This window comes from Amphiprion ocellaris, chromosome 2 (genome assembly GCF_022539595.1).
Source record: "Amphiprion ocellaris isolate individual 3 ecotype Okinawa chromosome 2, ASM2253959v1, whole genome shotgun sequence".
In the NCBI taxonomy this organism is placed as follows: domain Eukaryota; kingdom Metazoa; phylum Chordata; class Actinopteri; family Pomacentridae; genus Amphiprion; species Amphiprion ocellaris.
Genome location: NC_072767.1, coordinates 23,656,362 through 23,944,719, shown reverse-complemented (window position 1 = coordinate 23,944,719; position 288,358 = coordinate 23,656,362). Strand labels below are relative to the sequence as shown.

The 288,358-nt window shown below is 39.1% G+C and overlaps 14 protein-coding genes across 23 annotated transcripts in view; 3 read left to right on the top strand and 11 right to left on the bottom strand.

Moving 5' to 3' along the window:
* The window catches only part of kdm4b (lysine (K)-specific demethylase 4B), a 52,231-nt gene extending 2,486 nt beyond the window's left edge, over nucleotides 1-49,745 (bottom strand). Inside the window, exons 1-21 of the mRNA XM_023282285.3 lie at nucleotides 49,596-49,745; nucleotides 41,782-42,195; nucleotides 40,620-40,795; nucleotides 39,767-39,881; nucleotides 39,081-39,274; nucleotides 29,495-29,544; nucleotides 24,284-24,387; nucleotides 22,684-22,821; nucleotides 16,196-16,392; nucleotides 15,713-15,960; nucleotides 15,269-15,504; nucleotides 14,748-14,868; nucleotides 13,510-13,670; nucleotides 13,138-13,342; nucleotides 10,935-11,011; nucleotides 10,545-10,600; nucleotides 10,245-10,353; nucleotides 6,994-7,182; nucleotides 6,191-6,367; nucleotides 5,773-5,892; nucleotides 2,461-2,553 (exon numbers count right to left, since the gene is read on the bottom strand). Coding sequence (XP_023138053.2) covers nucleotides 2,461-2,553; nucleotides 5,773-5,892; nucleotides 6,191-6,367; nucleotides 6,994-7,182; nucleotides 10,245-10,353; nucleotides 10,545-10,600; nucleotides 10,935-11,011; nucleotides 13,138-13,342; nucleotides 13,510-13,670; nucleotides 14,748-14,868; nucleotides 15,269-15,504; nucleotides 15,713-15,960; nucleotides 16,196-16,392; nucleotides 22,684-22,821; nucleotides 24,284-24,387; nucleotides 29,495-29,544; nucleotides 39,081-39,274; nucleotides 39,767-39,881; nucleotides 40,620-40,795; nucleotides 41,782-42,168 — 3,153 coding nt within the window. The 5' untranslated portion in view covers nucleotides 42,169-42,195; nucleotides 49,596-49,745. The remainder of the gene's footprint in view (nucleotides 1-2,460; nucleotides 2,554-5,772; nucleotides 5,893-6,190; nucleotides 6,368-6,993; nucleotides 7,183-10,244; nucleotides 10,354-10,544; nucleotides 10,601-10,934; nucleotides 11,012-13,137; nucleotides 13,343-13,509; nucleotides 13,671-14,747; nucleotides 14,869-15,268; nucleotides 15,505-15,712; nucleotides 15,961-16,195; nucleotides 16,393-22,683; nucleotides 22,822-24,283; nucleotides 24,388-29,494; nucleotides 29,545-39,080; nucleotides 39,275-39,766; nucleotides 39,882-40,619; nucleotides 40,796-41,781; nucleotides 42,196-49,595) is intronic.
* Nucleotides 49,746-50,284: 539 nt separating this feature from the next.
* Nucleotides 50,285-62,992, bottom strand: uhrf1 (ubiquitin-like with PHD and ring finger domains 1). Its single transcript, XM_023282287.3, has 17 exons — nucleotides 62,836-62,992; nucleotides 60,979-61,141; nucleotides 60,417-60,683; nucleotides 58,708-58,853; nucleotides 57,351-57,566; nucleotides 56,517-56,632; nucleotides 56,136-56,322; nucleotides 55,773-55,896; nucleotides 55,440-55,547; nucleotides 55,078-55,182; nucleotides 54,703-54,809; nucleotides 54,434-54,596; nucleotides 53,991-54,128; nucleotides 53,558-53,657; nucleotides 52,985-53,133; nucleotides 52,139-52,237; nucleotides 50,285-51,883 (listed from the first exon to the last, which is right to left on the bottom strand). Exons 2-17 carry the CDS (start codon nucleotides 61,129-61,131, stop codon nucleotides 51,737-51,739), a joined length of 2,325 nt encoding a protein of 774 aa, XP_023138055.1. The 5' UTR covers nucleotides 61,132-61,141; nucleotides 62,836-62,992; the 3' UTR covers nucleotides 50,285-51,736.
* A 2,872-nt stretch (nucleotides 62,993-65,864) lies between these two features.
* On the bottom strand, nucleotides 65,865-78,248 carry kcnn1b (potassium intermediate/small conductance calcium-activated channel, subfamily N, member 1b). Its single transcript, XM_035953744.2, has 10 exons — nucleotides 75,829-78,248; nucleotides 72,664-73,779; nucleotides 70,905-71,336; nucleotides 70,395-70,490; nucleotides 68,940-69,358; nucleotides 68,673-68,814; nucleotides 68,156-68,266; nucleotides 67,665-67,792; nucleotides 67,390-67,459; nucleotides 65,865-66,516 (listed from the first exon to the last, which is right to left on the bottom strand). Exons 2-10 carry the CDS (start codon nucleotides 73,762-73,764, stop codon nucleotides 66,232-66,234), a joined length of 2,784 nt encoding a protein of 927 aa, XP_035809637.2. The 5' UTR covers nucleotides 73,765-73,779; nucleotides 75,829-78,248; the 3' UTR covers nucleotides 65,865-66,231.
* A 149-nt stretch (nucleotides 78,249-78,397) lies between these two features.
* ccdc124 (coiled-coil domain containing 124) lies at nucleotides 78,398-81,664 on the bottom strand. The gene is made up of 5 exons (XM_023282296.3): nucleotides 81,551-81,664; nucleotides 80,856-81,033; nucleotides 79,242-79,440; nucleotides 79,039-79,144; nucleotides 78,398-78,956 (listed from the first exon to the last, which is right to left on the bottom strand). The coding sequence occupies exons 2-5, from the start codon at nucleotides 81,012-81,014 to the stop codon at nucleotides 78,752-78,754; spliced, it is 669 nt and encodes a 222-aa protein (XP_023138064.1). The 5' UTR covers nucleotides 81,015-81,033; nucleotides 81,551-81,664; the 3' UTR covers nucleotides 78,398-78,751.
* Nucleotides 81,665-82,249: 585 nt separating this feature from the next.
* Nucleotides 82,250-88,712, bottom strand: cluap1 (clusterin associated protein 1). Of its 2 annotated transcripts, XM_035953747.2 has the most exons (14): nucleotides 88,284-88,712; nucleotides 87,682-87,749; nucleotides 87,480-87,591; nucleotides 87,199-87,283; nucleotides 86,914-87,093; nucleotides 85,605-85,700; nucleotides 85,383-85,466; nucleotides 85,132-85,265; nucleotides 84,707-84,848; nucleotides 84,140-84,212; nucleotides 83,930-84,040; nucleotides 83,627-83,676; nucleotides 83,360-83,419; nucleotides 82,250-82,618 (listed from the first exon to the last, which is right to left on the bottom strand). In XM_035953747.2, exons 2-14 carry the CDS (start codon nucleotides 87,701-87,703, stop codon nucleotides 82,430-82,432), a joined length of 1,338 nt encoding a protein of 445 aa, XP_035809640.2. In that variant the 5' UTR covers nucleotides 87,704-87,749; nucleotides 88,284-88,712; the 3' UTR covers nucleotides 82,250-82,429. The 2 variants fall into 2 exon arrangements, with proteins under 2 accessions (XP_035809640.2, XP_035809641.2); XM_035953748.2 differs by lacking the exon at nucleotides 83,360-83,419 and having other exon boundaries at nucleotides 88,284-88,703.
* Nucleotides 88,713-90,628: 1,916 nt separating this feature from the next.
* On the bottom strand, nucleotides 90,629-106,536 carry slc5a5 (solute carrier family 5 member 5). Its single transcript, XM_023282295.3, has 17 exons — nucleotides 106,317-106,536; nucleotides 104,054-104,454; nucleotides 102,888-102,953; nucleotides 102,049-102,100; nucleotides 101,664-101,731; nucleotides 99,188-99,342; nucleotides 98,790-98,930; nucleotides 97,449-97,578; nucleotides 96,923-97,011; nucleotides 96,049-96,161; nucleotides 95,788-95,858; nucleotides 95,249-95,335; nucleotides 93,680-93,873; nucleotides 93,283-93,380; nucleotides 92,916-92,998; nucleotides 92,305-92,394; nucleotides 90,629-92,051 (listed from the first exon to the last, which is right to left on the bottom strand). The coding sequence occupies exons 1-17, from the start codon at nucleotides 106,324-106,326 to the stop codon at nucleotides 91,935-91,937; spliced, it is 1,965 nt and encodes a 654-aa protein (XP_023138063.2). The 5' UTR covers nucleotides 106,327-106,536; the 3' UTR covers nucleotides 90,629-91,934.
* Nucleotides 106,537-118,984: 12,448 nt separating this feature from the next.
* On the top strand, nucleotides 118,985-135,355 carry jak3 (Janus kinase 3 (a protein tyrosine kinase, leukocyte)). Of its 4 annotated transcripts, none has more exons than XM_023282277.3 (25): nucleotides 119,048-119,112; nucleotides 119,220-119,291; nucleotides 121,001-121,207; nucleotides 121,437-121,554; nucleotides 122,398-122,515; nucleotides 123,001-123,146; nucleotides 123,414-123,717; nucleotides 123,901-124,023; nucleotides 124,147-124,304; nucleotides 124,912-125,023; nucleotides 125,704-125,884; nucleotides 128,593-128,717; nucleotides 128,999-129,130; nucleotides 129,244-129,331; nucleotides 129,725-129,849; nucleotides 130,143-130,281; nucleotides 130,513-130,664; nucleotides 131,109-131,259; nucleotides 131,775-131,902; nucleotides 132,184-132,373; nucleotides 132,753-132,877; nucleotides 133,407-133,579; nucleotides 133,947-134,064; nucleotides 134,151-134,264; nucleotides 134,425-135,355. In XM_023282277.3, exons 3-25 carry the CDS (start codon nucleotides 121,003-121,005, stop codon nucleotides 134,542-134,544), a joined length of 3,345 nt encoding a protein of 1,114 aa, XP_023138045.2. In that variant the 5' UTR covers nucleotides 119,048-119,112; nucleotides 119,220-119,291; nucleotides 121,001-121,002; the 3' UTR covers nucleotides 134,545-135,355. The 4 variants fall into 4 exon arrangements, with proteins under 4 accessions (XP_023138046.2, XP_023138047.2, XP_023138045.2 ...); XM_055018405.1 differs by having other exon boundaries at nucleotides 119,081-119,112; nucleotides 119,220-119,295; XM_023282278.3 differs by lacking the exon at nucleotides 119,220-119,291 and having other exon boundaries at nucleotides 118,985-119,054.
* LOC111576549 (N-acetyllactosaminide beta-1,3-N-acetylglucosaminyltransferase 3) lies at nucleotides 129,903-148,833 on the bottom strand. Its single transcript, XM_023282281.3, has 7 exons — nucleotides 148,802-148,833; nucleotides 148,289-148,438; nucleotides 134,403-142,535; nucleotides 133,864-134,048; nucleotides 133,419-133,601; nucleotides 132,785-132,870; nucleotides 129,903-130,655 (listed from the first exon to the last, which is right to left on the bottom strand). The coding sequence occupies exon 3, from the start codon at nucleotides 142,511-142,513 to the stop codon at nucleotides 141,374-141,376; it is 1,140 nt and encodes a 379-aa protein (XP_023138049.1). The 5' UTR covers nucleotides 142,514-142,535; nucleotides 148,289-148,438; nucleotides 148,802-148,833; the 3' UTR covers nucleotides 129,903-130,655; nucleotides 132,785-132,870; nucleotides 133,419-133,601; nucleotides 133,864-134,048; nucleotides 134,403-141,373.
* A 6,064-nt stretch (nucleotides 148,834-154,897) lies between these two features.
* LOC111576545 (potassium voltage-gated channel subfamily V member 2-like) lies at nucleotides 154,898-159,158 on the bottom strand. Its single transcript, XM_023282275.3, has 2 exons — nucleotides 157,555-159,158; nucleotides 154,898-156,022 (listed from the first exon to the last, which is right to left on the bottom strand). Exons 1-2 carry the CDS (start codon nucleotides 158,818-158,820, stop codon nucleotides 155,732-155,734), a joined length of 1,557 nt encoding a protein of 518 aa, XP_023138043.1. The 5' UTR covers nucleotides 158,821-159,158; the 3' UTR covers nucleotides 154,898-155,731.
* A 2,237-nt stretch (nucleotides 159,159-161,395) lies between these two features.
* On the bottom strand, nucleotides 161,396-185,700 carry LOC111576563 (low-density lipoprotein receptor-related protein 8-like). 2 transcript variants are annotated; one of them, XM_055004964.1, is made up of 14 exons: nucleotides 185,608-185,700; nucleotides 184,383-184,567; nucleotides 181,794-181,928; nucleotides 179,306-179,569; nucleotides 175,833-175,952; nucleotides 175,498-175,623; nucleotides 173,283-173,454; nucleotides 168,626-168,841; nucleotides 167,930-168,048; nucleotides 166,273-166,412; nucleotides 165,842-165,983; nucleotides 165,488-165,685; nucleotides 164,574-164,734; nucleotides 161,396-163,475 (listed from the first exon to the last, which is right to left on the bottom strand). In XM_055004964.1, exons 2-14 carry the CDS (start codon nucleotides 184,441-184,443, stop codon nucleotides 163,473-163,475), a joined length of 1,857 nt encoding a protein of 618 aa, XP_054860939.1. In that variant the 5' UTR covers nucleotides 184,444-184,567; nucleotides 185,608-185,700; the 3' UTR covers nucleotides 161,396-163,472. The 2 variants fall into 2 exon arrangements, with proteins under 2 accessions (XP_054860939.1, XP_023138068.2); XM_023282300.3 differs by having other exon boundaries at nucleotides 161,396-163,570; nucleotides 185,608-185,697.
* A 602-nt stretch (nucleotides 185,701-186,302) lies between these two features.
* Nucleotides 186,303-188,676, bottom strand: ndufa7 (NADH:ubiquinone oxidoreductase subunit A7). Its single transcript, XM_023282299.3, has 4 exons — nucleotides 188,568-188,676; nucleotides 188,261-188,310; nucleotides 186,759-186,896; nucleotides 186,303-186,505 (listed from the first exon to the last, which is right to left on the bottom strand). Exons 1-4 carry the CDS (start codon nucleotides 188,616-188,618, stop codon nucleotides 186,418-186,420), a joined length of 327 nt encoding a protein of 108 aa, XP_023138067.1. The 5' UTR covers nucleotides 188,619-188,676; the 3' UTR covers nucleotides 186,303-186,417.
* A 752-nt stretch (nucleotides 188,677-189,428) lies between these two features.
* Nucleotides 189,429-229,298, bottom strand: mast3b (microtubule associated serine/threonine kinase 3b). Of its 5 annotated transcripts, none has more exons than XM_023282284.3 (28): nucleotides 228,937-229,298; nucleotides 226,331-226,420; nucleotides 216,517-216,605; nucleotides 213,452-213,524; nucleotides 211,237-211,257; nucleotides 210,825-210,903; nucleotides 208,609-208,766; nucleotides 206,366-206,441; nucleotides 205,791-206,000; nucleotides 202,226-202,327; nucleotides 201,544-201,676; nucleotides 200,638-200,705; nucleotides 199,914-200,005; nucleotides 199,208-199,416; nucleotides 198,787-198,925; nucleotides 198,350-198,482; nucleotides 198,044-198,209; nucleotides 197,100-197,201; nucleotides 196,821-196,943; nucleotides 196,367-196,479; nucleotides 195,777-195,943; nucleotides 195,445-195,566; nucleotides 195,133-195,333; nucleotides 194,705-194,931; nucleotides 194,396-194,518; nucleotides 194,170-194,306; nucleotides 193,405-193,589; nucleotides 189,429-193,277 (listed from the first exon to the last, which is right to left on the bottom strand). In XM_023282284.3, exons 1-28 carry the CDS (start codon nucleotides 228,981-228,983, stop codon nucleotides 192,184-192,186), a joined length of 4,479 nt encoding a protein of 1,492 aa, XP_023138052.1. In that variant the 5' UTR covers nucleotides 228,984-229,298; the 3' UTR covers nucleotides 189,429-192,183. The 5 variants fall into 5 exon arrangements, with proteins under 5 accessions (XP_023138052.1, XP_035809644.1, XP_035809643.1 ...); XM_035953751.2 differs by having other exon boundaries at nucleotides 195,445-195,542; XM_035953750.2 differs by lacking the exon at nucleotides 211,237-211,257.
* An 11,741-nt stretch (nucleotides 229,299-241,039) lies between these two features.
* On the top strand, nucleotides 241,040-250,688 carry LOC118471144 (uncharacterized). Its single transcript, XM_035953745.2, has 5 exons — nucleotides 241,040-241,283; nucleotides 243,284-243,592; nucleotides 247,263-247,415; nucleotides 248,817-248,863; nucleotides 248,947-250,688. Exons 1-5 carry the CDS (start codon nucleotides 241,214-241,216, stop codon nucleotides 249,097-249,099), a joined length of 732 nt encoding a protein of 243 aa, XP_035809638.2. The 5' UTR covers nucleotides 241,040-241,213; the 3' UTR covers nucleotides 249,100-250,688.
* A 13,246-nt stretch (nucleotides 250,689-263,934) lies between these two features.
* il12rb1 (interleukin 12 receptor subunit beta 1) lies at nucleotides 263,935-276,391 on the top strand. Its single transcript, XM_023282276.3, has 15 exons — nucleotides 263,935-264,080; nucleotides 264,734-264,857; nucleotides 266,133-266,284; nucleotides 266,380-266,522; nucleotides 266,613-266,652; nucleotides 268,791-268,913; nucleotides 269,376-269,452; nucleotides 270,408-270,642; nucleotides 270,726-270,881; nucleotides 271,084-271,182; nucleotides 273,019-273,174; nucleotides 273,303-273,458; nucleotides 273,617-273,686; nucleotides 273,869-273,941; nucleotides 275,834-276,391. Exons 1-15 carry the CDS (start codon nucleotides 264,008-264,010, stop codon nucleotides 276,128-276,130), a joined length of 1,974 nt encoding a protein of 657 aa, XP_023138044.2. The 5' UTR covers nucleotides 263,935-264,007; the 3' UTR covers nucleotides 276,131-276,391.
* Nucleotides 276,392-288,358: the final 11,967 nt, after the last annotated feature.

Genomic DNA, 288,358 nt, shown 5'->3' with positions numbered 1-288,358 from the left:
AGTTCAACAAACCAAATGAGGCTAATTTGCGGCTCAGAGAATATTCTAAATAACTGGTAATTGACTGTTTGGCTAACTATTGTGTTACTCTTTTTAGCCAGCTGAGCCCCTGAACTCACCAATTGGTTAGAAAATATTAAAAAATATAACAAAAAATATTTAAAAAGGGCCAATTTACACCATTTATCGTAACAAAATAGGAGGAAGAATCAACAGATTTCCAATTTCCCAACAGATTTCCAATTTCCCAGCAGTCCTTGAATTAACTGCAAGTGACTTTTGGTATTGTTGAGAAAAAACAACAAGAATCTAAGCTTAAATTTGAGATATATAATCAAAATCACTTTATTCTACATGTCTCATTTTAAAAATTAAAAATTCTGTGCACCTCAGTGCAACCTAACATCCATTTGTGATCGAGTTGCAACCAATAGTCATGTGCAAGAATTCAGCGACATTTTGGTTTCATTTATTTATATTTATTATGTTTATTCAGAGCCCAAAAGAGACAAATACTGTCAATAATTTAAAATATAATTTAGGGCTGGGACTTTAACGCGTTAATTTCGATCAATTAATTACCGCGAAAATATAGCGTTAAAATTATTAACGCAATTAATTGCACCCTCCTCAGTTCCCTCATTTGTGGCACACCGGTAACGCTGATGAACACTCCAGCCCAGTAGGTGGCAATAATGAACCTAAAGTCTGTTGGTAGCCATGAAGAAGAAGCACAGGAAGCACTGAGTGAAGTCAGGCACTGGTGAACAGTGAAGGAAGACGAGATTGAGCTTGTTGGGCAGAAATTTTCCTTTTAAATATCTTCCCGATGGCAGCTTGGATAAAAGCCTGGTTGTGTGCAAATTGTACAACAAAGAGTTTTCTGATCATTGCGTCACTTCAAGCCGACGGTATCACCTCAATGTAAAACATGTTGCTGTTAGCACCAGAGCTAACGTTAGCTACGAGTCATGCTAACGGCTAACGGTGTAGCCATCCCATAATAGACCACTTTTCTAGACAGTGCTTGAGTTTACAGAAAGTCTTAAAATGTTGAATAAAATCGCTATAATTGCACTTAGATTTGCAGTAATCTGTGAATGTAGCACACAGATGAAAAATGCAGATAAATAGAAATGAAACATTTTTGTGGTTTAAGTTTTTACTCTGTCGAGGCTCTGCCTCCTTGGAGGAGGAATAACCTAAACAAAAATATCTCTTTTAAGTGGAAAAAAACAACTAAATTCAGGCTTTAAGTCACCAAAATCACTTTTTTCTATATGTCCCATTTTCCTTTTTTTAAATAAATTTTAAATTATAAACACGTATATGTCTATTCATTCATTCAACTGCCAACCACAATTTTATTTGAATTGAAAAACTTCACTTATTGTGTCAAATATTGCTATTTCACAAAACTGCAATTAATTGCCATTAATTAATTACAAAGCCTGTAATTAATTAGATTACCTTTTTTATCGCGTCAAGCCACTAATATAATTATATAAAGCCCCCATTCATTCCAGTAATGGTAACACCCATTCATTATAATTTTGTCATACTGCAAAAACAGACATTTTTGAGTTGTCATTACTTCTTGAAATGGCTGTGCTGTTTCCATAGAGATGCATGATTTTATATTGCAGTGACAAATGAACCCACAGTGACAAAAAAAGTGACAAGAGCAAAAAATAAATAAAAAATTGTCCAGAAACTGCTTGGAGTTTAAAAAGGTTCATTTCAACTCTTGTGGATTCTTTGTGTGTGCTAGAGAATGTATTTCCACCAAATGTAACAATGAAATTAGGCAGGTTTTAGCTTTCGAATGAGCCTTCTTACCACTGTAGCAATCAATTTATACATTAATTGATTTTAAGGAGCTTAAATTGATGTTAATCAGAACCTACCAATGCTTTATTAATGCATATCCTAACACACATTCAGAGATTGTTCTGGCAGGATTAGAGTGTGTTATATGTCTTGTTTTAAATGTTGTCAAGTTTTCCTCTAAGCTATATTGTGTGAATTCTGTCGAATATCCTTAAACTGAATCTGAATGTTAAAAGTCCGCCTGGTTTACTTCTGACACAAATGCTCATAGAAATATTCTGTGGCATGGCCCTTATTGCTCTTTGTTGGTATCCTTCTGAAATTTTAATTCAGCTATGACATTTGTACTTTTTTCACCGTATAAAACAATATTTATTCAAACTAACAGCCTACACATTTTTGCCCACTCACAGACCTTCATCCTCTGTGGACTGCAGAGTGTTGGTAGTTTGAATTAATAGCTGTTTTAGCTGCAGCTACTTCTAGTCTTCTATTTAATAATACAATCTACTGTTGGGTTGTCTTTTCTTATTATTTGCTTCTGCAACCAAATATCTTCCAAACAATAGTGTGTTGTCTGGTGTGTGAGGGAAGCTGCAGGAAGCAGAGTTTCAGTGTTAAAATACTCACAAGTCGGGCTCTGACCCTCTTGGGTAGTTCCTGGTCCAGCTGAAAGATCTCTGAGTGCTTGAGCATCAGCTGACTCTGGTCCTGAAACTCAACCTGGACAGAGGAAATGAAAAAAACACATCAATCCACCCACATTTCCAAGAGTGTCTTTCTTCAAGGCACACTTTAGCACACATGGGAAGACAAGCACAAATATCCAAATATACCCAACTGTTAGACGCTATACCTGCAAGAAACAACATCATTCACATAACAGACGAGGACAAATGTGTATATAGTTGAAAAAAAGAGTGTTGGGATGGTTCAGTGAGTATATTTTTCACATTTGCACCCAGACAGTCACAGGTTGGATCTCAGGCATAACAAACGGTTCCATCAACAACCATGTGCTCCTGTCAGGATGTCCTTGACCATGACACTGAACCCCAAAGCTGCTCACTGACTGGATAAGAGCCTCAGTTAAGCACTTTAAATGTAAATGTAGACTTTAAAAAATACTGAACAAAAAAAGGGACAAGGTCACAGTTGTGGCCGTGACTCTGTGACCAGCTGGAGGCTTGTTTTTAGCTCATTACAACAGAACTCTCGTCTGTAAGAGGCCTCTCAGTACTGTAGCCGGTGGGCTACAAGGAGACATGAAGGGAGTACACAAAGATACAGAGCTGATTTACTTTCTGAAGAGGAAATCATTGGAAAAACTGACAAAAATTCAGTTTGTGGTGCATTATTAGATACGCCATCTGAGGAAACAAGACTGAAGCACTAAACAAAAATGGCTGGAGTGACTGCAAGCAGCAACCTGGAAGACTAGCTCAATATCTTTTTTTATATTTCAGCCATTAAACTGTGTTTTTTTTAATACAAAGATGCAATGAAGCAGACAGAGATCAATGTCAAGTTCAATAAGTGATCTCTGGGCTAAGATGCAGTCTCTATAATCCGTTTTTTTTTCTTCTTTTTTTTGGTCGATGTGTGTATATTTGTAAAACCAGCATCATGGCAAAATTTAACAACCTCACTTAACCTTGTCTGCTAACACATTGCTGTGTGTCTGTGTAAGTGAATTTCAGGATGCCTCCTCTCTCTCAAAAGTCCCACAACCATCATCCTCAATTCTGCATTTTCCACTTTGTAAGCGCTCTACGGATTTGCCCCATAAATTCCCCAGAATGCACCAGTGATGCTAAATCTCTCCACTTTACGATTTAATGCCACACTGTATCAAAATGCTCTTCCGTAATCGACAGGGGCAGCCGAGCTTCTCGCATGTTGATAAGTACCAAACTGGGGAGCCAAATCAGAGGGTGGCAAAACCACTACACAGAGCAGCCTGTAACCAAAAGTTCAGCGGTTCACTCGCCTCAACTCATTTGCCAGAGAGCATCAGATGAAAAATGCAAATGATGCCGTTGCTCCCAAAGTGGTCGTCCAACAGTCTTCTCTGTCCCACAACTATGTAAAGCTGTATTAAGAAATTATTTTTACAGTTCGATTTGAATTGGAAAGGTTTATACATTTGTAGCGTATCTGTCTGTGTATGAAGCAGGACAGGACTTAGATTCAAGATTAATTTTAAAGGCAGCTCACCAAATGTAAAAACCTGAATGTTGTGTGATTTCTTTGAAAGATGTTAACTTGTTACATTGAATGAAGGTTTACTAGCATTATCAGCAGCATTGGAATGAAATTAACAATTAATTAGTCAAATAAGCACTGATTACAAAATGTTAACTACTGACAGATGATGTGAATAACATTGATGACCTCTGTACAATGCACTGTTATGCTTAGAAACTTTCCAATTATGTGGATGTTACTTTTCTCGTCGTTGAAAAGTTTATATTATGCACTCTTCTGATGATGATGTGTTGTCAGAATCCATGTTTATCTTCTGCTTTTACCATCCCAGTTTATATCGAGGTAGAATTCAAGTTATGTTCAGTTTCATCTATTTGTTTTTTTTGCTGTTTATGGGTCACGGTGGTAGATGGTAAAACAGAATAAAACTTTAATTAATTCTCCAGAATAAAATGATTTTTCCCCTTTGTCTTTCCTGAGCTCAGGGAAGAGAAGTCTCTGCTAACTAAAGGTGATGGAAGATTGCTCTCTACCTTTCTCTACTCCCCCAAGGGTGTATGAAAAGGGGACCACGCTCTTTGTCAGTGGAATCCTGTCATTTTTGCTTATTCTTCTTCCCACTGTTCTCCAGTCTAACTTTTCTACAATATGGTATAACTGTTTTTCTTTTTATTCCTTTATATGACAGACTGAGATATAAATGGCATTAAGTGAGTGAACAATCTCCTGATATTTTTGCTCCTCAGTAGGCCTTGCATGATAATATTTGTGGAAATTGTAGTCTGGCCAACAAATTTACTTTCAGATAAATATTTTGTGAGTCTAGTTTAGAACAGTGACCAAAAACCAAAGCAAGTTGGACCTTTTCCTACTACCAGAAAGCACACCAACCACTGTATTAACTGAAGAAGTCTGTGGAAACCCTTCAGAACAGCTAAGAGAATTCTTGTTGGAGTCAGTTGTCTAAAAACAAACAATCTCTCCTGGAGAAGCCACCAGGAGATGTTGAGGAGCACCAGCCTGCAAAATTACAGCTTAACTTGCGCTTCATAGGGGTTGATGTAAAAAAAAAAAAAAAAACCCTTCATTCTTGACATTTTATTTCATAGTTTCTAGACTTAGTTCATTAGTGTCCGTTGTCCTAAAGTAACTGAACACATTCTCTCGTCCTACTCACTACACAGTTTTTTTTTTATCTCCAAAGATAAGTTTTTCATTTGCTTTACTGTGACTGGTAATGATTTGGTTATTGTTCAGGTATCACTCATCATGTCTTGGCAGTTGTGTGGTGAACCAACTTTTCTCCTGTTTGTTTCTTTAGAATAAGGACGAGAGTCAATGAAATTCAGAACATACTGTTTTTGAGTATAAGATAGGTAAAGCTGATTCGCTATTATTTTCTAAACAGCTTGGGATGATGGTTCCCCAAATAATCCAAAATAAGGGTATTTAATAATTTAATTTTTAAATAGTTTTAATTGCTACATATTTACACACTCCAGCTGGGAATTAAAAACAGTCTTTTGAAGGCTTTTAAACAGCAGCTGTTCCTTTTTCTCACCCATCATTCTATAGCTCTTCCCCACACAGATTTATCCAGTCTGTTCAGAGGCTCAGATTGTAACTTTCACCTTTACGCCACAAACGTGATTGCCAAATCTCTAGCCAACTGATGAGGTCTGATCCCAGGTCTGTCTGTAAATGAATTAAGGCTAATAGTTGTGTTTTCCTTACCTGGTAGAACTTGTGGGTGTGCTGTTTGACAAAGGAGGCGTTCAGGACCTGACCCTCTGGTGTGCTGACCACAATCAGCTCACCGATGTCAGGAGGGCCGCTCCGCAGACAGTCATGGCTCTGAAGGAGGAGGGAGAAGGAAGAGATAGAGGATGTGGGCAAAGAGGAAGAAAATGGAGATGAATGAAAAATGAGTAAGAAAGTGACGACAAGAAGGAAAATTGCATTTAAAACATATGCATGTGTTATTTGCTCCTGTTATTCAATGCAGTCAGACTGGAGAGTTTTCACTTCTCTCTGATTTGAAGTGATTGTTCTGGTAAGTAGAAGAGAATAGTTTTGAAGATATATAGATATAGTTCTTGCAAAGTACTTAAGCACAATCTCTTTGTCATACATAGACTGTTAGAGTACTCACTAATATGTTCTCTGGGTGCAAGTTGTCACAGTATGAGCCATCATCAAAGTTGACCTCGTAGTACGTCTGTGTTGCCATGCCGATGATGGTGCAGTGGTAGTACCAGGAGTCACTGTTGCGACCAATCACTCGTTGGCCCAGGCTCGGACCCTGTGGGGTTTTGGGTGCTGCTCGAGGCTTAAGAGAAAAAAAAAAAACGAGAAAGGTCAAGACTGACATGTAATTGGAAGTGTGTGTTCATGAAGCAATAACAGTCATGTTTGCTCATGGTCCTTGCAAAAACTGAAATGTACGGGTGAAAATCCAACGCCTATTTCAGAGGCACCGGTCACAAGATACTGTCGTCTATGGAATGCCATTGTCTCGCTGTTTATTCACACAATTAAGTAAAATTTTGTTAGAATAAAGTCTCAGGTATTAGTGTCTTCTTTAAGGGCAACTTTATTCATTTTTCCTGATCGTGTGTAAACTTAGATCAGTGTCTCTTCGCCTCATTAATTTCTTTCACTAATTCTTTTACTTGCTGCTTCCACAACAATCAAACAAAAAAGTGTTCAGACGAGTCACTGCATGACAAAACTAAAAAGGTGTGAATCGCTCCAGTGAAACCAGTCATTTTTCTTACACTTAAAAATTGCATCCACTTCAACAGCTTCTCCAAAAGTAAAATATTTAATCTAAGTTGGACTTTTGACGGCAATTTTAACTAAAAAGTTACAATTTTACAGAACCTTTTAACTGTTGCAGGTTTCATTTTACAAAAAGACCCACTTTACTGACCCATCTTGCTGATGTGCACTTACCTTGGGGGTGGCCCTTTTATGCCTGTGGCAGGTGACAGACACCACGTAGGGCCAGTCGGCAGGCGTCATAATCACTCCGGCAATTTGGGCACAAGTGACGTGGAAGGAGGTGGCACAGTTCTCGTACGAGCACTGGATGCAGGCGCCGCGGTTCTGATTAGCAGTCTTTCCATGGCAGAACACACATTTCTGCAAAGAAAACATGAAGATTTTGGTTGGTCTCTAATGTTAGAGGCTAAATCACCTCCACTTTGCCAGCTTATTTTTTTCACATATTGCATTGATGTTGACAATTTATTCATGAGAAACATAAGAAGTTCAGAAAACAGGAGTCCTAAAGTCTGAACTGAATACATTTAAATCACAACTGCAGAAAACTATTTGTAAAGAGCTTTAGTACCTGACCTCCTTAAACCTTCACCCCTAAAACTCCAAGAAGGTTGAAATGATTAAAATTGCATTTTATCCACAAAAACTATTTCCTTGTGTGAGTCTGGTACACCATAAAATTGTAGTAATTGTAGGGCACCACATGAAATAGAGATGGTGGAGGAATCAGCAGCGTAACCGTTCTCTCTTCTCTCTGATCTTTGATACTGCTGGGCGCTCTAACAGGTTTCTACTCATTAAAAATAGAAGGGGTGTTTTCAGCTTTGCTCATAACATGCTTGTACAATCAACAGCGTCACTAGTGGGGTGACATTTTCATTTTCTTGAACAACTTAACATTTGTTATTAGCAGCAGGTTGACCTGTCACTTTGACATTAAAAAATGATTTTTCTATTTTTTTTCTGCATCCTTTTTGGCATCTTGTATTTGTCTTCTGCTGTTACACAACCATCCAAGAGCTTTGCAATTCTCTGTTGGACCATTTTACTTTTCAAATCTCATAATTCCAGTGTGAAATTACCATCAGCCAACCAAATCTTTGCCTTTGGCAGGCAACATACTCCACTCTCTGTTGCACCACTTTGCTAGGCCCCCAAAAACCATCACCGTCCATTTTAATTCACATCCTTCCATGTCTACAGTAGACATGTAGTATTGTTCTTTGTCTTTACATCTTCCTTCCCCCAGCCCTCATTTGTCCTTTGATTCAGTTAAAATTGAAAGAACACGGGAGACAGAGACGAAAAGCCTAACTGGAAAAAAGTGGAATCATACCCATTCAACTCACGACAACACACTCTGATCTAACAGACTCGACCCATTATCCCCACAGCTTTGACAGCTATTAACTGGAATCACTAACTACTGGGCTTATGGTGATTATCTACCATCTCGAACCCTCCATCTCTTTCCAATCCCTCACTCTTTCTGACATACATCTCTCCTCCGCCATCCTTCTTCTGTGTGTCATCATGCTGAAAAATCACACTGTGAGCAGCTGTAATGCACCGCATGTACAATCGATAAAAAATAAAAATTCTTTATTAAAGTGTCAATACTTCATTTTTGTACTGGTTCAGGGCAGACATCTCTTCATAGTTTCCAGCAGCTGGTATAGTTTTTGCACCGCTGACATGACACCAGAGCAACATGGAGGGAAAACAACAGCACCAACAAACACTGGCTGTCTTTTTATTTCTACAGAGTATTTCATCCAGCTGTTTGCTAGACTTCCCATTTAATGTTAATTTCAAAAACAGTTCACATGACATCAACCTTCTAAAGCACACTGCACACAAAGGCTGAATAGATTATTCAACTGAAAAACACCCTCTTAATAGCATTGAATAAATGAACTTAATTTTTACTTTATTTTATCGCCTTATTTATTTTTGACACGTCCTCTTGACTTTATGGGTTTGTTTAAGTTTCTCTCCACTCAAGTGTGTTTTTCTTTGTACTTCTATTCAGTGTCGTTCACTTCACTGTGCAGAAGGATGTATGTGCACAATATCTGTCTTTTAAAGTAAATCCAGACTGGTATATTCCTCACAGCCATCCACACCATCTAACTACAAATCACTCTTTCCCAGTTTTCCGGTACCCACATCAAAAAAGACTGAAAACCCCTGAACTGAAAAATTAATCAACACAGAAGATAACTGGCCAGCCAATAAGTAACGAAAACAATAAAGTCACTGTTTTGTGCGTGTAGCAGGAGAATGCACCTGGAACGGTAGGTGGAAAAACTGTTTTAAAGATTGTGTGATGATTTATTTAAGCAGCTTGCATTTCCAGGCTCGAGGCTGTTTTTTCACAAGAACTGAAATCGCAGTGCCTCTTGGTGCAAGATGCAACACTACCTTTGGGAAAGGTACAACTTTTGAGGATTTGAGCAGCGTTACTGTGCCCGAGAAATTCTGAAATAACTAACACAAAAGCAACTTGTGTGAAATCTCTCCATCCCTGAAACCGAATGCTCAAAGATGGGAGGGGGGGAAGAAAAAACGCTGATTGCTGAACACGGTGCAATATAAACTGGTTCCAAGGGTGCGTGCTCACATTTGATCAGCCCAGCCATCCGAATCATTAGACCGCAGAGCTTCTTCTCACAGCCTTTTAAGACGAGATGGAAGAAACCTGCTTTGACAGCACTCGGATGCAAATGTCACCCAGCTTGTCTTTGACAGATTATTCAAAGACAAGGGGAGGGAGAGAGGTGAAATTATTTGTAGATTTGTTATAATGCACCAGCAAGCATTGCTATTGCCTGTGAAGTGGGATCGGGTGATTGGGGCAGGGGAGCGGAGACTGAGGAGGAGGGACGCCAAGAGGAAAGGGAAGGCAGGGGACAAGTTGTGTTCAAAGACACAGCAGCAATGGGAAAATTGCCTCCTGCCCACGGGATCGATGCAGTTCATTTGGCGCAGTGAGAAATGACAGCTGATTATTCAGCCATTCCCCTCAGCACATCTGTTTTACCCCATGTCCTCTTCTACTTGCAGAAAAAAGAAAAAAAAAACGAGCTATCCATCCACCAGAAAAGGAGGAAGGGTAACAGAAAGAGTGACAGATATGGAGGCAGTGAACAGGAAATTCGCCTAAATGTAGGAAAAGATTGTAGGACCAAGAAAACGAGATCAGGGATGAAGAAAAAAATATATAATGGTGAAGGAAGACAAAAAAAATTTAACAGCTGCAGTGGGCAGCGAGTACAGAGAAGCTACACTTTCTCCAAACAAGGAGGATAAAGATAGTGACGGCAAAGATGGTCTTGGCTGGATTTAAATGTTGCCTGTTTCACACTGAACTACAGCGTAACAATGATGTGTAAATCTTTTCTTTGTCTGCTTGAACTTACCAGATTCTTGCGGGTTTCTGGGACAGCGCTGACATCCACTGGATGCCTTTCAATAGCGTTGACGAAGCGAGCTTCAGCCACAGCAATGGCACAAATGACATGGACCCATCTGGTGACACAGAGACAGAAAACTTCACTCGTATGAGGAAAATCTTCTGACGTGGAAAGTGAATACATTATAAATACAATTTTCAGCATGATGTCTTTTATCTTCAATTGTTTCCGGTTTACTAAGCTCCTTGGAGTTTTTTACATTATTGAATTTGCAACTAACATCCAAACCAAGCATGTCACACTAACCGGTTGTCTGTGGTAGTCTTCAAAGCTCCTCCTCTCAGGTTACAGAGGCAACACTCCTGTAAAACAGACAGAAAATTAAGACTAAGTTAAGGCACAGAGAACAGAGTGATGCGGCTTATCTGTCGCTATAGCAAGCCAGTCTTTTTCTAAGTATTAATATAGTTTTAAGCTGTGATATCTGTTTGGCAACATGATATAAGAATCTTTATAACAACAGATATGACAAAATGTAGGTATGTCTACAAAGGCTCCAAGTCCAGTCTACAGTACTGTAAGAAAATTGTACACTTAATTGTTTCCACTAAACCGTATTAATCCTGAAGAACTGTTTTTCTACACTTGTGTGTGAGCCAAAAGATTTTTTTGGCATCAGGTACAGCTACTACTCACCACTGTCCAGGCTCCTGCTGCACACCTGGAGCACATCCAGGAATTACTGACAGAGTCTGGCTTCACACCGTAACAGCCTGTAAGGAGGACACATTAATGACCTCATGTATCTCTGCAATAACATTTAGCATTTACACCCCATCTTTCTTGTCTTTCTAAAAATTGTTATGCATTTTATTCCCTTTTCTGTAAACTACAAATCTATTGTTAACCTTTTTGTTCACACTTTCTTTATAACCTGCTCGATCTTCCCATCTCTGACTCCAGTTCAAGCTTCTGAACAAAAATACCTGCAGGTTTATGTAACACCTGGACAGGTTTGAATGATTTTTAGTGGGGTGTCCACTCCCAAACAATGAAGAGCAAAGGGATAGAGCCCAGAGCTGGCGATTTTGACAGCAGATCTTTCTGCTTCATGTCCTCTTATCAATAGCAGCGCTGTTTCCCCAGCTGACTCCAGCTCATCCCTGGATGACTAATGAACTGGCCTTGAAGGTGCTCCAGCTTTAGGGATAATAAGAACCCAGGAGGGTTGATGTGTGTGTTTTTCACTACACGTGCGTGTGCAAGTCCATGTTGTGATTTATATGTGTGTTTAGCTGGACACAAAACATCATTTTGTGTGGTTAGTTGGAAACGTTGATATGCCTTTTTTTTTTTTTTTTAAACCATACATGATGAACGTACTACATACAAGTGTAATATTAACTAATTTAAAAATGTTACAGTTCATCTCTACAATTGGCAATAGAAACTAGAGCCGAGCACAGAGAGAATCCTGGAATAACTCACTCAAAGATAATGCTAACAAGCTGCCTATCCTTTGAACTCTCCTGTCCTTTAGTTCTACAAAAGCAAGATGCCCTTAAAAGTCAGCTTTCTTGTGAAAAATGATGAAGTGAGGAAAGCAGTGTACATAAGAGCCAGGAAAGTTTATGGTGTGCTGCTTTCAGAAAGACCTTTGCGTTGCTTCAACAGCCTCTTAGCTGGTTTAACCCGAGTCAAGGAGAGTTAAACTAGAAAGCCTCACTGAGCATGGCAACAGGGGAATTGAGCAGACAGTTTGTTGCTCTGCTGTACTGGAGTCTCGTCTTCTGTGCTTCCTATTTTTCCAACACTATTCTCGGGGGTCCAGGGGGGAAAAAATGTGAACAGAGAAACACAGTGAAATGTCCAGTGGAGTCTGTAAAGCTTGCCAGTCCGTGTATGGGCTTGTGTTATCAATGAAATGCTGTAGAACCGAATCAAATACAAGGTTTCTACAAAAATACAGACAAAAGACAGTTTTACACAGGCCTCTTTCACAACTGATAACATGCCTGTTTGTCATGTTAACTGCACTGTAATGTCTTAAACTTGGGTTTTTGAAATGTATGTGTGCAGTTACATCCATCACCTTGTACAGCATATATGGAATATATAATTTATTATGTGTATGCAGAATTAATGTGTATAAATGACAAATTAAAAGAAAAAACAATATAAAGTCTCTTAATAAGGTGTTGTATTACGATCTGCCACCAGAACAGCTTCAGTGATCCTTGGCATTGCATATGATTCATCCCTTTTCTTAATCAAACTATTCAGTGATCGTTTGTGCCCTATGGATGGTTGTTGTTAGATGGAGAAGGGGAAGGAAAGGAGAAAAAAAAAAGCGTCTTGCAAGAATGTATAATATATTTTTTTGAATGCACAAAATGAAGTTTTTGTACTATAATCTTGTAACCGAAATAAAACCATTCATTCATTCATTCATTCATTCATTCATTGTCATCCTGAAAAAGACCACTCCCATCGGGATAGGAATGTTTCATCATAGGATAAAGACTCAGAAGATCATTGTACTCTTCCCTCTAAATGTACTCAAACCCAAGAGTTCTTGCATACTTTAACACCTATGTACTCTGGCTCTCTGTAGCTATACACACACAAAAACAGAAGCTGCTTCAGTAAAAGCTGTAATCAAATTCTCTTTGTGAAAATTCTTTCTGCAGCTGCAACAGCTTTAACTTTTCATTATCAACAAGCAAACATTGCTGTGCTCAAATGTATTTTTTAAGCTTGTCTAAAAAGAATTCACAAAAACTAGCATATCTGAAGTTATGAATCTATAGCAAGGAAGGCTTAGCAAACCAGGTTGTGCCCTGATGTTTTACCAACACAGGGACTGCATTCTCTTGCGTATTGATCGTTTAATACTCACTGGCATGAGCCTGCATGTGGCAAGATGAACAGCGGATCAGAAGACTGGTTCCATCCTCTCCAATGTGACAGTTGGTGGGCGGTGGCTCTGTGTTTCCTGCTCCAACACTGAAACACATCTCTGGGACAAGTGGACGAGTCAAGCTGCCAGGGCGGGGAGGGGTGGCACGCTGCGTATCACTTGCAACTGAGCCGTCTTTCTGTGGCTAAAGAGGTCGCAGAGAAATAAGAATCCTTTAAAATGAAACTCTTAAAAAGCAGTCATCAATTTGTCAGTTAGCAGTTTCAATGGTCAACTTGTTATTATCCAACATCACCGGTGCTAATCTCCTGAATTGCTACAATGTACCTCTGCAGCAGTGTGTGGGTTTACCTTCGTATAGGGACAGAAGAGTGAGCAGACAGCACAGTATGGCTGGAGGGCAGCCACTGCAGCATTAAAAGCCTTCTCTGCCAGGAAGTTGGGTGAGTGATTCTGCCACAGGTGCTCCTGTTTCTTCATATCACTATCCAGCGGCATGGGTGAGGACAGCTCTGTGTGTAAGAAAAAAAAGAATTATAGTGTTGCTGCTGCTGCACAACAAAATATCCACAGTTAGAAGTAGATGACACACCAAAAAGACATGTGGGAAGGTTTGTCACTGGTAATGATTTGTATTTTTCTCTGAAAACCATATAAAGTGTTTTTAGAGAATCTTTTTCATAAGCGAGTCCCTGCCAAGAGACAAGAAAAGTACATTCTGTACACGGGCAATAACAACGCCACACCTGATATACCTGGCTGATGAACACAAACATGACAGGCTTTAATAATTTGCTACTCAAGGCTGGGAATCAATTTTACAGTAAAGCTCTGAAGCGATTGATCCAGACCGTTTGTTAGACCTGGACAGAAGGCAGGAAGATCTTTTCACAAGCTTCCCATTTAACCGTCTATTTTCACATCACCTGCTTTCTCTCTCTCTCCCCTTGTCCCCCATCCACCCTTCTGAAGGACAGGCCCCGAGTCGGGTCCCCTGCTGCCAACTTAAAGTGACTTTGAAAGCAGGTAATTGGAAGTCATGATCCCTAGATCAATAAGTGTCAGTCAGAAAATGAAAAGAAAAACATGGAAGGGAGAGCAGGGAAAATAAGCCTTGCCGTCTTGATTTCATTATCCCCACAGGGAGCTTTAGTCCTGCTTGTTTTTCTTTCCCCAGATCAATAATCAAAACAGAAATGGTGTCTTCTTCATTTTAAGCACCATGACGGAGAGAGCAAAGGGTGGGTGGGATAAATAATGAGGGAAAAAATAGAGTTGGTTTCTTGAAAACCGTGTTTTTGGTAAATATGTGTTAATATTTTCTGCAGTTAAATTTAACGGTTTCCAAGGCAGTTAAATTTCACTTTTCTCCCTTCTCTTCAACAAGAAAATGAACACCACATGACAGTATATTTCTCAGCTTACATCCGGATTTTTGGAAAATTCTTGTACAGCTCAAAAAAGTAGGGTGACTATTCTTCAACAGTTGGAATCTTTCTGTACAAGCATCACTGAGCTAAAAATAAGTAATACATATTACAGCAAATACATTTAAGTATTTGTCTAGTGTCAAATACAAAACCACACACCTTTGTCACTTGCAGGGTCTTGCTTGACGATGGACAGAGGGGAGCGCATGGGTGGCTTGCTGAGGGGGTGGCGGCGACTCTTTTTTACCTCTGTTGGCATTTTCATCTTGGAGTAGCATGCCTGATAAAACAAGGTTGTTTCGAATGATCTTTTGTTTATTTTAGTTCTATGTGTTGTAACCTCACAACACAAATGTCCAAATCTTCTTAGTATGTTAAAACATTCACATTCATTTTGTAAACTGTTGCCTTTGCTGTACTTTAAAACTTACAAAATTTGCAAGAAGAAAGTTTTAGGTTTTCATACATTTATACTACATGTAAGCCAATTTCTTGTGCAATATTTCATTAATCACCACTGAGAAACACCGACATTCTGATTTGTTTTGTGTATTTAACTGATAACAGCACGTGTGTGAATTATTGTAAGGTTGAATTACTTTGCTCTTCATGAGCCAATTCAGAGGGTTAATTGTGTCACAAATCAAAGGAGAAATATATTGACTTTCAGTCAGTCTCACCTGGGTGGCGCTCATATCCATCTTGTTGTCTGCTGGGATGTCATTGTGTCTTGGGGATAGAGTGTCGACATGACTGGCCATGGCCTTCTTAGAATTATTGATGCCAGATGTAGCAAACTGCTGAAATGCTTCCTCAAATCCAGTCATGGCACTTTGGATATTGGAGATCTTCTTCGGCTTTTTTGGCTTCTTTTTCTCAACGTCATCTGTCAAGTTCTGTGGTTTGGCTTCTGGCTCTGGAAGACAACAGGAGGGGAAAAAAAGGTCAGAGGAGTATCAAAAAAAGGTGACAAACTAGATGAGGTACTGTGACTAAAACAGAAACATGGATTCTATTTCTAATCGAGTTAAATTAGTTAAATTTACACTCTGGAATAATACCCCTGACTTGTTAGATTTGTTTCCACACAAACAAATTACACTAACAGTTCAGGTCTTCCTCACCTTCCACAGATGGAGTCTCTGCTGCTTTAGCGGCAGCCTCAGCAGCCTCCTGCTCCTCACGCTCCATGGCCTCCAGGGTCATCATGGCCTCTCTAGCTAGACGCTCCTCCCTCTCCTGCCTCCGCTGGGCCTCGCGCTCCTCTACCTGACGCTGGTACTCGGTAGCATTCAGCTCAATGCCCTCCTCCGCCAGCACCTTGACCTCCTCCAGCTTTAGACGACGAACTTGCTTCATCTTCTGCATGGCCCTGGGGTTGCGCAGAAAGACAGCTTAACCTTAGTACAATATACTTTTCAGAACACAAACAGTCATTTCTTGCTTATCCCTTAGTTTGTCACAGACAATTTTGGAACTAGCACATTATACATAAAATTTGGAACTGATATAGATATTAGTAGATAATAATAATAATAGATAACTGATGTGCATGTTTTGAGATATTCTTTACTGCCTGACAACATCTTGTGTATGAAACCTCTCACCTTCGCAGGAGGTTAGCCCGGTAGGTGACACGATGCTGCCTCCAGCTCTCCAGTTCGGGGCTGCTAAGCTCAGTGGCCTTAAGGTGGTCTAACATTGTGGTGTCTTTTCCCTGCTTCCACAGCTCATAGCGATCAGGCTGTAGGCAGCGCACAAACACATCCATGGAGATCTTCACCATATCCTTTCGACAGGTACACTGACAAAAAAAAAAGCAAAGTAGAAGCACATTGCACTGAGTTAGAGAATGGCATAGCTGCAGGTAAACAAGAAAAACAAACTCTATGTAACACACAAATAAAAAGTGAATTCATTTCGAGTTAATTCAGCCTGGGAACTAATGTCACATCCCACTGCTTTCAGGTTTTTCTGAGCCTAATCCCCTACAGTTGTAGAGTGAAGGAGATTGTCTACATATGGAGTCACAGCTACAGATGAAGCTTTTCAGCTACACTTCACAGATTTTGGACTGAAAACTCAGTGCAGTGAGGGATCAAAAGCAGAAGTAACCTTCTGCGGCAAACTGATGAAGAATCCAAAAATCAACATGGAAGAGGACAGAGAAAAACAGCAACAGAACAGCAGAAATCCCACTTATAAATAGATGTTTCTTGAACTTAAATGTTACATACTTATACAAAGCATCTGTAATGTTTTAGAATAAATAAACCATTGCAGTTGAGTGTATATAAAGTTTGCTAAATAGAAGGAAAGCAACTCTCCTCGTCCTTCTGAGTAGGTTATAGTCTATATTATAATAATTACTCTTAACACTTTGCTCTATAGTCTACATGGAGGCAGTGACATTATCTAGGCTATAATCATGTAAGATTAACAACAGCATTTACTAATAAGAGTTATTTTAAAATGACATTATAAAAATGACTGCAGAGTGAGGTGAAAAAAGCACTGTGCATATGAACAAGGGCAACTAGGACATAAAAAGCGTAACTGAGTTTCCATTGTCTGGATACTAAAAGACTCTCACCTCTATCTCTCTAAGTTCCCAAAACCCAGTTGAAAAAAATCACAACACACAATCAAGCCTTAATTATACAGAGTAAAATTAGTTGTCCCAAGAAATGGTTGTATTTACAGCACTGATCAAAGTTACTCTAAAACATGGTAGTTGGTAAACCGCGGCACAAAATACGACCTGGCGAATGAGCCTCAGATGTAAGCAAGAGTAACGGCTGCATCTGGTAACCGCTCACATTTCAAAATGTCCCCAAAAACCTTCAGAACGACATCACAGGTCAATGAATCATTCTGCTGACTAGAGAAAGGAGCAGCTGTAGCAGCAGAGTTGTTAGAGGAAACCACAGTGCTGTATGTAATAGAGTGAAAAATGGCAGTTACAAAAAGAGAAGTCTGGAAATGAAGGAAACAAAAAAGGGAGATGCAACAAACAAAAATGGAGGAGGAGAGAGAGAGAGAGAGAGAGCGGGATGAAAATATTTTCTTTTGCGCCTTGCTTGCTGTATTACATTTTTGGCCTATTATTTTCTGAGCAGTACTGAGAGTCTTATGTTCAATTACTGGAAACACAACAGCTCACACCTCCACAGCAAAACAATATCCAGGCTACATCTCATCTAGACACCATTTGACAGACGGAAACATTAAAATATGGTGTCGGGTGGAGGGTGGCAGATGGGGAAAGTGGGAGGGCAGAGGGGGGTGAGTGAGTGTGGGTACATCTGACTGTTACTATTAGGAAACCTTTAGAAGAAAACTGCATCATGCCAGAAAACCAGAAACACAAAAGAAACCAGATAAGCGTTGCTTTTACACCGATTGCATCTGGCGAAAAAGTGCTATATCCATTTGTAAAAGGATATAAATTCTTTTATTCTAATGAAACTATAAAGAGGTTATGGATATCGTTGCCATCCTCAAGGGTTGGGACGAGTAACACTTTATTATCATATAAAAACTTAATTAGAGGAAACACATTTGGAGATGCACAAGATTTGAGAAAATAAAAACTTGCCCTGAGGCAGGCAGTCAATGAGCCCTGAAGTATACTTGGGCTCATAATGAAGCTAAATTGTTGAAGCCACAGAAAACCTAGAGCCTGGGGACTCTCGATGGATCCGTGGACTCAGAGTATTAATAACAAAACAAGGCTTGAGTCTGACCCGTCTGACCTCCCTCACAGTAGCTGGGAAACTTTGATTATCCAAAATTTGTTATGCATGCTTTGATCACACTACTGATGGGGACAAAAATAACCACAAAGACGATCCGAAGAATGAAGAATGATTTGAGATGTAATTAAAAATTTTGAAAGTGCAAAATGCTGAATATTTCGCACAGCAGGGCTGTATTTCATCAAGCTGTTCATGCTGCAAAAAACTACTATAAAAGAGACAAAAACTTACTGAAAGTATTTGCTTGTTTGTTCCACAACTTTTTCCAGTGAGAGTTTTTCCAGTGGAGAAATAATGCTGACCAAGTTTACATAATGACTACATTGCTCTCATTATTCTCAGCCTCCCACTTATTTCTTTTCCTTCTTTATATCTTCATATTCGCCCATATTTGACCACAGCTGTTTAACATGCTGAAAAGAAAGGGTGACTGAAAAGAAAACAATGAGCAATGCAGAAATGTTCATTAGTAAGTGTTGTAAGGCGTTCACAACCATAAAGCTGACTGTGTTAATAACAAACAGTGTACACAGCCATGGATTGCTGCATCTGTCAGGTTTATGTTGCACCAAGTTTTCTGTTGTAAATGTCAGCGATACTTCAACTGATTAAAAAGTACCAACTAATCCCAAAGTGTGGCCGTAAATCTGTGGCTCACTCTTCTCCCGACTTAAAATTGTCCTTACAATAGAGCCACACTTTAATAGCAGTGAATAGTGGTAGGGTGGATTGACTATTAGAGAGCCTGCCAGGAAACTAAAAGGATTTGATGCAAGTTTCAAACTAAAACTTGTAATCCTGGATTAGTCATTTCACTGATTTTTCCTTAAGTAAATTTACAAAAATTAGAGGCAAATGTCATGTTTTTTTTGCATGAATGGACATGTAAATATGCTGAAGATAACTAAATCATAATTTTCCTAACCTTTAACCATCATGAAGACATAGAGAAATCTATGATTGAATTTTGCTGTACTGTTTTAATAAAAGCAGGAAGATTCATTAGAGGTTTTTCCCAGTGGAAAATTTCATTTCAAAACAGTAATTTTAAATTACTTAAAATCTGAGATGTACAGCTGTGAAATGTGGCAAAGACTGCCCTTGAGCTGCTTCACATTTCATAAGCACCTAGAGTGTAACTGTGATGATCACCTCTCAGTTAACCTTTATCACACTGTATAATCATGGATAAAATCACAGGCTTCTAATGTGATCATAAAATTCTCTGTAAACTGTCTGTGTTTAATGTGTGCACCATATTCACTGAGAAAGTTTAGGATGGTGACACGTGTCTAGTAAATCAATTGGACAAATGTTAGGAATTATTTCCCACTGTCATGTTTGTGAGATACCTAGTCATCTTTTACAGTGTTGTTTACTTATAAAGGAGTTTTTTGTTAATGAATACAATCTTTTTCTATCCTGTAAAGTTTGTAAAGTATGCATCACAGACATAGGTTGCACATAAACAGTCTAATAAAAATTTATGATGTCCAACCACAGTATATCTGGTCTCGCCAACACAAGACAAGTCTGCAAACAAATATAAAAAGACGAAGTGAGTCATCTGCAATTCACTCTCAAGATGAAAAAGTGATGTGATTTAGTCTGGCAACTGGGAGGATGATTTCTGCTCCTCTCCCAGACAGAAGAAATCACCCCGGAAGCCTAAGGGAACAGTAGCAAACTGTGACTGAGCACCAAATGAACAGAAAGAGGCTTTCTTTGAGATTACAATAGACCCAGAGGACATCAACTGTTAACATTCAGCAACATAATGGTGTGGCAGACATAACCATAATAACCTTAAGAACCACTTTTTTTTTTAACCAACTTTTTTTTTTTTTTAGTTCTTGAATGGGTTCAGTGCTCTGACGATTTCTTCCAAACTTGCCAAAGAAGCTGCAAGTACAGTTAATATGCCATGATGGCTAATCATGCAATGCCTTGCTTGCCGATTCCGAAATAGTCTGACCACTTATAGAAGAGTTTTGTAGGAAATGGATGACACTTAGGGATTACATCCAAAACTGCTGGAGTTTAAGTTGTTTGCTTAAATTGAAGTAAACATGTCTGTCTGAAGTACTATGAATGAAATGCTCACCCCATGAATGACTAATAAGAAAATTAAATGCCTAATACCTAGCACATAGCCAAGAAAAGGTTGAGAGTAAGGTTAATTAAGACTGCAACGTCTTAAACAATGGACGTTTAAGTACTTGCACACACACAGCATACAGGGAGTGCTGACAATAGGTCTGCTTTGACTGCAGGTGTGTGTTCGCTTAGGAAGTCAGACAGATGGGTCAGCAATTGAGGAGCACGTATTTAAGACTGAGACATGAAGCACACCTAAGCTCACTCGCTTTCCTTCTCTCTGTCATGTACTGGCAGCCCCCAAAACGGTGACAAATTCGATACTGAGCCCCATCGTTCACTGTCCTGTTTGGTGCTGACAGAATACGCCTCGGTGAGGGGGAGGGCGGGCGAGGGAGTGGAGGCAGCCAAACGAGTTAACGGATGACTGCTTGAGCCCAAGACAGAGAAAGAAAGATAGGGGAGTTAAGAGAAAGATAGAGAGAAAATGAGAGACTTCATTATTGCCAAGCAAGTGGCTGGCGTAGGCAAGCTACATAAAACTACTGTGTATATATAACACAGCTAACTGAAACTGAAGTGGAAACAAATTCACTTACAAATTTGCCACTGAAATAAAGCACAATTAGACTCTATTTATATGTTCAGTACTTGAGGGTGGGAATATGTAGTAAAATGAGAGCAAGTTTGAATATTTAACACCTGATTTTCAAAGCACTGAGATCTGGTGATTCAATTTAGGGTTTTAGGACATTTGGAGGAAAAAAACAAAAAACAAATAATCAATTCCAGTGAATATAATGACAATGAGATTACTTTTTAGGTTGTACTAATGACGATGAGCAAAAGTAAGAACTATTCAGGAAGAAATAAAATGAATTTCAACAGGTTCTATGTCATTTTTACCAACTTCTACATCAGAATGACCCACAATTAAGGATGACTGCTATCAGATGTAAAATTAAGCGGCACTGGTTATGAGACCATCCCTGGAACTGCTGGGCAACCACACACCACCCAAAGAGAGTGGAAACGCCTGTGTGAAAGAGGAAGAAAGAGAAAAATGGACTGACAGAGAGAACCGTGCTCATTGGCAGAGCTGCTGCATTTCACATTCCTCTGACTGTGTGCTGTGCTGTCGATTTGTCGACTCGGATTAGTAGTGCAGAATGGACCACTCTTCTTTATCAAACTGAGACAAGTGCTGTGGAGATGCTCCCTTGGGCAACGGTGGAGGGAAGACTGCTGGAGCCAGGACTACTGGTTCTTAAATTACAAGTGGCCACATGGGTAAAGTAGGAAGGCCGAAAATGAGAAAGAGTGAGAAGGGAGGGAGATGTACTTCTGCAAACTGGCACCTCATAAATCTGACATGCAGCCAAGTGGAGAGAAAGCAGGAAAAAAAGAGACGCACACACACACGAGCAGAAAGAGAGGGATGAGGACTGGATGGGAAAATCACGCTGAATGTATAGAAGAGACAAGGGAGGAGTTTCTTCCAGAGGACGTTGTCGTTGGGCTCCCCTGCACAACCCATCCATGCCCTGTCAATTTCATGCTCAACAGCCCACAGGCAAAGAGGCAGTTTGCGTCAGTGCACGGATGCGAGGGTACAGTTAGTGTCGGTAACAGATGGTGTGTAGCAGAGAACCAGACGCTGCTTTTATATTTCGATAAGATCTATTACTACATCCCTTCAGAGAAGCAAACAGCCAGAGCAGGAAGGCTGCAGAGCGGCTTCTGAATAACACTTCAGATCAAATGTCTTTAAGTGAAGCGTCTACATTTGCCTGCAGAGCGTTTGCATGATGACAGTGATATTAAGAGCTGCAGGTGTTTACTTTCACTTCAAATATTCATGCCTTGTCTCATATGGTTGCCGGCTGGTAATGCCACTAGCTTATTGATGGCTGCCATCGAAAATCTGACAAAATATAGATTTAGGTTTTTGCCTCGATTACCTGCCAAAACACGTCCAACTGATATTTAGCAGCTCTGTGCCCACATTGCCTCAAGTAGGCACAAATTCAAATTATTGACATTATTTAGACATATGCAGTCTGGGATGGTTTTGCTACTGACGTCAGGCAGATTTGCCTCGATATTTCTGGAGTTAATTTTAGCAGAATTCAAGAAAAAATTTTGAGTTTGACCACTCTAGTCAGACATTTATATCTTACATGACTTCATGACACTGCAACAGCACTGAATATATATCCTGCTAGGTCATCTTATCTTACCTGGGTAGCCATCTTGCCGTAGTCCACCCAGCGCAGAGTGGCAAAGTTTGTGGACTCTGCACAGTTGAAGCCATGGTTGAAGCCAGCATGGTAGCCATAAGGAAATGTGATCATAAACTCCCCTTCATTCTGAGTTATCTGTTCACATAGGGAGAAAAAAAAACAGAAAAAGGTTTACAAATTTAGGATAACATTCTTGACATGTGACACTCCTATTTTATGTCAGTCACTGCATACACAGAAGGCTGCAATCAAGTATTTATTTTCTGATTCAAGCCAATTTGTCTTCTTTTATTACCCATGAGCATCACTTACATAACACTTGCCATTAATGTTTCAGGGATAAACAGAGAGTTCAACTCCTCAGAAAGAACTTTTCTGTAAACTTTCCTGACTTGCGAGCAAATTTAATTCCACCGAACATGACTGCTGCTCCAAGTGTTGAGAGTCTTCCCATGAGCTCAGTGTTATTCAGAGAATCTTTAGAACGGGAGGACAAGTTAAGCATATTCTTTTTTTTATGTGTTGCCCCAAAACTTAAGCCCTATATGTCTGAACTGTGGATCTCAACTTCTTTGTGAAGCCTGGATCCCGGCAATCAAGAGACACATCAAGCCAGACAAGGTGACAGGCATTAGGGAAGGAACAGGGGTAGAGGCTGAAAGCGGGAAATAAACTTCTTCAACTAAAAGGCAGTGGTTCAGATATCAAACGTCCCTTTTTTGCTCTCGCAAGAACACAAGAAGGTTTTATTTTTACACATGAATCGGGAAAGATACTGTAGGTGTGTAACAAGTAACATGTTCGCTGTGATAATGACGTCCTCAGGGGGGAGTGACGAGATAAGTGGGGTAGGGGGGAAACCTTCTGCTGACTGTGGAGAACTTTTGATGCCTGTTCTGTGCCAGTTTTTTTTTTCATTCAATCGCCCATAAATGTTTGTACTGTGAGAACTTGTATTGCACGCTGAACCAGAGAGGTGAAAAGATGGCAATTAATTTCCAATGACAGAGGTGAGAAGCTCTTTACTCATAATTTGTCATAACTACTGTCAGCATCAGTTGTGATGTTTGTGTCAAAACTGCGTCACCCAAAACTAGCCCACCTTTTCTGCAATTTACGCAGGAATCACTGAGAGAATAATTTCACCTCTTCTTTTAAATGTCATATACTTCAAGCATTCTTATTGTTTTATGTCATGATCATTACTGTGGCCACTATGAGACTGAGGATATATATTTATTTAAATTTGTTGAGGAACTTGATTACTGAAAAATACCAGATTTTTTAAAGTTTACATTGAAATACAGTTAAAGTTTGAAACAATATACAGTGGTAACTTGCAATCAGTTTGGACTCGTGTGACCAGGGGACAATGGAAAAACTAGCTTTTGTCTGTGGAGTGTTAACAAACGATGCTGTGTGATAGCATTCTAATGTAGGCAAGTGAATCCACCTTTATGCCAATTTAAAAATATAGAGGCTTCTAATTATAACACAGAGACTATTCCACATACAAATTAAAAAAATATTATTTTCTTGCTGATCACAAAAAAAGAGTCTTCCTTCGTCATAAATGCGCAGACCAGTTGCCACTAACCCTGTCAAAGGGAATGCCGTATTTCTTCAGAATGGATGGAGATATCAGCGTCATCTTGTGGCGAAGGAAGGCGTCACAGCCTTGGGAGCTGCCGGGGAAGAAGCCTGCAGAGGGTGACAGTATATTTCACTGATAGCCAGAACAAGGAGGGAATGAAAGAAACATAACTTATATGATAACAACATGAAAAATTAAACCAACATTAAGGGCATTATTAGGTCAATAGACTTGCAGTTCGCCTAAGAAAAAACTTTTCATAAAAACTCGCAAGCCATGAGATACATGTTGAATGCATGCTTTGATTACCGGCCAATTTTGTTTTCCAAGAATTAGGCTTGCTTCAGATTTGGAGATCGAGGATCATGCTTTACAAATGTTCGGGAAACAACCATAGTGTGTGTGTGTGTGTGTGTGTGTGTGTGTGTAACAGTGTCTCGCATCGAACTGTAGGTGTTGCAGCGTTCAGCAGAAAATCGAGGATGTACAGTACTTTCAAGGTTATCCACTGAGAGCTGACACCAATGAAGCACTTGTTCCTGAAAGCCACTAATTATCACAATCATTTCCTGGTCCCACAATTCCCTGACATCATACTGCCCCTGTGGTCCCTGTCTGGCAGCTGGCACAAGTAAACCTCTGTGTTCTGTTGAATGGACACTTAATACAGCATGACGTATGTTCGATGCATTTGCAGATATGCAGCTATTATATATTGCAAGCATTATTAATTATAATTTGCTCAAACTGATTGTTCCAAATAAAGGATCATTCCACTAATTCTGCTGTCAATTGTTACAAAGCACTAACTGCATGTTTAAAACTAGGTTATGGTCAAATTTGCTGCCATTATTAAATGCATGAATCAGGGTACAATCCCCATTGGCATCATACTCTCACACTACCTAAATCACAGACACTGCAGTACAGTATTATGATCATCATAATCCAGCTAAACCACTACTGAGAATACTGTAGGCCTCTATGTCACAATTTACATTAAATATATTTGTTTGCATCCCAACTGAAATTCACTGAAAAATAATGTGTTCCATGTGAGATACAAACCAAATTAACGAGTAATCACGTCAAAGCAGAAAATCGTGTAACATGTTTACATGTGCTACAATAGTCTGATTGCTCTACAATGTAAATTCACATGCTGCATGATCAGTATATAGATTTCTATGCTCTCTTTGTGTATGTAATGGAAAATCTTAACTGCATTTTGACAGTAACAACTGAACTGCTTTCTCCAGGTAAAATGGAACTATAAATGTTTGTGACACCACAACCTGGAAAAGGAAATTTCCCCTTGACATAGACATTATTTTTTTACTGCCTACAGTGCGGAATAATCACATTACCACAGTGTATGTTAATGTACTGACTGCGTGCCTCCAGGTTCAGGGTAAATCTGATGGACCCAACTATGGCTTGAAGGAATACAACAACACAAAAGTGGATGTTGTCACCTCTGAAAAGTGTGATCGCCTTCAGTGCAGCACAAAAAGCAAATCTTTGCCTGGAGATCTGCTTTGGTTATTAAAGAATGTTATTACATTTAAGAATCAGCAGCACTAACAACATTGAAAGACAGAAGGTACCGCTTTAGTCACGGTATCATTTATTTGCTGTGATACAGTCCAAAACAATGAAATTAAGTCTAAAACAGTTAATTACTGGTGTCTCCGTCCCCAAGGTCACTACTAAAAAATTCTGCAGTCACAGTACTTTGTAAGACCACTCAAAATATGTACAGACCAAATGAGAGCGCAACTGCCACTATTTTCCTGAGCAAAAGCGCATTTGTGTAGCTGCAGTAACTTACTAATGTTACCTTTTATGTTACAAAGCATAACCACTTCCTTAAAAATAGCCTCTGCTTTGAGATCATAATAAAGGTCTGACATTTTGGGCTTTCAAAGCCCCAACTTGCTCTGTAAAACAAAGGCTCACTTCTGCTCTCTGAGACAGAGACACAGAGACGCCCTGTGCATAATCAAAAGAAAGAATTTCTCCTCCATCACTCACTCTTCCGCTCTTTACCGTCTGTAACCGCCAGGGCCTCAAAGGGGGGTCCATCCAAGCCTCCACCCAGTTAAACTTTAATGTGGCTGACAGTATAATCGGCACCCATTTCATCCTTCATTTTCTCTGCATTGTTTCAGCCTCTGTTCCACCCTACAAAGCAAAAGAGGGAGAGAGGGACTCTGCTCTCTCATTGCGTGTCTGCTTATTGGAGCTGATAAAGGTGAATAATGTGCCGACAGAGCCTGGGTATTAATCCCCATTAAAATGCAGCTGGCTCTCTGAGCTCTCCACGGGGTAATATTAACTTAAAGGCTTCATTCTGTCCTTTTGAGTTTGAAAATTAAGTTCCTGCCTCCAACAGAGCACCTTCCCCTCCCAACCTGCCCACCCTCCCCCCAAAAAAGTCTGAAGCCATGGCTGAAATAATGCAGAGATGAGGAGTGATAAGACAAATAGCTGTCGCTGTGTTAAATGTTTGGAGAGACGTTTTCAAGCAACAGGACCACCGTCCCAGCCCCATTTGGCATTCCTGCTACACTCATAACTGTCTTTTTAGGACCTCATAAACAGTTGGCTGCCTGTGCTGACGACGGCTTTGATAGGTCAGCGGGTGCCTGTTAAATAACGTTGGCAATGCTTCCCTCCTACTGCCAGCTGCTTAGATAAGAAGAAGAGGAATCTGACTAACTGAAAGATGAATGCTGACAAGAAGAGTGATAAGACTGTTGGCACAGTATAGATTTTAAGCTTGAAGCATTTGATCAAATGTATGAATCCAGATAAATTCACACACCAAATTTCAACTCGTTTGATTGAGCCATTCCTTATGTTATGATTTTCCTGAAGTTAAATGTTTATTAGGACAAAAATCATGCTAAAAATATTTGTTGATTACCTTTTTTTTAGCACAAGATTGTAACTAAAATGATAAAAAAGTGATATTGCAAAATATAAATAACAAATCACTGTTTTAATGCAAAGTCTTATTTAGTGAATTGCAACATCTGTAGATTTGTGGCCAATATTAAGAAGCACTGTACATTCAGTAACTTTATGTTTCAGCCAGTAATTCTATCTTACTTAGCTCCTGGAAAAAATAAGGGGAAGTTATGGACCAAACTCATCTGAAATTTTCAATAAGAATTAGGCAAGAAGTAACAAAAAAAGAGACGACAAAAACTACAAACATTCAGGCAGCACCTGAAATGTATAAAAACGTGCTGTAAGCTAATGTAATGTTCAAGTTACTTTCAGTAGGATTTCTTTTGTGTTGCTGACAGAAGGACTAAGTTACAGAATTAATGCCAGCATGTAAATCATTCTCGATCTGTTCACTGAAAAAATATCACTGTATTAACATTCTCCAATGCTTTTGCTTCTCTTTCCAAGCCTAAATCAAACAGTGTACAGTATTACAATTATAATAAGTGTGTGAATCATCTGAATGAGCTCCTGCTCTTCAGTGTAGACTACAGGTAGCTGTGCTAATGCTAATGCTAGGTGAGCAAGACCAAGACAGACAGAGCAGTTCTGTTCAAACAGATTGGAAATGATAACATTAATTGGATTTGCTGAGGAGAGTCTGTCTGATGTGTCACTGTAGAGCAGAGGGAGCATTTTCCATTAATCCTGCAATATATAAGAATAACACCTGTAACAATTAGTGTACACACAGATGAAAAATAGAAAAAATAAGACCAAAGTGTCACTAATGACAAGTAGCCTGAATTGCCTGTATTTTGGTTTACTAAAACAAGCAATAATCATAGGACTAAAATTTGACTACAATAAATGTAATGCAGTTACATATGCAAGTAACTAAATCTTTCAAAATAACAGAAAGTTTTAGAATAAATTGCACTGTAAACCATGAGTGGTTTATTCCTTTGAAGAGACTGCTTCCCTGTCACACTCCATATAGTGTGCGTTACATATTCGAGCCACTCCAGCACAAGAGGAGGATAGCAAGAGACAGAAGCTATGCACTACTGATCACTGATTTGTTCTGAGCTCTTCACAACAAGGACAGTGTGTCTGTTTAATGTAGTTTGGATTAGGCAACTTTCCCTCATAATCTTCTACCTCACTGTGAGCAATAGGCTACACTCAAGTTAATCCTCACTGATCAAAACAGGGAACAGGAGGAGAAGAAGAGCATGGATGCCGGAAAAGAAGGAGGGAGATGAAAGTAGACATCTTGTGTCACAGAAAGAAAGCAGAACGGCTTCACTTTAGTGCCTCTCCTTTATCTGACTCAGATAAGATTCGTAGATTGTAGACAAAAATCCCATGTCAGAAACAATTCTGGGTATCGAAGTCAGTGAGGAATGTAATGTTCTAGTATATCAGAGATGCTGTCTGATGTTCTCATTAGCGCTGGTTCAACTGTGTTTGATTCGGTCAAAATGTGGAAAGCTCTCAGAGTGTGACATGTAGAAACAGCATCGACAGCCAACACTTGTTCCTCAGCACCACAAACTTTCATCAATGCACAGTCCAGTTTGATAAGACTTCAGTGTATGGGCTTTCGAAGTTTTCTCCAGTCCTTCTAGGGAACAGAGAGCTGATGCTGCTGGCTTCACTTCAAACGGCTTCTCCTTCAAATTCAGCGTCTACAACCCTCCTGATCTTTTTAGCTCAAGCGACTGCACACATCAAGTGCTTCAAGCTGCTCTTCCTTCTCCAACTCCGTTTTAGCACAGCCAGGTGACATAGAAAGCTCTGTTTCTATATGTGGTGAGAAAGTGGGATATCAACCTTTCTGTCAAAGATTTTTTCCAGTGTATGGTCCACAGTGTGAGCACAGTGTTTACTGTGAAGACCATTGTGTTTGACAAAGAAATTCAAGAAAGGTTCCTTATTGTGAGTAGTAGTTTTAAACGGTGTTGTCCATGCTGTGCTTCAAAAGAACGAGGCAGGGTGTAGTTGAGAGCTGCATTGCTTTCTATTCTCCCACACAAGAGAACCAGTAAGTGTGCGTTGGATGTGTGCTATTGTGTATTGTGTGCAGATGTTAAGTGTCCAGCATGGGAATGATTTTACAGTTTGTGTGCTCAACAGTCTACAGCACTTGCTCTTTGAGGTATTACACATTATAAAGAAAAAGAAAGCCAAGGAAAGGTGCGTTCAAATGTTGAATAAATAAAAAGAAATTGATTTTAATTTAAAGCATGGTCTCACCTTGTGCCAGTCTCTCCAGCCTCTTGCCATGCTCAGGTGGGACAGCATACCTGTCAGAGAAGAAAAAAACATCTTTAGTTTGAACAAATACTACAAAATTTGGAAGGACATACGTTTGGCGCTGCAACATAAAAAACTATTTGAACCGTGCTTCAACGTAATTGTAGTTCAAGTTTCTATATTTTCCTCTTTCTCCAAAATATCTTGTGGCATAAAATCAAAATTCCTCTCACATGAATACGATCTTTACAGAATGAGCAGATGTTAACATCCCTCAAATGTGAACAAATCCGTTTCTTTAAATGTGCATCACCTACAAGGTATCTGCAAGTTTCACTCAGGTGATCCTTCAGCTTCAAGAGTGCGTGTCCACAGAATCAGTCATTTCAACACTTCCCATTCACTGTTTATGTCAGCAGCCGTGCAATGTATTCTGGTGACGTCATTAAATGTTTCATGAGACAGACTGTCTCGTTGCCTACTCCAAATTTGCATGAGGTTGAGATCTAGGCTACTTTATACCAATCAAGGGCATCATAATGCCACTTGTTGCTTCAGGAAACTCCCAAAAAACTTTTAAAATATGTGTTGTTGATGTAAAACAAAGACTGATTGAGCAGTTGTATATTTATTTATTTATTACCCCAACCGTTTTTGTAATATAAGCTCAAGTTTATGCAAACTGCTGTGTTAGTCTGGTTTGCAATCAGGGAGTTTACAGTCTAGCAGTGAAGTGTTCGTTTAATCAGGTGCAGCCAATGTTTACGCTGTTTGTAGGAGGGAAAAGCCTGTATAGGTTTCCTGGAAAGCATCTGTCAATAGTTCACCGTGACACTGCCTAGCCACACATCCATCAAGCCTCTGATGCTGGGAAGTGGTGCAACTCCTAGTGTCCAAAAAAAACCCTGTGCACAGGTTTCAAAAGGATCTTTTTGGTCATGTATTTTTTTATGAAAATAGATGTGGAAAAAGAAACTGCGGGAGTATACGACTGCAGGCCATCACGACTGAGTGCTCTTGTATTGGATATATAATGAAACAACTTTTGTTCTCATGATCTCTAATAGTACTGAATCAAATTAAATCCAGGTTTGTTCAAACTGAATGCAAAGCCAATTTGTAGGATAACAGAATAGTTTAAAAAGATGGTGCAAACCTGATTGGACACAACTGCAAAATGTGGTGAATACAGCACAATAGGAGAATGTACCCTATAAAATAAAATAAACAAAATAAACTGGAGAGAAGAAACAAAAGACATACAAGTTCCTGTGATGTCTTGATATCAGTCTAAGTCTAAACACAAACATAGCACAGCCAAACTTGTTACCTCCACCAAATGCCTAAACAGCTGGTACAATGGCTGTTTGGGGTGAAAAAAAACATGACTGCAAAATCATTAAAGTAATAGGGATGTACCCGAATATCCGAATATTTGGTTGTGACGGTGGTATCCAAATATTTATTTTGAGATTCGAATATTCGGATTCCACCCACCACCCCCCCACCCCCCGTTTGACGATGTCGCGCGATTGGTATTCCTCTCGTCAATTCGCCCGACGTGTCCCCCCGTCGGACGTTACGAACCTAGCCGAATATTCGGCTCCTTCCGAAATAAATCCATTCTCAAAACAAGTTCTAATCTGAATGGGAAAAGAATGGGAACAAAGGAGGGTGGTGAAAAAGATAAAATAGCCGGTGAAGGGCAGGACTGAGAGAAATTACTGTTTTGGGAGTGCTGGGTTATTTCTCAGCCCTCAGCATTTACCGGTTTAAGAAATGAAATTGCCCATGACGTATTCTTCACCATCTCTCCCTACAACTTCTCTCTCACACATGTACACACCATCCAAACAAACATTTTTCTTTATCAGTATGCCAGGGGCAGTGGCTTTAGGGTTGCTACCATGTTGCTTTGAGCTGTTCTTCTATTACTGCTTTGCTTTTGTTTTGTTCCTTTACTGACATTCCAGAGCTAATTAGCCAACTCCCTGCTGTGTATATGTTTTATTTCTTTCCTATACTTCTGGCTTATTACTGTAGAAATACTGTAACTCTGTGGCCTCAGTTCTATGTCGCGGTGGAACAAAGTATTACAATTACCAAACTATTTGCACTGGTAATACATTAAATAGGCACTGGAGAGTATGAAGCATTACATCAAATGTCAGATGCTACATTTAGAAGCTGCTTTATTTGTTAAAAAGAATAGGAGGGAGTCAGCAGACCTCTAATCTGAGGTCTGCTGAATTTGTGAAGTTATTACATACTCTTTATTACAGCAATTATTTCCTCTTGGTTGTTTAACCCTCCAGAGACCTCCGGCATTGAACTAGGGGGTGGAAAAAAGAAGCCTGCATCTCTCCTTTCTTACCAAAGCCTCAGCAACCAGATGGATGTTTGAAACAAACTAAGAAAGAGAGGAAGAAAATGAGAGAGAAAGAACAAAGCCAGAGATGTGAGAGGCAACAGCACTTAACAAGAGAGAAGAATGAGCAAGAGCGGAAGACAGACAGACAGGAGGAGAGTGGAAAAAAAATAATAAAGAAACAAAGAAAGTAAAAGACAAAGTCCATTTCAGTCAGAGGTGCCAGATACATGGTACCACACTGCCACCTGTAGACAAAAGCTTAGACCTTCCTCCACTGTCTTATTATTACAGATTTACACAAGTATCCAACTAAATCTTGTCATCAAAATTCTTCCTGCTGCTAGGAAACAAGGAAGTGACATCTGACTAGAATTACATATAGTGAAATTCAAGTAGTTATCTCACAGGTGTCGCTGATCTTTGTGTACAAAGTAGTATCTATCTCTTTAACATTTTACAGACTGAAATAACTGCCCGTGTGTGACGATACATTTTATACATATATTCTACATATAAACATATTGGATGATGTGTATGACAAAAAAGGAATCACGCTATACAGGGTTAGCTATAATTTATGCTATGATCGAAAAAAGACAATAAAAAGTAATAACTTCTAACTATTGCTGGTTCCCATTATCCTTTGGAAATAATTGAAATTGCAAATATTTCAACAAGTTTTTCACTTTGAATCTCATATTGTAATACTTCTACTTTGTGTCTACATATTCATCACTCTGCCTCGCTGTACTTTAACCTATCAGTGGCCACCAATTTCACCATACAAACTGTTCTGCATGATTTTCTATTACTAGGTAATATTTACAACCCTTCAGCAGCAACATTTTGCAGTTTTATGACTACGCAGCTCAAAATACTATTTATAATTTCTGGAAAAGAAATCCTGCTGCACTCATTATTGTGACATTACGTCTGAGGCTATGTCAGGACTTAGCAACACCAGGCAGACAAAATTAAGCAGGTCTTCAGTAAACTGTGCTACGGTGTGTGTGTTTAGCTAAGAATGTCAAGGTTATGTCTCTGAAGTGACGGTGAAACTGATATTGATCTTCCCATCTAACGCAAAAAACAAACCATATTTCCTAAAAATGTTTGAGTTTTCCTTCAAAGCTGTATTCGTCCTTGGGAAGCATCGCATTGCAGCTTTCTGAGTAAACGTACACAAATTACAGAGCACCCCACATAAGAGAACACCTCTCAGATGATCCCTTCCATCTCAGCAACAAGCTAAACAAATCAGCCGACCAGCGTGTGTTCTCCCGTTCCCTCCCTCCTAAGGCCTCGGTTACTGTGGCAACAACACGTATGTCACGACGGCAACAGAAAGAGGAAAAACGCACAAATAAAACAACACACAGCAAAGGGAGTCTTGAACTTTTACATCTTTCTTCAGAAGAGCATGATTTATCAGTGGTGGGACAGTATCCCTGCAGGTGGGATTAAGGAGCCACGACATGAGAAGCAGCACAACATGTGTTAGTGAGTTTTACATTACAGATATGTGCATTCTTCTAATACAGGGATTTCTACTTCATAGGCCTATGATTTACTGGGATGATCATATGCAAACATAGGTATTCACAATTTCCTTATCAATACCTCAAGTGCAATTTAATTACTGAGTGTGCATGTCTGCCAGTTGATGTACGATATTTTGTTTTTAATATGTGAGATGCAAGCTATTAGAACATTTAGTCTAATAATGTGATTTATTCATTTAATCTTGCAGTGACCAAATTGACCAGTATTATGGGTGGTAATGACCATAAATAACTTCAAGAGTTCACGTTTCTTTTGAGATCACCATTTCTTCTATTTTTGTGCAAACATTTTCAATATATTTTGAGTGTAAATACACACACATACGCAGTGAAGGGTTAGATTTTGGCCAGAGGAAAGTTCCCAGCAGCAGACCTTGTTGTGGAAAACCTGCTGTGACTGTTGTCAGGACTTTTGGAATACTCTTAAAACATGAAAACACCAGCTATGCGACCTATAAATGCACTTCCAATTAATACAAACACAAAGTCAAAGTGCGGAATACCCCGCCTGGCACCCAAACTGCAGTTACAATCCAACTAATACGCAGATCTTCAGCCCTCCGTTTCCCTCCTTTGGGAACTGTCAAACGTGAATGGTTCAAAACCATTGGACTACAGAGGAGGTTGAGCACTGATGGATTCATAATAAACTCCTCCCTTCTGGGGAAGTGGCAGCTGGGCTACACTTCAAAATATCCCTTTCAATTCTCTTTCGTCAGCCTTCCCCTACCTTCCCATCACAAGCTCGGAGGCTAATCTTTTATCTGACAGCACATCTACTGTTGTGCGCTGGAGTAGAGGGGTGACTGAGAGGGTTTCAACACTGAAAAGAAAAAGAAAGAGAATGATGGAGGGACACAGACAGGGAGAAAGTGACTGGCAGCTAAGGCTGAGATCTTTTTACACTCTCCTGTGTGTGTGTGTGTGTGTGTGTGTGTGTGTGTGTGTGTGTGTGTGTGTGTGTGTGTGTGTGTGTGTGTGTGTGTGTGTGTGTGTGTGTGTGTGTGTGTGTGTGTGTGTGTGTGTGTGTGTGTGTGTGTGTGTGTAGCAGAAGTTATGGGGGGGCAGACTTTGATGGGAGCAGAGTTGCAGGGGGAATGGAGTTAATTTCACAAACGGCTGCACTATGAGAGGAGAGGAAGAGAAAGACAAAGAGAGTGTGTGTGTGTTTTAAGGGAGCATGCTCTGTTTAACAGCCTGTAATTACCCCACCACACACAAGTACAAAAGTGAAAATGATTCAATTTTAGAAAAAAGTCAAGGTGGAAGGGCTCGGTGAGAACTCGGAGTGAAAGGCAGGGAGTGACAAGGGGAGCACAAAACCATGCAAGAGAATTAGACAAAGGCAAGTAAAGAGAGGGGAAAAAAGAAAAGCACACTTTTAAAAAGGGAGTGAATGATGTACATACATCTGTCTAGGAGGTAATTAGTCTTCACAAAGGACAGGATGAGTATAAAGGGAAAGAGGGGAAGCTAAGAAGAAAGAAAGTTGGAAGGTATTATTGCGAAGGCATACTGCAGACTATATAGTCAGATATCATCTTGAAAAGTCATATTGGCAGCGTGACTTTTTTTTGGATTATTCGTATTGTTTCAAACCAAGTCCAGACAAAATTTCTTAATTTGAAAATGTGCAATTTGGACATGAATGCAACCTCTTTGAGCAAGGTCCCGCCCACAGCACTATCTGATTGGTTGGGCATCACGAGTAATAGCGTATCAACACTGAAGGATAAATAGTAAAAAATTCTCCTTCATATTAAAAATATGGCAAAAACGTGAAGACACAAAGGAATCAAAATTATCAATCAAACTTTATATCTGAGTTTGTGTTTGCTAAATTTTGACACAAGGTTTTTTATTTTTTTACTGCAAATGCATGTTGGTTCCAATTTCCACTTTTACTAATGATTGGTATCAGCATTGGCCTTTTAAAACTGAATGAGATTGTACTTGTGGCAGTGGGGGTTTCTGCATATGTGGGAAGAGGTTTATGCTTTCCTAACTTTCTAATTTAAATTCAATTAATTATGAAGCAATACAGCACAGAAGACCCTCTATTGCACATATTTTAACTGCTTTATGTACTTTTTGACTACTAAGTAAGTAAAAATTCAGAAGGTGCCCTTGTGGGTAGTCTTGGAGCGGTGTAGGTCTAGTAGGAAATGACCAAGGTGATGAAGTTACTGTAATCAAACATAAAGAGTCTAAACAGACCCAAACTTCAGATAATCTTGATTTCTAAATTATAGTTCAATTATAGGACTGTGGCAGGGTACATTCCAACACTGTTTAGGTCAATATTGGAAATTCAATATAGAGTCAAACAATTTGTCAAATTAATAGATAAACTAATATGCACATTTGTATCAATAGGAATTACCTACTGTACGTTTTGACAGTGACATTTGAAAAGCTGAATGTGTTTTCTTTTTTCCACTACAACGGCAAAAACATTCTTACAATAAAAGCGTACTTTAAGAGCAACACACACACACACACGCACACACGCACACACACACACACACACACACACACACACACACACACACACACACACAAGGGGCCTATGTTGCATACCAAAACATTAGACACTCACAGTATTTTATCTCAGTTAATGCTACACAAGATGTTACCATCCTCCCACTCACCACAACAGACAATCACAAAAAACAGCAATTGTATGACGTACAGGCTATAAAACTACCCAGCATAAGTAATTTCTTTAAATTGAAGGCACAAAATCCCTCTCAAACTATTTTAAAAAGTAATCTTATGAAAGAAAAACATGAAATCTGCAACAGAAAAGGCCTTCAGAAGCCTTGATTTTTCTGACAATAGTGCTCTATCAGTTTAGCAGTGCAGCACTATAACACTGATGGACATTAACACAATCTAACTGCAGGTGTGTTATGATGTTAGCAGCCGATGGAGGTAAGTAAATGACTCAGTGCCAAGATTTACAGCATTTTTTTTCTACTTAATGCAGTAGTATTCTCCGAGACTTGGTGGAATTTCCATGTAAATATACACTTGTCCACTGCTTTCATGTGTTCACTGATTTGACAAAAGACAGTCACACTACACCTGCTCAGCAATTTAACACAGCATCAGCTAAACACTGGAGGGGAACAGAGCACAGTGCCTTTTACTCGCTGCTCTCAAGTAACACCAGACTGTACATCGCAGCTTTATATTTATCTACGCACAAACACAGACACACACAGGCTTTGGCACGGAGCTGTAATAAAATATACCCACTCTCAGTGAGAGGTGTGAAAACGAGATAAATGATTTTAATGAGATCACATTACAGGGAGGGGGAGTTCTAACGTCGCACATGACTCCAGGAGGTGGATGGTGAGAGGGGAAAGGTAGAAGGGAAGCATGCTGTGAAGAAAAAGAAGACAGGTGGGAGAGCAAACAGAGATGAAACACACAAACACACATAGAAATAATGCTGTATTTCTGAATGCTGGATTGGCTTGTCTCCCCTCCTGCAGTGCCAGGGATGGAAAGCAATATGGAGGGGAAGATGGGGAAAAAAACACAAACAAAAGAAATTCAAGGTGGAGAAAAAGTAAGAAAAATCCTTAGAAACCTGGTACCACCAGGTGTGTGACAGAAAACAGAAGGAAATAAAAATGACGCACCAACTAGAAAGCAAGTAAGCAAAATATAAGCTCACAATAACTACCTCCACTGTACAAGAGGTGCTGAAGATGGTTTGAGAAGCTCCTATGTGTCAAGGTATGATTAAACTAACCATTCTTCACAGAAGTACTTAACATAACACACTATAACTTCCATTCAACTGCAACTGTCACCTGTATCATTTCTGATTTAGCAACAACTAGCGTGTATACCATTTGTTGCGTCTGCTCCATTTGTTGCTGATATACACAGTAATGATCAACATTTTTACCACAAGACATAATGAAGGGTCCAACACAGTGCAAAAAGGTTTGAGAAATAAGCCATCTGTCCATATACACTACCAGTCAAAAGTTTGCACACGCCTTCTCATTCAATGGTTTTTATTTAATTATTTTATACATTGTAGATATACTGAATATATACTGAAGACATCAAAATTATAAAAGAACATATATGGAATTATGTTGTAAATAAAAAAGTATTAATCTTCAGTATTAATCTAAAATGTAGAAAATAATACAAATAAATAAAAAGCATTGAATGAGAAGTCAAAAGTTTGTGTCCAAACTTTTGACTGGTAGTGTAAACCAAAAAATGAAGGCTAGAGATAGCCAGCATTTTACTTACATATGCAAATTAAAATTTGAGTATGCAAATGTGACAAATGAATAAGTTACATAGCTGGAAATCACTTTTTAGTTCTAATAATCTAATTTATAAAACTCTGCTTTGCTTTCAGGCAGCAGTTTCCCACTTGTAGTCCTCATCGAGTGTCACTGCAGACACTTTAAATGACAAAGAGAACGACTAGCTGTCAATATGTAATGTTATATTCATGACTACCGTAACTTGGTGAAGACAAACTGAAACTTTGCTGATGCAAGGGATGTGCCCCTCTGCCAGCCTGTGGATGAGCAGGTTTCACCATAACACTGACTTCTGCACTCAACCACAGGTCATTTAACAGGTGACAAACATGAAAGCAAAGGTCTGTTTCTTCATACCAGTGTCTGTGATTTTCACAATAAATCTCTAGAAAATGTCAGATTGATAAGACCAAGAACTCCATTAGCCTTCAATAAAACCTCTGTTTCTTTGCCAGATTCATAATGGCTGCCCTATGTCACGCAGACAAAGTTAACTGTTAAGCACCACACGGACACTAGATGGTGCTGTTAACCACTGCAGGACTTCAGATGCTACTGAGCAGGCAATGTCTTCTGTCTGCTAGCATTTACACAGTGCAAGACAACGTTTCTAAGACTTGATGTAGGAACATTTGATCCAGTTTAGCGATTGCAAAACAGAGAAAAATGTGTAACAAAGTCGACTGGTGCAGTACTGTCCTTGAAGTCAGATAAATTAATAACAATGGCGACTACACTGGTGTGCTGTGTAGTCATCAAGCTCTTTTGTCTGTATTTGTGATGGACTTGTCTGCATTTTAACCCTTTGATGTGTAGACCACATCAGGAGATACCCATTTTCCATTGGATTTGGGTCACTTTTGACCCAGGTTATGCATCAAAGGGTTAAAAGGTGAGAAACATGCAATGACTTGTCGTAATGGCCTAAATTGAGTGAAATCGCTTTAGTAGGAAGAATTTTTTTTTTTTTTTAAATACTTGAAAATAAAAACACTGACAGAAAGCGATGCTTTTGTAAGTTCTTTTACATAACGAGTTTCTGTAAATCTGTAAGGAAAACAATTATTTTATCAGTCAATCATAATTAGTCGTTTTGATCAAAAATGGTCCTAATGGGCATACAAGTGTCTTTGGATGCCCTGAAACCTCCACTGAGTTACCAATGTAGTATGTCAAGGCAGGCAGGCTGTCACTGATGGCATCTAAATTACACACATTCCAGCCCACACCAGCTGTGCATTTTAAATTAGCATCAAACACAGGTTCTAAAGCAATTAAAAGTCTTAAAATGACAAGCAACAGTTCTGAGGATGTTTAGAAGACTTCAAGATCAAAAAGCAGTGACTGACCAGGATTTGGACTGTCCAAAGTGCAGGTAGTTGATGCTGTAGAGGTCCATGTCCTCAGTGTGCCAGGCAAAGGTGGTCTTCCACATGCCAAAGTACAGGTACGGAGTGTTGACACCTTCAATGACAATGCCGCACTCTTGCTCCACCATATCGAGCAGTGTGTTGAGATGGCCAATGTTCCACTCATGAATGTCCTGGAAGGCAAAATGTGTATTGATGTGATTAGCATACTGAGCAGTGTTCTAGGTTTTATCAATAACCACCAGAGGGTGCTCTAGTCAAACAAATGTGTACTAGCTAGGTGTCTGATTACTGAACTGATCACAATATTTCATTCACTCAGCAAGGTGTTAAAAGTTACACCTACTGGTATAGAAATCCTGTTTTAATCTTCCTAAAAACCCAATATTTATAGTAGCTTAGGCTGTGGCCATGAGGCATAGAAGCATGCAATTTTTTTTTTATTAAAAATTCACAGTGGATAAACTAATCACAGGTTGTATTTTCATTCTAATTATGATTGGAATAATGTAATTTATAGAATATAGAGGAGTTCAGTCTCCTTTGTCCCCAAATCACTAAGTAATAACTTAATCCACATATCTAGATAAGTTTTCATGGCTGGCATCATTCTGAATTAATGAGTACTTACACACACTTTTCAGGAACACACACACACCACTCACCTCATCATAGATGGAGCCACTAACATCAGCGCCATAAATGGGTGACACGAATGTAAGGTTCTTCCAGTACTTTCTCTCTAGATCGTCAAAGTCTTTGTGACGTGGTGTGCAGTACCTGAAAACAGAACAGGACCCATCATATTGTAAGCAGTGAGCAGGGAGATGGCCCTCCAACTAAACTCTCAAGCATCTAGCAGTATGAGCAGTTCAGAAATTAGCTTTTAGCTTGTTGCATTTAACTGGTTAAAAAAACACTTACAAGTATATAGGTTGTGCTTTTGGTCTACAGCCAGTAATCGGACTCACATAGTATAAACACAGCCCAAGTTTTTTTGTTCAAAATTCTCAGTTAAAACTTTAAAACTTAATAAGAGACAAGCTTTTTTTTTTTTTTTTAATTGATAGCAACAGTGACGGAAAAAGGTTAACAATTTCAGTGGTTTCAAATGTAACACATAAACATTATTATTGTTTCTCAGTATTGGTGGTATTTGTCATGTCTATAATGAGACAAAATCTTTAATAAAGGCATGCATTTTCCACCATCTTCATTTAAGCACGTTACAACCACTAGTGGGCAGAAAAGACACTTAACCACAAAAGTACTGCAACAAGGTGTTATAAAGAGTCTACAAAACAATGACCACCACCTGGTCTATTCTATTTTTCAATGGTTTCCAAAATTAAAAGGTAGATTAAGAAATTGATTATTTTTGAACACAAATAGAAAGAAATAGCATTTTGCACATATGTTCACTTTTTGTTAATGTCCTTTACTCCAAAAAAAGAAATATTAAAAAAAACTATGATCTTCAGACAGAGAATTCTTGAAATACACAGGTGACCAACTTACTTCTTGCTGTTGGCCAGCTTGCGGTACTCGCTCACAGTCATAGACTTCTTCTGAATGTTGTACTGAGTGAACAGACCAGACTGACCAGTCACCACCTGCATGATGGGAGCTGGGATCACCATGTCTTCGATAGTGTCGTACGACCTGCGTGGCTTCCAGCCCTCTGGGGGAATCACCTGGAGAAGGACACAGATGATTAATATTAACCTGCAGTAAGCTACTATGCAATGTACTTTAGTTTAGGCATGCAAACCTCTCTAATCAGGCAGAACATTGAAATTTCACTAAATTCCAAGGTATACAATTACCTACCAATACAATTAAACTGCTAATTATTTGGTTGATAATTATTTTGTGGCAGCCTTGAGAGCCAAATAATTCTTGGTTGAAGCTCTTAAAAATATCAAGTCAAGCACTTCTGTCACGTCTAACAGACTCTTGCTAATATATTTGGATAGTCTTAAATAAAAATAATCATTTTGAAAAGAACCCTGAATATTCAAAAGTAAGCAGAAGCTGACAGTAGCTGCTAATGGGATTGAAAATTTTATGAATTTAATGAGATCTAACCATCAAAACTAACTTTTTACATTGGTTGCATTTGGAGACAATTCATAATGTAGATATTTCCATCATAACTCATAATCTCCCACAGTAACCACAATTTACTAGTGGTGGCGGTGTAATGTGCATGCAGACTCATGCAGTTTAGAGGAGGAGGGTGTAACGCAGGTAGTTTTCTGAAGCAAAATTTTACAGATTCCCTGTAACACCTCACATACAGACTTTTGGTAGACACTACAATTTACCAATGCTGTCCAAATGCCTAACAGGCACTGGTAGACACTATCAGAAAGCAAGGCACACAGAGTTCTACTCAACACTTGGCTACTGCAGCACTCTTAACTTAGACAGGAGAAGATATGAAAATATTTTACCGAAGTTGAAACTTTTTAACTTTATCTATCCAGACAGCCCACCCAGAGACCTATGTCAGTTACACCATTGCAACCAATGAAAATGTTTGCTCTTGACAGACATGCAAATACAATGGTCACAGGCTGGAGCTCTAACAGCCACATCATAGGTCAGAAAAAGGCTGTACTAAATATGCGATTGTGAGTGGGAATATGCACAGCAAATGTCTATGTGCTGTCCTCACCTTTGCCAGGCCAGCACGATGAGCCCCTTGACTCTCCATGTAGACTATGTATTTGGCAAAGTCTTTGAACTCCTCCATGGTGGGCCGGAAAGTCATGATCTTGCAGCTGGGGTTCTTGGCGGTGACTGGTGGTGGTGCCAGCAGCGGGCCTGGTGGCAGCCCACAACCAGGAGCAAGTTCGGTGGCCACGCTCGGGTCTGCAGCCTGAGCTGGGGTGAGATCTGGAGCAGCATCATGTTCTGAGGTCACTGCTGTGTCAGGGGTTTCAGCTACTGCTGGCTCCTTAGTGGGAATCTGGTCTTGGGCTGCACTGGGGCTGAGAGCAGGAGGAGAAGCCGGGGCAGGGTGAGGAGCTGACACCGTGTCCATGGGCATGTCGGTAGCCATCGAGTCTTTGAAGGATTGCAGGTAAACCTGAAGAGAACAGCATGTCATGACAGTCAGTTCATATTCTGTCTATTTCACATTTTTTCAAACTAGACAGCTAGAAACTTTAATTGCAAATGCACATTGGCTACAACTATAAGTTGGATAACATGCTCAGAAACGATATCAAGATTTTTTAAACAATCCTTTCTGACAAAAAAAAAATCTAAACAGTAAAAACAAACTAAACTCAAGTAAAATTAACAAGTATAGCAGTTTTAGAAATGTCAATGCAACGAACCAGTGGGAGAGTAACACACACTGATAGAGCTGTTCACAATAAACCACATATGATCACATCTAAGGATCAACTCTGTTGTAATTAGTAGTAGCGGTACTGAAGTCAAATTCTATTTACGTTGAAAAAGTGTAAATGCATTCACTGCACCAAGCTGCACTTTTAAACGAACTTCTGCATATAGTGACAGTTTTTGTCCTTATTTAGCAACAGTTTCTCTCATTATCAGACAAAGAATGGAAGTTCCATAGACTGTACATAAAAGATGGACGTAGCAAACGCTGGTGTGTGGACTTCCACTGAAGCCTACAGTTTGGCATTTGCCATCACTATCTTAAAACTACAAATGAGGGGTAGATCTGACTAGGGTGGTTCATAATGGTCAATAAAATCACTATGAAAATCATGTGGCCCTAATTCCTGGAAAATTTCAAACTGACCTCCGTAACTATCTAACAGCCTTCCATTTTCAATTAAATACTAATCTTCATTTACATTTTCAAGAAAAATCGATAAACATTGATGTTTTTAATGACTTTTGGCTGCTCCTAATTGTCTTAATTTTTCATATTTATTTTTTTTAGAAACTGATCTTACAAGTTCCCATTCTGTTTTGTCTAATTTAATAGTTCATCTTTGCTTTTACTTTGATTTTAATCCTGTCGGATAACATGTACAGCACTTTGGTTAACTTAGGTTGTTTGAAACATGATATATATATTTACACCTACACTACCAGTCAAAAGTTTGGAAACTCCTTCTCATTTAATGTTTATTCTTTATTTTTATGACTATTTACACTGTAGATTCTCACTGAAAGCACCAAAATAATGAATGAACACATATGGATTACGTAGTGAACAAAAAAGTGTGAAAATAAGTCATAACATGTTATATATTTCAGATACTTCAAAATAGCCACCCTTTGCTTTGATTACTGATTTATACACTCATGACATTCTCTTGATATGCTTCACAAGGTCGTCACTTGAAATAGTTTTCACTTCACAGGTGTGCCTTGTCAAGGTTAATTTGTGGAATTTCTTGACTTCTTAATGGGGTTGGGACCATCAGTTGTGTTGTGCAGAAGTCAGGTTGGTACACAGTTGACAGCCCTATTTGACAACTGTTAGAATCCATAATATGGCAAGAACCAGTCAGCTAAGTAAAGACAAACAACAGTCCATCATTACTTTAAGAACTGAAGGTCAGTCAGTCCAGAAAATTGCAAAAACTTTGAATGTATCCCCAAGTAAAGTCACAAAAAACATAAAGCGCTTCGACGAAACTGGCTCACATGAGGACCACCCCAGGAAAGGAAGACCAAGAGTCACCTCTGTTGCTGAGGATAAGTTCATCCAAGCCATCAGCCTCAAAAATGGCAAGTTAACAGCAGCTCAGATTAGAGCCCAGATAAATGCCACACAGACTTCTAGCAGCAGACACATCTCTACATCAACTGTTCAGAGGAGACTGACCAATCAGGACTTCATGGTCAAATAGCTGCTAAGAAACCACTACTAAGGAAAAGCAACAAACAGAAGAGATGTGTTTGGGCCAAGAAACACAAGGAATGGACATTAGAACAGTGGAAATCTGTGCTTTGGATTGATGAGTCCAAATTTGAGATCTTTGGTTCCACCTGCTATGTCTTTGTGTGATGCAGCTTTTATTTCCAGACAGACAGATAAACAGAAGTGTATTTTGATTAGATTTTTAATCTAAATGATAATGATAGCACCAGAAAGTAAGCCAGAAATTAACTATCCCAAGAAAGAAAGGCCAAATATAGCAACATAGGCAAACTGATAGACTGCATTTTACTGCTGTACAACTGCCATGTTTGCTTAAATGCGGGAAATGTTATGGTCATTTTTTTTGTTTGTTTTAGCATTGCATTAGAACTTAACTGTATTTAAACACAAAGTAATAAATTACATTGTGTTTCTTTCACTTCACTCTCAACTACCACTCTCTTGCCAGTGTCATCTCACTGTCTTTAGACTAGTCAGACAAGACTTTGCTTAGCTGTGGTTTACAAGACACTCCCACCCCTTGACCTCATGTTGAAACTGACAACTGGTGCTTTCCTATTGTATGAATAAAAGCTGCACACATACGGAAGCAGCCCTGTGACTTGTGTTTGATCAACCAACAAGTAGAAGAAAATCCACAATGACAGTACTAAGGCCAAGTGAAAGTACTACCTCTGGAGCACAGACTTGTGTGTGATGGAAAACTATGAATTAAGAGTTTAGAGTGGATATACGCAATTACTCAATTAAACAATTAAATGTCGCTACTCTCGTTAATACTTGAAGGTTAATACTAAAGGTGTTCTCTGTCTACCAAAAGTTGTTGTTCCTCTAACTTTAGATGGAAACACTGAGAGCGCTACCATTGAAATACATTCTTTATAGCATTTCAGACATTTGCTATATGGCACTTTTCTAATACCCTTTCCCGCCGCCATGGTACATACCAATAGCGGTAAATATCTGTATTAACCATGTGACCTATGTGTAGTATGAGGAGAAAGTGACAATCAGGGCAGTAGTTGTCTTTTTTTTTTGCTGATCCAAAAGAATTATTTAATCCATGAAGCCATAATATAGGGCTGAGCGATAAATCGATTTTATCGATTAATTCGAATTTGTACTTAATGCCGATTTGTTTTAATGAAAATCGATTTTCTCATCAACGTCAGCCACCAACGCCTTCCCGCTGGGCTCCCGTAGTTCAGAGTGCACGCCCCTCTCCCCCCCGCGCTTGATACACAAACAACATGGTGGCGAGCGGTGCAGATCTAAAGGCGCGTGTCCACTAGATGCTATTTTCCTACACGGCAACGTACCACATCTGAAAATCGCACGGACGGCGGTCAGTCATTAGCGGACCACAACATGGTCACATGACAGCGCCGAGCAACAGCGGGCTGCTACGTGGTCACGTGACCGAGCTTTCAGCTGGACAGTCCGGCAGACAAGTCGGATAAACACAGCGGCTCGGCCGCAAACTTTCCCTTTTATTTCAAAAAACACGTCAGCGAAAAGTATTTCTGAAAGCATTTGAAGCGAGAAATAATCTGTGCAACAGCTGAATCTGTCCTCGTTTTATGTCACCGATGCCTAGTTGAGAAGTTTGAGGACAGTTTCACGATGCGTGGAATCTCCGCACGCCGCATTCAATTTGCATAAAGTAGAAGTCCAGTTTACTTTATGCAAATGAGCTGCAGCCCTCTCCAGGTAAACACACCGGATCACAGCGGGAAACGCACCGCAACTGGACCAGCATGCCACATACGGCGCATTTACAGCTGCGATCCTGTGTGTTTACCTGGAGAGGGCTGCAGCTCATTTGCATAAAGTAGACTGGACTCCAGCGTGCAGAGATTAGGTAGGGGGTAAAAAAAAAATTAAAAAAAATCGGATAAATCGTGAATCGGGATTTTTTGTGAAAAAAATCAGAGATTTTTTTTAGGCCATATCACCCAGCCCTACCATAATACAGAATGAACCACAACTTATCCGTTGCATCCCAATGAAAAGCCAATTCCTTCTTTTGATTGGCCACCTTCCAGAGGCCTATCGAATACGCTTGCCCCCTTAAAGTCCATGTTTTGAAGCATCAGTCAAACATCCCAGATTCAGTTCATTAATCCATGTGACAGTACTGTTAGCTGCCAGATGTTTTTCTTTAAGCAACATGCTATGGGTGGGTAACCTGCATTTCAGAGTTTAGTTCAACCTGAGCGCAACAGGAGGCTGAACTGGAAATGCCGGGGACAGTTTATTCCCTCTACATTTGTGTGTGCTGTGCAGACTGATGCAAACTTTGGAAGAGGAGAGCAGATGCATCTGTATTTATTCAATAGGAACACATTCCTCTGGTATGTGGACGGTCAGACTTCCTCTAGTAACGAAGACAAGAAACACCTGGGGTTCCAGTAGATGTTTCTTAAAGGCTGTGGCTGTGACTTTGCACCGTTGGTTACAGATTGGGCTGTAGCTCAGGGTTAATGTGATTATTCCTGTGCTGTGCCAAGCACAGTGGGCAGGCATAGCACAGGATTTCTGATGAAACTGAGACTTTGTACAGTGTTCAGGCACAGTCAATACAAATCATTGACAGATCAAAGTTACTACAAAGTCTGGTAGACTTCAAGTACAACTTTGTAATAATGATGAATTGTACTGGACTCCTCCATCTCTTCTCTCAACAACCACTTGTTTCAACTACCACTTGTTTCCAAGGCACATATGCAGTCTTTACACTTGCAGTGCCGAAAATACGTGTGGTTGCAAATTTTGGGCTGCAGGCGAACATCAGCAGGTAAGTTTAAGCAGACCCTCATGAACGTGTACAGATGCAGAAAGTATGAATCAACACCAAGGCTGTCAACATAGGTGGAGACTTAGCATAATACTTTTGTGTACATATACCTAGCTTACCCATCACCCTATTCTGAGTATTTTTGTGAATTGTGTTAATGGCAGCTACAACACTGCAATTTCATACCCAGATAGTAAGTCTACTCTCTTGTTCTTGGTTGGAAATGGCAATTTCTTAAATCCGTTGGTACACATCTGAGCCCCAATCCAATCCAGACTATGAATGTTAACACCACGAATATCCAAAGCAACAAATACTATAGCAGAATGTCTCTGTCTAGGAAATATTTCATTCATTACATGCTTATTATAAGACATACATTATTTAGTCTTTCTATCACAAGCAGTAGTTTAAAATTTTACTATGTATGCACTTATTTTTAGGTGTGAATGGGGGGGGAAATGCTGAGTGAAGTGTGTCCTGCAGTCCAAAAATGAAAAAGGTAGCACAAGCAGTGAAATGTCATAAACACCAAATGGCTGCACATTATCTCCCTGCATTGATGATTCCTCAGCTACATTACTTTGTGATATAATCTATGTTCAGACCATTCAAGATCATAGTTTGACTTTATTAGCATGCTGTGCCTGAGAGCCGACGACATATAAAGAAATCCATGTCAGGCTGATTTGAGTTCAGCACACTGGAAGTCTAGTATTCAGAGCTGTCTAAGGAAAGAGTTTTTGGCTCACAGACATTACTTACACATACATTTACCTTGTTCTTTGAAATCTAGTCACATTCAATATGTACATCCAACATTATAACCCTGACATGACAATAAATAAGAGTAAGCATAAATGTTCCCTTTAATGGAATCTGATCCTATCTGACTGTCAACTTCCTTAACTGCATAGTGTCAATATTTTGTTTGTCTGCAGGTGATAAAGAAAATAGCACTTCCGTTTGCCACAGACAGCCCCTACCCCTAGTGTCACACTTTATTCCATTACCTTTGTCACTGATAACTCCCTTAACACACGGTGTCCGCCAGTTCCATTGATTCAATCACTTTTTGTCATTGGGAACTGTTTGCTAGACTGCTATACCTCGTTCTCTTACCTTTTGCCGCTTCACCGTTTGTCATGGATTAGCAACTATATACAAACTGACGACTCTTCTTTTCTGTATTTGCATACTGTCCCCTCCCAACTGTCTGACCAGCTGTAAAAAATGTTTGTCAATGTTCTGGCTGGGCTTACCTTCACAGACTCACGCTTTGTGTTGGTAAGCCCACTATATACCGGAATACTAATAAACATCTCACTATAGCAAATTTCACATGAGAACTTTTGGTAAATTTCTTCAACACAGGTATGAAAGAGTAGTCAAGTTCTGCAGAGCACACAGTTCTGTGCATCAATTCTGAAGTTTCCTAGAGACAAATGCAATGTGTCACAATCACATAAAGCCTTTAATGTTAAACAAACAACTGGCATGAAAACAACAGCCCTACACGAGCAGGTGCAACAACTGATCAGTTTGAATAACTTCTTGCACCACACAAGTGCAACCCAAGCGAATTCTGTGACTGTCCCCAAAGGCACCACATGCAACATGCTTAGGGTTTAATCACACTCAACAAAATAGATGAGAATGCTAAATGGCTTGTCAGGACAGACCGGTTTTACCTCTGCATTTACTCTGCGGTGGCTACACATGGTTTGGATGGTGTCAGATAGTGGGTCTAGCCTCAACAAAATAAACACACACGCACGTACACAAACGAAAAGCACTTCTTAACATGCACTGCTTGCAGCTTGGTACAGTGCCTCCCCACAAGGCAAATACAAGGCAAGGCAAATTGCGATTAGAATTTAGCAAGTCATTTGCATCAAAAGCAAAAAACCGTTCAGAGCAGGAAACATGCAGTGAGCTTAAATGGGCAGTCTGGGTCCATGAGAGTGAATGAAAAGACGATACTCAAGTTTGCGATGATGAAATTAACATGACATAAATAAATAAGTCCTACTCTAACACAATAATGTTTTCTGCTCACTGACAATATAACTTGCTGCCCACAAATTTGTCCAACTAACACTTGAGAGTTACTTTTACTTTCACTGTTAATAATCACTATTCCAACAAGTTTTCAGATTATCTCACTGTTGCCTCTACAACTTAGAGAGGCAAGGGTCGTCATTCTAACTGGGACTGACCTACTCAGAAGATCGAAGGCCACATGACCCCCAGCTGTACAACCACAACAAAAAGGGGCCTACATGGACCCTTTAACTCCATTTGGGCCTTATTTCAATAATGCAGCAAGCGGCTCGTTTAAATTAGAACTGATGTGCTAGTATGTCTACATTATCATGATAGCTAATTCATTTCTTTGACATAATAAAGAAAAGCGACGCTCGTCAGTGTCAGTGCTACTGGCTGCAGCTGCTAAAGGCGACGATAGCCCTGCACAACCAACAGTAACTATTAGCATCTGATCCAAAATGACAGCCAACAAAAAAACGCGGCTGAAGCTCTTCACAGTGACTAAAACGCGGAACACGCATGAATATCTATGCAATCTCTCCAAGCTGAACATAAACAAGACGCAAACGTTACATTTTAGAGCTAGACTTCACCGTGTACTAACGTCAGTGTATCCCTAGCTAACGACGCCTAGCTTGTAGCTAGCTACTTCCATATCTGCATTTAGAAAAAAAAAAACAAAACACCGCGACGACAGAACACACATCATATTTAACGGAAATGCGGCGCTTCCAATTGAATAAAATAAAGCCCGTTTGGGAAACATTACCTCCTGCAGCAAAATATCGTCCGCTCCCTGTTTCTCTCAATCGATTTGGTTTCGTTTAGTAAAAATTCCCTGGATCGATTTTCTTCTAGCATTAGCTAGCCGAGGCTTTCAACGGTGCACGCCCACTCACAAACTACCTCTTGCGATTGGTTGAACAAAGCGGATGATGAAAATACTGGTGAAGCCTGACTGGTTCATTCGGTTATAGACACACAAACCAGCCAATAGAATCAGACACTAACTACCCTCCATGTTCCGATGCTGGAGCTTGAGTGACGTGCACGCCACACACGTACACACTGCCGGCTTTGCTAGAGGCTGCAACGCTCTGTTGGCCATGAGAAAAATATAACAGCCTGCGTGCAGGTAAAATTTTTATTTTCATTTCAACCATTTTCACAATCTCTAAATAAGGACCAGAGTTTGTCAACCCCACTTACATTATGTCCTCCCACTCAGAGTAACGGAGCATAATTAGTTGTACTTTAAGTGGGTGTCTACCTTCAAATTACAATCAAGTATAAAATCAATCGTTCTTACTAACACTTAAGCATTTTATACTTCCCAGCACTAAAAAGGTGCAACCAATTCTTTAATAAGTCCAAGTCTTTACCACAAATATTTAAGGTAATGAGAGAAAAAAACAAAAATATCAGCAACACCAAGCCCTTCTTGAAAACAAAACATCCTCAATTTTCTTCTTTTTTTTATTGAATAACACTGAAAATGTATTGACAAAATTTTGCACCAAACTTGTGCAAGCAATTCTAAAACTAAATATCAAAACTAAAATGGACTACAAATTATACAATTTCAGAAAATATACATTTCTCAGTCTATGCAAATATTTGTCTCTCCATCAAAACATGAACTGCTGGCATATTGATAAAAGCATGCTGCTCTTTGAAATTCAACACTAAACATCATTTATAAAAAGGCAACGGCAAAAGTACTAAATAAACTCAGTTTAGTCAAATTGCTATCATATTTCAGGAGCAGGTCGTTGAATTAAATGCGAGCATTTCTTGTTTTTAAATGAGGTCAGGTATCACAAGCGACCACTGGAGACACAAAAGACTGACTACACACCCCCCACACACACAGATGGCAGTAATAGGTTAAAAGATGAGAAAGTACACGTTTCAACTTTGTCAAAAATACAAATTAAGTTTCTAGACTCAGTTAGGTTTGAGTGTCAGGGACAACATCTAGAGAGCTAGATAGATGGGAGGTCTACATTACACTCTTAAGAAGTCGTTTCTTTGGACTTTATCGAAGCAAATCTTTTCAAAATGAGGGAAATCCAAATCTATTGCTCAGAATACAATGTCTGTAGAAATCTGTCATGTTAGGGTTTCTCCAATTAATAGCAACTTTTAAGCAGACTTTCAGAAACTTCATGCACAGCTATAAAAATTTCCTGTATGAAAATATTTTTAAGGAACCAGTACACAAGTTAGAAAATCTAACAAAGTTTTATGACACAATTCCCCGACAAGACACTGCCTCTCTGTTCAAGCACAGGAAAACCAAAAAAAAAAAAAAAAAAATCAGTTCGTGCTTGTATGTTTTGGGAGCAGCTGTTGGTTCTGAAAGCCTCTCTCTTCACCTGTCATAACAAACAAAACCAATTAAAAATTTCAACTGCATGATCAGCTTTTTAAAAATTAAAACAAAAGCACCAAAATGATGACCAACCACAGCCAACCTAACGGCAACACTCTAATAATAGCCTCCTACAAAAGCATTTCCAGACAAGTTGGGAAAACGGCTGAACATTCTCTTAACAAGTGCTAAACACATAGGGACTTAGTTAAAAGTGACAATTTTACAAAATGGATAACATTAGCATTAGTTAATGAAACATAACGAAATGATGGGAGTAAAAAAAAAAAAAAAATAATCGAGGTTGAAGGTATTAATGGAGTACAGCCAGTTAAAAAAGGAATCTTCAATTTCTCATTAGCACCACAGCATGGCAGATCCAAGGTGACAACGGTAGCACTGAAGTCCACAAATATTGTAGTTTTATAATCATAGAAAATATATTAAGAGAAACTGATTCTTTATTGCCTCTGCTGAAAATGCCCCTTACAGTTTACATCGTATTTCCTCGAGGGCTGAGCAGGCAGAACCAATGATCATCGCCCGTTGCTGTACCCTGGGAAAAACTGATTTAGAATGGCTTGCAGAGATTTGTTGACCGACATGGAGTAGTTTTTGCCCAGGTCGTGTCTGCAGGCCGGGCAGGTGTACACCTCTGCTTTGAAGGACCGCTGGAGGCATTCCTGGAGGAAAAAGAACAGAACAGCTTTCAGTCTGAACTTTCTACATTTTATTGCCGGTCATATTCAAAGGTGTGTCCCTTGTTACCAGAATGGAATATTTCAAGGTGTCTGCTGGTTAAAAGCTTATCTATTTAAATGTAATGTATTGCAACAGTAGTGTATTCATGGATTCCTTTTGCAGTTGATACCTGGTAGTAAATCTATCAAGTCAACTTTGCATTATTTACTAAACTTGGGACAGTAATAGTTTCTTACCCTGCAGACATTGTGTTGGCACTCTGTGGTGATGGGCTGATAGACCACTTCTTGGCAGCAAATGCAGAGGAAAACTTCTTCAACTTTGCTCAAGAATTTCTGTAGAAATAAAATAGTTAAATGAAAATAAATTAGTTTTAAATAAATTACAGTGAAAATTGATGAAAAGAATTCTCAGCTACTGTTTTTAAATGACTGATCGCTTTTTGCAATTTCATGTTAAATTTACGAAGCACTTCAGTTGCCATTTACTTAAAAAAATTTAAAAAAATTAAAAAAAGAAGAAAGAAAAACACTAACAAGTTCCTCTGTTGTTCCTCAGCAAAATACTAATCTGGAGAAAAATAGTTCAGTGTTTTTTCAAAGAGCAGCAGAATCCAGCACTGTTTAAGCAACCACAGTCCACAAACCAGTCTTTTCATTCCTGCTAGCTATTTTTACCAAAACAATATATCCACTCTGACCACGTCAGTCTAACTTTGATCTCTTATACTAAGTTACTGCTGGTACCAGGCAGCTTCAGTGACAATATACTGTTTCATTTCCAAGGTATGACGTGTTAAAAATGTTAAGCTTTTTCACTGCGATTTAACGCTAAATGTTTCGCTGCAGTAATTCTGATATGCCGGTCATCTATTCACTTCTAAAACAATATCATGTATCATTACAAATTAACATTGTTTAAAACTATAAAATGGGTCTTGTTTTCAAAATTTCAACCTCGATTTACCTTCCTGCAGACAAGACACAACCCACAGCTGCCCAAACAGTAGCCAAAGTTTAAAAAAAAAAAAAAAAAAAAAAAAAAACTTTGCCTGATCTGACTAAATGTACAGCCATCCTTACTGGTCCAAGTGACAGTGACTCCATGGCTTCATCCCACAGCTTCTTGTTTGGCTTGTCATTCTTGATGAGGGACTTCTGCTCCTGGGAAAGCTTGTACACCTCTACCTTGATTTTCTTAGTGGACTTGGCTGGTGAGGTCTTGGAGGATTCTGAGAGAAACCAAGAGACATTTAATTCATTTAGTAAGTAGTTCTCCAAAGTAAATTCTTCACTTGCAGCACTGTTGCTATCAACTTTATCAGTTGGTCAGACCAGCAAATACATCAAAATCTCACTGCCTGCAGGCTGCACTCTCATAATGAGATGTGTTTGAGTCAGGCCTGTCCCTCTCCCTCAGCCTCTTCCCATTTCTCAATCAGCTATAGATCATTTCATTACCACTGGCCAGGTGGCAGGTTGTGGTTTATAAGGACAGAATATTTTGCTTAGGCTCATAGAGGGAAAACAGACATCAATTGCACTCACACTCTATGATCCTTTTTTCCAGCAAAGTAATTTTTCTAGCAGAGATACTGTCAACCACAACAACTGCTCTTTGCTGGAGCAGCAAAAAAATAAACAAAAAAAGCATACCGCTGCCCTGAGATTTTCTCTTCCTTTTTGCTTTGCTGGGTGTCGCTTCCTCCTCCACTTCATTTTTGTTCTCCTTCTCTTTCTGATAACCAGCAGGATACTAGAAAAACAAGAGTACATTAAATTAGTTTACACTAAAATTAGTATTAATGAGAGTAAACAGTCGGCAGTTTGGGAGTTAAAAATTATTCAGCCATAACTTACTGCATTTACCGGGTACCATTTACAGTGTTTACATATCAACATACTTACAGACAACAAATTCTAGGCAGAGACCATAAAAACAAGCCCTATTAACAACAAATGACCTGTGAAGGCTGATAAAGATTATTCTTCCACATAATAAGCCACACAATGTACGATGCATTATCGATTACTAGTTGACCACCCTAGAAAACTGACAGTGTGCACAATATAATAGCACCATTTTTACCTGCATGGTGAGACCAAGCTTCTTGATGCGTTCTTTGCCATCTCTGGTCCATGGTGCCGGCTCATCGTCATCACGCTTCAGCAGATACCGCCACACCAAGAAGCCAGACTTTCCTTTGTCTGGCCAGTACTTCACTACCTGCAGGAAGTTCAACATAAGATATGAATTAAAGCTGCAAATAAATGCTCAAAGTTACAAAATTATTAATCACATGGTTTTCAAGCTGGAGGGAGTTGTTGGATTATCAGTAAATTAGTTCTATTCTGTTTATTTTAGCAGATCTTCACAGTTAAACATCACGCAATTAATCAATATGATGAATTAATTGTCAAACCCCCATGTTAAATTATGTAGGTGCTGCCATAGATGAGTTTGCAGTGTGCTCGCTGACATGTACCCTCCCCCAAAACATACACAAAAATCTGTCCAATGTTCCCTCATACCTTATATATCCCATCATATCGGTTTCCTTCCTCAGGGCAGTATTTACTGTGTTTGCGTCCTTTGCAGCTGCGCACAACTCTAACTGATTTGCCTTCCTTCCAGTTCTTGGACTCTGCTCCGTTTTTGTCGTTGACAGGGACGTTGCAGTTGAGAGCCAGTGCCCTGGTGAGCCCCAAAGCAAACAATTTAAATATGCAAAACCAAAGCAAACAGTAAACAGATATGTTGAATGAAGTGAGTTGTGTTGGTATGTCCTTCAGTGTCATACCGGTTCATGTGGGTAAGTGTCTGATCACAAGATTGCTCAGCAGTCCTCTTGTTTCCAGATAGATCTCGCCCTCCAGAACCAGTGTAAGTGAACTCATTACCATCATCCTAAAGTGCAAGACATCACCAATATTACACACACAAACACTAGGTTTTGGCAACAGAATAAGAATGAACAATGAGGCACCTACTGACAACACTAGAACATATATATTAGTTAAGCCTCTTTAATTGAGATTTTTTCGTACACAATTTAACTACATTTAATGGGCCTAAGATTAAATTCCCCTGGAACTGACAGCACACTGTGACTTCAACCTTGTTAAAAGTTATCCCCACCTTTCATATAAGTACTGGTAATAAAGAAACATCATACCACATCATCCTCATAGCCTCCTGCCAGGACCAGAGAGTAGGCACCATCATTGCTCCTGCCATGAATTCCAGCCACATGAGGCCTGTGGACACCAGATTCACTGACCTGCATAAAACAAGGAACATTAATGTTATTACAAGCCACTACAATGCATGATCACAAAACACGTAGCAGAAATTTCGTTTTTGTTGCAGCCCTAACATTGGATGTCTCAGTATTTAGGAGCAACTGCTCCAAATTCATCTTTTAAACAATCTGTAACAAGTACTAAGTGATTCTAGGCACTTAAAAAAGCTGTCTAATGAACACTAAAATTGAAGGCAACATGGTTAAGCATTGTACTGTAATTGAATTAGACTGACCTGCACTCTGAACTTCCACAGGGAGCCGACAGGGACGCCAGGGATTGGGCCATAGTGGTTGGACGGGACAATGGTGCACTGCTTGGTTCGACCAACACAAGCCATTCCCTGCAGGGTGAGGAGTACATTATATTTGAAGACTTCAGCATTCAACAGGCTGTATTATCACAGCAAGCTGTCTACAAGGACACTGAGCATATAGGCTGTAAGATATTTAGTCTACATGCTCAAAGATACTGCACGTACTATTAAATTATCTTGGTCAAAATCACAATCAAAATATATGTAATAATTGAATGTTTCTATCATTTCTTATGAATAGAATTTGCTCACCTTGCCCCAGTCCCTCTGGCTGGAGGAGCTGGCAGAAGCCATCTTAGCTTTCTTCTTGCTCTCCTTCAGCTTCTCTCCAGCTCGCACAACCTCAGTGGTGTCATTACGGCAGCCTGGGCAATACCTGAGACGGTATGGCATGGAAAGATAAAAGTCAAGCTCAGCATACTGATAATAAAAGTAATTTTCTAAACAGTGAGACAAAAGTTGTGAATTTGGCTGCTGGATTGTTGATATCTGACAAACTTCAATGTTTAGATTGCAATACCACAATATTAATTATAGCATACCTAATAATTTCCTAACTTTATATTCAACTAAATGACAGCCTCTCTGGATATACTAAATTCCAAATCCACTGACCAGTCCTCATCTTCAGGGATGGAGGTGAGGGGAGGATTCAGACAGTAGGTGTGATAAGCCATGTCACATTCATCACAAAGCAGCTGTTTGTCAGGGTCCTGCTTGATGCCGCAGATTTTGCAGTTGCACCAGTGACACTTTTTATTGGGATCATCCTTGCAGTGCTTGCACTCGGGTCCATTTGATCCTGAAGAATACATATATTTCATCATATTATACTGTAATTATCACTTCATTTTACAGCATTTTCATTTGAATGGGAAAAGGCTGGTTTCATACATACACATCGACAGTACCGATAAGATCCAAAATTCTAATTATTTACAAGTCAAAGCTACTGGTACACAACTTTACAATTTTAAAACTTTAATTTTAACTCACTTTTTAGTGGACTCTCTGGTCCAGCTGGGGCGTCGCCCGGAGAACCAGGCTCCTCAATTTTGTAAATTTCAGTCAGGAACATGATCCGGCAGTCATTAAGAGAGTCGCCAGCTTCACTGCAAACAAAAGAAAAAAAACTGTCAGGGTATCCTACATAGTAGCAATGTTGTAAATAGTGAATCAAAAGTTAGAACAAAAATAACAACAAACTTAGGAAGGATAATAGAAAACTGCAGATGTATAAATACATCAAAAGGCAGTATATATTTTGTGTCTAGGTGAAAATAAAATTCTCCAAAAAAAAAAAAAATTCATACATAATGAACATGAAAGCCTTTCATAGACCATCTTGCTCTTCGGTACATAACACATCCTGCAATTAGCTTTGATACCACAGCAGGAAATCTGTTTCTAGGCACCTGCTGCGGTGGTATCCAAAAACCCAACCAACTGAAATACTGTGACAATGGAACCTAAAGATAACGTTAACCAGCCACCACAGCTAGTCAAATAGATATTTTATCAGATATGATCGATTTATTTTTGCTACATCTTTGCACTGTTAAACTTTATTTTTTTTAAGACACTATATACTACATTGTCTTACAGTGTGTCAATACTATACTATTTCATCCTCATCTCTCACCCCTGTATATATTGTAAATATTACTACTACTGTTCTATTATTATTTTATTCATATCACTACGTCTATTGCTACATAAGCTGCTGTAACAATGTAAATTTCCCCAAGCGTGGGGAGAAATAAAGGACTTATCTTACCTTATCTTAAATAACCCTGTAAAGTATTCCTCTTTATGCAATAACGTCCTTACCCAAGGATAATCTTGGCATAGATCTCTCGCAGGGTACGCGTCTCCCGCTTCTTCTGTATCTCAGCATCGTACCAGTAGCCACGGTCCTTGGGCTCATCTGGGTTATAGTTAAGCATGACGATCATTCCTGGTTCCAGTTGGTGCCACTGGTACACAGTACGGGCTCGAGGACGAACATCCTTGGCCAGCAGCTGAATCACTCCATTCTCTGGGTAGCTATGGCAGAAAACGTCATACCACATTATTTTGTCGTTCAGAAACAAACCACACACCACCACAGGTGTTTCCCCACACAATGCTGCGTTAAAATGTAGCATACTGCATGAAACCATGTTTGAATGGTGAGGACCAACTGCTAGTGCAGCAGGTGTCAACAACTACACCACTCAGATGAATGTTACCTCCAGCACTAATGCACCTGTGAATGAAAAAACAAGAGCTCCTTTCAAGGAGGTCAAATCCAGAGGTACTACAAGCAGTTGTTTTAACCGTTAAGGCTACTAACTCATGAAACCACACAATTTTTGATGCCTAACTAGTGACTGTGATGTGGTCTAAATTAGTGATGTGCCTGCTAATCTACTAACCTTCTATAGAGCACTATCTTTCTTGACACACTGTAACTAGAAGTGTTTCACTGGAAAAGACAGATATCTTAACTGTCAACTTTGCTCTTCATCCTGTTCAGTCGATTAAGGAACAGGCCATTAGTCAGGCCATCAAATCTAAATGTACAAATGCAATTACTGTCTAACACTGTTGTTCTACTAAATTATTATACTGTTGGCAATTTATTATTATACTATTATATTAACATCTTCAAGGAGACTGACTTTAGGTAAACACTTCTAAAGTTGCATATTCAGTATACGGACATTCCATTACTGCAGCTCTGATAGACTGAGGATCACTTACTGAACCAATAAAAGCATCCTTTTTAGTTTAGAGGGCATCTAAAATGTTGTTTTGCTTGACAAATTTGTAGTGTGTTCAAGAAAACATTTAACATTAGCTCCCCTCATCTCCTTCATGTAACTTATGGCAACTCAATAGAATCAAGCCATTATGATCAGTAGTAGTTTTAGACTTTTAACGTTTTTTCACTGCTGAAACTAATCCTTTTCTCATTTTGCACCTACACCTCTTGACAACTAAATTAAAGCTCTAAAGTGCAGGTGGTTGGCCATTTGTACAAAAAAAAACCAAACATATTTTAAGTCGTTACATCAATTGATGGCAAATCTCTTTTCACAAAACTATCCTGACAACTTTGTAAAACAGGATCGAGTTAAATGAATGTCAAACGATGGTCGCATTGAAAAACATAAAACATGACCAACAGAAAAAGGATACTTACTCTTCATATTTAACATGGTACAGTATCTCCTCCTCTGCTGGCTGGGCCTCAGCAGCCTCTTCTTTGGGTGTCTTGGTAACGTTGATGACCTGGGCCTCAAACCAGGCTCCCATGTTTAAATCTCTTGCATCCACCAGCTCATTGATCTTTAAACAGAGTGGGGGAAGGAAGGTGATCAGAATCTTTTTCAGTGACATGAATAACAAATTACACAAAAGTGTTGTGAAATTAAACCCTGTCCCAATGTCTGTAAGTAGTAGGCTAGTTGAAGAAACTGAGAACAAATTCCAGCCACTGCACCCACACATTGTTCTCCTGGTTGTCTACATTTGTAGATTCATGTTCACTATATGAACAGCCACCACAATCCTGTTGGTGGAGAGCTGAAGACAGCAACCCCACAGATGTGTCACACTACTGGAGTCTACAGACTTCTATTTTTACACATCAATGAAACTGTGGCCATGTATAAAATGCTGCCTTTAAGAAAGGACATCATCATAGAAACTTTAACCTAAAGCTGAAAAGGTGGGAATATAGGGCATTTAAGAAAAAAGCTCAAGCAGTAATATCAATCAGATGCATATGAGTGCAAGTTCCAATGCATCAAATAATACATATGCAGTAACTCAGCTGCCTGAGCAATGCAGCCAAGCACTAAATTACACTCAAAAATGAGTCATGTATGGTGATATTTTATCTGACCACCTTAGAAATCAAAGTGGCTATAGCTGAAGGCTGAACGGATAAACCTGAAGACAAAGAAAAAGCACATCAGAGAAGAGGGGGACTGAATATTGTTTAAAATTGGGGAAAACTGTGCGCATTTTCAGATGGTCTTTGCAGAAGGTGTTCACGGTGCTGCACTCAGTTGCCAAGATTAAAGATAAAACTGTCAGAAATTGTAATGTGAAGAATGAAGAGAGAGCGAGAGAGCAAAGTTCTCACCAAGTACTGCATGGAGCGTGCATGAATGTCTTATTTTCAGTTTCAAACAAATTATAGAAAAGGTGAATAAAAGCCCCTCCCAACAAGATTTCACAAAGGTATGGGATAATGAGTTCTCCGAAGCTATTCGGCACTCCAACAAGTAGTGTGAAAGAAGTATAACAGCCTCAGTATTCATGGCAAAAGATGCTTCCTGTTTAGAAGCACTACGTCCATGTATTTACACCCTTCATCTTAATACAAAGCAGCCTACACCACTGTGAGCACAGCTTTACATGTCATTTAACTAAACACTGGTGTCTACGATCCTCAGGATGCCGTTTTAGAGGCAAGAATACAAACAACAAATTTTAATCAGCTTAAATTTTTTAATGATAAAATGTCTTTAGTGAAGTCTGGCCTTGACAGTAACTTGTATTGGATCAGTGAACCACAGACAAGCATGTATGAGGAATGTCCAAGAACTCCAAAACAACACAGAAATGATTGATTGCCTACATGTTAACACTTTCTTTTTTGCCATTTCCTTTTCTCTCTCTCATTCTCACAGTCAGCCAGACACATAAAACCCAAACTAGTGGTTCATCTACTTCACATGTGTTTTTTGACCATGTTTCATGACAATTCCCAAACTGGGTTGAATGCAGGTCAAATATGACAGCTTCTTTCAAATTTCTCTCTTCTCCATGAAGCCAAAGTAACCATGAACCTCTAAAAACATAACATCTAATTTAATCTCAACCACCATCTTTAAAACATACCTTGTAAAATCCAAATCCAGGATCGATGAGTTCTGGGACGTTTGTCTGGGCAGAGGTGCCAGCAGTCTGACCCTCTACCTCGCCGTGAGTTGAGCTTTTGTCAGACTCACTTTGGGTGGAACCACAGCCAGAATCAGAGTCTGACAGCTCGGCTTCTTTGTCCTTGTTTTTGACGACACTAACAGGGGACATCTTCTGCCTGACAAGCAACTGCACTATGTCGTTTAGGCCCACGTTATAGTCAAATATGGTATGGCCATCCTCCATCTGGCAAATTAAAAATGTAGAACATGGTTATATGGGGAAAAAAAATATCACGATTCTTCATTGTTGTTTCAGAAGTGCCTTATTGTTTCTGCTGTTGTCTTTTCAGCTTTGTATTCAATGCATTCTACACTCCGTTTATGAGCAACAGTGCTACGACTATCTCCTATATCATTTCATGAATGGAAATTTTACATTACCTGAGATCTAGGAGCTCTTAGGCTTTACCTTAGTGACTGAAATACCACAATGAACAACATCAAAGACATGACCAACAATCCCAGTAATTCTGCCTCACCTGCTTGCCACGGTAGAAGAGCCTCTGCCTCTCTGGCTCCACTTTGAAGAGTTCCGCGATTTTAACACGAAGCTCATCCACCTTGGTGAGTTTGGACAGGGAATCCACCCGATGGGTTTCCTTTCCATCCATTGTGCGCACTTGAATCCACATTGCAGCTGCCCTGTGTCCACAGCCAAATCATGACCCCATTACATCACATTTTGAATCATTTTACTGCTTACTATATGTAATGACAATAATCTTTACTAGATCATTTGATTATTCTGACATTTTTAGTGTTCCAAAGTAGTACACAAAGCATTTTCAATAAGCTATAATGTCATACAACAAAAATTCTTTTAAGTTTTCTCTAGTTTTGTTTTGCAAAGTTTATTGGGAAAAGAGGAGTCAGACTTCACAAATGTAAATGAACAATATTCTTCCTCAGTCAGTTGCATGAATTAATCGAGGAAATTCAATGCATGCAGTTATTGTTATCTATGATCCAAAATTTTTGACATGTACCTTTACATGTAATATCTGAATGACTATAAAAAATAAGCATCCCCGCAATGCAGCATGACGCTTTCCAAACCCGCTATTATCATTTTGAAGCTCTGCAGTGTTGGATTTGCAGATCAGCATCTTACTTCAGCTTTTCTTACTTGCACACTGCTAATAGAAATAGCTTTCACAAATTTTCTTGTACTCAACAATAAAGTTTCACAGATTCTGATATGTGTAGCTTACAACTAAAGCCATGTCCACAGTAAGCAGCTCAAATGTAAAATTTACTTTCACCCCTTCTTTTCATCCTTCTATCCGCAATAGGTGGATAAGGTCAAGCATTCTGAAAATTAATTTCAAAGAGTGAAATGTTCCTCAGCAGCAGAAATATGACTGTATGACTGCCTGCTCCGTGTATTGTGCTGCTGTCAGCACTGGGCTGTCACTTCAACAGTATGAGAAAGGGAGGGAACAGGCTGATTTAAATACAGTGCGGGAAAGTGAGCTGCAGGCCACTCCCAGTTCTTTTAAAAGCACATCCGGACGCGAGGGAGCGCTAGCAAACAATGTGCTTTCGCTCTCTGACAATAAAACACACCGAAATACTACCTTAGATATAGTTTCACATCGATTATTATAACACCACAACGCTCTTTTATCCGCATGCATCGTGCTTTGTTCCTGCTTGTTAATAAGCAACGAGCTCCGCGGCTGCTTTGCTTTCACATTTGCGCTCACAGCTGAGGTCTTGTTCGCTCTGCTGGCTCGAAATAAACCAACAGCTCTGAACAAAACAAGACCAATAACATCGAAAACAAAGTACTTCCCCGCATCCAACATGTGTTATTTCACCGACACCGTTCGGTTTTTTTCTAAATGCAGACGAAAACATGATCCAATTCAATACTAGCCAATACGGACAAACAGTAAAATAGGCAATCTGAGGTTATCGTATTTGTTTTTCTCCATGTGAAGCAGTCCAGTGCCAAAGATAACTAAGACTACAAGTGCTGCAGATTATGTAGCTCTACTACAGAAACACAACAATGATAGGGGTCGAGTTCAACACCCACCCATATCAATGCTTACAGCAAACCACGTTACAATTCATTGTTACACAGCTTTCAACTATGTTAGCAATAAGAAGTCAGAGGAGAGCGAAAAGCACGAAAACAGTCCAGTTTACTAAAAATTGTGACTCATTTTGAATTTTACATTCGGTTGCCTCGGTAGCTTGGTGTAGTAAGCGAAAAGAAATGAGGTAGGACTTTGTCAAGTTAGCTAACCTTAGTAAGCTAGCTATTGAGTGAGGTTATCAATGAGTACAATTTCAAAAGTTATCATAACGCGAGAAAAACACTGCTTTACCTGTTTGTTCGTCCAAGTGAAAGCAAGAAACTGACGTTGAAGGAATAACGTGCACGTTTTCCCCAAATAACTTCTTAGCAAGGTTGGCACGACCAACTCTATGCCTTGTTGGAGATTGATCAATGAGTTATTCTTCAAGACTTTGATATCCCGCCTGCTCTAAAAACTCTGCTCTGCCATTGGCTGCTTGCCTCCAACTACATCGATCTCATTTGACGGCAGAGCTGTCAATCTGGGATGTGACTGGAGCTTAGCCTCAGCGCGCGAAAGGACATTCTCGTGGGTGCAACTCGCCTCTGGATATTTATCGCGAGATTACGCAGCGCCCCGTAAACCGGTAACCCGGAGAGACAGATGGTGGTTCTGGTAAACAACCTCACTGGTAGGGCTGTTTGTCATGGCTGAAGTATGACTGCTTCATTGTTGGGCTTCAGAATGAGTTTCCTTCCTTAAGCTAATCACCTAAATATGTTAAACTTGGTTGTGGAGCCCCCCGACGGGCTCTAATAATCCTGTTTAATTAATGATGTGCAATTACCTCCCCCTCAGTTTGGCGGGAGCTGAGAGTAATGAGGCCAACTCAGTTCAAAGTAGAGCCCTGGAAATGAGAAGTAGGTGTAGCAATGTGTGTGAGAAAGGTCTGGGTGTGGGTACATGGCAGAGACTGCGTGTTTGCTTGCAAAACTGATACACTGCAATAAACTGTTTTCTTATTTCTACTACTATTTCTTCACTGACTCTGTGGCCTGATAATCTTGTAGTAAAAGAGTGCTTGTGATCCACTGATTCACGTGGTGATCACATCCTGACCTCAAGTCTTGCTGTCATCTATTAATTCAAAACACATCGTGTATATATATATATATATATATATATATATATATATATATAAAAATAATTATTATTATTTTTTTTTTTTTTAAAGGAGGGAATTCTGGCTGTTTGCTCTTGTGAGTTCAGTTTTAGAAACTACTTTTTACATGACAAAAACAAATTCAGAAACATAGAACTCGCTGTTAATAAAAAAAAGTTTGACGATATTTGAAAGGAAGTGACATGTGAATCCTACTAGATAAACTCACAACAAAATCTGACTTGTACTTTTGATTGTGTGGGATGAACAACAAAAAAATGGAGCTTTGAAAGAAGTATTAATTTCTAGGAATTTAATAACATGTCACATGTTTTTATTTACTAATAAAATACTGTAGCCTGCTACAAAAGTATATGTCACCTGTGAGAGACAGATATGTCTATAATGCTGCTTCTCATATATAGGCTAAAATACATATAGATGATACATGTATAATACATATAAATATATAATAAACCAGGACAGTGTGGTGCCGAAAGAAGGTCCCACAACAAGGATATAAATAAAGTCAATAATGTGCGTAATTACAAAATTAAATATTTACACTAAACAAGAACACACCATTAACAAAATCTGAAAATGACACAATATAACCAGAAAAATCAACAATATGAGTAAAGCAACTGAAACTACACATCTAATGACAAAAACAGAAGTGAAATCACAGAGGTCACCACAGCATTATTACTTTAAATGCAATGAAAGCATAAAAATCTGGTCAGCATGTTTTTTTGAACTTTCTTAGCTATAAGAGGAACTCGCAAAATGTAGAAAACACTCATATTGGAACAGGAAACTCATAAACTCTTGGATATACAGGAACATGGAAAGCATTTTTTGGTGTAAATGGTACTAATCTGTAGTTAAGAATCAATTAAAAATTTGTATGCAGTAGGCTACGTTCTTCAGTTAAGGCAAGACAGAATGTTACAACAGTAGGTGAAATTTACAACATTTGCAGCTGTGTTAATCTTTCTTTTATTGCTCTTTTATAGTACTGTTCTGCTTATCATACTTTAAGCTTCACTCATTCACTCCTGGGGCTGCTCTGCACAGCATTTCTCATTAATTTTCGCAGCCAGTTTAGCAAATGAACCCTTGAAGTCCACTTCTGTAAACCCAAGATGACCATCGACTTCCAGTGATCAAAGCTGCTCCTTTTTATGTTTCAGCAACCTTTTCCAGTCACATTGTTCTGCCCCCAGCAGCTGGTTTCAGTGGGCAGTTATGTTGCTATAGGAACCATACTGGCACAGACTCACATCAGTTTAGCAGCATTGTAACATCCACCATCTTTTTTTGATCTGTGTCCAAACAAATATCAACAGAAGTCTTTTATCCACTCCCCAAATGCCCATGTTAGGGTATTATCTGTTGGCACACCTTTTATTGAAGCTGTTGTAGGAAGTTCTTATCAGCACACTGTTAATCAAGCTATGTTAGCTATCTGGTGCTAACGTGTTGTCAATGCAATAATCTAACTACTGGATCACTGCTAGGATGCCTGATTTGCATTTTCGTTGCATTCATTATGTGTATGTTTATTGCATTAATTCCTGCACTGTGCATGTGAAAGCTTAATATTAATAAAGCCCAGTGGAAGAAGTACTTAGATTTTATTCCACAGGGTAGAAATATTCTGCTACAACTAAAAGTACTGCATTTAAATTCTTACTTAAGTGAAAATACAACAGTTTTTGCATCAAGTACTAAAAGTAGAAGTACCCATTATGATTATAATGATGTATAAATATGTCAGTCACTTTAATGAAGAAGCTGGTAAGTGACTTGTTATATAGTTTATCTGGTAGCTTGTTTATGTATTTACTCATGATTATACTTGGTAGTCTATTATTAAACCAAATCTACTATTAAAGTTATTAATAAACCACATCTGTGATTATTCAACTTAATCCACAAAGTAACAAGCAACTAAAGTTATTAAATGCATGCAGTGGAGAAATAAGCATAATATTTACCTCTGAGTTGTAGTGGAGTAGAAATAAAAAGATGGAAAAAAGGAAATACTTAAGCTCAAGTAACTCAAAGTTATGCTTAAGTACAGGACTTGAGTAAATATGCTTAGTTCCACGGACACTAACTAGTTTTACATCTTTTTTTCGACCTTTGGTTTATAATCTTTTTTTTTTTGTGATTTGTAGTCACTACCCTTTTCAAAGTTTCACAGTCGCAAAAATTGTGTAAATAATGTTCTAACTATGTAAATTTAAAAAACAGGAACTACAGTCATACCTGTCTATTTAGAGGTCCAGTTAGTAAGTTAGTCCTGGGACTAACTGTGAAACTCTGAGCGGAGGATATGAGGAAATAATTCTCTCTGACAGAAGCACTTCCCCTCTCATTGGAGCTGCTCAACATGTGGCAGAACTCCCAGGGATGAATGAGTGTAACTATATGCATGTGTAGTAGAGTGTTACCAAAAGAAGAGTGCATGCTGAGAAAATCCTTCCCATCATGGAAAGGGTTATACACTAAGAGGAAAAACCACTGAATGAGGCCTATCAGCTGTACGGTGTCTCCGGTGTGGTGGATCCTGGACAGAGCTGCCTGGCAGGCACTGAACAGCACTCAGAGCTCAGGGAGGATGAGAGGAAGTGGACACGACAGGCCAAATCATCCAGGAAATCTTTTTGTAGCTTTGTTATTGCTTGAGAAAGCGCAACAGGCAGCGAGTGCACACTGAGAAGGATGGAGTCCAGCTTCTCTTCAAGAGCTGCGATCCTGTGGTCCAGCTCCCCGCTTCGATGCTGCAGCTCTGACACCAGATCGTACATCATGTTCTGAGTCTGAGAAGCAACACGGAGACAGATCATACATCTGAGCTGCTGTGATCGCTCTCAAGGATCATCAGCCTAAGCGGTGTCAAGATTCCCACTCACTAAATTATTGCAAAAGCTAACAAGATTAGGAAAAGGGCAGACACGTTTGAGATTTGTCTAATGGTGACAGTATTTATGTGATATGCAACAAAACGGTCAGGGCTAAGGCTGATTTTACAAGGAAGCTTTAATTGCACTTTTAGTAAAACTGCAGACCCTTACCGAGTCTATACCAAAAATAAATGAAATGTGAAACGTGTCCAACATTTCACAATGGATATCTCATACTTCAATGGGGTCCACTATTAAGCACAAATGGGACCTCACACAGCTTGTAGTAAAAGTACTGTGAGTATTGCCCCAATGTAAAGAAACCATTAACCCCTTGACGCCAATTGTCGCGAATTCGCAACATACCAATTTCATTCAGACTGCAGGCAAGATAGCATATTCATTCCCCCAATGCCGGTTTGTGCATATTCAGTATGTATCTCAGAACCTTTTGCAAGCACTGGTCTCTCGTAGGACCAGTTGGAGTGGGACCTAATTATTATATGTCTGCTCTATGTGTAATAGACAAAATAACAATCTCCACTTATTTTAGCATCAGCTGGAAAGCAAAAACACACAAAAAATGTTTTTTAATTAAATTGTGAATAAATTCAGGTGTCAAAGGGTTAAAATATACTGTTTTCCAGGAAGTAATGGGAATCAAAAAATACATTTAAAAAATAAGCTATCTCCTGTCACCTAAAATTAACAATTAAAGTGTGTATAATTAGGTTAAAAAATTCTCCTTTGACAGTTTTCAAAACTGAGAAAAATAGTGCATATACAAACCTTTGCGAGATCAGCAATTGTATTGGCCTGGTCAGTTAATTTCCTTTGCTCTAGTTTGACTCGTCGCAGTCTAAAACATAAAACAGATCCACTGTCACTTTTTTGTTCCAAATAAAAAAAAAAACACAAGGCACAGTTTGTCTTGGTTGCAACTTAAATTATATAATCCTAAGAATAAAGATTCTGTCACAGTTTTTACTGTGACAACATTTATTGAAAGAGAAAAGTGCAGGAGTTGAGTCTGTGTTCCTTGATGATGATTTATTGACACTTACTCATGGATGGCTTGCAGGAATTTACGCTGATGGTGGCGTACTCTTGCACGGTCAATCTTCTTAACCAGCTTGGTGTTTTTGTAGATGAGCCACGTCTCCCTCAAAACATTTGCTGCTGTGTTTTTTATCTGAGGAAGAAATATCATACCAATAAAAAGTAGTGGAAGAATGCAATACATTGTTTTCAACATACACTTGATGTCATTTTGTCACATATTGCTGAATATTTTATATATATATATATATATATATATATATATATATATATATATATATATATATATATATATATATATATATATATATATATATGTATATATATATACATATATGTATATATATATATATATATATGTATATATATATATATATATGTATATATATATATATATATATATATAAAACAGATTGTCAAAAAAGACAAAATTGTAATACTGTTTAGAGCAAATGTTTACTGTTAATATAAAAAGCCTCTCTGTGTCTAAACAAACCTTTTTGTAGATTTGAGTATCCATCATAAAGTTGTGGACGTGTTTCTCAGCTCTGGTGAGCTCAGACTTCCTTGCAACAACGGCAACCACTAAAGCTGTACAGCCTGCTCCCTGAGGAGAACAGGAGCAGCGGTTAGCATCACTGTAGTGATGTACTTATTGTAGCAAAAAGTATTCCAGTCATCCAAGCTTCATACTTATGTTGAAGTGACATTGTTGTCCATAGCAATTCATTACCAGTGATACAGAAGATAAAAAGTCGACCACATTAGATTACCAATTGCAGGAGAAAATAAAAACAAACTGCAGGCAAAAAATTTAATTTCTAATCTGCAGCTAGCTGAAATAAATATTCCTGATTACTACATATTCAGTAGTTAAAATATACTGCCAGGTTCAGTTATGGCATTGCAGCAAAAAAGAAAAGTTCTGTTATGTGTATGTTATTTTTCTCTGTATAATAATTTTATAGCCCTTCACTGCATGTCTTAATATATTGTACCAGTATGAATCTCACCATAATTCCTGTTAACAGGCAAACCCCTTTCCCACAGTAGGTGTGAGGGACCATGTCTCCATAGCCGATGGACAGGAAGGTGATGGAGATCAACCACATTGCTCCAAGGAAGGTACTAGTTACTTCTTGTGCATCGTGATACCTGTTGAAGCATGACACCTGACTGTAACAGCAGCTGGTGTTAAAGCTGAAGAGAGGCACACTTTCCTGTGTGAAAAGTGTTTGATGATACTGACAGTATGCAGATAAGAAGTCTTAAGATGATACCTCTCACATATGCGCACAGTCCATGCTGCGATGATCCAACAAGACACACTGAAGACAAGCAGGACTGTGCCGGGGCAGATGGTCATGAGAGTCTTCATGACAAAACGAGTGTCAAAGTTGATCTTGTTGAGCGCTCCGATGCTGCGAGAGGAAGCATCTGTGAAGAGTTTGCTGTGGAGCAGCATGACCCTTCCGATCAGATAGAGGCGCAGGAACATCGGCACAGAGAGGATGATGTCCACATCAGCGTCCGCCACTGACGCTGTGTAGCTGAAGGCCAGTCGAGCAGTCCAAGTGAACACATACTGACCTGGGATTGGATGGATGGCACAGATGAGGAGCTCCAAGCCGACAAAGAGAATTCGCTCAAAGGTCATGGCTATCCTCCAGTCCTCTGCCCCGTTGTCCACCAAGAAGAGCTGGGGAGGAAGACAAGAGAGCTAAAGATTCAAAGTAATTAATGAATTCTTGGTTTAATCAGGCTGATTTACATTTGGATTGGATGGGCAATTATTGAAGTTTCTTCCCCGATACTCATCAGCGTTATCAGTCCACTATCAATTTATTGTTAAAACAAATTAAGTCTTGTGGAAATGATTCCATATGCAGATTAAGCCATTTTTCATCATAGACATGGCATTTGCAGCAAAAGCAGTTTGGTTTCATTATCTTCATGGCTATAGGAATGCTGACCCAGTAGACTTTGGCTATCTACTTGATTTGAGGGCTGACTGGAAGTCATTAACCGCTACAGAAGTCTTTGTCATGGTGCCCATTGCTAGCTAAATCTACACAATGCTCTCTGCTTGTCAACATGGAATTACCAGTAACCTGACTGACGACAGTATTAAACATATATGACCTGCAGTCCTCCATGTTGTTAAACAGTAGGAGGCTCTACCTGGTTGCACAACTAGGTACTACAACTAATCTACAATATATTTTCTGACATGTATGGTCTTTCTCTTCTGCATTATCAGTTAATTTTTAATTGCTTCAAATATTGACAATCAATAATTGATTCACAGTTAATCATTAACATCTCTAATTTGCATGATTTTCCTTTCCATTATCATCTCAGTACTAAGTAATAAAGTGAGAGGTTTAGGACTGAGCTCCAGGATAAGCAAAAATTCACTTCGTGAACCATCACTCACTCAGGTGAGTTGCTGAGGCTGGATTACTAGCTGGCTACCAAGTCAGTAACTGGTTGGGGTCCCTTAGGGGCCCCAAAAGTTACAGGTTCATCTATTTCCACTGGTCATTTCCCTTTGATCAGTTACAAACATCTTGAGTTATTTGTGCCACTAAAGCAAAACATCAACTCTGGTGTAATATCAGCTATTTCTTGGGCACTGTGAGTCAAGAGTCAGCTTTTTTATTCTAGTTTATGTTGTCCTCATGTGGTACCAAAATTAAGAATGAACTTCATGGGTTATTCATTCATACTCATACCTGGACTTCCCTTGCGTGGTACATCACAATGAGTCCAAGTAGAATGACGGTAGAAAGGCTAATCAGGCCTTTAAGTACATATGAGTAAATAGATTGCTGTTCGTGAGGGAAAGAAAAACATCGACATGTTAGTAGATTGAGAGAGAATAGAAAGTCTTAAAGATACACTTAGTGAGACACAGAAATAAACTATGGAATAGGAGGTAATTTCTTCAAGAAAAGTCATTTAAAGGGCCCTAATAATCATTTTAGCTGGTGACACAGTTGCTATGTTGGCATTTATTTAATTTCAAACACATAATACTGAATCACTCTGAAAAAGTGGTACATTTTAATAATGTCGTGAACACACATTTTTCTTGATTTCACTTTCAGCACATGCATGATCACTATGGTGGCAGGTAATTTGCTGTACAAACTCTTAGAACATGCTATGAAAACTATTTTGAGTGTTTCTGCAGTGATGCAGCCTTGTTTTTGTCAGTCTGCTCTCCATTATAAACAAAGTACCTTGCTGTAAAATTCCCTTGACAGTTCAATCTCGATGACCATGACAACAATACCAAACATCCCGCAGACCAGCGCATAGTCGCTCAACTGTTTGCGCTTCCCAAACAGAGCTCTTCTCTGACCCAGCCGGTAGCTAAAGTCCTTCTTCTGTGGTACGGCACCTTCCTCTCTGGTCATGTTTTCACTGTTGGTCTTACTGGAGTCTTCTCTGATGACTTTGGAGAAGGCGTCCTCGAGGATGGTGCTGTGAAGGAGCTGAAGAGGCTGCTGGCTTGAATGAAGGTCTGCAATACTAGATCTTAAGGTGCCGTGGCTGCTCAGTGGTCGCACCACATCTCCGTTTAGAATGTCGACTGTTTCTAGTGTGTCATAGAGTAGAGGACTGTGTTTAGGCAAGGAGAGTCTCGATCCACTGAGGTTCTGAGGGTTTGTCTGCAAAAGGAAGTAAGACTGTCAACCACAGACAGTACCCTGTCAACACAGGGCATGTAATGTATCAGACAACATCCTGTATGCTGAGAGAACGATGAATTCAAGAATAAGAAAATATAACTTTTAGCCACAACATTAAAACCACCTGCCTAATATTGTGTAGGTCTGCTTCATGCTCTGAACCATCAGGTCATGGACACATTAGCTCAAAGGATGTCTGACTGAAAAATTGGTAACAGATCTTTTGCGTTCTATGAGTTGTGTGGTGGAGACCACGCAGATTGATTTTGTTTATACGGAGCCCCACCCAGAATTTTTTGATTTGTTCTACCTCACAACACTTTTGCAATATCCTTTACATTCCTACTGATCCATATGAACATTTAATGTGTTGGTCCAGTCCAATTATAATACTCTGCCTGTTAAAGCAAACACTCTGCAGATACTACAGGAAGGAGAGATGATGTGACACTTGAATTTACTGCTCATTATTCATTAAAAAAAGGAAGATCTTGGCCAGCATCCAGCTACTTGCGATGAGAAAAGCTGCAGCTGCTACCTTGTGCAACTATTTCAAGGTAACACAAAAGATATTGCAAGGAAGTTCTCAAAAAAAACTTCTTGTTTTTGTGGAGCTCCACATGTTCAAATGCCTCCCACTAATGCCTGATTGGATTAGGATCTTACAAGTTCGGAAGTTGGGTCAATGCTTTGAGCTCGCCGTGAGCTGTTTTTGTTTTATTGTGTTGTTGGTTTGGTTGTCCTGCATAAGGGACACTGCTGCTACCAGGGAGTGCGCTTGCCCTTGAGGGTTTTGCTTGATCTGCAACAATGTTTAGGTGGCTGGTACATATCAGTCACATCCACATGAATGCCAGGACGCAAGGTTTCACAGCAGAACATTGCATGTAATGAGCTGATCACTTCACCTTTCAGTGGTTTGAATTTTGTTGATAACTAATGCAACTTTACTCTTTTTAACTGGGATACAGAACATGTCAGAATTAGTTATAATGCTCGTTTTAAGTTTTACACTTGACAAGCTACCAAATTGCACAAGGAAAAATGTTAAAAGAGCAGATCCAGACTGCCATGATGTGACAAAACTCTGAAGTCAGATTCTTTTGTTTGTTTTTATCTTGTTCAAAACTTCAAAACAACTGAACAACTCTTTCCCAAACTTTGAGCATGTTGCCAGATGAAGTTGTGCTTGATGAAACCCAACACAAAATCACTCTATCACTCTTTTTCTCATTTTAATGTGAGTCCCTATTAAAGATGTTTAGCTGTTCAGGAAGCAGTGATATATATATGAAAAATCATGTACCTGATTTTGTCGCTGTCTTGTTTTCTCTTCCATTAAACCCTGGTTTTCCAGTGAACTATACTGGCTGGTGGAGAAAGACTTTACACTTTTATTACTAACTAGTATAGATGACCTCTTCGCCCATGGAGAGCTGGAGGGAAGATGACGGCACTTGAGGTCGATGGATGGATCTCCGGATGAGTTGCAGGTTTGATCCCTAGTTCCCAAGCAGTGAGATTCCTGCTTTTGACGTTGTTGAACTAAGAGTGGTTCTTTACCAAAAAGTTCTCTCCAGTTGACATCTGAAGGCTGTTTTTGAAGTTTCTGATTTGTCTTGGCACACTCTGTGGAGTTTAGAGGAATGTTAAACAAATTTGGACAAGCTGCTTGGCTGCTGTCTTTGAGTTTCAAATGATTGCAAGGTTGTTCTTTTTGACCTTCTTGTTCAGCGCACTGAGACATGAAATTATCCTTTGCATGGTCTGACGCTGGTTTCAAAAGATCTCGATGGTTTGCTTGCTGTGGTATAACCTGGTGAGTGGTTGAAATTTGGCTGCTGTGAGAGAAAGACTGGGAGTGTGGTGCAGATGAAAGGCTTCTCTTATTTGTAACTCTGGAGACACCGTCTTGGATAGTGAAGTGTTTTGATTGTGGTTGAAAACCGGAGGTCTCTGAATGCTGGTGAGCATCAGGACAGGGACAACCACATCTGTCATTGTGGTTTGGATGACCCACACTGGTCCCTGCTCTTTCTGCTGAGGGTGAATCATCTCCTACACTGCTAACCTGGCCACAAAGCAGCAGCCAGTCCTGATCGCTCAGCTGTGATAAGGTTAGGCTTCGGGTTTTCAGTGGCGACATCTGGGCTGAAAATCGCGGGGAACTGATTCCGTTCAATCTTTCGTGAGGTGAAGACGAAACACAGCAAAGACTCTTCTCCTGTGGGGACGAAGGTGTTTCAACTGAGGTGCCGGAGTACGGGTCATGCTTCCCCTCAGGTTTTTTTATCAGAGAGGATGGACCTCCTGAGGTACAATGTTCACGGTCCCCGTCTTGGAAGACTTCACCTGTTGAGTCTAGACGTCGTGTTGCGTTGGTGGGTTTAACCAGAATCAACCTCATGGCATCACTGCAGAGCTGCATTGAGATCATACACAGATAATTTTTTACATGTCACTAAAAAGTCCAACAAAGATCCTGAAATATAACTATTTGCAGGATAATACAGTTTAATGATGTGCACACTGCAGCCTTCAACTTCTCCACCAACACCGCCCAAAAATACACATAAGACAACCTTGGCTGCAGAGGGAGCTATAAGTCGCCCAATATAAGTATGCAAATCTCAGTCTGCTCAGATTTTTTGAACTTTAACAGTAGTGGAATGCGTATTGGAATTGTTTATTTAATAAAGGTAGCTGTACCAAAGTACAGACACACATTGCTTTAAGTAAAAGTCATGCAATCTATATTCTAAAAGAACCATTATATGGGCATTAACATATACTTCATTACTTATTAGTTTAAAATACTGCATATTATGGGACTAAAAATATCAGTGCATTAATGTGTGCATCATTTTAGTGTTGCAGCTGGGGAGCTGAGGAGGACTTCTCTGAATAAATCTATATACTACTATTGGTATATATATATTCGGCCTGCATTTATTTGACTTTATCTGCAACAATATACTATAATTTATCTATTTGGACTTTTGTTAACCTCAAGCTGTAACTATTAACTGAAAGTATGAAATAATTTTTAAAAAATTGCCACTGAATTGCAGCAGGAACATGGAAATACTAATATAATAAGTGAAATCTGTACCAAAGCACAGTACTTAAATAGATGCACTTTCTACCACTGAACTCATAAGAACTTTCAAAACGATTAAACAAAAATATCTACTGGGAACTCAACAAACGCAGAAAGAGATGTTATTTTGTTTCACAAATAAAGCCTTTAAAAACTCTTGTGTCGGATTTTTAGGTCTGAATTTTGTCTGTCTTTACTCTCAGCAATACTATTCATTCAGAGTGAAATACTGTGGAGGAATAAGGCTTATTAAAAGCAAACCTTTACATGAAATCTAATAGAGTTTTGAACTGACTGATTTGTTTTTTGGAATAATAATATCATTATTTTACAGTATTATAATATACAATATTATTATTTTAAAAACAACATTTTGGAGTAATTATTCAAGGCAGATTGTCACCAGCATGAAAGCAATCATTTGCTTAATCTCAGCTTGTATTTGAAGGTAGTTGTGAATATGAAACATTCTGTCAAAAGCAGATGTGACTCCCCTCTTATGTTTGTTTACTGTGCATGGAAACCAGAGAGGCAGAGAGGAAAGTACTGGGCAGTTTCACATATTAATCAGTTATCTAGAAGAAAATAATGACATATTTTTATAATGGATACCCTTTTGAATGGTTTGCTATTTCACGCCATTTTACTGTATCTAATTTTGGGAGAGTAAAAGATGGAAAATAATTTAGTAACAGATGGTGGCTTTAAAAGCAGGATTTTAAAAATCATGCTATTGTATATACTTGCACCTGATAATTGATGTTTTTAACTATTGTATCACTCACATTAACATTCAGTCTGAACCTTTATTCACCCAATTTTACAGATTTTTCTGTTTATTTGTACATTCTTTATGCTTTTATATCTCATCTTTTTTTTTAGCTTAATTTAGTTTCACTCATATATTGCTTGAATTTTGATGATTTATTTTCATTTAGCTGATTTTTTGTTTGTTTAATCTGCATGTAAAGCACTTTGAATATCCTGAGTATGACAAGACGCTACATAAATCAATGTGTTTGCTTCATTACAAAAGTTTTTTTTTAAATTTATTAATGTAACTAAAATGACAAATACAAACAAACAATAGACAGGTGAACAACCAGTATCTAGGTGGGTTCAATCTTAAGCAAACTCCTGTATAAAAAATGACTCAAAGAGAAGAATATGAAAACTGTAATACTTTTTCCTTATATACTTTATGATTTACTAATCATTTGTAAAAGCACAGTCTTCTTATTAACAATGGTGGTCGTCTCACTTTGGACTTTAGCCTCTTCAATTGCAGCTCATCTAAATGTTATTTTAATGTTCCTTAGTAAAAAACAAGACTTTATGACTTAAATCCTAACTACCACAGGTGATCCTTACCTTCTGCTTCCACGTGTTATTTTGTCCAAACTTGAAGAAGCAGGTTACAAACCGACTGTGCTCCCGATGATTTGCAGGATAGAAGTATTAAGAAGAGCAGTCTGAGTGGGTGTTGGACAGCAGCTTGCCTCCTCCCAGCACGAACGCTCGATAAAGGAGCTTTAGAGACGCTTCCTTTGAAAGTAATGATTAGAATTCAACATGAAGAAAGAAAAGGGCAGCAGCGGCCGGCCTGGTAAAGGGTTGCCATGCAAATAGGCAGGGAGTGGGAGGGTGTAGCAACAGGTTAGGATGCAGAGAAGATAAAAATCTGTAACATCAGACCGGCGTGTCAGTGCGGAACATCATACATGGAACCTCAAAGAAATCCCTATAAATTGGGAGTGGACTAGCAGGTTGCTAGGGAAAAGAAAAGGAATTGGTAGCTTTCAATGCAAAGTGGAAAATAAAAGGTCAGCTGAACTAGTCATTGAAGCTCCGCGGTTCAAAGGCCTTCGCTGTCTCTTATCTCCTCCGCCACAAGAGCCTGCAGGACAAAAGTGTCCATTTTTAAACGCGGTTCTGAATGAATCAAGCCAGCAAGTGCAAGGCCTCATCAGCTGTGTCCTAGAAGATCTAACAAATGCAACTATATGAGCAATTTTGCAGTATGAAGAGACACATTCTACAGCAGTTGATGAAAGAAAGTTATGAGAGAACATCACTTCAGACTCACTTCACCACCATCAGGAGTGGCATTGTTTTTCTCAACCAAATACTTTTACAGTGTTTTTGTTGGTGTTTACAAACATGAAATAAGTCAGATGCCTTTCAATGCGAAGCACATCCCATTTCAAAATATATAGAATATTTCCACAAACATGAGTTTTCTTGATTGTTTGTCATTTTGCATTCCCCAAGAATTGAAGGCTTGTGAATAACATTTGCTTTAAACTTTCTCTTTCACTTTCAGATCTACGGATGAGCCATGTGGTTGAACCCTATGTCCCATATAACACTGCTGAAATTCTACTTTAACTGTGATCTTACTTATATTTAGGCAAATGCCGCCCTGTTTTATCTGTGCTCACTGTCGTATCAGGCAAACCTACAAAGCCTGCAGCTTGCTGCCTCAGCAGCTCAGTATATGAATGTTGCTGTGCTGGAGAAAACCTTTGTGAGCAGCAATGGTGACTGGCCATATAAATGACTACCAAACTCATCTGAAAGCAACAACTACTACTACCGCTGGTGTATTTAACCAAAACCCTACAAAACGTATTCCGGAAATGTTGCACAAAAAATATATAAACTTTAGCCCTGAGAAGTTACTTTGTTGTTACGTTGTTGCTCTTAACTGGATTTAAGCATTGTTGTTCCTATTAGAGACATTTTTTCAGGATTAAAAGCATCATTGCACTGGCGTACTCTGTTGAATGAGCCCACAAATTTAACAGTTTAACACAGTAGCAACACAGCTCTGAATATCTGGATGATAACCAGTCAGAATGCCACCATGGAATTCTCTTGTGTGAAAAAGAATAAGACTTCCTTGTCATGACTGGCTGAAAGCCAGAGTCTGGCAGAATAGATAAGGGAGGCCAAACTCAGGTCCAGTCTGAGGGCTAGAGATGTTTTCTAAAAAACATCTTGACAATGTTGTTGTCGTGGTCAGGACTTTATGCCTATATACATAGTTTTTCTATACCATTAAAATACAGGCAATCAAGGGGGTTTTGTTTTCTTTGTTAAAGCAGCAACACCAGGTGATTATATGTAATGCCCCAGCAGCGGCACTGTCTGGTATGGAATCAAATGGCACTCAGGCTTGCTTGAATAGAAAGCAACAGGTTCTGCTACTGGCAATCCTAAATCAAAAATAGCTATGAACATCCTAAAATACTGAACAGGAGACATCAGCGAAGTAGTATAACAGGTGAATAGCCATACTTACAACCCTACTTAATGGGTTCATCATTTGCCATTAGAATTGCAGGTAATGAGGCAACAGCCCCGCCACACTGAGGAGTTACAGCACAACAAAGTCATATTGTACATTCAGGAGTAAGCCGGTACTATTACAGGTAATCTCTAACTGCTTCACCATCTTGGCATTTTTTTGAATAAATACAAAGTTATTCTTTAACTGTTACTACGCATCTGAAATACACAGTGAAGATATCGTGTTAGAAATCTCACTTCCTATTTGTGTGTATTCAGGGAAACACTCTTAATCCACTGACAGCGGAATCAATAAAAAACAATGTAATCAAGGCCACGGCCATCTGTTCTGCTCAAACGGCTCCTATCAGGCTGAAATTGTTGAAACTGGTTAGTTGTTTGCCAAAGTAACTAAAAGGACAGGGAAACCCTGAAGTCTCTTTCAGTCAGATATTTTAAATGTACCATGATTTTTCTGGCAACTGGCGAGTACCATCTACTCTGGACAAAGAGCTGCTTTCTCCGTGAGCCAAGTTTGAACTCCATCTTCTTTTGTGAATAAGCACTGCCCAACAGCAGCAGTTTCATGTGGCTTGACTTCCATTCCTTCTAATAACATGGACTGCACATTTAAAGGCAACAAGAGGTGTTGGTGATCGAGCAGTGAACTTTAATAAGTTACTCTCTAAACATCTGGTTTCCCACCTACCCTGAAGTGCTAAAAAAAAAGAATTTAATTAGCTTTATTAGACGCTGAGATGCCTAATTAGAGGCCATGTGCACAAACATAATGATCAGTTGTTACTCTGATAGGTGAAAATGAGTGTCTCCTTCCTAGTGAATGAGTCCTCTGGCACTGGAGAGATTGTTTCTGGGTAGATAGTGGTGAAGCTCTTGTCAGCAACACTGATCTTTGCAATGAAATTATTACATTTTCCAATGGAAGTCTCCAATGTGCATAGGCAGACAGTTTTCAAGTGGAGTTATGGGCGAAAGAGTGCATTCACTTTGAGTTGTAGGCGGCAAAGCGCTGGTTCAGGGGGTTCTCTGGCGCCTTAACCCACTCCTTCTTCAGCTGTTGCTTCAGCTGTGACAGCCTCATGTTGGGGTTCTCCTTTTTTAGACGAGGCATGTTCTCCTCCTCATAGACAGCAAATGCCGCTTTCATCCTCCGCTCTGGGTGGCGGTCCAGGTCCTCAGGCCCCGTGCTGGGAAGCAGGAAGACAAAAATCAGTGATAACATTTGCTGTAATCACGGGGTCAGCAGGATGTCACACACATAATCGGTACCTGAGCACGGCGATAGCATCTTCTATTGTTCTGGCTTCCACGGTTCCTTCCTCAGGGATAACTCTGTTCACATTCTCCTCAAGCGGCGTCTCCAGGTGGCTCTTTTCTGTGGGAAGAAATTTTATATGACAAAGTTAGTGACACAGTTTGCGAAGTAGTAGTTTGTTTATTCTAGCCAGCACATTCTTCAACAAGTATTTTACCTTTCGGGGTCAGCTGCTGCTGCTGCTGTTGCTGCAGCTCATTCTGCAGCGTCTCCTCGATCTGGGCACGTGTCACTTTTCCACCAGATAAACCTTCCTTCTGGGATTTGCCTTTCATCTTGGAATTCTCTTCATCCAGAAGTCGCTGGTTTTCCTTTTTCCTCTCAAGGAGTTCCATCCTCCTTTTCTCCTTGTCATCCTGCAACGACAGAAAATTGTTGCATAAATAAGAGTTGCTTCTCTTTTGTGCTTAAACAATAAGTTATTTTCTCCACATGTAATATAGTGCATGAAAGGATTTCACTATTCAGAAGGTTTCACTGATATTTCCCTAAAATCCCAAATAATAAAGAATCATACATACAGCATTGTGTACCAAATGTTGAGATTATTAAAAGCATGAAAACAAGTGTGCCCTAATGATGCCAGTTAAAACTGTTCACCATAGTACTGACATTTCTACTTGTAAACTAGACAATGTGAGGTCACGCCGGTCTAAGATTGTGGAAGCTACAGTAAGTTCAGTAGAGTATGTACAGTACCCTTCACTTCTCCGAAGCATGTGTAACTGTTTGTCACAGTTCTATAGCTATTATATTGCACAGTAAATACACAAGGTGATGTTCAATTCTATTTATTAACTGCAAATATTGTAACTGTTTAATAACAGGTTATGTTATGCATTTGTCATTTGGACCATTGTTAATACTATTTTGTCTGTCATGTCCAGTTTGCTAAACCAACAGTCCACTGAGGAGCATTAAGACTGAATCCCACAAAGATTTTAGACTGGTGATTATGTGGGTACAACAAATAAGCAGAGTTTCTCTCAGCAATAATAACTGAATGTTGTATTCTTGATTTCTATTTCAGATATAGCAGTTTTATCAGCATTTCTATTGCGTTTGTTTTATTGTCAAGCCTAAACATTTAGTCCTACAAGTTCCTCTCCTGGCACCAATTAAACCCCTACAAGTTAATGCATTATTATCTAAATTACGGTATATACTCCAAGTTTTGTTTTTATTTTTTACATTTCAAAGCATGATAATAATTCTTTCATGGTTTAAAATGGCTTGAATGTTACTTGACACTCTTGCTGGCTTCACAATGAGTGGATGTATAAACATGCAAAATACTTCCCAGCTTTATCTCCAACCACCCATAGGTTGCTTGCCAGCTGCTCACCTTCAGCTCTGCTCAAATTACTCTACATAATGTCATGAAGTAATTCTGGAGCAATATGCCCATATGGGTTCAAACTAGAGATCAATTCTGGAAAACAGTAATGACACGGACAGCCACACCCTGCAAACTGACAGGATTGTTTCTTAGATTTGTTAAGTATTAAACCTTGGCTGTCTGAATTAGTGTTTCTGATTCTGTTATTAGTAAGCTGCATTTTCAAGGCAAAGATGCTTAGTCATGGTGCTAACTGCTTATTCTTCCCCAGAAATGTCCTCTAGCTAAACACAATATGGACATGTTACTAAGGTTTAAAACTTGATTTTTATTGTGAGGATTTTTATCATTTGTACAAATATCATTATGTACGGGTCACCTTAGGTATGATCACACATTTGAACACGACACCTGTTTGGAAAAATAGCTCACCTTTCTCTGCTCTTTTTTGAGTACATGTTTGTCAGTTTCCTGCCAGAGGGCATCCTCTTCCTCCTGCTTCTTGCGGGCATCTGCCACTGCCTTGGCCTCAGCCTTGCGGGCTCTGGCTGTGGCCGCCTTGGAGTTCTCACCCTGGAACTTCTTTGGCATCCCAACAGCTGCTTTTTAGCTAAAATGGACAATAAAAACATAAAATAATCAGAATAGCTTCACCAGCAAGAAACTTTTGAAGACATATACACAATACAGATACAGCTAACACGTTACCTAAAACGCAACTTTAATCAAAGTGGTCATTTATGGGTTTAATGTGCAGTATTTGTGTGATGTGATCTACAGCTAGATCCGCAGCTAACTCACTAAAATAATTTCGTATAAGGAACAAATACAGTAGCATCAATTATTCTTATGTCTATCATAACTAGTTCAGCGTCGGATTGAAATCGTCGGCCAACAAACACATTGGTTACTAAACAGACAAGCCTGCAAATCTCTACAATTATAAGACTATTGCGTTTGCTTGGCAGTGTAGCTAGTTAGCATGAGCTAGTCGTTGTTAGCCTGATAAACCAGACTTTTTTGCTTGCCAACAAAAACAACCATGTTCTGTGCACCTCTACCGAAACTTAACTAAGAGGATAGTTATCACGGTACATAAATGTTTAAGTACAAATCTGTTTTCGTACCAGTATGAGAGGAAACCCAGGCCCCTAGCAGACGACAATCTACTGCTGTTTCGAAGAGGCATCTGCCACCTCCTATCCAAAAGCAGCGCGCATTCTGATGACGTCACTTTCGTATTTACCATAAATCATCATCTTCCTTTGATATTGCAGCACATTGAAAGTAAAACACTAGTTTTTGCAGCCTTAGAACAATACAAATTTTTTGGTTTGTATCTAAATGCCAACTAATGTTTTTTTGTTATTTTTTAATAAGTAATGCTGCATCACTTAATGTAACAAGGCGCTATTGCTGCAGAAAATAACCTAGATAACAGAAGGTGCTTTTGAAATTCGTCTCTACCTATTTGTGAGTACATTTTCACTTATTGCAGCCTGATTAGGAAGGCAGTTATTACAAAGAATTTCAGTTTACTGCGCTGAATGCTTTCTATTATCCATGTATTCACTACTTGCAGCAAAACTGTGACTGTGTTTTTGGTCACATATTGAGCACATAAACAGGAAAACTCACCAGTTTCTTTACTGCCACAGAAAATATACATCTATAATCTTAGCACTAAGGAGAACTTATCCAGTACAGTGTTTCATTCTAAAATGTAATGACATATAAAGTATTAAATTCCACCTTAACATATGATTGACTCTAAGAACAATAATATGTCATATTTGAGTCAAGTGATAAAGGCAAGATGTTAGTACTACATTTTGGAATATTTTATTATGACAAAACGTTAACACAAATATTCAAGAGTATGAGCTATATTGATGGTTTCTGATACAAAAAAAAAAACATGGTTTCAAAAATATATTTCTGAGAAGTAATGACATGGTCTGAATACAGAAACAGCTGGAGGTCATGTGTATCTGCACATTCTTCTTTCAGAAGTCGTTGTCGCTTTCCTCCAGCAGAGGAGGTCTCATGCCTCCTCTCGGGGGACGAGGACCCCTGGACACTGGACCCTCCAAACTGTCATCCTCCAAATCTTTGCTCTCCTCCTCCTCCTCCTCCTCTTCGCCTTCCTCATCTTCCTCATCATCCTCATCCACATCAACCTCGCTGTCTTCGGTCTGAAACAGAAGGCAAGCAGCAACACTTAATAACCACAACAGTTACAAGACAGTAGCAGTTAGTTTCCAGAGTCTAGTTAAACAATTTACATCCTATGTTATGTTCCTGGACAGTTATTCAACACACTACATAGAACCACCACAGGAATGGGCATGTTTTCATTCAAACTAAACACAGAAGGGTCTAATTTCTTTCCACTACTTCAGTGAGACAGAAGAATCTAATCACTCAATCACTTCTTATCGCTAGTGAACACATGCAGAGTCAACAACTTATTTCAAAGGGAATCTCTGTGCTGCAGCAGGTCCATCCGGACTTGTAGCATTTGCCTAATATAAAGGAAAAATCCACACTAAACTCCAACTTCAAAACCAATAAAGACTTATGCATTTTTGTTTAGATGCATCAAGGGAGCAGAATGCAATGAAGCAATAATTTCTTTCTCTTCAGTGACTGTCTTGTTTCGTTTTCTCAGTGGCATTTGACACATTTGTAGTGAGGTTGACTGTATATGTACTGCACTACAGGTATAATGGAAATATATATTCATACACGTGTTCTAGATACTGTACTTTTTGTGTAGATACTTTACAATATCTTTTTGAGACTATGCTATGCAGCTGATGAGGATCAATTGCTTGTCCTGCATGGTCAGAGAATCAAGGAATTTGAGAATGGATTTTTCCTTTAAATACACAAGGAGGAAAAAGGGGGTGACTAGCTCCTAGTCCTGCACAAACCTTTCCTTTCCGCTGTTTTTTGGCATGAGGGATTGACCTTCTGGAAACAGCTAAAAAGGCCTTAAACAACAAGTTGGAAACCAAAAGGGGTGAGATACCGATCAGAGATGGTGAACAGGATAGGTGGCTGAAAGCGACATGTGAAAGTTAAGCAGCAAGAATTCCCAGAGAGCACCGTTTAGGGCCATGAGGAATCTAGACAAAATGAGGACAGGAAATAGTGAAGTAAGGATGAAATCTTGCATTGATAGATAAGACATTACTAACCTCATCACTGTCACCACCCTGCATGTTCCCGATGAAACGTGCTCCTCTCCCTACATAAAAATAAAAAAAATTAAAAAGATGCTATGCTGAGTTTGTATTTAAAAGGAACTTAGGTAAGTTCTGATTAGACATTTTAATGGTTAATGGTTTATTTTTGAGAATCGTATTTAAACCCATCTAGATCATAGAAAACTAAATAATGCACAACATTTTGTCTACACTTAACATCGATCTTTGCTTGTGTTAAGTAGCGATTATTAGCTGATCCTAACAAGAATATGGCTGTCTCTTTTGTCTGCATACCTGCCATGATGCCGTTTCTTGTGGGTCGTGGTTTAGAAGGCAGACACTCTTCCATGTCGCTGTCTGAACCTTCATCCTCCGGAACATCCATGTCAGAGTCCTCATCTTTTACTGCATAAAATATAGGTTGAGGTTGAGATTATGTGATTTTAAAAACGGTTTTACATTTTTTTTAAAAATGTTTTTTTGCTTCTAGTGTGTGTGTCTCACAGGAACTCTTCATTAGCTCCCTCTCCTCCTCTCTCAGTTTGTGTTGCATTATCCTCAGAGTGTTTTCAGCTTCCTGCAGGGTAGACGAAACATGGGAAATGCAATATTTAATTTTTTGCAATAAAGTCCTAAAGTCAGTCTCTGCACTTTTTCATCCAGAGGATGGTTGTTCTACTGCATTTAGCAAAACAATCAGGCTAATTTTCTGTTGTGTATGTGTCATTATCACAGGTCAGTGAATGATATTTTTACATAGAAAGGTACTTGAAGTGGGACATTCATCCTGAGTGCAGCTCCTTTTAGTTATGTTCACATGTTTTGAACATTTAGAAATGCCTTAGTGTAGAAGTATAAATGCAGTTTAGACAATCTCAACCCATTACAGACGGATAGATTTATCTCTTCTTAACCCAAAAAATAAGTCTGAGGAAGAGTAAGTGATTTTTTTGTAAGTGACATTACCAAGATAAAGTAGAAATACGTTTAAGACAAAGTATGTATGAATGTTGATTGCATAGTAGGAGTTTTATAGGAAAAATCACCATTCTACATATGATCCCCACACACCTCAAACCTCTCCTGCTCCAGTCTATGGTATTCATCCAGTTGAGACTCCAAGAAGCTGAGATTCTTGAACTTCTCTACATATGTGTCATATTGTTTCTGCAGCTCTTCCTCAATCTTCTCGTATTCATCCATGAATGCTGGCCTAAGACATTAAAAGAGAAAAAACAAAAAACTATTCTGCAAGCAGACATACTTAACTTCAGTCAAAATTGTGTTTAAAGGAAAGAGAAGAAAACTTTAAGATGTCTAAAAGTTTAAAAAAAAAAAAAAAAAAACAGATTGGTAATTATTGGCTAATAGTAGAAATAATTCTAATCAAAAATAATACTCTTCCTTTTACTCTGTACTTTGTTTTTACTTATCCTATGGCAACAAGTAATAAATAATCCCATTTCCTTTCTGCTGACTGGCAGGTACAAACTGACCTGACACTCTGCAGGGTCTGGAGCCTCTTCCGATTCCTCTCCAGCTCTTGCTTCTTCTTTTCTATCTTGGCGTCCAGACTGGTCTCATCAGACACAACATTACTGAGCATGTCTTTGGTCTTTTCCACACTTTCCTTGAATGCAAAAGCACAGAGACAGATTAGTTTCTCATCGGGTAAAGTCAATTCCTATGTGAATTTTAAAGGGGAAAAATGGGGAATGAAATGGACTCTGCCAGAATAAATACAGACCAAAACCTCCTTGATGGAAGCCCTCAGGGCCTTTTCAGTCTCATTGATCTCCAGAGGTCTGGCAATGGCTGCAATTCTCATTTCCTGTGAGTGACATGGAAAAAAAGACCAATGTAATCTTTTGTCACTGCTGTTCAGTCAAACAGGCTGCATCACAAAATAACTGCTCTCATCTCAGAACCAATGTAGAAAAAGTAAAGTCATATCTGTGTTTGCCCTCACCCTTAGATCTACTTCTTTTCCCAGTAAATCATATAGAGATGCTCCTTTAGACGTGACCTCGGATGCCAGCTGCCGAGCTGCTTTAAGATCTGAAATCTGAAGTGAAGACAAAGTGAAACTTAATCAGCAACACACTTGTTAGTTTTATGTGGGATTTTCATAGAAGATAAATCATATAAAAGACTCAACAAACATATCAAATAATATCAGGTGTTAAGTCAAACATATTGCACTGACTACACTGCTCTAATGGGAGAGCCTGTGGTCATGTGGGTCAGAGTACCAGTGACCAGCAAGTAATGCAACAACAGACAACCAAGCCGACCTGAATGTAGGTAGCATTCACTACAGTAAATATTAATATATAGCATTTGCACCATTTTATCAGTCTGAAGAGCAATTTGCATGCTACTTAATTTTTACAAAATTTATGCCTAACATTTCTCAAAGTGATTGTTTGAAAAGCTAATCCACAATTTTATGTTTATAAGACACAACGACAGAAGTTCAGATGGAAAAAGTAGGTGTTTTAAGCTGTACTGTTAAAATAGGACAAAATTGGATAAGTACATTAAAATTCTCTGATTATGGGTGAATTATCCAGAACCAGGTACTATTTAATGTACAATATTGGAGATTCTGAATCAATGACATGATGTGAATTAACATGTAAAATTTCAGAATTTTATCATCATTAATTTCTGAGATATTGTCATCCAAACATAGCCTCAAATTTCAATGTGCTGAAAGTGGGTCAACCAGCATTTTTGTTAATTATCTCAGAAAATATTTCATACGTCAAGCAAAAATTTCATAAAGATCTTTGATCTCATTTTAAATTAATCTCTTTGTGCTGGCCATTATTTCTTCTAATTGTTGTCTATTCCTGGTCTCTGTAACACTCAGTGGGCTAATAACTGTAAAGCTGTAATCCAACATATGTGAATGAATACACATTTTGTAACTCTTCAGTCTCTCATTTCTTATGGTTCCAACAGGATATAAATTGGCCGCTCTCTCTTTTATGGCGTCTTAATGAAGTTGTGTTAGGTATAAACCTCTGCTACAAAGACTGCACTAAAAGTTCTGGCAGTGAATATATACACGTTTCTAAAATTCAGCTTCTGTTTCATTTTCCTACATTTTAATTCACTAGGATTGCCAAACTGCAAGTTTCTCTTTAAAAATCCCTAAATATATTTTTCTTGGCAAAATTGTGTACATCTGACGGCTTAATAATTGAGTTTAGAAATTAATGATACAGTAATAAAAATGTAACATTACACAGAGTGTACAAATTGCACCTCACCCGAGAACCGAGGTCAAACTTAAACTTGTTGTTGTCCTCCTCAGCTCTATCTCCGAGAGCCATCTGCTTGGTTTTCATTGCACTGTACAGCACTGAGGTGATTTTCAGCATCTCTTTCACTGCATAGCCATCAGCCTGGTAAAGACGCTTGGTGTTCAGCTTGATGTGAGCCTTTGTTGCCTGCAACCAGGTGAGAAGTTGGTTAAGACAGACCAAGTAACAGCATGCGTTAAATGGCTTAGAAAAAAAATATACAATCTGTATAAATTTAAGCCATTATGTCACCATGAACTGAGCCACAGCCTTGATGAAGAATATTCTGTCTGACTCTGTGTCCACATCAGTGGGAATATCAGTGTGAGGCTCATATCTATAAGGAGAAAGAGAAGGACGGGGAGAGAATGACAAAATGCAAAATATATCACAGTGTCCTCCATCACACATAGGATGTTTATACATAGTCTGGGCAGACTGAAGTACAAACATAGACATCTGATCCATACAGGAGGACAGAGTTGAAGGATAAGTAGATGATGTAAAAAAAAATCCAACCTGCTAGAACATACCTCTTTACAAGCCATATTAGGATTTCTGCAACTAGAGTGAAATTAGGTGTTCTGAAGTTCTCCATGGATATCAAGCGAGGATAACCCAAGGCCCTCATCATTTCTGTGAAATCTGACAAATAAGACACAAATCAAATGACACTCTGCTCACCTCGGCACTATAATGTTTATTAGTGTGGAACAAATAACTAGCATCCCTTACTTCTTAAATCTCTGAAGGACATTTTGACCTATAAGTACTGTACAGTAAAACGAAGACAGGTTCCTCCTCTGTAAGTAAAAAAAGAGAAAATGTGTTAGCAGAAACAAAACGTTATTTTGTCGCGTGAATCGAAAACATAGAGGGTGGCACTGACTAAACTGTAACGATTTGTCATTTGGGGTTGCTACAGTACTACTTACTGACTTGACTAAAATGTAAATAAACCAGTACAGCTATCAACATCACTGGCTTAAAAACAGCATGCAATCGCTATTTTCGAAAAATATAAGCTACATAACACTCATTCTGATATAATAGACTCATTAGTGATTCTATGTTGAGTTCAATTTCAGTGGTGGAAAGCGTAACGTTATGTTTAACTAGCGGTACACTGTGTAAATGTAACCTTGGTTTAAGTAGCATAAGTGTGATTACATAGCTTAGCTAGCTTGTCGCTAGCTGGAAGTTAGCGAAAAGCGAATACGCTTGAGCGGCCGGTGGCTAACTGCAGGTTAGCCTGTAAAAAGACATTATACTTTTAATCTACCTGATAAGCCGCTATCAAAAGAGGTATACGGTGTTCATAGGAATGGTTTTGTTACCTGCTGTTGTTGTGTCCAAGCTAGGTGCCCATTGGGCTTTGCCGCAGATGGTCTCTATGGAAACCGAGCTTGTTCTACGGAAGCTCAAAGCAGACAAAATGTCAGCAGGGACAAAAGCACCTAGGATCAGAATAATCTTTGAGTCAAAGAAGTGCACACATACAAGGAATTCGACTCCAATATTTTCTTTCCTCTTAAAGTACTTACACAAAATAAAAGGTTACTTTGCAAAACCTTCAGAGTCCCTTCAGTGAACTTTCTCTGACGGTTCCATTAAAGTTGTTTTACTGAATCCTTCTTTAACAGACAGCCTTTAACTGTCATTCAGAAATATACACCAGAACAAGTGCACATTCAGATCAGTTCCGTTGCTCACAAGTGCTATATATACCAGAAAATTTAAGAAAAAATAAAACAAATGACTCAAGTTAAAAAAAAAAAAGTAAAGACAAGGACAGGTTCCTCAGGAACATTTATCATGGCAGTGCAGCGAACATTCATGGAACGTTCCCATAAAGTAAATTGTGTAGTAATCCAGCAAACAATAATACATTATTGTTTACTGGATTACTACACAATTTACTTAACTGCTTGTGATACCTTTTTGATAACTTGTGTAGTTCCATTCTGAGTTCTAGTCTTACTTATACTTTAAACATTTCAGACTGAAATGTGCTTCTTACTCCACTGTATTTATTTAAATGGAGATAGATCGATACTGTATTCATCCCATTGTGGAACTTCAAGGTATCAAGTAGCTCACACATGTTAGTTTAGGAAAAATAAGGAAAATAATGTGCAAAATAATGTGCAAATTGTGCTGGTATTTATCTATAGTTCAACTACATTGCAAGTTGGTTGCTTGACCTGCAATGTTCAGGTACGTGGTACATGTCAAACATCCACATGAATGTCAGGACTCAAGGTTTCCCAGCAGAACACTGCAGTAAAACAAGATGATCGAAGTTATTCACTTCACCTATCAGTAGTCATAATGTTGTGGCTGATCGGTGTACTTGTATTGAGTTTTATAAAGACGGCATTGCAACTTTTCCAACTTGACACAGTGCAGTACTGTCTACGACCACTGGGCGGCGCCACCTCTCAGCCTGCGCCTCTAGTGCTTCTATCTCCGGGCTGCACTCCTGACGCAGAGCATGATGGAGCAAACTGCGGAGCCGCCTCACAACAACAACAGCCCGGCTGGCAATGAACCGCCCGCCTGCGGCCTCCACAGCAAACGCCTGAAGGAGCTGGAGAATGCCGCCCTGCAGACCACTTTAATATCGCGGATGGAGACGGAAACCGGGGCGGACGCCGGGAGCTGGACGGAGCAGCAGCCCGGGGAAGGTGAGCAGTCGAACGGCTTGTCCTTGAACCACCGCTCGGCCCCTCCGCAGCCCAACACGGACGCCGAGACGGAGGAGCCCGGGACGAACGTGGCCAAGGAGCGGGTGGAAGAGGAGCGGACGCTGACGGACCATTTAAACAAACGACTGCTTTCTTCGTTTCTGGAAAAACTTAACGAGCGGGACCTGGCGCTTCCCGGTGTTCAGCGGCTGGACTGTGCTGTAGCCGACGAGGACTCTAACAGGGCCGCGGACGAGTGGTGAAGCTCCGGCTGAAGACAACAACATGGAGGAGCCGAGAGATCCAGGACCAACGTGCGAGAAGCACAAGATCAGAGACAGACATGCAGCCAGGAGGCCTACCAGCTTATTGTAAGAAAGGGAGGAAGATATGTTTACTTTTGTATTGCCAGAATGGATGAAAGATTACGAAAAATGCAATAAATGACCATCATGTGATATGAAATGCTTTTGTACTTCTTGATTGCGTGAATATGTGGCAGCCATGATGGATGCAGCCATGTGTGCTCAGAAAGATCATGAAGGGACTTTTAAGTCATCACCAGGTGTCAGCACACACCAGAATATACCTAAATACACTTTATAGTGGGATAGAACTAAGTTTCTTGTTCTTACTGAGATGAGCCTGGAAATTGAGAATACAGATGTTAAATGGTGGTAAAAAGAAAGTGTATTACTAAATTAAAAGTTTCGTTTTCCAAAAGTGAAGCGCCAGGGGTAGGTAGCTTATCTGAATGGCTGAAAAAAAATGTCGTTTCAGGTATATTATTAGTAGAGGGGCTTCCAGTTCTTTTATCCTTAAAGGTTATATGAGCTATCAACTAAATTACCCAAGGAAATAAATATAGTATCTTTATTTATCTGGTGTGTAGTACAGTCTAGTATATTCCCAAAAAATGCAGCCAATTTCCAGTACACTAGCTGTTGTTTGTTCACATTGAGTGATTTTATGCATGAAAGCAGTCAGAGACGTAGAAATGTGGAATATATTTTATTTGTCATTGTTCGAAATGCTGTTTAAAAGTCGAAAACCTACATGAAAAAAGACAGAAGGGGTTTCTTTCACATTTTATATGGCAAACTGCTAAAAAAAACCCAAAAAACTGTCATTTGTCTTGGGACAAATTCAATAATTACATTCAACATCTGGGAATCATAGGATACAGTAAATGCTTAACCACAGTGTAACAGCATCGCAAATGTAGAGTGACAGCAGAACCTCCTTCAGGTATCAAAAGAGTGACATTTACTTAGAAATTCAACATTTAATTAGAAGACAAACATTTTGTTTCAGTGTAAGAGTAGCAGCCACATAAATATGAACAGTCGCAAATGGGCCGAGTTTAGCAAAAATACTTTTATTCGCCTCTCTTCTTTTGAGAGTTACACTTGTGGATTAAAATGTTTCTGGCAGTTTTAACATGTTCAACATAGTAAAGTGTAAAGCTATTACTCAAAATCCCTCCACGTTATATATATGTAACACTAACTATAAAGTTGGAGGATCATTCCATTAAACTGAAAGCAGAGGCTTTACCGTTAATGTCCAAACACAGACTCAGTTTACCTGCTACCTGTCACAGACCTGCTAACAGTGGCTGAAGGGCAGGTGTGCATTGTTTCAGATAGGGAACATACCAGAGGGAACGTCCTGATGACAAGCTTTCATCACATCAAGTGGTACTTAATTACGGTCTATACTTGCAGTTCTTTGGCACAGTAATAAAGGCCAAAATGTAACTCCACATGTACGGCAGCTTAGGAACCTGTACAAAACACTGTCTGACTTGCAATGATAAATTAATCCTTGCAACGTTTCAGTGCTTGACCTTCATCCAGCAAATGCTTTGGTGCAAAACCACAAGCCATCTTTAACAGTGAGTGTCTCTGTTTTTCTCTTGTGATGTTTCATACCTCCCAAGCCTATGCAGAGTTTGTTCATTGGGGGCAAAGTCGGAGCCACTCTCTATTTAAGTTGGTTTCTGGCTCAGCACCACACTATTCGTTGGATGAAAATCTAGCACCGAAACATTGCAATAATAAATCAATCATTGCAAGTTTGTACTTGTGGGATATGCTTGTCCCCCTCCTATTCATTTGCGTTATGTAATAGATGTGTGAAGAGTTCCCTTGGGTTTAAATCACAGCATAGGAACCTACAAGAAAAACTTATCAAACTAAGGTGTTGAATGAAAGAGGAAAAAGACCCGACTGAAATATTACTGCTGCTACTCATTGATTGATTGATTCACGCTATTTGGGGTAAATGTGATTCCAACACCTAAACTCCAGGCAATGACTTAATATTCCCATCATCTGTTGGTTTTTGCTTTTCATTTCTGACTTTATACAGATCCATCAAAGGGACAATCTGTGGTTTATCTGCCGCCTTGAGTTCCTGCAAAAAAGACCAAAATTCTGGTTTTAAAACAGCAAAACTAATGGATGTTAATATTCTTCAGTGCACACATGAACTAATGGCAGATGCAAATATAAAGAACAGCATGTAATTCATGACTTGATCCTCATAACTTTCTGACATTCTAATATTAACCATCCACAAAAAACATCCTCTACATTTTACTCTGACATTATTCACTTACGACAGTTTGTAAAGTAATAATCAGGGATCATAACAGAGTCTTTTATACCTTTAGCTGATTATTCCTACTCAAGATCTCAGATGTATCCTGGCAAGGAGTGCAGGGAAGGCAGGAAAACATCCTGGACATGGTCCCAGCCTTAAAACGAGCACAGACAGCACATTTGTACATGGCACGTCGCAATTTTGCTCAAAACAGACAAATTCATAACTCAAAGAAAAAAAATCATCAAATGAAAGGGAAGCCCTATTATATGCTACTGTTACATCTAGAGACATGGTTTTATTAAAATTTCAAAATAGGTATTTTGCAGTTAGTCATGCATTTAGAGAACTATATGACTTTAGATTGTGGAAGGCAGTGGGAGCACCCAGTAGAATAGAAATTTATTGAGGGAATCTGCACATTGCACAGAAAGATTTGAACTTACACAATTTTACAGCCCTAAGTGTGATTTAACGCAACATAATAAACTGACATATGCGAACAAATTTCCTCCAAAATGGCAGGAATATGACACTAAATATAAAGCTAACTAAATGTGTGAGTGGGAGAAAAACACAAGAGACACCTTTTAGGTCTACGACCACCATCACTCTATACTATTAAGGTGCATCTATAAAAAATCACAGGCCCTAAGCTTGTAGTATAATACTCACGCTGTGGTCTGACGGGACCTCCTTCGTTTTTTTCAAGTCCCACCACAACAAACCCTCTTTAATATGACTTATCTTTGTTGGTCCTGTGGTAGAGAAAAATAAAATCTGCTCAGCTATCAGCAAAACAATGTAATACTCCCATACAGCACCACTAAAGATGGAAGCTTACAAGCTTTTATTGCACTGCAATAATGTTGGATGGCTTTGGATGTGGCTGTAAATGTAAATTTCTGGTGAGTGAGTGTTATTTGTGTCACAGAAGTTCTGAATAATCTCTCATTGTGAATCAGCAGTTTTCACTTTGCACAAATACACCAGCAGCCTATTTCACAGATCTTTGTGTAGTAAGATTTTTTTGTCTTTTTACCTGTTGCATAGCTCACTATTGCCCCGACGATGATGACCGAACTGGTCGCCATGGCACCAAAGTAGAGGTAGGACACGGAGTAGAAGTTATGCAGGCCCCTAGTTTTGGAAATGAGAAGAGAAAGAAAATTGTTCCCATTTTTTGTGGAGTACTGTATCTTATTTCTTTCCTCTTTTGGTATCATAGCACTTTAAAATATCACTTCAACTAAAAGCTTAGTTACACTAAAACTAATCACAAAAAACAAGCTAAATCTGTCAGTATTCAAAAAGTGCAATGTTGATTGATTTTTCTTTTTAGCACAAACTGTCAGCAGGATTCTTGTTCCATAAACACACAGAATATAATCCAGTGTAAACAACAGGATTCTAAACTGACAGTAGTTGAACTCACTGACCCAAAGTCATTGCGGTGAAGCGAGATGGAGATGGAGGGTTGGTCCTGGTTGGAGCTACTGTTCAGGGTCATGTTACACTCATGCGTGAAGCTGGGCAGGACACCCATGGTCTCCTCACTGGGTGGGTAAAGAGTTGAACCTACAGCCAGCCACATAGACACACAGAAGCCCACTGCAATCCCTGAGAAGGCCCCCTGGAAGACATTTCAACATCATCTGTTGAAATGTTGTTGAGCATCTATAGCCAAATAAGTAGTGCCTGAGACTTGTTTATCCAATACGTTAGTTTTTATCCCATTTGCATGCTCTGATGTGCACATTGGATGCATGGAGAAGACGCTAACTGCCTGTTCAGCTTGGAGATTTGGTGATTTCAGTTATTTTTGACAAATTTCTCTTGACTTCTTCTGCAAGCAAAAGACAGCGATCTGATAAAACCTGTGTAATTAAAAGAAAAGAAGACAACAGTGCCAGTTGTAAAGCAGCCTGTCTGTATTCTTGATTTATATTGTAACAGGAAAGATGTGAAGAAAAGAGTTTCCTCATGGTATGTAGTAGGAACCCAGGATACTGCATGTTGGCAGTAACACGTCATATAGATGCGAGGCTGTTTATCGGATGTGACACATATTTGGACCTCAATAAACAGAAGAAATTGAGGAAGTAAACGTGCGTTCCAATAACTTTCAAGAAAAACTGTTTGGTTAGTGGAACAATGTAAAGCTGCTGAGGGGTGAAAGTCAGGTGCTCCAGTGTGAAGCGCTGAATGTTGTTTAAGTTATTGGTCTGATATGGTTTTGTTTAGTCGTGGACAGTTTTAGACTTCTGAGATTCAGTAAGGAAGTAACATGGAAAATACAAAGTTTCCTTAATAGATAAAACAAGCTTATTGGCCTTCTCACACAATGTCATTGGAGGTCAAACATTTGGCACAAGTTAAACAAAAACTGAATAGTCACAAGGAAACAGAAACTGGTGCCATGCTCAAGAGAAATTCACATGAATAGATTTACTGTTTTACATAGATAACAATTCATTCCTGACTTCTAGACATCTTGGCAACAAAACTGATGCTGGCAGCATGTTGTAACTAAAATATTAGACTTGGCAGGGAGGTATGAGAGAGGTGACGTTGTTCAGATTAACTTAAAGATAAAACTAAAGATGTAAGAAAACACATTTTAACGCTTTGTGGCTGTAAAAGTCAGCTAGTCTGATGAATACAGATGGATCCAAAATAATAATTTTCCCACATAGAAATCCTCCTGATAAATTTTGTAGCATTTAAAGGTAAGTGGGTTTAGTTAAGGAATGGATGGTAAAGCACTGAATGCATTCTCATTTATGTGAGAAACTGTGAGAGAAGGATTCAGTCTTTTCACAAAGTATTTTGCAATTCAGTCCAAGATCTCTTGCTAAAGTTTTTGTTAAAAAAATAAATAAATTTTTTTTAAAAAAATACACGTCAAGCCATTATTTGAGTACTCTGACCTTTACATGAGGATTTAAAGCATATTATGGACATGCCTTATAGTTTTTATATGAAACAGCAGATCATCAGTCACTCACCAGTCTGTTTGTTGCTGGGACAAACATTCCCAAAATAAAGACGCCCAGTAACGGACCGCTGACCACTCCCATGACAGTAAATGATCCCTGAAGAGAGAAGACAAACTCTGGATAATCAACCAAACAAATAAGACTCTATTACAGAAGACAAAACTAATCTTATACAGTAGTTCAGTATGAAGACTCCCAGAGGTCAGAAATTGAGTAGATCAACTAACCAGAAAAAGTTCTTGAGTTCAAAACGTCTGTATTTGGATCACTTCTGTTTATCTTATATAATTTCTAAAAAATCCTAAAGTTTAACTTAAAAAAGAAATTGTGAAAAAAAATTAAATAGTAAAACAGAAATGGCAAAAATAAACTATTATTCTATTTATTCTGTGTTTCATAATTTCATCAGCTACCTGCAGTTGTGACAATTCATATTATGTTTCTTGAAAAGCTCTATTATTGCTGCATTTTTTTTTTTTTTTAAATTTTTTTTACAAATATGAGGGTCATATTTACATCATATAGTATAATAATATGTAGATATTTACCTGAAGAACTCCCCAATCCAGGAAGGAGGACAGAGCAGCTACAGTGATACAACCAAATCCATATAGGAATGCTTGGAGAAAAGTCGTAAACCATGAATAAATGCAGTCGAACTGTGCAAAACATGAGCAATAGCATTTACCTGGGACTACCACTATTACATGTGTGTCATGAGTGCCTCAGGTTTAAAACAAAAGTGAAATACGAGTACTTAATAATATATTAATAAGTTAATATTCAGCAGTCAGTGAAAATCAACCTACATAGTCCTTTAGAAACAAGGATCAGTTTCTTCTGTGACATGTGGAGCAGATGAGGTCGCAGCAGATCCTCCATCGTCACGGCTGCCATGGCGTTGATGCTTGTGGATGCCGTGCTATTCAAAAGACATAGGGTGTTTACATAAAACAAATGTAATCCTTTATTCCCCAGTAATAAATATCAGAGCTACAGTAAGTGCAGGTGTCTGCCACCATATTTTTGATACAGAAAACACTTTTTTTTCAACTGTACACATAGTGCATTTAATAGCCAACATTTTGTTCACTGCAGTGGTACACTCATTTCTCAGCAAAAGTCCCTCATTCAGAATTGTAATTAGGGAAAAGTACAGGGGCTACAACAGTCCGCTAGTTTCCAAAGAATCACTGTATACATTTGTGGTAAGGGAGGTTTAACGGGGCAGAAAAAATAAACAAGTTCTCTGTATGAATTTGTTATCATATTTTGGACCAATCTCAGTTTTTAGTGCAATATTGGACAATTTTCCCTCTTTAAACTTAAAAAGTCGTTCAAAAAAAACTGCCAGAAAAGTTAAGAGTCAAAATGTTGCAAACATCTTGTAGATATCTGAAATGGAGTCCAAAAAGACACTGCTTTTCTTTGTGAGGGGTCAAGCCAAAAAGATTACATCCTAAATATTGTGGTATAAAAGGTAAAATAATTCACTGTCAAATGTGGTGGAACTGAAGCATGAAGACACAGAACATATATTCAAGCAAAGTACAAGCTACTCAATTCAAGACCTGACTATAATATTTGAGTAAATGTATTTAGTTACATTCCAACGCTGATCCCCTGTATCATGATGGAAAAGCCTGACTTAAGTTAGGTTTAGAGACAGATAGACTGACTTACCTCAGAGTCCCACTGTATGCACAGGCAAGGAAAAGACCTGGGAAACCTGGATAATTATTGAATATGTCCAACACAAAGTACGGCATATACTTCATCAGACGAGCACGGAGGTAAAAATAAACAAGTTCAAATTAGTGTGTTTAATATTAGTGCAATTGTTTTTCCTGTTTACAAAAAACTTCAGCTTTCAGCACAGTTTGCTGAGTAAATTATGCTCAGCACTGAGCACTGACCTGGGAGTAAACAGCTAAAATTAACATTTTTTAAATTATTTTTGTAAAAAAAATGATCAAAGCTTTTTTTTTTCTTTGTAGTTTATGGCACTATAAAAAAAAAGTGCACGAAAGCCATGCTTGAGTTCTCTCTACTTCTAGCCATTGTTGTGCTGTTTCAGTAGAGGTGCAGGACATCATGTTGCTGTGTGAATAGTGAACCACAGTGAATAGAAATGTGACAGAAGAAAAGCTCCCCAGAAACTGCTTGGAAGTCAGAAAATTAAAACTAGTATCAGTGCTAGCTTAGGTACCAGATCAGGGGCAGAAATCCTCCCAGACTTCAGCGGATCACAGTTGTTGTAATAAGCAAACATGACGATGCCGCATGCTGTTGCACTGCTCACAATGAGGTACAGACCCACTTGATTCACAAACAGCGCCCTGCAATCAAAAGCAAATATCATTAGAGTGACTCAAGGTCACAGTTTCCTCTATTGACTCACTAACCTGGTGTGGGAACAAAAAAAAGGTGTCAGCTGATATGGAGCAGTATTAATGTTCATGTATTCATCAAATAATGAATTCATACAGTTACAATGGATTACATGACGATTGAGAGTCTCAGTTTACACTTACGTTTACACTGTTCATCATATGTCAACATAACACAGTGCTAACATGGGAATATCATCATGAAATTTTATAGAAGCCATGCTGAAACATGATATCAGATGTTTTGTATGCAGGTTTGTCTTTTCACTTCCAGGAAATATGAAACATGTCACCCTAAAACAAATAACACGAAGACACAAGATGCCTGTGTAAATAATAAAACCATGTAGAGTTACAATGATCGTGAAACATTCCACCTTGTATATAAACAAAATAGCAAGAAAAACGTCTGTGACTTCTTATTGTGCTGTACCTGCAAGACCAAGGACAGTAAAATTATGTATGTCCTGTGGCAAATGACTTCGAATCAGTGAGTCTGCATCATAAATTATTTTATGAAGCTATAATTTTGTGAGTTTAGCAGCCTGCTTTTGAATTTAGAGGACCGGAAATATTAGCAGGATAGCATGACATCTGAATGGAATGAATATGTGCAAAAATAATATTAACACATGATGAAGACATGTAACAGAGGCGACGTAATTTGTCATTGTTGCATCACTGAACTGTTGTGTGAAAGAAGTGTGAGATTTTATGAGTGTTTGAGGAGAATCAGACCAGAAACTAAAAGGTGCACTAGAGACTAGAGAAACCAGAGAGGTACAGCTAATAAGCAAACGTTATCACAACGTATGACGACTGAAACTCAGCTTTCAGGACTCCTTAGTACTTTACTCTGAAAGCAAAAATGAGTCAATCTTTTCATTTCATTTTCATGGCTTGTTCACATTTTGTGTCATCTCGGTGAATGTATTTTTTTGTTTCAATGAAATCATATTAAACTTGATAAAGGAGTTTGTTAAATGCAGTGGTTGGTTATCAAACTTGTGAGAACACAAATATAAATGCTCAAATGCATCTTCAGAAACAATAGGAGGATGCTGCATTGTTGTTTAACTCAGCCTAAAAAAAAAGAAAATTGCTAAAAGAGTAAATGCTGAAGTGAACTTTATCCAACTGTAAAGCAGGTCTCCACTCACAACTGAGCCGCTTTCTCTGTTCTGCAGGAGATGTAGCGCTGGACTTGTGCTTGGTTGACTCCATACATGGACAACCAAACCATCGCTCCACCGACAGACAGGCTCCAGAAGGTGTAGCGACTCCGAGGGTCGGCGTCAAAACTGATGAAGAACATCACAACTGACTGTTAACAAACGGTCGAGTGCAATACATGGGTCACATGACAATTCAGCAGTCTCAGTGGCACAGCCAGCTACTAGTGAAGTAAATTTTTGTGTGAACAATCTGGTAGTTTTTACTTTCAATCTGTTTTTTCATTAAAGCTACTACCAGCCTGAAATATTTGCAACTGGTCTGTGATGTGCCCTCACAGTGACATGAATGTAACCAAGTAGTTATGGGCTGAAAATGTTATTACTCGTCAAAATTAATGCGTGATCCATTGTTGGCGATCTCCAGCACCCGTGCAGGACTTCCGACAAGAACTGTGCCGTGGATGAAAATGGCCACGAAGCCTGAGAGCATGACAATGATCTGGAACACGTCCGTCCAAATTACAGCCTTCATGCCGCCCTGCACACGGACGATGGAGGAGACAGACAGACAGACAGACAGATGGGCACAGAGTGAGACAAACAGACACGGTGTATAATGTGGTCAGCTTTTATGCTATTACATAAGAATTTGTCTTTAAAACTGAACTTGGTGTTAAAAACCACCTATAGCTATTATATATATTAAAGTTATGTTTTTGGCCTTTAATGTATATGATAAAGGAAGGAGAGACAGGAAACATGGGTAGAAGAGTGGGGGAATGATATGCAGTAAATGGCCATTGGCTGGATTCAAACCCATGCCTGCTGTGTTGGGACTATAGCCACTATAGCAGTGGGTCCACTGCTCTGCCAGCTGAGCTATACAGGTGCCCTAGAATGTTACATTTAACATCCATATTTGGTGCATTTAGCCTTTTGTCACCACCGTCAACTGAACGTACACTATATTGCCAAAAGTATTCGCTCACCTGCCTTGACTCGCATATGAACGTAAGTGACATCCCATTCCTAATCCATAGGGTTCAATATGACGTCGGTCCACCCTTTGCAGCTATAACAGCTTCAACTCTTCTGGGAAGGCTGTCCACAAGGTTTAGGAGTGTGTTTATGGGAATTTTTGACCATTCTTCCAGAAGTGCATTTGTGAGGTCACACACTGATGTTGGACCAGAAGGTCTGGCTCTCAGTCTCCGCTCTAACTCATCCCAAAGGTGTTCTATGGGATTGAGGTCAGGACTCTGTGCAGGCCAGTCAAGTTCATCCACACCAGACTCTGTCATCCATGTCTTTATGGACCTTGCTTTGTGCACTGGTGCACAGTCACGTTGGAAGAGGAAGGGGCCAGCTCCAAACTGTTCCCACAAAGTTGGGAGCATGGAATTGTCCAGAATGTCTTGGTATGCTGAAGCATTCAGAGTTCCTTTCACTGGAACTAAGGGGCCAAGCCCAGCTCCTGAAAAACAAGCCCACACCATAATCCCCCCTCCACCAAACTTTACACTTGGCACAATGCAATCTGACAAGTATGGTTCTCCTGGCAACTGCCAAACCCAGACTCATCCATCAGATTGCCAGATGGAGAAGCACGATTGGTCACTCCAGAGAAGACGTCTCCACTGCTCTAGAGTCCAGTGGCGGCTGCTTTACACCACTGCATCCCACGCTTTGCATTGCACTTGGTGATGTATGGCTTGGATGCAGCTGCTCGGCCATGGAAACCCATTCCATGAAGCTCTCTGCTGAAGCACTGTTCTTGAGCTAATCTGAAGGTCACATGAAGTTTGAAGGTCTGTAGAGATTGACTCTGCAGAAAGTTGGTGACCTCTTGGCACTATGCACCTCAGCATCCGCTGACCCCACTCCGTCAGTTTACGCTGCCTACCACTTGGTGGCTGAGTTGCTGTTGTTCCCACACACTTCCACTTTCTTATAATACAGCTGACAATTGATTGTGGAATATTTAGGAGCGAGGAAATGTCACGACTGGATTTGTTGCACAGGTGGCATCCTATCACAGTTCCACGCTGGAATTCACTGAGCTCCTGAGAGCGACCCATTCTTTCACAAATGTTTGTAAAAGCAGTCTGCATGCCTAGGTGCTGGATTTTATACACCTGTGGCCATGAAAGTGATTGGAACACCTGATTCTGATTATTTGGATGGGTGAACAAATACTTTTGGCAATATAGTGTATGTGTGATCTAAGTGAAACAGTGCATTTCTTCAAAGGTTATGATGCCTGAAATTCAGTTTGTAATGTCATACCCTTAATCTTACAAAAATAATTGTTGGTTGGCTGTGTGCTTCCAACACCAGGCTAAACCTACATCAATCAGTCAGTTCTTATATTAGACAAAAATTTGATATTTTTTAGGTTTCCTGTCTACATGGGGTCCAAAAGATGATTTTCCTTCTTAATTCATTCAAAATATCCTAAATAAAATGCAACATTTTACTCTTACATTCAGCAGCTTCTGGTATTAAGTTACAAAGTACGACGAAATTGTAATCTGAATACTTTAAAGTAACATAATGTCACCTCTCTGATCCCAGTTAAGAGAGTGGAAGGTGGTTCAAATTAAATCATTAACCAGTTTTCTGTAATTCCAGGAATCATAAAAGGGCTCATTAACATCAATCTTGCTGCTGAAACGCTGCAGATGTTTGTTTCATTGCAGCAACTTGTTGTACATATCCACCTTATGATTAAAGGGATGAGACTTGTTCGAAATATAAAGCATTTTAAAATAAACATGCCAATCTCTGCAGAGACCAGTGCTGTTTGTTAATGCACAACTGCTCCAATGAATGATGAGAATATTAATAATAAGTTTTTACCACTGTGGTGTACACAGTGCAGATGATCCCAGTAGAAAACAGAGACACCCACATATTCAGTCCAGTAGCTGCAAAAACACACAAGTTTTCAGGTTACATAAAACAGAAATGTATGTTTTTTTTTCCAGATGACCAAAAAATGACAAACTAAATATGATTTTCTCTTGCTAGCATGCGTGGATAAAAAATGTTTAAATTTTATAGAGGAATTCATTTATCAAGGAAATACAGAACAAAAAACTGCAACTGAACTGAAGATTTGTGGTAGTTCATTCAAACGGATTGAATGATTAAAAGAAATGTGGAAACTACAACCAAAATACCAAAAGATGAAAACATGTCATTATTTTATGCAAACAGAGGGTCTACAGATGATCTCTCCTACCTTGGTTGAGGATTAAAGCTGGAGCGTAGATGACAATCCCTGTATAAAGCAGCTGAGAAACAAGAAACACAAGAAAATCACTAAACACACCAACAAACATTGATGCCTGAAGCAAACTGAGACTGAGCCTCACTAAACAGTACACAAGTGAGTGTATTATCTGTTAAATGTCAAATGATTCGTCAGTATATCATCTTTCAGTCATGGCTTTAAGCTGAGCAGCAGGGTGTTTGCACAGTATTCATTCACTATAGTAAAAATACAGGCGTCACAGTAAGAACTTTTCCTTTATCGACATGATCGGCATGTAGGAAACCAAACATCTGGAGAGATGTTTGGTCATTCTTTTTTTCCAGCTGCTCTTTGCCACAGGGGTTGTGTTGCTCTACTTTTTAAATTTAAATGCCTCCAAGGTGTTCTACTGGATTCAAGTCAGGCGACAAACTCACCAGGTCTCTGCTTTCGTTCTTTCTTCAATAGAACCTCTTCTATGATTTTGGCAGTGTGCTTTGCATTGTTATCATGCTGGAATATTGATTATTTTTTGTAAACATGTTCATGCAGTTAGGCTATTTTGAAACCAGTGTTTCAGTGGTCACATTTGTGTTCACTGTTTTCCATTGAGTTTCTACTTTGGAACCAGCATTTTCTGGGAAATCTTTCTTAAGTATTTGTTTTAGGTGAAACGTTCAATTTGTGTGAAATAATGCGATTAGAGAGATGATTCAATTCATAACCTGTTGGCATTTAAATGATATTGTGTGGGTTTGCACTTACTTGTGCTATATTCTGTGTATCTGACAACACTGAGTGACAGAGAACATCAGAGTCTGTCTTACCGTTGCAACAAGAAACTGGATACTTCCCAGCAGCTGCATCCCTCTGCCAAACCTCATCTTCAGATACTGTGACAGGCAGACGGCTGGAGTTAGAACATCACAGAGTATCTCTGCACACGTCTCTCATCCTTCTTCACCTCCTATATTCAACATGTGCGATGACCCGCAGGTGCATTTCAACCGAGATATCCTTGATCCTATTTCCACACTGCAATTTCTTACAAATATGTCATCCAAATTGGTTTTGGTTTAGTTTAATACTCATTTCTCTGATATAATTCTCCTTTACATAGAGCAAAACGACAATTTGACCATTAAAAACTAACACAATGCTCTTGTTCATTGGGTAATATATTTTCGAACAATACAAACTGATATTTTCATGTTTGCAAACAGATTGCATAAAACTGAAATATATGGGTTTTTTCTAGATGACCAGAACATGACAAATTAAATGTAATATTCTATTTCTAGCATGGTTGGATATAAAGTGTGGATGTTTTATAGAGCAATTCATTTATTAAGGAAATGCACAACATAAAACTGCAACTGAACTGGATTAGTGGTAGCTAGTTTAAACTTTGAATGAATACATTTTATAGAAGCCAAAGGAAATTGGGTCAAGATTACTATCAAAGATCTGCCTTAAGCCATATTAACTCTGATTTAAATTGCAATGAGCTGCTCTGTGTTCGCTGAAAGTCCAACAACTTTTGTTTAAATGAGTTTAGTCTTGCAATATGTATGTCGGAGAGTGGTCAAAAATAGCTTAAAGCGGCTTTAAGTTTTGATTTGCAGTGTTTACAGTGATTTATTATGTATTTTATTACCGCAAGATCATGATTTTGATCATAAGCTTGAGAATTTGCTTGTGATCTTGGCACATGTGAGATACATTTTACAGTCTAACAGTGTAATATTAGGCAGAAGAACAGTATAAATGTAATAACATAACTAAATCTGATGTACTGATTTGTTAAAGAACGATAAAACAATTATTATTTTCTCAAATAACAATAGTTATTATTTCGTCAATTTAAGATCAGTAGAATACATTTTCTGTCTGTGTTTATCTCTATGTTGCTTTCTCTTCAGTCAGCATTGTTTTAATATATTACATTCAATTCTTGATATAGCTGGTGCAATAAGCGGACGCTCGTTCTGACCTGATTGGTGCTGGTGATGCCAAGTCGAAAGAAAACTGGCAGGAACAGATAAGCAGTCAGCAGGGAGTTGATACTTTGGCCGAGGCACATGTAGAGGAATTTAAATCCGTAGCGAAGAGCTTCAGCAGGAACACCCAGAACCTGGACGGCCGACATGAAGCTGGCACAGAGCGACAGCCCCACCGGCACAGCTGGCATGCTGCGACCGCCGGTGAAGAAGTCATCGGCACTGACGTCCTTCGGCCCCTTCCTCAGGGCCTGGAAAAGTCCTATTGCCATGGAAACCGACAACATGGCCGCAAAGACTATGTAGTCAGCCGGGACGAAGCCTGGACTGGATGGCTCGCCGGCTAAATGATCTTCCATCATTTTATTTTTTGGAATCCAGATATTTGTTGGATCTGTCAAAGTGAATCGCATCATTTGCACATTTATTAGACAAGTAAAACTGGAACCCACTCAACGCTAAAAATGACCTCTGATAGTCTTATGGTCAGAACCAAAGGACAAAGTAGCAGCATTGCATTCTTACACTGAGGCAAAAAATAGAAATAAGAAATTGAACAGTTTGATCTTAATGGTTGGAGATACAAAGAATTTCTAATAATGTCGGGTGCATGCCCCATCTCCAACCAACAGTCAAAGGAAACAGGCATTTTCCAAGAATTAAAAACATCAATCCTCTTTCCCCTAACCCAAATTTCACCTAACTAGTCTGTTATGTGAACCTTTTTGCCAAAATTAAAAGCTTTCTTTAAACATGCTGCTGGTGTGTCTTTATTTTTGTGGCACTGGATCAGAAAGACGCTCACAAGGACTGATGACAAATTGTGTCTGCTTTGACCATTAATCCTCCAGGAGTACTGTCACATGAAATACAGTAATTAAATTGATATTTATTCATAAACATTTTCACCTGATTGAAACCTTTCTCTGTAGTTAGTTGTGTCTTTTGGCTATTGGTCATTTCTTAGTGTTTTCTTACAATTGCAAAAGATTCAAACTTGAAAAAGTAAGACAATTTCAAATTTTTACTTTTTTACGTTTCTGTTAAAATACTAAATCAGTGACATTGTTAGGCTTAGAATATTTAATGAATAGCCCAAGATCTTATTTATTTATTTATTTAGAAGGCTATAAGGTGTGGAGCAGGCTGCTGTTGATGGAGCAGCAGATAACTTAGGGTGTGCCACTGTCTTGTCTCTAAGCTGAAGTTCAGGAAGAAGGCTGACGAATTTTGGCAGAGTTGCCGACTTTCATGCTTTTGACACATGACTTTCGTTTTTAGGCTCTGTCTCACACTGCCCAAACAAATCTTACACCAAATCAGATGAAGCCTTAAAGCCCCTCATTTGTGAAAAAAAAAAGTTGCATGCAGTATGTTGAGAGAGCCTTTATCTCCATTCAGAACAACGTCTGCACATCAACAATGGTCCAGAAACATCACAGAAAGCAGCAAAAGACACAACTGTTGCTGTCCAGGGCATATATACAAAACATCTCTCTTGGAAGTTGAGCTGCAAAACTATAACTTCGCTGCAATGAGCACACTATCTGCAGGTGAGATTAACAAGAGTCACCAATGATGGTCTTCCAAGTTTTTGACAAAACATTAAGAAGAGGTGAAGTTTAGTTTGTTGCTTCCAGCTGTTTGGGAGTCGTTCCTCTAAGTTTATCAAAAACCTGTAGCAACAGACAGCAGAAGGATCCATATGAACATTTGGAAGTTGTTGTCATTAGATAATTTATAATTAGGCTCAACTTGGATATAATTTTTTGTCTTTTTAGTCAGCAGACTTTTCCCTTCACCAGCACCCACGTCTCTGCTCCCGGACTATTTAAGGCAGTCAAAAAACTGTTTAAAAACTATTTATTAGAGTGTATAATGAGTAGCAATAACTTATATAATGTTCCAGTCTCACTCCAGCTGGCAACACAACATTTATGCAATAAGTCGGTTTATTATCATTCATCAAATGGATTCCAACTAGTCTGGCTTGCCTACATTGTCATTGAAATGAATGTGAAACATATTAAAGCACAACAAGAAGGTGGGATCACCTTATGTCACTGGCAGCACCTTATGTCACATTGCATATCAATGTGAAAAAGGAGTGTAAATCTAAGTCATTCATACATTCACACATTAGGTGTAACTGTGTCTTCCAGCTGGAACCTGAAACAAAATAAAAGTGACCTGCTGCTGATAATAAATGCACTTTTTCTCTTTTAAAAAGTTGAATAAAGAGGTTCAAACACTCACCACTGTACATTCAGTTCAGCTGCCTGCAGTGACTGAGGCTGGAATGTCTTCTCTCTCTCCTTTTTTCTCTGACCTCTTGCTGCTGCTGCGGCTCCAAAACTCCTTTTGCGCAGGGCGCGTGTCCGAGTGCGTGACGCCAGAGCACATCAAGACGTTTTCTTTGCAGGTAAAGAGCTCAGGTGAGACGGAGAGGGGGGAAGAGGGGGGGACTGACGTCACGATGTGTGGCCAGAAAGAAAAAGGTGGAGTGATCGATGGTTGGTGTCTCCAGCTGATGCGCGCGGAGCCGATGGAGAATGGAGGGAGTCTGATGGTGTGCGTGCGTGCGTGCGTGCGTGTGCATGCGTGTTTTCACGTTTTTTTTTTCCTGCGTGTGCGTTCATGAATCTGTGCCAAACGAGGAAGGTAGAGAAAAGGTGAAAATAATGACTGAGTTTACGAGCAAATCTGTAGTTTTCTCAATGCGCATGACTGTACATCAGGGCCAAACTAACGCCATTAGGGTTTTTTAGCGAATGGATTGAGAAATAAATCAGTAATGTTGTCTTTAAAATGTAGCGAAAAATGTCATCACTATTTCCCAGAACCCTACAGGTGGACTTTGGATGTGTTGTGACTGACACACCAAAAATCCAAAGGCAAGACTGGATTCATCAGAACTATTAGGGGTTAATTTTTTTGTTGATGATTCACCAATTTCTGTTCAAAGTGTAAACATAATTCATCATTCTGTTTACCCTTTAAGTTTTTCGAATAGGCACACGTCATACTAATTACTGATTTATTTATTTTTCCATTCTTAAAAAAAAAAAAAAATCAAATCACTACCTTTACGGTGACCTAATGCATTTTATTTCTCCTTTCAGTTTCACTTCTCTCAACCCTATGCTTTGAGCAGGCTGTGTGGATGTGTACTTTAGCTTTTTAACAGTTTTAAGTTGAAAATTATTCTTCAGAAGAGTCAATAAAGTTACAGGCTGATGCTCATATTTCATAAAAGCGAGATAAAATGAACACAGAGTGAATGGCATCATTTGCAGATAAGTGACAATGAGAAGTGTTATTTGTACAGCTTCTGTCACACATGGAATGGTGTGCAAAATGATTATATAAACTATCAACAAAAAAAAATCTACTTTACACTTTACATTTTCTCCCTTCTCTTCTCTCTGTCTGCCTGGTTCTGTTACTGCATGAAGCTGAGCAAGATTGTTTCTGATTTAGAAAAAAAAAAGGACAGATGAACATGGATCAGAACTGGACTTAGAGGTAGAATCACCAATTTAAAACAGACACAGGAGGATTAGAAAGTCAGTGACTCCATGCTCTCAATGTTCACTTCTGTGGATGGTCCAGTGCACAAAACTTTGTTGTGCACTGAAGTGTTGCCAGATCTTGCGATAGAAACAAGCAACCAGCTCAATGGAAACAAGCCCAAAAACAGCCCAACAGCTGAACTGCCACATTGTGTAATGAGAGACCTCTTGAAACCAGGATAAATATATATTTATTTTTCTTTGCAGTAAACTGACATTAGATGCAGTCAACGTAAAAACTTTGAGTAACTTAAATTTTTGAACTGTGATTAAAATGAAAGACATATACATTATGCATAAGCAACAGTAAATAAACAACTACACTTTAGAAAACAAGCCCAAAAACCTGCTACCCACAACTGATGAGATTTGCAAGCGACTTTACAGGAAAACAAGCCCAAAGTCGCTTATAATAACTGGACTTGGCAACACTGATCACAGCGTTGCATCTCATGTTTAGAGAAGCTGTTGCCAACATTCCCCGACCAGCTGCATCCCGACAGACTTCTTCTAGATGTGAAACCACAGCTGGCACATAGATGAGCTGCTGATCTCATGTCACACTCCTGATATAACAGAGACAAACTGGTGCAGTGCTACAGCCACTTCTTCTTCACTCTGTCACCAGCAGGCCAGATTCAGACTGCACTGTTCAGTGTAGTTATTCTGAATCATAATAACTACACTCAACACAGATCATATTTCATCCTCCTGTGACAATATAACCTGAGCTATGAAAGTAGCTCATGTATAAACAGAACACATACATACAGAATTACAGTTTGAAGTTTGACTTTGAACCTGTTAGGTGTTGTTGCTGTTCTATTCGTACCTCTGGTGGAGATTTGTAATTGGTCTGCAGGGGTGTCCGTTTGTCAGCTGGTGTAAAATCAAAGTCGGATGATGACCCATCTCTGTCACTGTAGTTTATGTATAATGGGCAATGCTCATGATGGCCGGTCTGACTGTGCTTGAGTCTTAATCTAGTCTTCAGTCATTCACAGGCAGACATTTAGAACATGATTCACTCATTTATGAACAAAAAAGTTTCTCATAAAATGAATAAAAATGAATGAATTGCACAGAGAGTAATATGGTCCCATGTCGCTAAAGATCGGAGGTTCAATTTGGAAGGTTAGTGCAGCTGATGATGATTTCCTAGACAGTAGTTCTCCATTATCTCATCTGCTATCTTTTCTTCAGTCTGCTGCTTGTGACCTTGAACACCTGCCCACAGTGGCTCAGATAAGATGATCTTTGGCTGCCCTTTTGGAAAGCTGTTGCACGTTATTAGAAGTCTCCCATCAGACTGTTTCTCCAGTGGCCTCTCCTGCACAAAAGCAGTTAAATGCAGGTAACATAAATAACTTTAGCCTCAGTTTCAACTGGATCCTTATGAGCAAAATACAGGAAGAATTGGTTTATTTACAACTGTCAGACGTTATTGGCTCCAATTTGCAGTTTACTTAGGAAACACTCCACTCTTTTGATAGTTTCCTCAATCCACCATTAATCCAAGGTGAACAGAGTCTCCCATGTAAGTGGAACTGAAAATACAAAAATACACAAAATCCAACTTTGTGCCATTTTGCCTATCAGACTCTTAAAGTGATCAGAATCATTTTCTCTGACAGCATTTGTCTTTTTGAACTCCTCATCAATGATAGCTGTAGTTCACAAATATCTACAGGCTCATTTCTGCAAACACTAGTCCACAGAAACTCCTGCAGGTAAAACTGGGCAAACCTGACTGACAGCCTCTAAAGGACTTGTAAAAAAAAAAACAATTCCTTGAGGTGAGCATCATTAAGGAGAATACAAGGCAATGTTTCACTGGTACTCTCTGTCTATTCAAAGCATGCTGTGTAATTCTCTAACATATAAAATGTTTATTGTAATATTACCGTTCTGAATATTTCCTTTGAATATTGCTCACCAGTTGCCCTTTGTTCCATATAAAATGTGTCTCATTTAACAATTCACAGGCACAAAGGGGAAAATGCTGCTATATTTTTGCAGAGCTTTTAAAAGCTTTTTTTCTTTACAGCGTTTATAAGATGTGAAAGGTGGACAGTCTGATTTTTCTTTTGATGGTCTTACAAATATTGCTGTAGGCAGGAAGCAAAGTGTATAGTTTTAATAACAAATAGCACTTTTGAATCATGTTATTTTGAGTTTATGTAAAAAAAACTCACTGGATTTGTAGATTTTCCATGAGACTAAAAACATTCTAGGTTTAATTGTATGTCTGTTCATCCTGCTATTAAGGAGATACAGTTAGCTCCATCATCTATAACTCTGATGTCATAGTTCTCTGCCACCAACCATTGAATTGCTACTTTAAGGTTGTGGGTGAGTTACATATCTTGGGATATTGCTCATCAGAGTTGGGAAAATTGAGTGTGAGGTGGACAGATGAGCTGGAGTAGCATCAGCGTAATGCAGACATTGTACCAGACTGTTGTGGTGAAGAGGGAGCTGAGACAGAAGACAAAGCTCTTGATTTACCAGTCGATCTACATTCCATCATGTCCTGCGTCTGACTTATGTTACCACCACCCTTTAATCCTCTTAATTTGAAACCTGTATATATTTGAAATGAGAAACACTCCCCACTACTTCATACAGTTAACCTTTGGAGAGAAACTACATTTCTTGCAAACCATTACTGAGATTTAGTTTAGTTGCATAGAGAGTTTTTGGAGACACGGTTTGAGCTCAGAGAAGTGACTTCCTCTTAGTGTGTAGTAAGCCCCAACAAGTTCTGGCTAAAGGACCGGGCACCCATATATGTGTCCTGCAAAAAAATCGGGTACAAAAATATCCTGAAAGTTGTCTCTGCATGGCTAGTTCTTTCTCAATAAGCTGACTGCTTTGTGCCCATGTTCAAAGATGTATGTCAACATGTTGATCATGTTCTCTTCTGTCATATGGATTTTGGCAGCTGGACAGTCAGATGACGCTGTTTAAAAGGTAAAAGTAAAATTTCTCCTGTAGAAATGATAGCCTGGCCTGGTTAAAGGCTCCTTCAGCAGGTCATCTGTCTCCACTGCTATGCAAATGACACACAGCCCTTTATCTTTGATTCACCTGATTGCATGATCTCTATCAAAAAAGTTGTAAATTGCAGTTCAAAACTTAGTGCTATGATTGTTTAAAAGAGGCCAAAATTAGGATTTTGGTTGTTGGGTACAGGCCAGAAAAGAGAACCTAATTTTACTGTGTATTCTCTACACTACATCTGTGTCAGCAGGGTGATTTCTCACAACAGTATAAACATTAAAATACAGTCTGGAACTCTGATGAAGTTTTAGTACTTAAACATTACCGAGGTCACACGATTTCTGTTACGGGACAGTTGTGAAAAGCCCTTTTATGCTTTTGTTGACAATTTCGTCTCAATGAATGTAATATTTTTCACATGTTCCTAAAAAAACAACCTGCAACTGGTTGCAAACAATGTATTTGGGATCCTCACCAAAACCAAATGCTGTACTAAAATCTGTAAACTGGGTGCTGAGTGTATTAAGTCACATTGGGTGCAACAGTGGCCACTAGGTCCTTGATGTTTCATTTTTTTTTTTGGAACTTTTTATTTAGATTTTTCCAGTTTAACATAGAACTTTACCTGAGACAAAATCAGTGATGTAATACAAAAAAGGGTACAAAACATAATGCATACATAAATATTGCTGCATATGGTGCAAATCTACATCCGATATACATTCTACACTGCAAAGATAAAGACACAGAATAACATACAGACCAATATGTACACATACATATACATATGTGCACGCATATATACACACATACCCCTACCTATATACACATGTACACATTCACACACACATACCTACTCATCGTGTGTCAGGGCCCGTTTCCATTACTCAAAGAACCACCTCAACAACCCAAACAGTTCACATTGTCAGGTAGTTTCCGACCATGCTCCACCTCCGATCAAAAAGGTCCATTCTCAACTGTAGTGACGCAGTCATTCTTTCCATAAGATACACCTGTCTTAACCTCTGCTTCCACTCAGCCACAGTCGGCGGTTTAACATTCTTCCAATTTGCCATTATAGTTATCTTAGCAACCAACAATAAAATATGCAGAATATATCTTTGGTCAGCACTGAAAAGGTCGACCAGTATAACACCAAGCAAGTAAAACAGTACATTTGAAGGGATTTCTTTTTCCATAATTTTCTCCATTTCATCTTTAATATTTTTCCAGTATTCAAAGATAACTGGACAATCCCAGAATATGTGTGTGGTGTCTCCTATTTTACCGCATTGTCTCCAGCACAAAACTGCTGAGGAATCTTTAACAAAATCTGAGCTATCCAAAGGAGCATGAAAAAATCTGGTTTTAAGTTTCCAGTCGAATTCTTTCCACTGCTGACCATTGATACCTTTATGACTGTTGTTACAAAGTTCATCCCAAAGTTCATCTTCTATTATGGTATTACATTCCAGTTCCCATTTCTCCTTAATATTCTAAGTATTCTCACAAGAGTCTGATCAAAGTCTTTTGTACAAATTAGAAATGTGTTTACATGATGGGAAATGTTTTTCCAAGATTGTAATAAAATATTGTTCTATACTATTTGGAATTTTGCAAATTCGCTCTTTTTCTTTATGATTTGTGACGTAGTGCCTAATTTGCAAATATCTATAAAAATCATTTGAGGGAAGGTCAAATTGTTCCTGGAGTTGGGTGAAGGACTTCAAGTGTGTTTCTTTAAATAACTGATCAAAAATAGTGAGACCTTTAGCCGCCCATCTCCTAAAGCCATGACCTAAAATCGAAGGCATTCCACTAATGCAGAGGCCTCATCCACAGTCAGTATGGCCAATTTAAGATTTTTAAAGAAATGATTAATTTTTCTTCTTTTGATTCTTGTAAGTGACCCTTACATAATTGTTCATAATATTTAGCAAAGGCATCTGATACTGTTTTGGGGTGTGTTTCAACATCATCTGAATAAGGTTGTTTAATTTTAGGAACTATACGACTCGCTTGTGCCTTCTGTAGTTGAAATGATAGTAACCTGCTGGCCTTATTTCCCAGTTCGTAGTATTTCCTATCAATGAACCTAAGGGCACCCTCTGCCTTATATGTTAATATCTCATCTAACTTGGCTCTATTTTCTTTAAGTTTATCAAGAACTTCTTGTTTCCCATGTTGTTTATGTTCTTTTTCTAATCTCTTAATTTCATTTTCTAATTCCACTTGTTCTTTAAGTCTGTCTTTCTTCAACCTTGATCCTATTGATATTATTTTTCCCCTTATTGTGGCTTTTCCTGCATCCCACAGGATGGAAGGCGAGACCATTCCATTATCATTCAGAGCAAAATATTCAAGTATAGCTGACCTTATTTCTTCTTTGATTCTAACATCTGTCAGTAGTGAAATGTTAATTCTCCAGTACTTCATACACGGCTCCAATCCCAAGTCAAGTGCCATTACAACTGGGCTATGGTCTGAAATGGTCATTGATTCAATCACACAGTTCTTAACCTGGTATATGTCCTTTTTTGAAACTAAAATGTGATCCAACCGTGAGTAAGTCCCGTGCACCTGTGATATGAAGGTGAAGTCTCTCTCATATGGGTGAAGATGGCGCCACACATCTACCAACCCTAGCTCTTTCAAAATATTTGATAGGCTTTTAGACATTCTGGTTTGAGGTTTTAAGGATATTGGTAATTTATCTAGTTTATTATTTAATACACAGTTCAAGTCCCCTCCCATAATAAAAATGCCTTCCCTCTTGTCTGCTACCAGGTGTGCAAGCTTTTTGAAAAAATAAGGGCAGTCTTCATTAGGTGCATAAGCATTTAAAATTGTTACCTTACGTCCAGCAATTGTCCCTATAACCATAACATATCAGCCCTCTATATCCTGAGACTTTTTCACAATGAAAGTACACAGCTCTACTAAACAGTATAGCTATCCCTGTCTTTTTGCGTTTTCCATACGAACTACTATAAACTTGATCTACCCAGTCCCTTTTTCATTTTTGGTGTTCTATTTCTGTAAGGTGCGTCTCTTGAAGTAAGACTATGGAGCAGTGCATTTTCTTCAACTCTCCCAGTATCTTTTTTCTTTTAATTGGGCTGTTTATTCCATTTATATTGTAAGTAATTAAATTAAGTAATGTCATCATTGTACATAGATTGTTTCATGTAACACAGGCCTGACCATTTACTAGCATCTGTTAGACAGAAAAAAAGATGTATCTCCAAATGTATAACACTAAGCAAACTGAAACTCACCACTTGTCTCAGGTAGAACATAATAAGAACACTAAGAACACAAAACAGAACTTCCACATTTCCAGCCAGACACAGAACATAATCTGTAGCTATGTCTGACCCTCGGTGATAATAGGACAGAGGGTGGTGACCTGACCCCTCTGTGGTAGATCGCACACAATGTGCAATAATAACCAATATTACACTGATATGTAAAAGAGGTCTTAATGAGTGTGACTCACTCATGTAAACATAAAGAGTCCGCCGTCAGAACTTATTCTCTTTTGTTTTAATATTTTGTGACAACTTGAGGTTTTAAATTAAGCTTTAATATCCTTTAGTCATTGTCCATACATGTTCACTTCTATAGCTTAAGTAATCTCAGCCTCCAAATTGAGGCACATTAGGATAGTTTTAGGCATCATATACCTTGTTTATATTATTCGTCCTCCTTCTCTTGTTCCATCATGGCCTTCAGATCCGATGCTGCCAACATGCTGCTTTTCTTTCTCCTTGTGCTGATGTTCCATCCTTCAGTCAGTCTCTCCTCGATGCGCTCCTTCTCTCCGTACTGCACCTGGACTCCCAGCTCTCTCAGAGTGTCCTCAGCGCTCATCAGCATGGGGAAAATCTTTTCTCCTGAGTCCATCTTGAGCCTCAGTCGGGCTGGATATAGGCACTTTGCCTGTATGCCATTTTGCTTTAACTGCTTGATGGCTGCATGAACCTTAGCTCGCTTCTTTTGTAGCTCAGGAGAATAATCTTGATCGAAGAAAATGTTCTTATCTTGAAACAGCACCTGTCCTTGGCTCCATGCTTGTTGCAAAACAATGTCCTTTACAGCTGCATCCAGGAATCTCACGATAATTGATCGTGGGGGCGCCGCTGGGTTTGTCGGTCTGGTCTGGAGTGAGCGGTGCGCTCTTTCAATTTTAATGTCCAGGTTAGGTGGTAGCCTCAACACTTTGGGTAGTAAGTCCTTCACAAACTCAGCCACATTGCCTTGTTCACTCATCTCTGGTATTTGGAAAATCCTAAGGTTGTTTCTTCTCAGCCTGTTTTGTAGGTCGTCACATATATCCCTGAGTTGTCTATCATGCTGAAGCAGGTACCTTAGCACACGCTGCTGTCTCACCCCCGTATCTTCCACTCCGCTCACTCTCCCTTCCATCTCGCAAATCCTCTGCTGATGGTCACCAAGCTGCCCTTTAATATCAGTCACAGCCTTTTCCAGGCGCTCAAGTGTCTGTGCAGTTTGTTTATGCCCTTGAGTATTTTCTTCGCGAAGTTTTCTCATTTCCTCTATCATCAGAGACTCGGTATCGCACACCTTGTGACTAGTAGCATTTAAGCTAGCGCTGTCCGAGGTCGGTGTTTTATCGCTTGTTTCTTTCAAAGTCCCCTGTTTTCCGTGTCCCTTGTTCCTCGAGGAAGATGACATCTTGTTCATATATTAGTTTCCGATCTGGAGACCTTAAATATCTATAGTTGTCAAGGTTTTCTAAGTTTTTCTGACGGAGCTTCGTCTCTTACCTGTTGTTTCAATCATGACGTCACCGGAAGCTGCGGTCCGTGATGTTTTCACTTGTACTTTCCTTCTGGTTTTTACTATTCCTGATCTCATTTGTCTCGCAACTACTAAAAGAACAGATTACTGAAGTCCCTCTCATGTTTGTGCATTAATTGCAAAACTACAGAAAGCAGACAGCGTAACATAGAAGTAGACAGAAACAGTTGATGTAGCTTGAAAGCTAAGTCGACCAACCAGCACCTATAGCACACGCTAACTAATGAACTCAGTTGTTTAATCAGTGCATAATCCTAACTGCAAACAAGACAATTCCCCTTTCATGTACCAGTTTGTTTCTTTGTCAGAGAAGGACAGTAGCCACAAATGTAAAACAGTGAAGATCAGGTTCTGTTAAGTCACCGTCCACACACATCATTATGTGTTAGAACTAGTGTCATCATAAAACTGAAATAAACTGAAGTAAATAAAACAAGTCTATAAAAGTACATTTTTGGAAATAAAAGTTAAGCTGTTTAGTTTGAGGGCTAATTCAATCACAAAAAGCCAATTCAGTTTTTAAAAAAAATCAAATTTGTTTGAGGCTTGTATTTATTGTCGTCATAAAGAGGTGACTGAAATAATGACAGTGACCATGTGGATCTGAGTGCCCCTATGAAGCTAGTCTGAAGCTGTGACTTTGTGATTGCAAAGCCTCTGTTATCCTCTGTCTTTGTTGTGGTCCTTGAAACAGTGAATGTAATGGACCTACAGCTGCCCATGGGTCTGTTACATAAGGTAGAAGGAGGTGAGAAGGGTTCACATGTTATATCCTGAATATATTCTACATTTTGAAAACAGAAAAAGAGGAAAAAATCTAAACAAATGTGATGTAACTTAAATTTGCAGGGACATCAACACTCATGCAGGTAGCAAAGAAATACATCACTCTTGATTGTGGAAACAAACAAAACAATGCTGGCTCCTCTCACTCTGTCATATCCTCTCTTGATAGTGACTTGAAGGCTTTCCTCAATAGAATGTTAGTTTATGTTGCAACAGAAGTTGTTACGTCTATCGTATAAGACACTGTAATGCAATTTATTCAATTAAATTGTTTTACAAAAACTTTCCACTCATTCCAGTTCAGGCTTCTGATAAAAAGAATACAACATAAGAATTATGCAACCTTTCAGTCGTTTCCTTGCACTGACTGGCCTCCGTTTCACCTTCTCTCAGGCTGTTTATTACCAAAATAAACCCCCATTAATAAAGTAGCCACACCTCGAGGGTTTGCAGGTTCTAAAACTGAGTACCATTTTTTACAAAATAACAAAAAGAGATCAACAGATGCATCAGGTGAAAATGGAGAAGACTCCACAAAGGATCAATACCAGTGTCCTTTACATTTTTATGGTATTCTGCTTATTTGCTCATTTGATCTGGATATTGTGGAGCAAGAATAAAAACAATTATGCCTCTGACCAGATGATTGATGGACAGGCGTCAGAATGAGCAGCATGCTTATTCAAATCTAAAACATCAAAACTAAATGTCTATATGTTAGATGTTCTGTGCCTCTCTGGTTGTAGCCATGACAGCATTCTAGCTATGGATGCTCACACAAGTCTGTCCTCTGGTTGGTAAATTTCATCGGATTTGGATTAACTGTTGTGAGTGTTGTTTTACTGTGTAAATAATGTGCAAGCTAAAGACCAGAATAGTTGCCTTCACTTGTTCTGTATCCTGCCTTTCTACACTTTCTTCTGGTCTCGTGCTTCAATCCCGCTGTGATCCCAACACCTGCTTTGAAGTGCAATGAATCTGTCAGTCATGTGAACTTCCAAGTGTGTCTCTTATATTATATACTCACAGTTGCACCTGAGGTCTGTATTACAAAGCAGGATTAGCGAGCTAACTCCAGGTTTAATTCGTCATCACCATGGTAACTTTTGCTGAACTCCTAACCTGATTTATGTTCAGAACAACAGATAAACACATAGAAAAGCACCATCGACTGACCAGGCAGTTGTCTTGGAAAATGGTGTCACCATTTCTAGAAGATCTCGTGGACATCAGTGTGCACATAGTAAGAGGGTTTGTTTGGCAGTTAGTTTATACAGCTGCAACATTTCAAAGCTAGTTAAATGTTCTACAGGCCTCTGCATAGTCATATAATCTTACAACAGAGTGATTAACGCACTAAAGCCTTATACTTGTGGACCTAATAAGGTTTGAAAATAAGCCTACTTACCAGTATGAATGAGATATTTGTTCTTTACTTGCTCTGTAAACTGTTTAAACACAACTAGCGTTGCAGCCAAAAGAAAATTGTCTCACATGCCATAACAATACATTTTTAATTTAACAGAATACATGTCTGCAATTATAGTCAGATCACAGATCATACCTTATATGATACAGTATTATTGATAAGCATGTTAAATTATGTATTCAAAGTTGGAAGTTTAGTTTTCTTCCCAGTTCTTCTTCCTTTTGCTTTCGGTGCTGCAGCTTTGTTGCTTTTGGCATGCTGGAGTCTATCCCAGCTGACTCAGGCGAAGGCAGGGGACACCCTCGACAGGTCGCCAGTCTGTCGCAGGGCTACATATAGAGACAAACAGTCACTCTCACATTCACACCTACGGGCAATTCAGAATGATCAATTAACCTCAGCATATTTTTGGACTATGGGAGGAAGCCGGAGTACCCGGAGAAAACCCACGCATGCACAGGGAGAACATGCAAACTCCATGCAGAAAGATCCCGGGAAAGCCGGGATGTGAACCAGGGATCTTCTCGCTGCAAGGCGAAAGTGCTTACCACTACACCACTGTGCAGTCTGTAGCTTCTTATATTGTCTACAAAAACCCTCTTCTGGCCAATATTCAACATTATAACTCGAGTACAGAAGGCCATGCGGATATGAACTGCAACTTGGCGGAGACATAAAACCAGGAGGTAGCATTTCTAGAGGTACAGCTATAACAGGAAACCTTACCGCTGAACAGAGAAACCACACGTGTCAGCTGGTTCTCTTTTCCTGTAATGTCAGATGAGTTGATCTCTGTACAGAACCACATCTGCGACAGAGCAACAGTCATTTAATGTGAATCCACTGAAAACATTATGAAGAATCACATGTGAACCACTGCAGCACTGAATGTTGTCCAGAACAGTTTTGTTGATTGCAGGAAATTGATGTTTTGTTTTGTTTTTTGCAATTTCAAGGGTATTTGATTTGGCTAATCAAAGTTTGTGGGTTCAAAGTTTGAAGAGAGTTTGGTGGTGATGCCTTTAAATTTGTTGCATCGGGAGCTGGGGAGGATTTTGCTTTAATTTTTATTTTATAGTAAATGATGCAAAGCAAAGACTTAAATCAGAAACTGCCCTGGAATAGCTTAATGTTAAATGCAGCCCATAATATCACAGTGTTGAGCGAATGAAAATAATTGTAGGCTGTTTGTAGATACTGAATGGAAGTCCTTGGTTAGTCACAATATATGACGAAAGTTTCTTGACAGAGATGGCTGTTGATGTGTCAACATCTGCTTCTCTGAATCAGGAAGTCCTCTACAGCTTCCTGTCAACTCTCACTGAGCACAAACGCAGGAACAAATTATGAAATGAGGACTTCTGCCGTACACATGTGAAGGTAACAGTCCAACCAGTGGCTTCAGTAAAACGTAGCACTTATGTTTACCGCTAAAACTGTAAGTAGAAAGGCGTTTTTATGAAGTAGCTGCTAAGTAATGCCAGAGTTCTGTTTTATATTGATATAAACCACATTTAATAGCAGACTGTGTTTGTTCTGTTTTAGCTCCGTCTGTAGCTTTTTAGCTTCTCTTCATCTACTACAGGCTGTGACAGAAACTGGATGTTCCCAAACTATGTCAGTAAGGATTACATTCACATTGTAATGGATTATAGTGATTTATTTTTATTTCTGCTTTGTTTACATTAATCAGTTTTCAAGTAATTAAATCAATATTGTCATCAACATAACCTACAGTAAGTGAAGTATTTAAAAACTAACGATGTCATGTATTATTATACAGTGTATTTGTCTTTAACATTGAGCAAAATACTCTTCCTGATTCGTCTACAGCAGAACATGGCGATCAGTTTCATTTGGTTCAGTGGGAATTCCCACAAATGTAGATTTGACATTTGAAATGGTCATCAAGTATTAATTTACATAGACAGACTAGTTATTGGGAAGTCAAAGGGGGAAACCTGTGCATAGCATGAAGTGACATCTCTTGTTCGTCACTCTCAAAGATAAACAGGTTTTTAGTCCAGAGTTGATCACTTATCAATCAGGGTAGATTAAGAACCACATCTATTATCTTTTGAAATACAGGTCTATATAATATTAAACTTCAATAAAATGTTTATACAACAAGTATGCTTAAGTAAACGCATTTAGAGCGTCATTAAATCATAAGACACTGCAACTTTGTAATTATGTAAATTTCTTAAAAGGGGCATCTGTTCCCTTGATCCAGAGAGGAAGCCCCCAGGGGGCTCATTAGTCAGTCATGAAATTTACTTTGTATTCACATTTTGATTGATTTGATTCTTGTCAGTCTCTCAGCTGCAATGACAACTTCTTATGCTGCATCTGACATCTTTTTTTGTCATCATTTTATTCTTCCACATTGTCTTTTTTCATGAAAGTTAGGAAAGCCTTCCTGCTAACTACAGCTAAGTACTCTGGAGATGTAGATTCAGGCCCAAATAGAAATCGTAGCTATAATCTGACTTCTGAGCCTGTACAGTGTTGGAGCTGCTTAAACCACCAAGATTCTCGAAACTAGAATATGGGCTTTATCTGGGATTCTTAAATCAGGATGTGATGCACAAAAACAGGATACCTCCCAAACCTGATCATAACCAGGATACTCATGTCCATAAAACCATGCTCAGCTACAGATAAACTGTAAATATTACAGTGGTGGGACACAGCCTGTACCAGTAACAGTCTGACTCTGGGTCATGTTGTGACTGACTAAATAGGTTTTTGTACAGCTTCTCATAAACTCTCAGGACAGATTATGACTCTGAATCACGTTTCCTTATCTAAACAGGTGTAGCTAGTGTGACTGCTACAAAAACTGTATGAATCCAGTTCAGAAAATCCTAAACTCCGTGAGAACTTCCCTGTTGAGACTTAGAACATAGAGAGTACTAATATCACAATTCATATTTGAAAAAAATGTAATTAAGGCCTATGATTTGGCAATAAAATATGCATTGCTAGTTTTATTGAAGTTTTTACTTAGGTTGTAGATGTCAATATAGCTTCTGCATTGAGATTTGGAAACAACAGGAAAATGAGACAGACGTTTGCTTTTCCAAAAGGAACGAAAAAATGAAGATTTCCTTGGTTAGTCACAACTTACTCAAACCAACAGAATATCAGTCATCAGTTATAGTCGATGCGAGGTCTGATATTTGATAGTAGCACATTTCCAATTGTTCTGGCTGTATTTAAATATATTTAATGTGAAGGCAAAGAAAAATGTGAAAACCACAGCAAACCAGATCATCCTGCCCTAAATATGTTTATTGATGTTTAGCTATTGATTGCACTCGTAGACATGTCCATGGATCTCAGTGAGGAAGAGTCGACTCCTCTGGTGATCAGAGACCGAGGAGGCAGCCAGAGGTCCAGTTCAAGCTCAGCCTCCATGTTGCAAGTCCACCTCTACTTCTTCCCTGGAACAAAGGACGCAACAACAATACACATTTCATCTGGACAAATATCTGCTGAGAACGTCTGCATCCAAGCAGGGAAAAAATGTGGTAAGATTTCAATGACGAATCACAGGCTGAATAATGTGTAGTGTCAAATAGTATAGTATAGTACTTTTAGTCTAAATATTGGCATTTCCTCGTTAATTTGCAAATATTTTCCCAAAACTCTGTACTGGTTTAGTATAAGGACATTTTTGGTTCTTTTTGATTCATCTAAAGCTAATTGTTCATATGTGGCCTGTCATATCATGATGTTGGTTTTTATTTCTGTCTCCAGGAATCTTACCAATATACCAAAGCCTATTTGGTTTAGCATCTGCCGACCTCTCATTTTGGTATGCTCCATCACACATGTTTGACCCAGATGAAAACTTACAAGTTCACTTTAGAGTCAGGTAGGTGGAACCTCCTTAAAAATCAACATTCATTCATTCACATAAGAAAGTTGTACATGTTCATGTCAAACCTGGATTCAGGCCTATGTACTAAATGGAAAAAAACAAATCAGGAAAAACAACCAGACAGAAAGAAGATAAATAAATAAAACACATTTATTATAGCCGTTTTCAAAAGAGAAAGTCATTCTTGCTTGACCTGTTTAGCCAGTGTTATAGAGCAAATGAAATACAAAAAGTGTAGATCCTACACTTTACTGATGCTTCTTGCACCAACTCTTAATATATTATTTATTGTATATTATGATTTTCAAAATGTCTTCTGTAAGCACATAGATTGCATATAGAATGACATTACAATGTATCACTAATCCTGCTCATTCATTCTGACAGAATCATGAAAGATCACTTGAGTTACATCAGCAATGTTGGATGAAGTTTTTGATAAATGCCAGAGAGCTGCTGTAATTTGTCTCAGCTGTGCCTTTTTAAAAGTCTCCTGTTCATAAATGTGTTTCTTCTAAGATGCAGTAACGTCAGATAACATCACTGACAAGAAATGAAAAGTTACTGAAAATACGGTGCCTGCCGCAACAGATACAACAGGCCCGCTGCTTCTGAGTACGAGATATTTTGGGCTAGAGAGGAAACTTTTACTGATCAGGAAGCTACAATATGTGATGCTGCTGGTCATCATTTTGTCATAGAATCTTGAAATATTTAAATATCACTTTTTCTTTAGCTTTAGGCTAATTTTTGTCTTGGAACTTAGGTTGGTGACAAATGCTTTTTTGTCAAAAACACAAACACTGATTATGATATTGCATTTCTTCCTGTGTGAAGGTTTTTCTTTGGAAACTGGTTTGAACAGGGACCCAGAACATCATACCGCTACAGTCTGACCAGAGACAGAGTCAACACAGTGCTTGACTACAGTGTCATTGATTATCTTTTTGCTCAGGTGAAGTACAAAATATTAAGCTAATTTAACACCAAATGTATCGGCTCACAAAGTCAAATAATTTTATGTTAAATATTTTACTTTCATCATAATCAGTGCAACAAGTCAGGCGATGACTATAATAGCGAAACATTCTAAACATTGTAATGACTCAAGTACAAAATAAGTAACTCCTTACTTCCAGTGAGGCCGATTTCTACTGTGAGGTTCTTCAGTTTAATTCCTTAGAAAAATCAGATTTATCTATAAGATGGTCTGACAACCTTCATGACTGTACATTAGTTCTCTCAGAGTCAATGGAGCTAACATTAGAATTGTCGCCACGTACAACACACACACTAATTCAGTACTACAAATGGTTTTATTACTCTGTAGTGGTTTGGTTGTGATTTAAGTAAGGATGAAACACAATTTATGGCCAAAAACAACTGGATGCATTATCTGTGTTTAAGACTGTGTCACTGATTGAGTTCTTTGGCTCTTAGTTGCGAAGTGACTTCATTGCCAGTGAGGCGGGAGTAGCTCCACCTTTGAGCACCCAGGAGGAATGTCTCGGCCTCGCAGTGCTGGACTTGTGGAGGATGGCTAAAGAGCGGCATCAGAGTGTACGAGAGGTCTGCAGGACTGTCAGGTATTTATAGCTGCTCAAGGCTTCCTTTTAACTTTCATACACACTTGTAAATTGTATTCATCTGAAGATTTCAGTGTGTGAGAAGTTGTTTTTACCAAATCTGCCATGTTATCTCATGCAGGTAGCAAACTAGCCTTCACCAGTTCTCAGTTCAACAAAAAGGAAGTCTATAGTTTAAATTTTACTCTTTCAGAAATAGAATGACTTTGCTGCATTTCTTGAAAACTGTGATATATGTGTTATAGTTTGCAATCTCTTCCTCTCCAGCTACAAGTCCTGCCTTCCCAAGTCCCATCGCCATGACATCCAGAGACGAAATCGCCTGGATCGTTATCGAATCCGAAACACCCTCAAACATTTCCTTAGGAAGCTTGGCAACTGCTCAGTAGATGAGTGCAGCTTGAAGCTGAAGTACCTGATTGAACTAGCAGGCATCGAGCCCTCTCTGGGAAGTGAAATCTTCCAAGTGAATCATGCTTCTTCCCACTCCATGTCAACGTTCTCTCTTGTGCGGGTCACTGGAGAAACTGGAATTCAAACCAGTGGAAGCTGTCATTCTGTTGATGCCCCGGTAAGAGCAAGTTAAGTTTAAACTGCAAGTGATGTTAGGAGAGTCTAAACTACCCGACTTCAGGTTTCCTTGTTGTTGTAAAGTCCTTGGAGCTTTGTGTTTCCGATGGTCCTCCACTGTGTTTGTATGTCAAAGGGAACTCTACAGAGATGCTGAAAAGCCATAAATATTCTGCTTTTTCAGGAGTGGCACACCTTCTGTGATTTCCAGGAAATCATTGACATCGGGATAAGGAGGGTCTGCCATGAGCAGGTTCTCCAAGACAGCAGGATGGTGACAATAACACGAAAGGACGACAAATGCTTTGTAAAAGACAAATTTTACATGCATCCTTGATTTTTCATATTTACTGAAAACATTATTTCCATCTTTTTTGGTTTGTTTTGATGTAAATGACGTGCGCCAATTCATTCTTAAACTGAATCACAGGAGGCCAAGTTCCAGACTCTCAAAGAAGCACTTTCGTTTGTGTCACTTGTTGACGGCTACTTCAGATTGACCACAGACTCGAGTCACTTCTTCTGCCAAGACATCGCACCGCCAAGTATTCTGGAGGGAATCAAAAACCACTGTCATGGTCCGATCACGTGAGTCACTTTGTATATATATATGTATATATATATATATATATATATATATATATATATATATATATATATATATATATATATATATTGAATTTGAGAGTTGAAACTTGATTTATAAATATCCATAGTATATTAAAAAAAGACCAAGCAAATCAGAGACATTCGAGAAGAAATTATTCTGTAAATTTGATGATTTCAGATGGATTGACCCTAAATTGTCTACACTGTCTGTAGTCTAATCTGGATTAAACTGATCCTGCCTACAATCTTCTCATAATGGGTATGACAGTAATCTAATCTGCTGGGGATTAATACATTGAGCAGTTTTTTTTTTGTCAGATTATGGCTGGTTGTTCTCAGTTTTGAAATGCTTTTAACATGATAGAAAGTTCTCTTTGTAATAACAGTGATGTGAGGCTGGAACTTCAGATTGACCTCAATAATAATATTCATGTTTCTTACATGCTCATTGTGTTTTGGGGGGAAAAAAGACAGTATTATCTACACAAACTCCTGCTTTTATACATTTTGTCATTCTACCAGAATTTCTGTTTTTTCTTTGTTATGTCATAGATTTTAAATTTTTTTTCGTATTTTGTTTGACCAGATCAGAGTTTGCAGTCAACAAGTTGAAAAAGTCAGGATATAAAGGAGGTACCTTTCTTCTACGACAGAGTCCTAAGTACTACGACAACTTTTTCCTCACTGTTTGTGTTCAGGTAAAGACAGAAAAATACATATTTACAAGATATTGTCTAAAAATTTACAAGTCCTTGGCCTAACGGCAAGAAAGATACTTTGCTGCCCTACAGCTGTAATATTGGCGCCATCTTAGTGTGGAGTAGCTAAGATACACCTAAATGACTAGGGTGTGCAATGTAGTGGCATCTTGTGGTGAGTTTGCAGATTACAACTCTTCCTTTTAAAGCATGTCAGAGTACCTGCTTCCACTTCAAAAAACACATAAGGCCCTTTCTAGAGACAGTGTTTTGGTTTGTCTGCTCTGTGCTACTGTAGAAACATGGCGGCTCAACATGTTGGGCTCCGTGGAAGATTATACACCTCTTCTGTTGATATGACAATCACTCTAAACTAATGTGAAACAGTGATTCACTTACAAGCAAAATTACAAGGGTGATCTGCAAATCAGGCCTCTGGCTGTAAATGTATCTATATGCAGATGATGCCCTATTCTTTTCTTAACATCATTTCCAAATTGAAATGAAGGAAAACAACTTCACCCGCTCCAAGCTGAGGAACTGGAGCTTGCAAATAGTTGGAGAAGTATCTGTTCACTCAGATATGTCCAACATAATTGCTATGTAACTTACATCAAGATTAAAGTGTGTGAATACTGTATTTTGAAGTTTGACCAAAAAAACCCCTCTTATTTCTGCAGACCCCACTTGGACTTGATTATAAAGACTGTCTCATCATAAAGAATGAGAATTACAGTCTTCCTGGTGTCCACAAATCATTTTCCAGCCTAAGAGAGCTCACCAGTTATTACCAACACAACAAGCTGCTGCTGGCAGAAGTACCGGTTAAGTTGGCTCGCTGCTGTCCACCCCGACCCAAAGGTAATCTTACCGAGTCATGGATATGGTGACATTATCAAATACACAACACCACACATACCAGTCTACTATTTTGTTGCTATCATGTACATACAAACCAGAAAATGTAGCTCGTAGTACTTAATACTGTTTTGTTTACATAGTTGTATGTGCTGCATCCTTTAATGCTAATTGTCCCAGTACAGTACACAATATTGATTATTTTCTAAATTTAAACAGATAGAGTAAGCTATGGTTATAGTTGTGTGTACAGAACTAAGACAAAATCCACATCTACTTTTATTATGAAAGCTTCAAGTACATTCTGGTTGCAGTAACTTCTCGTGATGATACCCAAATTTACAAGCTGTTTTGAAAGAGACTAGCATACTGTTGCAGTCATCTTACCATTCAAACTTCTGAAGAGTCTGTGCAATTCCATTACATGCCATGCAGCAGTTAGTTAAATAAACAAGCAAACATCTAGGAACCTAGAAAGGTGTTTTATTTGACCTTGACCTCAGTTTTGCACCCCACATCAAAAAAGTTATCCAGTCTTCAATCAGTCAAGTGCATCCGACGGAATCGGTGACATGAATAGAGTTCTTCATCCAACTCCCTCTGTCCAGCATTGCAGTCAAAAGTTCTTTGCTTTCCAGACCGGTGTCTTCTTCCAGCACCTTCCTTAATTGTTGAGCTAGGCCTGCCAACCCTTCTAGCAGTATCAGGTTTCCTTAACAGTCCTCAACCAGCTGCTTTGTTGTGTCTTGCGACATGTCCAGCCAGGGCTAGTCTACATTGCCTAATGATGGTTGACAAGCGTGCATGTGGACCATACAGCGAGTTGTTGGTGAGGTGCGATTTCCAGGAGATGTTTTGTACCATTCGTAGCATTCTGGAATAGGTCCCATCAATTCTTTTTGAGAGTGTCTCTGTTAGTGACCAGGAGTCAGATCCATAAAGTAAGATGGATTCCACTGATGCCTTGAATACTCTCATTTTGATTGTTGCTTTAATAGGAGGTACTCATATTTTTTGACAGAGAGTCATGTGCTGTGTTGGTGTAGCTTCCAAGATACAGGAAATCAACTACTCAACTTTTTCAATTTCAGACCCATCTAGTGCATGCAATGTCTCTTCAGATGTTGGGTTAAGGTGCATGAACTTCATCTTTCCAGCACTGAGGAAGAGTCTAATCAGTCTTGTTTCTCGCTCTACCCGATGCAGAAGGTCTTCTGCTTCACTGAGAGTGTTTTCCAGGAGGGTGATGTCATCTGCGAATGCAAGTTCTGAGAGGACTTCTTCAGGGTGTCTTCTACTTTGACGACACTTTAGGGTCAGGCCATCGGAGGGTGAGATTGCATTCCTCAGTGTATAGTCGAAGCAGATGATGAAGAGGAAAGGTGCTAGACTCTAGCACCTAGCAGCTAGAGGTTCTCCTTGGAGTACTCCGATGTCTGTGGAGAAGAGATCTGTGTTGCCCTCAGGAGTCTTGACTACCACAGTAGTGTTCATATACATAACTTGTATTGCTTCAATATTAGGAAAAGGGATTCCATATGCCAGTACAATTTGGAACATTTTGTTTCTGTCACTTGAGCCAAAAGCCTTCTTGAAATCACCAGGAAGACTCTAGATTTCATCCAGTCTTGCTTCCTCCAAATAAGAACAATCTCCAAGATAAAGCTGATTCTCATACCCAGATCTGGAAAAACTTGTCCATACACTTGTCTCCTCCCGTCTTGATTATTGCAACTCCCTCCTGTCTAGCATTCCCGTACAGCTCCTCTGTCGCCTCCAACTTGTCCAAAACGCAGAAGCTAGGCTTCTTTACGGTTTTAATAGATGGCATCGCATCACACCTATCCTGGTTTCCCTCCACTGGCTCCCTGTTGGTTTTAGAATTGATTTTAATATTTTACTGATCATTTTTAAAGCTCACGAGGGTTTTGCCCCAAGTTACATTTCCAATCTGCTGACCCCTTAGCCTTAGATCCTCAGGTGGATCCTTTTGGTTGTTCCAAAGTCGAGGCTTAAATCTAAAGGTGACCGAACTTCCTCCATCAGGACCCTCGGCTTTGGAACGACCTGTCTGAGGAGATAAGACTTGCAGAGTCAGTAACTTTTAAGTCACTTCTTAAAACCCACTTTTATAGACTTGCATTAATGTGACGTTTACTTTTAGTTTTATTTAGTTTTAGTGTTTTATTCTGTATTATGGCCTGTTTATTTTAGATGTTCTCTCTTGTTTTATTTTAATTTTAGCTGCTGGTGTGTCTCTCTAATTCTTTAATTCTCTAAATTTTTGACTTTATTTTTAACCCTCAGTCCTGTTCTTTAATTTTCAAACTGCCTAGTTCCCTTGTTTGATTTGCGTGCTATTCTAGCAAATTATTCATTTAATTTATTGTCACTCTTGCTATTTATTTTAATTTACTGCTCTGACTTGTCTCCTATATCTTGCTTGATTGTCTCTGTGTTTGTATGTTTTAACTGTCAAAGCACTTTAAAGTTATTATTACTGTTATTATCTATGTGTTGCAGTAATATTCTTTATAGCATCAAGGATACAGGAAAATTTGATACAAGAATACATGTATCATAAATATACTCAGTTACTCGCTATTAGTGTTGCATCAAGTCAATAACTCCATTTCTTGCTTGTAGTATGTGTATCTATACAGCCTGTTCAAAATGTGTAACCGTGAGCATGTTGTCTTTTGTTCCTGAAGAGCTTACAAATCTGATCATCATACGCAGCAGCAGCTCCGTAGAAGCTCAGGGTTCTCCGACACCTGAAAGGAACAAATTCAGTCACATCCAGTTCCACATGATCAAATATAACGACCTGAAGTGGGTAAGTGTGTTGACATGACACCAGCTATATCAGACCCTGTTTATATAGCCTCTAAGTTTTCCTCTAGTTTTTTATACCACTCCCTTTTCGTCTTCATTCCCATTAGTACAATTAATTCTACCAGTATTGCGGCTACTATTATGACCTTTTCTGTTAAAATACTGTCATAGCAACAAATTCTGCTGCTACAGCTGCTCCATTGACACTGTTCTTCAGAGTTAAAATGTTATCCATGATGGAGGAATCATCACTATAGTTTCTGTATGTAATTTCCACATAAGGACGAAAGCCTTGGACAGGGCTCCTTCACTCGAATTTTTAAAGGCTACAAAATCGATATTCGTGATGGAGAGAAACACATGACTGAAGTCCTACTGAAAGAGCTCGATGCTGTTCATAAGAACTGCTGGGAGGTGGGTGTTTACAAGTGATGGCATTATATTTATTTGCTAATTACTCGCAGATTTAACAAATATACGTCACCATTAAACACATGCTGTTTTATTTTACCTTTTCTTTCCCGCAGTCATTGTTTGAAGCAGCCAGCTTGATGAGTCAGATTTCACACAAACACCTGCTACTCGTTTATGGTGTTAGTGTTCATGGAGTGAAAAGTAAGTTCAAATCAAGTTGCGTAATCTTCTTGATGATCTTTATTAGTTTGATAATATGTGAAAAGTTATGTAAGAAGCACTTTCACTGTTTAGATCAGAGTAGAGATGAATATTTAATTGTATAACTAACTTTTCCCTCATTTTTAAAGCATTTTGTGAAATTTGGTGCATTTACAAAGATCAGTGACCCAAATTAATGCATCGATGAACCCATTTAATGAGTTCATAAATGAACTCATGCAAATCCTACATCATTTTCTTCATATTGAGCAAATTAGCTCACAGAAAATCCTCATGTGACCCAGCTCAGTCCCTGTTCTGCGGGTTAGAATTTTCAGATGTGTGCTTGGTTTGAAGTGCAGCTGTAGAAACAAACCTCGCTGTGCCTTACAGACATCATGGTGCAGGAGTTTGTCAAGCACGGGGCCCTCGACCTGTACTTGAAAAGAGGCAGATCTGTGTCGGTGAGCTGGAAACTCGACGTAGCCAAACAGCTTGCATCTGCCCTCAACTTTCTGGTGAGGAAAACTTTCTGATGTAGAAGTGAGAAAAATCCAGTTTTACAGCAGGATTGGCTGGATAAACAATCATTTATTTCATGTTCGCTTGCATCATTAAATTGCCAGATTTGATGTGCTATCTTCCCTTATTATTGCCAGAATTAAAATGACAGTGACTTATGAAATGCCATTACAGTATATTATAAAGACACAAATATTCTTCTGCCCTAGATGATATTTTACCCGCTAAGTTTGGGTTTGCCAGTTTGGCACTATATTTGGATCTGTATTAGCTTCTAACTTTCTTGCAGGAAGAGAAAAACATTGTTCATGGAAATATTTGTGCCAAAAACCTGCTGCTGGCCAGAGAAGGCGACCCTTCTCAGGGCACATCTCCCTTCATCAAGCTGAGCGACCCAGGAATCAGTGTGGCTATGCTGGGCAAGGATGGTAAAGAAAAGACTGCTTTCTAATCTCTCCCTAATCATGATATCACATGTATAATAAAATGAGTGCAAAATTAGAGATATGTGACAAACAAGGGTTGTTTTTGTTCTGGGACTGTAAAAGTTACTAGACTCATGAGCTGAATTTGTTTCTTAACTAGTGTTGCATTCAAATGTCTAACTAAACAGATGAATAGATAATCCAGTGTGGTAAATGAAGTTGCTTTTTCTTCAGTCGTCCTGGACAGGATCCCCTGGGTTGCCCCCGAGTTGCTGGAGGCTCCAGACGATCTGACCCTGGAGTGTGATAAGTGGAGCTTTGGTGCCACAGTGTGGGAAATCTTCAACAATGGAAACTCCCCGCTGCGAGGCTGGAACCTGGATGAGGTACATCAAACAACACGCTGATCACACAGGACAGCAGTGGAGATTTAGCTTATCTGTAGTTTAAGGTTTAGGAAGGGTCTAAACTTGTGTTGTCTGGATTAAAGTTGCATGATCGATTAAACTCCATGTGGAACAGAAGCTGTAGTTTAAACTGTGTCTGTGGGTTGACCTGAAAACGTTCACTACGTCCTGTAGAAAACCTTTCAACTCCTATAGAGGTTTCTTATGTTTAAGTTCTTAGAGGTCAGTATAGAACTGACCAACAGCTCCGATTAATGTCTAATATTTTTAATTCTGATCAAGTATGTATGTTATCTTGAATGCAACATGGTGAAAAGGAGCATTATTGTATATTTGTTACCACCTCTTCCTCACATAATTTTTGGTTGATTAGAATAAACCTCATGCATCATTAACTGGGGCTACTGGTGTGTTTTTCTGTAGAAGCGGCAGTTTTATGAGGGCTTCCAGCAGCTGCCTCCGTCCCAGTGGACAGAGCTGGCGGACCTGATCAGTCAGTGTATGGACTACCAGGCAGCCGTCAGACCTTCCTGTCGCAGTATCATCCGTCAACTCAACAGTCTCATCACTTCAGGTAATGATGTGTTATATATCATGCTGGTTATCACTACAGCCAGTTTAAATCACACACCTGAACATTTTCCTTCATGAATTGGCCCACATTAAACTTTTGTGATCAGTTGTAATTCTGAGAAAAATTATCGATATTAGTATATTATTATATATATTGGTATAAATGCATATGACATAAAAAGTCTTGTGAGCAAAGCTCATACTGGAACTTTTTGCTGCACAAAATGTCCTCGTGTTTCAGTACAGAACAGCACACTCTGATATTACAAGCCAAAAGCTTCCTGTCTGCATGTCAGCACTGCAAAAAATATACTATATGATATATCACTAAATAAAACTAGATAGTACTGCAAGGTTTCTGATTATTTTCAGCCCAGAAGGAGTTCCTAAAGACCTGAAATTGTCAACACATTCAAAAAATCTTAACTTTTCAACAACACTTGTGCATGTGTGGGCAGAGCCGACATCATATATAATCAAATGTTGTCCCTGCTGATATTTTCTCATCTACTGCAGACTATGTGATCCTTCATGCCACTGAGCCGGTCACTCAGAGTCCTGTCTGCAGAGTCTTCAGTCCTGCTCAGCACGACCAGACACTGCTGGAGGAGAGACACTTACGCTACATTTCCCCACTGGGCAAAGTAAGTGTGAAGCAACATGCAATTAAAATGGAGCTAGCTTCTATTTTCTAATGGATGTTAAGCACTTATTTGACATTTGTACAGATTTGACTCGGCCAGATTACAGCTAACTGATATCGTGGAAGACTGACAGGATGGCATAATAATTAAAGCACTTCATATAATAAAGTTGGCTCACAGAATCTTCTTTTTGTGTGTCCTGGAATATCCAACATATGGTCAGGTTTGGTTTAGAAGTTTGATGGTTTCACTGACAACTGTGTAACTCCAAACTTTTCCAGGGGAACTTTGGTTGTGTTGAACTTTGTCGCTATGACCCGCTGGGTGACAACACCGGCGAGCTGGTGGCTGTGAAGAAACTGCAGCCGAACAAGCAGTCGACCCTGGAGGACTTCCAAAAGGAGGTCAACACCCTGAGCGTTTTATACTGCGACTACATCGTCAAATACAGAGGAGTCTGCTACAGCATGGGTACAAAAACACACATACACCTTGGTAGCAAACCACACAATGGTCAAATTCATTAAAAGAACACAAGAGTGAGGTTGTCTAGACTGTAAAACTGTCAAATCTCATTTTACCTTTAGATTAACAACACAGCTTTTATTAAGTTCTTATTGTGTGTGGGTTATAATTCATTGTTAATTTCAAAAACGTGCTGGAGGCTTGTTCAGCTGTTTGACACATGTGTCTCAGATAAACCACATGACCTCCTCTCTAATGACCGCACTGTCGTTGGCTGAATTTTTCAATCCTCTTGTCTGAAGTGACTGAGTTCAATAGATAAGAGACGGCTGTGTGTCTGTTGTCTGCTGACTAATTGCAGTGTGTAATATTTGCTGTGTCACAGGTCGCCTCAGCATGAGTTTAGTGATGGAGTACCTCCCTCATGGCAGTCTCATTGGCTACTTGGAGAATAACCGACACAACGTCAACACCAGGAGGATGCTGCTTTTTGCTTCTCAGATCTGTAAGGTAAGAGTCAAACATACAAGCTCAGATGTCAAAAACTATGTGGAGTATAATTTCATATGTTTTGTAACAGATCTGCATGATTATCAACTCCACATGCTGTGGTTTTGAGGCTTTTTTTTCCCAGTGAAATCAAATAAAAGCATATTTTGAATTGGCATTTTCCACTCACAAAAAGGTCAGACAGGAATCTTCTTGAAATCTAAATTTAAAGGTTTTGAATGAGGAAAAGCAGACATGTAACCCTACAGGATTTAGAATTATTTATGAGAAACCCAGCTGGATTGTAGACTTAATGACTACTGCTCTAATCACACCAACAGCAAGTAGTAAGTTCTAGTGTGTTTTGCTTTATAATGTACATTAAAGACAGCTCTCAACAGGGTGACCATTAATCTTATCGTTTGCCTCTGGAATTCAGCTTTTTATTTTCACTGTCTAGATATTAATCCCAATTCCAACAAAAAAAATGAAAGGATATGACAAAAGAACAGACAGTTTATTCATTTCCTGCTTTTTCTACTGTTCCCAGGGGATGGAATACCTGCAGACTCTGCGTTATGTCCACCGAGACCTCGCAGCCAGAAACATCCTCGTGGCCAGTGAGTCGCTGGTGAAGATCGCTGATTTTGGGTTGACCAAAGTTATTCCTTGCAACAAGGAGTACTACCGCGTCACACAGCCGGGAGAGAGCCCCATCTTCTGGTAGATTTCCTTAATTTCAAAGCTGCAATTCAAATTAAAGCGTCAAAGAGCCACAGCGATGATATCACAGTCGTTGTGGAAGGTTACGAAGAGGCCTGCAGAAGTCTTTACACCAGGAAGTGCATATTTCACATTGTCAAAGCCTTCAAAGTAGTGATTTGCATATTTTGAAAGAAGTATTGCTCATAGAAGTCAAACTAGTGCAGAAAATAGTCCTAAAACCTAAGATGATTCTTTTTCTCTTCTATACAAATTAAGATAAAAAGTCAGAGATTGAAGTACACCTGCTTTCAGTCACAGCTCAAGCATCTGTAGAGAAGAGTGATCCTGCAACTGTGCATCATTTCACGCAGTTCTTTTGTTTCAGGTACGCTCCAGAGTCCATTAGTGAGTCCAGATTCTCCCACAAATCAGACGTCTGGAGTTTCGGCGTGGTTCTTCACGAGCTCTTCTCCTATTGTGACGTGAACTGCAATCCAAAAAGAGTGAGAAAGTTTACGCGTTTTGTGAATATGTTTGAACAGCATTTCAGTTTAGTTTAGGATTACCAATAATGGCTGTTTTGTTCCAGCTGTACATGCAGGTGATCGGACACAACGTGCAGGGTACGACCATCTCAATGCATCTGACAAATATTCTAAAGAACGAGTGGAGGCTGCCAGCTCCTCCAAACTGTCCACCAAAGGTATGTTTGTTTCCTCTCCACATACAAATACTGTAAATCAATGACACCTTTGGTGAAATGACTGTCTGCCTCATATTAGTGTCCCTCGAAATTAAGAATCAGACATGCCACTCAGAGCGGGGACCTTCTTCCACTCACATTGTCCTCTCTGTACCACCAGGTGTACAGTCTGATGAAGCAGTGTTGGGCCTACAGCTTCGACGAGCGCCCCTGTTTCTCCAGCCTAGGAGACCAGATTGAGACGATCATGCAGGATGAAAGAGAAAACCTGAAAGGCTGAGAAGCAGCTTCGTTGTGTCTCACAGTTGAACTCATGCTGTGAAATGACAAGATTTCATTCACTGTCCCAACAGAGGTGATTCCACACCCACAACAGTGAGCATCCAGTCATGGAAGCGTGCATGTTCTGACTCGTTACTGACAGATAAAAGAGTGATTTTATGTTTTCTATAAGCTACTCCCCAAAAGCTCAGGTCCAAGTCCTGTATTGTACATTACATTACAGACTTATTCACAGCCACGAAGAGAATCCCATTTGCTTAGATGAGTTTTTTTTTTTTTTAGGTTTTTAAATACTTTTCCACAAGAAAATGTTTAACCCAGACAGATTTTGTGCAGAAAATGCAGATGAAGAATAGAAATTTTCTGCATTTCTTCTTCCATTCCTTTCCACTGTCAAAGTATGTTTTTATTGAAACATCACATCTTGCAATTCTCTTTCTTTCAGTCAAATATATAAAAACATAGTATTTATAACAGAAAAGTGGGCAAGCTCAGTGTTCTGTAAATGCTCAAGTCTGACATTTCTGCATATGTTGCAGAAAACTCTGAATTGTTAGTGATTAGCATAACAACAACTTTTGTCATGCTAGAAACATGACCAAAGAAAGCACAGGTTGACTCAGGGAATGTGAGGTCAGTTGCTCTTATATTGCTTTTGATTACATTTATTGTGTGTGAAAGATTCAAACAATTACAGAAAAATCATTTTAAGCTTTTTGTTTAAAAACATATATTTTGGATTTAATATTTTGCTGTGTGCATTCAAAGCCTTGTAATCTGTTGCAATAAAGGATTTGTTGTATTTTGAATTCTTGTAGTGCATCTTTTACAAGGTGTAAAATCAATCACCGTTCTAGTGGCAGTTTATAGGAACTTGTGAAATTATCGAATAATTAGTAACTCATTCTCTTGATTTAAAAGTGTGAGACAAATATTTTTAGTCAAGCAGTTTCTCTAAGAAGATCAAACATGATGAAATGATAAAAATTTTAGAAAGCAGCACAGCTCCTTTGAATGTTTTTCTCTGCTGCAGTAACCTGATGTGTCCATAAGAGGGCGCTGCAGTTCATTATTCCACGGAGAAACCACTAGTATACTCAGTATGTACTCTAGTATCACTGCCCCAAATACAGTATTCCTCCAACAAGTCAAATGTTTCTTTGGATTTTACGTCACTATGGGACTTGTGTTATCAGTCTGTGTTCAGGAAGGAAGCACATTTTCCAGAAACAGTTTAATCTGTAACCCACCGACACTCAGAAACACCAGGAAACACAACAAATGAAATCTAGCCACAGTCCGTGTAACCATCTCAAGGTGTTTGAGTTTGGAATCTATGACTTGAAATACACTTAAAGAGTCTGACAAATTTTAAACATACAATGAAAAGCTTTCCACTGTGTAAAATGAAAGTTTTTCAGATAATAAAAGGGGGACGTGTGCATTTAAGAGGCACCTAGAAATAAATGATGGTTTTTGTTAAATAACTAATTACGTTACAGAGTTAACACCCTGCTCCCTCCCATTTGTTTTTGTTTTGTACACAATAACAATGCACCCATAATTATTAAACAGGACTTAAAATTAGAGTTAATGAGCCTTCAGATCCACATGCTGTTGTAAAACCTGTCTTTAGGCCAGATTTTGTATAGCAGCTTTTGATAGTGGCAGTTCAGTGATTTGTCAGGAAGGTCTACCAGCATGAGGAAATGACGGCAATAGACAAAGTCTTTGTACCACGAGGAAGAGAGCTGATGCCTGAGATGTTGGCAGCAGCAATGTTTATTTGAATACATAGGAGCCGTCTGTGATTGGTGGCTGTGCTTGGCTGTCATCTCTACTCTTCTCTACCAGCAGTTAACAAGATCAGTGATTGCATCTCCTCCTAAAACTCAACCATAAAAAAAAATCACACATATTTCTCATTAGCATTGTTGTGTCCCCTTTTGACAACTGTGGAGTATGTAAGGTGGATGTTGAAAACTCAAATGTCAAACAATACAACAGGTTCACAAAATGTGGAGAAGGAGGTGACGGGTTGCCAAATGAATAAAAATAATACAATGAAACTGAAGCGGACTCACTTCTGTCACTAAAACAAAAGCACAAACCAAACAGCTGATCTGATGAGCTAAAAAAAAAAAAAAAAAAGAGGCTTCACTGACTAATACAGTAACTTTGTGTATCTAGACATAAAAAAATTTGAACACGAGTGCTAGATGCAAAGGGTAGCCCAAACTTAAAAGTCCACAAACCTCCTGCCACGTACCTTTTAAACAAAGGCTCAAAACACAAAAGTGCACAGGTCAGGTTGTGTTTGTTAAAGCAGCATTAATGCCACAGTTAATCTGAATCAGGCTTGGCATATAAAGGCCTTGAACAAAGAGTTTGTAGATACTTTTATTGTTTTTTTTCTCAGTTATCAGTGGCATAACTAAACTAAGATTGACTGATCACTTGAGAAATGGAACTTTGTATTTATAAAAGATAGTGGAGGCTCTCTGAGGCCTCAATACTCGTCTCTAAGCACAGTTAAACAAGCTGAGCATCCATGTGCCCTGCGGTAGTTGTGTCTTCACCTAAGAAAGCAAAGCAGGGCACCGTAAATGGCAAGAAGTTAAGCAAACAAAAAGAAAGCAAACTGAGGGAAAACAGCTGCTGACTATTTTTCTTCCACAGAAAGGTGAGCACTGATTACCTCTGATTTTGTGTAGATCCAAAATTATTATAGTTTAGATCGAAGGCTGTCAGCCAGGAATCTAGGTATAAGCATATTTTCTTTGCTTTACATGAATTAGTCATTAGTTTCAGAAACAAGCGCAGGCAGCACGGCTGCAACCAGTCGCCCACCTGTTACTGAGGATGTGGGACAACATGGGCTCATCATCATTCGACACTGAGGTGTTACAGACCTCACTGTAAAGACAGTTCAACTTTGGAGTCATACTTAGCCACGTTCACATCATTAATGCAATTTTGAGATTCACATGACCTAAAACTCTGGCTGCACAACCCTTAAAGCTGATCTTACAACGGCCAACTGAAGTAACATCCGACTAGAAGAATGATTCTAATTTTAGGAACATGGTAATTAAAGGAGCAGAGTTTAATTATAATATAACCTTTACATGTTTGAATCATGTTAGAAATAGATCCTTTGGTCTATTCGAGCAGGGCAATTTCTTTTTAATAATATCAACTTCCCCTTGTGTTCAGTTCTTCTCACATTACAAAAACTAATATGGCACTTTGTTTAGCTTTGCCTTATGCAATATCTTAGGAATGGCAAAGACTTAAATACTGAATAAATAAACATGATAACAGTAATGTGACCTTCACTGTAACAAACCTCAGTTAACCACAGTAAAAGCAACACTCAGTAACTAAATGCTGGGAAAGGAGGGTTGCAGATATGGTGAGATTTCAACAGTACAGACTCAAGCACATATTACAAACTATTATAACTTCTGAAAATGTTTTATAAACACTTCAGTAGTGTCTATCCTAATAAGCAGAGCAGATTCATGTAAACAGTCGTTGGCTTCAAACGATGCAGGAAAGGGATGAAACCAAAAGAAAGGAAAACCACATAGAGCCCAGACTTTTCTGTGAAACCCCCTGGTTAGGTTCAGGAAATTATCATTTTGACCACAGCTTTCAAAATTCAGTGTTATAGGCTTCCATGGTGATTTGCATGCACTTATACACAGGACTGCATGAGGTTGCCTGGTTCGGAATATCGCTAATGATAATACACTATTTGGCCAATGAGTATAAGCGGGTCCTGCTGTCAACATCTACGGGTGTGATAATGGAATGGAACAGGCACAACACATTGAAACCAAACTCCTCCCTCAGGGAAGAATTAAGTAGAGTTGCTAACTCTCACCTTTTGGTGTGAGACAAACTCTCACATGCTGTGACTAACCAAACGAAACAAAACACATCAAATTACAGGAAACTTCACTCCTCTAAGAGGACAACTAGGTTGTAAAGGTTAGACGCATCTTTAAAGGTCAGACTTCACAGAACTTCACACAAAGGACAAAACAAAGACTACCTGAAGTGTCATATTGCATGTAAAAGATTGTATTTATAATAATATCTATACTAAATATCTTTATTAACAACAAATACATGATTCTTTTGTTTCTTTTACCAGGTGACCTGTTGAATATCTATTCTACACACTTGACAGTTCAGTAAAACCAGTCCAATACACTAGGGTTGCAATGAATCTTCATGATATTACAGTGTTTGGTTTTTGTTTTAACTGTCTGAGAGTGTTGGTTCAACAGTATGAGTTGCAAGATAGTTACTGTTTTTGTATACTTTGACTAATAATTTAAGAGCTGCTGCCTAACAGAAGGCGTTTCATACATGCTACAAGTATTACATGGAAGAAGCAATCTGTGCTGCTCATTCCTTCTTTTTCATTTGAAGCAACTTGCAAAATCTAACCTATGGGTGCTGGAATGTAAACAGCTATGCACAGTGTTATCGTCTATATGCGTAATACACATATACAATGTCTGTAGTATGTACGAAGACAAAAATGAAAACTATTCAACTCTGGTTCATTAGTGCTGCTGCAAACTGCTCTGTTGGATAACTTTGAAAAAATAAAGACGTCTCTAATAAACCTTCAATATATTTCCAACAATGTGTGCCCTTAAAGTCAAACAAGAAATAAATCACAATATATTGTATGTATATTTTTATATCATTAAATTTATTGTTTTATTAAATCCATCAAAAGTTTCATTTCAAAGTTTTTTTTAATTCTAACAGTCTGACCTCTTTTTAGCAGCATCAAAATCACTGTGACATTTCTGTCTATATTCAATTCACTATATTGAATATAGGACAAGGTAAAAACATACACACACAGAAAACATGTCAGCTAACTTTTAAAAAAGCCTACAGTAATCTTTCTTTTGATTATTTACTAGAAGCAACTTATGATGATTGGGATATTCTTTAAGTCTGAGTATTTGACAGTACAAAAAATACAGACATAAGGCACAAACACATTAATCTCTTTCTATAACACAAATATTCAGGCTGACACAAAACATAAAACAGAAGAAAAATTGAGGAGCTTCAGCAGAAGATTAAATAACATTAAATTTTTGTCATTAAGTAACCCTGAGGAATTATCTTTAAATTATATTTTTGTAAGGCTGTGGACACCACATTCTACCTTAAAGCCTGACTTCAGTCGCACTGAGAGCTGGTTGCTGTTCAGAAGGGTTCAATACAAAGCACAGATGTTTGCATAAATACAGTATTAAACTTAACATAAGTGTGATTAAAATATCTGACCAAACATTAAGCAAACATGACCAAGGAATATTTGGTACCAGTTATTGGCAGTTGGAGTGTTTGGAGCGGACAAAGCATCACGGACATGAATCAGCTGGTAGTCAGAATATATCGTGGATTATAACTCATCTCTGATTACAACACAATCACAAAACCAATGTCAAATATATACAGTAAATACAATGTTCACAAAACAATCAATCAGTACTACAGGAAACGTCCACCCACAGATGACACAACATGTGATCTTTCCAAAACTGCAACAGCAGCCATTTTTTAACCACAGCTGTGACAGAACTATGTGTCTGCAAACAATAAATCCCTTAAAGGTCCTTCACGGCCACAGCCGTCCACAGCGCTGCACAGATAAACTGATCAATTAGACCCCGTCTGTATGCTCAGGGTGGGTGGGACAGTTTACATCAGTCAGTACATGGAGTTTCACGACATACTCAGTGTCAAAATTCAGATATTAACTATCTTAGCAGACACAAATGCAGGAAGAAGCTAAATTGGAATGTTTCATACTGGAGAAAATAGTCAATGAATATATATATATATCATCTACTGAATTTTTTGTTGGCTTTACAAAAAAAAAATGCATCCATCAGTAAGATCCATTTATTTACATCAGGATAACAGTAAATTCTCCCACATTTGAGAAAGCTTTTTGTTCCCGCATGAAACATATTCAGTTCGCATTGACAGTAGTGGCAAAATTGTCATTTGAGATTCCTGGCAATATTTGAAACAGTATAGTCCAGATGAGGAAAACACTCACAGCTGATGACTGCAGCTTATATTACAGGAGACAAAACACACTGTTTAATCACTTCCTTTCTCCGCTTTTGCATTTGGGACTTTAAAAAAAAAAAAAAAAAAAAAAAAAGCTTTGTCAACCAGCATACACACAGTATTGCTTCAAATGTGGAAAGAAATTTTCATTTAAAGACACAGGACTTTCTGTTGGTAAGCATTATATATATATATATATTTTTGCACAATTTGGTCTCACCAACAGATCTATATGACTATTATTCCATATTTTTGTCGAGATGCTCATGCAGTCACTCACCAGGACTGTACAGTACCTACACAGCAACATTGCACAAACTGGTAAAGACACGTGGCATTTGGCAAGTCAGAAGGCAAGTAAATATTGATCTTGCATTCATTAGGGAAGAGAAACGTGATGTCTGATATTTACTGGATGGGTAAGTAGTCAGAACACATTAGATAGAAAATAACAAATGTGTAAGTTCATGCAGTGCTTTGCGTCTATCTGCTCAGATCTGGCCAACAATGCAATCTGACGCAAAGCAAGATCTGAAGTCCCACTATTAACCAGACAGCAGTGGATGAGGTAAACGTGTACGACAGTTTCTTCATTCTAGCCAAAGCATGTAGAAAAAAGCCCATCATTCCTAAGTCCATTTGAGCTAGTGCAAGATGTAAATTGTCAACAAGCTCTGTTACCGCCAGTGAGCTACAGTTTAGTGCTGCTAATGCTGTTTCGTGGAAGGGAAACACCTCAGAGTAGGATCGTGTATCCTGTGCCACATCAGATACATCTGAGATGGAAGGAATCTGTGTACCAATAAGACGTCTTTATAAAAACAAGGATCGTATCCGTCTAATGTGCTGGAGGGAATGTACAGTCCTGCCGTTTTCACACCCATATGGGAGGAAGGATTAAGTCCTGCTTTGGCCAGACACATCCCCATGTAAACATCATCAATAGGAAGGATGGTGATGGACAGAGACATGTTGTATATGACCAGAGCTGTATGACCAGACAGGAGGAAGCCTCCACCACCACAGTAAGGAGGGTATGAGTTGGACTTCTGCACCTGAACTGGGATATAATACTTGCTCCCTGATGATCTAACGGGCCCCACATTCTGGATTAGATGTCCAGTGAAAAGGTGTTGACTTCCATCATTGTCCTTCAGGCTTCGGAGATACTCAACCATGTTGCCTGTGTGGGCAAAGACGTCGTCATCACCATTCAGCAGGAAGCGAGCGTTTGGACAGTTTCTCTCCATCCATTCCAGGAAGAGTATCTGCTTCAAGGTGAGGTTGTAAAATGTGTCACTAAAGTCCCACTGAAGGATGTCATTGTACTCCTGCTGCTCTAGCTCTAGAATTTTGTTCAGCCTGTCCTTTTCAAAACTGACACCCGACGTTCCTGAGATGAAGATCCTTCGAATCCACACACCCTTGTGTAACCTCTCTTTGGCCCAGGTTTTGCGTAGCACCTCTCGGCGGTCGTAGTTCGCAGGTGAGCTTTTAATGACCAGCAGAAGAAATACATCTGCAGATTTGTCAGCTCCTCCACATTTGTCTGGAAGGTCCAGCAGCATTGGGAAATGGCGGCAGTGTCGGTAGTAGAGAAAATCTTTTATGGAACCAGGGAGGGAGCTGAAGTCTGAGATGTTGGCAGCAGACATATTTTGTTGGCATCCTGGCCAGAAGAATAAGTAAGAGTTTTTTTTCATGGGTTCCCTTCTTTGGCTGTTATCCTCTCTCACATCTGCATGGAGACGTATGGCCTTGTGGTCAATAAAATCTTTAAAGATATGTAGGACCAACAGACCAAGAGCTCCAGCCATCAAGAAAGTTGTTGCTCTGATTCTTCTCATTCTTGAAACTCTGCAGACAAGACTAAAACAATGAATTAGTTAGTACTTGCTGAAGTATTATGACAAGTTAGTGCATGGGTAAGCACTGCATGCAGGCTTTGCTGGCCCTCACACACTGCATGAATTTAACAGGTAGAAAGGCGAGGAGCCAAAATCTTATAGATTTGTACACTACCTGCCCAGGAAAAAAGTAAACCAGGAATTCTGGAGAGAAACATGTAATAGTATACTGATTACACCCTGATATTGTTGTTAAGAGTTGCTGGAGGAAACCAAAACTAAAAATGATTGTATTGCACTTTGAATTTACAGACTGACTCCACTAAGATTCAGATATTACAGAGTTAAATGAAATGGCCAACCATTACAAGGGGATTTCCAATTTGAAGCTCTATTTAAAAGTCTAAAAAAGGTAAACAGGATCTTAAGACTGGCCATTTACTGTTTATTGATGAGATTATCAATTAGAACCACTCCCCTAAGGAGAAGACATTATTATACAGTGAGTTGCCATTCCTGAAATAAAGGGAATGACAAAATAGCAGTATAACAGTTTAAGCCAAGAACCTAAAAATGATGTCTCGTGGCTATATGACGCAGCGGACTATTCAAATCATATTTTATATCCATTTGTGACTAAATGTATAATATGTGCAGAGAAAATTTACAACAAATTTAATGTTATATACATATACACACACACACACACATATATATATATATATATATATATATATATATATATATATATATATATGTATATGTATGTTTGACCAACAAAGCCGATTCTGCTAGAACGCAAAGTTGTAGTCATGACAGACGACAAAACTTCAAATTACAGTTGTCCTTGACACTACATTTGGGATTTAAAACCTTTTATTAGGATGTCAGTCTTAACTGATTCCCCATTGCTGAAGCTAACTGTCTCAACACAGGTGAACAGCCTTGCTCTTAACTTTGACAGCCCCTCTCTCTTTCCTCAGTTATATATTAGTGCGTCACTTATTGTCTTTATCCACCATATCTGGACTGTACCCTACCTTTGTATAACATTCCACTGAAGTCTTTATTTACCTACATCACGCAATGATTAACGGTCCTAGGGCATCCTCAATAAACCAATTCACTGACATGGTCCCCCAGAGCAGATTGTTAAACATTCAAAGTCCGCTGAACCTGTCACACCCCCACTCATTCAGCTATACCAGCTTCCTGTGCTGCAATTTTAAAATCTAACTTGTAACATCTAAAGGCTTCTATCATCTTCCATCAGGCTATCTCACTCACCTTCATCACACTTGCATTTCCTACTGCACTCAAACTTTGGAGCTCACTTCCCCCTCACATTCACATCCATTACCAAATTCAATACTGCTCTTAAAACCAGAATTTCTAATTGGCCTCCTCACTTCCACTGCGTCAACGGCATTTTACTTTATACTATTACATAGTTTGTTTTTTTAACTCATTGTGCCTTTTATTATTGATTTTCTGTGATGTAACGTGACCATGAGTGACATGAAAGGCAACATTAAATAAAATATATTATTAGAAATCAGGGTTCCCAAGAGAAAAAGTCAAGTGTCATTTTTGATGTAGGGTGGGCATAAATCAACAACCGAATAATGGCAGCAATAAAGTCAACTCCTATAGTTCCTCTAATAAGATACTGAAGACAGGGAACTCATTGGCTGCACCTGTGGACTCGCTGGAGCTGCATATATTAGCAGTGTTTTCCTCCTTAACACAACCAGTACTTGACTGACAAAAAATGTCCAAGTTTTTTTGGCTTTTATGTTTGTGACATTCTGTGTTGATTGTCCTTCTATGCACAATAAAAGACTATAAATAATAGTCATGTAAGCCATTGGTTTGTGGACTACCATTTTGAAGCCTCATGACAGGCATGTGGCAGTTGCTGCCTTGGTGTTTTGAAGCCTGATGCAATGAGAAAGGGGTGGAACTGGAGGACACGCCCATACAGTAGTGCCTTGTCAATCATAAGGTAGCCACAACAAGAATATTTTGCTTTATCATCTGTTTGACTCTAAATAGGACCATGACTTGCGACATGAGCATCATTTTGTACTGATATACACCTGAAACTAACAACTGAGATCATAAATCCCCACCTCAACCCCTCCTGAAAGTACAGTATTTGTCAAAAAATAACATTTCTCTTATAAAGACTAAAATAGTTTCTAAGCAATGTTTTTATTATATTGCTAATATTCTTTTTACAGCCCTGACAGCTAATTAACAGAATCTGCTCTTTGGCAGGAAGACACGTCCTGCAGTCTTGAGGGTATCACTTCCCAATCAAAACAGGGAAAAACGGCTCCCGTGAATGTCTGTGCGTGACAGTTGTTGAGAATGAAAGTAACAGCTGAAACTTGTCGAGCCAGTGCAGCTTCAATCTGTGGTTAACCTGAGCTGCATCCTCTCGCACAAAGGAGCTGGCAGAATATGAAGACAAGCGGCATCTCAAAACACTTCTGTTCACAAATTCACCCCCACTGTTGGTTTCTGAAAAGAAACACCACCAGCAGAACAATTTAACACTCAGCAGGACTAAACCATTACAGAATGAATGAAAACCTATGCCGCTGTGGCTCAACCATTCATCATTTCCAAATGCAATATTATGACCGTGCAGTTTCAGAACCGTCATTTATAGGAGTGCGTTCCTGTTGAACCACTATGAGCCGCACACTTTTTTAACCTTAATAGTCCACTGAAAAAAATGTTTCCAAGGTTTAAGACTTTTATAGTATAGAAAAAAAAGAAACTGATGAATGCTAAGGGTTTAAAAACTAACATAAAAGGTAACCTACACCAGTATTGGTGCTTTTGTCTGCCCTTAACCATATAAGACACAAGCTATTTTCAGGGTAATTTCACTGCCTTTAATTTTATGTTCTTTTCTTGATCATTATAAGGAGCAGCCATATAAGCTGTATCATGTTTGGTTTATTTTTTCATCCAAGTTACACAGATCCTCCATCATTCTACCTGATAATACTTCCAGATTCCTTATATTATCCATTCAAACAAAGACAAACTAAACTTTGTGTTGTGAAATTGCTATGTTTTGAAACTTATCTCACCATAAAATGCTGGTAGGAGAGATATCTTTTCTGAATTGTGCAGGGAATATATGCGCGGTTCCATTTCACATTCGTTACGTCTCACTGGACTCAACACTTTAAACGAGCAGTGCGTCACACAGCAGTGTTCATTCTACAGATGGCTGGAGCATTATTTCAACCAACAAATTATTTACTGGAGACACAACAGCTCATTCTGGAGCTGTGGCTTTAAAATTTATACCAAAAATCACACCATTTTTCTGAAACTGAGCCATGAAATACACCCACTGAGCCGTCTCTGAGGGCCCAACTCAGTGACACGACTCCCAGAGCAACAAGCAGATGCCAACAGGACGAACTTCAGAGCAGCCATGAGGCGGCTCAGCATCCGCCTGCAACATCCACACATGGTCCTGTCATATGGGGCGCAGGGTGGCGACAAATCAAACGCTGTCATGTCTACTCAAACTGGGTGGAACATGTTACACAGGCGATGTCAGACACTGAGTCAGTTAAACAAACTCAAAAGTCATTTTGTGAAATGTCCAGAAAAGGGAAGCTCCCACCCCACAACTTAACACAAGCCTCACTCTGTTAGTCAGCATGAGGAAATCAAACCTCTGATGACATCGCTGAACGCATAAAAAAATGTAAAACCGAACAAGTTAATGGTCAGCAAGGTAGCTGGAAGTCCTGAGGTGTGTTCATATCAAGGTGCTCCTGTGTTTAATGAGTTTAGTGTTGTGTCATTGTGTTTTCTCCTTTGCTTAGTCTGTCATCATGCAGTGTTTCTCAATAATAAATCCGTGGCCCATAATGTTGTCACTAACAACAAAAGTACGTTTAAGCAGTTTGCTGGTGCTTGATATTTTCAGTTTATTCTTACTTTCAACTTACATGATATGAATCTGATAATCCTGGTTACTGTGCACATTCAGGCTACGCGATCATTTTTTTTTTTTTTAAATAAGATGCTCTTCTATGGGTTCAAGTAACAAACAGCATTTACAGGATGCTGTTTGTAGCTTAATGCGTCAGTAATGATAAGCTAATAGTATTGAAATAACAGTGGTGAATCTGCGGCAAAATTATCAAAGCTGTACGACTAATTTAAAAAACTAAATAGTTTGAAAAAATGCAATTAGGAAATCACAAAGGCAGTAATTAGGCTATACAAGGTGTGGCTATTACATAACAGCTGCAATTAAGTTTCATCTAACTTGAGCAGATATAAAGTTTCAGAGGTTGATCATTGATTAATGTAGACTGAATACTAGAATTAAAACCAACCATATACATTGTGCAACATGTCTGACCCAGGGTTTAATCAATAATGAACGGAAATTTGACTTTAAATAATCTATCCAAAGCTCTAACTGCAATATCTGCCAGAAAAATCAAAATCAGATATTGTCCTCAAATAACCTACATTTTTGTGATATATTTTTTGTACTTTTAGCAACATTTTCAGTTCAAAGTAATGTCTGGAGAAGAGGATGGGGTTTTTGCACTGTGCTGTTTCTACTTTTAGAGCCGAATACTTGCTCCAGTTCTTCAAATGTGGAGACTATTGTTGGTTACAGCCCTGCAAAGAGCTTCACTACACAAGCTGTAGGTCTAAACCATCCTCAGTTGGAGAGGACTGCAAAAAATAAATAAAAACTTTTTTTTACTTTGTTATTAAAGTTCTTGTTAGGAGTTTATGGCCTGAGCATCACGAGTCACAAACCATGCAATTCTATGCATTTTTTCCTCTTCATTCAGAATTCTCACTCAAAAGACATAAAATTGTATTTATTTATACCGTCTACTTTAGCATGTCATTGTGACAACAACTGTCCAGTTTGTGCTAGATTCTCCGTCAGTTTTCTAGACTCCCTGTAAAGATGGTGGGATCTTATTTTATTTTCATTTCCTGGTAACTGAACTCCACAAAGCTGACGATTCAATAGACCCTCAATCTGTCACCAAATATCCAAACTACTTGTAGAGACATTACAGCCACTTTATATTCCTGTGATTCCCCCATTTTTGAATACATTTAAATAGAATAAGACCAGGATCAGCCTCCCATAAAGTAACTGTTTCTAAAAAAATATATCTTTTTGGATTATTACTGGCTGTCTTTCACTACAGCTCCTCCTTCTTTAGGAATTAATTGTGTTTTAAACCACTGAAATAAAATGGACATGTAGCCCTTATATACTTGTACAGATTAAAGGACAAACTCATAAAACACATGGACGTTACTGGTGTGTAATCAGAGATACTGTAGCAGGCAGCACATTATAGCTGGGCTTCTCAACAGGTGTTAAATGGAAAGGTCAGGTGATATTTATATTTAGCTCTCATAGAGGACTCTCATACAGCAGTCTATAGGCTACATGTCTCTACAATGGAGGACAGTGAAAGTAAACCAAACATTTCATAAAAACCAAACAAAAGTCATTTTTATAGTAATCACAGATTTCTTTTTTAACCGTTTCTCATTTACCTGCCATTTGCTAACCGTATTAAATAAAGCAATCAATTCCAAGTAGATGGAGGAAATGGATCGAATCAGCACAAAGTAGAAATTTTAAAATAAACCGTTACTTTGCAGAAACTCGCTCGAGTCTTTCATCATTTTTCAGGACAAGAAAACTAAAGAGTGTTTTGTAAAGCTGTAGCTGCAGACTGTACTTACTCGATGAAGAAACCGATCCAGGGTGTGTGTATAGAGAAAAATCAGTATTTGGTCCAGCGTCCTGCAGCTGCATGACTCTGCTGCCTGCTGGGCGGGGCCTGTTTCTGCGTCACCACAGCGTCATCATTTATCCGTCACTGATCGATCGTCCTTAAAATGGGAGAATTATTTATACAAATTGATTGACATCGAGTCTGTGTTGGTAAAATCCCTTTGTATCAGTTTTTTTTGTTTGTTTGGGTTTTTTTGCTAAGAATGTACACATAGAATTATTTACTGTTAACATGAGAGCCATATGGAGGGTTGTCCTTCAGTTTAAACAAAGACATAACATACATTTATAATAATAACTTTACAACTGTTTGTTCCTTACAAACAGGATAAAAACTAAAAGAAAGACACTCAGGAAGTCCACTGAACAACAGGAGGTCAAACAAAAGGAGGAAGACCAAAAAGGCAAAAATTTGGGAAATGAAGTTAAACTTGGTAAAACATTTCAGAATGAATCAATACCTGTCACGCCGTTCACCTGACGCCTGGTAGTAGCAGATTCCCCTCCTCTCCCTCCTCTCCCTCCCTCCTCTCCCTCCTCTCCCTCCTCTCCCTCCCTCCTCTCCCTCCTCTCCCTCCCTCCTCTCCCTCCTCTCCCTCCCTCCTCTCCCTCCTCTCCCTCCTCTCCCTCCTCTCCCTCCTCTCCCTCCCTCTCTCCTCTCCCTCCTCTCCCTCCTCTCCCTCCCTCTCTGCTAAGTGGGTGTGCATGTGGCATATGATTTGAGGGCAGGTGTTGCCAGTTGCAATCAGAGGAGCTGAGGGTGAGCAGGTGGGACTGATCACCACATTGTCCTCATCTCCCATAAAGAGCCAGATGCTGCCACTACTCGTCGCCTGATAGTAACGATACCTCAGTCAGTATCGTTTTCCAGCCAGTCTAGTTACTTGTTTTCTTCTCTTTAATAGTATAATAGTAAACAAACACAAACATAACAACAAGACAACAACAAATTCTACATTAGACTGGAGTTTACATAGGCAGGCTAGGCCAGTTTAGGAAATCCTAGTAACATGGGAGAAGACAATGTAGGTTCAATATATTTTAAGTGCTATTCCCAGACTTTAAGGAAAGTGTCCACTGTTGAGTAAAGCAAACATTTAATATATTCATTGTGGATACAGTCCATTATGAGATTGTGCCACAGTTTCTTTGTTGGGGTGTCTCTGAAAGAGCAGAATGTTCTTCATCTTTTATGCTTGCTATGAATAATATGAACATCAGGGAGACCAAGTATTAGGCGCATAGGATCCAGCAGTATTGATTTACCAAAAATAATTGGTAGCTCATTTATAATATCAAGCCAATACCACTGTAGTTTAGCACATGGGCAGAAACAGTGTACATAACCACCAGTCTCAGTGTTGCATTCCCAGCAGAATTGAGAGGAGTTAGAATCCAGTTTGTTTTTGAGAGCAGGTGTAATATGCATGTGATGCACAACCCTAAACCGAATAGATTTGGCTTGGTTACAAACATATATATCTATAGCATGTGCCCACACTTCCCTCCAGGCTGAGTCATCTATAGAGATGCCCAGGTCTCTCTCCCAAGTTTCAAGTAAGTTCTTTATAAAAAATAAAAATATGTTTCCCAGATATCTGAGAAGACAGATGAGGCTGCACTATTAGTTGTCAGAGCTGTGCCTTTATAACTCAGTTTTGTGTAGGTCATATTGCTGCTGTAACTGCTGAGAGGAGAGCAAAGTTTGGCCAGCAAGCAAGTCTTTCAGTTTTGCCAGCCCACAGGTATACCAAGTTCTGAATCCTCGGTCTAGGCAGCCTGGCAAGAAGTCCGGGCCGCCTAAGATAGGAGTAAGAGGAGATGTTAGGTGGACATGACCCTCGATGTGATGCGAATGGATCTCCAAGCTTTAACTGTGCTCAAAGTAATGGGATTAGTACAGAGTTTCTTCATCACATCATCGTATTCACATCGTTATTCACAAACAGTAGTTTAAACGGGACATTTGGACTGAGAGGATTCTACATCAAGCCAAGTGGAGGCTGGATCTTGTTTAAGCCAGTCAGCTATCACCCATAGGTGAGCTGCAAGCTGATATAGTCTCACATTGGGAACATGGAAACCACCATCAGAACCAGCCATTTGAACTTTTGTCATCTTGAGTGTGGGTTTTCTTTTGCTTCAGATAAAAGCACTTAACCAGCCTTCCAGCACCTTAATAACCCTGTTTGATTAAAAAAAAAAAAAAAAAAAAAGGGATAATTTGTAGTGGATATAGCAATCTGGGCAGAATGCTCATTTTAACAAGAGCAGTTCTGTCCAGCCAGGAGAGGGGTAAAGGAGCCTAGCAATCCAAATCAACCTCTAAGGTGTCTAGAAGTGGAGGAAAGTTAGATTTATACATCTGCTCATATGTAGCTATACTATACACTCCCAGGTAGGTGAAACCGAAGGGGGACCAGTGAAAAGCAAAGGGCTCTGTCATGATCGGAACTTACATCAACGATCCTAGTGGCATAGCCTCAGATTTTCTAGGTTTATTTTGTATCCTGAAAAGGTGCCAGATGAGGAGATTAATTTAGTCACATGTTGGGGATTTATTCAAAATTGAAGGCCCACTGAACCAGCATGGCTACCACAACATCCTGCAGTGACATGCCATCCCATCCGGTTTGCGTTTAGTTGGACCATCATTTATTTTTAAACAGGACAACAACTCCAAACACCTCCAGGCTGTGTAAGGGCTATTTGACCAAGAAGGAGAGTGATGGAGTGCTGCTTAGGTCAGATGACCTGACCTCTACAGTCACCTGACCTAAACCCAATCCAGATGGTTTGGGATGAGACGGACCACAGAGTGAAAGCTAAAGGGCCAACAAGTGCTCAGCATCTCTGGAAACTCCTTCAAGACTGTTGAAAAACCATTTAAGGTGACTACCTCATGAAGCTCATGGAGAGAATGCTAAGAGTGTGCAAAGCAGTAATCAAAGCAAAGGGTGGCTATTTTGAAGAATCTAAAATATAAAACATGTTTTCACTTATTTTACACTTTTTTGTTTACTATGTAATTCCATGTGTTCATTCATAATTTTGGTGCCTTCAGTGAGAATCTACAACATAAATAGTCATGAAAATAAAAAAACGTTAAATGAGAAGGTGTGTCCAAACTTTTAACTGATAATGTATATACAGTTGTGCTCACAAGTTTACATACCCTGGCAAAATTGTGAGATATTGTCCAATTTCTTTTTCGAAAATCTGTGTGATCATGGAAAAACATTTCTTTCATTTAGGGTTAGTGGTCAGACAAAGTCATTTATTGTCACGCAATTGTATTTGCTCTGAGCCTTCATGCTTTCATTAACCCTCTGAAGTGCAGCATGGGTCAGAAGTGACCCAAATCCAATGGAAAATGGGTATCTCTTGACCCACACTGCACATCAAAGGGTTAAAGAATGGTACATATTTTACAAATTCTGCCAGGGTAAGTAAACTTATGAGCACAGATGTAGTCGCTTTACAAAAGTTTCTCAATTTATCTTAAAACATTGCTTTGCTCTGTCTCTTGTAAAAAGCAGAAGAGTGGCATCCATTAAGCAACAACGTTTGGAGCTTCTCTGTGAAGTGAGTTTTTACTAAATGATCCCACCCATATAGTTTTTGAACCTCTCCTTCTTCCACTACTTCACATAGAACACAACTAAGCTAGTGTCATACAGTTGCAGGATGCACACTAATGCATGTGTTATTAAAATGGGCCTGTTGCATGTAAACCCTCTACATATGCATAGCTTTCAACTTTCCAGCTACCAGTTATTTTTGTGAGTAAGTAGATGCTGGCAGACACATGTAAGTACATATATAAAATGTATATGTAAATGTGCTGCATCGTTTGCATTTGACATTGACAGAGCACTAAATAAAAGACATAATGTAGCTCTGGAGCTTTCAGAAGGGAATAGCAGGGACAGGACCTAGAATGACAGTTTTCTGAATTTTAAAATAGTTTGGCCTCCAAAAACCAAATGGCTGTGAATGTAAGCATCAGCTACCATTGTCGCTGTTTTTTTATCATTAGAGCTCTTCATACAGCAAAAGTCAGATGAAATATCTACCTCAAACTTCCTCAGAGTTCCTCACTCCCTTACCCACATGTGAAGTAGAAATGAAAAGCTTGAGTAGAGTACTTACATTCTGTGCTAATTTCCTGTTTAACAACAATAATGATCCTTAATCTGCAAGTAAACATACCCATCAAAATATGAAAGAAACTGCAGAGAAGAGTTATAATCCTTCACACTTCAGATTGACCACAGACTCAAGTCACTTCTTCTGCCAAGACATCGCACCACCAAGTATTCTGGAGAAAATCAAAAACCACTGTCATGGCCCGATCACATGAGTCACTTTGTACAAATACTGAATCTGACCCATTTTAAACATTGAAGATGTAGTCTGGAATTCAGCAACAGAGCAGCTTGTCTGCTTCCACTACTGTTGCCTAAGATGAAGCACAGGGAGCCGTGCAAAGTCTGATAAACTGCTGATAGTTGGTCTGGACACTACAAATCTTTAAAAAAAAAATGAAAATGAAAATCTGAGTTACAAAGAAGAGAGAATCTGAAGATTCCAGGCTACATCAACCACTACTAGCATCCAGCCCACTACACTGTTAGTAATTAAAATACAAGACTGGGAGGAAGAATGTGTGGGATGACAAAGATAAACTGTCTATGGTAAATTCAGCAGTATTATAGGGACAATGCTATGTCACAGGAGTATTCTTTTGAGGACTATTAATCCATGTTGGAAAAAAAAAAGTGAAAATGGAGGTTCATTTTTTAATTAGTAACAAGATTGCTTAATCAGTTACTGGTTTCAGGGTCCAGAATGAACCTCCAAAACTTGTGATATTTTTTTCCTCTGTAAATACCTAAGCAGGGTTTTTTCTTTTAGAAACTACAAGTCTTTAAAATATGGTGAACAGATTAACTCTCTCTACCCTGGAGTTCCTGCACTGGCACCAGACTGTAGCTGGTATTAAAATGCAGTCTGCTGCCATTTTTCCTCCATTGCACATTCAAAACAGACACCGTCTACTTTGAGTAATATGGATGCAGCATTTGTTGTGTTTTGTTTCTGTTCCATCATTCGGTCCTGCTGCATTTGACAGTTTTTAGAACAGGGTTCAACCTTTTAGTGACTCATTGTTATTAGGCTGTAATTTACTCTTTAAGTGCAGGTTTGACCAGGTAGAGGTCAAGTTCTCACTCAGGTTTGGTGATGTGGACACTTATTGTCTGTCAAAATTCTCCCATTTGATTCTCATCCATGCTACCTGAGATTGATCATTTTGGCCGTACAGGGCTCAGGTGGTTAATGTAATGCTCACTTGTGTTTTGGAGAATGATTTGTGTCTTCTCTCTCCTCTGTAAAGTGTTCCTCAGATGATAACCATAATGATACTCTGCTCATACAGATAAACAAAGAACAAAACAAGGGCCCCACACTTTCTCTGGACCTTATCTTCACTGTTTTTTAGCCTCATGTCAAAGTGAAATGCTATTCTATTTTTGCACTGTAGACATATCGCTACAAAATTTGTTTTACAAACATTGATTAATAAACTTCAAGATTTAAACTTGGGTGCACTTGAAGGTTGCTAAACGCTGGCAGGAGATGCCGGAGATAAAATGTCACCACGACATTCATGCACCACATTGTTCATTGTACAGTGGAGGTCCTGGCTAATTGGTATCACAAATGCAAAATTTGTATCTAATATTTGATCACATGCAGTATGGATACAGTGACATGTGTGTCTACATGGTGGAGGCGGTATCATGGTTTGGGGATGCATGAGTGCTGCTGGTGTTGGTCATCACATTGAACTCTCCAAACCCGCATGTTCCCTTCTGCACGTGCACTGTTCCATCAAGGTAAAAACTGAATGTTTCAACAAGATAATGCCCCTTGAACACATCCAGGGCCAGCAGAACTTGGCTGCAGGAGCTCAGTATCCAGGTCTTAGAGTGGCCAGCTCAATCCCCGGACATGAGCCCCATTGAAAATCTGTGGTAGATTATCAAAATGTCTATTTCAAAGCATTAACCAAAGAATTTAGAAGAATTACAAGCAGTAATTCAAGAAGAATGGGACAAGATTACTCCTCAACAGTGGTAAAGGCTCATGGGGAACATGCCAGCCAGGATAAGAGCTCTACTGAGTGCTAATGGCAGGACTACTAAATATTAATTTGATGATGTGATGGTTTATTTCTTTTTTGTTCAGTTTTGAACCCATTCTTTCATTATTTTCACATTATTCCACAAATATTTTGTGATAATATTTGAGATTGTGTAAAACTTTGAGGGTGTTTGAAAACTTTTTCCACCACTGTATATGTAGAAATGGCACACTGTAACATCATAGCTCCAAAAAAAAAAAAAAAAAACAGTCCTGAGTTGAGGCACTCTAAAGACAGTCTGTGTCATATTTCCACATAACAGGAAATGACAGTTAGATTTTTTGCAACTTTTAAGAGGAAGCAGATCGCTTCCTACCATATTATGATAAAACAGTCAGATGTCAGTGCATGATGTCTAGTATTCAAATTTTATTCATCTTAATGTAGAAACATGACAAAAATATTTAACCAAAAATGAATTATAAAAAAAAATTACACAAAAGGAAAATGACAATAACTTGCTTTGTGATTAACAATCAAGAATTACTGTTTTCCACCATTTAAAAAGCTAAATCAGTTTTTGTTCTTGTAATGAAAAATGTTTCAATCTGATCTCAAATGTTGCAGTGTAATAGAAAGGGTCTTCATACATTTACAGGTAGAGATGCCCACAAGTCACCAGTCTGCTTTAACTGTTCATATGACAGAAAGCGGGCATGTAATAAGAGAAAACACAACTGTATGTTCATCCATGAAGTTTAATGCCTTAAACTGCACGTGTCCTTGTGTTTATCTGAACTTCCTTTCAAGAATGACAGTCACATGTGACTCAAACTGAAAACCATAGTCTGTTAATTTAGGCACAATCCACAAGCTTTACATTTGAGTTAAGATTCGTGGTGGCTACAGTTGAAGTTGCAAACTTGGGGCCGGTTTTCTTTCAGTTTTTTTACAGTGCAAAAAGTAGTTATTCAAACATTCAGAGGAAAACTGCTCAGCTTGATCGTTGGTGTCTCTAAGCTTTTCGTCTGTGGTTCTCCAATGTCTGTTCAGTGAGAAAGTTAAAGTGGGTCATTCAGCAGACCAGCTACTGCATCTGTGCAAAGCCAGACTCCACCTCCGTTTCCTCCCCTCAGTATCACGCTCATGTTCTTATATGTCAGATTTCTTTATTTGCACTAAATACACTGCCATGTACAAAGACCTAGTTTCAAGTTTGTCAGGCTTTCATTGTGAGATACCCTCAGTCTGGGACCTCACAGTGACCGTCTGCGCTGCTGTCGTCTTCAGGGCGATGGAAACACATGCGCATTCTGCGTCTGAGTCTCTTCCTTAGCTGAAGGCGACGCTGGACTGCAGCAGAGTTGTACTCCTGGGCCTTTAGCTTGCTGTAGTAATCAGAAAACTTGTTGAAGAGGAAAGAGATCGGCATGCCGTTCAGGATGATACCAAATGAGATGCAACCAAAAGCCACGAATCGGCCAAGGATAGTTACAGGAACCACATCCCCGTAGCCCACAGTGGAGATGCTGACCTAAAAGAAAGAAGTCAACAGTCCTATAATCAGTTTTCAGGAACGCTGACTTCACCGTATGGTGCTTCATGATGATTAGAAGGATGAGCTAAAAGCTAACTAAGGGGCCAGTTAGCCAAGGAAACGTGATATCTTCTGACACTTTGGACAGTTGCTAATGCTGCTTAATTGGTGTAACTGGAAGGATTGTTATCAACTATTTTCTGATGAAAGAAGACTTTTGTTTTCTAGTGTACAACAGGTGTTCATGTGTATCTTCAAAAACATCTTGAGAATTTTAAGACTTCGATTCTGTACGACCAGGCTGCCTCTACTAACCAAATCCACAGAGCTCTGAGAAAGCAACAGCGATCCAACTGTTCTCAGGTTGAACATCAGCGCCAGTCCTCTCTCTGTCATCTGAAGCACCAATTTTTGTGTTAATATACATGTTCTGTCCCCATTATAGAGCAAAAACAAGAAAGTAGTTACTGAGATGAGGACGAAAGCTGCTGTAGTCTTAATTTTGTACGAGAGAACATGACTACCTAGAACCAAGAAAGACAATAAACACGCCTAATATTTATTGAAAAAACCCTTTCTGAAACATCTTTTTTGCCCCGTACATTGCAAATGTGCTGGACAATGAACTTCAGAGGTTATAAAAGATGGGATATTCCAAGACAATCAGAATCACCAGTGCATTGACAAGGCTCTGGGGCCTGTTTTACAAATGAATTAGAAAAAGCTGCTTACACACAGAGTATAAAGGGTGGCAGCTGCACATATCATAAATGACTGTGTCCTGCAAATAGCAAGTTAATTATCAAATCCTGCTGTGCTAAAAAAGATGTTTCAAATCAAGACTCTCAGGTTGGTATATTGTGCTGTTTTTTGTTTTTTTTAAAAGGGTTCCAGATCCCTCACTCATAAACACTGTCAACTGTATTTGCAGGACCAAGTAACCATATTGATATTTTACTCAGCATTATGTTAAGAAACACACATTTTTGTGAAGTTAAATCATGTTTGGTACAAGCACTAGCTTGTTTTTGAAATGAACGTTATATTTTTATTAAGCAAAAATAATTAAACAAATGCCGCTCTAGCAAAAATAGCAACAAACTGTATATATTGAATCTAGGATTGATCTTGGAGTGACCTTAAGAAAGCTTAAGGAAGCTTTCTTAAGATCTTACTTAAGAAGGCTTGAAAAATAAGCATTTTTTACTGTAATTCACCCAAATATGCAATACGGTGTTTAATGGGTTTGTGTGTAACAATTTATAATGGTGGATTCAATATTCATTAAGATAAAGCATACATTTTCTGTGGAAGTCTGCAGGTCTGCAATCAGAGAAGAGATTAATGAACAAATAAGCTGCTTTGGTGTCAGACTGGAAGAAAAAAAAACATTTCTTTTCAAGTTTTCCTTCCCAGAGGCAATATTGTTGATTACACAACACAATAGGCAGGTTTATACACAGAAAGAAGACATACTGGGTAGATGTTTGTGGAGCATGATACCTAGTTATACTGCTACTGATACTTACTGCAGCCCACCACCACGCATATGGGATACTGCTGATAGGAGATTCCTCAGTTTCCCTCTCAGCTGAATGCAAAAGAGCAGAGAAAGTGAAGATTCCCATGGCAATAAAGAGCAAAATGCAAGAGGCCTGCTGGTAACACTGCCGCAGCGTAAACCCAAAAGCCCTCATGCCGGTTGAGTGGCGAGCTAACTTCAAAATCCGAAAGATCCGCAGCAACTTGACCACTTTGAGGACGTGGCTGACCTTGCTGAACCGAGCCATGGCCTTCAGGTCTTCCTGTGCGTTTAAATCTTCTGCGTCACTCATGGCTTCAAACATGATCTGGACAAAATAAGGCATGACTGACAACATGTCCACAAAGTTCAGTCCACTCTTCAAAAACACCCTGATGTTCGGAGTGGTGATAAGGCGAATTAAATACTCAAAGGTGAAGAACACAATGGTGATAATCTCCACCCACTCCATGTGTGTTTTGTTGTTGATTTTATAAATCTCAAGTTCTTTCACGGTGTTGAGACTCATCGCGACAATGGAGAAGAGCACAAAAAGGTTCGAGATCAAAGTGAAAATCTTTGCCAGAGATGAAGAGTATGGATTCTCCACAATGTCCCACAGAGTCTTCCGCACATTCCCAAACACCATGTCTTTGAAGAACTCGTCATTGTACTTCACCTCGATCTCAGCCATCAGCTCCTTGTCCACCTTTAGGTTGTCTTTCACCTCGTCTGCCTTCTCCTCGAACACCATCCAGCAGCAGAGCTGGGTGTCCCTCAGGCTCAGGCCCCAATATTCGATTTCCTCCTCAAATTGGATGGGGCATATTTCCCGTATGATCCACAGCACTCCGCTTGCATAGAAATGGCAGACATGGTGGAAGTAGGCAGGATCACGATCAAAGAAGAACTCATTCTTGCGTACAGAGTAGTCATCACACAGTGTGAGGAGCTTTGCTCGGTCCCTGCAGAGAGCTATGGAACCTATCCGTGTGTCAGGGTATTTAATGGCACTCTGTTTTGGAATATGAAACACTTTCCCTCCAACATTTAGGTTGATGTCCTGATCCTGTTTGGGTCTCTCCTCAGCCTTGGGACAGTCAACTTTGACGCCAGGACTGTCCAAATTCTCCAGAGAGCTCCATGCTTTGACTGCTTTCTCCTGAGAAAATGGGAATGTTTTGTTGTCCTCTGCACCCTTTGAGAGACAGTTGATAGTGGAGCGGCGGGTTTGCAAACATTTCTGCCACTGAGCTTTCTCTGAATAAGCCATAGCAACAGTGGTTCAAGGCAGGAAGTCAATGCAATGGCGCAAAAAGGGAAAAAACATCAAAGGAAATACTCCTGGGTAAATGATTCTAGCAACACATGGTATATCGCTGAATCATCAGAAAGACTGCATCTGGTCCTGCAGGAACTGATATCCCAGTGAACAGCAGCGCTTCCTGTTTTGGTGGCTCAGTTGTGGATGAGAGTGTCGTCCAGGAAGCCAGGGGCAGAGGAAGAGATTCCCCTGTCTGACTGTTACTGCAGAGACAACACATTTGGTTCATCTGAGCAGCAGATCAAGGACAAGTAGCAGGGACTTTATCAATTTAATCTCATTGCTGTCTGTCCAAGGTTCCTTAAGTAGTTGTAAATATAGGGGAGGAGCAGGGCTTAGTAAACAAAGTTGATTTAAGGATTTTGAAGTGACGAGGCAAAGGGCCATCTGAGGCCTTATGTTGACTTTTCTGCAGATTTCACTTTTTTTTTTTTCCTCTTTTCTTGTCCTCTTCCATTCCATTATGTTGTTCACATAATTGTTAACTTGTGATATTTCTAAATGTATGCCTTTAACCAGAAAGTATGAACTGCTTAGATGCATTCTTTTGCAAAAATGACATCTTTAAAATGTATGCTTCTTGAAAAATGCATGAACTTTTTAAAAAAAATGGTAAAATATTTAATTAAAATGTTCATTTTGTCTGAACAAAGAAATATAATCAAATGCAATGATTTTGTTATTCGTGGACATCCGATGTCCGTCAGACTGTGAAAGTAATCTTATATCCCTTTCAGCTTAATCAAGGAAGTGTGATCTCGTGCTAACCTACTTGTCCAGCCTCACAAGTGATCATAAGATTATATCTGCCAGGGACAAAGGGATCGGTCAGGCTTAGTGGAAAACTACAACACAACACATACCACAGTGTGCAAACATAGTCTGTACACAGTGGAAAACATCAGCAGATCGAGATGTCAACAAGTGAAGAACCAGTGGTACAAACCTTGGGACAATCTGACCTCTTTGGACAGCTGTCAAATGTGTTACTTCCTGCCACAGGCTTGTAAGTTCTCATTGTCCTATCAGAAAAAGACGTTCCTTCCTAAATGTATCGACACATAGCGTCACATTACAACACCTTTTTTTCCCCACAATCTCTTATTCAAAATGATCAACAATGCTATAACATAACATCCTCCACGTCACAACTGTATTGTAACAAAGCTGCTTCAGGAAACAGAGAATGACAGAATGACTTGGCAAATTCATCGGTCTAGGAAGTGCAGAGTTAAGATGATTGTCAAGACAAGAAGAAACTGAATTCCAGTAATGACATGATGATCCTATCAGTACTAATCTCCACTATTTCCAATCATTTATCTTCATTGCCATTTACCTAATATAGAGAAATTTTACAGTCTCGATATGTGTTTTGATTTATTGAAGAACTATCTCAGTGCTTTAAACTGATTTTGCTGGAGAAAAACTTGGAGCTAAAAATCTATTAAATCTTGGTTTAATCGCAAACTGTAAGAGAAGCCTTTAAAAACTGACTGACTGGGGCTACAACAGCAAGTTAAATGTCCAGTATTACTTAAAATAATAAAAGTACAGCTTTATCACATCAAAGCATCATCATTATAGCAGCAATGATAGCTGTGAAATTATTTTGAAGGAACTCAACTGCTCTAAAGTTTCAAAAGGAATACATCAGTATAACTGTGTTTGACTGTACAGTTTTTCATTATCTGTTCTGTACCAGAGTTAATTTATACACTCAAAAAAGTACTGGGTTGTCTCTGTAAGCACACTGTTGGGTTTTTCATACTAGTTCAGTTTGTTTGGTTATTTTGACCCAGCAGCTGTTTCATTAATTTTCTCACGTCAACTTCCAAGCCTTCTAGATCCTTCTCTTATGGTCATCTGAGTTCAGGGAATGTGTCTCGGAGATATAAAGACGCCTGAATTTGGAAGAATCCTTCATATAACTACTGTGAAAACACCAGAACTTCACAAAGTACTCTGTGTAAAGGTTGATGAAAAGCTTAAGTCAGAAGGTGAATATAAGAAAATGTCTTTTAGAAGGAAACATAGAAGACAGCTGCAACACACTAAAGACAATATTAAAAATAGAAAAAAAAGTCTAAGATTTCAACCTGTTAAGCTTCATAAAAGGAAAAAAAAAGAGAATTTCAATTTAAAGATGTCTAAAACTCCATTATTTGACTGTAAAGTCACTTCAGATTGATTATTTGATCATTTAAAAGCTGCATCACCTGAAAATAATTATTATTCAGCTCATTTTGAGAAATTTTCAAGACCTGGAAACTCTGAAAGGCGACATAAACTTTTCAAGGAAGTACCATGGAGGATGTAAGAAAAGGTGTTACTTGCTCCTATATTTTCTCTTGCATACAGTGTGGAAAATCTGTTTTTAAGAGTCATATCTCAAGTAGTTGCACACACATTCAGGTAATATTCAGGTAATTAGATTTACACAGTGGATATTTGTTTCTATGTGATTTTATAGTCTCTGAGAAAAGATGACTCAAAATGTAACAACTGATTATGAATACAGAAATAGGAAAAAAAAATACTTTATTTGATTCATTTACAGCATTTAACAATGTTTTAACAGTACTACAGCAGATGCCATGCTCCAAGAAATAAATAAAAACCCTTCAAAATAAATACCAGCGACACAACTCAGCAGTTTTAGCACATATTTGCAGAATTATTGCTCAAATAGTGCCAATAGATTTTTAGAGGACCAACAAATTTATACATTTCTTTGAGACACAAAAATAACAAAAAGACTGAAATTAGACAAAGCATGTCAATTGTTCAAACATTCACACCAGCGACAAACACAATCGATGCTCGAGCAAAAGCAAACCTCCCAGAGACGCATCATAAAAGAAAACCCACATTATCAACGTAGCACAAGTTTGCTGGAAGCATCAATACACCAAACCTGCCACCAAAGAAATCTTCCGTGTCTCTTAAATCCCTCAACTTACTATAACTACATGACATTATTATTGCCACTCAACCAGTTTGTTTTCCCATTTGTTTTAAGAGAAATGTGGAAATTTGGAGAATATAGCCTATTCGTTGTCTTACACGTAAATGAAGGCCAATTTAAAGCCAGAAGTTGGATAGGCTTAGCCGAGCATAAAAACAAGGTCAAACAGCTCGCTAATGGACACATTACTCCTCATTTGTTCATTGAATTATGATGGAATCTTGTTGTCAGGAAGCTTCAAGTCAAGTAGAAGCTTCATTTCCTGCTCCCAGCAAAGAAATACAATTAACAAATTAAATATGCTACTATAATTAAGGAGATTTAAAGGTGCTGAGTGGATTTTATTGCTTTTGAACCGTGTCTGCTTGTTCCCATTCATTATGCTATGCTAACTGCTGTGACATTACTTTACTCAAAGGTCTGAGTGTACGTAAATAAGAGCATTTCCCAAAAATGCTCAATGATCAAATGCAGAAGTACAAAAACTCACTGAAAACTACAGTTCACCACTAGTTCAGCATTCACAGACTTTAAAAAAAAAAAGAAAAGAGGATGTACCTATATTTTTTAACCTTTTCCTCTTAGTAATAGGCCACTTTAAATTGAGCAGCATGGATGCTGCACTAATCAGCTGTGGAAAATTAGCTTGCACATACGGTTCGAAATTCAGGTATCAGACATTAGATTCCAGCTTTACACTAAATCTCAGTACATACTGTAATGAATGTTGTATATGATTCAAGTTCACTGGACAAAAGGCAGCACAATGTAGTTCTGGTTTTCTGACTGACGTTCTCACATTCACAAGCCAAGAGAGTAAAAAGGTCCAATACAAACCAGATTAGCACCAGTATTTTTTTTTTTTAGAAATATGTGAAATTATTCACAAGATTCCTGCTGGACACTGGCAAGTAAAAATCATTCAAAATACTGCAGAGGCAAAAGTTTGGGAATTTCAATGTTGATACAAACACTCAAAACACACACAGAGAGAAGGTGCAAGTTATCAAGATAAAACCACACTAGAACTGAAACTAATGAGAATTTTCCCCAATTACTGCTTTGGGTATAAAATCTCAGAAACACAAGTCTCCTAATTATGTGTTTTGTCTGATCAACAGTCCAAAACATATTCAGTTAGTCTTAGAAAAGAGAAACATAGAAACATTTGGGAAATTATTGTTTTGACAACCAAAATGGTCCGGACAAAGTTTTTGTCAGTTAATTACAGTGTATCAGCCAATAATTTCAACTCAGGATCACATTTCCACGCAATGTGTTCGAGAAATAAGCATTCATCAGACAGGCAAAATGCTTGATAACACAGATTAAAAAAATAAGGCATCTATTCGTTTGCACTGATATTGAAAGAAGAAGAATGTGTGCGTGTGTGTTCTTACTGCTGCCTACAGCTTTCTGAGTGAATGAACAACAAGGAATCTGCTGTAGAGCCACCAGGGCTGGAAATGATACCAAAACTGAAGGTAAAACAGCAATGACTGAAGGCCTTTTTTCCCCCCCTCTGACCTCAGATATTTACCACAAAGTCGTTCAGTGATTTAAGCCTGCAGAGGGAGTTGGGATGTGGCGGGTGACCAGCCGGGTTGTCGTGTTGTTGTTCTCAGCTGCGAGGTCACTGCAGGGTTGACACATGTACAGGAGAAGCCCAGTCAGCTGACCGTCTTTGTCTCACCTTCATTCACCGTCCAAGTCCAGCTTAAGTAAAGTTTCCTGGCATCAGAGAAAGCACAGCTTAGTTGACCTACTGTGCACTGTAAGCCTTTAACCTGATGGAACCTGGTCAAACTGTGTTTACCTAAGAAGCCACCAGAATGCGTTTTAAAGAAAAACTGACAAACATTTAAATCATAGGAACCTCACTAAGCTTAAATTGTAACCAGTACTGGATTTTTGAAGCCTGCACTATATTTAATGTTTATTGGTGAATCAAAATGTCTGATTAGCAAATGTTGTCCAATATGTGCATGGTAAAAGAAATAATTAAGGATTCCTTAAATTGGGTATTAAGGTGTTGTGACAAAAATATGTAATTAGTGGGAAACTAAAAAATAGCCTTTTTTTCCCCTCAAATACAGTTATTAAAACCACAATTTCATATTTTGTGTTTTCCACAAGAATATAATAGAGCTTCCATGCTTTATTTTTTCTGCATTTGTGGCTGCTTCACACTAGTTTCCTGGCTTCAGTGTGCAGCAATGACTCTCTTTAGCATGAAAAAAAAGAAACTGGGGATGTCACAAACATGCAGTGTTTTTCTTTTAATGGACTTCCTGAAGAGGAAACACCTGCTGATCCCGTGATTTGAAAAGCAGCAGCTTTTCCTTGGTAGTAGTAATAGTGGGCAGAAACAATGGCACTATGCTGATTTTACAGATCAGAGAACATTGAAGCGTTCATCGAGAAGAACCAGGGAAGACAAGGAGGAGATCAGGGTCTTTAGGAGCACAGAGAAAGACGATATGAAGGTGTCATGATGCGCTCTTTTAAATGGTGTTCACCATCATATGTGTCTTTCATGTTTTTCCTGTTGGTACATCATAAACACAGCCTCCAAAATAGAAACTCAACACCTCCGTAAATCAGACACATATATACACATCTCAAGGGTACATGTGCAGCTGAATGAATGGCATCTCTTCTCTGAACATAAATAAAGGCGCCCGTGTTTGTGTGTGTGTGTGTGTGTGTGTGTGTGTGTGCAAACTTCTCTTGCCTTGACCAGACATGTGTTTGGAGCCACGGTTGTTCCCTGAATAATGAGCGGGTCTTGGGACTCTTTAAAGGCGAAGCTCTGCACAGTGAGAGACCTGGATGGCCTGAACTCTTCTCTCCACCACCACAAAGCCATTCCCACCAGCAGCACACTGAGGAACACTGGGAAACACACAGAAGAGCGTCATCCCTTTCTGCAGACCTGACAGACGTTACGCTGAGGAGTTGACGTCAGCTTCCTGCATGATGTCACCTCCTTTACCTCCTCTGAGTGGACTAACAAGTGACTGAACAGAGCTGCATTACTTGTGAGAAAAGCCTTTAACAGAAGGTGCTGCGCATCTCAAAAAAAAACATCAATATGTTTAATAAAAAGGTTTGTATTTGCAGAGAGATTTTATCTGTACTAAAATGCACTCAAATAAGGTGGACATAGGAATGTAAATGTACTGTACGTGTAAACACTTTTTTAAAAAAGTATGAAGACACACAAACTGGTCCTATTTTAGATGCTTAAAGTCATGGGGAGTTCCTGTCTGTGGACAGCCGTGTAAAGTTGCTTGCATTTTAAACGTTTTAAATTTGACAACTTAGTAAGCAATGGCTTCAGTAGGCCGTTTAAACACATGCCTGAGTCTCCAAGTAAAATCAGTTGTGCAACTCTTAAAATGCAATGAAATAACAGTGACAGATGGATGCCGCTTACACTGTGACTCATCAGTCCATGACCATGTCGACATCAGTTTATAGTGACACATTGATATCCTTAAGATTAGCAAGGAGTAACGATCTTTTCTAGATCATAAGTGCCACCACAGGCCATACAGACTTGTGATAAAATGTGTGTCAGTACTGAAAAAAATCCAGCTGAGTTTCATACGTCGTATAAAGAGCCATAAATGAACAGAATCTTACTGATAAGAGAGAGGATTCCAGCAAATGCAGGGTCGGTTAAAGTTGATGTGGGAACTGTGTGGGTGATGGCAGGAATTTCTTGAGATTGGTTTTGTTTCATTTCTGGAGAAATGCAGCTGAACTTTGGATGCTCAGAACGCAGGTTTACAACGCACTTGTGCCGACACACTGTCCCCAGATGTCCACATACAGATGTTCCTTGGAAGCAGAAGAATGTAGAGTTTAGAGAAACCAGTGGCTGTGACGTGGCTCTAACCTGTTTGCTTGTTGCCGTAAAAACCAAAACTTTACAAATCAGCAAATTATAAAGTCTGGGACACACATTATGTTGAAAACCTTGCTGACTAGTCTCACCGTTTGGTTGAAGAACAGCCTGGATGATGGAAACACCACCAAGTGAGGTGATGTTAGACAGCAGCACCTGGAGGTTTCTGCCATTGTGTTTGTTTGCTCGGCAGATGGAGTGTGTAACTTCTTCACTCCAGTACACAAATCCCTAAAGCACAACAGACAGAAAAGGGTTACTGGCACACTGCATGTTTAACCAGACAGTTTTCATTGTAGCACATTAAGGGGGATATTTCAGCTCTTATCTTAAATTGTTTCATAGATTCTTGCACGTGTATTTATGAGGGAGTTCCGTAAATCACTTGTTGAGGTTTTTGTGTTGTTTTTATTTAACCCTGCAGTATTCAAAAATAGTGCTTTCCAGACTCTTAGGGAGCTGAAATCTCTCCCAAAAAGCTCTGGATGACAGGCAACACAGAAATGTAATGCGATTGTACCTCAAAAACAGCCAGTCCCAAACACCGGTCCATATAGCCGTTAGACTCTACCACTGTTTTGCGGTGACGACCTTCTACATTTACTCTGGAGATGCTTCTCATTCCCTCGTCAAACCAGTACAGCAGCTGGCGAGGCATATCTATGGGAAAAAAAAACATGCACGAATGGGTACAATGAACACCTGCATTGAGGTATTTCAACATATTCAGATGCACTAAAGGCCATCAGCCCCCTCTGACTTTTGCAGCAGCACAAACCTGTATTGTTCTTGTTCTAAACAGGAAGTTAGTGTTCTTCCATTTTCAAATTTCCCTTAACCACTGGTTCCCACTGATTGTCATCTCACTCAGACCTGTCAGATTTAATTTGTTCATTATCACTATCTCTTATGCTCAAACACTTTGAGTAAAATTCATTTTTAATTGGATGTTATTTAACACAGTCCTGGTATGGATGTGCCCCGGGCCCCATGATCCTCCAGAGGATAGGTGGGTACAGCTAATGGATGGATAGATGGATGAAAGGATGTTATTTAACATTTTGTTTATATAAGCATATAATATTCGATAGCGTTCGAATACAATTTCATCTAACTGAACCGACAGTGTTAAGGCTAGTTTGATCACAGCTTTTTATCCAGTTAAAGCGTTATATTTTAATGTCTATTCATTATCTTCTGCTCTGAACTGTTTCAAAAGCTATTCTATACTATCAGCTAACAATTTATATTTTTATCAGCATTTTTACTTAAAAATCTTCAGATGCTTCTCCATATTTGTAGCCATTTTAGTTGTTAACCTGATGATAGCTAACAGTTTAAACTGTTGGGCATACATTTGGCTAATAACTAGCAACGTCGAATGTTTCTTTCTAGTTTTAATTTGCTATTTCACGTGTTTCTCCTTCATGTTTAGCTCGAATATACTTGTAGCTTATTATGTGGTATTGTTAACCACACTTTTAGGTAACTACTTCAATGCATATTTACTTTTTCATCATTTAACTATTATTTATGCATTCCTAACAAACAATTCAAACTGTCTATTAACCATTTTAGAGAACAACTTTTAGCTATTTTATCTCTTATTCACTGTTGGCTAACAATTCTGTTAGCCGTACCATTCAAACCCCTTTTCCCCAATTTTAGCCATCTATTTTCACATGTTCGTTTGTTATATTAAGCTGACAAACAAATTCAGTTGTTGGCCTTGCAGCTAGCCATTTGTGATTCTTTTGTTAGATTGTTAGGAAACAGTTTCAACTGTTTAGCTGTATTATTAACTAACAATTTCAACTGCTAGCCACACTTTAAGCTATCTATTTGAACCATTAATTCATTTCCCCCCACTACATATCCATGCGAATCATGTATGCAATTCTTTTGGTTGTCTATTTCTACTATTACTTTTATTTAACTGTTAGTTTTCTGCTTAAACCTGTTCAGGTCTCCAATACTGATAAAGCACATTGTAATTTCTGTTTGTCAGATGAGTTTAGCGAATCTTTCCATTCACTGTGCGATACTTGTACCTCCGGTTGGAAATCACTGCTCTTAACAATATGCATGTATGCAGCTGTGAATATAGGAAAAGGAAGATTTGAAACAATCTGCAGCAGCATTATCAAACATTATCCGTGCAAAATTTCAGCCCATACCCAGGGAGAGGGCAACAGGGTGACGTATTGAGGAAGAGACCAGAGTCGTCCTGTCCCGGCCGTCCAGACCGGCCTTCTCGATCTTTGGTGAGCTGCCACACTGAGTCCAGAAAAGCAGCCTGAGGAAAGAAAAGCACCTGAGTATTCATGTTCCTCTTTACATTCTGATTTTTTTCTGCTTTCTGTTCTACTTTTCTTAAAGCAACTGCATTTCACCTTTTTTTGCAGTAAATCAATTTTTTTAAAGTAATTAAATTTTTTTAAGTATTGTAGAAACTCAAGGTATTCAAACTGTGGTTTTTGTCTCCAAGCTGGGCAATAATCAGAGCTTTTTTGCAGATAAGCAGCCAAGTAAATTGGCAAAACCCAAACTCAGCAAAAATTGGCGTGAAATCCACTTAACTGTAAGTAATAAGACATTCCAAACACATTTGTATTTACTGTATATCCGTATGTATTGTTACATACCATGTTGGCCCTCCTTGGATAAATACAGGAATTGTGTGTTCAACCACGTCTAAGTGGTGTTATGTCAGTTCCTGAATCCTGGGAATAAGCTCTAAAAACAAACATTGCCTTTGACTTGAAAATCGTGTCGCAATATCGCAGGTATAAGTCGTGCTGATGTGCTTTGAACAACACTTATCCTCTTTGATGACGCTATTAAAATGAAATGTAAATGTTGGCCCCTCCTACCCTCGGAGAGGATCCACAGCTACTGCAGACGGTTGGTCGAGCCCAGTGATGAGCTGACGCTGAGTCGAACTGTCCAGCAGGGCGATGCCGAGTGAACCGGTCTCTGTACTGGTCCAGTAGAGAAGCTGGTGGATCCAGTCTACTGCCAGGCCCGAGACAGAACCTTGAACTTCCAGTACCAGCACAGCTTCCTGTGGCCGTCCACTCAGGGAGATCCTGAGAAACATCAAGCAGTTAAAGAATGTAACATGCATAACCCATAAAACAAACATGGCGTCTATTTGAAGTTCTGCTCTACTCAGTCCTCCCAAACCATGACTATGACCGAACATGGCTCCATTCGTCAATGGCATAATTCCATTTCTTCGCAGAATGATTGAAAAATCAAAAACCTTTACAGAGAAATGCAACCAAAGCACTAAGGTCTGGTTCTAGCCACATTGGCAACAGAACTCCATGCTGGCCATGTTGGTCGGCTGGTCCACACTGAAATACCTCATTCTTAATACCTCATACCAAATTCCTGGATGGATTGAGATGACATTTTGTACATTCATTTTCATGGGTCAAAGAATAGAGTACTCACACTAAACTAGAATGGAAATAAAATGTTTAAGTTCTTAGGCCTCCATTAGGTAAAACTGAAGGACAAAACATGCCAGATAAACGTGGCCAGAGGTTGATCAGGGACTATCAGGATTCAAGTACAGTAAATAAATCTAAAAGGTCTCACATTGTGCCCCTTTTCAGCAAATTAAAGTCTCACATGTGATAAAATGTTAACATGCTGATGTTAGCGTTTAGCTGCTTCTGAGTATAGCCTCATAGAGCCGCTAGCACAGCTGTAGGATCTTTCCTATTCCAATATTTCTTGTAAATGAAGGACCTTTTGAGATTATTTAATCACCTGCTTACTGAGATTACAAAAAAGATTTTAAAATTCTATCAAAAGCAAATTTTATCAACTCTGTTTTACATTTATCAGCCTTTATAGCCACTGCAAGAGCTAACGTGTTGCAAGTGAATAATATTCCACAGATATAAGGATTTATAAAGTCCTATATTGAATTTCTAGCAGTTTGACTGGTACTTTGTCTTTGGCTGAGATCTCACCTATATATTTTGTAAAAAGTAACAGCATTTAAGTCAAGACAAGAGGCTAAAGCACTGCAATATAAACTCCTGCACTTCTAAAGAAATGTCTTGCTTATTCTCACATGCAGTATCTAATTGAAAAATACATATACTAAAGAGGCTATATTACCAAGCATTTTTACTTCATAAAATACTCAGATGACAAACAAATCATTAGAAAGGTAAAACTTCTGTCATGTTCTCTGTCAAGGTCTCCTGCTATGTTTTATGTGATGACCAAGCAAACTGCTTTCATTTTTCACAGTAGCTGAACAATACATTATCTCTTCGTTCACATTTGACTCAACTTTCTTTCACTTCCCTATAATTTTATCTCATGCATCTGCGTCAACTGCCACAGCCATTCAGTCATGTATTTTGTCAGCTTGTTTTCTTGAAATGCTTACTATCACAGAAAATCCTCAATAACAGATTTCATCATGATTTAATGTGAAATGTGTGTACATTTCCTGTCTGCCTGTACTGTCTTTCAGTTAAAAGGTTCAAATTTTGTTTTGCAATTCTCAATTTTTGGTCTACAGTTCTTTTAAAATTGTGTTTTATTAAAGTAAAATCACACAAACACCTTACAGGATTTATTACATTCCCACTGTCTACTCTTTACCTTATCTGTGAAGTAGCAGCTATGCATGAAGGCACACAAAAGTTTCTTTGTCTTGAAAGGCCTCTTCAAAAAGATTGCAAGAACAGATAGGCACATAGTCTGAAAGGATTTGAAACGTGATTAATCCAGGCTTGTAATAATGGAGGGAGGAGCAAAAGCTCTGATCTGTCTATTCACCTATTCTTTGGTTTGTTATCGAATCTAAGTCAAATTCTTGTGTTGGCATTGTGTTGGCTTTTCATAAACTCAAGGGACAACGCTAAACTTTTATAGTTACTAAAATGTGTTTTCTGACTATGTTGACATGGTATAAAACCACAAACAAGCCGTCATAAAGATGGAAATACACAATATCTTTTAAACAACGGGATAAGTCACAATTTCTGGAAGACATTCATGGTGCTGTACTTGAATATGCACATGTGAAATGATAACGGTAGATGAGTAAAGAATGTAAAGTTTTTTTCAAAAACTAAAGATCGAGGGGTGAGAATGTTTCAGAAATTTATAGTGAATCAAACTCTGAAACTACAAACATCTTACAGACTAATGATAGGAGCTGGATGAGAGCAATTCAAAAGAACAGCTCATCGTTCTTTTGTCTTTTTGGCTGGACTGCCACAGCAGGACCGGCCCTATAAACATGGATGTCTGTTATCACTGGCCAGCCGAGAGTTACACTTTTCCAGTTGGCCGCTGCTCTTTCAAAATTAATCACTGCATCTTATCACTCCACATTTATCACACACTGAATGGAATATCCAGGCAACAAACTGACGACAATCTCCCATACATGGTGCAAACACATGCTAAGATTTAACCTAGTAGTGGTTTTGAGGGACTGAGGTTACTCGGTTTATCTGCACAGCAATCACTGGGATAATGACAGGTTAAGATATGGACCGATAGTTTGCATGTGAGGCATTTAGAAGAAGTTTGTAAATTATACCTACAGAAAATAACCAGTGTTATATGCTTTCCCCTCCTCTTCACTTGTCTCTGCATGTGATCAACTATTACATGCTCCACCATCCACCACCGCAAGTAAAGTCTCAATTTGTGGGAAACACTGCAGTGAAACTTGAGTACAACAAATAAAAGACTGGCTCTTACTAAGCACAACTCAGTTCCCTTCATTTATAACAAAGAGCTGCTAAACAGAACAAGAGCCTTTGCTAAAGTAACATCAACATTATAGACAGTTTATTTGTCTAAATGTTTGTCAAACAGAACTTAAGCTTTTGGTGTAAAGATGTGTCAATCTGGAACCCTGATTTCTTTAGTTTGGTGAAGGTGACAGTAACTCTGTTGTCATGATCTTCGTGTGCTGACCGTATGATCAATAGTGCTTACACTGTGCAGTATGTGGTTGTTTATAGTTTCCATTGCAGAGTTTTTCTGGTGCAGCTTTAAGACTCTGATACTGTATACTCAAAGCAAACAACCACAGAGACGGGGGACATACACGTGCTTCTATTTATATTACAGTGGGTGTCTGTGGTGGACGAGTGAAAACATGCAAGCAGCACGTAAACTCTGCTATGCGTGTGCAGAAAGAAGGCAGGTTAGGTGGAGTGGGCATTGACCAAAAGTGCCTTCAGTCAGTCAGGATCTATAAATACAAGCAAGAAAATGGAAATCACCCACATTACACAAGGAAGCCATTATTTCACTGAATCAACTGAGCGTGTGGATTATTAACAAGCATGTCAATATTAGGATATTAGCTTCCTGTTCTGCTGCTATCTTGTCATCTCTGTGGATCAGTCCACCATAATCTCTGTGTGTGCTAGTCTTTCTTCTGCTTAAGCCCCAGAACTTTAGGCAGCTTCTGGGTATTTTTTTATTCATACTTCTACTCACCGTGGGCTCATTTTTTACTGCTACATAAAGTCCTGCACCTCTGTGGGAAGAGGACAACCACGTATGACACAAAACCTACAATCAACATGTACATCAGCTTTTATCAAGTGACCACAGGTGTTACTAAAACTGGAAAAAATGGTAACTCTACAAACTACACAGATTTCACTACTTAGATTTTTATCTGTTTCCATATTTGTCTCCTCCCTGCTCTGTGAAAACACAGCCTGCAGTTCAATCTAGTTCAGCCGAAAAGTCCCTAAATTATTGTCATGTGACTGGTGGTAGCAGCTGAATGTGGCTTTACGATTCTGCTGAAGGAATTTTTTGTATTTTACAGAATCTGATTATCTTTGTCTAAATTATGAATGTAACTTGTTGAGTGAAGTGGTTTTGATGAAATATCACATTTTTGAGCTTAGATTTAGTTAATTTTCAAATGAAGGTGCATGCCAGAAATGTGTAGCTGAAGGATGTTTATTACGTAGAAAAATCCAATGATTCTTTCTGTTTTAACCATTTCTGGCTCTGATAAAACGGTGGAAGTCTGGCCACTTTTCAAAGACATCCCACTTTTCAAACAGTTTATTATCATGTGTTCTACTGTGTCACTATTTACAGATGATGGATGTGTACTGTGCTATTCCGTGTGAATGAATTTATTAAGATGTCTTATTTTATTCTCTTTATCAGTGTGCCCTTTAAACACATGAAAATGAACCACTTTATGCTAACTCTTGCTCAGTTTGCATTTAATTTGATTTTGATCACGCAATGTCTTTATCAATAAGTCTAATAAGAGAAAAAGAATTAACCTCCTGTCCAATCCACTCAATTGACCGGGGAAAGTTTCAGGAGGCACTGAAGGAGGAAAAAGACGTCCGGGTTATCTTGCTTATTCTGCTAACTGATGGATAGGATAAATCAGTGTATTTACATTTTGATTTGAAGTTTGAAAATTGTCACACATCACTTCTTCAATCTACTTTAGAGAAGAGTGTGATGGATGTAACAGCTCCAGCTCTACTCTGATACCTGTATATGGAGCCTTGTCCTTGCTGGGCCCAGTACAGCATGCGGTTTGAGGCCACGACCGCCACGGGTCCCGGCCCTGGTAAATGTGGGGCCAGTGTTTTGCTCCCAGGGCCAGTAATGCTCTTCCACTGTATTCCTTCAGATGCGGTGAAAACCAGCTGAGGCTCATCTCCTGCAAGGACACACAAAAAACAACCCTGTGTATCTTGTGTCACTCTTCACAGCCAGAGATGTCCTGAGAAAAGAAATAAAAGGCCACATTGTAAGTGATGAGGCTTTGAGTTTTGATTGTCGGTGAAAAGTCCTTTTAACCATTGCTGGTTCTCACAAGTAGCTAAAATGTCTGGAATCATTCAAAAATAGAAGGAGAGTGGCCCCTCATGACAGCCATTGTAGCATTTAGTAGCATGAGGTGAAACGTTAACGTTATCAGAGGGAGTGTGCAAAACTTCAGTTATCAACATTGCCAGAAAGTCAAGTTGAATATTACAAAACTGATCATTAGGTCTGTTAACATAATACAAAGCACGTCACACAATACAAGAGCACAATGGAAATAAAGTCCTGTGGACTATCTATAGACTTGTTCAAAGAGTATGTCCATAGTGAAGTGAAGCAATGATAGAAAATGTTTGTACAGCCGTATTTACCTTTTGTTATGTAAATGAGTCACTGTTTATTAAGGTAGAGCCAGTCCGAGCATCACATAATTCAACCAGACACCAGGATTCAAACCTGAACACATGCTGCTGATAGCATACAAATATTGTGTGCAAACACGTGTTTCAGTGGCTCTTAATCAAACACTGGACAGGAGCTCTGCCAACGCTTTAGCTCATTTAAATGTTTAGATTCTTTCCAAAGTCACGTAAGGGGAATTGATGATGACAAAACTACTGTCCTGCTCAGACTACCAGTGTTTTTTTGTTCCTGTCTGTTGTCCTGTTGACATATTGATGCAAAAACCATCTCTGAGGCTTGTTACATGTTTTAGAGTGGTCTGTAGTGTTAGACCAGTCTTCATTTTAGCCTCATTTTTCAGACTGGGCTAATGCATGTTTGAACGTTATGTAAAGACTGATTTACTGTAAAACAAAAAATTTTGTTGTGAAGTGGTGCTATATACACACAATTGTGTTGAATTGAACTTAATACACAAACATGTTGTAATGTTGCCTCATTGTTCGTGGGTCTTGTGAGATACTATGAATATTTTCATTTTTCCTCATAGACCAACTGTATATTCATTAAGTTGAGTCTCCTCCTGTTCTACACACAACCTCCAGTCTTTAAAGAAAACTCTTTATTCTGACCACATGCTTTAGTTCCACTGTTAACTTTACCTTCAACCCATTATACAGCTTTAATGAGTGTCAGTTTTGACTTATTTTGTAAATATTTTATTGACAAATGGTTTAACTTATTTTATGATTACATTTTAAATACATGGTGAAAATAGATTAGGTTAGCGGTGACTCCGACATACAGTAGATATAATGATGAGAAATACAGAGGAGATGAAATGGCAGAAGAAAATTATTTAATTCAGTAAATGAAGCAGATTCAAAAAATATAACCACTTCTGGTGTAAGTCTCATGCAAACATCAAGTGTAAAATCCATAAATATACAGATTTTTGTATAAAAACTATGAAGCTTTTATGAAGTATATTACTAAGCTTTAGGCAAAAAAAAAATACAGGCACAATATCACAAAGTGAAGGCCATATACTTAATGAATAAATGACTTGTGCAAAATCCATGAACTCACTTGATATTGGAACAAGAGGTAAAAAGATCAACCAAGCAGGTGACATTTGTTGGTCAATCAAGTCAGAAAAAAATAATTTAAAAAAGGGGGTTTATAAAGTTGGGGTACACAGAGACAAACGTCAGTGAGGTGGGGATGTGAGGAAAATTGTGCTGCTGCTTTGTGAGTTTGACAGCTGGCTGAAGTAAGTTTGTTCGTCATTAGCTTGTAACAAGAAGAGTTTGTGTGGAGTAGATGTTATTTCGTCCTGTGGGAAATGTGAAAATGTGTAGTGTGGTATCTGGGAGAAACTGGTGATATGGCTGAAATGCTAGAAATGACACACGCTGAGTTAACTTCCAAAATGATGCTGTACAAATAACAAATCCTGGGATCTCATCCCTGGCTCTCTGTGTTAGGCCTCTATGCCGTCTGTGGCTGGTCACTGAGATCATTTGTTGCTCACCGTTGGCGTTGCACTCTCTGGTTACTGGATTCATGTGGTAGCCCTCGAGGCAGTCACAGGTGAAGCTGCCGTTCACGTGGACACACAGCTGGTCGCACACGTCGCTCTCCAGGCACGCATCGACCTCTAGATGAAAGCACAAAGAGTTTCAAAGACAGTTATATAAATAAATGGAAATGAGGCTTTCGTTATTTAAGGAGGGTCTATTGAAGTTGATCAGTTACCATAAAGTCAACACTACACCCGGAACAACATTTAGAACATTGTCATGTGGTGATGCAAAAACCAGTCCTTAAACAAATGACACTTCAGCTATTACAGTTAAATCAGCTCACCCTCACAGTGGGTGTCCTCGACCAGCCTCATGTTTTCAGGGCAGTCGCAGTGGAAACCCATCGGCAGGTCCACACAATAATGAGAACAGCCGCCATTATTGACTCGACACTCGTCCTGATCTGCAAGATCAAACACGTCAGCAGAGGTCATGCACAAGGAAGCACCGTGTTATTGTTCATCCATCCATGACTGTAATGTGCTCAAGACAAATATGTGTTTTAGATCTTGTGAGAAGTTTATGATGCTCAAATGTTATCATGTACTAGTGCACGAGTTAATTTTTTCTTACTGACATACATTTCTGCAACATGTTCCTTATCACTTTGTCTTCTAATACTTGCTTATTGGGCCAGATCACAGCTGAGGCTGATGGGGATGTCATGGATTTTGCAGGAACCACAGACCAAAATGGACAACTTGATGTTCTGACCTGATGATTCCACAAGAGGAAAGTCGACATACCTCCTAAGTCAGTAGATTAGTCCTCTGCAGAGCCTGAACGTCTGTCCCTAATCACACAAAGATCCATTTTACAGTCATGGAGATACTTCATTGGATCCAAGTTCCAAGATCCCAGAGGACTGACTGACATCACCATACCAACAGCCATGCTTCTGTGGCTGAAATGTGACAGATTTGTTCAATGTTTAACTCGTCTCCCATAGCCAGACAGTTTTCCAGATCCTCACTATCATTCTGCTAAAGAGCGCTGGTCTAAGCCTGGTTCTGCCAGAGGTTTTATCCTGTTAAAAAGTAGTTGTTTTTCTTACTTCTCACTCTTGCCAAAGACCCGCTCAAAGGCCTGCTCAAAGGGAATCTTTTGATTTGTTGAGTTTTTCCTCTACAATATACTACTGTCAGGTCTTGACCTTCCTGAGTGATTTGCCCTTATGTGGTGAACTGGTGCTACGTAAATAAACTGAATTGAACTGAGGACTCAAAGCGGTAAAAAATGCATATTTCAACATCAGCAGTTCCCGAGCAAACAGTCTACTCATTTAGATCAGGGGATATGATCGAGTGCCCCAGAAGAGCTGCTGCAGCGACACCGAGGCGAGATCATTCTGTCAACTTACATTTCAAAGCTCAGCAATGAACCTTGAACCTTATTGAACTCTTTTACAGACCAAGCCCTTGATGCTAGATTGCTAACTTGATAATGAATGCTTTAATTGATTGATGTTGCAGGAATGTGTGCAGACAATCAATAAAACACTGGTTATACTGTCAGTATAACAGTTTAAAGGGAAAAAAACAAAATAAACATTCTTTTGTAACTTCAGTCCAGTCTCACCGACTCCGATTCCTTTGAGTCTACATCCTGTTCAGTCCCTGCCATTTTATTCTAGTAATGACAGTTTGTCCCTGTTATTTAGCTTATTTTGCTCTGTCAACAGGGCGTTGCTGTGATTGACCTTGTATGACTCGTCATCCAGCCTACCATTTAAAAAGATGTCAAATATTACGTCACTTTTGGATGAAAATGTTCCATCTTCAAAATGTCAAGCTCTGGGAGTGTCCTGTTCTAGACCCAACCACAACGAACCAGAAGGGCTTTGGACAGATGTTACAGTGACAAAAGGTTTGAAAATATTCTCACAATCTACAGTAAAGTTTTAACCCATTCAGTTGAAATAATAAAGTATTCAAAAAGCAAACGTAAACTATATATAGACATATTTGCATTTCTTTATTAGGTAGTTCCTTGCATTATAATATAGAGAAGCAAGCAGAAAAGTTTGGATGTCGGCTGGCATTTAAGAAAAAAAATTTAAAAGACATAATAGAAAAGTCATTATCAAGACATTACTCATGCTTTTGACCTTGGAAATGGTTCTGAAATAACATTATGACAGATTCTGGTTTCTTTCATGCAAATAAGTCAAAACAAACCAAATACAACATATTAGAACATTTGCTTATAAGACTGACAACCAAACCTGCAGTATCTTTATACACCACTAAAACTACAACCAATGATGATTTGAATCATAGATTGATGTAACTGATCGTTTCTTATGCATCATTTAATCTCTTAAATGTCAAAACAATAGCGAACAATGTCCACCCGAGTGTGTTGTCTTCATACATCTTCTTTTGTTCAAGTTTGATATGCAAATATTCTACATCTATAATGACACAAAACTTTGGAAAATTATCACCTCTGTCGCTGCAGCTAGAGAATTTTAGGCACTTTCTCCTCATTTTATAATCAAGTATGTAATTTTATAATCCCAGTAGATGGGGATTATTTCTTTTTCATTCAACTCAGCTCTACTACTCTAGTGATAGTCAGACTGCTGAGCTCATCACTATTAAAACACACAAAACTGCAGTAATCACTGAAGAAATAATTGTAATGGAATAAAATATGTTTTTGACTTCTGGCAGTTAGAACTCAGTTTTAAGCTGAAAGCGTGTTCAGGAACATGATCATGTTGGGTACCAATCTGTATAATGAAGTACTATACTGCCCTCTGCTGGACAGTCTGCAAAATATCAGCAACAAAAGATCGCACTATAGGTGAGCCCATATCACTACATCCATAAAGTTATGAGATATGTTTCTGTAACAATCTGCTCTCGTTTCCACAGGATTTTAGGGCCTGACATGACGTTCTTTAAGCAAACCTCTTGTTAGTTGGTTGACCAGCATCTAAAACTCTCTGGAATCATATAGAGGCTGCATCCAGCAATTTTTCTAACTGACAGAATTCAAAATTCACACTCACTTCATGGTCAAGTGTGCAAAAGTACGACGTATTTAAGCTTCTCTATCAAGCTCCCCTTATCAGTTCTTCGTGAAGCCATCTTCACCACTTGGAGCAACGTTCCCACCAGCCTCCTGGAAACACTCGCATCAACCACACCTAAACGAATTTTTAAAGTGATCCACAGGAACGGTGGAGCTCCTCATCACTGAGTCCTTTTTGACACTTTTACTTCTGTTTTGGGTTTTCTAGTTTTTTTTTGAGCTACGGCCTTAAACTTTTGATCAGCTGATGAACAGCCTATTTCAGTTCAACTGTTTTCAATAAATTAGTCACTGAATTTTTTCCCCCTCTCGCTCCATTTCTTCTTTTTGCATTTTGAAGCTCTACTGAGAACCTTCTTAGTCACCAGTGCAAAATGCAATTCCTTGCAATTTTTCAACTGGTCTTAAGATTTGATCGTCAGTGTATTCTATTTGTGGCACCTCCAGTACAGGTTTCAAAGCATCCTCGAACCTTAACAACAAATTACTCCTGAAGTGCTTGGGACACAAAGTATGTTAGATCTTACATTTTCACTCCAAAAAGGACAAAGTATTTATTTAATACAAAGAATATAATGAGAGTCAGCAGCAAAACTTAGGGACTTGTTCTTAAGTTTATGCTCTTGTTTTGCTTGTTGTATGATTTAAAAAGTTTCACAAAACCCAATGCAGTTTCAGCACTTGTTCTGAGACATGCAGCGCCATCACGTCACTCACCGCAGTGGTCCTCATCGCTGGCGTCAGGACAGTCCGCTGAGTGGTCACACCTCCAGCTGTGGGGGATGCAGCTCCCGTCTCTGCACCGAAACTCCGACACTGCACACGCGGGAGACTTCTGAGGGACTCTTTGTCCTGAACCACACAGCTCCTGGGTCTCATCCCGTCCGTCTTTGCAATCGGTCCGTCCGTCACAGAGCTTGTTCTCGGGCAGGCAGCCGTCAGACGGCCCACAAGAGAAGAAACCAGCAGAGCACGCGTGACCTGTGGAGAGTCAGGGGCGCAATTTACAACTATAGTTTGAGTAATAATCAAGTGTGAACTCAGAGTCTCAGAAGGTTTGACTAAAAATAAAATGTTAAGTGGGTGCGTTTACTCCACATAGTTGTCGACACCTGAAGCGACTAAAATCATCTGAAACCTTGGGGCTTCCCACATCTGAGGGCTGGTCCTTGCAAAAAGAAAAGAATTTCAGTCTGACTTGGTGGAGTGTTTAAGTTTTTCAGCCGTTTCTCTGAGAAGGAAAAATCCATAGCTTAAAAACAAAAGATTTATTGGAAATCAGAGAGCATGTATTTGTTGTGAGCCACAGCAGATCAGCATTTGTTTGAAAAGCTGAACTGAAATTATAAGATATCACATCACAACTCATGAACATCCCTTTCTGCTAAACTTAAGTATTATTCTGTAAGCCTTAAAAGAAAAATTATAGCCCTATCAACACAGCAATTTCCCACTGGGATAACTTTAATTTCCTGCTACCCATCTACTGTATTTACTGTGTGGACTTTGGTTCAAAAGTCCAGCAATAAAAACTCTAATAATGTCGGCAGGCAAATAGTCCTTCAGAGGCATTTTTCACATAAATCTCTGGAATTTTTGTGGCAGTGACATACAAAAACATTGGATTGTGTAATTTTTCAAGTGAGACTGATCATGGTGAGAGTGTGTAGTCATGGCAACAATACTACTGTACGACAAAGTAAAAACACATACAGATCAAACTACACAAAACTGCTTACGTTGGCTGAGCCCAAATAAATTTTCTCCAAACTAAACTAGAGGAGACGGTGATACTTTGTGCCCTGCTGGGCAGAGAAACTTCAGGTGAGAAAACCAAACCATGATGCTTGATGAAAGTTTCTTCTTTCTTGCTGTGGATTCAGGATGCTTCCCTTCAATTCACTCCAATAAAATTTTGCATCAACCTCTACATGAATCAATTAAAATCTGTTCTTTCCTGCTGTCATTTACTGTCTCCCTGATGTGACTTAAACTGTGCTGAATACAGGAGGGAGCAACATCGATCACAGTGCATCCAGTTGTAAATAACTGCATTAATATATTTTGTTATATTGAAGATTTGTTAAGTTATATTGGACAAACTGTACTGGATTGCATTATGTTACTAATTTTCTTTCACTTACTCTTTTTTTTTTAAACTGCAGATTCCTGCATTTCTGAGGGAAAGGAAGTCAAACCTGTTCACTTGCTTCACTTTCCTGGCCAGCAGTCTAGCCAGCACCTTCCAGGTCTCTGGGTCCAAGTCAACACTGCACACATTCATACCTGCTGACTTCCCTCACATCATCAGTGTTCATATTGAATCCCTGAAATCACACTCGGTTCTCCAAAAACTTCTCTCTCGCAGTGTTTTTCTTTGCAAACCTGCAGCTTACGGTTCATAGGCTCAGCACCAAATCCCTCTGGAATCCAACATCAGCAGCTCTAATAACCTTAACAGGATTAGAAGACAAAGTATGCAACAGAATATTCCCACAAAGGAACAGAAAGGAAGATGATCTTTACTGCACTGTAATTTTAAAACTGCATGTAGGGCTGTGTGAGCTGAACCTTGGAATCAAGATTTAAAAAAATACATTTATGTCATGATGGGATAATAAAAATCAAGGTTCAAGGCAAAACATGTCAGACTCTGACACAACATTAGAATATCACTAATGATGGAAAGAAGTTGGAAAAAAAAAAACACAGAAAGTCAGCTTTGATCTGAACAGTCCCTCATCAGTGTGGACTATGAACAGTGCATGAATTTGACTGGTGTTGATTCAGTCTCAGTTTCAGATTTTTTGGTGCTTTGCTGGAGAAACACTTTTTTGCTTTTCATGAACTAAATACAAAAAATAACTGGCAGAGAAATTTGAGGTTTGTTCCAACTCTTAATTATTCTGAATTGATGCTCAAAACATTTCAGTTTTCCTCTTCCACTATTAAGAGACGGCCGCATCCTTTTTATTCTCTGGTTTAATGCTTTACTGAACTTTTTATGGCCTGTTTTATTTTGCTCCTTATAAACCCTGTTGATTTTATAGTTTCATCCTCCTTTAATCTCTTGCATTGTTACCTTAATATCTTAAGAAGTGTTGCTTTGATGTTGCTGTTTAGATAAACCTGCGTCAGATTACAACATTATTGTCTGTGCTGATAAAACCCAATGTGCACGGAATGAAGTCAACATTGTACTCACTGCAGTGGCGTTCATCTGATCCGTCCTCACAGTTTTTGCGTCCGTCGCACACCTTCAGCTTGGAGATGCACAAACCATTGCTGCACCTGAACTCCAGCTGCTGGTGGCAGGAGGGCAGAGAGTGAAGTGCAGCATCTGAGAGAAGAACAGATTTACTGTTACTGTGAACAATGTCAGTCGATAGGAAAACTTGTCGGACGAATCATCCATGGATTCATTCAACATTTATTTAAACTCAAAGTAGATTAATATATGGAGATCTCAATATTATGCTATTTATATGCAGACAAGTACGAAATTTGGATAACAATACAATTTTAATTAATCCACTAAAAAGGCAAAGGTAGTAAAATGATTTTTTTAAAAGAGTTAAATATCGTGACAAATTACAGTTACAATTCCACTTCTGCTTTTTAGCTCCAGTTTTCCAAAATGTATGTCCTGACTCTAACTTTAAAGAGATTGGCAAACTAACAATACTTGGAAATCAGTCTATTCCTTGCAAAGTCTAATATCGAAAACCTCTTAAAATAATGGCCCAAGGCATTTTTTCAGGAAACAAAAAACTGAACCAGACCACACTGAACCTTGACCTAGGCCATTATACTACAGGGGTAGAACTGAATAATCCATTCAACTGAGGATGTAAGCGATTTTACCAGAGGTGTCAGTATCATGAGGAGATGATTTAGGCAAAAAACAAAACAAAAACCTTTTGTTTAAAAATGACTTAGGCCATTATTTTAGGAAGGTAACAAGTTATGTCCCGAAGCAAATGACAACCAATGAATACAATGAGGTTTTTCTGCGTAACAGGGCTCCAGACTGCAACCAAAATGGTGCATTTGCGACCTTTTCTTGAGAGTGTGCGACTCAAAATTTCAAGTGATTGCATTGTGCTAGTGCATGATGATCATTAAGCTGTATTTGTGCCGCTCTAACTGGCGCAGGCAGCTACACTGTTATACTCAGTGGTGGAAAGTAGTACTTTTGTAACTTCAGAGTACTGCAATATTTACACTTAAAAGTGTGGTCTTCTGGTGAAATGAGCAGCTCACCTGCAAAAAAAGATTGTATGTAGAACAAAACAACACAAATCTGGGACAAACCTGACATTAAAACGCCCGACTTTAACTTTTTCCAAAATATTTTTTTGCACTGCTGCCTCCAAGCAGCAGCTTCTGCAGTCTGCAATGTGGGGCGTTTAGGGAACATTGGTAAGTTGTAGTGTCTATTGAGAAGAAAAATCATGTGTTTTTGCTTGTGGGGAGACGGAAGGACGACCAAATAATAAAGGTGGTCTCATCGGTGCTACCAGTGAAAAAGTCAGTCTGCAGCCCTGAATAACCATCATATGCCATCGCATTTTATTTTGGAGCGTACGCAATAAAAAGAAAACAAAAAACTACATTTATTCTGTAAACAGAGCAACACTTGCAAAAGAAAGGTAAAAAAAAACAACACGTGAAATCATGAAAAATAGCATAAGAAATGTAATTTATTCTCTCTTAGCAGTCTGTAATAAATACTTTTGATGAACTTTTACCTTAACCCTCATGTCGTCCTGCGGGTCAAAATTGACCCATTTTAAAGTTTGAAAATGTGGGGAAAAAAATATATTTTCACAGTGAAACTTCTGATGTCCACATTTTCAACATTTTTGGGAAATTTTTGAACATTTTTTGGTAGAAAAACAAATGTTAAAAATGTTTCTTGAAGAACATTTCCAAAAAAAAAAAAAAAAAAAATCAACCAAAATCCAGCAAAATTCACTGGATTTTGGTTGATTTTTATGTGAATGTTCTGAAAGAAAATATAAGTTTTACTGATATATATCTAATCACTTTAGATATTTTTGGGATTTTTTGGGAAGATTTTTACTCATTTTTTGAAAATATTTATAAGAATTCCTTACCGCATTTGGGAGATTTTTTCTTCAATAAAACTTCTAAGGGAAACTTTTCAGGAATTATTGGAATTTTCTTCCTGAAGGTTTTGCAAATTTTCAGAAATTTGGGGAATTTTTTGCTGTATTTTTGTTTTTTTTCAGACAAGAAAACAATATTTTTTGGTGCTCGTAAATGAGGACAACAGGAGGGTTAAAACGTGGTTGGCTTCTGTGCCAGTTTTCTTCAACAGTTTCTTCTCGAGTCTCACTGGGATGAAAACTACGCTGACATTTGGACAGTGTCACAAAGTGCTATATTCCCATCCAAAAAAAAAAAAAAACATTTTTAATGTAAAAAAAAATGTATTTAATTATGACATATTTGTAAATCCAAATATGAATCAATGCAATGTAAAGAAGAAGCCAAGGGGCTAAATTTGAATGTTTACAGCTTTCAGACAGATTCGCACCTATATTTCAGTGTAAATACGAAAAACATCTTCTCCTGTGTTGAAACTGCAGCTGTAGGTCTTTGTGTAACGCTTCGTGTTTGTTTAGCTGCACTATGAACGTAACAACACGTCGAGTCGGAGCTCAAGTTCACCGCATGCGAGTCAGACTTGATTGAAAGTGACGGACGGCCTGGAAGTCTGAAGACTCTCCGTCCGTCCGCACAGTAAACAGTAAGAGCAGCTTCCTACCGCTGATATGAAGCCAGAAGACAGCAGCGACCAGCAGAAACGCTCCTCCAAGGTCTCCCATGCTCCGTGTGTCCTCCACTGCGGCGGGCCGGGGCGCGGAGATATGACGCAAGAGACGCCGCTGTCAAACTGCTGAATGAAAACTCTCCCCGTGACGTCATGGACTCGCATCAGCATCACCTGTGCTGCTCGGAATTTTTAAAAAATTTCTTTTGTTAAAATTCAGCTTTTTCTCCTGTTTTAACGTAACATATACATAGCATATTTTAACGGTTAATGAAAAAAAGAGACTTGGCTCGTTGGAAACAAACTGCAGCTCACCTGTTTGTGCAGGTGTCCAGTCAAAACATAGAATTTTATGTCTGTGGTAAAATAGATTTTTATTGCACATTTGAGTTTAAAAAAAAAAAAAAGAAAAAATTGTTTCATCGAAGTGCTTTCCAGATTAAATACTGATGTTAAGACCCCACAGTATTGTATATGATATGAATTTACCTAATAGTTAACACATGAAGGAATAAAACCTACAAAAATAATATAAAATACAGCTTTACCTGATTCTACTAAATAGTGTCACTAAGGCCCTACAGCATTTTTAATTATGGAAATTAACCTGGCTCATTTGCATCCAATCTGGTGACTCGACATGAAAGCCCAACAAATGTAGATTTCCTGAATCCCTCATGAGCAATTTTTGTGTGTATTATTTTTTTATATATTTTTTTTTGCCTGTTTTCTTAGCATAATCACAACATTGAAACTTTATGAAGCATTTCATTTAATTCAATAATTGTGGCCAAATAAATGTTTGCAGTTTATCAGCTAGTTAAGGATTATATTTACATTATAGTTAATATTATAGTATTATTTCTCATGTTTAGACTGTACTCAATATGAGGGTTTGTACACAACATGAAGAAAATCTCAGTTGTAACTATCCTAGAGTGTATTATCTTTAAAATGAAAAAAAAAATGAAACCAAGTCACTATGTAGGGATTATAGGTCAAGTTGGTCCTTTAAAGCAATTTCAACCAGTTAAAACAATTGGATTGGTTAAATGTAGGACAGAGCAAATAAAATAATATAGACAAGTGCTTTTTGGCACAACACCTAAGGTTGGAAATGATAGGTTTGCTTCACAAATCACAAAAATACTGCTTAAAATTTGACTTTTTCTAGTGTAATGCTATCTACACATTATACTGAGCAGACAAAACAACTCACCTTTCAGTAACTTCTTTCAGGTGTGTCTTCAAATGTCTGCACACCTGCACTGTCACGTTTCCAATCACATTTGCAGATTGTGCCTCACATACCCAAAACAATTAGCATAGTATTTGGAACAGCTGTGCAATTCAAGAGGGTTTTTTTTTTTGATTAATGCAACTCAATATTACATCTCTGCCATGCATTTTATTTGTACATTTTTATTTTTTGGCTGATAACTCCACTTCATGTTTACTGTTGAGGTTGTTCATGCTGCTTGTGGAATGTATTCCTGCAGGGCTCAGTGAAGTTGGTGAACATTTTAGGGGATCAAATCACATCATCCGACACATCCATAGAGGGCTGTTTGAAACAAGTTAAAAGGTGGGAGCTGTGCACGGCTAACGGACCTCACTGACATCAAAAAACCTGCACTTTAAGGCGAACTTTTATTTACAAAGGACTGTCTGTGTGCTGGTCACGCTATTGATCACTGTCTTTTAAAGGAACATGTTTGCATGCTGCAGTTATAAATGTAGATTTACACATAGGAACCAATTCCTGCCTGATGTTCACTCACCTTCAAACCTTCATTTCCAAATTGTCTTTCACACAGCAGTATAATCGTTGGCGCATTTGACACCGACTCAACATCCATTTCACATTTGTTTAGGACAGCATATAAGCAAAATAAGAAGCTTGACCAAAAGACAAACATATAACATATTTTATTCACACTTTCTATTGTACAAGATGCAAGCACCACTTGCTGTTCTCGGGGCTCGGCAGCAGGTCTGGATGGAGAAGTGAGGAAGTTTGTCCTGCTGCTCAGAGGTACGGCTGATCTGTGGACAGCGATGGCTCTTTATACACAGCACCCGGCGTCACTGGAACCTTCGGGGTTTCAGCAACTTCACTAAAAGAGATCAAATCATAAGTACTGAAAGCTTCAGCTAAAAAGTACATGCAGACAATTTCATGGGATGTAGATGTGGTGTCTCACTGTTTAATGAAATGCATATTATTTTTGACAGGTGTCGTAAAACAACCAGATTACTCTGTATTTTTCAAAATGTAGAGAAAACACTAATATTCCAGGGAGCTGAAATCCAGCTGAGTTCATCATGTTTATTTGCTCAGATCAACATGATGTAAACCCACTGACTTACCTGCCAGCAGTCAGGGCCTTCTGTGAAGACATCACGACAGTGGCGGGTACCGACTCTCTGCGTCCGTCTCTAGTATAATAGTAGTTTGCAGCATACTTGTGGCTCGGGCCTACAGGCAGCTTCGGTGGTGGTTGTGTCCTATTGAACAAACATCACAAACAGAATTTCATTTAACGTCTCCCTGTCTCACTGTATGAACTTGTTCCAAGTCTTTATCAATACTATATGATTACAATGAGCTTTTAATGGAGTACTGGTGCCCTCTCTTTGATGACTGTTTTTGTAATTCAGCCCTACTTTCTCCATCAGGATCTCACTGTGTCTTCTGTTGATTTAAGTATAAGATTCTGTTGTTGTTGTTCTTTAAATGTCATCAAATGGAAATATTCTATACATCTTTTCAATCATTCACTAACATTTAGAACAAGGTCTGGATGCACAGCAGACATTTGTAATGACAGACCCACTAGTGGGATGCTGCTTATGAACTGTCCATATTCACAGACTTAGACTTCAAAGCTCATTCCCACCAAATGTGTGAATATTTAGGGCTGTCTCGCTATCAAAACATCATGCACAAGGACTGACGCCGACTTTTCTATGCCTTTCTGTGAGTTTGGCAGATATATAAAGTTGATGGCGTATAAACATAGTTTTCCTCCCAACACAGCATGTACACAAACCAACCCTAAATGGCGCAGAGAAGAAATCATCAAGGACGTCCATCTGTCAGTGACGGCACATGACTGCCCACTATTGTGGTGATTTAATGCATGTTTATGCAGTTGTTTGTATTTTCAGTCAAACATAGGATTTCCATTCTTTCACAAGTTCCCTGATTTTTTGTATTTGGATAAAATGTGCAAACACTGCTATGTCACACATAGGAGTGATAAACTGAGCAGCAAATGTCAAATGAGTTCAAATTCACATTTTTCTGGCAACATGTTTACAAGCATCATGTGCTGTCCATTTCTTTGAGCTCTCATAAACTTAAACAGTCAAGCACTACAGCTGTGACCTCATTTAATCTGTAGGGGTTCAGTCCTTCTGCAGATTGGTACTGAGGCTGAAAACAGACACACTGGGTTCTACTGGAGCTTGTTGAGAACTATGGATGATCTGGCAGCAGGTGTGGTTTAGATACACATTTAATGGCAAATCTAACTAGTCTAGTATTGGTTAGCAAATGCAGCTAAAATCTTTTACTCTGAAGTAATTCAGGTGTCAAACCAGCTGACAGTATTTTTTCATCAGGACTCCGACACTGCAGCCTTGTGTTGACAAACTGTCATCATTCAGGTCTATTAAAGTTATACTTTTATTCGAAATGTTTTTGGATTGAAATCAGCAAATGTGCCATAGTATGACTTAATATCATGTCACTTACATATAATCATTAATAGTGGTAAGTGCTTCTGGAGACAGTAAATCTGCCTTTCGTACAGTGTGTAGTTACCTGCTACCTTCACAGGCTAACAGTTTAGTGTATCAAGTCTTACCTTTTAGCAACCTCTTCATAACGAAGCTGCAGTTTGGCTTGCAGATCATGCTGAAAAACAAGAAAAATACACTGCTGAAGTAAATACTCAATCACTGCAAACAGACTACTCTTCTCCTTTACATTTAGTGTCCGACGTTAGCTCGTATCACTGCTGCTAGCTTGTCTAGGTAGCTAGCTCTGAAAGCTAGTTAGCTTAGCTCGTACTACACATTTCTGCCAATTAAACATGTTTGGTCGGAACACTTCTTTATATCCAGAGCACGTCCTGGATTAATTTTAAAGTCTGACTGTAGTCTGTTTCTTACCCCTGATAGAAAGTTCCGCAGCCTCTGGATGAGTCTAGTAGCAGTAGCCATGTTAGCTGTTGTGAAGGACACAGCGCTTCTTCTGTGGTGTTAGCGGCTTTCTCGCCGCAGCACTGACACCTGCAGGCAGGAAGCAGGAACTGCAGCCTCACACAGGCCTGTGGTTTAATGATACAGAAGCATGGTGGCTTTACCATTGTTAACGGAGACATCTAAGTGTCAGTCACCACAAAATGCACAGAAATACCATTCTAGAATAGGAAAAAAAATCACAGCTGATTTTCTAAATTACATTTTCAAATAGTTTTGTTGCAGCTCAGCAACACTAGAGATAAGAAACAGCTCAATAAAATATTTAGATTTCTATTTAATTACATGGCAGTTAAAGCTTTGGTAATACTAACCTGAGATTCGTGCCAAAAAAGCAAAATGAAACCAAAGTGATTTTTAAAAGATCTCAATTTACGAAAATAGTGCCTGACTTTTCCAACATTTTTCTCTTATTTTATGAGATAAATAAGTCAGTGTCTGTGAACATGAAGTAAATTATGTCTGTGTGGTGAGCAATGAGCTAGCTGTTAAAAGGAAAAGTAACTTTTACTATTATTGTTATCTACCTAGTAGTCCAAAGCTTGCTTGTATCTACAAAACACGCAGTCTTAATTACTATATTTTGTTAGAAACCCTGCCACATAACTGTAGAGATGACTGTACACAATGTAAAAATCTAAATGTATAAAATTCTTTACCAGAATATTACATACACTTAACCTTAAAATCTGCAGATTATGTACTAACTTTCCAATGACAGAGCTGTGTAAAAACATTACATGTGGTTTAACAAAATTCAGTGCAAGAAGATTCAAAGAGAAATACAAAGTTTATTCGTTGCACAAGAAAACACAGTAGAGGGCAACGACGCCGGTATACCATGCAGTCAAGTATTACATCTGTGTGCTTGTCTCATGCAGCATGCACTGAAGAGTCCACAGGAGAACACATGCACATGTACAACAGTTTGACCTCCCAAAACGTTGAACCTTGTACAACTGACCTTGCATTTGCTGACCTCCAGTGGCTGAAGCTCAACTGGTGGAGCTCAGCAAAGTGACAAAGTATGTTTACATTCACATAAGAAACCACGTTAGTAAAAAGAAACCAGAGCTGAGATTCCTTCCACGTCATCATTTATCATTCTGGAACCTAAATTTGCAGATTTTTAAGTGCAGTGATGATTTTCAGTAAATCTCTCTAGCTTTTTGCACAGTGCCATCTGTCTCACACTTGCAAATGTGACTATTGGTTAAGTGTTAAAGTGGCTATTTTAGTTAATCTGACTTGAATACTCTTCCCTTAATCCTTATTTAGTTTAATTAAACCGAACTTCTTCTTTATATGACATCTAAGAAAACACGCTACAAAACCAGACGATAATCTTGCTACTTATGTGCATGTAAATATACAAAATGCTTCTCAGTTTGGTGCTAAATTACTCTTCGTGAACGGTTTCTTAAAAACAGAACAAAAACAGATATGCAACTTCTGTAAGTTCCTTTCATGGTATCAAAGAAAATGGTTTCATCGCACACAGCCACAGGATATAAAATGCTTGTACAGTACGTAGCATGTTTGTTCGTTGTAAACAATTCTGTCAGACTGCAAAAATAACTGAGCCATTCTGTGATCTGTTCATTTGGTTCATGAACACGACGACAGAATCCTGAAAGGTTGTCATCACAAGATTTTTTTAAAGGAAGAAGAGGGGTTTAAATAACACAGCAACAATTTTGATGCTTTATAAACAGAAGACTCTGAAGAAGTCAGTACAAAAGCTAGCAACAGCCACTGACAAATAAGAAAATAACCCTCAATGCTCCATCTCCGTAGTGGAAAAATGTAATGTAAAGCCAACCAGCTCATTCCCTCAAGTCAGAATTCCCAAAAATCCTGGTGCCACAAATAGTCATCGTCATTGTGCATATTATGTACTTGAGCACATTTGGAATTATACACAGCCTTGTTACCAAAATATACATCAATATTTGTACAATACAAAGACAAAAAACATTTGTTCAAAGAAGCCCTGGGTTTAGATTCACTGTAAATGTGTCCCTCTGCTGCTTTCAGTTTAGCTTTCACATTCAGTTACAAAAATTTATGTCAAAATACATTAGTGCACTTGCCCCTCTGATGTAAACATCACTACACAGTAAATGAAGTAGGAACAGGTCATTTCCGCATGGCGTCACTCAACATGATTGTGAAAAAAAATGAACACAAACGAGGATGCAACACTTTCAAAACTCAAAATGTGTAGCTGTGGTAAGCGAGGAAGGCCGAACAATAAATGCAAGAACGTTTCAAAAAGCCAAAGAAAATCCTGTGAGTCCCTCTGGGCTCTGGAGAAAACGCAGACCTCAGTTTGGCAGCTTGATGGTTTTTTCCTGCTTTGAGTAGAGCAAGTTTACAGCAAGACACAAAGTCATGCTGCATCAGTGTTCAAATCAGATCTAAAAAAGCAGCAGACAAACATGAGTGTGCAACATGTAGAGCTTCATAATCATTTTTATGAAGTGATGTCAAGATTACGATGCCAAGTGGAAAAGAGATGCATAAAAAAAATGTCTGTGTTGAAATTACAAACATTTCTCCTGACATTTCTGTCTAAGATATGGCTTAGAGGACACTGATGAGATCATGGCACCTTTTGAGTCGACTTGATGGTGTCTTCTTAACAGATTGTACTTTAAAGTCACAGCTGCGTAGCGTCTCGTTGTGATTTGCAACGTCACCCTGCGCAGACTGGCTCCACATGAAAGAAATACAATCCTGTGACCGTCAGTTCACACTGCAAGGAACACGACCAATAAGTCAGTGACATCTGATTTCCCTGCTGGTATGACTGTTCTGTGAAAAATCTATTTTGTTTTCTTGCAATCTGATAAGTGCCCTGTGGCTTCGATGTTTAAATCTTTGAGGAGATGTAGTGCTATTAAACAAACGAAACAAAACATGAATAAAAATGTATGTGGATTGTATACTACGGCTGACAGCTGATCTGAAAATGACAAATCAGTCATGTTGCTCACAGTGTGAACCAAAGCTAATTCTTCAGTCTATGAACAGCAGTACTATAGAAGCTGCATTATTCAAAAGGAAAAACAAAACATGACTTCTGACTTTTCGTACCTTTTGGTCCTACAACAGTGATGCCCAGCATTACCTCTACTATTCTGTATCATGGCAATATATTTAAAAAATAGACATTTTTAGAAAAAAAACAACATCCAAATGACATAAAACAACAATTTATGAATACAAAAATGTTGAGCCTTGGCTAGTCAACCAATGAGAACTTCCCTCTTTCCCTGTTACGAACGCATCATACCTTACAAACGTAATAAATAAGACCAGAGAGTCTGCAATGCCTGAAGGCAAATATTTACAATACAAAATTCAAGTAAAATCATCTCCCTGTCCTTGAGCCAGACCAGTCTGTAAATGTGTTTACAACTTGCAGTTCGTCTGGGCCACACTGGAAACAACTCAGCTGCAATTCCTGTTAGCCTTGAAAGACTTAAAAGGAACGATATGAGCAGCTGAACTGAGCGAGCTGTCACTTTCTCGGATGGCCTTTGTGCGGCAGGTCCTCTCTGCACTCGGTCTTCTCTGGTGCTGGTGCAGCATGAGGTCCGGTCGAAGTGCTTTCTGCTGCCTGACTGCAGCTGCTGTTGGCGAGAGGACGTTGTGTGTGTTGCTGCTGAGATGAAGCGGCGTCCGTCTCCAGCTCAGGCTTTTCGCTGGTTTCCTCTCCGTCTGAACACGGCTCCCACTCGTCCTGCTCTTCGCTCTCTGTTGAGCCCTGCACAGCGATCTGGGGCACCAGTGTGAACCTCCTCACCACCGGCACCTCCAGCTCCACCTCCACGCTGGTCTGGGATCGAGTGTTCATCCAGGCCGTCCTGTGCTGGTGTTGCTGAAGCTGTGTTTGGGCTCCTGGCGCTGCGGTGGTCCCGGTCACCGTGCTGCTGGTCTTCTCCTCTGGCTCATCAAAGCTCACCTCCTGCACGGCCTCCTGCTTCTTAAAGGAGTCTCGCCGCTCTGATAGATTGAGCTTCCGCATCACAACCAGCTGCTCCGATCGTTCAATCCCGGAGTCCCGCATCCTTTGGCTGCTTATGTAACCTCCCAATCTGCTGTGGTCGGCCCCGAGATAAAAGCCTCCACAGGCCCCCTCAACCTCTGAATCACCCAGCAGGTCACCCTCACCGTAAAACGGCACTTCCAGCGTGTGCCTGCGGGGGGCGTATGACTTCTTGTCAGCATGATACACTCCGGACAGTTTCTCAGCTGACTGCACCCTCTTGAGCAAAGGAGATCGAGGCGGCTCTGCGCTGCGGGGCCGAACAATGTGTCTAACGATGGTGGGGGGCGATAGCGTTTTGCCGTGGTAGGTGTGCAGGGTTTTGGCAAAGCCTGGCAGTGGGGAGGGCGAGCGCTGCGGGGAAAGTTGCTGGTTGGAGGACGAGGAAGAGTTACAGGCCAGAGGCGAGGGGGGGATGTTACTGGTGGATTTCCGACGGCCCACCTTGGTGTAGCGTTGCGTGCTCAGTTTAGAGCCCAGACCGTGAAGAGAGCTGGGTCGGATGTGGGCAGCGGGGGAACTGGGAGAGCTGGAGCAAGGAGACGTGCTCTGAGGAGAGTTATTGTCTGGAAAATAGAGGTAAAACAACGCTTTTAGATTCTGCACACCGCTGTTGGTACAATATTTAACGAATCTAACATTCATTGAGCAGCTGCAAAACCTCTACATCCACAACCTGGAGGCGTCTCTCACCAAAGCCTTGATGGTCGGGTGCGGGGCTCCGGCAGGGGGTGGAGGGGCCGGGGGAGAGGCTGTGTGTCGGGGAGCCTGGAAGACTCTCACTGGAGGAGACAGAGTGATGAAGACCTGAGGAGAAGCTGCGGCTGCTGTGCATCACTGTGCTCTGCTTGGACAGTTTCTTCAAGATGCTTCGTCGCCTGGAAGAGGGACAAATGCAAGACATGCGATTAATTTGTAGTTGCTGCCAGTTGTGCAATAGCCCTGACACCATTTAAAACACTCAGATATTAGCAGTCTGTTAGCATCACAACATTCAGGGGAACTCTTTGCACATCTGTTTCATGAGGCAGGTGTGTAGGAGAAGGAAGAGCACATCCAACAGGTGTAAAAACCGACTCCCGCACACTGTTCACCCTGCAATTATGAATTCATTGGTGCAATGTTTCGGTACTAGACCTTCATCATGCAAATTTGATGAATTCAAGATTGCCAGTTAGCATCACAACATTAAAGTGCATCATAACTTTAACATGGATTTACTGGTTTTGTTTTAGTCGAGCTTTGACTCATACATGCGAGTTGATAAACTTGCTTCATGTGGGTGCCATGTTTTTGTAGTTCATACTTAACCCTACTAACAGTTTCTAACACTAGAGGGAGACAGAGGACTATAACAACATTCACCCATTACCAGCTTCACAAAGTAAACAAATGATTTGCAGCACTGCAGAGCTGCATCTGTTGTGAGGAAACAACAGGCAAACCTCGGATCTTCACCTGTCATAATTATCTCTCCTCTTGCTCTTCTTGCTGCGACGAGCCATCTTGCCTTTGTGTTTGGTCTTTCGAGCTGGACCGACTTTGATCGATGTGTTCTCGAGCGCTATGGTCTGCAGAGCCACCTTGCTGCCGCTCTGCACATTTCATGAGAATTAAAGTGTCAAGTTAATTGAATTTCAAACTAACTGCCAAGTTTCACATCAGTGTGAGTGCGCTGTTGTACCTTCAGCAGCAGTTCTATCATCTCTGGGTGGACCAGGCCTTGAACAGACTCTCCGTTCACGTGGGTGATGAGGTCTCCAGTGCAGAGACCTGCCTGGTGAGCCGGGCTGCCCTCCTCCACACTCTGTTGAAACAGTGAGGAGAGGAGTTTCATTTGAGCATTACATAACCACCTTTTTATATCACTCTCGTCTAGTTTGGGATCATCAAAATAAAGCACACAACTTGGACACATAGCATTTGAAACACACAAAGACCAATTTCATTTGTGAGGCAGAAACAAATTTTAGAGCTTATGGTAAAAACCCACCGACACCATGTGGTGCACGGTGTAGACGTCGCTGTCGCCCATGTAAACCCGGATGGCCTGCAGGGTGAAGCCGTACTTCTTCCCTGAGGTGTGGATGACGATCGGTGGCCTCAGGCTGGTGGGGCTGAGTAACAGATCCCGGTTGGGGGAAGAGTCACGAGATGAAGGGTTGGAAGACAGTGAGCGGGGTGAGATAGGACCAGGCTGGAGGCTGCTGGGCGAGTCATCTGAAACAAACAAAGGACCGTTTTTGTTCACATATAAATCTGACATATTTATGGGCAGTCATGGTTAAATAGACTCTCAATTTCAGCTTTTGTGATATAGGCCTATTTTATTTTCAGGTCTAAACTCAACACCAGCGGCTCATTATCAAGTAAATTCTTTCTTGTGCTGGACTTTGAGGTGGTGACAAAAACCTTCTGTACCTGTAGTGATGATGAGTGATAGGGCTGAGACGGAGGCTGACTTGGGAACCTTTCCTCCACAGGGAAGCCTCTGTCTGTCCGGCGTCTCCAGCTGGTTACCGAAGCGTCGAGGGCCAGCTGGGTCCTTGGGGGATGAGTGTTTGCCCCCGGTACTGTTGCTGCGAATCCTGATCCTCCGAAGGTTTGACACCACCACCTCAGCTGTAGAGAGCAGTTTAAAGGTTAATGTGTTAGTATGCTCGGTGGTAATTCCTCTAGTAGTTTCTACATATGTACATCCTATAAACAGAAATGTAAAAAGTCTGTATATACCTTCATCATCGGTGGAGAGGGCAAAGCGGGGCATCGTTTCCAGGCTATGAGTGCTGCTCATCACCAGAGGACTGGTGCTCCTCTCAGACTGGGAGGAGCTGGAGGAGGCCCGAGGGCGAAGACTACAAACAGTCAAAGACCAGTTGAACGAGACAATCAGCTGGCAAGAAAGTCCAGCTGATCAACACACCCCGCATCACTGCTTTTCTCGCTTTTAGACAGACATAACAGAGATTTGAGCTTGTGATCTATTCTTTCCTAATCTGTTTGCCAGCATTCCATATGCGACCTGGCAAAAATTAACTCTTGAGATACAGTATGATGTATTCTACCTGGCCATGCGTCCAGAATGCCTGTGCTCCATACTGCCATCTGCTGGGCTCGGGGAGGGACCAAGTCCTCCCATGTCTCCACGGTCCTCCTTGTCCTCGCTGTGGCTGCGGTCCGAGGAGAAGCTCAGGTTGGACGGTGTCGCCAGATGTTCTGTGCTGCTGTACACCTTAAAGGACAAATGGGAGAGGGTGTGACATAAAGAGCTGGCCTGACTGTTGAAGAGCGTTCAGATGTTCTCGGCGCCTCACTGGAAGTCCTCCAGTAAGTTTACTTTGTTATCCCAACGTGCACCTGTTTAACACACTGAGCCTGTCGGTTTTTATGATGGTTAATTTGACAGATACAAGACAAATGCAGATGTGTTGTAGTTGTAGCAGAGGTAATGTGTAACACAGTGAAAGAGAGTGGCAACAGTTACACTTTACCAAGTTCTACCTGAGCATAAACTTGACTATTACGTGCATGCATAAGTGAGTAAATACTTTAATTGTCCATAGAAATAATGCTGCAAGTTCCTCCTGTGCCATTTTCAAAGTGTTGATGGGTTTTGAACCTTACAAATATGACAACAGACTGGAGCACTCTTTACCTTGCTGAAGCGATGCGACCAGGAAGAAAACTGCCTGATTTCTAGGGAAGACTCTTCGTCATTGGTTTCTTCATCCTCATCAGATGCTAAATGATGGTAGCGGTCTGAACGCGCTGAATACAGAAGAAAGACATTCAGAATTAAAGAAAATTCTAACTTAGGAGCCTAATCCCAAAAGGAATAATTAAACAACTCAGTTATATCTGAACTTTATCTTAACCCATCATTCTAAAAAATATGGAGAATGTTATCTGTTTTACAAACGCTGACTTCTGTTGGACATAAATGTTCAAACAGCAGAAGTCCTCTGAATAAAAAGGGAAGTTTTGTTTTCAACTGCCACATCAAATGCTGTCTAATGCTCGCACTCTAGTTAATATTTCGTTTAAAACAATTCTTGAAGCCTGAAGTCATTATGTAATACTCACTGTACACAGTCTCCAATGTAACTTACTGTCAAAGTAGCTGGTGTCATCCTCCGCCTCCAGCTGAGGGATGAACTCAGCTTTCTGTCGGAGAAGTCCGTTCCAGTCCAAGCCCAGGAAGAACGGGTGCTGCTTCACCTCTGAGGCTCCACCTACAACCACACAGTTTTTATAGTTATCAAACACAGGCTCAAGTTCAGTGATCAGCAGTAAAAAAGAAATTCTCTTGCTATAAAAATCTCATTCTATCAGCAATGACTGAACACTGTATTATCAACCTGTGTGAAACATCATTATCATCACAGTACCTGTTCCTAGTCGGTCTAAAGGGCTCTGCCTCAGCAGGCGGGTGATCAGGTCCTGGGCATCAGCAGGTAAGGCATCACCTCCTTCTGGCCAAATGATTTCATCTGACAATCACAGTAAAACAGAGCAATCAGTGGGGCATAAATAAAAGCAGCGAACTGAACACAAACTCAGAGCATTTTGAGTTTAGTTTGGACTGACACGGTCGTCTTAGTTTTTTTTTTTCATTTATGTTTTTATTAATTTTAAACAAACAAAAACAAACAGTACAAAATTCAAAAAATAATAAAATAAAATAAAAAAACATAAACAACAAAACTGACACATTGCTCAAAATGATGCGGACAAAATACGTAGTGACCATGAGTCAATAAAGAAAGCAAAAAAATTAAAAAAAACACACAAAAGAAAGCAATCACATCTCATCAATATGACAGATTTTATATAGATGTTATACATCATTAATGCGAGCCAGAAAAACCTATGGTCGTCTTAGTTAAGGTGTCCAAGTTTATTAACGATGGATTATTACATTCACGTTTTTAAATTTAAATTGAGTTTTCCTGTTTTAGATTGGAATGAAAAACATCCAACTACTTTGCCACAAAAATGCAAAGATACAATTTGCACCCACTTCTGTGAGTGGAGACACACTCTCTTTTGTCATTGCTGTTTTTGATCAGAAGTTGTATTTAACACACTTATCTAAGAAAAGGAGGTGGATTTGTAATTTAAGTGTCCAAACTAAATAAAGACTTTACAAGGTTGCTTGAACAAATAGTTAAAAATGATTTAATTGACATGCATGGCATATTTTAAGACATTTAATAAGGTAACAATATATTTATCTCTGTTGTAGGTTTGTTAAAATTGTCATAGAAGTAGTGAATTGTCACAACTAATCACTCGATATTTTAAAAAACATCTTTTTCATTTCAAAACTCACCACTGACAACTTGTCCGAAAAGCTCTTCAGGAGTGTCTCCAAAAAACGGAACACAGCCGACCAGGAATTCATAGAGGATGATCCCCATCGCCCACCAGTCCACTGGCTTGCCGTAGCCCTGTCGGAGGATCACTTCTGGGGCAATGTACTCTGGAGTGCCACATACCTGCACAAGCAAACCAACAAAGATGCATTTGGATAAGGAGAACCAGCTGTTCCACCATCATTTCTGTCTCAAATTTGTTTTAGATTATTTTTCTTACATGCAGAATGACAAGGTTTTTAGTAGATCTGAAAATGTCTCACCTGTTTGTCAATAAATTCTCTTGTGTCTTTCTCCATGTGACCCTCATACAAGTTGGTGGTCATGTTCATTAGGCCAATTTTAGACAGACCAAAGTCTGTCAGTTTGATGTGGCCCATGGACGTAATCAACAAACTGTTGGTAGAAAAAAAGACAAAAATAGTCCTTACCGTATAGCAATACAATTCTGCACAGACTAATACATAAAGAAGGAGAAGAATTGTCAACTCTCTATGTGCTTAAGCATAGACCAAACCATGTTTGTTAGTTGTATAATAATGTTGAATTTGACAAATCCTAATAAAAGGCTGCAACACTGAGTCAGAGCTGGGTTAGATTGTATATATTTTCAAAGGAGAAGCCAGTATTTACAAACAGTGCAGAAGACATGACAAACATGTTTAACAGGAGTTAAGTAGGAGTCGATCCGTTTTCTCACTTGTCAGGTTTGAGATCCCGATGCACAATGCCATAGTTGTGAAGGTACTCCAGAGCCAGGACTGTTTCAGCAAAGTACATCCTTGTCATTTCCACAGGCAGCGGACCCATGTTCTTGAGCAAGTTGGCACAATCTCCGCCTTTAATGAAACAGAAAACCATAAGACCATAGACTCGACATTACCATATTTTCCATTTCCTTTAACAGAACGACTGTTCAAGCAATACAAATGATGTATATGCTGCTGGACATTGCAAATCTGACTCTTCGACTTCTCAGCATTAGCTGCTGGTGATATAAACACTTGATAAATTTGTGGTATTTCAGCATTCGCCCTCAGTTTAAACTGTTCTTGTTTAGACAAAGTTAAATGTTTGAAATGTAAAAATGCATCAATCATCACAGCCTCTCTGCACTTTACCTTCTACATACTCCATGACCATGCACAGGTGACGGCGTGTCTCAAAAGAGCAGAACATAGAAACAACAAAAGGGTTCTCAGCAAAGGTTAGGATGTCCCGCTCCACAAACGCCTGCTGGATCTGGTTCCTCAGCACCAGGTTCTGGCGATTTATCTTTTTCATGGCAAAACGTTGGCGAGTCTCCTTGTGGCGGACCAGATACACAGCCCTGTAAAAAACACACAACCCACGTTAGGCCTATCATGTTTACAGCTAACAGGAAAAAAGCTTCAAGAAATCTTTCACTGGTATTCACACTTAAAACACTGATAAAGACGGGCTGAAAATGAGACACGTTTTTACATGCTACTTGTAAATATGAGCATGAATTTTACATTTCAGATTTTCACAGCTGCTTAGATGGAAGATCTCTGCTTGTCGCTATGTTAATCTACGGTCACCATTATGATAAAGAGATCAGGGTGAAATCTGAATGAATTAACAGACTGACAACTTTTGTATAAATTAAAAAGTTTTACTAAAATTCTGGTCAATAGCGGATTTTGAAGGAAATCGTAATCTACTGTAGCAAAAACTCCAAAAGGTGCTTTTTTGACATCTTTTTAACCTTCTTTTTCCAGCAAAAAAATCTGCAGCAAGTGTGTTTGGAAGCAGAAAATAAATTCAAAAGCAATGAAAACTGAAGCAATAAATGTCTCATCTTACCCATAAGCTCCATTACTGATTAGTTTAATGGTCTCAAAATCACTCTCAAGAGGCTTCCTTCGAGTTGGAGTCAGCGTCTGTGGTGCCTTATTCTGTATAGATGAAGCAGAAACATGATGCTGACGACTGTTTGTGGAAGTAAAAGTGAAACATAGTAGAAGCAATAATAGTCTGATTAGTGGTCGACGTATATTTTAAATTCCTGGGCATTTTCAGTACATTCGGCTACTGCTGCAACTAGAACTTCAAATACCAAATAAAATAGTGTTTGTACATTTACCAGGATTTGGGATGTCTGACTGTATAAACAACATTTAAATTAGACATTTGTTATGCTACTACCATAACAACTACTACTTCTACTTAACTGGCAGTCATAGATTTCAGAGCAGTTTTGACATTTACTTTCAAGTTACACATGCTCTGGCTTCCTGTAACCCACAAAATGAAAAGAACAGCCTGATTTTAAATATGCATGGTATCCTTTTATACTAAAATGGGTCACAATGTTTCTGGAAACCACAAAGAAACAACAATCCCGATCCTATGGAGACAAATGTAGCACAACACGTAGAGGTGGCTGAAAAACAATTTTAAGCATAGGACGCATTTCAACAAAGTGTGTGTTCAGAGACCATCTACTCTTTTAATGTTAAACCATACTCTCTCTGACCATCAAATACTGTGTACACTTAGTACGTTGGAAATAACAGTAAAAGTTTACCTCCACAGCTGCGTCTGGTTCCACTGACACTGAAGGACTGGTATCATACTGCTCCAGCTGTACCATGTCTGGAAATAACAGAAGGAGGCTGTGTTTAATACTACAAAAACAATCATCAACTCCCACGACTGAGCCTTACTTCTGCATCTCTGGTACTCGTTTCTTTTACACATGATCCCCATGACAAAAGAACACATGTGCTCACAGTGCCAGCAGTCTTTTATAATGCTGACGGCAAGAATATGCAAATTACCATAGCAAGGCACCCCTAAATTCTCATTAGATCACCTATTCCATATGTGACATGTGGCGTTAGCATGAAATTTGTATGATGTACGACTGAGTCATCAAAGAAAAATTAGTGCAATTCTAATTAAGCTTATTAGGCAATTAATTAGCAATGATTTTTTTCACACCAACACATTTGTCTTGCATACTATATACGTTGTGTTATTTGAACTTGTTAACTTTAAGTGTTAAGGAGTTACAGCAACTTCTGGGAAATTACTAACATGCAAATTTATGCAGAAATCTAATCAGAGCACCTTCTCCATATGAGGTGCATATGGTATGAGTGTGAAGAGAATTTACAGAGTCACAAAGTAAGAGACGGCTCGTTGACACAATGTCTCATGTATCATGTACCATGCTACAAGACCTAAAAAAAACAAGCTGGCTTTCTTTTCATTGTTGAATTAAACGTCTCATTAAAGACATCTGATTTTCTCATTGTTAAAACAATGAGTGTAAAAATGCAAGCTGCGTGTATGTTAAATAGCCACTGATTCAATGTTACAACACACTGACTCAAGCCATTTAGAAATGGTAGAATGAGAGAACATTTGATCAGAGCCACAACTGAAGCAACATTTCAGTGTGAATGGAACGCAAGGCATCGCTGGATACCTTCCAACAGATCCCGTGTCAGACCCAGCTGGCTGATGATGTACCGTGGGATGTCCGTCTTGATCCCCTGGCCGACTTTAGCATGACCTTCTGCTGCCTCAAGTAAATGATAAAACTCCTCCGGGTCGAACTCCTGTCAATACCATCCAATTGTAATGAATGTGGAGAGACCGATGGTAATATTCTGCCAGACTGAACATGAAGCAGTAAATAGCAAAAACAAGTGTGTAATCTGCATAAATGGTCAAATCAGGTTCTGATCCAAGAGGTTTCAAGTCTAGCTTCTTTTTTTGTTTATTTACTATCCTGATCAAACCTGTTTTCACAGTTAGTGACTTGTGATTACAAGAATTTTCTGTAAAAAACACAACAAATGTTATTTGCAATTAGACTTTTCCTAATAATCTACTGATTGTAGGTGTTGACAAGGTTTGCATCTTTTATTAGAAATCAACATAAATAGACTTCATATATTTATATTTACTGCTGTGTAAACATTTAGTAACATATTCATTCAAAGATCATCAGCGTGACGTTCTAATGACACATATCCACTTTCTAAGAAGGAATAAAGGTCAGAATCTCATTTCTGTCCTACTTTAAAGTGAACTGCTTTCTGCCAGGTTTCAGTCAAAGTAATCTCATTTCCAATTAGGAAGAGATTTTCTCTTCCACAGCTTACCAGGCATTCAAGGAGGCGAGCAGGCCGAGAGATTATGATGAGGATCTTCCTGACCAGCTGGGTGATGACAGTCACCTCCTCGCTTTCAGAGCGCTCATAGGCCTGGAGGGGTAGCAGGGGCCAGATTAGTCAGGTTTATTTATGCAAGACCTTTAACAAACTAGCTCATCACAAACCACATCCACACAGATTAGAATCATACAAAAAATATATTTGTAAAAAAATTGGGACTATGCAAAAGTTAAATATGGTGCTATACAAGTTTACATAACTTTGTGTTTTTGCTGTATCTGTGAAAGCATATTAAAAAATACAAGAAATGCCGATTCTAGATGTAATTCTAGTTTTGTAAAAAGGAGAAATAAAAGGAGACAAAAGGAGAAAATGAGAAAATGAGCAAATTGGAAGACATTATTTTCCAAGTAGTCACATTTCAAGATATGGAATGAAGGATGAGATATACACATCACAGTTAACCAAATAACAAACAACATGAAGAAGCAGCTTTTGAGAGTTTCTCTGCCTGATGGCTAAACAACAGTTACATTTTCGTGCCTGACTGAAAAATCAGATGTGCCAGACGGGGTCATAAGGGTCATCAATTAGTTCTGTGACTCGAACATAACTGGTCAAAACAAAGGGCACAGTTTTCCCCTAGGGCCACTTTCCCAACAGTTGAAAAAGGCTCTAACAGCTCCATTGTTTTTTATTGAAACAGGAAAATTACATATATAAAACTGCACATTCTGAGCAGATGCATAAGACATTAAGAGAAATATGGAAACAGACGCTGCCTGACCAAACAGCATCAGAGATGACGTCTCTTTACATCAAGAGAATTGTTAGAATAATCACTGGGTGGGTGGATGGGTGGAGTCTTAATTAGTCATCCGTGGCCTTTTTTTAAGATGACTTGAGCAACAACATTTCGACTGGGAACTGGTCCCGGTACTGGTGAAACAGTGGCTGCACAGTACACCATGCATTCATGTAGAAGTCTTATGTCTGTACAGACTACAACAGGACAAGATGAGAATTACTCTCATCTCTCTGTGAAATATACGGTTACAGTTAGCAGGTGGTTTACTTAGAATAAAAGCAAGAAATGGCAGGAACTGGCTATTGTGGCTCTGTTTAAAAATAACAAAATCTACCTCCCAGCACCTCTAAAATCTATTATATTCCTTCAGTGTTTCCACAGCTCCCAGTGGTTGACATTATCTTTGTCTACGTGTGAGTTTGTGAATCGTAGTCTCACCCTCCGGTCATGCAAGACCAAAACTACAAACGTGAAAGTCACACTGTGAAAGTGTAAGAAAGATGATTTTGTTACTATGAAGTGACATTCTTCAACAGCAGTGTGCCCTACAATGGAAAACACAGAAACCTCACAGGCGTGCTGAGTGTTGGGTCCGTTGGGAGGTTCTGGTTAAGCACATTTTGTTATTTCAGTGGTATAATTCACTAATATCTTTTTCATTTTAGACAAAATCCCCTGAGGCACGTAGATAGTGGCTACAGGCAGATAAATAGATAAAATGGCCCTGTTTACAGTCACGTGTTGTTTCTCATAAAGCTGCTTTTGTTGTCAAAGTTCAGGAGGCAGTGCATTAGATATTTTTCTCACTTGTTATTTGCAAAAGAACAAAATCTGCCACTTCCTGTATACCAGACGATACTTCCAAAGCAAGTAATAAGGCAACAAGTGTTAAAAACAAAAATGTTAAAACAATAATACCATGTGTCCCTACATATTTACAATCACAAATAAAGATTCGGGGAAAAGCTAAGTATGATAAAGTAACATATTATTGCTGAAACTATAACACCTAACAAAGTGGACTTGGCTCACGAAGCAAATCTTGTGGGTGTGTGTGTGTACATATGACAGCATTTGTTCCACTGTATGGGAACAGACTTATCAGTTCAGCTGGAGGTACAGCGAGTTGGTCATGCCTTCTGTCTGACAGCATGCAGAGAACCACGGCAAGAGGTTGCTATAGAAACTAATATTTTATCATAACACACATAAGACCTGTGACAAAAGCGCCTCTCGCCATCACCAACAATTTCAACTACCAATCTATTGCGTGTGCTTTTGGCTATCAGACGGTTATTGAGCGATGGGATCGATTGCACATTTCCGCCCGGTTCGATCAATCCCATTTCATAACTTTGCATGTGAGCAAACAGTCACAGAGTTCAGCATCAGTTGGTGCTTAAAACTGCAGCACAACATTGAGGAAGTAGATTTTTATGTCTGTTGCAAGGTGAGTCATGGCAGAGGTGAGCCAAAGAAACAGGTGGCCACTAAAAAAAAAAAATAAATAAATAACTAAAGGGGGAGAAAAACTTAATTACTCTTAATGTGTTAAACAGTAAGTGCAGTGCAGAGCTGTGCTTCCCACAGACCAATCTCCTCTCTCACAGTATACTCAGAACAGTTTAAACTGGCCTATCCGGTCAGAACACAAGAATAAACCTGACAACAAACACATGATTTTCCTTCAACAACAATGCCTCAGTTCATAGATCCTCAATCCATCATGCTATACTGCACAATATACACACAGTATAAGATATACTGCATAATACTGAACATTCAACATGCATCTAACATTTGTGTATTTAGTAATCTAGCAACATGTCTGCTCATATACAAGATAAAGGAGTTGTTTTTGAGGTGTGCTTCCCTTTGGCCCAATCCCAATCTCCACCCTAAAGCCTGAGCACTAAAGCCTCACGGACTTAACTGACGTCAGGGCTGCAGTACTTCACTGTCTGAATGCATGTGAGCTAGAAGCGGTGTAAAAAAGGAGGAACGGGATACAGCATAATGACAGTGCATGTTGCTTGGAAGCAAAGCACCGTCATGTTTTTTAAGTGAATTTGCACTCATGTTTCATTCACAGTTTGATGAGTTGCTGAGTTTGTTATATTACAGCGTTTGTACACTTTAGCGAACTATGAAAAGTCCGGAAAACAGTCTAACAAAAATGCAAACAACTTTACAAACACGTAATAAATAACCACAACAGTGAAGAGCCAGGTGCTGTCACTTGCAGATAAACTTCCTTGTGGATTTGTTCCTTGACACCGCCTATGTTTGGTTTGTACATTTTGTGTGGGGCAGGACAACAACTTTTACACACCACCAGTTTCACTTCAAACTATGGGCAGGTAACTTCAGGAAAGCCTGCAGATATGTACACTCACAGAAAGCCTCATGTACAAAGCAGGATCGTGCCTCAAAGAGTCCATGAGTGTGGAAAATGTAGTGGAGACTTTAAGCACTAGCACAAGATGGCTCCTAATAGGACTTCAACTCTGTGAGGTGATGGCTGTTCGAACCGAATGCCTTTTTAATATGTGTTTGTTTTACAAAATAAACACACTTAACTGTCTATTGTGCCTCTAGCAATGACAGGATTATAACCTACTCAAAAGGACTCTGTATGCAGTCAGGGAGAGAACTGGTGCTTTCTAACAACATCAGGTCAATATTTGACCCACATACATTCTACATCAATCCTGCAGGACCTAAATCAGCTGGCTTTTTCCTCACCTCATGAAGCAGCTTTTCCAGCTTCTCCTGCAGCTCAGCAAAGTAGCGGGAAGTCACCAGCCCTTTCTGGGACTTGTCCAGGCAGTCTCTGACCAGCTCCACCAACTGGTGCTGGATGAAGCCCAGCACCCCGTCAGCCAGCGGGAGGGAGCTGTCTGGAGAGCAGTGGGTGACAATCTCCAACAAGCGGTCCTCCATCTGGGCTGTGGCCTGCACAGAGGACAAGCACAAGCACACAAATACAGAGTTAAGACATTCAAGTTACCAGCAGTTATGATTGTTACTCTTCATGGCACCAAATGTCCGAAGTATTTCTGTGGGTGGACTTATATGGTCATAGATCATTGCCAGTGAGCCAACAAATATTTTGCCACTTGTTGAGACTTAGTTTCTATGCCATACTGTCTTGGAACAAAAAAAATAAAATGATCCCTGATTCTGCAGTTTTTGCCTTTCAGGTGGATAAACGACCATGCTTGGTTTGCATATGTGCAAACACTGAGCAATACACAGTATGTACGTTGTTCAAAAACATCTCCAGTACAAATACCGATTTATTTATATCTTACACATACCTTTGGAAAACGTTCTCTGTAAACATGGTTCATCATGACTATCTCATTATCGATGGAGACACTTGATCGCCCCGGGCTACAACAGAAACAAAACAAAAAATCAGTATATTTTAATTGATCGGCACAGCAACATTTATAAATACACAAGTCAATGCATCTCATCTCTGAGCTATTAAGCGAGGATGGGGTGTGGTAATGGTTATGTAACTGAGGCCATCCCGATTATCTAGAAATGGCCAGCAGTCAGTTCAGGTCTGCCCAACCAACCATACACACATCAACTCTGAACTCAGATTACTATTTTTGATGTCAGCTTGCCAAACACAATACTCTGAGCCAGAATTCGATTTTAGGAGCTCTTAAGCTGCTAAAGCTGCCATCAAGGTGGATTTCACTGTGGGGTTGTGATGTTTCTCTGTAAGACGTATCTGCAACGATAGCAGAGGTTTCTCCTGGCCAAACAGAGTGAATCATCAACATCAATCAATTAGTCACTTCAGTATTTAGGGCGATGAGACGGGTGTATTTTTACTGAAAAACCTTGTTTGATGAAAGCTTCAAACAGAACAGATGGAGGGAAAACCTATCACATGCAAACAGACTCCCTAAGACATTTTAATTTATTTTTCATGAAAGATGCCTCTGTTTTACCGGATGGCTGCTGCCCAGCACACACTGCTGCAGCTCACCGTGGCTCTTTGCATCAGGCCCCCCCATCCCCCTGAGCCAACCTACCCTTGACTACAGTTCAGCGGCTAGATCCCCGAGGCGCTCTGTTAGCTAGCACGCCCACACGCAGCACACTATGCTGCCAGAGCACAGAACACCGAGGCGTCGCACAAACAGCACAGAACAGAGTCAACAGACAAAAGTTGTTGAAACCACGCAACTCTGCAGTCAGATCTCCACCTGCATGTCGGCCAGCAGGCCTGTGCAATCAATCAGAGGCAGTTGAGGCAAAATGCTGTATTTGCCTTTGAATCTGTATTGGTCGAACTAGTGCAGAGACATGTTGACATGGGATAACCTACAAATATGAAATGTTACAGTGACCTCATGTGCAGTGCCAACCATGCAACTGCTGCAGACATTTAATCTGAAATGTTCAGCAGAGGTAGGTAATCCCTTCAGAAGGATTACTGCACTTAATCTGCATAAAATATGAATTTAATCAACTTAATGATGGGCCAAGAAACACTATAGCTTTAGAAATAGGCAATGGACCACCTGTGTTGTTTGTTTTTTTGCAAAATCTACACAAGAGGCCTTTGACAATGATAATTTTGCTTAAATTTTTGAAAAGTGGTTAGATACTTACAGAACCTTCTACCACACATTAAAAAGGTCTCATAATAATCCATGTAATAAATTATGTGCAGAATTATGATATATTGTATTGTAAACATTTCCAAACTAGCACAAGATGTCCTGAAACACTTTCTGAGTAGTGCATAAACTGTATATATGAAGTTAATAGATATTGTCAACCAGCAATGCATAAGAGAAGAGAATTGCGAGATGACAGTCATGTCGGTGCTTAACAAAGGGAAATAATGGCTTGGAATAAGGAAACCAGCTGTCCATTACAACTTTAAAAAAAAAAAACACAGTATAACTCCACTAAGAACTGCAAAGAAGGAGGCAGAAACCCGTGGTCATAGTGGTCTAATAATTATTCCCAAAGCTGCACAAAACAGATGTTTAGGCTGAGTTCAGACTAGGTTGTAAAACAGGTGGTGAGCACTTCTGTAACTTGTTAACCCTTCTGTTCTCTCAGTGTCTAAATAGTACAAGGGTAGTATTTAAAGGCTTTACAACAATTTTGTGTCACACTTACCCAAACACTGACAAAACGCATCAATGTTTTATTTTCCGCATTTTTAACTTAAAGTGTCAAAGGATCCAACTGCAAACTGATGGATAGCTTGAGAGTCTTAAAAAAAATCTCAAATGAGGTGACATTGTTATGTTTTCTTCATTTTCCAGTCAGTAGATTGCAGTCCACTCCCTTGTACATTTTTACCAGCTACATAAAAAAACATCAGCATCAAGAAAAAAGGCTACCCCACACTGCAGACTGACCCATAGGAAGATGTAATCATCATCATTCAAATATTGTTACATTGGGCAGAAATTACCTTATTGGCATATTTCTCCTTCAATATGTAGCAATACAAAAAAAAAAACATACATTTGCCAACAAGACCAAGACTGCAGTGTACGGTGACATCAAGATTAGCTACCTGAGGCTCCGAGACCGAGGACGTATGACCGGTGAGGGCCGTCCATCCTCGTCCGTCATGCTGTCTGTGCTGCGGAAGTGTTTGAAGAGGAAGTGCAGCTCATCTTGTGTTGGCTGGTAGGGAAGTTGGTGAAGACGCTCCTGGGAGGACGAGGAGGACTAAAGACACAGACCAATCAGTCAAAAAAATAAATACATTCTACGTTCACCAGCTTTTTAATATTAGCATTTATTTGATGGCGACTGAGCCAAAACAAAAGTCACATTTTCCATGAATTCAGCCAACCCGGTAAGGATGTTTTAATAGTGACACCGAATGATACTGTTAATGCTAAAACAGACGACTGTTCAGGAAAATTCTGAAAGCCCATCCTGCATTCTTTATGCTTGTGAGGTTATTATGGTGCTGCAGCCAGCTACGTTTCCTCTCGTCTGTTGTATTGTGTTAAAGATTGGAATTTTGTTTAACGACCCAGTAAAACTGACTGCTTCAAAGGGCCTCGCAGAGACAGTAAAAAGCCAGAAAAAACATATTTTGGATGCAACACATTCCAACATTTCACTGCAAAGCTACAAAAGACTAACAGCTTCCAAAACTGTCTGAGCCCTGTTGCCAAGTGGATGATTAGTGAGACCAAGTTAAGCCAGTCAGATTTAAAAGGGCTATATGTGGCAATATGTGTTTGTCAAAATCAAGATCTCAACTCTGCCTGCAGCCTCTTTTTGTAAAGAGGATGTTGCTGCACGTCAGTCCTGCCTTTTAAGTGGCATCACTTTATTACAGAGGGAAAGGTCAGTGTTGCTAAAAACCCACAAACACATGTTCAGACAAGTTGGGCAAAGCTGAGGTTGAAACAGGGCAACTAGAAGAGGAAGAAAAACGCTAAAGATTCCCTTGTGAATTAAAAAGGTTCCTGTAATATGAAGCGGCATCTCAAAGCAAGATGTTTTGCTTTTTTTACTGCAAGTTTTTTGCATCCTCTCACTGATGTTCTCATCTGTTAAAAATGTAATGGATGACTTAATAACTCATTGATCGAGTACTCCATATAGTCTCGTCATACCAGCACTTGGCTGTTGGGAATTTTCCACTCATATTTTTATTTACTTCCTCCAAACCTGTGCCAACAAGAAGCCAACATAAGCTCTGACTGATAAGACACTGTGGAGGCTTTCAATGTGCCTCAAATACAAATGAGGCACATAAATTTGCCAAGTGTGTGGATTTGAGATAATAGTCTAAAGCATGAAAAATTAACTGAACACCAATGAACGTAAGGACATGTGCAAATATCATTATTTACACAAATAAGATATTTTTCATGTCTACTGAGGCATTGAGTAAACTCTTACAACTGAATGGAGTGCAATTTAAGTTGCCGGCAATCTGTTACATTTTGAAGCCCATGTGTTGTGAACAGAAGAGAGCCACAGGGAGAGCATCTGCGGAGTCTCTCTCGAATGCCTCAATATAAAGAGGGCAGTGAGGGCCACTGAAGAGCCCTATTGTCCCCGCTGACCTCTGGGCCTGTGGCTGGGCCTACCCAATAAACTCCCTCCTAATAGCCCCACATGGTGGACTTTAACCATGGACTTAACACTCCCTCTCATGCCTGAAAACTGCTCATTTGAATGTTTTTTCTAGATATCATTCTGTCAATACAATTACAGCTTTAGTCCTACATAAGACATTTGATATGTGTATATATATATATATATATATATATATATATATATATATATATATATATATATATAAATAAATATAAAAATTCTAAGCCCTGGAATTAAAATCTGGGACATTTTTTTTTACATTGTTTATATTTTGACTTTTTTTTCAAATGTGTGTACAGCAATCTGGAAATCTGTGTGGTGTTTTGCTGAAAAGCTGTCAAAAATTAATGCCACTTAAGAGTATTTAATCTGTAACTTATACAGCGAGAGCACAAATGCACATTTTTTACTTTATCTCCTCATTAGCATGCACACATACAGACTGTATGTATTACTTCTAACACCTAGTTCCGCAGACTGGGAGAATGACTCATTGAAGCAGACGATGGAGGAAAACAATTAGCGATTTGTCATCTCAGTTTTGGCATTCGCTGCCCTTATTGCATAAACCAATGTGCTATTTGGGTTGACCGAGGTGTTAGAAATGCCTGGTTGACATGTATCGACTGGGGAGGATGGTGCCATTTTTTGGGGGTGACCTACCGAGACAGTGGAGCTCGGCGGATTGGTTCCATAGCCAGATGATGGGAGGGACGCCAGGGACCATCGCCGGCCCTCAGCTCTGAGAGAAAAAGACACGGATGTTACATAAGCCTCAGCGGCATAGGCATCAGTTTAGCATTTCATATGTGAAATTCCTTACATAACAGATGATGGGGGAGTCCTGTGATTACAAGAGCATGAAATTATTGTCTTCTTATTCTAAATCATACATAATAGGGTTCTCATTTTCATCACTCGATTCACAGCAACTCTGTATGATTTTTTCCAATGCAACACATTGGAAAAATCTACTCCAAAATAAGATTTTTTGGAGGAAAAACATTTAGTGAAAAACAAATGCAAAACACAAAACAGCAAAAGAAAGGATTGAAAGAATTTTAAAAGAAGCTACCTGTCAGCGCGAGCCAAGTGACTGAAATCACGACAGCAACAGAGAAAGAAAAACAGCAAAGAGAGTGTTTCAGTGAGTTTTAGGAGTCTTGCACAAGTGATCCTGTGACCCCTGGCATTCAACTGACGGATTAGTACTGACAATGTTGCCTTCCTTGCCAGTTTTCATTTGGCAAAATACACGGAGTAGATAGCAAACTAAATTAATGTGAAGATATATTTTACATAACAGAAAGAACTTTTGACTTCAAAGTCATTGCCAGTGAATGAATCGTGTTACTTTAGTGTCTGTGGCTTGGGTTTTGCAACAGCAAAAGCTGAAAAAATGCAAATATAAGCAATTAAAATGAGGGTTGTATGTTGCTTGGCATGTTGTTTGCAAGCAGAGGAAACAGTAAACATATTACACAAAATTTTTTACCCAGGTTGAATGAAAGCACTCACAGTTCCATTATATTCAGGATTCAATATAATTGCAGGAACTAAAACAGAAAGCTTTAACAATAAATATTTGAATTTAAAAAACATGACATATAATGAGAATGCTTTGAAAAGGGCTTGAAAAAGAACTGTAAATGCAAATCAACAACTTCAGTATTAATCAAAAACAATGTCTCAAAATTTCTGTGGGTTTTGTTTATGAGCTGATCATAAAAATCATGTCTCATTAAACAAAGACGCAAAATAAACAGGAAAGCTTTAAGCAGCAACAAACAAGGTTACTGGTGGTTCTTCATGGTGGTAAGTGTTTATTATTGCAACAAAATAGTAGATGCAATGAGGAACAGATGACCAATGTCCAGTATTTTTAGAAAAATAAATATGATAGTAATTGCGGAGGAATTCATTTCTTTTGTCAGCACAGACGAGGATTATATAGTACTATGTTTGTCTGTGTCAAGATAATACAAAGGACATTTCTGTGTGAATAAAATAAAGAAACCTTTAACTCTGATGGCTAAATATTTGAGGTTTGCCTTTCATCGTGTCAGTAAGCTCCAACATGCTCTACGCTGAAGCCAGCAACAATTTTCGCCGAGCAGATGTGTTAAGGATGATGCACCTGAACTGCTCATGAGTTTTTAATGACTGTTCCTGGGTGTCTTTAAGGTGCCGCCTCACTTGTAAACTACACATGCCTGGAGCCAGACAAGCGTGTTGCCATGGTAACCAGGTTGAACGATGTGTGAGTGGGCTTTGGGGGTACCCTCGATGTGCCTGCACTCATCCCGTTGAGGAGGAGTCGGCTTTAAGAAGACCTGGCAGAGGGGGGAAGGTGTGAACGCTCCAGGCTGAGTCAGCCTCAGTCACCCAGCTGCCGTTTCACTTCTGCCTCCCTCTGTCTTGCAGACTGTCGGCCTCTGTTCCAGCACACACACCGAATCTCAGGAAATGCTCAGTGTGTGATCACAATTTACATTTATTTTGGCCTTTGATATACATTTTGTTCATTTGGCTTCACTTTGTCAAATCACAAAGAGCCAGGGCTTAACAACAGCTACATAGCCTCAGCTGCTTTAATTGTAACGTACAGCCCAAATCTTTCAGGGAATCTCAACAAAATTTGACAAACGAAACTCTAAAATTTCATATATTGTCCTTTTGGCAGGGATGTTAAACAAATAAATCCCAGTTAGTACCTCAGGTTCACAATATTCTTAATCGCTCACTGTTGAGGGTAGTTCTAGGTACAAAAAGTAATTAAAGGATTCTGTTGGTTGGATCCTACATTTTTGGACGTGGAGGATTTTGTGTACAAAAGAGCAAGAAAAAGTATTTTAAAATCCAACCCATCTCCAAAAAGAAATTCATTAAGAGACAATATATGCACTGTTTAATGTGTACATTGTCAATGAATTAATCCATAGTAACTGCTGGTGTGATGCAGTTTTCACTCAAATGACATGGATGGCAGTTAACATTGTAACAAATTCATTATTAAAAAAATGTTGAGGTTCAAGTGGATCTTTTATTCGATTTAGTGACAAATTACATAGTTGTTTGCATGAAAAACATGTAAATGCAAAAGGAATTTACAGAACCATTAAAAAAAGCGTGCTACCAATTCAATTTCAATTGAAATGCAAAGCGGGCTATAAAATGTGTGTCCATCAATGAATATTTCAATCAAATCCAACTCTTATAATCGCTTAAACATAGCAAACCAAACATATCACTGTAGAGGAAAAATGATTCATGAAACAGTGTTGACATACCTTCGGGCAAATGGAAAGTTGAGGCAGGCATTGGTGGACACATTTCGAGGGCTGTCTAGAGGGCTGCTCGCAGCTGAACGAGAAAAGACAATGTTATTACCAGTACTATTCACAACTGTAATAACAAACTCATGAAAATAGAATAGAGGTGACCACTTTGACCACATTTACTGGTGGAAAGTTTCCAGAAACGATGACATCATGTCTATGCAGGAACTCTCAATCACCGCAAACCCAGCAGCATTAGCCAGCACCTCAAAAAGGTCCAATACATCATCATGGAATTGCTTTTCCAAACATTACACCACCAATCTGTGAACACTCTTAATTGAGGGAGAAGCCTCGTCCTGCTTGGTTTTACTCAAGCCTGGAGATCTGGGTCCTCTGGAGACTGTGGTTTGTTTATACGCAAGTGGTTGAGTACCCAATTAGAGCCTGATTGCACTCTGTGATTTGCTAATGCTTGGCATGATTGAGTTCAAAAGGGAGCACATCTACATACTGCTGCTATGAGGAGCTCCTGAGCAAAACTCTTTTCATAGAGTGCAGCTGCTTTGTGGCATTAAGAGGCTGTACACTGTGTGTGTGCACAACGGATCTAGAAAGCAGAAGTACAACACCAACAATTTAGAAATCTCATGCCCCTCAATTATGTTTACGCTTTCTGAAGACAGATAAAGCAGAAGATAAAAGGAATACAGTAAAAAAAAAGTGTTTGTCTTGCTTTGTCGCGCAAATAAAGAGTTGAGGCTTTAATTAATCCTCTTGATCTCATCTTTAAGTTCTGAATTAATAATAATTTCCCATCTGCAGTATATCCAGCTCTGTAACAGTTTCACAGTGTCTGGCTTGTTATATTTCACCTCGATTGTTACCTCTTCTAATCATGGACAATTAACAGCACACAGTTGAAATAAAATTCAGACTTCATTATTTAACTATATTGTGCGCATTAATAGTTAAATGTCACTCAATAAACCATATCTGTTGACATATTAACACAAATTATGCTGATTTATTTGAGTCTGAATGTTCTACGCACTCAATCAGGATTTGGATACTGGGATGCTTACAAATTAAAGTCCCTCTACGTACACTGAATAAACCTCTAAAAATGTATGCATGTGCATCATTTAAAAGTTTTTTCCATGAAAATAATGGCGTCATGCCCTAAAATGGTGTAAAAGGTGTAACTCTACACTGTTGCTTCTTCTAGAATTAGTGAAGTCACTGCCTTGTTCTAAATTCACTCCACCACTTGCTGCAATTCAAGCACAGCAGCTCACCTTTGGCTCTGCTCAAACGCTGTAAAACAACTCCTAGCTACACAATGTCAAGGTACAATATTGGAGTAAATAGACAAATTTGATAGTATTGGTTCCTAAATTGTGTTGCGTAAGAAACATCTGTTGGCTAAATCTGTCTTGTTGAGATGGGAATCAGTCTACTGCAGTTTCAAGGCAGAAATGCCCAGCCATTTCAGTTATGATGCATATAAAAAACATCATATGGACATGTTAACAAAGTGAAATTCACCAGAGGGGTCTTAAACAGATGGACAATCTTAATATTGTATTACAGATGATGTAGGAGAGCCCTATAACATATACACACAATAAGGTACAGTTAATCCTTGAGCAGCACGCTACATACGAAACACTGATATCTTTACTTGCAGCTACATTAAATGTCATTTATTATCAATACTGTCAAGATCTCTACCTCTAATTGCAAGCCACTCTACAGATGTGACCTTCTGAAGGTCTAGAGCTGAGTGTGTTAATGCTGGGGATGAGCAGTCTGATGATCTTGAATCATACAGATCACCTCCTTAAATAAACAACAGCACTGTCCAACCTTTCCTTCCAATTTGTGAAATCTTTGTATCAGAGATATGTCATGCTTACATGAGCTTTGTCTTTAGTGCTGTGTCCCGTTGCCTTAAGTCCCTTATATGATTCATTACACGGTATTTAAGCAATTTTTTGGCTATTAGTGTTCAGTTTCAGTTGTTTTCCTTTGGTACATTGATTGAATTTGGAAACTAATTTATCTTGAAGTTCATTTAGTTCTGTCAGTTCTTGCACTGTTCCAATGTGTGGGGTTAGTTGGGGCCGCACATTTGAAAGCAGTGATTCACCAATGTGTCGCAGTACGCTGTCAGACTTGTTATATTTATCCATGAATGTTGCACATTAGAAGGCGGTAATCCTCATATCCCTTTGCTGGGTCTTTTAATTTCACAAACTATCATAACTATGATCTATGCAGCAACCATCTAGAGTAATATTAGTATCCTATTTTTTTAATGTATCCCTCAAGGGTCTGTATGCTCTGATACGAGCTCTGTCAATATAAATTACCCAATGAGTCTTATAGGGTGGAAACTCAACAAGCCTCAAAGCAAGAGAGATACAAATCACCAATTCCAGTCAGATCTTTTAGAATAGCATCGAAGCAAAAAACGGGATGCAGAGATTTGTGAATTTGACATTGAATTAAGGTGACAGGTTGACATATGTACAACTAATCTGGGGGAGATTGTGATTCAGATCGTGGTTTGTGATCACTCATCCCCAGTTCACACCTCCTAACTACACCTCCAGTTTGAACACGCCAGCAACCAGTTAACAGCATAATACTTAAGGATGTGTATGACTGTATAAGTACAAAATACTGACACTGAACTAGGCTGAAACTGGAGCAATATGTCACACTGTTCTCACCAGTACAGACATGCAAAACAGCACCAAAGGTGGAATCAGAATGGTGCAACAGCAGATAGACGGCACAAGAAAACATGAATCAGACAGTGCAGTTAAAGGGTTATCTTAAAGCCAAGACACCACACAGCAGATCATACCTATGTGGAGGCAAAATTGTAGTCATGGCTGGCATCAATTTCCTCCTTCACTCCAGTGCTTGTGAAGTAATATTCTAGTAAGCCCACCGCTACAACGTATTACAGCTACAATCTGCACTTTTATCTACTTGAAAGGTCAGCACAGTACGTCGCTGGAGGTCACTGCACTGTTGCCATTTTGCAACACTGATATTCATCTTACCGGTGTGGAAGGACAGCGGGGAAAGTGGCCGGGACAGTGTGGGTGAGGGCGTCCCGACACCGAGGCTCTTCCTGTTGCTGCTACGACAGCTGGGGCACAAACAGGAAAAGACAGAAGTCAACAGTCTGCCACCCTCAATGTATAGCATTCATCTGATTTTCTTATCATAGTTTGTATGAAAAGCTTTCAGTGGTAGTTTGCATACTGAGCGACGTGACTGCATAATCTATTTTAAGTAACCACACGCAACAACAATGCTTAGAATAAAGTCTCCAGGTTGTTTAAGGTATGTATTAAAGACAGTATGGATTTAAAATATGAAATCTAAGAAACTCAATCATTTAGACACAGAAGGATTTCCGATGTTGTATTTTTAAGATGAAAACAGCCTCTCGTTGGTCACATTGGGTTTATCTACGCTACGCAAGTGTATTAGCATGCTATCTTAACAATTTGGTTGCAGTCTGATACATTCATTATCACTGTATACACTCTGTGAACAGCACTGTCTCATTTCTCATTATGTTTCCAGCAAGCTGCAGCTAAAAGTTCTAATTTTCAAATTTTTAAAATAATGAAAGCGACGCTAAGCTGGTACTTAGCATAGCGCAAAGATGTTAGCATAGAACAATGTAAATAAACGGCATGCTGGGAACATATGGTTAATTGTATTGTTTGTTTTGATTACTGTCAATGGTTAAGATGAATGATAAACTCAGACAGTGGCTAACATGTTGTATTCCTTTAAACTGAGTGTAATTGTTGTTATTTTGTACACTCATAATTACACGTTTGACTCAAACAGGTTGTATGTGTTAATGTGTGTGTGTGTGTGTGTGTGTGTGTAGAGCAGCAGATTGCAGACACAAAAGCCTTGTGACAGCGTAACATTCAGCAGATTAAGAAGACACTTGACCTCTAAAGTAGCAGACTGTTATCCTCTAAAGCTTCGACTGTTGAAGAGCACAGAATAACACCAAAATATGTCTAGTTTATATCCATATAAAACTTTATTTTAAAAAAACACTTCCATGGTTATATAACCTCTACTTTTTCAATTTGACTTCATTTCAGAACATCATATCATTTAAGCATAGATGTACTTTTCTGACATTTTTCTCAACATAGTTTTTACTTCTCCTGAATCATTTAAAAGCCTTCATTTGCTTGGAACAAGTTATCACTCACTTCACAGACAGGTTTTTGACATAGCAGGGGCGACCGCACTGACTTCATTCCATTTCAAACTTGCAATTTTGAATAGTCATTTTAATTTACCAAATGGATTGGTAGAAGTGGTTTTAACAGACCTTTCTCCTACGCTGCTCCAAATGTACTGTTGAGACAGGTCTTCAGAAGACTATTTCTGACTCAGAGTGTGAACCAGCAGACCTTCAGTTGGAGGCTGCAGATTTTGCAGGTTTTAGCAGATAAACAAGAATGTGCATGGTGATCCAAAACTAAACAGGTCTGGCAATCACTGCTACACTATACTGTCTTCCATACAGATGTATGAATGTTTGTGCTGTTTTTGTTCTGCTTTTTTTTAGTGCTGCAGCTAATTTTTTTCAAGCTGATCTCCTCTTTTCTTTTCTTTGATTAAGTGTCTAAAATGCAGAAAATCACAACCTCAAGGAGCCTGGGGACACTTTGGTTTTTTGTCAACTTCAAACCCAGGACCAAAAACTTAATTCTGTCAGTGTCGTTTAAAACACTGATAATAATAATAATGATGTGAATTAAGCAAAAACAAAACAGATGTCAGATAACACCCTACAATAGGCACCATTTCCCTAATACTGCTTTGTATTTCAAACTAAATGCATTCCATAAATAAACATATTCTACAGCTACACCATGGTCCACTGCATGCAAGTTACCTTGTAACTTTATACATGTAGTATTTCACATGCATGAAAGTAGTTTATTTCAGTTGTCCAATATAGTATCTAACATCTGCATGATCATCTGCATGGAGAAGACGTTCAGATTTTACAGATCTATCCTGAGCATTGAATAGTAATGCATGCAGACAGGATGACATCATCAACTGCAACCACAAGAGATTAAAAAGTTCCTGAAAATTTTTGGCATACTTGTGGGGGTTTTTTGTACACATTTTACAGTCTAGCACAGATGAGGATTATGATACTTAGTGACACCAACTGCAATTTCTTTGTCTCTGCCCACTGAGATTTAACTCGACCAGTGAGATTATTTCCGCCCTCAGAGCTGCTCTGCCTTGAGAAATGTTTATGTAACTGCAACTCTAATCTGCAGGCGAATGCATGACACATCAGTATGGCCATGTCAGATGAAGAGGGAAAACTGATGAGAGCAAAATACAAAGAGGAAATCTCTTGTCAACAGACTGCAGGCTGAAAGGGGGTGTGGACGGCAACAGCAGGCCCAGCTTGAGCCACAGATGTCCAAGATAGTGTGTGTGTTTGTGTGTAAGGAGAGGCCGGGTGTGAGTGCTTAAAAAACACCCTGAAGGGACAAACTTTAACCAACAGCTTTCATAAGAGCATATTTTCTAAAGATGGTGACCCACAAAAGTCCTAAAATGATTAGTTGATTATAAGGGGGGCAGAAGATAAATAGTCAGCTGTTTTGATAAGTCAGTGAATTGTTTTGGGTTTTTTTTTAACTGAACAAAATCTCCAAAGATTGTGTAGTCCAGTTGCTTAATGAGAATATTTGATGGTATATGACTTTGGACTCTGAGAACTTGTGATGGCTGTTCCTTACAAGATTACAAGTGGTTGTAGCCTTTAAAATATCTTTTTTGTGGCATTTTTAGCTTCTCAAATGTGTTGATTTGCTGTTTTCAAATATTTTTAATGATTGCAAATTGACTCTCTTTAGGTTCTGTAATGTTCATGTGATGGCAAGTAATTTCAAGGTGTTACATCTAGCTCTGGGAGACCGCAGTGGGCATTTTTAACCTGATTTTTTTGCCATTTTTAAAACCATCAATCACTTTGAGAGTGACAGATAAACTGATAACAACAACATACTCAGTCAACCATGCACAGGCCCCACTTGATCCTGTGCGACAGCCTGCATCAGACAGTTAGCAGCTGCTGCAGTTATCTGACAGTAAACACGACGTAGTTTGACACATGACCTCCCGTCAGTCATCATCATGCCGCTCTAAAGTCAACCAACAAGCCTCCAGCACAAACAGAGCAGTACAGATATGTTTGCCTGCACATAAGAGCCCGCATTGTGTGTTTCTTTGACTTGCACTGCTGTGATATTCTGAGTCCATTCACGCTGGTTTATGTGCCAACTGCAGGCTGCACAGTTTGCCTTTGTCCAGCCACACGTATGCAGACCCGCTGTGATGTTACGTCCAGCTTTAACAAAGGAAACTGTACACTGTCAGGTCCTGTCTCATATAGCAAATACTGTCTGAAAACTGTATTCAGTTGAGATATTTTCTGGACCAAAGCTGAGTATAAACTCGAACACAGTCTTTAGACTGAACTAGCACGGGATTAACGTTGAAGCAGTCGGCTTTCTCAGGAGCTAGCTTACATGTTGGGACTGTTTTGTTTTTTAAGGTAACGTCCGAAAAACATTAAATAAAACAAGCTTGAGATTGAACCAGCGCTAACTAACTCCATTTAAAGAGCAGCTTAACACAACATGAGTGTAAATATGAATTTGAATTAGTTTTAACCTCCGTATCCCAACTCCTGGTAACTACCTTTTGGAGCGCTTCAGCAACGCTCCCGGAACAAAATGGGACTTGCTGTGACTCGGTACCGCAGACCAGTGACTTGGATCCGACATGCTGGAGGATTTTCTCGCAGAAGCCCGTTTCAAAGTTCAGAAAACTGCGGCTGGGCTCGGCGTGAAAGCCGCTGGTCCTCCTGGTGCTGGTGCCGCCGCCGCAGCCGCTTCTCTCCCCACCATCGTCTCCTCCACTCGGCGGGCTCCTTTTGTTTTCGCTCCTAACGGCTCCGCAGCTGCATTCACGTCCTCCGGTCCGCCGCGTGCCTGCGGTCCTGTCCACGGAATGAGAGGTCCATGGCGGGGTGTTCAGGTGTGTAAACGCCGCTACCACAGCAGCAGCAGCGGCGGCAGACTTTAGTTAGTCCAAACACTGGCTGCTGGCTGCGTGTCTGTCCGTGTGAGGAAGCTGGAGTCTGATGCTGCGTTCAAGTGCTGCTCGGTAACTTCCCTTACGCGCTGCCGAGAAACTCTGCTTGAAACGAACGATATTATTTATCACCGAATCACATAATTGTGAGCAACTCTCACTCTACAGTGTGTCAGAAAAAGTAGTTAGGCTCCCATCGCAATTTTCACAAGCTGAACAAATTTCTTGTCATCCAACGATAATCAATATTAACACCTGAAAGCTCCATTTTACGTTGATATGTGTTCAAATGAATACAACACGGGAATTAAATAAAAGTAATTGAGTATATTTTATCTTCATCTCAAAAAAGCAGATTCTGATAGGACATAAAGTTGTAATCATGACATCAAGCTTGGACGTTGCTGCAAAGAAGCTTCAAATTCTAAAACATGGATGCTTCACAAGATCTATACAATCACCCTAAAATTCAAGGTGGACACCCAAGATTAGTGTCACCAATTCAACATCAGATGTGGAAAAATGGTCACAATCTTCTGTTCCTGAGTTATGCTGCTAAACAATGCCAGAAAAGTGTTTTGCACAACTTCCTGGTCCCACAGTGAAGCTGACCTTTGACTTTTGGGATGTGAGGCCATCATGTTATCATTTTATCCTATTAGACATTTGTGTGCCTTTTATTTCTAATAATAAACATATGAATTCCTGGCATTTGATCCTTGACCAAAATCTAATTAGTTCTGAGTGTTGAGTCCAAGTGAACACTTAAGCCAAATTTGGAAAAAAAAATAAATAAATGAATAAATTCTGACAGGTTTTCCTCAGATACTGTGTTTACAAGAGCAAACAGAGGAACAACTCATAAACATAATGCATCTGACCACAGCAACACTGAGGCATGAAAAACAGCAAACTGCCCCAGTAGAGAAGCTGGAATCAGCAAATGTTTGGCTTTTCTGCTTGATAAATGGCATGTGTTGTAATCCATTATCAGATATTGTCGCTACAAATGTTCAAGGCGTCCTGGTTTGCAAACAAAGCTGCGTTTTGATTTGTTTTTCTTTTTTGTGATCAGTGGCATTTGTTTGTTTGTCTGGCTGTCAGCAAGAATGTGAAAAAGCTACCTAGCTAAATTTCAGAAAACCTGGAGAAGAAGTGGAGAGAGAAACATGAATTCTGGTGCAGATCCAGACAGTGTAAGTTAAGTTTCAGGAAAACAGTTTAGGAAATATGTAATATATGGTTGAAGCATTACCTAAACCTGCTGATATTTCGTACACAGTATAAGGGTCAGTACCACTGGCACTTTATTTGCAAGTTTACAGGGACGAAACTCGTTGATTAACAAGGATAAAAACATATTAATAAATAGCCTAAATGGACACTTTTTATCATCTACATTGTGAAGTGCTCCTTGAGGGACAGACAAGTCCATTATCATGAAACCATAAGGTTCATGATTAAGCCTAAAATACAAGTTTTGCTGTTGGTTCCAACTAAATCTTTAAAAAGCTGCTAAAGTAGTATCAAGCAACGTCACCTACAGAGTTTAATACAAAGTAATGAACATTGTGTGCAAAGCCACTACAATAGACACATTTAATTCATCTACTAACTACTATTATCTGCTAGTATTGGATCGATCAATCAAACAATCATTTCACTGAGGTTACTTCTTGTACAGCAACTACCCGTCGTGTTTTAAGGCAGCAGTAGACGAGGTATCAGTTTGCTTCAACTGCAGCTAAAGACAGTAACAGACTGAGTTACAGCTCCGATTACACGGTAAAGGAGAGCAACAAACTGAGACTGCTAAAGATTGTAGGAGTGAAACTCCAAACCGCACTGACTCCTACGACGAGACGAACCTGCTAAAACCCGAACATAGTTGGCCTGCAACCCCAGTTTACATCCTGACAATTTATAGGTGTGTTAGTTTGACAACAGCACGCTGTCCCTGGAGCTGAACAGGGTCACAGTGTGGGTTATTCCCCCTCTGTGGGAGTGCATTGGGAATATACAGCATATTTACTGTTAACATTAGCATACAGTGGGGGGGGGGGAGTAGCTGGAAACAGTGACTCTAGCAGGATAACATGTAGATATCACTGGTCTCTGATAATTCATAGTGATCTGTAAATAACTGGATTGTGAATAACAACTGAATACATTTTTTGTCAATTTTTTTCTGCTCTATTACAGGTTATAGTGTTTTTTATGGGCAGTAACTCTGTTGGACACGGTCTCACTGAGAAGGTGACATCACATTTGATCAATAATGTTGCCACAAAACCAGCATACCCAGTTAATGTTTGCACAATTAGAAGGCTTTCTGAATTTCACTGTTGAACTTCTGTTGAAATTTCAAGCTACTTTACACTTTTGTGAATTAACTTCTTCATTTTGGTAAATTTGTTTGGCCGTACAAATATTTTAAAAACAAAATAGTGTTTAGTTGTGCTGTAAGCCTTCACACTATCTGAACATTGCATAATAAGAGTTTGAACAACTGCAACAGAAACTCTGCTTAAGTTCACCTCTGTGGTCACGCTTTTGTTCATGCCAGAGTGACAATTTCCTACAGAACCTGAAAGCAGCGTGAAATGTTGTTGGGTTATACCACGTGGAGTCTGGTAGAGGGAGGCTCCAGCAAACTTTTACACAGTGGTACATGCCATTACATAAAACGTCTCTAGTTTTTGTGTTCAGTGCAACAACAACAAAAAAAAGAGCAACAGAGTGTAACACTATTCAAAAGGAATTAGCAATTCTGTAATAGTTACTGCAAATGCAAAATTAAATATTTGTAAAGTCTGGAGTATTTCTCTGGACTCTAGATGTAATAAACCTTAATTTAGGTTTAAAGAATGAATGATATTTGAGAAAGAAAATACTTTGTGGAGTTTAACATGAAATTGGTCTGTTTTCATAGTCAAGTCTTTTAGACACTGTACAAAATAAAAGCCTTTCTGGAGCTTTTACTTTTGATATTTTACTGCAGTTAGCCATATTTAAAGTAAATTGAGAATTAATTTATTTTTTAACTTTAGAATTTTGCATACACGTGAGTTATTTTTCAAATCTTGTCTTTAATGAATGCAATTTTTTTTTCAAAGGATTTTATATTGTCAGTAACACCATCACTTCTGCGTGGTTTCTCAATGATAAATAAATGAAGTTTGCTTCAAATAGTATTACAGGTGAAGAAATGTTTCCTCCAGTGTCTCTTCAGGACCACACAGATTGGTTTAACCATCTTTTGGACAGCTGGACATCTCACCAAACTTATAGTTTAGGAATTTTCTTTCTTCCAACAATTATTCCATTAGTCCTCAAGAACTATTTTAGCGAGCAAATCATCAGTTTTAGTTTTCCAGCTTCTTAAATGTGAATATTCTCTGGTTTCTTACCTCCTCTTTGACAGAATATGGATGAATAAGGACAAACATTGTCCAACATTGACTGACATTTTATAGACCAAACAACTGATCAAGAAATAATCAACAAATAGAGACACTGATTAATTGCAGCTCTACTCCTTGTACGGTCTCTGTTTGAACCCTCTTTTATGTTTCTGACAAAGAAAAAAGAAAACACTGTTTGTGCCTCAAGCCGCCTGATACCAAAGGTGAGATGATTAAAGGTGTTGCTTTGATACTACACTTAGATAATTTGGCATCACAGTTGCTTTTTTGTTGCTTAATTGTTATTTTCTCCTAAATGAGTGTGTTGACATGGACATATATGATGTCTTACATTAAATTTTTATTCTTCCATCTCTTTTCCCCTTTGCTGTCCGTTGGCCTGCAGCTGCCTATTATTTAAAAGAGATACTAACCTTGCTGAGCGTTTCTAAGGTTTCAGGTGTTTGATTCAGTGCTGTTTCGTAAACCGTTGCCTTTGTGTGCCTTTTTTTTTTTTTTTTTTTTGCTTGTAGGATCATTAATGTAAGTATGTATATTCTTTCCTGTCAAATTTTGAATTCAGTTCAAACTGTCCTCATGTCTGCACGGTCACCCAACCTTAAAGCAATATATATATATATATATATATATATATATATATATATATATATATATATATATATATATATATATATATATATATATATATATATATATATATATATATAAATAAAAATATAAATCAAGATTAATCTTAAATGTAAGTTCAGTATTATAGCGGTAGCTTGCATTTGTTTTTAGAGTGTTTTTACATTCTGTTCTAAACATTCTGTATTTTTAACACACCTGTTCTGTATAAGGTGCCAAAACGATACAAGCACTCCAGTTTAAAATGCATTACATTCTCCTCCTCTGCCCAGCATGAATCCTGTAGCTGTTAGTTGCAAACCTGCATTGGTACTGTCAAGCCAAACTGCTGGTACACATCCAGTGTATCAGCATCAAATGTGGATGCCAGGAGTTAATTTACTAGCATGCAAATATAGAATCTGATGCAAGAGAATGAGCATGTTTCTGGATGGTAAAACAACACTGGGAGGGTCTCTGATGTAAAATGGTGTAAAGAACAAAGCCAGAATAAAAACGATCTGCCACTGGAATCAGATTACACCAGTGTGAGAAGGAATCCGTGTTAAACGTGTCCGTGAGAGATTTGTTTGCATTCCCAGTAAAAATTTGCTCATTTTTCCACAGAGTAAATTAGATTCATTACTGTACTATGTGTGGTGTGACAGCCTAGCAGAGCTCACACATCCAGAAACATGCTGGATGCAGCCGCCTCTGTTTGCAGTGTTGCCTTCCTCCACAGCACCCAGCACCGTTGCCAAGCAACCCACACAGACTTAGAGACAACTAATAAGTGATAGGTCTTCACTGGTGAAACAGAAGCACCTTAATATACAAAAAAACAACAACTCTGACTTATTGTACATTTCCTCTTTCACTAGAGGGTTTCCATTTATATTTCACGCTGTTAATGATCTCACAAGCGTGATCGGAAAATCATTCCGATAAAAACAGCAACAGTTTGGTGAGCTGTTAATTTTACAATTATCACTGAATCTAGATTTGAAAATGTTGACAGCTTTTTCCAAATGGTGAAAAACACATTGGATCTTGACATCATACTGATCCAATCTATACTGTATCTACACAACGTGGTGTATAATGTCACACCAGCCTGGCTCTTCACACACATCAATCTCTGTTGTTATTTTTGTAGCATGTGTTCAAAACACGTCTTCGAATGATTAAGAAAAGGTCATTTTAGTAGCTATTTGTGGGAGCTGTGACTCTTTTACGTAATTACATCACATGACAGGAGAAACAGCTAATAAAAGCATGTTGTGTTGAGATTGTGTAGTCGAATACTGTTACAAACATCAAGAATTGATTTGAACTAAAACTGATTATATCCTAATAATACAAACTGTGTTTTCAAGTAACCAGAATCATCAGTGCTTTTGTCAGTAGAGGAAAATTGGACTTTCCGGTCTTGTCTGTGGCTCTGACTGAAGACACACATTTAAAAGTGAGTCATTAATGTACATACTTCTTGTTTACAAAGACTAACTGGCCTGCAGGACTGTATATGTGTAACTGATTCAAAATAAACCTCTCTGATATGTTTGTTAGTAGATTCTTGTGGCACAGAGGAATAAATGCTATCGGGTTTGGCTATAAAGACGACACATGTGAACCTGTTGGAGCTTGTTTGTGTGTGACCTGGCCGTCTTACCTCCAGGGATGCAGGGTTTGTAAGGGGCTGCAGGGGCTGCAGGGGCTGCATGGGCTCAGGAGGGTGGGGCTCTGGCATGTGGGTGATAAACTGCAAGGCAAGACATGGTCGCATGGATTATTGGGCTGACTCAGCAAATTGGCACGCCGGCGTCCGTCATCTGTCAGCATCACAGATCTGGTCGTGGGTTAGACCAGACTGCAGCTCGCTTCCCTCTGCCTCATATCACCAGCTGATGGTGACAGACTCTCACCAGCTGCAGGGTGATGCCGCTTTCTGTCTATCAGTCCGTCTGTCTGTTACTACTGTTTGCTACAGGGTGGCTGGATGCATCACTGGGTGCATCTGATTAGCTTCTGATCTCGTGTGAACTCTTACGCAACAAGAGGTCAGCAACTGAGTGTGGACACACGGGAGAGGAAGCTCAAGCACACGCATAGAGTGAACATCGAATGCAAATGACACACACATGATGTTATGATGGTGATAAAGGGCTTGACTTCAGATAAAAAATTGGGCACAAACAATACATGCTGTGTTTCTGTGCACCCAACATACAAAATCCTGACAATATAAATCAGTATCATCCACCACTTCACACCTCAGTGCATCATTTTTGCATCCAGATATGCCTGCTCAGCCCGATCGCTCACCCTAAAGTCTGTATCTCACTGATGCTGACCCAGTGCACAAGCTTTTTCCTATTGATTTTCCCTGCTCAGATGTAAGCTCTTGCCTTACGGGCTCCACAAAGCTGCTATTGTCTCAGTCCTGCAGAAGCTTCTCAGTCCTAAACGCAGCGCTGGCTACCACAGTACACTAATGAACGTGTTGTCATAGTAATGCAGGGAGGATGGCAGGAAAAACAAGTCCTCGCACAAAGACTCCTCATTCTGTGGTGTCGGCTCATAACTAAACAACACATGCAAGTCATTACGCTGTATTTCATGTTGACACACCTTCTTCAGACCCCGAAAACAAAGCCCTCGATGGTGCTCGAGTGAGTGATTGTGTGTCGTTTCCATACTGCTTTTCCATTTTGCATTTCCATTACATCTGCACTTTAGACACACTCCTGTTCCACGGTGTAAACTGAATAGAAACTCATTAGTGACACCAAATTTCTGATTTCTGATTGTCTTTAGTGCAAAAATTACAATTACTGGAAGAGAATTTTGACTCAAATCCGCAATTATCAGCCTGTTCTGAGATATTTTATACTATCTGTTTTCACTTACAGCTTATAAGATTTGAACTGTCAATTAGAATCCCCAAACAAGACTTAGCTGTAAGCTATCCTTCCGAAATCTGTTCAGAAAAAGACATAAACACGTATAAATGTACAATTTCTTGAAAGCTGTGCACCTGACTACTTGCAGAGCACATTTCTCTGCAATAAATAAGTCTGAACACAAACAACTTGTCTTGTTTGCACTACTGCTAGCATTGGTTCAGTGTGTGTCTCGATCCGGCCATCATTAAGACCCCGAACCCCTCCCTGCTTGCCGAGTATGAAGCCTCCTCCGTATCCCTGCAACAGAAGCCACAGAGTGCCTAAAAATGAAAATGAAGTGGAAACAGCGCATGCTCAGCTGAGGTGGTCCACGAAGGAGGCAGATGGATGGATCAGAGAGAGGATGAGAGCAGGGAGCTCCTACGCCTTATGGATCAGCATCTAGTGGGTAGCAGGTACTCCCCCCCTCCCTCCCCACATACCAAAAAAAGAAAAAAAAAAACACCACTACAGTCACTCTGAAGGAAGAGTGGGCGGACAGAAGACTGCAGCCATGTCCTTTGATGCAGACAGGAATCAGAGGTTAACAACAATAAGGAAATAAAGTAAGCAGTAAGTCTGATTTCATGCATTCCTGGAGTGAGGGTGAGATTTGAAAAATAAAGCACACAACAGAGACACAAAATAAACATCACCAGGACAGAATTTGCTCTGAGGCATGTAACATCTGATTAAAGCTAAAAGATCTGAAGCAGTGTTGAGGAGGAAGTAATCTCACTGATGTTTGAACCGCCCCATAAACTTCACAACATCTTCACAAGTCCCCTGTTGTTTTAGTAGTAAGGCTTTTACAAGTTTCACCAGCCTTGAACTGTGCAAACACAGCTCCAGGTCAAGCCTGGGAAAACTTGACTTCTCCACTTTGACTTCAGTTTAAAGATTAACAGGCAGACAGCAGCGGTGCTAGGTCTGAGCTGAGTTTTAACTGAGAGGAAATCCTGGCTACAGATGAGACACCTGTAACTCCTCCAGCTTCTTCACTACCGAACTGTCGTCAAAACACAACTGCAAACTGAAGCTGTTATCTAGATAAATGAAAATGTCATCACCCGCGGCGAAAACAGGAGGGGTTATTTGCATCTCCCCCGGGCTCAGATGGCTGTTTTGGTGTCGCAGCTTTGGTTGTAATTGTTGGTTTGATCTACAGCCACTTTGCATTGCGTTGGAGTCATTTCACACGAGCGCATAAATGCCAACCTTTCGCTTTTGCTACAACTTTAAAAGACACCAGTTTCACGGAGCAGCTTGTGGTTAAACACCTGAAACCAGATGGTGAGAGTCTTAAAGAAAAGAAAAGAAAAGCAGAACTTACTCCAGAGTCAGAGAGGGGATCTTCAGTTTATCTCTCCTCGACTTCATTCTCGCTGAACGCCAGTCTGGAGCTCCACTTACCACCGTGCAACACTGCTCGCTCTCACGGCCGGCTTCCAGCCACTCATCGCTGCCGTGGGGGACTAAAAATAACTCCGTTTAACCAAGTATCGTTTACCAGCAGATTCCGGGGAGACCTTCCGCTGGCGGATAGACGCAATAAAACGCAGTTACACCCGAAAACAAGCGGTGCGCAACCGGCTGGGGTTTCGCTTCCAAGTCCGTCGGCGAGGCGCACCGGAGAGCGAGTGCCACAAAACCGAAGGGAGCGACGGGTCACCGCTAACCTCCATGTGACTAGTGGGAAGGGAGGAAGAGGGGGAGGAAGGAAAGGAGGGAGGGAGGGGGAGTTGATCGGAGGGAAGGGGGGGTGGCCAAATCAATTCGGGCGGTGGGTGACAGTGAGCAGAGGAGAGGTTGGGTGAGGACGGGGGCAGAAATTGGTGTTGTGACTGAGATGTAGTTTCGAAAGCTGATGATTCTGGTTTATATACATGCACGTTAGATGTTTGGTTTAGTACACATGGTGTAACAGTCTCTTCTATGTTTCCTGTCCATGAGTGCGTAAAACCAAAATTACGCGACGCCATAGTCCGACTATTTTTAAAAAAAATAAATCCAGTGTTTCTCTGCGCCCTCTGAAGCAGCTCACAGAGGTGTGAAGAGCAGGAGGCTGAGGAGGATGGGGAATACCTCCGCTGGAAACCGTGACAGACGTTTCCCTCCCTCTGCCTGTCGGTGCATGTACGCCGAGACTTTGCCCTGCGAGCCTTTATTCTGCGCCTGTGTGTGTGTGTGTGTGTGTGTGTGTGTGTGTGTGGGTGTGGGTGTGTGTGTGTGGGGGGGGGGGGGCATTAATTGCACGGACAGAGTCGATTTCCCCCGAGGAGGCAGGCAGCCGTGTGCACGTGGACGTGCAGAGACCGGCTGTGTGGAAGTAAAATCACATTTTTGGAGCATCACTGTTTATTCAGGGCTCCTCGGGGGTTTTTTGCGCGCACGTGTGGATCGAAGGTTTAAACACGTTTCTGCAGCATGCTCAAAAGCAGATTTCCCAAACATGTGTCAGCGCTGTGTTTTTATGTTCGAGTGGATGTGTGCCTCCAAGTGCATGCTTCAAAGTCGATCCTCCTGCGGGTGCTTGTACTGCAGGTGGTTGGGTTTAGTGTGTGTGATATCCAGTAACTGTGCACCAAATTGTTGGTTGCGTGTGCGCTCTTGCGTGCGCGTGCGAGGAGGGTCGTGGTGTATTGAAACTATTTGCACCTCAGCTTGGTATCTATGGAATGTTTGCAAGATCACAGCAATGTCCTCCTGGTTGCTAGGGAGCTGGTGATGGGTGACTGGTTGCTAGGACATGAGCTTGACCCAAGCACAGCAACAGTAACCAACCAGTTATCTTCTCACTCTCTCATATACTAAGGCATATATGCATTAGTTGTCTTCCTCACCATGACTGACATGACACAGCACTTGCTAAATTGAGGAGTAAGCTGCCTCGTTGCTGTAGGAGTCCTGAAATCCTTCGTTATTGATGGTCAACACTACGCTTCATTTGGATTCATATTTGTATCTACTGATAAATGTCTCTTTTAGCTCCAGTTGTGGTCTCTACCAACTCCTGAGGGAAACCCGACTTTTTCTGTGCTTAATTCTCCACTATGTTCACCAGCTTGTTGGTAAAAGTCTGTGTTTGCTGTATGGTGTTGAGTTGGTATAGTGTTCGGTGAGCTGTTTTTTTTCAGCTTTTTCACTGAAGACAGCTGCTTATTGCCACCAAGAAAAGATGCTATGATAGAAGCGTGAGCCTGACCCAGAACAGTAAAGTTACAATTGAACAACTAAAAATGGAATTGTAACTCATTAAAGTTACATAAAGCAGAGACGCGCTGCAGATTCAGGTGATTATTCTCTGTTGGTTTGTCACTATGAGCAGCTTCTTTGACATTATCGTTTGTGTCATTATAAAAACAAATATTATCGCCATTTAAATGTCCTGTGTGAAACATTTCAGAACCGTTGGATGCCATGAGAGCACCAGCATGTCAGACCGAATTAAATGTCAGCCATACTTGCCCCTCTGTATACTTTAATTTATAACTAGAAAGTTTACAAAATCCATCCGTTATCTATACACCACGTAATCCTCCTTAGGCTATCCCAGCTGACTCAGAGTGAAGGACACCCTGGACAGGTCACCAGTCTATCACAGGACTACACATAGAGACAAACAAGTACACTCACATTCACACCTATAGACAATTTAGAGTATGTTTTTGGACTGTGGGAGGAAGCTGGAGTACCCAGAGAAAACCCAAACATGCACAGGGAGAACATGCAAACTCCATGCAGAAAGATCCCAGCCCGGGATGCGAACCAGGGATCTTCTAGCTGCAAGGCAACAGTGCTAACCACCAAGTCACTGGGCTGCCCAAGTTTCCAAAAGAAATAAAGATAAAAGAAAGATTTAAAAAAAAAATCAGTCACAACCATTTACAAACACTAGCATTGTAAAATACATGGAATAGCCATCGTAAGTTGTTTTCAACTCATGCAGTGTCATCTGTCACTTCATCTCTTTACTCACGTTTGTTCTGCTCCGATCCTGGAACAGTAGCTGGAAAACAATAACAATAATAAGATATGGACCTTAGTGAGTAATAACAGTGCTAGAAGAACAAAAGGTTTAAAGAAAAATGGAAAAATAGCAGATATGACTGCAAGAGAAAAGGAAGCAAACAGTTATCAAACTCAGAGAGTGTCCTAGCATCACATGACATTCTGTTACTATCGTTTCTATTGCTATTGTGTTTTTGTAGTTTGTTGGAATTTCTTTGGAATCATTGAATTGGTGCATGAAACAGGAAAGGTAAATGTTGGGGCTCTGTGGAGTTGTAGCGCTGAGAGGTAGGAATGCACCATGTTGACTGTTTTTGTGGTAAATCAGCCTGCGTGTCTGAAGCCACCTGCTGAATCTAAAGAGCAGAAAAACAGCCTCTGTGTGTGGCGGGTGGTGTGTAGTGATGGCGGTGGGGTTCCCATTACCGATTGCTTGGTAATTGTTCTGTTAGGGCAGCGTTTTAGTAACAGAGTCGATTTCTCAGTTACCATGGCGATAAGGGGTTTCCTGCTCTTCCCTTCCCATCAGTCTGTGTGCTTCCTCCCGTTCTCTGCTGTGTGATATGAGCTACGTGCTTTTTTGGTAACAAATGTCTCTCAGCGAACGGAGGCCAAATCAGATTTTGGACATGACATCATGCTTTGTTTACAACAACTTATGCAGTACATTTTGCAGTACAACAGCAGGAAACACAGTAACGCAAAGTGCAAGTTACTAGGCAACTGTGTATTACATATTTTTGATCGCATCAAATTAGTTGTGGAGTAATGTAGTAAAAATGTATGTTTATTAGTATGTAGTATAATAGTTAAATAAGGACAAAATATGTTTTATATTAGCATATCTTCACAAAGAGACTTAGAGTGGAGGTTTTTGGGAAACTTATGGTTTATACTGAGGATCACTCACATCCAAAATCTCACCCACAGACACTGAAGGCTCCGGTAACATGAGCGAGGAATGGCTGTGCACCAAAACCTGAGAAACGTGAGGTGAGGCATTGTTTTAGTCAGCAATGCTGCAAGGGAGGAGGAGAAAAGAGGGGGCTGCTTAGCTGGAGATGAGACCAGTGGCTTAAATAACATGGAAACACACACCATCAGTCAGATCTAATGTTGTTTACACTGGTTTGTGCATCTTCAAGTTTATCTGTCACTGTCCTCCCTTACTGCCATATAAGTGATACATCCGGTTTGAAACGGAGAGTCTCCACATGAGCAAATGTCTCAGTTATGCCAAACACACACACTCACTCACTCACACACACACACATGCGCGCGCACACACTCACTCACTCACTCACTCACTCACTCACTCACTCACTCACTCACTCACTCACTCACTCACTCACTCACTCACTCACTCACTCACTCACACACACACACACACACACACACACACACACACACACACACACACACACACACACACACACACACGCGTGCGCACACACATACACACACACACACACACACACACACACACACACACACACACACACAGAGTGAACTGAAGACGCTTCCCCTGATGATCTGATAATGGCTGCAGCCTTCATCTGAGGCACTGGAAGTGTATAACCGAGGCCTTGATTTATTTCTTCACTGACTCTATTACAGTACCACTGAAACCTACTGACTGCAAACACAAAGTGAGTCCAAGAGCTTAATGTACTTACGTGCAAATAGAACACAAACTGCACAAACACAAACACTGCAGCCGAATTAAAAGCAGGTAAGGATTTGCGTGCTGGATTTGACAACAGCAATCCAAATCAAAATGTGCAGTCACAATTAAGCTCAAGAAAAAAAAAGTTGCATTGTTATTGCTGGATAACAGAAACAGAAGTGTCAACAGGACATAATGAGGTGTGAGAAATGCTCAGAGGAAATCATCTTAAAGAGCTGTGATTCAGGAAGTAACCCCACTGAGGACATGAATGGTAATAACTGTGAGCTTGTGTGTTTGTATGTGCCGGTTTTTAATAGAGTGTGAGAGAGAGAGAGGAAAAAAATAGAGGCAAGCCTGTGTCTGATCACGTGTCAAACTGTTTTTATGGTAGAATTCAGTCCACAAGATGGCAGTGAAGCACAACAATGAGACTGAAATAAACACATCAGCACCCACATTTGTTTGGTTTTGCCAGACATTTTCAGTCAGGCATGGAAATTTCATCCATCCATCCATTATCTATACACCGCTTAATCCTCACTAGGGTCGCGGGGGGGGCTGGAGCCTATCCCAGCTGACTCGGGCGAAGGCAGGGGACACCCTAGACAGGTCGCCAGTCTGTCGCAGGGCTACATATATAGACAAACAAGCACTCACACATTCACACCTACGGGCAATTTAGAATGATCAATTAACCTCAGCATATTTTTTTGGACTGTGGGAGGAAGCCGGAGTACCCGGAGAAAACCCACGCATGCACAGGGAGAACATGCAAACTCCATGCAGAAAGATCCCGGGAAAGCCGGGACGCGAACCAGGGATCTTCTCGCTGCAAGGCGAAAGTGCTAACCACTACGCCACTGTGCAGCCCATGGAAATTTCAGTTAAACATAATATATGAGGCAGAAACTGCTCTTTTTTTGTCATGAAGCGCTGAGATTGGACACATTCGCCCTTGAGTGAACCAGTGAAGAATGGAGAAACATATTTGTGGCCTTCTTTATAAAACAAATCACAAGTAGAGTGCATTTTGACCTCCAGTTGAATCCTTATGAAATAAATGTCTGCCTGTACCTTCAGAAGAGCATCCGTTTATCTGTTTTACTCATAATAAAATCCAGATACCTCAGATTTAAATTGGTGATTTACTGTAGTGAGTGAATTAGAGTGATAAATGCCGAATGTTTGCAGTAAAGGCAGCAAGAGTTGTGACCAGAAGGTTACTGAGAAAGGCTGGACATAAATATGCAAACAAACTGCAAGAATAAGTTCAGATTTGAATGAGTTTGCCAGCTAGATTCATGTGGTGATTGTTGCGTTCACAAAGGATGTTATATGTTTTCAGATACAGTTCGTCTCTGTCTATTTCGCTTTAATACAAAAACTACTAGTGAATTTTTATAGAAACTGGGGGAAATGTTGAGCAAGGACAAAGACTGAGCCCATTAAATTTTTGTGTCTGAGCTCCAAGCTCATGTAACTTTTGAACCTTATGATCAACTTCTACAAAAGACCTGCTGTTGGTTCCTCAGGCCAGTCTGTTTTCAAAGCATATTATCATGAAAATATCCATGGTTTTGGATTCTTGTTCTTAATGGATGTCATGAAAATCAAAGAAAACCAAAACCTCACAGAAAGCCACAAAATAAGATCAGCATGAAACTTAACTGAGGTCAAAGCTGTAGCAGAGTGTGTGAGTTAATGAGGGCTCGAAATGAAATAAAAGTAAGGAATGGAGCACAGTATGATGACAGCACACGTTGCTTAGAGAGAATGGACTGCATAAAAAAATGAATTTGAACTTGTGATGTATTTAGTTTGATTAGCCACTCAGTCTGTTGATCTAAGTGTTTCTACATTGTAGTGAACTCCCAAAAGTCAAGAAAACCTTGAACGTATAGAGATCCTATGTTTGGCTGAAGATGCAAAAATAAATATATACAAATGTGCAATAAATACAGCAGCAAGCAGGCCCATGCTGTCACTGACAGCTAACTTATTTCTTCCCCACACAGCCCACACCAATGTTGCTATGAACTATGGACCTGAGGAAATTCTGCACATATACAGACTCACAGTGATTTCACAGTGGAACAGCCCTCATGCTTTAGAAAAAATAAGTCTAAAACTACATTATGACGAGATTGGTGTTGGGCTCAGTGCCCCATTTTGAGTAAGCACAAACTTCGACCACTAGGAAGCGCTGCAATAGGCCTAAAAGGGTTTTGCTTGAGTTTGCAAAGTCCAGTAGCATGGAGGAGTGATCTACCGACCTTCACAAGCGTGTGTGTCTACTTTTCCTCTATGATTACAATCTTTTTATCCATTCCAAGCAAATGGGAAAGGACAAAACAGCAGAACATTAGTGTTGAAAAAATGGAAAAATAAGTAAAACTTACCCTAACAATGCAACAATGTACTTCATAATACAACATAAAAGAAGCCTTATCACAAAGTAAAATGTTCCACAGCATCAAAAAGTGGGAATCAGCCCCTAAACCAAACCAAACAGCCAATACTCAGAAGTAGCTAGGTCACAGAGGATCACCTCTCCTAGCAGAATCCCAGAATTCATTTAGATGAGAAGAAAGCTGCTTTTTCTTTGCTCCTTTGCATGTTAGAGTGTAGCATCGTAGAGAGACAGACAAGACACATTCACACCTACTGACAATTTAGAATGACCAGTTAACCTCAGCATGCCTTTTGCCTGTGAGAGGGATAGTGAGAACCCAGGCAGGCACAGGGAGAACATGCAAACTCCACACAGAAAGAGACCAGGCCGAGATTTGAACCCAGGTTCTTTGAGTGGTGTGGTGACAGTGCTAACCACCACTCCATTGTGCCACCCTAGAAAAATGACAGTGATCCATGACTTTGTGGAAAAGTTGGTTAATCTGCTGCTAATACAAACAAAACTCTTCCTGCTGATGCTTCTTTGTCTGAAAAGCTCTCCACTGACACACCACTTAAGGGCCTTTATTGTGAAGCAGCAGCAAAAGAAAATCTTGCAGAATTTCTCTCTAATGATGTGCTTCTGAAACTTCAACTCAACAAGTAAGCATCTCAAGTAAGCATCTCCTTTTACGCTTTTATGGATGAAAAGTATCCCAGACGTACGACTACCAATGCTCATGTACCTTTTTTCCTTTCATGTAGCATTCCAACTTGAAATATTATTCAAAAAGAACAAGAATGTGACTGTTGTGGAAAAATGTCTTCACAACTTGAGAGTTCTTCAGTTCTGGCTCTAAGTTCTGATTGCTTAAAAGTTTACAAGTCCAAAAGTAATAGCTGCCTAAGTCTCTCCAATACAGGCAGAAAAGAGTCTAAGAGTCAATCTTCAGATTCAAAGAAGATGTGTTTTATTCCTCCACGTACAGGTCAAACACACTAAGAGATACCCCGGAGTATGTCTGAAGACCCTACCTGATGCACTGGCTTTTATACTATTTGGCTCTGGGGCTTTCCACGCCCCAGGCCCATCCTTCTTTTTGTGACAGGCCTCCTACCATTATATCACTAGTTTCGATTCTAATAGTGTCTGGGCTTCTCGGTACTTTCCAAAAAATAATGAGAGATGGGCAGTTTCGCCAGGTGCAGGTAGCCCTCCCTTCTCTGGCTCCAAGCCCATCCTCATCAACCTTGATTCTACGACTCTGTGGTAGCGTCTGCTATTTTCTATGCAGTGGTCTGCTGGGGAGCAGGGAGCACTGAAAGGGGCAGAAAGAGACTAAACAGACTGGTCAGAAGGGCCGGTTCTGTCCTGGACTGTTCCCTGGACTCCATAGAGGAGGTGGGTGAGAGGAGGATGTTGGCAAAGCTCACATCCATCATGGACAATCCCTCTCACCCACTGCATGACACTGTGGGGTCTTTAAGCAGCTCCTTCAGCAGCAGACTGAGACATCCACCCTGCAAGAAAGAGCGCTATCGCAGGTCCTTCATTCCATCTGCTATAAGACTTTATAACATCAGCATCACTGGCTGATGTTAACATAAACTGGACTATATTATTACCACCCCAAACCATAAAATTTGCACAGACATTCTTGCACTGCACATCTTTGCACTTTTAAACTTTATTTTTTTATTTTTTCTGTTAAGCCACTTTATCCTCATCTCTCACCCTTGTATATACTGTAAATATTATTACTATTGTTCTATTATTATTTTATTCTTATCACTACGTCCACTGTTACATAAGCTGCTGTAACAATGTAAATTTCCCCTGGAGTGGGGAGAAATAAAGAACTTTATCTTATCTTATCTTATCTTCTTTATTCATCTTTTTACAGTGCATCATCTTTTCTTAGGTACATTGGGTTACACTGACCCAGGTCACGTTGACCCAGGAGCGCATCATCAGAGTGCATCAGACCTTCATCAGGGCATCTCTTGGTCACAGTCTGATCATCATCCCATTCTAATGACAAAAAGTAGAAACATGTGTATACTGGAGCCAGCAGCACCTGGCACCATAATGAGTTGCACCTGCTGAGGTGATAAAAACAACATACCAAGCTGGCACAGGTCACAGTGACCTGCACATCTTTATACACAGGTGTTCGTGTGCTTAATGCTCAGAAGCTACCTACTATTATTACTAACTGATTGGTGATTACATATTATAGATTATTGACATTGATGATACTTATTAAGATCACACATAATGATTATTGGGATTTTACCACTACGTGACAAGGAATATTTCATTTTTCTGATTTACTGAAAAACTAGTAGATAGAAGCAATGAAAATGCATGTGCTACTCAAGTTCTTTTAAAATAGAGAAGCTGTGAGCTACATTTCAAAAGACACACAGCTGCTGAGAGATTTTGCCCAGAAGCTTCAGTCATCACTGTGATTAAATGAAGAAGCATTACATCATTGCAAAGTTTGAATCACCAGCTTCGGTGTGGGCCACAGGGTCTTCCTCTACCACTTTGAGTTTACGTGGCTTTCTGACTGAGAGCTATGAGCTGCGAGGAAATGACCAACTCCAGCTGCAACCACTGAAACAAACATCCAACCAACAAAATCCCCCCGTGCTGCTCACAGCGATTTATATAGTCATCAAATTGTGACTTCAAAGCCCCCAACTTCCTCTTCTGTGGTTAGTGTGTTGCTTTGTCTGTCTGTGTGTGTGCATGTGTGCACGTGTTAGATATTCACACATATAGTCATTATCAAACAGCTCCAGATGAAAACATCATTTTCAGTACTAAAAAACATTCCACAAAACCACCATTTGTTATTTTTAGATCGCCATCTGCAATGTGGGAAATTCAATTTCACCTTCACTTGAAATGATTAAAAACAACAAAGTGAATGAAGACAGATACTGAGAGCATGTCAGCAACCATGATTTTTAGAGATTTTTTTTTCAGAAAAAGAGCCTAATCTTCAGCTACTCTTATCTTTATTTTTTTTCTTTTTCAAAAACAGCAAAGCAAGAAATGTATTCCAAGCTGAGAATCAAGTTTGCTATGAATTACAGCATGAGTGGTGTGTCTGGACCACTTGGAGCCAGCTACATGGTTTCAAACACAACTCGGACAAGGTAACTTTTTCAAAATGATCTGCACATGATGTAAAAGCACAACATTTAGTGTGTTCTGAATGGTTGCATTAACATTTTGCTAAACTGTCATCTGTCGACCATATCTCTGAGCCCCACACTGCTTAGAAATGAAGACTGGAAACAAAGCAAGCTAGCTGTTTGTTGTGAGCTTCTGACTTAAATAATGTTGAAGCCAAGGGTGTTTCTTCAGGTTGTAGATGATAACGCTGCAAGGAAGCAAAACGGTCCTTCTCAGAGCTGGGGTTTGACCTTCACCCCTTCAGACAATTAGAAGGACAATACCTCAGTCATAAATCACACTGCTAGCTGCTGCTTTTCTACTACTGGATATTATGTGTTTGTGATCGACTTTTCAGGAGTTATAAAGTGCTACAGGCTCTGCTCAACCTACATAAAACTGTAAAGTGATATCACTTCATCATTTAGATGATTTACGGTAGTTATTGCAGGTAAGATACACTGATTATCTACAACATTAAAACCAACATCAGGATGCATATATAACCTGCATCATAAAAGCAAATGTAAATTTCACTGTCATAATGTACACATCCACATGTAAATTCATCATGCCTGGTATGTTGTCTCTGTGCGGCATATTTTATTATTATATCTTTATTTTTTTAGTCCTGTTGTACTTTTGTAATTCTTGTGGTTCTTTCTGCCTTATCTTATCTCTTCTCTTCTCTTCTCTTCTCTTCTCTTATCTTCTCTTATCTTATCTTATTTTATCTTCTCTTCTCTTCTCTTCTCTTTGCAATATTCTGCTGTGAATCCTTTGGTGCCGACACCCGCTTTGACATGTAACACCCGCCTAAACATCGTTACAGACCAAATTCGCCACACTGCAAAACCGCTCAGGAATGGCTCAATGAATACAATCATGAGCCCAAATGCTGACCAGGCCTTCTGCCCAGATCCCAGTCCAATTAAGCTTACGCCAGATGCAAAAGGCCCAATTCTGCAAACCACAGGACCCAAAAAACCTGCTGCCAACATTCCAGTGCTAGACACAAAGGATTCTGCCAAAGGTACCGTCATCAGTCGTTTGGTGCCAAAATATTATCCAGGTGGCTTTAATGTCATGGCTGATGTATTTCCAGTCTTTGTCCTTTCTCTGTTGCCTGTCTTATTTTATTTTGCAAATGTTATGCCTCTGATTCTGTGGCCTGTGAATTTAATTTGTTTCTGCAGGTGAGTAACCGCATGTACCAGACTATCTGCATCTGTGCAAAGGGTTTAACTTGTTGTGTGACAGCTGTGTGTGGTTATTATTGTGTGACAGGTTGTTGCCCTTCAAAATCTGTTCTATTTTGCTTTCAGTTTTTCCTCTGAAATGTGAAATATATCGGCAAATTCACTTTATTCAGACTGAAAACAAATCTGGTGTCTAAAAAAGATTTGCCTGCAGAAATCAGTGGTTAAATCTATTCGAGCTTTACATCCATCTACTCATAGTGAACACTGTCCTGTAGGTTTTGGGTTGTAAACTGTTTGCCCATCGATACACTGTCTACACCAGGTCATTCTTTAGATTATATTAAGTTAATCATTCTCACTCTCAGTCATGGCTAAAAGCAATTGGCATGGCAGAATATAATGGAAAATATACTTAAGTGAAGGTCTGAAGGTACATGATGAATAATATAAAACATATTTCTCATATTTAACATGTCTTACTCAAGTGGTTCAATCAATGAAGAATATTAGCAAGAGAATTTAAAGAAATAACAACAGAAACACTGATAAAAGCTTGGTAAAGGTTTTGTTACGTTTCAGTTTGCAGTGATGTCTGTGCGTCATGCAAAGCATTCAGGATCATGTTTCTCAAAAGACAAGCGAGCAAGACGAATACCTCAAAACCTCAGCATGCAAAAATGAATATATTTGTCGAAGAATATGTAGAATATTGCTGTTTTATCTGTTTTGTAACTAATCAAGGTTCAGCTATTGACAAAATGGGTAAACTCTTAACTACAATAGTTTAAGAGCAGATTAAATTCACAGTTTGTATTGTAATGTATTGTTGTATTAGGGGCTTTTGAGAGTTTTCTGTGTGTAAAACTGCCTCATGTGAGTGGCAACCTCCTCATCTGAGTTCCTAACCACATGTCCATGAACCTCATTGAAGTCTTCCGTTACAGGAGGTGCTTGTGTCACTGTCGGTACAGATCGGTGTTCGTGCAAGTTCCTGTCTACAGTTTCCTCCCGTCTGGTACACAAACTGCTGCTTGACTGACAGAATAAAACTCAGAATTCAGCATACCAAGGCAGCTCAGAAAGACCAGTTTATCAGATCAAAGGCTCAAGGCCGTTGAGTCGGGCCTGAGAGCGGCACAGATCTTCTATCATGGTTGGCAACGTCGTCACAAAGCCTCTGGGGTTCGTTTTGATCGTCACAGCTCACATGGTGTTCAACGGTAAGCTGTTTTCTTCATAACTCATGTTTCACCCTGAGACATAGGAGAGGTTTTATGGGTTTCCATCTGCTAGAAGCTCGTGTTTGACTAATTCTTTACATAGTTTTGGTCTGTTTCCTTAGAGTTGGCTCCTTTTTGAATGCCTTCTATGTATCTCTTGGTATTATGTCTCTAGTGACACCTCAGGTTCCCCTCTGCAATTAATGAATTACTTTACATTCAAATGAGAATGCCTAATACACACATCTTCTGTATATAACTATTGAAAACTTCATGTAATAGGAGCAGGCTTGAAGCATTTTCACTTAATTCATTAATTCAATAATTGAGGTTTATAGTAGCATATTGGCAGACCTCCCAGGGCACAGCTTTAGAGTATTATAAACTCTGCAGGTTCTCGTTTGAGAAAACAGAGGTGGTGGAAACTCGCTGTGTTTTTGTTCATTTGAGTCATCATTGTTTTTTTTCATGATAATGAAAATCATTCTACCCATGGCAAAGGTTACTACTGAAATCAGTCTCTTCATCCGGAAGCTTAAATTTTATCTTACTGTCAGGATCCTTATCAATACTGACTTTGGTCTAAAATGGCTTCAATAGCTGAGTCTCTAAGTTCTCTGAAAAAGCGATTAAATGAAAAAGAAATGCCTTAAACTTTGCCAGTATGAAAGAAAAGAAAAACTGTCTCTATTATCTATGTTGATTCAAATTAATATATTAAGTTTAACTTGTTCTCTCAAGTTCATTGAATTTAACCCAGCTAGTTTTACACTTTCACAACTCATATAAGATGACTTTGAACTAATTAATACACCTAAGGAGTGTCAACTCATGTTTTAAAGGTAGCAGGAAAACTTACATTTCTAGTCTGAATTGAGTTTGATTGAGGGTAGAAACACGCTAATGCTTGTAAGTGAAAGTTTAAAGGTTTCAGGCTGTGACTTGACTTGAAAAATGAAATCATACCAGGTCTCAAAAGGAAGCTGTTGTATCTATCAATCAGCAGTATGAGTTTTGTCAGCTTTTTGTGAGCTAGTTTGTATAAGAACATTTTCTGTTTAATTGGAATTACATCAAGGACACTGTTTAGCCTGTATTGGCATGCACAATAAATTAATTACATTTCCAAATGTATTATTGCCATAAAATATGTTCTATGAAGGTAGTTTCATCACACCTAATAGCAAGATTAAAGTCTAAAGCGCAGATAACATGATATGAGTAAGCTAACATTTAGCTTTACATTGAGATTAGCTACAGCCAGCTGTTAGTCATCATTTTCACTGAATTTAGCTGCTATGCTAACTCATTTAGATATGTGGGATAACACCGAACTAAAAACATGTTTTTCAGACATGAGTACTGGTAGCAGGTTGGCAAAAATAATTTGCAAATTTAGCTTCAGTCTAGCTTGTAGTTGTATTGGCTATATTTCCTGTTAGCTTCATGCGAAAGTCAGCGCGGTAGGCCTTTACACTGCTGGAGATTAGCTACTGTGCCTCAACTTGGTCTTTTCACCTGTTTGTACTGCTACAGTCAGTGGTGGAAAGTAATTTAATATAGTTGCTCTAGTATTAAGTTCAAATTTGATGTACTTCACTTGACCATTTCCATTTTGTGCTATTTTGAAATTCTTCACTACCTTTCAGATTAAAATACTGTATTTTTTTCAGAATTTGCAGATTTATTTTGCAGCTGCAGATGATTAATGCAAGATATAATCTCTAAATAATGATATATTACAATAAATGAATACCTGCTAGTAAATAAAAGGGTTACAATTAGCCCCATTTGCAATATTAACTTGATTAATACATTCATGAATGTCCATCATGCAATAATAAATATACAAATTACTCTAAAATGGGCCATTCTGTGTAATGTGTACTTCAAGTCTAATCTGAATGTATCGCATTATACTTGTAACTGAGTATTTCCTCTCTATCTCTGGTTATTGTGTCTTGCGGAATAATCACATTTCTTGTTTTGCCTCCAAACAGGCCCCAGCCATGAAACAGTCACTGGGATCCTCGGCAACAACATCACCCTTCAATTTACATTTCAAGTCAACTTCACTAACAGGAGCCGAGTTGCAGCTTACATAGAAGTAGAGAAAAAGATTTCTGACAATTTAATGTGCAAAGCTTGCTTTGACATTTACCCTGTAAATTCTTCTGTATTTTACCACATCAAAAATCTTAATCTGAACCACAGTGAAATTTACTATGCCACTGTGTTTATGGACAAAGAACCAGCGAAACAAAGCAATAGGGTGCAGCTGATTGTCCAAGAACAGAACATGAGTACAGGTAAGATCGAACCTTATGACTATTGGCTACATATACAGAAAACCATGGCAGATATATTAATATAAAATATATGTCAGTCAGTGAAGTGTTCAGCATGAGAAGACTAAATTTCAAATACCGTTAGGACATCTGGTGTTCATTACTGTCCACAGTTATTTGATATATTTATCAAAGATAAAATGTTAGGAGCTACATTTAGTTCATTTATTCAGTTGTATTTTTGCACAGTTTCAGATGCAAAACCATGTACTTGTTTCACCAGTTCAAACAGTTAGTCGTCGCCCACCACCTTCACTTCCTCTGTGTAAATGCTGTTCACGACTGCATTTTTTTTTTTGTTGTGGTCTCCCTTTCCACATGCTACACTGAATTACCAGACCAGTCCCAATATCTTTGAAAACATGAGGCTGTTTCTAGCCAAGATTTGTATTACTGTCAACAAATTCAACAAAAATCTCAAAACCATCAGTTTATTGTTGTATTTAGGGTACTTAGTTGTTATTAGTCCACTCAGATACACTAGTGACATTACAGCCACTTATCCAGCTAATTTTATTTTTTCATTATGGAAATTTTTACAGAAATCGCAACAATATTGCTATAAAGTACTCACTGACTTGTTACACTGACCACTAAGGTCTACTACAACCAGATGTGAATGGATGGGAGAACAATGTATTTTTCTGTAGTCTCAGATGATGTTTCATTGATCATTAATCATTTATACTGAGTCAGCCCTCCTTCAAACATCACTCTGATGTGGACTCACATCTGCACCAAAGGGGTATTAATCCTCTATTTTGAATAAACAAATATATTACTTGCTACTGTTTGAGCAACATTTTCCAATAAGCATTTACCATCACGTCTCTGCGACGCTGTCCTTAAGACGGTAATGCCTAATAGAAAGACTAATGTCACCCCGCAAACTTACAGTTGTGAATGAAAGTTCACATACACTTGTAAAGACCATGTATGTATATGTTAGCAATCTTGAGTTTTCAGTGACTAATGTAGCTCTTAATTATCTTTGATGGAATAATTGAAACCCATTTTTCCTTGTCGCAAAAAACAATCATGAATTTTGATTTTTTCATTGATTTACTATACGTCTTCTGGAAAAATTACAATATCTGAGTCAAAAATATACACACAGCAATGCTAATATTTGATTTAATCTTCCCTGGTCATTTTCATTTCAACTAGGCACTTTTGGTAGCCTTCAACAAGGTCCCGGCAAGCTTCTGGTTGTATCTTTGACCACTCCTCTTGACAGAATTGGTGCAATTCATCTAAATCTGAATAAAGATTTGTTGTTCTTGATGGAGTTTAAGTCTGGACTTTTGAAAGACCCCTTTAAAACCATAATTTTAGCCATATTTATCCATTTCTTTACCACTTGTGATGTGTGTTTTGGGTCACTGTCTTGTTGGAACACCCAGCCATGTCCAAGAACCAACCTTCAAGCGAACAATTTTTGGTTTTCCAGAAGAATACAGAGGTAATCCTCCTTTGTCATTATCCTGTTTACTTTGTGTAAAACTCCAGTTCCACTGGCAGCAAAACAACCCCAGAGCTTAATACTACCACCACCATGCTTGATGGAAGGTTTAGTGTTCTTGGGGTTAAAGACCTCAAATTTCTGATTGTTGTGGTCGAATAGCTAAATTTGCATTTCATCTGACCACAGAGCTTTCCTCCTTTTTTTTGCCCATGTGATCAGCAGCGAACTTAAGTCGAGCTTTTAGGTACCGTTTCTGAAGAAAGGCCTTCATTCTTGCATGGCGGCGTCTCAGCTAATGATGATATAAAACACACAAGACTGTGCATTACAATAGCTTCTAATTCATTGCAGACCTGCTTTTTGGTGATTCTTGATTGACTCTTGACCATCCTGACCAATTCTCTCTCAGCAGCAAGTGATAGTTTGTGTTCTCTTTCTGATTGCGGCAATCCTAAAAGGATTTTGGGATCTGTAGCGGTTTTGAAATGACTCCAAGTTACTCTCCTGCCTTGTTCAAGTCAATGATTTACTTTTTCAGATCTTTTCAGAGCTCCTTGGACACTGTAGTGTTTGAGTCTGATGAATGGATCATATGGGCCCTAAATACAGTGAGTCAGTTGAGTCAGCAGCTGTAGTTGATTTTAATCACTCACAAGAAGTTAGGAGGTTATGCCGTTAAGAACATTTTACTAACACAACTTTCTATATGATGAATCTGATTATTCAAGATGCTGTATGTATTTTTTTTGACCCAGCAGATGTTTTCATTTCTCCAGGAGACCTTTAACAAATCTATAAAAGAACCAAAATTCATGACCCAAACATGCATGGGTTTCAGTTATTCCATAATAGAAAACTGCCATGATATGCATGTATAACAGGCTGAAATGTAGCATGTGTTCTGCAAATTAGTTTCTAAGCTATCTGGGTATAAAGTGAAGCATTGGACAAATTAAGACTATGATCTGATGATGAAGCTAGATGAAAAGTCAGTGGCTCACCAAAGAAATCACAATTTATCCTCAAGGAAACACAAATATCTGAACCAAACTTTGTGGTAGTCCCTCCAATTAGAGTAAATTTTACTCTAAACCACAAGTGTTAACATTATCGTGGTCAGAGGTGTTTTAGTCTGGACCAGCAGGAAGGGGAAAAGCTGATTCTTATGCTAAACATTTACATCTTCAGTACAGGATCAATGGGAGCCAGAAAGTAGTTAGAGAAAGAGTAAAAACAATATATTTACAGAAATTTAATCATATGTTTTGTGGGAAAAAAACACAGTTTTTGTTGTTGTTGTTTTTATAACATATTCTTTATTTTGATTTTATATCTAAAAAAGATCGAAAAGTTCTGCAGTGAAACATTGTTATCACTGCAGCATACAACAAAGTGCAACATGACAGATATTTAATATTAAGGTTAAAGCATCTTTGTACTCTTTAAGAAAAATATATGCATTATATTAGATTAAATGAAAACATTTGCTTAATTTGAATTCAGAATGTAAAAGAATGTTTAGTACAAATAAATGTCAAATTTATGAGATTTAGCTTAAAATTACTTCCAAAAATGTTGGATTGATAGTCTGACCTTAAACCTTTCTATAAAGCTACATAGTTGATTACAGATAATTATTATCATTTTACGTAAATTTGTATATAATTCAAGAAAACATTGTTTTCTGTAAGAAATACAAATGAATGTGAATTGGCATTATACTTAAAATAACTGTTCTGTTGGAAATTGTTGCGGTGATGTGTATGACTTTTCTATACAAATTTAAAATTTTTTTTTTTTACAATGTAGTTGTGTAATTTGTTGACAATCAAAAAAATATATTTCCATGACTATATAGCATAATGATAATGAAACCTGTTGTATGTTATATGCTCATTAGCTCATATGTGAGGTGTTATTTGAGAGGAAAAAATGCCCACCTTTACTATCTACTTTGTATTTATTTTTTAAAAACATTGCATTAGTCCAGTTGTACAGGAAAAATGTAGTCAAATAACACAGTCTCAAATTAAATTTGCAGTAATTTAGTGTGTTATGAGCAGTTGTAGTCATGGCAAGACTTATTATAGACATGTTGGTGTGAGAAACATATATTTTTGTGCAGAGGTGAGTAGTATTTTCATAATTTTCTTTCAACTCCTACAGTCCCTCCGATGTCGACTATGGTTGCAGTATATCCAGACAGTGGAAGTTCCAGTTTCTATTCCTTTCACATCATGACTGTCCTTGTGGTTTCACCCGTAGTGCTGCTAGCTGCACTGCTTCCAGTCTTGGTCTACTGTTTGATGAAAACCAAAGGTAAGGAAACTTTGTCTCCAAAAATATTCTTCTTCTCTGTATCTGTTTTACTTGTTTGTCATACCTGACAATTCACGATCCTTCTGGTCCTATCATGATGTGTCTGTTGTCAAGATATGACTCACCACTGGTTTGTTTTAATGTAGCACATATGTGATCGTTTTCACATTGCAGTCAGTTGTCACAAAAGTGTAAACTGAAATAAAATCTAAAATATAGAAAATATGTGTTGTTTGACCTCATATGCCAGGAAACGCCACAATATGTGTGTATATATATATATATATATATATATATATATATATATATATATATATATATATATATATATATATATATATATATATATAATATGGGGGACCTGATTAGAGCTGTGCTTGGTAGTATTTTCTAGCTATTTCAAGGTACAAAAGTCACAGATGAGGAAAATAATTGTTTCTGTGTGGGAAAAAAATGGCAGTTGTGTGGTTAGATGCTCCAAAATGCAAACCAGGTTGCAGTTTCACATCCTTTTGATGCATGTGATGATTCACTTCTTTTTGAAAAAAACATACCTACTCAAAGCATGCAAATACTATCACAGACAGATGGGTGGAAAAAAGATATCGCTTGCATTATTTGTTCACATTTATGGGTGCTTTCACTTCAGAAGCAAACCCCCCTGGCCTACTTTGTGTAGGAACACTGTCGCTTTGAAATATTTGACAGTCCCTGTCACCTCAGAAACCACACTTGATGATTTCCCGTATGTGTACACAAATGCACGCGTTTGCTGACTCTGCGCTCCTGTATCATGTCAAGATAACTTGGCCCAAAGTTGGCCTGGACTGTAAGTTTCTCAGTAAACTGACAGATGGGGAGATAAACCGAAACTCTTTGACACTTGTCAGTCAGAGAGTATAAAATTCTGCATGCTTTTCACAAGTGGTGTGGTTGTGTTTAAGACCAAAAAGTGAAAGAATATCATTGGTAAAATCAGGCTTAAGGAAGCTAGAACAAAATGAAGAAATTGTACTTAAGCATAACCTACTTTTGCCACTAATTATTAAAAAAAACAAGATTTAATTTAGTTTAATGTTTTTGTTATTCATCATTCTGTACTTGCACTGCTGTGACTGGTAATCCTTAAGAATTCCCACTGATTCATTTATGATATTTTAATTTAAAAGACCATCAATATTATTTTTCAGGTGATCAGGTGAAAATTCTCAACTATGCAACACATCATCAGAAAAGCTTTAAATTTACAGTTAATCTTAAACAATGGATGGTACCAGTGCAAAAGAAGCTTGCATATAATGTAGGGTGAGGGTTAGGGTTAAGGTTAGGGTTAGGGTTACACATGCACATGCACAGTTACTTGCCTGATTTCATATTTCACCTGTTTTGCTTCTTCTACAGACAAACAACAGCATCAACCACAGCATAGCTCAAATCCAACAATGCAGGTAAGGTAACATTTTTCCACCTTTAAAGACCTACCGTGTGTGTGGAACTAAAGGCGTCACCTTGACTCTAATCGTCTTTGCAGGAAACATTTGAGGTCTCCAGCAACATGCCTGCATCCTCGCTGGTCTACAGTGTCCTGGACTTCCCCAAAAGACTTCCAGCAGTTGTTGAGATGGATCCCAGTGATACAGAGTACGCTGCTGTCAGTTATCTCCCAGAAACAAGACGAATATGACTGCATGTAAACATGCTGATCTTTCTTGACATGAGTAAAGATTTGACTGACTGTATGTAAACATATATTTCTTCTGAGTGTGATCAGTTCTGTTTTTGTAAGGCAGTTATAAGACCACCCAGATTTTAAGCTCCCTGCAAGATATCACAAACCAAAGACTTCGGTGGGAAAGAATCATTGGTCTGCTGCTACGGTGGTCGTGAAGCTGAAATGTATAAAGCAGCTGTGACAAACCACAAGACAGAGCAGAGACTGTTACAGTAACAAACCAACTTCCTAATTAGTTTGCTCTTTATTTGTTTCAGGGACATCTAGCCACTGAACCATTAAAGGATTACCAGTGAGATTTCATATTTTGTTATCATAAGCTAATAATTGTACTGTTTCATGGCATTTAGTAAAGTAGAAACACATACTTTACTGCACTGAGTGTTTTGGGTCAGTCTGAGTAAATGCCACAAAATAACTGCCATTAATAATAGCTCCTGTCCATTTACTAAAAACTCTAGTTTCCATGAGATTTAGAAAATTACTGAACCATTTCAGTGTTTGTGTTTTCATTAGGAAACTAAAGAAGCTGGTGTTTTGTGCCACAGACAGGGAATATAGCAAAGTCATTAAATGTTGAGAGATGGATTAAGAGATTAAAGTTAAAGCAGGATGTTACCAGCCATGTATATAAAAGCTGAACTGCTCATAGCTATTTTTGAAATCTCAACAGGCTGCCTTCTGGTTTCAGGTTGAGTTGCAGCATCTTTTCTAGCTGTGTTTCCTTTTACTCAATGCTTTTATCACAATCGTGACTCACTAACTGTCTACTATTGTTCTCTCAGGTGAAATAGACTAAACTAAGAATCATTAGTGGTTGGAAACAGTTTTGGGGATGAGTTCTACGTGTAGTTGCAGATCATTTATCTGTCAGCGTACTGTATATTCAGAAGTCACAGGTGTGGTTTTCCATTTACTGCTGTGACATTTTGCCACTATCACACCAGTTTTAAACACACAATAACTACCTGACACTATCTGGCTGCCATTTTCCACCCTATGGCCTCCAAAGTTCTCTTTGCAGGTGCGTATTGGTGTTTTTGAAAGGTCTGTGAGACTGTAAGCATTGACTTAGTTCTCATGGCAATGTACTGTTATGTGTTAAGAATGTATTGCGTAGTAAAACTCAGCCCAACTGTTAGTGGAAAACAAGCAGGGTGATTTTATTTCATCCCCAATGTTGCTTTTTTTTTTTACTCAGGAGGAACTACTGTAAACAAGAAAATTCTGATTGTGGCTTTTCAAACTGGTGGCTGCAGTCATGGCATCCAGTCAAACAGACTGAAGTTTCTTCTTTCCTCTGAAAAGCTTGTTAGCAAAATAGCAAAAGTGAATTTTGAAATTTAGCGAGCTACCATATCTTGTTCTGTTGGGTGTTATTTCCTTAGATACTACTAAACTGTTACTTCATGAAAAATATGCAATATTTTAGCAGTGAATGTCAAAATGATAAACTTTATTTTTTCATGTAAATTAAGGCCTTTGTTTCTGAATGTAGAATCTGAGTCTCATGTCAATAAAAAACAACAACTTTGTTTTGATGGCAGCTGTCTATGTTCGAAGATGTGTCTAAAATGAGATCAAAATGCATTGTGTGACCTTCACAGTGCGTTTTTATTTTAAACTTGTTAAATATGGCTGAGTCTTGAATAAAGCTGCTGATTCAACATTTGTCTATGTTATTATCTCCACCTGAAATTCTGCTCTTCTTTGTTTTTCCATGCAGTGGCTGTTTATCCTTTAAAGGCCCTCTCTGATGAAATGCAAGCTTTCTTGTTAACATCAATGTGGTGCTTTTCATTTGCTAGAAAACATATCCTGAGTGAAATTAGCAGTCAAAGCTATGGGTGAACATTTCCACCCACTTAAAAACCCAAATGCCAACTTCTGGCATTTCATACTTAAACCCTAAAGACCAAATCTTGTCAGCTTGCAGGGTGAGATTTTCTGTCATTTTTTTCTTTAGAAACATTTTCTGGGTTAGATATGTATGACTGATGTACTCCAGTGCTACAACTTGTTATCTTTTAGTGTACAGTAGTTTTACAATGTTTGAGTGAAGAAAATAGGAACTTGTAGGTGAGCTGGTGTGCTAGGAGATCAGTAATTGTGAATGGGTGTATGGAGAGATGCAGGGACTTCATAGACCTGCACTTTCTAAATGAAAACAGTGATTGCATATAAGTTATTTAAACCAAAAGGGGATTATTTTCATGGAAATAAACTTCTAAATGTAGTAGTATGACACATAGACACCAGGTTTTAGGATTTAATCAACAGACAGAGAAAGATTTTAAGTGATTAAATCCTTAGCAGCTGAAGCCTAAATGCAACAATATCTATGTATTTTTTGATATGCAATCAAATTTTAGCGCATCAGTGGTGCTTGCTCGAGTAAATCCCCTAACACCCCACTATTTGTTTTCTGTAAGACCTACGTGATGAGCTGCATGCAGGACTCCAGGTGCAGATGCTGATTCAGCCTATAATATGCTGAAACCTAGACACAAAAAAGTCGTATAAAGTCGTAAAATCTGCTCAATAGCCACTTTTGATTTCACTCAGAGCCCCCAAACTGACTGACATCAACACTGTCAGGCTTATGACGGCTGTACTTATTGCTAGAGTAGGAGGAAAGGTCAGATGGAAACATCTGAAATGTTATTTAGGACACTAAGAGCATGAGTAAATACACTGTCTGCTCAGCTGAGACAAAAATTACTGCTGAGCACTGTGTCAGGAAAACATAACTTATTGCCCATTATCTTCTAAAAACATCTGTACAGTGAAGCATCTCATCAGCGGGGATCGGGAAACTGATCATAACTGAGGGAAGGGTGAATGTAGCCAAATACATAGACATATTTGAAGAAAACATGGTCCAGAGTGCAGAAAACTGAGACTGGGGCAATGGTTTACCTTTGAGCAAACAGTGGCCCAGAGCATACAGACAAGATGACACTGGGGTGGCTTTTTGACAACTTTCTGACTGGAAACCTCATGAATCATCTGTGGAGAGACCTGAAGATGCCATCTCAAAGACTCTTTCTGCCTTATCTGAAAGTGTTTGTGAGGATCTGTCAATAAGAATGAAATACGCTGTCCAAGTCTGTGTTTGCAGAGATTGTTGAGACTTACCCAGGAAGATTCAAAGCTGTAACTGCTGTCTAAGTGTCTTTTATAAAACCTTTTATACAACCCTGAATACATTTTGCCATTATGAGTTACTGAGTAGGGACTGACGACTGAAAATGGAAATTGTATGCATTTTAAAATGGAATCTAGAACACAAAATGAAGGAGTCTGAATAGCTTCTGAATCCACAGTACAATGCATCATTTTGCACAGTGACAGTCAAGTATCATGTGAAGTAACAGGCAAAAGAGCAAAAATGGAATTTTACTCCATTTAACAGAGTTAAACAAGAATATGTGTCAGCTCAGCCTTGGAGATAATCATCCAAGTGACTGAGATTCTGCCTCCCACTCCTTTCAGGTAAAGACTTCATTGTTTTCTGCTGCTGTGCATGTTTGCTGCTGCACTCCACCAGTGTCAGAAGCAAATAATAAGTCTGCACTTTGCACAACATAACACCCACCTCCACTGTATCGAGGTTTCTTATAAACAAACCCAACCTCACTTTTCCATAACTGAATTGCTGAGCTGCTGCATCTTCTAAGCTTGCAACATTCAGATTGTTAATGTAACATCGCCTCTTTTTCATGAACACTGTGTCTCATGTATGTCATGTTCTTTGATTTGCTGCATGAACAGGAAGGCTAAAATGAATGTGCCTTACTTGCAATCTGGGCACAAACTGGGGCACAAAAGCAACCAGGGCTGCAGCACAATGCAACTGGTACATGCCCACAATGCAGCAAGACAATAAAATACTGGAATCATATCATCATCGTATCATAATTATTCACAAATGTGTGTATGCACAGGTTGTTTTTCTTAAAGCTTTGCAGACTGAACTTGAATTCCATAACGAATGGAGCACCAGAATAATCCAGCAAGGATCCGGGTGTTTGAGAGCAGTTTCACTTCTGTGTTTTAAATCACTTGTAAACTTGCAATTTCTGCACTATCTAGGCAAATGAATAATGAGTTGCAGTAGTTGAGGCAGGAAAAAATGAAGGTGTGGATGAATAGTTTAACAGTGTTTTTGGATAGCATTGGTTTGTGTTTGGCAATATTTCAGATTTGTAAATATCAGGATTCAACCAGAGTATTAACATGCTTATTGAAGTTAAGATATTAATAAAAAACAACTTCCAGTTTTCCAGCAGAATGCTTCATGTCAGTTGTTATTGGTCCAAGGTGGGGTGGGATGCTGTTAGAAATATGATCAGCACCAATCACCAGGACTTCAGCCTTATCTGTGCTCAGCTGCAGGAAATTAGGAGCCCTCTGGTCTTTAATAGCAGTAATGCAGAGAATCCAGATAATCACAGTTTCCAGGGCTAAATGAGAAGTACAAGTCTGAGTCATCGGTGTACCAGTGGTGGGGCACGGCTAATATGGCTAAGGCTCAACAGATATAAACTGACGAAACGAGGACCAAGAACTGAGCCTGGTGAGACACCACATGACACAAGAGCAGCTGAAAAATTAAAGTTGTCAGCAGTAACTCTGAATAGTCAAGTAAATGTAGCAGTATGAAAATTTCATAAATAACTGTTATATCAGTTTGACAAGGTTTCATGTTGAACATATTTCTTTGTAAATGAACAGTAATACTGTAATACAATGTGCATTTTCTCCCCTTGAATACATAGCGTCTTCTGAAACTAGTTACTTTTCCATGGAGCCAAACCAGCACCTATCATTAGCTGAACGGAACAATAATGTCTTTTTTCCTTCATGGTAATGTAGATTATAATATCCCACACATATGATGCATAATGATACCTTGTTTTATTCATAAAGTTCACATTTGATATCTGTGATGAATGATTAATGGATCAGCTTACCACACAGCCAACACTTGCACTGCTTGCCCTCTGTTGGTCTGCAGCCAAGAGAGTTTGTCAGCAAGCCTCAAATTTATTCACATTTCTCTCAGATTGCTACATGTAGTGTAATACTTAAAACTAAAAAAATACTATACTAAAAATACTATACTAATATAAGTGTGTGTGTGTGCGTGTATGATTCTAACAAGCAATGACAGAACCAAACAATTCCAAAGACTAAATACAATGATGACAATAAAAATCAATTACTTGTTTCACTTAATAGTTTCACCACTCTTTTATGCACTAATAAAATGATAAAACATAAGGTTTTTTTAATACGTTTGCTATTCTGCAGTCGCCTTTAATGATTAAAAGGTAGTAAACGTTATATTTGGCAGTGGCATAATGCCTCAGAACAAATATGTGATTTGAACATTTAAGAAAAATTAAGCTATTCGACAATCAGTATCTTTAAACATGCTTGTTTATTACTGATATAGACATAAATGTTGATCAGTATTTATGGTGGCAGCTGCCTAACAGTCACTCTGTGGTGATGCCTAGTTTGGCCTGTTTGGTCCGGATGAAATATTCCAGAAGACACATATACCACAGCATTAAAACCAATACCATCACAGGTGGCTAGTGATTCATTCTCAGTTTAGGTACAGAGTTTTTATTCCTTCTCGTATTGTTTCATTTCAAAAATGTTTACAAGCCTGAAACCAATAAAAACTGTGTATTCTATTTAATATGGCATATATAGTTGCATTTTTTTCATTATTATTATTATCATCATTTACTATATTTCCTCATTATTATTATTATCATCATTTACTATATTTCCCTAATTTGCCAGTTTTGTTAGTAGTACTATTAGCTGCAGACTGAGGAAATATTCATTATAATAACTGTTGAAACGAACCACGTTATCAGTTGAAAACAGCGTTCTGTCAACAATTCCTGTTTGTGTGTAGTCGTGATAATCACCATGCAGTGCTGTTGACCTGTGGGTGTGAAATTAACATAGATCCTGTTTTCTGTCTGACAACAGCAGCAAGCGCAACAAGCGCTCCGGATCTAAAAATGAAAAGGTTTCAGAAGTCAGCAATGGAAACTCATGTAATTTGTTCTCAGCTCATTTCCCCCTCATTGTTCTAAATAATCTATGCATCTTAATAATCTTACTTCCTCTTCAGAGCGTGCTTAAACGGACTCTAGGATGGAATGGAAACTAGGAGTGATTGATCATTGTGGCTTCAGTGGTGATTAAGACAAACCCTGCATCTGTTGTGTTTTTTCCAGTCAAATCAGTGGTTACTAATCTTTTTCTGTCACGACTTCTCTTTGGAAACTGAACAAAGTGATCATTTCTGTATCATCTCAGTTACAACACTGTGAAAGCATCTCTCTGACTGTAGATATGCTACCAAAAAAGGTAAAGTTACCTGCAGATTATGTGAGGAAATTCAGGTTTCTTAAAGACTTTGTTGCATTGTTTAATTTAAATGATTGAAACCCAAACCTCTTCTAGATAATTTTCCCAACAGTGAAATGATTTCTTTCAAATATTTTAGAGATCTTTTTAAATGCCCTTGTGAGATTCAGGGATATCTAAAGTTTCTGGGGTTTTTTTTCTGAAGGCCTTAGAGAACTCTTTAGATCCTAGCATGAAGACACCACACATTTTAACAGGAACTAGAACAGCAGACCCTTGATGTCAAAGGTTTTAATCGCACTAGACGAGATTAATTAGGTTCCAAGCAGGTTGTAATTATTGTCACCAAATCTGGAACTCCTTCTAATTTTATGGATGTGATAATAAGTGTGATAAATGTACTTACTTCTTCTTTGTAACTGATCTGGATTTTCATTTATTTAAATTGTGAAATGACTACATAACATCTAATTTCTATGTTATATCTATTTTCTATCTGAAGAAACTCCTTCAAAGACCATCAGATGTTTGTTTGTCAACAGTTTCCATTAGATATCTTTTTTCCACAACTGTACAGAATAGTCTTAGTAGATGCTGACAAAGTACATTAATATATTAGATTAGAAACTTTTGCAGCTGATATGCCATCCTGTTTCATACCATGTTCTCTGTGCAAGCAAAGAGCAACTTGTACTGATGTCTTGTTTTTCTTTCATAACAAACCAGTTCTGAACCGTTATCACTCTCCTGATCTTATTTTGCAGATGATGCACACCTTTCCCTTTCAAATTTACATTTTTGTCAGAGTGTTGCAGTGGAGTTAAACATTTCTTGGTTTGGTTTCACACCTCTGAATGCTTCCCACACATCTGAATTTTCCAGCGATTCACACAGAAAATAAATTTTATGAGTGAAAGACAATGGAAGCTCAGTGTGATTATCAGACTGATATTTTAAAGACCGATTCCTTCATCATTTAAAACACCCAGGATGTTTTGGGGTATCTTTCCTGTCACAAGTCAGTTTCATTTATCTAATTTTGCTTGTCCATATCCAAAGTCACTATGATTTCTTCTCTCTTTTTGATTTGTTCACCTGAGATTCCCACGCGCATGGCGCAAACCCAAGCTTGCTCACTGGTTTCGCCTCTCATAATTCTTCTTTGCCTATTTTTCCTACAATACTCACCCTGGTAAAGATGTACGGTTTGAACTTGTGTGTCTCTGGTTTTGTGTTTTTGAGTCCTGGATACAGTATATCTATTTTTACAGTCTTTCTTATTCCATTGGTTACTGGTCAGCATCTCTACCAAGGCTAATGAACAGCAAAATAATCCCTAACATAATTTATTTTTTCTTTTTATGTGGAATTTGGTGAAGTAAACTTAAATCTTGGGCTGTGTTGGGTTTCTCTCTATAATATAGTATTGTAAGTTCCCTGACATTACTTATTTTGTGAATTGGTACTGTGAAAACAAAGCTGGACTGAATTCAAATCTGAGCTCACTGCACAGGTCAAAAGACAGAGGCTTCTTTCTTTTCTCCATAACTTTAAAACTGTAGCCGACACTGACCTCTGGTGGCAGTTAGTCACAGTGCTGGTAGGAAACCTCAACAAGTTGTACCTGCCCACAAGCGCGCACATTTTCTACTTCATCTCATATATCTCCTCACATCTAAAGTCACGATTTTATCTTGGGAACCACAAGACAACCTGGGTGAGGAAACTGGGTTGTTGTAAAGCCAAATTAGTGGTTGCATAACATGAAAATGTGGCTATTACTTTTCAAAGAATGAGAAATTGGTAAAATAAATAAATAAATAAATACTAATAATAAATGAAAAAGAGATGAAGTGACTACTACTACACACTCAGACTGTGTCCTGCAGTGACATGAATACAAAGAAAGTAGAAATCAGCATTATGGCCTTATGGATTAAGCAAGTTACTTGAAAAATAAGAGCAAAAACAAAAAGAGATATCACTCTTTTAATCAGGTTTAATTTGTGCTTAACATCATGATATTCTCTGGAGATTTAGACATGTTCAACCTCTGTGTTAATGTTGATTTATGATTGTAATGAATTACATGCATGTTATGACAAACAGGAGATGTTTTTCATTTAATCCTTGCTGATTATTGTCCTATATCTGTTGGATAACCTGTGTTACAGGATGGAGCAGAGTGAATATTGTATGGTGATTTACATGGAGGAAATCAGATTTTTAAACAGTGGAGACAAAGATGTTGAGTGAGACTGTGATGCGCAGCTGTGCTCAGAGTCTCTGCAGTGCATCTGTTTGATCGCCTATCGAAAGAAACTAATGCTGAGGGGTCAGACAAGTACTTCAACAGAAAGGGATGGAATGCGGCATCCAAAGTGTTCGTCATGTTCATGGACACAGTGGATTGTAGGGAAAACTGGGCGTCTGATCGCAGTGACAGTGATAAAACTATTGAGTGAAAGTTGGTTGTCCAGATGATAACACTGACAGCTTGTCCCCAGGCCTACAGCTCCAGAGATCTTCAGACATTTGAGTTCAACAGCTCTACTCTGACTGGACTACTGCTGCTTAAATTACTGACATAATCCAGTTGATCCAGAACGCTGCTGCCAGAGTCCTAAGTAACACCAGGAAACTGGACCACATTACACCGGCTCTCAAATCACTGCACTTTCTGTTAGTCAAAGGATAGAGTTCAAAATCTCACTCCTGGTTGACAAAGCACTGAATGGTCGTGGACCAAAATACTTCATGGACGCATTAGCTCCATATGAAGCATCCAGAGTCCCCAAGTCATCAGGGACAGGTTTACTGTGTGTTCCCAGAACCAGAACCAAAAACAATGAAGCTGCATTCAGCTATTATGCTCCTCACCTGTGGAACAAACTTCCTGAACACCTGAAGTCTGCTCAAACTCTCGGCTCTTTTAAATCCGGCCTGACAACCATATTGTTTACTGCAGCTTTCTCTTAGATACTAAATCTATTTTCTTGTCTTTTAATGCACTTTTATGGTCCTGATGTCTACTTTTATCTTTCATTTCTAAGGTTTTAATGTATGTCTACCTTTAAATCATTTTCCTGAACGTGTTTATTTGCGATTGTAAAGCACCATGAATTGCCTTGTGTTTGAATTGTGCCATACAAATAAACTTGCCTTGTCTTGCCATTAGCAGAGAAGCTCTTTAAAGGACGGCAGAAGATCAATAACAGCACAACAAAATAAATTCCTATTTGTGATGGTGTGTGCAAATTTGCACTTTGAGATTTCTTTTTTTTTAACTATCCGTGGCAAACAAATCCACAAAGAGAGCAGACAAAAGACAACAAGCTACTAAAACTATTACAACTAAGAAGTGGGAAGACATACAAAGACATAGCTAAACAATTGGGGCATAAGGAAAGTAATCCACAAAACAACTAATAAGGGAAACAAAAATCCAAAACCATGGCAAAAGAAGGAAACACCTGGAGTATCCCTGCGATTTTACAATTTATATTTTATGCTTGTAAACATGAGGCACCTTTTCAAAATTGAAAGTGCAGGTGATTTGGTATGAAACTATAAATGGGAAATGGGGAAAAGAATGAGGATGTAAGATGAGGAGGAGCTTTGAAAAAATGACAGTGAATGCAGGAGGGTAGTTTTTGGTTTGTCAGATATTACACCAATAGTTCTAGTAACAGATATAGTTCTGAATAAGAGTTATAGTTCAGAAACTGTTCGCATATCAGTTTGTAACAGATGAAATAACTGACCTTGTGATGTCCTTCACAGTAAAGTGTTTTGGGGACATTGTTTGTATTTTAAATGTTGCAGTTTGTTTCTTAGGACATGCTGCACATTATTACTATTAGTTACATTTATTTAGCACTCTTTGCTGGCATTACCCGTGTCATTTTCCATTTAGTCACAGCCCTTTTCCTGGGTTATGTACAGAGTTACACATAATTTGACATTTTTACCTGAAGAAACGCAATGCGGCTGCATGACAGTGCTCCATCCTTTTCATTCAAATTAGGAATATTATCAATATATAAACTGCTGAACATTTAAGGCATTAAGCACTGGAAGGGTAGCCTGAAAAAAAACAAGAAGAGATATCACTGTTTTAAATCATGATGTACCTGTACTTTAAGGCATGGACAACTTGGGGTTTTTAATGTAATTAAATGCATGCATGCATGTTGTGAAAAAAGGGTGACTAACAGAACTTGTTATTCCAAGCCAATAATTTTCTGTCCACAATGTTAGCGGAGTTGCTGATGAAATTTAAATCAACTCATATCAGCAGTGGCATCTACCCTGCCATCTGTTGGACAATCTGTGTTACAACATGGAGCAGAGTAAATTTAAATCTGTGAAGCTCTTTAACCCTCCTGTTGTCCTCATTTACGGGCACCAAAAAATATTGTTCCCTCGTCTGAAAAAAATCCAAAAATTAGGCAAAAAAATCCCCCAAATTTACAAAAATTTGCAAAATCTTCAGGAAGAAAATTCCAAAAATTCCTTAAAAGTTTCCCTTAAAAGTTTTATTTTAAAAAATCCCCAAAATTTGGCAAGAAATACACATTTTTTTTAAAAATTGTAAATATTTTCAAACAATGAATAAAAATCTTCCAAAAAAATCCTAAAAATATCTAAAGTGATTACATATTTATCAGTAAAACTTATAATATTTTCTTTAAGAACATTCAGAAAAAAATTCGCTGGATTTTGGTTGATTTTTTTCTGAATGTTCTTAAAGAAACATTGTTTTTGTTTTTTTCCACCAAAAAATTTTCAAAAATTTCTACTGAGACTCTGCAGTGTCTCTTTTTGCTCCTCTGGTGGTAAGAAATGAATGCAGATGAGGTTGGACAAGAAGTTCAGCACAGAGGGGATGTACCATGCAAGGTATCTCTCATGTTCATGGACACAGTGGACTGTAGGGAAATTGGTTTGTCTGATTGCAGAAACGGTGAGAAAACCACTGTGAAAGTTGATTGTCCAGGTGATAACACTGACAATCTCTCCTCAGCTCTACAGCTGTCTACAGTCCAGCTGTAGAGATCCTCAGACATCAGCAGCAGCACCACTCAGAAGCTGAAAGGACAATTGCTGCTTGAAATATTTATGACAGGTGTCGGACATTTATAACGGACAGAAGGAAATTAATAAATGCACAACAAACTTCATTCACATCTGTGGTGGTGTGAACAAATTTGCTCTTTCAAGTAGATTTTTTTAAAACTATGCCTGGCCAGTGAGCTGGGCTAAGTCCATACTCATCTAACTCCCCTGTCTGCTGTTGGCTCTTTTGAACAGTGGTGAACCTTCCCAGGAGTGGCCAGTCAACCAAAATTACCCCAAGAGCACAGCGACGACTCATCCAGGAGGTCATAAAGGAATCCAGGACAACATCTAAAGAACTGCAGGCCTCCCTTGCCTCAGTTAAGGTCAGGGAAGAAAGAGACTGGGCAAAAATGAAATCCATGGGAGAGTTTCAAGGCCAAAACCACTGCTGACCAAAAAGAACATAAATGCTCGTGTTACTTTTGCAAACAAACATCTGAATGATCCCCAAGACTTCTGGGAGAATATTATATGGACTGACAAGACGAAAGTTGAACTTTTCGGATGGTGTGTGACTCGTTACATCTGGCATAAAAGTAACACAACAATTCAGAAAAAGAACGTCATACGAACAGTGAAACATGGCGGTGGTAGTGTGATGGTCTGCTTTGCTGCTTCAGGACCGGACAACTTGCTGTGATTTATGGAACCATGAATTCTGCTTTCTACCAGAAAATCCTGAAGGAGAATATTTGGCCATCAGTTCATGACCTCAAGCTGAAGCGCATTTGGGTTCAGCAGCAGGACAACGATCCAAAACACACCAGCAAGTCGACTTCTGAATGGCTTAAAAAACAAAATGAAGGTTTTGGAGTGGCCTAGTCAAAGTCCGGACTTGAATCCGATTGAAATGCTGTAGCATGGCCTTAAAAATGCCGTTCATGCTCAAAAACCCTCCAGTGTTGCTGAATTAATACAATTCTGCAAAGAAGAGTGGGCCAAAATGTCCCCACTGAGATGTAAAAGACTATTTTTTTTCCTGAATAAATAAAATCATCATTTAAAAACTGAAATTAGTGTTTACTTGGGTTGCCTTTGTTTAATATGTAAATTTGTTTGATGAACTTAAACATTAAAGTGGGGAAAATATGCAAAATAATAATAACAGAGACAAAAGATAAGTGATTCACAAAATAAAACAAGAAATAACTTTAACAGAAACCCAAACCCATGAGAAAAGAAGGGTAAAGCTACGGTGGTTCTACTCCAGCCCGACTGGCCAACAGAAAAAAAAAGTGTTAAAAACACCTCCTCCACATCTTGGTTTCCTTTTTGGTTTCTTGTCTTTTATTTTTTTCAGTTTATGTCTTGAAAAAAGTAGCCATCCGGCACACATTGTCCATTGAGAATGTGCTGTAGTTTAATTACTTAGACTGATATAGCGAGGGCTTTCTGAAAAGCAAAATGAAAATGCAAGTGATCTGGCATGAAACTGTATAAATGCAAAATGGGGAAACGAATGAGGATGTAAGATGAGGAGGAGCTACGACAAAATGACGGTTAACGCAGGACCACAACAGGAGCTGGAAGCGTAAATACCTTGACATTTAGAGCTACACATAATTTGAGATTGTAGGATTTTTACCTGCTAGAATACAAGATGCTGTAGCTGCATGACAGTGTTCCATCCTATTCATTCAAACTGGGAATATTATTATGTAATTTTTCTAATACATACACACTATATATACACTACCATTCAAAAGTTTGGGGTCACTTAGACATTTTTTTGTTTGAAAGAAAAGCATTTTTTTTTTAAAAATGAGGATAACATTAAATGAATCAGAAATACAGTCTAGACATAGTTAATGTGGTAAATGACTATTCTAGCTGGAAACAGCTGATTTTTAATAGAATCCATAGAGGTACAGAGGCCCATTTCCAGCAACCATCACTCGTGTGTTCTAATGCTACATTGTGTTCGCTAATGGTGTTGAAAGGCTAATTGTTGATTAGAAAACCTTTGTGCAATTATGTTAGCACATGAATAAAAGTGTAAGTTTTCATGGAAAACATGAAATTGCCTGGTTGACATTTATGCTTTTATGATATTATTGTTGTTTCTTAGATTAGTTTAATCCTAAGGATAAATTCTCTCACATAAGCATGTAGTTAAGTTAGTTTGTGTCACTGGTGCAGCTACATGTTTCATTTAAACTTACTTTTGATGCTAACATTAAATTTTGCACGTAGCTATGTGTAATTAGGATTGCTGTGTGCAAGTTTTTGCCACTTCATTATTATAGCTAATGCAGTAGGCTATAAATACTGTCATTCTCCTTCATAGACTCACTTATCAGCTTCCACTGTTGTAAAAAAAAAAAAACTATTAATAAAAAGATGAATGAGACACAGTGCTGTACTGGGTGACGGGGTTTTTTTTTTTTTTTTAGATTATAATGAATGTGGTCACAGTAATTTATAACAAAAGTGTTTTACATGCATCATCTATCAAAAAACTATGCATATAATCCACTGCTTAAAATAGTCCCCAACAAACGCAGTTTACTCCTGCTTAAATAATATTTGCTTCAGATTATAGTACCCAGCAGTTTTGTTAAATAACTGAGTATCTTCACATTATTAAGAATTATATTTGCGATCTGCTTTTACTTCAAGAGGAACCAATGGGTTTCTGGACTAGCAGTGAAATCTGAGAAGTAATACTGTTAAACTTGGTAATCAAAAAATATGGTTAAGGGTAAGTCTGTTGGTTTTCCACAAAACATATGTGAAAACCAACAGATTTACCCTTTAAACAGCTGGATTAATAAATTAAACATCAAGGAAGCTAAAGACAAAAGCTGTCCAATGCATTTGAGTTAAGGGGTTGTAAATCTTTTTAACAAACAAGCAACATCCAGAAAAACTTAGAGAACATTTGGAGCACCTTTGCATTTCCCAGCCTTACAAACCCATTGACTGACGTTTCCAAAACATCTGCAGGCAGCTGTCTCAGAAATGACGCATGAACACCAGACGTAGGTGTCCGTTCCTATATTGATGTAGTTTCCAGAATTTCCTTCAGTTTTTCTTTGATGGTGAACTCGAAGAGAACTAAAAACAATTGTAGGGAAATGAGCGTAACAAAAAAAAAAGGATCAACAAATGACTTCAAAGAGTCATACAGAGACCTGCTGTTGTGTCTGAATGACAATGTGACGAAGACAACCTCCCCCCGCCCGTCACTCTTGTGGTTTTGCTGCAACTCATATGAAATGAAAGCTTAGAAACTGCAACATTTCTGAGAAAGACAAAAGAGTTACATGAAGGCAGGTTGGCTACATCGACTCTCACACTCGAGAGACTGATCGTCTTTCCTGGCTTTCCTCTTTACCTCATGGAAACTTTTAGGTGTTGGAGCTCACTACATGGATGCGTTTTGTTTATGTTCCTTGCAGCTATCGGCAAAGGTAAATATATTATATATTATACATGTTCTGAATAATTTTTTACATTTGTCTTCATGTGCTTGCTTTTCGTTTTATGGTTGCTTCTGTCTCATTAAATCGCAACACGGAGCAGAAAACAAATCAAACATACCAAACAATTCTGTAAAAGTAAAATGTCAGCCACAAAGTGTTGGTTAGCTTATCAGCATTTTGTGGTTTCCCCTAACAGGTGGCATCCGCTCTGCTCTGTTCTGTGCAGACTTACTGAAGCGTCTGTATTTATAGTGAAATACGCACCTAACATGTTGGCATATGTACATTTTTCTACAAATCAAATGCAATTTTGGAGTTTGCTCCGATCTCCAGCCTTGTTTGAGTGAGCAAAAGAGCTAAAACATGCTGAGAAAGTGAATATTAGCTTGTTGTGTGCTTTGGATTTAATGTTGAGGCTGTTTTGGCTGATGAAAATGTCTATGTATTTGTGGAACCTGCAATAGATACCACATAGGTGCGAGGCTTTTTTTAAAGCAGCGTTCATGAAAGAAGCAGACACCGCAAACTAGTATTCAAGCAAGTAATGTTTCCGTTTAAGTCAATTCAAGAGTCAGCTTGATGAAAACTTGATCAAATCTGTGTTTAAAAAAATATTAGATTATTTTTGTGTTTCTCCAAAGGGTCAGCATGTGAGCGTCCCTCTAGTCCTCACTGCTTCAGACAAAATGCTGACCAGACTGTTTACACTTGTGAATGGAGCCTGAACACCAATGAGAGCGATGTGACATTTGACCTTTACGTTGAGTGAGTATGGCTTAGTTCCAGTATTTAATCGATTCAGTTAACATGTTCATAAATTGTTTTTTGGTACTTTATAAATGTCATCCCCTCTAACAACCAATAAACACCATGCAACAAAACTCATCAGTCCCCTATAGGCTGTATATAAAGATGTTATTGATGCTCACTGTATGCTCATCACTGTCTGGCACTCATGTTATCTACCTATATATAAACCACTTACTATGTTTTTCTAAGTCACTACTGCACAGGCTCAATAAAACAGTCCATATTGCCTTGCTATTTTGGTTTCACTTCAGGGGGAGCTGACATGTCCTGCTTTATAGTCTTCTCAATGTTCAAATGAAGAGGAAATCACTAAACTTATCTTGCAGCATTCTGCCACTGCGTTCATTACGTTTGTTGTCCAAACTATTTTCATCCCCCCATTCCTTCATTTTATTTCAAGAAAGACAAGACAAAGATGATGAATATATGAGGCTGAATAGAAGATGTACATAAAAGATGGACATAGTAACATCACCCATTGGGTTTTGGACTACTGTTTTAAATCCTGGAGTTTGAAATTTGGCTGTCATCATCTTGGTCTTCCGATAGCAAACGTAACAAGTAAGTGGTCACTCTAAGAACCTGAGGACATTACACGTGGTGATTTGGTAGGGAACTGCCAATCAAGGAGGCACTGCCCTAAAACATACCCTACTTTATTGTTCATTTTAAACTAAATGGGACCATGATTTCCAGAATGAATGCCATGCTGCATTTAAAAAATCTTGAAATTTGTGACTGAGACCATACGCTCATTAGGAAAATGTTTACTGAATCAAATCAGATCAAATGAAAGTAGGGTCATTTTCTCATAGACTTTTACACAGATTTCTTTTTGCAACTGGAGGTGTCGCCCCCTGCTGGCTGTCAAAAAGAGTACAGAACCCAAAACTATGTACGTATTTAACATACAGTCTGTGTGCAAAAGTTTTCATAGATGTGCCTGCAAATAAGTTGTATTTAGATAACGAGATATTTCAAATATTTCCTCCAGCATTGGCCTTAGTATTTCACACAGTATCATTCAGCTAACGGTTTCCCCACACCTTTATGCTAGGCTGACTTAAGCAGTCTCCGCCTGTTGCTGGTGATGGTTATCTCATTTGCCAGCAAGAACAAATGGGCGAAACTAGATGTTAAATACGCATCAGGCTAGTACTGAAGAATTGTGAGACATTATCTGTCTCTGATGCTTTCACTGCATTCATGCATTTTCCTTTTTCTCCGTAGTGGAACAAAATTTGGAAACATCGAGGGGAACTCGATTAAGATAGTTGAGGAGGAGCTGATACGAGCTCGTCCTGTTGATATTTGGGTGGAAGCTTATGTAGGAGACTCCAACTGCACATCAACCAGGAGGTCTGTTATACTGGAGGACACAGGTACTGGAATAACAAACCAACAGCAAATTTAGCAGCACAATTTCTGATTAGGCAAGTAAGATAATTGCACTGAAGGTTTTGCTTTTTCCCAGCAGTTAAATATGAAACACCGCAAAATATTTCAGTAACCTGGTTAAAAAACAACCTCAGCTTAAGTTGGCAGGCTGCAGAGAAGTATCCAGCTCTGGCAGAGGTCTGGTTCCGGCCATATGAACACCCCACAGAATCATGGGAAAAAGTAAGACTTAATGTTACTGTGTCTATTGCATCCAAGTCTAATTTATGTATTTATTGCTGCTGACCATTTATCCTTATATCTACATTGCAGTTAGAGAGAATAGCAAATACCACCAATGAGGCTTTGAATTGTGAGTATACCAGTGTCTTATGTCCTTCTACCCAAAGTATTTTGAATGAAATAGTTATTTACCTTTGTTTCATGTTTACTGTGAGATAAAATTGTTCTGTACTGCGTGTGGATCTGAGAACCACTGAAGGACCACACTCATGCTTTTCAATGCAGGAAGGAATTATTTTCATTTCACATGTGCATAAGTGCTTCACTTGGCCTACAGAGTTTCTATTACAATGACATCACAGAAATGAAATAAAGAATTCTTTCTGCAAAAAACGTAAAAGTTCAGAACAGAGTGAATTTGACCGTTTAAGCACTTCAATGTCTTGTCAACAGTTTTACAGCCACCTCTTTTATAATCGTGATCTACACGAAGAAAAATGGTTTTAGGTCCTCAGGCTGTATATAAAAGATGGACATAGCCATGATGTTGTCACCTGGTGGTATGGGGACTAATGTTTGGAAGCTTTAAGCTTGAAATTTGGCCATCACCTTGTTGGTTTATTTAATCTGTTCAAGAGGTGAATCTGACTGACAACTTGAGGACTCTACATACAGCAATATAGTAGTGGACTATCAGTTGCAATGCAGTATCGTCTTAATGGATACTCAACTTTAACATTCATTTCACTCTAAACAGGACAATAATTTACAGTATAAACATCGTGCTGTGTTAAGAGATTTGAAATTAGCGATTGAGAACATAAACTCAAAAGGGAAAATGTTTACTGATGTAACCAATCAATTAAGAAGTAGAGTCATTTTCTCATTGGCTTCTACATAATCTGATTTCTTTTATCAACCAGAGTCATCACCCCCTGCTGGGTGTTAGAAAGAATACAGGCTTTGTCTGTCTTTTATATACAGTGTATGGCTTTATCCTGATGGACTGTTTGCTAATCTCTTCACCCGAGTACAGACTGTCCAATCATAACTGAGAAATCTGAACTACAACCAGCTTATCAAGCTTTGGATTTGTCGTTTTCTGTTTTCTGTGTGTAATGATGAGGTTGTAGGAATCATCCCCATGCAAAGTGTGGAAAGTGACGTATTTTAGTTTGTTTGTTTTCCTTTTCACAATGAAAATATAAGAGGAACTGTACTATGGAATTCCATTAAACTGTGTTTTCAGTGCTATTGTAGGGTGCTACAGTTAGCATGTCTGGATAACTCTCTGACTTCCTAAAATACTAATGCTGCTTTCATGCTTTGCCCGTGATAAGCCTAGTCTGCTCTCAAATGAAAACAGATACAAACAGCTTGAATACAACAGGTGTATCAGTTACTGCTTAATGGAATTAATATTATATTTTAGACATGTTTGAAGTTTTGCATCAGAAATTCCCAATATCACATATTTTTTGATGTAATTGTTTATTTTGCCTTTTAGTTACTCACATATACTGCCATTCAAAAAATTGGGGTCACCCAGATAAGTTCATGTTTCTCATGAAATTTCACATTTATTTATGTGCTAACATAATTGCACAAGGGTTTTCTAATCATCAATTAGCCTTTCAACACCATTAGCTAACACAATGTAGCATTAGAACACAGGAGTGATGGTTGCAGGAAATGCACATCTGTATCCCTATGTAGATGTTCCATTAAAATTAAGTCGTTTCCAGCTAGAATAGTCATTTACCACATTAACTATGTCTAGACTGTATTTCTGATTAATTCAATGTTATCTTCATTGAAAAAAACTGCTTTTCTTTCAAAAATAAGGGCATTTCTAAGTGACCCCACACTTTTGAACGGCAGTGTACATGCATTAAACAATTGGATGCCAACACAGTATAACCACACTTTCCTGACACACCACAGAAAAACCGCTGCACCTCTTTAGGTAACGATGGTAGATGTTACCTATGATGTTATACTGCTGCAAAATTTTCTAACAGAGAGTTGCTGTGCCAAAGAGACAGGTGTTCATGCTCTAACATACAGAATACCAGTCAACACATTAGATAACGATCAGAACTGTTTGCATGAGTGGTTTCTGTAACAGTCAAAGCTAAGTTTGGAAGAGACTGACGAGCAACCACCTTTACCATTTAATATGGCAAGTTGTTCAAAATGCAAAGTGTATAAAAAAATAATCCATCAAATAACAGATTTTTTTTTTTTTTTTTTTTTAAATCTGAACAGACCAGATCGTTGTTGGGAATCTCCTGAAACATTCAGCTTACGAGGTTCAGATCAGACAACAGTCTAGTGAAGCCAAAAACCCACTGTGGAGCAACTGGTCTCCAGTCGTGATCGTTCCTGCAGGTGAACTAATCTATTTACACAAATGGATCACAGCTTTCATAGTGTATTTGCCAACACTTTTGACCGAAAAATAATTAGCATATTTGAAATAATTGAGTAAACGTTCTTTTTTTTTGCATTTATTTGGACACTAAAAGAGAATGCTTGATCATTTTAAAACTACACTATATATAATGGAAAAGTCCAATTACTATACATGCATGAATTCCAAAGTGACGCTATAATGAGTCTATACCTGCAACTGTAGATCCTCCTTCTTCTCTCACATAGGAATCATATATATACAAATAAAAATGTTTTTAAAAGCAAAGCATTAATTTATTTTCTTGCCATCTGAATTCCTAAAATATATACAAAGTCCTCTGAAAGCAAACTGAACAGATGCAGCTTCACTGAAATGTGGAAGATTAACACTTGTTCAGGTGTTTCTCTGCTCATTAATACTTTGTGTTTTTACTGCAGAACTTGAACATGAACCTAAAGTCACCAAGACAACAAAGCTTGTAAATGGAGCTCGAAGGGTGGTGCTTACTTGGCCGGTAAGTCAGTAAAGCAATACCAAAAAGATGGCATATATGGGTCGACTATAGATTAAAGCAACACACGTTAAAATATTCCTTTTCTCTGGTACACACTGACCCATATTCTGCAATAATGTGCTGTGCTGCGTAAAAGATATTTGAACGAAACACAGATTTTCCCACAAGAAAACACTATTCAGAGTGTGCTCAGTACTCAGAGAGTTGTCATAGCGATCTTCATTGTGTGCAGCCATAAATGGGAACGTTTTTCAACTAAATTAGAAGAACTAAATCCCTTTGATTGTGCCATCATTCACACCTAGAGTGCGTTTGCAAGAAGTCACTTTACTTCCTGCGTCAACTAAATAAGCAGAATCAAGCTTTCATTACAGTTACAGTCAGATGACAATGACTGGTGCTGGAGCAGTAACACAATTTTTAAGTTTTTAAGTTTTAAGTTATCGAGAATCATGGCTCTGCTGTAAATAAAATAATATTTCAAAAGTCTGATTGCATTTTTAAGGAACATTTTTTTCAATTTACTGATAAAATGATGCAGTTACAATTTATATGGGCAACATCCAGTATGTAACATCAGTCTTATCAATGTCATGAAGACTAGATGATGGTATTGGGGATTTTTTATGTATTTTTTGTGGAAAAGAGGGATTCGGAGCTGACTTAAAGGCTTCATGTGGCTTTTCAAATGTTGGTACAGTATGGTTAGGTGTGGGTTGGCATTTTGCAGACTGTGAGACACTGGCTTACTTCCTGCCCTCACACAAATGCACACTTAAGTGCTCAAAACTGCAAATGGCATTGAAACAGACTGTTTATCCTATCGCCTTCAAGTTCTACCGTTTTGTTTTCCGACTGGATCTCTTCGTTTTCAGTGTTTATGTGCTTGCTCCATGATTAAATGTTGGTTGAGTTTGTGGTGTCGGTCTAAACTGAGCTCTTTTCTGCTCCTCAGATGATGCCACATGCAGCAGCAGTCAGCGGAGTGACATACATCCTGAGTGACACGCAGTCTTCTCAGGGGTGTCCTTGTGAGGAAAAGAGGAAAAAACATCACACCGACATGAATAAACACACAATTTATGTGCCGTACTCGGCTGTCAACATCTCTGTTATCGCCAGAAACGCAGCAGGTTCTTCTCCTCCAGCAGTCGTACAAATACCAACTGAACCTGTGGCAGATTTAAAAAGTAGGCTTGTGGTTAAGTGTCACATCATGCATATTTATCCTTAAGTAGGCCACAAAGACTTGTATTTCTTTTCTCTCTGGCAGTTTGTGACAAAACGTTACTGAATGAAAAATTAAAGAGGAGCACTTGCCTTCAGTGGTACGAACTTCAAGATGCAGATTTAAGGCCAACAAATGTGACAACTTTATCAGGAGGAAGAACAAGGAAGGACAAAAAGGAGAAGGAACAAATAAAGCAGAGTAAGTTGTATATAAAGTGCTTTTGTGTTTTTTTTACAAACTGAATCGTTGTACTTTGTTTTCACCGAATTTCCTTGATAATTTTTTGACACGCAAATACCAAAGTATTTTTTACTGATACCTAATTTTTATGCAACCCTTATGAAGGAAGTAGAACAGGTCACAAGTGCAGACCAAAACACGCTTTCTGTCTCTGTTACAGACATTAAGGACTACATCCGCTACCTTTACTTTGAACACCGATGTGAAGGTGGGAGACCACAGACAGTTAAAATGTGTCTCTTTTATCACAAAGAGGGCGGTAAGTGTCTTCACAGGAAACATCTGTACACTACAATGCACAGGGTCACTGCAGACTTAGTTTACCTGTTTAAAAGACGGCAGAAAGTCCTCTACAGTGAACAACATTGTACGATTATATACATTTACCTTCCCCCCCCCCAGGACTGATCAGAAATGTCCGGATGACATCTTCAATCCACGGCCTTGCTAATTTGCCACAAATCCTCCATTGCTCTTGATGAACAAGAATTATAATTGTGACAGCAGCCAAATGGCCCCGTCACGTCCATATCAACTGAAATGCTTAAACGACTGCTATAGTAATAGTTTGACAAGTACATTTAGTTTAAAGATAAGCTGAATGATCTCAGTCTGTCTTTGTCAGTTATGATTCCAAAGACTAAATTAGGGCCAGTAAGGAACTCTTCTTAACTATATGAACCTCAACCAGTTTCTGTGCATTTTTTGCACTTGACTCATTTTTGCTCACTGTAGGTTCATTTTTCTCTACAACATAAAGTCCTGCAAGTCTATGGAAACAGAACAAAAATGCATAGAATAGAAGTTTAACAAGTTCAGCAAGTTTCCAAGTGCCCACAATAATTACAAACATTGGAAAATGAAATGGTGACTCCACATGTTAAAGCTATTTTGCTACATACATCTATAATTTGGTTCAGTACTTGTTGCCTATCTGCTCTGATTATACACAGCCTGCAGTTCAGCCAAATAGTGAATCTTTTGTTATGTATGCAGTTGAGTCAGTAATGGCTTCACGGTTGCACAGAGTAGTGCAGATTTTTTTGTTCTTAACAGAATGGGATTTCTTCAAATAGAATTGTAGAGGGAAAATATTTGGATGAAGTGACACGATTTTATGTTCAGATTTGGATAATTTTCCTGATGGACTTCCACGTCACACATGATTAGTCCAATGAAAAAAGTGACAATTCTTACTGTTTATACTGTTTCTGGCTCTGATCAGCTGTGAAATTTGAGGATTTCTCTAAGAAATGCAACATGCTTTGGAGCCTGCTGGCTTGTTTGGGGCTTCAGAGGGTTAATAGCTATGCCAGGTCTGTGGTACTTGTGGAACTTGAGGCTGTTTCATCAGATTAAAAAAAATTTCAACAACTATGACAAAGTTTATCCCAGAGCATGAATCCTAGTGACTTTCTTGATACCCTGAGCATCATCATAATATTCATACTGTATTCTTAGGTGAAATATCACAAAAACTATTAAATGGAGTGAAAATTTTACACTGACCTACATGCGGTCTGTAGAATGCATTTCCTAAAAAAAATATTTTCAGTGTAGCACCATAATTAGGTCAGATCCTTTTAATACAGTACTTAGGTTTATGATCATCCTGCAAAACTAGTGGCATTCCTATCAGCTTAACTAAGAGCCACATGTATGAGGCAGCTACAGAGCACATGATAGAGCAGGCCGTCCACTAATGGCAACGTTGGATAAGTAAGAAACATTGCAAAGAGTGTTGAGCACCACTCTATAAAGCACTATATAAGTGCAAGCTATTTATCGTGTTGTTCTAGCTGTGAGTCTGTTTGCATGCCGACATCAGAATTTAGCTTGAAGCATTCATGTTTCTAAGAAGATTTTTACAGAGTAGCAAGCTTCCCTTCTCAGATCCGGTCTTATCACTAAATAGAAAAAAAATGAGGAGTCTTCTATAGGTGCTTAACAAGAGGCTAAACAAGAAATAGTTACTGATGTGGATCACACATAATCATCCAGTGGAAATCAGTGCATGAAAGTTTAGCCTAACCTACAGCACTGCACAGTTTGCCTCCACACATTGTAAAGGATAAATTCTTCTTTTCCATTTCAGCACCAGCCAAAGAACCTCAGGACTTAATAGCTTTTAATGAAGCACAAAGTTCTGCTAACCTGTCCTGGAAGGCAATTCCGTATAAGGACCAACGAGGCTTTCTCACACACTACAAGTTGTGCAGAGTGAAAATCGGTTCACAGGATGAGCCAGAAGGTGTGAAAGTCACTCTTTTACTCATCTGTATCTGTTTGATATTGTAAACTGAGTAATTTCCCAATAACACTTACATTTTCCTGTTCTGTGAAATTTTCTGAAAGTTTTTACCCGTCTCATTTGATCAGTGTGCTCCAACGTATCAGCCTTAGCGGTAAAACACCGTCTGGAAAACTTGACACCAGGAGCCAAATACAACATTAGCCTTGCTGGAGTTACACGGGTGGGAGAAGGACCTAAAGCCACCATAACTATCAACACATGGTCAGAGAAACACTTGAATGGTATGGGGCCTACAGGATCAACTCTCATACTGAAATGGCTTTGCTGTTTTGTTGTAATGTTAACATATCAATGGAGCAGTTTCTCTTTTTGTACTTTCTCAACTAATTGTCTTTTCTTACTTGTTGTTTTGTTTATACTCTTTTCTCCCCCATATTAGTGTGGTTGAGTTTAGGCTTGCTGTTTATATTCTTTTCCTTCACAATAGTGTGCACCATTGTCCTGAACAGGTGGGTTACCCCTAATTGTAATATTCTATGTTTTAGAATAAGTGTATTAATAAACTTACAGTATGCACTATCATTTTCTGAATTTCCCTTAATTTTTTAAAATGCGGAGGATCTTAGAAAATGAAGGACTTCTTCACATGTAGCTTTGTTATTAATGTCTTCTGCTCTGTTTTAATATCTAGAATCAAAAATAAGATCTTTCCTCCTGTGCCAACACCTGTTATTCCAGATTTCACGCCCTGTCCAAAGTGTCAGGTAAGATACTACCCTTTATCTGGGATTAGAGGTTGTTAAAGATTTGGTACTTTTACAAAACTCTCTCTGAAACCCACACAGTCAGTCTTTTAGTCATTTATGCATTACAGAAGTTCCCAGTGACTTCATAAGTGCCTGTAGTCAAGTTTGGGGTTTTGACCTTTTTGGTAATAACTTTTCCCAATCTGATATACAGCAAAGTACAACTTCAGTGGTGGATCCAAACAGCGTATGTTAGATTTCACAAGTCACACTGTATGAGAGGACATAAACCAAGCCAAGGAGTCCACAGAACTCAGATTTTAAGGTAGAAGTTGAGAGAGAATTAACCTGTGATGAGTGTTCCCAGGAGCACGGTGGCATCAATAATCGTGTGAACTTACTTGGCTATCCAACCAAACAGCATGATAGTTTTACACGTCCCCTGAAGTGATGGTAAAACCTGCTGGAAGGGCATCTGCCTCAACAGCACTCCATCAGTCAGGCCTTTATGGCAGAGAAGCAAGACTCAAGTCACTCTGAATGATCAGCACAGCAGCATGCCTGGAGTTTTTCTAACTGTCTTTAAAGGAATCTTGAGGTCATGAGGAATGAGGAGAAGAATCTCTCAACTTATCGGCCAGAAACTGAGGAAATCTGAGCAGAAACTTCAAGCACTGTGTCGGCTGAACATCAAACACTGCTCATCACCTGCCACTTCCATTGCTGCAGTGAAGCATAGTGGTGGCAGTATCATACTATGTGAATGTGCTTGCAGTGTCAGGTAAAGGAAGACTCCAGTCAAATATGGACAGGTTTATGAAATCCTGCAACAGAGTGCAGAGACCTGAGGCTGGGACGATGATTCACTATTCTGCAGAGCAAGTTGCAGTTGCTTCAGGACGACTCTCTTCCTGTCCTTGTTTGGCCCAGCCAAAACTCAGACTGAAACCTCAGAGAATATCTACAGAGAGACCTGAAGACAAAAATTCATAGATGCTTCCGATCTGATCTGGTGAAGCTTGAAAGGCTCTGACGGGAAGAATGAGTTAAACTGCAGAAATCCATGCGTCCAAAGCCTGCAGAGACTTACTCAAGAAGACGTGAAACTGCAATTGCTGCCAAAGTGGCTTCTACAAAGTATTTCCTTGAGGGCTTCCGTAATATGATTTAAGTTGTTTAATTTTTATACTTTTGCAACATTTCATGAAAAAAAAATGCTTTCAGTTTGTCATTATGGGTTGTTGAGCTCAGTTTGTTGGGGAAACATGTCAAATTTACCAATTTAAAATCAAATCTACAACACTACAAAAAGTACAAAAAGTGAAGAGATCCGTATATTTTGTGAAGAGACTGCTTTTGTTTTAAATCCCAAAAGTGAAAAATGTTTTTTTCCGTTGAGCTTATGTAGCTCATGTGAGTATGTCTGTTAGATGAGTGGAAATTAAAAATTAGAAGTAAAACACATAGAAGGGGAAGCAGTGGGTTTAGATGTGCAGCACTTATATGTGTATATATACGTGTGTGTGTGTGTGTGTGTGTGTGTGTGTGTGTGTGTGTGTGTGTGTGTGTGTGTGTGTGTGTGTGTGTGTGTGTGTGTGTGTACGTGTGTGTGTGGTTGTTTCGCAGCTGGGAAGCATATGAATTAGAGGGAATTCCCTAACAATTACGTTGAAAGACGATGTGAGACCCACAAAGTTTTAATTTGACCATAAAGCAGAACTCTGATTGTGTTTAATAAAGCAGTAAACAGTAAATCACTGCAGTCAACCCACCAGTTCTATGCCTAGTCAAAGACAGTATCAACAGTTTTGGCGATTAAAAATAACCTGTGCAAACAAGTTATATTTATGTTTGTTCTTCATTTATCTGTTAAGTTTTGAACCCTGAATTTGTTCTTGGACCCACAACAGGAGATGTTGGAGAACAAAGAGGAGGTGCATGACCTGACGCTGTACCAAGTGCATTCAGAGGGAAAGTCTCTCTCTGAGGAGGCAGAAGAGACCACGGTGCTCGGAGGAGAGTGGGATGATGGGACTGACGAGGACGTGGAGAATAAGAGGAGCGACTCAGGAGGCTCCGGCGATGAGTGTTTGAGTCCTGGTTCTGCAAACCAAGCGCTGAAGACAGACCTTGAACAGGTGGACAATGAACTCACCATGCTGATATACAGGACTGGTTTAGTGTTTGATATGAAGACAGACTTATAGATGGATTTACCTTTTGCTACCTCATAGCACATAATTGCACAAAGATAGGCTTATCTGTTGTCTCATACAGAAAACTGGACAAATTTTCTACAAGCAATGATTTATCTGCAAAAACAATTTGCCATTATAGCTGTATAGTTTTTTTTAACCGTTTGACATTAATGTATTTTTCACTTTTTACTGATGTTTTAATTACAAGGTCGGTTTATGGCAGGAGGAGCGTTAAGCATGTTTTGTCAATAAACCTTTTTTTAAATTGTGTTTCACGAATCCTGGTAGACATTTGTATTATTCATTCATATTTTTTTTAGGTTTTTCCAGACAAAACTTCTTGTCATAGACAAATTTCTTTCTGTGGACTTTTTGGTAAACACTAGCTCACCATCAGCTTTGACAGACTGTCATGACATTTCATCGTGGTGATTTGAGCAAAGTTCTGGTTTTGGCCAATAAACCCAGAATGTTGTGTCGCTCACTTGACCAAACCCGGTAAATAAATACACCACTTTTGCAGGGTAAAATATGACCAACTGATTGGGTTATTTCCTAACTGGACTCATTGACTTCCGACTATAAATTTTACTATTTCTGCTGCCGCTGCTATTCATACTAATATTAAATGTAATAATAATAAATGAGTTACTCTGAATGATACGAATCCACCACTGTAAGCCCAGTGAAAATTTGTGACTGTGGGCTATGTTGATGAAAAAGTTCAGGGAGTCAGGCAGACTAGACTACCATATTCTGAGTTCTGAGTCCCTAAAAAGAAGTGATAATAACATTTAGGCTATCCATAGAAATCAAATCAATCAAACTAGATATATAGTAAACTTTTTTTTTTTTTAAATTAAGGTGACATAAATAAACAAGAAAAGCACTCAGAGAGTGCAGCACTCCACCAAAGCTGTTCAGTATGATTTCCGACAGATGAAATCTTTAATAAAAAATGACCTTGTGCTGAGTTCAGGTGTGTGTTATGCATGTGTACATTATGTACGGATACCGAATCCTGACCTAAATACGGACCGGGCAGCGGGAATTGATGGGACTCGGAAACACCCCAACAATTTAACCAATTGTTCCTTATATCAATTCTGATGAGTCCCGATAAATCTGCAGCGGTCGATTTGTAGTAGGGTCACAGTCATGTGATTGTCAGCAGGCAGCTGATGTAGTGTCCACTTGTTGTCATGGTTACAGTGACGCCATGCTGCTATCTGGCAATGATACAGAAATCTTTAACAACTCCGTGGATCCAGACTATAAGGCGCATCATTGCTAAAATCTAATCAGGTGGTCCTTGTGCCTTTTCTGTTGTTTTACTATGTTTTACTTGTAAACTTCGATAGCAGCAGGTGGGCAATAAGTTTGTCTTTTAAACTTTTAACTTCTCTTCATACAAAACTGTCAGCTGCAAACTCCATCACATACCTGGAACAATATATCAGGTTAAGTAAATTGGAATTTCATGAGAAAGTGCAATGGTTATATAAAGTCGGATTCCATTTATTTTAATGTGATTTTTTTAAAATTACTATTTTTTCCACATTACATTTACGTCACCATATGAGCTAAATACCCAAAACAAACTTTGGACCTCAAGTCTGAGCTATCTGATGTCATCACATTTATATAAAACCAAACCATAATCTACAACTCTTCAACTCAATAGAGACCAAATATACACTCATGTTCTTTTCGTCTGCAACAACAGCAAAGTACAAATGAAAAATCTACTTTTTATTGCTCATTGTTGGTCGCTGTAAAATGACACATCAGACAGTAAAAACAAAGAACTGCTGCACGTGATGGCTGAGAAAAAAAAGTTTGACAGGAAGTGGTCTCAAAAAAAACCCATTGACCTAAAAAGGTAGCTCATGCTAGGTAAAAAAAAAAAAGTAGATTAGTCATTGCAAAAGAGACTGCTGTGGAGTTTCGATCTACCTTGCTCAGTCTAGAAAATGACCTGCTGATTTGGAAGAAGTGATGACACTTACAGCATTTTCCACCACACTGCACTCCAGTTTCTCAGCAGAATAAAAGCCTTTTTCCCTGGTTCCTGTTTTGTTTACCTGTGGCCCTTCTGAAGAGAATAAAATGTGCAAGAATATCACTTTGTTACATCAAATACATCTGACAGTGTTCTATCAGCACTCAGGCTCAAATTCAAGAGTGCAGGTTTAGCACTAACTTTTTATTTTGTTCAGTGATCAATATGTGTGTGTACATATACACTTCCGTTCAAAATTTTGGGATCACCCAGACAATTTCATGTTTTCCGTGAAATCTCACTTTTATTTAAGTGCTAACATAACTGCACAAGGGTTTTCTAATCATCAATTAGCCTTTCAACATGATTAGCTAACACAATATAGCATTAGAACAGGAGTGATGGTTGCTGGAAATGTTCCTCTGTACCCCTATGCAGATATTCCATTAAAAATCAGCCGTTTCCAGCTAGAATAGTCATTTATCGCATTAACAATGTCTAGACCAGGAGTCACCAACCTTTTTGAACCTGAGAGCAACTTCAAGGGTACTGAGTAGTACGAAGGGCACCTTGTTTGATGCAAACTTCCTCAATAGCAAACTTGCGCCATCATCTTTAAACAATAATAATAATAATAATAATAATAATAATAATAATAATAATAAAAATAATATGTAAAAAGACTGATCACATTTATGTTAATTATTCCTTACAATAATTATTAACGATTTCCACAACAATGACGGTAGGAAACACACACACATACACACACACATATATATATATATGGAAATCTGTTCCAATATTTAAAAGTCAGAGGTATCCCATCTCTGAAACTTCTGTAAATATCTTTCTTGGCAGTTCTGTATGAATCAGCATATTTGCAGCATTTTGTTCAAAATCACACCAGTTACATTTCTGTGCAAATTATCACTTATAACATTTTTAGGAAATCATTAACGGTCATCAAATCATGCTTCATTTGTGCAAACCACTACCTTTGTAACATTTTTGAACAATTCATGAACTCTGTCCCATGTTTGTACAAATTATTGGTTATGTAAGAAAAAAAAATCAACTCTTTCACATTTTGAAATGAATCCTATCACATTAGTACTAATCACCAGCATTTTTCACCAGCATTGCAACATTTTAACAGATCATAACAACAAATCATTACATGTTTTCAACAAATTATTTTTCACATTTTTGTGTAATGGCACGGTGTTTTGAATGACAACATGTTACCTCTTTCTTTGTCTGTAAATGTGTGTTAGAGGGAAGCCTGGCATTGCAGAACTTATCATGTCTTACCTTTACCTTGCAGCTCACAGTTCAGATGGTTCAGTTTCACAGTGATGTCCGTTAAAAATGCAAGGCCAAGAATCCACTCAGTGTCCTCAAGCAGCAAGGTGTCTTCACCTTCACCTTCAATGTCCTGGTTGTTTGGCTTTGGAGCCATTTATGATCTTCACGACAGGAGTCATCACATGATCAAATCCGGCCACTTTTGTACATACATATGTCCTGCTGGTGAATGATGCAGTGGTAATGTAGGAATGTTGGGAAGTCTGGATCACCTCTGCATCGTACAATGAAGCCTGCATGTCGACCCGTCATGGAGGAGCCCCATCCGTCGTCACTAAAACAAGCTTTTCTAATGGTATGTTTTTCTCCACGAAGAAACTTTTCGCCGCGTAGGAGATGCCAAAGCTGCCTTTAAGTCCCGGCCTTTTTCTGTCCGTAGTGCGCATACAGTCTATGTGCGCTAGCAGGTGGCTAGTTAGCATGGAAGCTTCGTGGGGGCTAAAGCAGAGTCTCTCCACATTAGCCGCGATTCCACAAGCATCTACTCGGCGCGATACGGTTCGCCACTATTGTATTTGACTCGGCTCGTCTCGGTTTAGTTGTTTTTCCATATAGCCTCATCGTGGGTGGAGTCGTCATAGCGCAGCGAGCCGAAAGTCCCTTAACGTCATTTGCGTGCGACACAAACGCAACATAACGGAGACGATGGTTCACCTGCTGCTCGGTCTGTGGCTTTCTGTCAGATTCAAAGTAATAGAAGAGTCGGAGAAAGCTGAGAGCGGCGAGTCGGAACACTCAGGAGACACACAGGAGAGTTTGGGAGGCGATGCAGCAGTATCAAGCTGAAGACAGGAGGATATGAACGAGACAACATATAAGGGTAAGCTAATGCTAGTTCGCTAGCTATCGTGTATCAGTCCTGTGAACGACCCTGTAATGGCTGCAGTTTATCGCTATTAGATATTAAAATATGTATGCTGTGTATGTGTTTCAGATGCTCTCTTATGAGACTTCATGGGATTTACCTGAAGCAGCAGCAGATGAGCCTGCAGTGGCACAAGGTGTAGAGGAGGAGGACAGAGATGTACAGGATGTACTGATGCACTACGTGTCATGCAGTTATTCTTCTCGCTATACTTCTGTTTTTCTGTCCCCGGACCACTATTGTTTTCTTTAATGCAATTCTGACAAACTTTTGTACCTTTTGCAGATGTGTCTGTGCTATTGTTTTATTTGTAAAGGTTAGCAAGATTACATGACAAATTTAACACCAAAACATTAAAACAGCTGTTTTAAGAATATTCCAGTTTGATAAGTCAGTATTGCTTTGGTGTGATTCAGTCAACGGAATTATGAACCATAAAGGAGTTTGTGTTAAAACATGTTAAATCCCATTAAACATAAATGCATTATTAGGGAATACAGAACTGTTTGGTTCAGACTGTTGACTCTTTTCCTACCAGTGTCTTAACAGACAAAATGGAAAGTTACGATGCAATCACATAAGTCACAAAATAGTTTATTAGTCAGCAGCAAAATCAAAACTATTTACAATGTGCAAAGTACAAACTGTGGTGGGCCTGTCCTACAGTGGAGGGCTAAAAGTAAAACTATATACAACTAAATCTCAAGTCTCTGGGTGGTGGACTCGCTGGCTGCCCACTACCTGCACCAGCTGCCCCAGCACAGCCAGGAATGACTGGTTGAAAGCAGCATTCTGGGCCATCTCCTCCCGCTGCAAGGCCGCTTCATTCTCTCTTGCCTCACTGAGGAGCAACCAGATGTTCTCATCATGCTGGGCACGGTTCCACTCCTTCTCAGCCTGCATCTCCACAAGGACGCTTGGAAGGTCCAATTTTCTGTTGCACCTTTTCCTCTTGCCTAGACCAAAGACAGAAAAGTGATCAGAATCAGCTTTAGTAAGTACACAACATGCAAGGAATTTGGTTTCGGCTGTTGGTGTCACACTAGGAATATGGAAGAGAATAATAAAAAATAAACAAACTATAGAAAGAGGAACAGGAAGAAAAACGAAATGGCAAAATTAAATAAAACAATATATACAGAAATTTACAGCTAGACTGGAATAATCACATTAGCATTAGTGGCAGGTGAGACAAACTAATCCCCCAGCAACCTCTCTGACTCAGAGTGTCGCGTGGAGATTAAATCTTCAGTACAGATGCACAGACCGAGAGCGTTTTCTCCGGAGTGCTCCACCTTCACTTTCTAATCTCCTGGTAGCAGAAAGTGTGATGTCAAAAGAGCTTGTGCTGCTCCATTTTTTTTTATAGAGGAGAGTCTCAGAGGCACTCGTAGAACTCTGTGCCACCTTGAGAAGACGGGGGCAAAGGAAGACCTGCTGAGAGATGAGCAGTAAAAATACAGCAGGGATGATCTGCTCACTTCTATAGCACGGCATGAGTAAATACAGGCAAAGATCTGCACTAGAAAATCATTTAAATATCTTTTTTGTCATCCAGATGTGTGTATCTGAACCTCCACACCAATTTTCTTCAATAAAGGACTGATCAAATTAGCAAATTATATTTATCATTTGTTTTTAAATGACAATATAATGTGTCTCTTAAGATGCTGTCCTAGTTTTCTCAAAAAATGTAGCTTTTTTTCCACTTTTTCTGTTTTTCTACAGTAGAAGAGTCAACACACACACATTTCAGCCTGATGGAACAGTCCACCTTCAATTAATCAATTAATCATCAGCCCTTTCATCTTTAATTAAACTCACCATCTTTAAAGCACACCCCTTCACGCATGCCATCGCTGTGGCTGCACACACACTCGCTCGTACGCAGACACAATGCAGTGCTCTGTGCTTCCTTATGGCAAATGTTCAGTGAACACACACACACACACACACACACACATTACATTTTATAAAAGCACTTGTGTCTTGGGATGTGGTCTCAGAGGATGAGCTCCCTCCAGGGATTCCCTCAGCCACTGGCCTTCCCAAATTCTGGCTTAGGACCAGCTCCTCTGCCTCCGTTACAGGTGGTGGTGCTGGGCCACCTCCCTTTTTTACGGGCATCTGCTTTCTTTCTGTTGGCTGAGTAGAAGTCTGTGTTAGTTTAAATAGGCTTAATTGTTTGACAGAACATGATATGGATGCAGACATTTAGGCTATGTGTGGGATAGAACCACTGCACAGTCAAACAGCCACTTAATAAATAAGCTACTTTACAATGTAAAACATGATCAAAATGAGGTAGCTCCATGAGATTATGCCGACTTCTTACCCGTTTGAACAATATTCTTATATTTCATCTTCAGCTGCTGCCACATGCGCTTCTCCCCCGCAGGATTGTACCTAAATGAAATAACAGAATAGACTGCTATTAAACAGTTTTCCTGTAATATTATTGTGATTTAAACTTACGCATTGACCCGGGCAGAAATGTTCTCCCACGCCGTCTCCCTCTCTTTTGCAGCTGCAGGTGTTGCACTTCTTTCTAAAAACGTGCTCGAAGTCGCCATATGAACGCATTAAGATGTCCACTTCAAGTAGTGTAAAAAACGTAGCTCTCCGCTCCCCCGTCACCACGGTGAGTCGTCGAATCGGGGTTCCATTGATGCTGTCTTTTTATAGTTGCGGTGCACTCAGTGAAACTACTCCGAGTTGATTAAACCAACTCAAATCAGCCGTTGTGAAACCGAAAACTCAGAGTTATCTATCTCAGAGTAGATTAACTCAGAGTTCAGGATTACACCGAGTTTGTTGAACCTGCTTCGTGAAACGGACCCAGGGTCGTTTAAGGGACGGTTTCGGCCCTGAGTTGGACAACCTAGGCACAGACACAGAGAGACTTGCAGACAAGTGAATAATGGAAAGAGTTTCATTTAAAAAGATAACTAAACTAGTACATAAATAGAGAGCTGAACTGGGGAAACAAAACTAAACTTAACTATTCAAAACCCAGCAAAACCCATGCGAGTCTTTGTGGGAATCTGAGCCTGGAGGGAAGCAGGCGTCCAGTAGTTTATGGTCAAACAGACAAAGAGTGACTAAGCAGAGTTTAAATAGTGAGCAGGTGATATTGAGGGCAGGTGAGCTGATTACTGCAATGTGAGTCACCTGCAGTAATCAGCTGAGAGTGCAGACAGGTGAAACAGGGAGAGCAAGCGACAGGGACGAGGAGAGATGATAGACAGAGTCAAGTTGCTTCACCTGCCTGCACTATATTTGCTAATTACTGTAATGAGTGTCACCTGCAGTAATTAGTTCACTCCATTGACTGTTCTGTACCTCACCTCCAGTATTTAAGCTCTGTGCTTCCATTCACTCATCGCTGGATCATCGGCTCACATCCCTCCATGGCTTCTGCTGCATTCCTGGATTGTGGGTTTCCCCACCAAGCCTTCTACTGCTTGTCAGCTTCAGTCTCTTGGACTCAACCGATTTTGCTGTCCTGGATTTTGCTCTTGTGGACTCTGTTCAACTCCTGTCTGTTTTTGGATGCTCTTCAGTCTGCCAGTTTTGTTTCCCCACTAGCTTCTGGGTTCTCCTAGCCTGCCTAGCCTTTAGCTCTGTTTTCTCCTGGTCTTTGTAAGTACATTGCTGTGTTGTTTGGTTCAGGTTATTCCTGTTTGGTTGTGTGGTTTTTGTAGGTTTGGCAGTGTAGTTTCTTTTAGTGTTAGTTTTGGTTTAGTTTGTCTGCTGGGGTCCGTTTCACGAAGCAGGTTCAACAAACTGTTGTTGGTTAAATCAAGTCGGAGTAGTTTCCCCCGGAGTTAAGCACGTGCACCGCAGCTCTGAAAAGCCAGTATCAATGGAGCGCCGATTCGACGAGTCACCATGGCAACGGGTAAGCAGAGGACGACACCGTTTGAATTGGAAATCTTAATGCGCTTCTATAGCGAGTTTGAACACGTTTTTAGAAAGAAGTGCAACACCGCTACAGCTGCAAACGAGAGGGAAACGGCGTGGGAGAGCATTGCTGCCCGAGTCAATGTGTGAGTTGAAACCACAATAATGTAGTGGGGGGGAAAACTGCTTGATGGTAACCTGTTGTGTTATTTCATTTAGGTGCAAGAGGGAGACGGCCTGGGAGAGCATTGCTGCCCGAGTCAATGTGTGAGTTGAAACCACAATAATATTGCAGGGAAAACTGTTTAATTGTAACCTGTTGTGTTACTTCATTTAGGTTCAATCCTGTGGGGGAGAAGTGTATGTGGCAAACGGCTAAGAAGTATTTATCACTGGATAGACTAAAAGACAAATTCTGGCTGTTGTATTACCTCCACTGTGTTCATTGAGTCTTCTCCTCTACAGGCTGGGGACCTGGAACCTTTGACTGAATTTTAAGCAACTATACACCGGTTTGCGCTCCATCTTTGGCACAGACAGCTAGTCATCTAGATAGCTTTGCATGTAGCTATGATGTATGTAGGCAGCCATCTTGCACTGAGCCCATGCTCATCCACTGAACAAAACAACCACGACACATGTCAACACCACTATTCAAGAAACTCCACACATGCAGTAACAAAGGTTCAAAACTACTATTGCTTCATGTAGAAATAATTATTCTTAATACATTGTTTCAACTATCTATCGGGATAGCATAGCAGCCTATCTGCATGTGTCACTGATAACTAGACATCTACTACTAACTATGTAGACATGCACTGAACTACTGCCAATGCTCAACCATGTGTTCAAAGAACAGTTGCTCAACAACTTCCAATGCTAACTCTCAACAAAAATATTAAATAAACACAATAACTAACTGTCCAACTTACATGCCTCAACCATTCTACTTTTAATTACATTACTCTTTATTGATGGGGAACTTATCTATCTGGAGGGACTATCTGCCTGTGGCACTGATAGCTACACATCTACTACTAGTAATTATGATTAATACAACAATAACATCAGAACAATATATAAAAATGCTATGTCTTACATAATGTCTTATTGATACCTTACAAATGGTTTGTAAACCTTTAATTGCTGTTTCATATGTGAAAGTTTCACTATATACTGCAGAAACTCCATATGCTATTACATTATCAAAGGAAGCTTTCATTATTAAAACACACACAGATGTGATTTCATATTATATATTCATTTGTTGTCTTTAACCCAGTTCTCATAGGTTGGCCTGATGACAAAATAAACCCTAGCCTTTCATCAGGATCTTGTTACTGCACAAAAATACAACTTCATCCTGGGACATTCATGTACAACTCCATACTTTAATTTCCTCTAGATATTTCAAATTATCACTAACACAAATTTACAAACCACTTACTCAAAATCAAACACAGACCACAAATAAATATATGCTATACTTCAACCACCAAATTACAAGGCCACGGCTACAAATGTAAACACTGCAACACAACTTAGACATGACTGCATGTTCACACTTGAATTATGTAAACTATTGGAAAAACAAACTAAACTAGCTCTTTCATTTGTATGAAATTAAATAAAAAAGGACATCACCTACATCTTCAAATTAAACTGCAAAGTCTTGCTCTCCTCTACTTGCAGCAACACAAGGGAAAACAACACAGGCCACAAGAATATCACAGGCCCTCTCAAGAATGACCATGACATGACATAGACACTATAAATGAGCTTTCACCAAACCTAGGAGCAACTACACCTGTGCTCTTGTCCTACAATGAGCCTGCTTGAAGTTCTGTTGGGGGTCAAGGAAGAAGATCATCACTCTGGCTTGACATGCTAACCTCTATCACCCAGCAAAAGACCATCAAACTCTCCTGTAATGTACACTGGATACATTAGAGTATATTGAAGAACATAGACAAGTCAATCATATTGTTAAAATCTTTACGCACCTTAGCACATTGCAGTCTATTCCTCAAGTTAAACTCATCACAAATCCTCAAGCCATGAACAAAACCAGACCACTTGACCTCCACACTAGAAATAATATACGCAGCACCACATATGATCTTGACAGTGCAGAGAATAACACATGTTGAACTACAATGCAGCCTTTAACATTTTGAAACTGTACTCAATCTACCTGCAGCCTACCTGCACATTTATGCTGTGAATGCACTTCCTACTCACATAATCAGCTTCAGTATGTGACACAACTGTGATGGTCATGTGTGTGCCATCTATGCAGCCAATCACACTGGGAAATCCTAAAAGACATTAAAATTACTAATCCCAGTCTGACATTGCAACATGATGTCATTAACAAAATATGATAAAGATAAGATAAAGTTCTTTATTTCTCCCCACACCAGGGGAAATTTACATTGTTACAGCAGCTTATGTAACAGTAGATGTAGTGATAAGAATAAAATAATAATAGAACAATAGTAATAATATTTACAATATATACAAGGGTGAGAGATGAGGATAAAGTGGCTTAACAAAAAAAATAAAGTTTAAAAGTGCAAAGATGTGCAGTGCAAGAATGTCTGTGCAAATTTTATGGTTTGGGGTAGTAATAATATAGTCCAGTTTATGTTAACATCAGCCAGTGATGCTGATGTTGTAAAGTCTTATAGCAGATGGGATGAAGGACCTGCGATAGCGCTCTTTCTTGCAGGGTGGATGTCTCAGTCTGCTGCTGAAGGAGCTGCTTAAAGACACCACAGTGTCATGCAGTGGGTGAGAGGGATTGTCCATGATGGATGTGAGCTTTGACAACATCCTCCTCTCACCCACCTCCTCTATGGAGTCCAGGGAACAGTCCAGGACAGAACCGGCCCTCCTCACCTTCTGTTTAATCTCTTTCTGTCCCTTTCAGTGCTCCCTGCTCCCCAGCAGACCACTGCATAGAAAATAGCAGACGCTACCACAGAGTCGTAGAACGTCCTGAGCAGAACCCTGCACACTCCAAAGGACCTCAGTCTCCTCAGCAGGTGGAGACAACTTTGGCCCTTCTTGTACAGAACCTCTGTATTGTGTGTCCAGTCCAGTTTATTGTTGAGGTGAACACCCAGGTAATGTAACATTAATTTAAAAGATCTCTACATCATTGATCTGCAATCCTGTGAAACTCCTCCTTGATGGCTCTGACAGGTTTATGTCCAGGGAATACCACAAAGACAAGTAAAAACCCTTTCAAGGCCAAGCACACTTTCCTGCCTCTCCTACACACAGTTGCCTTACTCAAGTGCTCTGCACCTCAGACATTATATGGAAACACTTCCATTTGCAAAGAACCACAGTGCAACACAATATCTGCTGGGATGTCAGAGCATAACTTCAGTTGCTAATGTTGCAAATGTAAGGACAGATTAGGTTGTGGATGTAGATTATGAACTGGGATGTAAAACAGTACCACTCTAAAAGACAACTATCCAGAAATGCGACAACATCTATGCACACTCTGATAACAATCTCCCAAAAAATATTTAATTCTCTGCACAATAATGCTGCTCCTTCATCCACTGCACCATTAATCAAAGGACATGACATTTTGACACACAGCAGAACTAGGCTTCACAAAAACTCACCTGCTGACTGAATGAATGACAAAATCAAATAACATATGTGGATGAAAAAGGCCAGAGGCAGAGAGTAACTCAAGGTTTACTGAGATAAACCTGGTCCCGACCACGTTACATTCATACACTCCGTTACTACAGTAACTAACCAAAAGCTTTACTTACCTCTCTTTCTGAAACAAGCTAGACTTACCCCTCTGTCTCTAGTTTGAGCTACTTCCCCTTGTGAAACAGAAAACCCTGAATTTCCCTCATTTCAGGGTTAACAAACTCAGACTTTTCACTAAACCTACTGTTACAAGATTTTTTATATTATCATTAATGATAATATAAAAAACCTTCTAACATTCCCTCCTGTTTATCATTAATACATTCCTTTATGCTCAACACTATTATTGTGCCGCTTTGCCGACGCAATAATCACCCCGCAAATAGGACACATACATTTATCTTTCACTGTT

Coding starts and splice junctions, on each gene's coding strand:
- uhrf1 (XM_023282287.3), bottom strand. CDS start 61,131: ATGTGGATTCAAGTGCGCACAATGGATGGAAAGGAAACCCATCGGGTG. Junction 55,548..55,772: donor GCCAGAGGGACTGGGGCAAG/GTGAGCAAATTC, acceptor CTCACCCTGCAG/GGAATGGCTTGTGTTGGTCG. Junction 53,658..53,990: donor AGCTTGGTCTCACCATGCAG/GTAAAAATGGTG, acceptor TTGTTTTTCTAG/TATCCTGCTGGTTATCAGAA.
- kcnn1b (XM_035953744.2), bottom strand. CDS start 73,764: ATGAGGTTGATTCTGGTTAAACCCACCAACGCAACACGACGTCTAGAC. Junction 70,491..70,904: donor CAAGGGAATTTTACAGCAAG/GTACTTTGTTTA, acceptor CCTCACGAACAG/CAATCTATTTACTCATATGT. Junction 67,793..68,155: donor ATACTCAAATCTACAAAAAG/GTTTGTTTAGAC, acceptor TTTCTTCCTCAG/ATAAAAAACACAGCAGCAAA.
- ccdc124 (XM_023282296.3), bottom strand. CDS start 81,014: ATGCCAAAGAAGTTCCAGGGTGAGAACTCCAAGGCGGCCACAGCCAGA. Junction 79,441..80,855: donor TCAAAAAAGAGCAGAGAAAG/GTGAGCTATTTT, acceptor CTGTCGTTGCAG/GATGACAAGGAGAAAAGGAG. Junction 79,145..79,241: donor GCAGCAGCTGACCCCGAAAG/GTAAAATACTTG, acceptor TTCTTCCCACAG/AAAAGAGCCACCTGGAGACG.
- cluap1 (XM_035953747.2), bottom strand. CDS start 87,703: ATGTCCTTCAGAGATTTAAGAA. Junction 85,467..85,604: donor GAAAAGAAGTAGATCTAAGG/GTGAGGGCAAAC, acceptor TGTCACTCACAG/GAAATGAGAATTGCAGCCAT. Junction 83,420..83,626: donor AGGGTGGTGACAGTGATGAG/GTTAGTAATGTC, acceptor TTGTTGTTTAAG/GCCTTTTTAGCTGTTTCCAG.
- slc5a5 (XM_023282295.3), bottom strand. Junction 95,859..96,048: donor CCTTGTTTCTAAAGGACTAT/GTAGGTTGATTT, acceptor CTTTTCTCCAAG/CATTCCTATATGGATTTGGT. Junction 92,052..92,304: donor GTAGGAATAATCAGCTAAAG/GTATAAAAGACT, acceptor TCTTTTTTGCAG/GAACTCAAGGCGGCAGATAA.
- jak3 (XM_055018405.1), top strand. Junction 132,878..133,406: donor TTGCTTCTCAGATCTGTAAG/GTAAGAGTCAAA, acceptor TACTGTTCCCAG/GGGATGGAATACCTGCAGAC. Junction 134,265..134,424: donor CTCCAAACTGTCCACCAAAG/GTATGTTTGTTT, acceptor CTGTACCACCAG/GTGTACAGTCTGATGAAGCA.
- LOC111576549 (XM_023282281.3), bottom strand. CDS start 142,513: ATGAGAAGAATCAGAGCAACAACTTTCTTGATGGCTGGAGCTCTTGGT.
- LOC111576545 (XM_023282275.3), bottom strand. CDS start 158,820: ATGGCTTATTCAGAGAAAGCTCAGTGGCAGAAATGTTTGCAAACCCGC. Junction 156,023..157,554: donor ATGCGTGGTGGTGGGCTGCA/GTAAGTATCAGT, acceptor TCTTTCTTTTAG/GTCAGCATCTCCACTGTGGG.
- LOC111576563 (XM_023282300.3), bottom strand. CDS start 184,443: ATGGGAGACCTTGGAGGAGCGTTTCTGCTGGTCGCTGCTGTCTTCTGG. Junction 181,929..184,382: donor CTTCTGGCTTCATATCAGCG/GTAGGAAGCTGC, acceptor TTCTTCTCTCAG/ATGCTGCACTTCACTCTCTG. Junction 166,413..167,929: donor CCCTGTTGCCCTCTCCCTGG/GTATGGGCTGAA, acceptor TTTTTCCCATAG/ATATGCCTCGCCAGCTGCTG.
- ndufa7 (XM_023282299.3), bottom strand. CDS start 188,618: ATGGCTACTGCTACTAGACTCATCCAGAGGCTGCGGAACTTTCTATCA. Junction 186,897..188,260: donor TATGAAGAGGTTGCTAAAAG/GTAAGACTTGAT, acceptor TTTGTTCAATAG/GACACAACCACCACCGAAGC. Junction 186,506..186,758: donor AAGGCCCTGACTGCTGGCAG/GTAAGTCAGTGG, acceptor GATCTCTTTTAG/TGAAGTTGCTGAAACCCCGA.
- mast3b (XM_023282284.3), bottom strand. CDS start 228,983: ATGAAGTCGAGGAGAGATAAACTGAAGATCCCCTCTCTGACTCTGGA. Junction 208,767..210,824: donor CGCCGAGCTCCACTGTCTCG/GTAGGTCACCCC, acceptor CTGTGTCTTTAG/TCCTCCTCGTCCTCCCAGGA. Junction 193,278..193,404: donor ACCCGACCATCAAGGCTTTG/GTGAGAGACGCC, acceptor TCTATTTTCCAG/ACAATAACTCTCCTCAGAGC.
- LOC118471144 (XM_035953745.2), top strand. CDS start 241,214: ATGGTTGGCAACGTCGTCACAAAGCCTCTGGGGTTCGTTTTGATCGTC. Junction 241,284..243,283: donor AGCTCACATGGTGTTCAACG/GTAAGCTGTTTT, acceptor GCCTCCAAACAG/GCCCCAGCCATGAAACAGTC. Junction 248,864..248,946: donor GCTCAAATCCAACAATGCAG/GTAAGGTAACAT, acceptor TCGTCTTTGCAG/GAAACATTTGAGGTCTCCAG.
- il12rb1 (XM_023282276.3), top strand. CDS start 264,008: ATGGAAACTTTTAGGTGTTGGAGCTCACTACATGGATGCGTTTTGTTT. Junction 270,882..271,083: donor GAAGGAACAAATAAAGCAGA/GTAAGTTGTATA, acceptor TCTCTGTTACAG/ACATTAAGGACTACATCCGC. Junction 271,183..273,018: donor CTTTTATCACAAAGAGGGCG/GTAAGTGTCTTC, acceptor TTTCCATTTCAG/CACCAGCCAAAGAACCTCAG.